We start from the raw sequence: 288,358 nt of genomic DNA on the forward strand, positions 1-288,358 counted from the left end.
CATTGCTAGGTGGATCTCTCTATGTATCCTTCAAATCTACAAGGATAAAGGTTTGTCTTCTCCAGGTCAGGTTAAAGCTCACTCGACTAGGTCCATGGCTACTTCTGTGGCCTTTTGGTCGAGGGTATCATTAGATGACATTTGTTCTGCGGCTACTTGGTCCTCATCTTGTACCTTTATTTCTCACTATAAATTGGATTTGATTCTGCGGTGCTGCGGAACGTCCTTCCATGGGGGCCACCCATATTTTAGTAGCTGGGGACTCTGTCCTACAGGCTGAAGATCAAATGAAGTAAACTACTTCAGATAAAGAAGTTATGTACTCACTATAACATTCCATCTGAGTAGTTCTACTTCATTTGTCTTCAACCGTCCCTCCCTCCTTCCCCCTTACCTTACCATATGGACAGCATTATAGCTGGTTTTAGCTGTGTAAGGTGTTTTATGAGGTCGGGTTGTTCAGTGTAAGGTGCAGCAAACTTGATCTGGGGTAAGGAAGGTAGTGGTGGTGTATTATGGGTAAGAGGAGGAGCTTGGAGCTCTGAGGAAGAGCTAGTGAAGTTGGCGGCTCAGATCTGATACAGATCCGGTACCCCACAGGTTCAAGACAAATGAAATAGAACTACTCAGATGGAACGTTATGGTGAGTACATAACTTATTTTTTCATGCCATTAGGAAGGCATCTGAAGTTATCAGTGCATGTGTATATGTCTGTGTCTTGTCAGGGACTGCATCTGTCATGACCCAAACCAACAAATGTAATTAAGCTGCATTTCATAGTTTCATAGGTTGGTACTAGGCTATCGGCCCTAGGGCCTATACAAGCCTAGCCATAATTCCCTGGCTATTTCTTTCCACAATATTTACTTCCCTGGACCCCTGTCTAGCAGGGCGACTGACATGATCCCTGGGGTGAATTTCCTATCTCCCATCCAGTCGTCAAGGTTCCTTTTGAAGAGGGCCAAAGAGGCACTCTGCTTGACATGTATGGGCAGTCTATTCCAGAGTCTGGAGAGTCTTTGGGTCAGGAAACTATCCCTCCAGCATGTTTTGTTCATTGGGATAACAAGGTTTAGATCCCTGGAGCGTGTGCCTCTGAGGGATAGGGATTTCTTTTTAGCATGTCCAACAGCTCTGGGTTTGACATGGGCCTTGTATGTTAAGCAGAGATCGCTTCTGAGTAGACGATGTGTGACAGAGTATAGCTGGAGTTTTTTTAGACTGTCAGCATAGGGCATCTGCTTTAGGCCTGTGATTCTTTGTTAGGTATTTCTGCAGCCTTTCCAGTTGGTGCAGATGTCTTGAGAGGTACATGCCAAACGGGGCGTTGTATTCTATAATGGGTCTAATGAGGGATGAGTACAGTAGGACAATGACCACCTTTTTTTCCTGGATAAAAAGCCCTTTCGTGATGAGGTGTACCACATAGAAGGATTTCCTGACTGTTGTGACGATGTGGTTATCGAAGGTGAGACCACCATCCACCTGTGTCCCTAAGTCTCTTATCACACTTTTGGTGTGTAGTGTACTGCCACCTATGTGGTAATTCACAGGTACATGTTTTTTCCCAAAGGGGATAACTATACATTTCTTGGCATTGAGCTTGAGCCCTTGGCTCTGGCACCAAGCATCTGTTTCTGTAAGGCCCTTTTGTAGAATATCCACATCATTTGGGGATTCAGTAATGGCTCCCAGTTTGCAGTCATCTGTGAACTTTGTTAGCCAGAGTCCCTTAGTGTCGGTCTGTACTTCAGAGAAGTAGATACCAAACAAGAGCGGCCCCAGGACTGAACACTGAGGTACTGCACTTGTCTGGAGCTGGATTTGGAGTCTGCTACTTTTACAGTGTGCGTTCTGTAAGCCGGTTGGCAAGCCATCGAGTGATGTAGGGATTAATGCCCAGCTTAGTAAGTTTATCTATGATTCCAGAGTGGGGAATGGTGTCTAAGGCCTTGGCCAGGTCCTGATAGGCTGTGTGGACCACCTGACCCTCTTCCACAGCTCTGGAAACTGATTCGAAGAAGTCAGTCGGGTTCAGGAGACAAGATCAGCCCTTCACGAACCGAAATTGGGTGGGGTCCAGTGTTTGAAGGTTGCCAATGTCTCTGTTTATAAGTTGCATGATAATACGTTCCATGGCCTTGCAGATTAGGCTCGTTAAACTGATGGGGCGGTAGTTCCCAGGATCCAACATGGAGGCCCCTTGTGGAGTGGGATAACTGTAGCTGTGCACAACTCAGTGGGCACGAAGCCTGATGTGAGGCTATGATTAACATGACACTTAGGTGATGTGCCAGTTAATTTTGTAGTTCATATAGTACACAGCCCAGGATGTCATCTGGTCCCATGGATGCTGTATTCTTAGCTTTGGAGAGTGTGGTTTTTACCTGTGTGGCCGTTATTACAGGAGTTTGGCAATCTTGGTATTGAGATGGGCCCTTTAGGGGGTGAGAGGGGGGTGAAGTTGGCACTGAATCAATCTGCCAGGATATTGACAATATCCTTGGGATCAGTATATTTAATGCCATTCTGTTGCAGCTCAGAGCAGATCTGAGCATTGCCATTTAGATTCTTGACATAGCTGTAGAATGCCTTGTGGATGTCATTGGAATCTTTGGCAATTTTATTTTTATAACTAGCTTTGGAGGATCTTAAGTAAAGAAAATTTGTACATTTTTGATTATCTTCTTGAGAAGTGAAAGTTTCTGTATTGATTTTTGAGGATCAATCCTTTCTCGTATTCAGTTTGGATTTAGTGAAAAATGTATTTACAATGATGGGCTATGCAGGATGCATACAGTAGCTATTAATACATCTGAGTGTATGTCTAGAAACAATATGAAAATACCATAAAATGAGAACTATTTTTATATTTTATAACTACTTTAGAAGTAGATAAATGAATCCAATTGATTTATGATGCCAGCCATAATATCCGTGTCTATATCTCGGATATTTGGCATAGCTATTTTATTTATTTATTGCATTTGTTTACCAGGAAAGTCCACTGGGCCTAAAAGAGCCCATTTTCAGTGGAGAAAAGCTCCAACAAGAACATAGATACCGAAAAAATATAAACATTAATTGGTGCAGAAGTAGAAAGTGTTACAGATAGTACAGATAGTAAATACAGTAACATATACAGAATATATACATAAAAGCAGGAATCTAGTTTGTTTGATTACAGTAATACATACAGAAAATATATATTAAAGCAGAATTCAATCAGAGAGGTATAAACAGGAATATATATTAATCAGTATTATTGTACCAGTATCAACAAGTGAAGATAAAAATAAATATGGAGAAAGTATCATCAGTCACTAGTAGCAAAAGACACAGGAGTTTAGTAATCATATGGAGAGTGAAGAGGTTAGGTTATAGAGCAGGAACATAGCCAGGAAGAGTTGAGATTATTTTTTAGTATTTGTTTGAACGTGGTGGTGCTGCCTGTGTTTCTTATAGAAGGTGGAGGTAGTTCCCTAGTTTGGCAACTTTGAAGGAATAGAGGAGTTGAACAGCAGGTAAGGAGGGTTTATCTACTTTTAGAAGTAGATGATTTTCAGATCTTAGATGCCTGTAGGATAGTATTTGCAAGTAGAGTTGAGAGTGCCGGACAGTCTGTGGATTATTTTGTGCACTGTAGTTTGAGTGAATGAGAGATGGCGGGGAAGTTCCAGCCATCCTAATTGTTTCAGTGATTTACAGTGGTGGATGAGAATTTGGCCTTGGTGGCAAATTTTGCTACTCTGTTGTAACACACATCAAGTTTGGATTTTGTAGAATTTTGGATATTAGTGAGGAGAGGGACTCCATAAAGGAAAGAGGGTAATAAAAAGGGTTTGTCTAGTAGAGAGGCTAAGAAAGTGTTGGTGCCTGTAGTGCATACCAAGCTTTTTATGTTTTTTTATGTCATTGTTTACGTGTAGATCAAAGTTAGGGATCTGATGTTATCTAGTCACCATTCCTTACCTTAAGGTCTTGGATCCAGGGTCAGATCCAAGCCAGCGTACTCAAAACACAGCTCAAGCTCCTCCCCTCCCACAATGCTCTGCTGCCCTGCACTCCCTCAGATCTCATTTGCCACTCAGTCAGTCAGACGAAGATTGCTCAGCTCGTGTAAGTGTATTTAGCACAGAATTTTGAATTTCTTATTTCTTGAATTTGTAGTATTAGTGGGTAGTTTTCCCTTCTTATCTATCCCCTCCCGGTCGAGTCTTAACCTTGTTAGATCCTTTTTTCCACTGGGTTTTGTCTTCGGCCTAGATGTTTTGGGGTTTGCTAGTGTTCCTTTGTATGTTTGTGTGTGTGTGTGTGTGTGTGTGTGTGTGTGTGTGTGTGTGTGTTTTGGACAGATTTTAGGCTTTCGAACCTTGGCTTGTTTGTGGACTTCTGACATGGTCATACTGAAAGCAAAACTCGAAGAACCTTTAGGATTTAAAAGGTGCTCCTCTTGTGGGTGGAAAATGCCTATTTTTGACTCACACGAGGAATGCCTTTACTGTCTCGTTGGTGACCACCTCGAGGTAGAATGCAGCATTTGTGCCACATTCAACCCGAGGGCTTTGGTCGACCATCGCAATAAGCTCTTAATTAAGGGTTTGGTTAAAGGAGGGCCCTTGATCACTACTTTCCCAAACAAGGCTGGCCCTCCTGGGGCTAAAAAGAAATCTTCTGTTTAGGAGGCTCCGACCAAGTGTCCCAGGCCGTCAGATCCTCGGTCCTGTGATCCGGCTCCAGCCAGGGCAGGTTCAGATCAGAGATCTTCGGATCCAAGGGCTTGGACCCTAAGCTCTCAGATCCGGTAACTTTGATATCTCCCCCGGTTCCAGGGACCTCGGCCCCAGACCTTCATGTCCGAGGGGAGGCACCGTAAATTCAGATCTGAGGGATTTGAGAAATATTTCCTCGGATCCTTTGAGCTCAGTTCCAATTCGGTCAGATCAGAGTGTTGTGCTGGAGCCTATAGTAGTTGAGGATCTTCCCTTAGATTCTTTGCACCCTAAGCAGCTGTCTTCTCCAGCTAGGTCTCGTTACAGAGAATGCAAGAGAAGACACGTGAGCTCCAGGCGCGAATCTCCTAGTAGGTCCTCCATCTCCTCCTGATCTTCCAGGAGTGTCCTCCCTATGGATATGGACAGGATGATGCGAGCCTTCCTGAAAGTTCAGCTGGATTTGGGGCTTCTGGCCTCCCCAACCCATAGGTCAGGGATCCAATCTCCCACCCCCCCTTTGATTGCTCCTCATCCGACCAGTGGCTTGGATTCTCATTGACTGAGTGGGGTGGAGTCTAGAGGAGCTTTAGGACCCAGTTCAGTCCCTTCTCTGATAGGATCAACAGCTGGCACTGTTTCTGTTCCCCCAGGACAGGCCACCTGGCTGGCCCTGTCGAGCCAGGGTCCATGGGATTAAATTCAGGCCCGGGTTTTTTGGACCAGTCCCTTCCCTGGGCGCCTCGACCTTTGACAGTTCTGGTCCGGTGCCATCTGGCAGAGTGGCGAGACTGGGGGGGGGGTCCACCCTTTCTTCTGCCAGGGTTTTATCATCGGGAGAGGGGGATGGAACCTCTTCTAGTCCTTCCGGGCTGCCAAAAGATCCTTTTCTGCTATCAGAGCTGCCTCTCCCATGCACGGTTCTCTTACCCAGCCCCAGTTTCTGAGCGGCTTGTCTCATCCTGCTCCAGGTCAGCCTGTCCGAATTAGTCTCCTGGGGGATATCCCACCCACAGGGGTCCCTTCGTCTTCTGAGTCTTCCCACCACCCCCGGCGAAGGAAGTTCCCAGGAAGAGGACTTGTAAGAGGAGACATCTTGACTCCCCTATAGAGTCTCTTACCAGGGATAAGGATGCTGATGAGGGGGACGGGTGCCCAAGATGTCCGCCGGAAGATGTCTCCTTTGGAGACTCACTTGAGATCCTCAAGGCCAAAGGTGGTTGGTCTATCCACACCCCATCCTCAGAGGAATCCATTTTCCTGGAGGCTTTCAGTACGGGGCCATCTACCTCCTGGGTGTCCCCCCCCTGCTGACCCTCTCATTGATCTTGTGGCCAGCAGGGCCTGGAGGGAGCCAGATACTGTGGAGCCAGTGCCCAAGAAAGCAGACAAATTTTAAGGCCTCCTCCAGATAGAACCTTTTGGTCCAAAGATGTCTCGGTTGATGCTGTTGTGGCCGCTGCCACCAAAAAGGAATTGGCAGACCAGAGTTCTGTCCATCAGCCCAATCGTGAGTCGAGGGCTATGGACAGATTTGGAAAGCGGGTGTTCACTTCGGCTGCTTTCAGTCTGCAAGCACTAAATTACTTTGCACATTTTACCCATCTCCAGAGGGATTTGGTAAAAGAACTGTCTTAATCCCTCTCTGGGTCCATTCTGAGGAGGAATTCAAGGCTATTTTTCCAAAGCTGTAAACCCTTCATTCAGTGGTGAATTCGTCCATGAGATTCATTTCCAAAGCTGTGGAAGGGTCCTCACAGACTGCAGTCTCAGGTATCTCTGTTAGGCGTCATGCTTGGCTCCGCTTGAGTGGGTTTGCAGAGGCCTTCAAGACTTCATTTAATACTCCCTTTGATGGTTCCACTCTTTGGTCCCACTGTGAAAGACTCTTTGACCCACAGTGAACAGGAAGGGAATACCTTGTCGGCCATTGGGATCAGGTTTTCTGTCCCTCAGAGGTCCTTTTCCAAGACCCAGAAGGGGAGTAAGAAAATGTGGTTCAGGAAGGCACAGTCTCTCTTTCAGGAGGATTCCTCTTCCAGGGGACGGGAAGGAGGTTTCAATGGTAGACGTCGCCCATGGGACAGAGGAGGCCCGCAAAACCAAGGTTCCAGGGAGCCCTTCCCTGAGGCGTTGCCCGACCCTCCTTCCCTGGAGGCAGTCAGGGGTCATTATTGCTGCACCCATTAGCCTGGGCAAGTACTACAAATGATCTGTGGGTGCTAGCAATTGTATCCAGGGGTTATTACATTCTCTTTCTGGAAATTCCCCAAAATACAGTCCTCTTCCAGACGTGCCACCCAATCAAGAGGAGGCAGCCCGAAAGGAGGTCGTAACCCTTCTTCAAAAATGAGCCATCCAACAGTTCCCACTTTTTGGTTCCAAAGAAGACAGGGGATCTACGTCCTATTTTGGATCTCAGTCACGTGAACCAATTCATGCGGAAGTCAAAGTTTCGGATGGTCACTGTGCAGTCGATTGTGCCTCTATTGCACAGCAAAGACTGGATGTGTTCTGTAGACCTCCAGGATCCATACTACCATGTAAAGATTGGTCCAGAAGGTTTCTCAGCTTTTGCTTGGGAGTCCATCATTTTCAGTTCCCGGCCCTGCCCTTTGGTATCACTTCAGCCCCCTGGGTGTTTACCAAATGTATTGCGGTGGTAGCAGCTCAAATCTGAATGCAGGGAATCCACATTTTTCCCTATTTGGACAATTGGCTCCTGATATCTCCCACAAGGCATCAACTACTGGACAGTATTTACTACGTTCTCTCCCTGTTCCATCGCCTGGGGATCACAGTGAACATTGCTTAATCCTTCTTGACTCCCCAAAAAATGGAATTCATAGGCATTTTGTTGGACACCACCTCTCAGATTGCAGCCTTACCTCTTCGAAGGGTGTTGCTTATTCGAGACCAGGTTCAGACCTTGCTGGAGCTAACCTGTTCTCCAGTCTCACTCTTTCTCAGGGCTCTAGGATCGATGACTGCAGCCATTTATTTGGATCCGATGGCTCAGTACCATGTGAGGGTCCTTCAGTGGACCCTCACAGTTCAGTGATCAACATGGCAACATCCCCTGTTTTTTCCCATTCGGCTCACCCCAGTGTGTCAAGCATCTTTCATAGTGGATCCGATCTCTGGATCTCCTAGCAGGCAGGCCTTTCATTCCTCCTACTCCTGTGGCGACAGTCACATTGGACGCTTCCCTCCTGGGGTGGGGATGGGCAATTTCCAGGGACAGACGGTCCAAGGGACTTGTTTGCCCTCAGAGACCAAACTGCACATCAATGTTCTGGAAATGAAAGCAGTTCTTTTATCGTTGCAAACCTTTCAAGACTGCCTTCCTCACAGGACGATTGTGGTTCTATCAGACAAACCTGGCTGTTATGTGGTATATAAACAAGGGAGCACACATTCTTATCTGCTGTATTGCGAGGCCATGAGGGTCTGGGAGTGGGCGATGACCACGGGATGCTTTCTCATTGCAATGCACATTCATAGAGCATCCGTGTTGGCGGACAAATTGAGCAGGTCTATCATGACCCCTCACAAGTGGTCCCTGAACTCAGTGGTGGCTCAACAGATCTTCCGTTGGTGGGGTTATCTGAGCTGCGATCTGTTTGCATCTCCTCTCAACCAGAAATGCAACAACTTCTTTGCATTCATCTCCCCAGAGGGGGAATCCCCCAGGGACATGCTCTCCCATGATTGGCCTCCGGATCTCCTGTATGCCTTTCCTCTGTTACCCCCTAATTCCCAGGGTTCTTCAGAAAGCCAGATGCCGCAAGAGTCAAATTATACTCATTGCCCCCTTTTGGCCCCTGCAGGTGTGGTTCCCCCATCTATGGTCTCATTTAAGGCATCCACCCTGGGTGCTCGATCCAATTCCGGATCTGCTATCTCATCCTTCTCTTCTACCACTCCTGAATCTTCAGACCCTACATCTGATAGTGTGGTATGTCCACTTCCAGTGATTTTGGCTAAGTCCTGGCTAGCTTCACCTGTGAAGGAGATTATTCTTGCTTCCCAGAGGTTTTCTACCAGAAAAGTTTATTCCAGTAAATGGAAGAGGTTTTCTGTTTGAGTGAAAAATAAGAATTTAGACCCCTTCTCTGCCCCTATTCCTGAAATACTTCTCTTCTTGACCTCTCTCTTTAAAGAAGGAGCTAGTTTTTCCACTATCAAGGTACAGTTGGCAGCAATTTCAAATTTTCACCTTGGGGGTGATTCGACCATTTCTGCATGCCTCTGTAAGGCCTTTTTAAAAGGGATTTTTCTATTAAGGCCTCCTGTTAAACATCCTTCTCCATGGGATTCAACTTTGGTGCTTCAGGCTTTAACAAAGCATCCCTTTGAACCAGCGGCTTCATGTGATATTAAATTTCTCTCCTGGAAGACTGCCTTTTTAGTGGCAATTACTTTGGCAAAGAAAGTCTCGGAATTGCAAGCTCTTACTATCAAGCCACGCAATTTAATTTTCCACAAGGACAGTGTGTCTCTAAAACCTGATCCATCCTTCATGCCTAAAGTGGTCTTATCAGCAAATATCAACCAATGTATTCACTTACCAGTATTTTTCCCTAACTTTTCCAATAAAGGGGAATATATTCTGCACACATTGGATGTTCATCGTCAGCTTTGCTTTTATTTACATCAAATGTGAGAATTTAGGCATTCAGGCCAACTATTTGTGGCCTTCTCTGTTAATAGAAATGGCAGGGGTATTTCGAAGGTCACAATTTCCTGTTGGATTTCGCAATGTATTTCCTTTATATATTCTTCAGAAGGTATTAGCTACACCAGTGAGGGTTCATTCAACCAGGGCAGTTTCTACTTCCATTGCCTTTGCAGATCTTCAGTCTTTAGATGACATTTGTACAGCAGCAACAACATGGTCTTCTCCCCACACATTTGTTTCCCACTATAAGTTGGATTTGATTTCCAGAGAAAGGGCTTCTTTTGGCTCCACAGCTCTTTGGCATGTCCTTCCTTGAGACCTCCTAGGATTTAGGTAGCTGGGGAATATGACCCTAATGTGAGGAATGGTGACTAGATAACATCCGATTTATAGTTGTGTACTTACCATAACCTGGCATCTGTATTATCTGTAGTCCCATTTGGAGGTCTGTTTGGTTTGTGATTTTTTTGTCTTCCTTCCTTGTGCAAACTCAATCTGAGGGAGTGTAGGGCAGCAGAGCATTATGGGAGGGGAAGAACTTGAGCTAAGCTGTGTTCTGAGTATGCCGGCTCGGATCCAAGACCTTAATGTGATGAATGGTGACTACAGATAACACAGATTCCAAGTTATGGTAAGTACATAACTATAATTGTCATCTATAATATTGCCTAGTAATTTAGTGTGTGAGAAAACTTCTATAGTGGTATTGTCTTGGGCGTTTGTATAGTGAAGAGTTTATCAAACGGAGTGGCTTTCCTAGGGGTAAAAATTACTAGTTTATTTTTTTTGGATTTAGAGCAAGATGATTAAGCATCCAAGATTCAGCAGAGGTGAGGGCATTCTGGGTAATTTGCTGGAGTTCAGAGCTGGAATTTGCAGTGCATATTACTGTAGAGTCATCAGCATACTGGATTACTAAGCATTGTGGAACAGTGGAGTGAAAGTTGTTAATAAAGATGCTAAATAAGAGAAGACCAAGTATGCAGCCTTGGGGGTACCCCTGTGGAAGAAGAGGAAGGGAGATTACGATTGTTGCCATTTCGTGGATTGCTGCCTATTGGAGAGAGAGCTGTTGAACCATTGTAGGGTAGGGGAGAAATGTGGAGGGTAGATAGTTTAGAGAGGAGGATAGTGTGGGCAATGGTATCAAAAGCTTTGGAGAGGTCGAGGAAAAGTGAAGCAATTATTTTACCAGAATCCTGTGCTCGGTTAACTGTATCAAGGAAGGATAGGAAGGTGGTAGTGGTGCTGTGTGCTGGTCTAAAACCATGCTGAATGGGTGATAAAATTTGATTTTCAAGCAGGTGGTTGAGGAGTTGGGCATGGATGCATTTTTTCTGTTTGAATCTCTGTTGCTGGTGTGGAAATCTGATTTGATTTTATATAAGGAATTTATGGAATATTTAAATCAAAATTAGTGGGAAATAGACACTATAATCACTGGGTATAGCAATTTCAGTGGTCTAAGCAACTTTTGTCTAATTTCCTGGATTACTATATCTGGTTTTCTTGTATCTAGTTTTTGAACTGTTGGTAATGGGGGGTCCCATGTGATATAAACTTCATCATTCTCTATAATGTTTTGTGGCTTATGTTTCCAGTGCTTCTCAACCATGTCATTTTTGCAATGCTTGCATAATCCCCAGTGCAACAGTCTTGCCGCATTATGCCTTTCAGTATACAGGCCCTCTGCCATTACTGTATCACACACAGCAACAAGATGTGCTTTGGTTTTTGTCCTTTTTTACAGAGTCTGCATTTGACTGTATTTCCCACATATCCGGTGGACTTTGTGAACCAATGTGTAAATAGTCCACTATCCTTGGCAGCCATTATTAACTTTTATATTTGAAGTCACCTTTTCTTAACCATTCCAGCATCAAGTCCTGATTGATATGAGGTTGTTCCAGGATTTTTCCATATTTGTCACAATATGTATGTATGTCTTTTCCACTTTTTCTTCTCCTCCTCCTTATATTCTTCCTTTTGTTTTTTGACACATTCTGCTGCTGTCTGATTTTTGTCTACTTGTAGTAGGCAGAATAACGTGGTAAGAAGGGAGTGCTGCATTGTTCTGAAACAAAACCTTAGTAATTATGCAATTATACAAAACATACAAAACTGGATGAAAGTGATGCCAGAACACACTCCACATGAACTTCTGTTGAACCAAATGTTTTGTATAAGCAGTTTGCAGGACTCTTATTGTACTTTTGTTCTTTTTATACTTCATCCTTAGGGTTAGGATTATTAAATGTATTTAATATATATTTATGGTTTTGTATAAGCAGTTTGTAGAATCTTACTGTATTTGTGTTCCTTTTTAACTCAGTGTGTCCTAGATCAAGTTTGTGCACTATCACTTTAAATTGTTCTATTAGAACAAATTGAATTGGTTAAATATGTTAGTGCACAATTAATTTTGTGGCATTATTTAAAGTGGCTACATTGATGTTGAACATTATTCCCGTTAAAGGCATATTGGTCGAGGTACTAGGAAGCACCAATAAATTTTCTACTTTGGTTCAACAGAAGTTTGTGTGGAGTGTGTTCTGGCATCACCTTCCGTCCAGTTTTGTATATATTTTTTGTTTTTGGTGTGTCATAAGTTTTTTGAGTTTTGGATTTTTAATTATGCAGTTATATCTTCAAACATGAAGATGTTGATGCACTACTGTTGGATACGGCTTTGTTCCAAGTCAGACTTTCCCAGTAAGCAAATGTTAAATAAATTATAACTAAATTATTCCATCTGAGCAGGTATAGCGATTGGCACTACCTCTAACGGGGTATCCAGCTATTTGGGGCAAAAAAATGCCCTTAAAATGATATGCGACTGGAGAAAAGTAGTGTACTTTGTTTTTATGATATCTCACAAGACAAAGCCATAGGAGGCCAGAAGGTTATGATCTCTTATCAGATAGCTTTACTGTGGAGAATTTATACTGAATTCTTTCGATTCTCTGTGAAAGTGAGGCAGCTTGGAAACTTATTCTGAATTATACTGGGGATTGTAGGTAGGCATAATGGTGTTTGGCTTACAAACGCAAGATGTGGGGTTTGATTCTCATGATGGTTTACTGGCTGGATTTGAAATCCACTCACAGAGACAATTAGCCTAGTACCAATCATTAAACCTATACAAGTCTAGAAGTTTTTATACATATATATATATATATATATATATATATATATATATATATATATATAAATAAGTTACTTTGTTTAGGATGTTTGGCTATTGGTCCCTGGCACACAATGCTTTGTAGGGGGTTGCAGAACAACAGTTATATTCTGAGAGTCCGGCAGAAGAGATAATTATCCAACAAAGGCTTTGCAGCTGGCGCTGCAAGAGATATGGTCCTACATATTGAATTCAACTCAAATGGGTGCTGGGTGGAACTTTTCTACTCAGTCAGGTGTGGTGCTCACAGGGGTTCGGTGTTCTACGTCCCTTTATATGGGAAATAAGTCATGGTTTTGCAAGTTACAACAATTGTGAGATTCTGTATAGCTCAAAAAAAAACAATGACCCAGCAAACTGTGACCTGAAAGAAGTTTATTAATTAAAGCAGCATGAAAACAAGTAACCAGACCGGTTTTGGCTGGTAAGAAACACAACCTTCATCAGTGTAAACATAAAAAAATCAAATGCTACTGTTTAAATACATGCATCAACACCTTCATTGGTTCATTTTAGAATTGCTCATTAAGACCAGGTGGAAATAATCCACCTAGCTTTACAATCCATTTTTTCTCTTTAGAGTCTAGAATGGAATGCCAACCTGTTTTGTTTAATTTATTACCCTTTACCACGTCAATAATCATAAATGTAAATTTGGCTGATTTGTGTAACATACAATGTTTATATAATGCATTGTTGGATTTTTTGTTCTTGATATTACTTACATGCTCAGAGATTCTCAGCCTGAGAGAATAGATGGTTGGCCAACATAGAAAGATCCGCAAGTGCATGTGGCTAAATATACAAGCCAGTCACTGCTGCAATTGGCAAAACATTTTATGTCATACACCATGCCACAGTTTTTGCTCGTAAACTGTTTGGACTTGGATATTTTATCACAGTTTGTGCAGTGGCCACATGGGAAACATCCAATCAAAGGTTCACCTGTAAGGGTAGTTTGTGTCACTTGAGACCAGCTTTTGTCATGGGAATGTTTGTAATGATTGAAACAGGATGCCAAATTTTTCCCTTTATGAAATTAAAACAAACACCTATCTGGCAACATATTTGATAACTCCTGATCACACTGCAATATGTTCCAATGTCTATGTATACTATTAATAAGTACATCTGAATTCCTTGCATATGTAGTGACAAATCTAATGGGTTGTGGGTTATGTTCATCCCGTGATTTGTAAGTCAACAGATCCTCCCTGTTCAATGTATTTGCCCAGCTGCTGGCCCACAGAACATGCCCCATATGGTATCCCCTTGACCTGAATCTCCTAGTCAAATCCTGTCTGTGTTCTTGAAAAGTGGGTTCTTGAGAACAAATGCGCCTCATTCGTATGAATTGTGATTTGGGGATATTCCTTGCCATATGAGGAGGATGAAAGCTGGATGCATGGAGGACAGTGTTGAATTGAGGATACTTCCTAAAAACCTGCGTACTTAAAGTATGATCAGGTAATCTATTGATCAACACATCAAGGAAGGTGATGGTATCTACATGATGGTTAACTGTAAAATGTAGGCCCCATTTGTTGTCATTCAAATAAGATATGAATTCCAACAAGTAATCCACATCTGCCCTCCATACCATCCAGCAATCATCCAAATAGCGTCTCCAAATGTCAATTTCATCCAGGAAAATATTGTGGCTGCTGTCATAAATGATTTGTTCCTCAAATGCCATAAATAGGTCAGCATAAATGGGGGCAAAGGATGCCCCCATAGCTGTACCCTTGGTTTGCCAATGGCAAGTGTCCTGGTAAAAGAAGACATTATTAGTTAGGACATGTTCTGCAAGACCTACAAGAAAGATGTTGAATTCAGGCTGATATAAACCAGCCACTTGTAACCAATAGCCAATGGCTTCCAGACCAACCTGATGAGGGATGTTAGTATATAAAGCACTAAAATCAAGTGTGCACATAAGCCACCCTGGTTCCAACTGGGTTTCAGAAATAATTTTTAGGAATTCTGTAGTGTCTTGTAGATAAGAACGTACCCTGGGTAGCAAAGGCTTCAGATACTTAGTAAGAAAAATAGACAAAGGTTCCGTTATGTATCCCTTTCCTGAAACAATTGGTCTGCCGGGTGGATGAACAGGATCTTTGTGCATTTTGGGTAAAAAATAGATGTTTTGATTAGCCGAATCATGAATCGTGAGTTGCTGCATCACCCTGTCAGTGATAATACCTTCGTCTCTAGCAGTTGTCAAAAAGTCATCTATTTGCTTCTTGAATCTGAAGGTGAGGTTGATAGGCATTACTGAATAATAGCATGTGTCAAGAAGCTATCTTTTAGCCTCATTATCATACTCAGACCAATTCATTACTAATACTGCCCCACCCTTATCAGCAGATATGACAATATCCTTATTATTCTGTAACTCCATAAGTGCATCCTTTTCAGCCAGAGACAAATTATTGGGTTTGAATGAAATATCAGAGCTTCGATAGTGCAAATCTTTGAGAATACTGCTCTGAAACTGGTGCACTATGGGATGCATAGGGGGAAGATATCGTGATTTATGATATGTAAACATATAATCAATATTACCATCCGTATCACCAAACTGCAACTTAAGATTGAGTATTCTACAAAAAGACATACCATCCTGTGCCAAAAATCCTCAGAAACTACAAAACCAGGAATAAAATTTAGTCTTTTATTCAGAATGGACATATGAGTTGTTGACAAACTGAAATCGGATAAGTTCAAAACATTTACATTTTCATTTATTTCTGTATTGCTAGTCTCAAAAGACTTTGAATATTGTTATTTCCTGTGTTTCCTCCCCCCTTGTTTATATCTTGGCCTAAAGGGACAAATCCCTGTGTCCTTTTGGGGATCAGTGAATCTGATGCCAGGTACATATCACTATCCGTACAAGAAGATAGATCATCGGTAGGTAATCCATTATCTACTGGCCATTTTTTGAGAATAGATCTAGGCCTTTTTCTTTTAGGAGTTCTGGATTGGCTTTGTGTAAATCTAACTTGCTTATTGGTCTTACTAAATGGGTTACTGCCCTGATAGTCTGACTGATCACGTTGGAATTTTTTGATTTTTCTGGATTTGAGTTGCTCTTCAAGGTTACTTAAATCAGTAGCCACCTTATTCAAGTGTCTGGTGAAGAAGGATTCTCCTCCTAATTTCTGCACCTCACTACACAGTTTTGTGACCTCACTGATCTCATGATCAACCACTCTGTCATGGTACTTGGCCAGAGCCTCTACAAAAGACATAGTAGCTTGCTGCTGGATGGCTCCCCACTGAATACTGAGTTCCTCATCCACCTCCCTGACATGATGCTGTATTCTAATCCTGAGCCCTCTGGGTGTTATACCTTTGGCCATATAGGCCTTGAAGAGCTTGGAATGCCATACATTGGACCTCAATGATCTCAAATGCTTGTGCAATTGATCAAAAGCCAGATCACAACTGGACTCAGGACCCAGGGATACACTGATGCTACCATTATCAGTAGTTGTACCTAAACCAAATACCCAAGATCCTCTCTGTCAGCTGACAAACTAGATATCAAACTAATTAGATCCATGCTGTAGACTTGCAGTTGATACAATGCAAGGTTTATGACCCTTTAGAAATAACAGATCAAGATCAAACAGTAATCCACTTCCTAATAATGTTATACTTCAAAAGACATATATATATATAAATAGATATTGGCAATGATAGCACTTACCACAAACCTAGTAATGCTACATCAATATCAGCAGACTATATTCAGTCCATTCACACACCAAAGAGGAGCAATAATAGCCAAAATCTGGCAAAATAAAGTTGAAGCTACGCTCCACTATTCCTATACTGGTGACTGAAGACCTTGAACCATTATTTGAAATATTGAAAACAAAATCCTTGGCCATCATTTTCCAAATACTGATAGTGGTTTGAAAGCTGACAAAGCAAAATCAGCAATTGCACAATTCTTATCAAAAGCACCAGCAGACCCCACTATAACAAGTACCAAAACACAATATATTGGCCCAGATAGTCAGAGGGAATTCACCAGCAGCAATTATTCATCAATGCCTACTATGATAAGGATACCATGACTACTTATTTTCAGCCCAGAACTGTGCAATGCATCCAGAGACCGTATAAATGGTTAAACTATGAATTTACAATAAGTAATCTGTTGAAGTTTAACTTAAAATGGAACAATTCTAGATCCTTATATGCTGAACCCATATAAATGATTTCCATATAAATAGGAAAAATAAGTTATGTACTCACCATAACGTTTCATCTGAGTAGGTAACTTCATTTGTCAGCAACCTGTGGGTATCGGATCTGACCTGGATCCGAGCCGGCAGCTTTCCAAGCTAAAGATCTGAGCTCCAAGCTCCTCCCCTTACCCATAATATCCTGCTACCTCCTTCCAGTCCTCAGATCACGTTTGCCCAATTATACGTCACCTAGACAAAACAACAACCTGAAACATCCTAACCTAATGAATACCAAAAGCTGAGATCATTCTAGGATTCAGATAACCAGAGAACCAGGTTAGGGGGAAGGACGGGGGGGGGTCGGTTGCTGACAAATGAAGTTACCTACTCAGATGGAACATTATGGTGAGTACATAACTTCTTTATCTGAAGTAGTTAACTTCATTTGATCAGCAACCTGTGGGACAGAGTCCCCAGCTACCAAAAAACTTGGGAGGTCCTCAAGGAAGGATATTCCGGAGCACTGCAGAGCCAAAAGCTGCTCTTCCTCTGGATATTAAATCCAATTTATAATGAGAGATAAAGGTATGAGAAGAAGCCCAAGTAGCCGCAGAACAAATATCATCCAAGGGCACTCTTGACCAGAACGCAGCAGAAGTAGCTATAGAACGGGTAGAATGGGCATGAACCCCTAAGGGCTCAGGCAGTCCAGATATCTTGTATGTGAGCAAAATGCAGTGAGAAATCCATCTAGCTAGAGTCGCCTTCGACACTGACTTACCCAAGAAAGGCTTCGCAAAGGAAACAAAGAGCTGCTCTGTCTGCGAAAGGCAGCTGTTCTGTGTAGGTAAAATCGCAATTGCCTATGAAAATCTAACAAATGAAGTTTTTTATTCCCCTTTATTCTAATAGTTAGGGAAGAAAACTGGTAGATTAATGAACTGATTGATATTCGCCTCGGAAGCCACTTTAGGTAAGAAGGAAGGGTTAGTCCTGAGCGAGACTCTGTCCTTATGGAAAACAAGATATGGGGGTTTAGTACAAAGGGCCTGGAGTTCTGACACCCTTCTAGTTGAAGTAATAGCTATTAAGAAGGCAGTTTTCCAACATAAGAATTTTAAATCAACAGAAGCTGCAGGTTCAAAGGGTGGTCCAGTTAGAGCCTGAAGGACCAAATTTAGGTCCCATGGGGGAACAGCGTTCCTAATAGGAGGTCTCAAAAGAAAGGTTCCTTTTAAGAAGGTCTTACAAATCTTAGTGGAAGCTAAAGGACTAAGATTGTCTCCAATGTGAAAATGGGAAATGGCAGCCATTTGAACCTTTACAGTAGAAGAACTGGCCCCTTGCTGAAAAATATGAGAGAGGAAATCAAGCACTGCTGGAATGGGAGCAGTGAAAGGATCCAAATTCTTATGCGAGGCCCAAATGGAAAACCGTTTCCATTTGCTGTTGTAAACCTTCCTGGTAGAAGGCTTATGTGCCACTACCAGGATGGATCTAACTGCAGACGAGATACCGGGAGTCCTGGCAACTAATGGAACTGGATCAACCAAGCTGAGAGCTTGACGTCTTCCAGATTCAGAGTTTCTAATCCCGAAGGATGAGAAATCAGATCTGGGATGGGATCTAAGATCCAAAGAGGAGCTATGAGATGAGACCATAGGTATGGGAACCAGGTTTGATGAGGCCAGAATGGGGCTATGAGGATAATCTTGTTCCCCAACCGACGAGCTTTCTGTAAAAACTTTGTCATTAACGGAAGAGGAGGATAAGCATAAAGAAGACCGGATGGCCAAGCATGAACTAGAGCATCTCTGGGGCTTTCCCCCGGGGGGGGGATTAGAGCGAAAAACTCGCTGCACTTCACGTTTGAAGGTGATGCGAAGCGATCGCAGCAAGGCTGACCCCACTTGTGGAAGATCTGTTTCACTACTAAGGGGTTCAGAGACCACTCATAAGGTGAGAGGACAGTTTGACTCAGCTTGTCTGCTAGGATGTTGGACCGACCCGGAATGTGCGTTGCTAACAGAAAGTTGGTGGATATCGCCCAATCCCAAACTCTCATGGCCTCTCGGCAAAGAGGGTAAGACCTGGTCCCCCCCTGTTTGTTGATGTACCAGACCACTGACATGTCTGTCTGAATTGCAATAGCCCCTGGAAGGGAGAAAGGCATGAAGAGCTTGCAACACTAGAAGCACCGCTCTCATCTCCAGAACATTGATATGCAGAACGGTCTCTGTCTGAGTCCACATACCTTGGACAGTTCTGCCCATACAGTGCCCCCCCACCCAAGGTGAGAAGCGTCCGTGGTTACCGTGGCTTGGGGTTGTGGCATTATGAATGGTCGTCCTTCCCGAAGCTCCCGAGATTGGAGCCACCATATGAGGGAATTTCTGCAAACTCTGCTGAGGGGGATCAGAGAGTCCAACGGGTGTTGAAGGATGGACCACTGGACCTGCAAGGTCCACTGGAGGACCCTCATGTGCAAGCAAGCTAAGGGCGAAAGGTTGATTGCTGCTGCCATGGACCCTAAGGCTCTCAGGACTAACTCCGCTGATGGGGCTGGAGATTGAAGGAGTGCTAGGACATGAAGGGTTAAGCTGTGAAGCCTGTCCGACGTCAAGAAGGCCTTGGTCTGAAGCGTATCTATTCTGGCCCCTATGAAGTCCAGCACTTGCATTGGTTGAAGGGATGATTTCTTGTAATTTATAGTGATCCCCAACTGGGAGGCTAAGAGCAGGAAGCAATCCCTGGCTGAGCAGAGTAGATGCCTGGTGGAGGCGGCAAGGAGCCAGTCATCCAGGTAAGGAAAAACCTGTATTCCCTGAAGCCGCAAGTGGGCCGCTACAACTGCCATGACCTTGGTGAACATCCTGGGGGCTGTGGTGAGGCCGAATGGTAGGACCCTGAACTGGTAATGACGGGCCCCCAACCGAAAGCAGAGAAACCTCCTGGATTGTCTGTCCATGAGAATGTGGTAGTACGCATCCTTGAGGTCTATGGAGCACATCCAGTCATTCTCCTGCAGTAGGGGGAGAATGCAGTGAAGAGTGACTATCCAGAATTTCTACTTGGCAATGAAGAGGTTCATTGCAGAAAGGTCGAGAATTGGTCTTAAGTCCCCCGTCTTTTCTGGCACCAAAAAGAACCTGGAGTAATTGCCTAACCCGGACTGGTCTGGGGGGATGTGCTGGATGGCTCTTTTTTCTAGCAGCTTCTTTATTTCTAAAGCTGCAGCCTCCCTGTGACTGGGTGGAACATCGGGGAGGCGCCTCGATTGAGGAGGAAGGTTTATGAAGGGAATAGAGTAGCCTCTGGATATTATTCGAAGCACCCAGCGATCTGTCGTGATGGACTCCCATACTGCCAGGTGCTTCAAAAAATGCCCCCTGACTGCCTCCAGAGAGGAGCAGTCAGGCAACCCCTCAGGGCTGCTGCCTGGGTCGATTGGAGAAAGGTTCTTGTGACCCAAAATTTTTCGGCCCCCCTTTGCCTCTGGGCCGGCGTCCACCTTGTCCCCCTCTGCCTCTGAAGGACGAAGGATCCGGAGTGCAATGGGATTGCTGAGACTTCCAGAACCACATCTTCTTTTGTCCTCTCTGGTTCCTGGAAAAGGACCTTTGAGGAGCCAAGAAGCGGATTCCGACGGCAGACAGCATCTTCCTGTCTTTCTTGCTCTGGACCAATGTATCGCGGACGGTCTTGCCAAACAGGGTAGAACCATTGAAGGGAGCATTCGTGAAGGATGCCTTGAAGGGTTCCGCAAAGTCGGAGCCAGGTGTGACGCCTTAAGGTGATGCCTGATCTGCTGGCTCTAGCAGGCCCCCTCCGTGGCATGGGAGAGTAGCCGCATAGACATGTTCGATACAGATTTCAGAGTGGCCATTCGAGTCGAGAAGGTCCATTTGTCCTCGGCCGACATGGACTCAGGGGGAGAGACAGCGTACTCCTTCCCCAGATCCTGCTGAAACCTAATCACATGGGCCAAGTAATTCAGCGCCCTTATGGAAAAGGTAGCTGAAGCAAACATCCGCTTTCCAATGTGATCCATCGTTCGAGACTCCTTATCAGGAGGATGGACCGAGGAACTATCCTGTGCCAGTTCCTTCTTGGAGGCAGCTGCCACCACCATGGCATCTACCGGGGAACCTTTACTCCACGCTGTCCTATCCATAGGACTAAGGATCTTATCTGGTCTCCTGGGGATTGGAGCTACAGTGTCCAGCTCCTTCCATGCCCTAGTAGTAATGAGGTCTACCAGGGGGTCAGCCGGAGGGGACACCCAAGAGGTAGACAGGCCTGCGTCAAACACCTCCAGAAACACTGACTCATCCGAGGAAGGCTTTTAGGCTGACCCACTCCCCTTTTAGGAGTAGCATTTCCATAATGTCCTCGGGGGGGGTGACCTGGGGGAACCTTCCCCTTCCTCTAAATCGGTGTCTTCCATGAGGGACTCGGGGGAGTCCAAGTACCTCCTTTTACACTTACGTTTGTGAGGGACCTCCTCGGCGGGACTGTCTGAGGAGGGCTCATCAACAGAGTCATGTTCCTCCAGTGGGACTGTCTGGGGCATTGACGCAGGCTGTCTCTGGGGCTGGATGATGGAAGACAAGCCCATCTGCGAGGGAATGGTGGCTGGATCCATAGCACGAGCAGGGGGTCTTGAACCTCTTGAGAGAACCCTCTCCACCACGTTGAAGGCCGAAGGTTAACCGCTCTCTCTGGGTTCCATGAGCAACACCCTCGGATCTGACGTGGGGATCGGCGTCTGAGCTGAAGTGATCGGACTCGAAAGGGAAGTGTGCTCCGACTGCAACAGAGCTGAAGACACACCTACCCCCTCAGATCCGACATGTGGCTCTCGGCTCTGAGAGCTCGGATCCGAAAGGGGATCCGACAAACTTGAGGGCATGGCCGACGTCGAAGTAGCAACTACTGTCGGCGCCGACTCCCTGACTCCGAGACTACTTGGATCCGACATTGGCTCTGAAACCTGATAATGGATCAGAGAAGGAGCTATGGTGGCAGGAGAAAAGAAACCTCCCAGTAATGCGAATAGCGCGCTCTGCTAATGCATCTGTCTCAAGTGTCATAACATAGTTAGGTAGGGGTTTGAATCCTGCGAATGGCAAGTGTGTGTGTTTGTCTGAGGGGGGTTTGTGTGTGTGAGGGAAATGTCCCTTTTGGCAAATAGGATAAGACACTACAGGATGCACATTCCCTTTCTAAACACCGATGATGTCAGCACCCTGTAAGTACAGCAGGAGAAAAGAAACCTCCCAGTAATGCGAATAGCACGCTCCGCTAATGCGTCCGTCTCAAGTGTCAACATAGTTAGGTAGGGGTTTGAATCCTGCGAATGGCAAGTGTGTGTGTTTGTCTGAGGGGGTTTGTGTGTGTGAGGGAAATGTCCCTTTTGGCAAATAGGATAAGACACTACAGGATGCACATTCCCTTTCTAAACACCAATGATGTCAGCACCCTATAAGTACAGCAGGAGAAAAGAAACCTCCCAGTAATGCGAATAGCGCTCTGCTAATGCGTCTGCCTCAAGTGTCATAACATAGTTAGGTAGGGATTTGAATCCTGGGAATGGCAAGTGTGTGTGTTTGTCTGAGGCGGTGTGTGTGTGTGGGGAAATGTCCCTTTTGGCAAATAGGATAAGACACTACAGGATGCACATTCCCTTTCTAAACACCGATGATGTCAGCACCCTATAAGTACAGCAGGAGAAAAGAAACCTCCCAGTAATGCGAATAGCGCACTCTGCTAATGCGTCTGTCTCAAGTGTCATAACATAGTTAGGTAGGGGTTTGAATCCTGCGAATGGCAAGTGTGTGTGTTTGTCTGAGGGGGGTTAGTGTGTGTGAGGGAAATGTCCCTTTTGGCAAATAGGATAAGACACTACAGGATGCACATTCCCTTTCTAAACACCGATGATGTCAGCACCCTATAAGTACAGCAGGAGAAAAGAAACCTCCCAGTAATGCGAATAGCGCTCCGCTAATGCGTCCGTCTCAAGTGTCATAACATAGTTAGGTAGGGGTTTGAATCCTGCGAATGGCAAGTGTGTGTGTGAGGGAAATGTCCCTTTTGGCAAATAGGATAAGACACTACAGGATGCACATGCCCTTTCTAAACACCGATGATGTCAGCACCCTATAAGTACAGCAGGAGAAAAGAAACCTCACAGTAATGCGAATAGCGCGCTCTGCTAATGCATCTGTCTCAAGTGTCATAACATAGTTAGGTAGGGGTTTGAATCCTGCGAATGGCAAGTGTGTGTGTTTGTCTGAGGGGGGTTAGTGTGTGTGAGGGAAATGTCCCTTTTGGCAAATAGGATAAGACACTACAGGATGCACATTCCCTTTCTAAACACCGATGATGTCAGCATCCTATAAGTACAGCAGGAGAAAAGAAACCTCCCAGTAATGCGAATAGCGCACTCTGCTAATGCGTCCGTCTCAAGTGTCATAACATAGTTAGGTAGGGGTTTGAATCCTGCAAATGGCAAGTGTGTGTGTTTGTCTGAGGGGGGTTAGTGTGTGTGGGAAATGTCCCTTTTGGCAACTAGGTGAACAGACTACAGGATGCCCATTCCCTTTTCTAAACACTGATGATGTCAGCACTCTATAAGTATAGCGGGGGAAGAGAAAACTCCCAGTAATGCAAATAGCGTGCTCTGCTAATGCGTCCGTCTCAAGTGTCATAAAAGTCAGATAGGGGTTTGAATCCTGCAATTGGCAAGTGTGTGTGTTTGTCTGAGGGGGGTTAGTGTGTGAGGGAAATGTCCCTTTTGGCAACTAGGTGAACAGACTACAGGATGCACATTCCCCTTCTAAACACTGTTCAGCAGACGGCCATGGCTCTGGCACAAGTTGTCTGTTGCTATGATGCCCCTTTGGAAGATGCTTGTGTCAGCTGGAGAGTCCATTATGGTAGCCAGTTTGCAGTCATCTGCATATTTGGACAGCCAAAGTCCATCCGTGTTGGCCTGTATCTCCAATAAATATATACCAAACAAGAGAGTCCCAGGACTGAGCCTTGTGGGACACAACCCATAACTGTTATGGGGTCTGGCATGGCTCCAGCAATGCTAACCATGTGGGTTCTGTTCTTGAGCCACTGTGCAATCCATCTAGTGACATAGGGGCTTATATTTAAGCTGGTGAGCTTCCCTAGAATGCCCAAGTGGGGTATTGTTGCGAAGGCGTTTGCAAGGTCCAGGTAGACTGTGTGAACCACCTTCCCCTCGGCAATGGCCTTGGTGACTGTATCAAAGGAATCAACCGGGTTACACCCAGTAGTGCTGGTGTGCTCTCAGTAGCCCTGAACCAGGCATCTGTTACTGCACAGATATCGATGTTTTCCATGCCAAGGAGTGTTTTGGGTGCATGCATCTGGAGGTTTAGACATCTGGCGTTGGGTAGCATTGCTCTTAGTGTCTTATCCCTTGTGATACCTATGAAGGTGGGTTTGTCATTTGAGCCCTGCCTAACATAGGCACTATGGGGTAGCAAGAGCCTTTGCCAATATCTGAAAGGCCAGGGGTGACAGGTGCAGGCTGTCCCTAGCAAAGCAGGTAGTTCAACAGAAGATGAATGTGTGAAGGTGTAGTGCCTGTGATTAGTTAGCAGTAGCATATATGACTGCTCACGTGGACACATGCCAGGCAGGTCATATGCACTGTGTCACAGGCAATGTACATGTGAACAGGACAAACATTGACAACCTGTCAAGTGGGACATGGACATACATATAGTAGGCTATGCAGATGGCACTAGGAGTCCACAGAAGCTCTATAACTATGCATTGCAGGTGTGATCAGTATTCAAGGGTAATTGCAAGCAAACATGCATGCAAACAAAGATACAGTAAACAGGGCTCCATGTAGTCCATTGTACAAAAAACAAGCTGTACCAGTTCCAGTAGGTAACACTGCAAATATGCAGGCACTATGCACATGTACATGGAAATACACGGGTCAGATGGCTAGGGTCCAGTCTCAGTGCACACAAGTGTACAGAACATGCATGTACTGTCAGGATGTACAATAACTGGATAGAAACCCATGTGCTCATACCTGCAGTAATACACATGTCAAATAACAGACACTGAGCCTTCACTCAGTGGTTCCATACTTAGTAGGATGTATGCTCCTGGCCTGCCACCACAGTATCCCTGACATATATCGACTCTCCCTCCTGTGACAGTTAGTTATGTGTGTTGGGACTGTCTAGCATGGTATGAGATGTGAGCATGCAGTGCTAGGGTGCTCCTGTGTGTCCTGTACCAGTCGTGTAGTACTGCACACATATCAACATCCTCAAACATCTGCATTGCAGAGTCTAGTGTGGGCAACATGCCACTTGCAATTTACATGTCCATCATTGTGTATTACTACATTCATTACCCTATCCCCTGTGCTACCTATGTATGTAGCCTTCTGTTGACATCATTACCACCAGTATGCCAACATGTGCAGATGATACACTATGGTACTTACCATGGGTGTAGACAACAGGACATGACAATCACACACTTACTGCATCAGGCATGCTGTGATATACCCACAATTAATTCAGCACACAGTACTGCTAACAACATGATACTATTACTACACATCTATGTGGTCACCCTGTGCATCAGCAACATGTTAACCTGTACCTGCACAGTTGTTACAGATTGCAGGAGGTGGCACAGTTTCATCATATGCACAGGGTGTGAACTTGGTATGCCTGAGTCAGCCACCCATACCACCAATTGACATGTATGTGTATGTGTGTTGGTGAGGGACAGCAGTAGAAGGTGGGGCAATGTTGATGCAGTGTGTGCGGGTATGCGGTAGCCCTAGGTGTTGTCAATTTGCATGTGTGTATGGATGCACACAGTTCCACCTCATGGCTGCCATATACTGGTGTTTGTGGACAGCCACAGACTGTACCTGCCAGGTCATACAGATCAGTGTCTCTGGCCACGGACACGGTACCTGTGCCTTGCAGGGTGCTACGGACCGTATCCGGTACCAACCCAGACTGGGTACTGTCATCAGAAGCAGGTGTTCATTGACTGGACACAGATCCCTGTTGGGCCTGGCCAGAGCCACGTGCACGTGGTCTCCTGGGGCGGTCTGATGACAGCACAGACCCAGCATTGCTGGGGCTGCTGCTGGCACTATGGGGTGGCTGCGGCCCTGTTGTCGACCGCGCCGACTGCCAGCTGCTGCTGTTGCTGGCATACGGCCACGTCGACGCCTCAACCGCCCACCATCACCCTGGCTCATGGACATGTAGTTGTGGATCCGGTCTAATATGTCCCCACAATGTCTGTCTATGACATCGGTGAAATCACGGATGGCAGCCGCAATGTCACGCATACTGTCAGTCATGGCTGTGCGACATGCTGCCAGCTCCCTCAGACCCTGTCTGGTGTACCGTTCCATACGTGACTGTGCCTGCATGACAGTCCAAAACATAGCTGAGGTTGTAAGACCTCTGTGGGCATGTCTGACAGGGGCAGTACGCCCATGGATGCTCCCACGAGAACCCCTGGACATCTGTCTGTGTGGTACCATCTCTGGGCCATGCCCATGGCTGCTGTGTGGGGAGGCATGTGCCACAGATACCACATTACCCTGGTCAATGCCCACTGTATGCTGTCCATCACCTAGGGACAGTGGTGACAAGGGGTGTATTGGCAGGATAACTGTGCGCATTGATGGGGTCGACAGCTGTGTACTGTCAATCAGCTGACCAATGGCGTACCCTGGCATACCTTCCTGTGCCATTACATCGATGTCATCATTATCAGTACCCACGGCACCTGACTCAGGTTCCCTGCTACATGACACCAGAGCAGCAACAGAACCTGTGGGAAGGAAACAGGAAACACAGTTTACAATGTCTACACATTACCAGCGATGCACACGTGCACAGGTGCACACATGCACACATGCACACCTGCACACCTGCACAGGTGCACACATGCACACGTGCACACATGCACACATGCACACCTGCGCAGGTGCACACATGCACACATGCACACAGTTTCACACAATTGTACAGTACTCAGTATGCGTGATATCAACACACAGACACAGACACACCTACATGCATACAAAGAGCACTACTAAGTGAGCCAAATAGTACTATTACTATCAACACTATTACATGAATTGTTAATACACACTCACCAGCATGGATAGGCTGCATTGCAGTTATACCAGAGGGTCCTGCAGACATGAAGCAAATAATGTCAGTGGGCACAACTGTGCCATTGTTACTAAGTATGATACAGGTCAGGAGTACAACAGTCGCCTTTCACAGGTCAGCAGCTAATATTGAGGATATCACACTTGCACATTAAATACTATGGTGACAGCTACAAACCAAGGACACACCTCACACATGCATTAACTACCAGTGTACACAACAGTCAACTATACATATGACATATTACCTGAACGTTCACTGTCTTGCTGCTGTGTGGCTCCAGCCTCCATCATGATGCATGTCTGCTGCTGTTGTTGTTGCTGGTGGACTGGAGCCACTACACTCAGGAGTAGTCCCTCCAGTCTGGTGAGTGGGGATGTGTAGCCACCCCACCACCTGTGGCGACCTGTTGCCTGTGGATATCTGACGCACGGACGGACATGTCTGATTAAATCACTGCAGTGATGTCGTACCTGCTCATATGTCCTATTATGCGTGCCTATATCATTTACCCGACGGACAAGGTCTTGCCACAGTGCAGCCCTCTCCTGCTGATTCTGGCTGGTGCGGGAAAAGAGTATTGCATAGTCCCGCACCAGGCTTGGTGTATCTCCTCATCCTCAGCTGTGGAGTAGGTGGGGTTCCACTGGTAGGCCATGTACCTGAGAAAGAAAATAACCTGGTATCAGCAATATATGTCAGCAGACTTTGGCACACATACTACACATGCTACTCGACTGTTATGATACAACATATCTCACATATGTAGCATCTGTCTGTCTATTGGTGGATACACATGTAGATGGCCAGGTATCAGTGCTCGGCCAGCAACTGTGCAACAGTACCTGGCAGACTCCATACGACATACTACCAAACACCAGCAGTCAGAACACCGATTCAGGTCAGAAGCACCTCCTCACTCTGGGGGTTTGTATCTAGGTACTGTATGGCCTACATCGGCAACTACTGTGGGCTGACCACACCTTGATTGCCCTGGATATACATATCCCACCTCCACCACCAGCACAGATGACTATAGTGCATAACATTACAGATACAAACTTTACACTTTGTAACAGTGATATGGTATCCTTACAGCCCACTGGGCCAGTGGCAGATACAACCCACAATGCTGACCCCTACACAATTGCTTTCTACAGACATCTCCAAGAATGCATGGATCATGCAATCCCATATATGACCAAGACACTCTCCACAAAGGGACAGCATCCTGTCTGGTGGACCCCAGCCATAGACAGATTGTATTACAGAAGATGGAAGCTACTGCAAGACAGAGCATCATTCACTGAAGGGAGGGCATGTCTGAGCAGCACTGGTAAGGATCTATTTCCCATCATACTGACTACATGGGCAACGTTGAGAGGGAAATCAAGAGTCACACTACAGATGACCAGGAGGCCTTCTTCAGTTATGTTAGCAACCTGGTCAGGAGCCATCCTCTATGCCCATAGGTAGTACACAACACATATTTCACTGACACCACAGATATCGACAACATTGTGGTGGACAGGTTCAGTGCAGGTGTCACCCGCCCTCCCCTGTAATAAGGCATAGTTATCCCAGCTGACTGTAACCTCCCCATCATCACAGATGTCCAGGTGAGAGACACCTGCAGGACAGCAGAATACACAACATGGATGGGACCTGATGGTATCCCCAGTTGCATGCTACATAACCTCTGACAGGAGCTAAACACACATATAGAAGTGCTATGTAACACTAGCCTGACTACAGGATATGTACCTGTACACTGGCGCACAGCAGCAGTGGTTCCACTCCATGAAGGAGGCACCTCACCATACCAATACAATACAACACAATACATTACATTACAATACAATACTATACAATATGCTATTGCCCCTGTGTCTACAGCAGCGTACTGTTCTGCTACCCTGACCATTGTGACACATGTGGTGTGATGGTACCTGCTGCCGTCACACAGTTACACAGGGTGACTCATATAGCATATTACCTATCTGACTAACATTCAGCAGGGGTATGTGTGACATGTACTCATGGGGAGTCTCGCTTCTTAACACTTTGTGGTTTATTGCAGGGTGTGTCTTATCTGTGAGTAGGAACTCTTACCTCCACATGTGCACACTATTGCAGTGGCATGGACGACACACAGCAGACATTTAGGTTGTGGATGGTGGGAGGTGTTACTATGGTTGTTGGACATCTGTCATGGGTGTGACCTCCATATGTAAATCTGGGAGTGGTAACCTCTATGTGGGTAGCATATGTGTACTCTGTGGTGTTGTCAGTCACTGTGCATTGGTAATGTGTTTGAGTGAGTTGTCACAGTGTTGTACATGTCACTGTGTCCTTCTCCATATCTGTTGCTGTCATGTGAGGTCCATACCATGGCATCCATTATGTGGTGTGGGGGTACACCGACCTACATGTCCATACCTGACTCACCATGTCTGCGGACACATACCATGTGCAGGTATTCCAGGGATAGTGTGCCACTGTGACTATCATTGGGGCCACTATTGTACACATTTCTGACCCTGCTCACCCCTGACACATGCAGTGGTGGGCGGCCAATCACATATCTGGTGGTTACTGGTGTTGGTGATCTGGAATGTGGTATGATACTCCGGATTTGACACTGGTGTTCACTCCATGCCTTTGTCACCAGGCACCTGTTGCAATACATCTGTACACATGTGCCTCACTCAGACTTTATATACATCTCTCTCTCTCTATATATATATATATATGTATATAGATATATCTATATGTATATAGATATATATATATATATATATATATATATATATGTCCGTATACATATACACATATATATATATATTGATGTACATATATTGCTATAGATGTGGACGGGGGGGCACAGAGGGGTGTGAGTGACAGAGGGGTGGGACAGGCTGTGTTGCAGGTCATCATATACAATCATACCTGTAGGTAGTCAGATCAGTCTGTCTATGTATATGTATCTACATATATCTATATCTGCATGTGTGCATTACATAGATATGTTGGTACAATATTCTATCGACATCTGTCTATGTATTCCTACATCTCTCTCTATGTATGTATACATATATATATATATATATATATATATATATATATATATATATATATATATATATACACACATACATATGTTGACATACATACATATCCATATGTTGGACAGGTATATCAACATATTTGTCTACCATACTGTATACACACACTAACATACTGCTAAACATACATAGCTGTGTAACCTAATTTGTACATGGCACTACAACCTACAATCAAACAACATTGATATGTGCACATAGATGCTCTCACATACAAATGTATGTACAGCCTTCACTGATAGTTGCTGTATGTCTCCTGCCCTTTACACATCTTCATATACATAGGGATACAGACCAATGACACATATGGAGGGTTCACAGTATGTACACCTTTATAGTATTACTTTACATTACCTGTGTTTGTCACAGCTGCTTCTGCTGCTGTCTGGTTCTCTGTCCTGCTGCTCCACTTCCCAGTTGTCAGCTTTCAGGTAGCTGTTGCTGAACAATTCGTTTCTGTCTGCTTAATTGCAGTTTTCTCTGTCTCTCTCTCTCTCTGTCTCTGTCTGTCTCTCACGTCCTTCTCAGGGTGCAATGAAAGTATTGCATGTGTGGACATGGAGTACAGCATACTTTTGTAGGTATCTGCATATGCCCATGTGATGGCCTCTGCACCAATTGTTAGCCAGCATTTGCTAATTGCATGCAGCCAGTTGTGTACTGATTGCAGTTCTCACTGTGATTCCAGAACAGTGCTATAAAAAGGTGTGTGAGATAGGCGTAGCCCTTTCAGATGTTAAGGGCAGGGACCATGCTGTTATGCTGTGGACAATGTTCTGTGAGTGTAAAGGTTGGTATCTCTCTCATATTTCCAGGTGTGTTGTAGATTAACATTCCTCCATTCATTTCTCCAGTTTCCTGTACTAACTGTGTATGTACACTGACAACTACAACTACTACTATTGTTAATGTGTGTGTGTGTGTGTGTGTGCTTTCCTTTCACTTCTGCTTGCACTCTGTTGCTAAGGCTTCAATAGTTGCCCTTTACAGTCACTACTTGTATGCCTGCTAGGTGTCTTGACTGTAGTGTGCTGCTGTAGCTTTCCTATTTTCCATGTACATTCACACCTTGGAATGCTTGCTATATCTGCTAGGGTGTTACAGCATGCAGTGTGGTCTGGCCATGGTGTGGGCCTTGACATCTATTAGGGTATTTGAGTATGCTGCTGAGCAGGCCCCAGAGACTTTCAGGTTCATCAGTTATGTGCCTCATGGAATGGTACATATCAGTGGGGTACACCCATTAAAATGTCTGGTATGCTGCAGTTGTGACTGTGGGTTAGCATGAGCATATGTATTACTACACTTTTTCTGCCATGCGAGTGGTGAATACTTTCCGGCTCCATAGTTACCATTGCATGTGTTACACCTTTCTGCCTACTGTTTGTACATTTCACATGGGGTCTGTGGGGCATCCCTGTGAGACATTCACTGTTGCTATGTCTAGGTTCTTAACTATTCAAATATGGTGGTGTTGGACCCGTCATGTGTACAGATATTTGCAGGCTGTCCACATTTCTGCCTCATAATGTGGTCAATATCTCATGCACACCTTTATCTGGCAAGTCAGTCTGGGCTCAAGTCAGAATATGGTGACAAACATTCAAGTTCCAGACTGCATACCCTTCCAAACATCCCACAAGGTGTAGATCCTGTTACTTTCTGAACTGTCATGCTTGTTGTAACTTTATTTGTAATGTGTCCCCGGTTTTGGGCCTTTGCTCCACATATTTTATTACTTGGTCCGGATGTGTTCCTGTAAGAGGTTGTGGGGTATGGGCAGTGCTTATCCTGCTGTGAGTATGTGTGTGTCTTGCAAGGTGCTATGGTGACATTATTACCTACTAGCTTCCAACTAGCATGGCTGTTTCTGTTCACACACTACTATTATGGAAATCCACCAGTTTTGTTTGTGATTCTAAATGTCATGCTTTGTGTACTACACATCTATATTCCCTTTACATTCATTCCTACTGTTACATGATATATTTACTTTAGCACAATGTTTTTATATATGAGTCATGGCTTAGTGGTAAGTCATGCAGACTATAGTTGCCAAGGTCCTGGGTTCGGGACTCACAGTGGGATTTTATTTTTCTTTTGAACTGAGTACAGGACCTGTCAATCAAAGTGCCTAAGGCACTTTTAAGCAGTTGTAACCGGGTTAGCGCTGGTTTGCGCGGAGCTCACGCATGCGCACTGGCGGTTAGCTCTGCACACACAAGCGCACACCTGATTACAACCACTTAAACATGCTTACTCTTGTGCACACCCGCGCTATTTTCCTTGAAAGAAAAGAAAAATGGGGAGACAGGAAAGTGGTGAAAAAGGGGTCACAAAGAGGGTAAGACAGTAGGGAAACAAGCTTGGGATGTGCAGGAGGGATGTAGGTAAGACCCATAGCTGCCCATTTCTTTAGCAGCAACAGCTGTGCATATGTATGTAATTTGGTGTGACATTTGAAACCTTCCACCCCTGAGAGAGGTGTCAGGACAACAATAATACTTGTTGTACAGCCAATTGGAATTGATAGGTTCCATGTCCAGTAGACATGTGTGCAGAATGGGCAGCTATGTATGGGGCGTAATTTTTTTGTGGGTACAGAGTGCCCTTTTTTTTTTTTTTTTTTTTTCAGGTGAGAGTGGTATGTCAGGTGAAGGTAGTCGGTACAGCTGGGGAGGTAGGTTGGGTAGGTTAACAGACAAGACAAACAAGACGCATACAGGGGCGGTGTATGACACGTGTGGGGGGGTTACACAATTGACGAGGACGGAGGTTTGGATATCCAGAGCCCATGAGCCCACAGATGGCAACAGTGGAACTGATATCCCCACCCATAGGCAGTTGCCACTGTTCCTTCACTGCCCAGGACGGGGCTGTGCTGGGGGCTGTGTAGGCGGGGCAACGGGCATGCCCGTTAGTTGCGCCACCCGTGCCTCGAGCTGGTGTAGGGGCTCGAGGACAGAGTCCCAAATCTCCCTACGCACCACAGTCCGGACGCTACGGAGGGTGAGTGGTAGATCTCCTCCGGCCACACTTGCAGAGGGGGGGGAGCCCCATCCCCTGCAGCGCTTCCACCCGCAGGTGGCACAGGGCCACCAGAGGAGGGTCCGGACTCAGCACTAGTGCCAGGTGCACTCGCCAGCTGAGGTGGGAGAGGTGGGTCCGCTGGAACCCGCCTTCCCTGTCGTTCTATGTTTTGCATTATGTCATGACAGTTTGGGTTAGTGACATATAATACCATTCACAATTAGTTGTGACAGCATGCATTAGTATTCCCATTAACCAAACACCCAGATATTCACACCATTGAACAGCGTGCATAACACATGCATAATTTGAACAGTAATACACAGTCCAACAACATGCAGGGTTGATTGATGGCAACAGGCCATCAGGTGTGGATGTATGAACAGGGCGGATGCATCAACAGACATGCAAATATATATGACCCAACAGGACAGACGTCCAGAGGTGGTAATTGTGATTGCACATACCATTTTCACGTGGAATGGGTTATAGGTGGTTAGAGGGTGGGGTAAATAAAGTAATATTAACACCTTCAATACAAATACATATGCTGTACATTTCTAATAGCTACAGTTATATACACACTACTGTTCTAACTACAGTGTCCTATATGTTAACTACTTAACCTTGCAGATGGGACTGCTACTGCAACATCAATCTACATTTTATTGCTGTTCATACACATTCATATCGAGCTTTGTTCAGATACATCATCCTGTTACCTTTGCTTTATATACTTGTAGACAAGTGTGGATGTTTGGTATATCAGACAATCATCCTATCTGCGTATTTCAGACTGGGAGCAACATATCCAGATTTTAGTGTACACATTCCACATGCAGCAACACTTTGAACAGATTTTGTTGTTTGGTTCTGAGTCTCACATGCATTTAATTCTGTCCTAACTGCAGTATAGTTTATTCAGGGGTTATTACTACTGTATTGCTGTATTCCTGACACTTTCTCACACTCTCTCATTTGCTTTCATGTTACTATTCAGACTGGTACTTCTAGGTTTTATTGACATGTTTTAACAGTAGTTATTACAGTTCTTTCCAGCAGTCTCACTTCTGTCATGTTTCAGTATTTCCACAGGGATATATTTCACACATGTGATTTCATCCTCTTCTGCAGCTGTACTTTACATGCTGCTGCAGGTTGTCTACTATTTTCTTACAGGCAGGGCAGTTTTATTTCAAAATATATGTTGGACAGTGTCATGTTTAGTTTACACTTACAGGCTGGGAACTTTTGCATTCAGGCAATACTTGCATACACTTTCACACTGTTACTTGCAGATTTAATTCCTTCCTGGCTACACTGCACTCTTTTGCTGACTGTCATACATTTATATATCTTTACAGTTACTAGTAGTGGATTACTGACCTGCCTGGTGGCGCAACCGCACCAGCCTATCGGCATAGGCTCTGCGGTTCACAGAACGGACACCTGCAGCTGTAATATAAATGAAGTAATATTGGAATACACATCTCCATAATTTCAGGTAGTTTAACTTTCTACATACATAATTAACTGTTACTTACTCAGTGGTGGGGCATTGGGTGATTGCCGGGCCTCCTGGATCCAAAGGTTCAGTTGGTCCTGCTTGCATCTCTTCAGGTCCGCATGGTGGTGACGGACCTGCTCACCTGTCCTTGGAATTCCTGTGGCACTGGTGAGTTCATGAGCCAACTGGTCCCACGCCTCAGCCCTGTACGCTCCCCAGAGGACCTGGCCCTGCATGAGTTGGGCCTCATGGTTGTGGACTAGGAGCCAGGCCATGTACCTGGACTCCTCAACACCCCACCTCTGAGCTCGAAAGCGACTACCCTCTCCTACACCTGACATTCTGCCTGCAGGTCTGTTCTACAATAGTTTATGCTGTGTATTCCCGCCTATGGGGCTTATATAGTCCGTTTTTCCCGCACATATCTGTGATTGGCCATTTTGGAATTGTATCAACTTCAGTAAACCTGCATTGTCATGCTGTAGTTTGTATTCATTCCTATATATGAGCTATTATTGCATTTCTAGGTACTGCTGTCATGGCTTAGTGGTTCTGTACCTTGACTATGGTGTATAGTATCCTGGGTTCGAACCTGGCCACTGCTTTTTATTTTTCATGACTGTCTAGACATGTTGAGGGGTGTGTCTGTGTAAAGGCAGTTTTGATACGGCTTGCTCAACGTTGCCCGTCGGTTAGCTTGTTTGCACGGTGCACGCTGGTTTAAGCCTCATTTGGCTATCGGCACGCATATTCCGCTCAGCTCAGTTAGGGGCACATATATTTAGCATGGTAAACCACTGCTCAGCTACGGGCACTCATTTTGCACCAGTTAAACCAATGCTTATCTACGGGCACATACACTCACTCTGTTGTACTGTAGCTCAGCTGTGGGCACATCTGGCAGTTTATATTCATTTCTTAGCTCACATTTATTCAATATAAATGGGATATTTCATTGCATTTTACATATATTCTGGTTTTATGTGTACATATGTGTCAGGGACTTGTTTCCTGCTTATTTTGCAAAAAAAAAATTTGTGTTGTGGGGGCTCGAACCATGAATGCCTGCTCTGCAGCCGGCATCTCTACAGCTACGCTATTGCTTCCTGGCTTATTTTGCATATTTAGTTCTTATATGCTTTCCCATTGACTGCTAACTGTAGCTGCGCTACGGGCACACCCGCGCAAACGAGCGCACTCACGGTTAAACATCTTTACAATTTAAAACAAATATGACATGTTCATTTAGATTGTTTTATGTTTAATAGTCTGTAGGGGCATGTGTTGTGTTGTGTTTATTCACATTTCCGTGGACTCTGTTGTGGGTGTCTACTTTGGGCACTTTTACACTTCTGGGGGCGTGTCCGCTTGCAGGGCTCAGCCTACGGACACGCCCCCTACTGTCTTACACGGACCGTGTTCGACTTAGGTGTGATTCAGCATGCTCTCATGAATATGCAGAGCATGCTGACATCACTCTGTTTAACTGCAGCCTCCGTGTAAGAGTTATAACTCTTACACGGAGGCTTCGTGAATCCTGGGGAATGTTTATATAATGCATTGTTGGATTTTTTGTTCTTGATATTACTTACATGCTCAGAGATTCTCAGCCTGAGAGGACAGATGTTTGGCCAACATAGAAAGATCCGCAAGTGCATGTGGCTAAATATACAAGCCAGTCACTGCTGCAATTGGCAAAAAAATTTATGTCATACACCATGCCACAGTTTTTGCTCGTAAACTGTTTGGACTTGGATATTTTATCACAGTTTGTGCAGTGGCCACATGGGAAACATCCAATCAAAGGTTCAACTGTAAGGGTAGTTTGTGTCACTTGAGACCAGCTTTTGTCATGGGAATGTTTGTAATGATTGAAACAGGATGCCAAATTTTTCCCTTTACGAAATGAAAACAAACACCTATCCGGCAACATATTTGATAACTCCTGATCACACTGTAATATGTTCCAATGTCTGTGTATACTATTAATAAGTACATCTGAATTCCTTGCATATGTGGTGACAAATCTAATGGATTGTGGGTTATGTTCACAATTCATACGAATGAGGTGCATTTGTTCTCAAGAACCCACTTTTCAAGAACACAGACAGGATTTGACTAGGAGATTCAGGTCAAGGGGATACCATATGGGACATGTCCTGCGGGCCAGCAACTAGGCAAATACGCTGAACAGGGAGGATCTGTTGACTTATAAATCATGGGATGAACATAACCCATTTGGTATGTACCTAAAGACATTTGCAACAACTGGAAAGGCTGCAGAAATACCTCACTAAAAGAATCACAGGCCTAAAGCAGATGCCCTATGCTGACAGTCTAAAAAAACTCCAGTTATACTTTGTCACATATTGTCTACTCAGAGGTGATCTCTGCTTAACATACAAGGCCATGTCAAACCCAGAGCTGTTGGACATGCTACACTTAAAGAAATCACAATCCCTCAGACCCACACGCTCCAGGGATCTAAACCTTGTCATCACAATGAACAAAACCTGCTGGAGGGATAGGTTCCTGACCCAGACACTCCCCAGACTCTGGAATAGACTGCCCATATATGTCAAGCAGAGCGCCTCTTTAAAAGGAACCTTGACGATTGGATGGGAGATAGGAAATTCACCCTGGGGATCACGTCAGTCACCCTACTAGACAGGGGTCCAGGGAAGTAAATATTGTGGGAAGAAATAGCCAGGGAATTGTTATAGCTAGGCTTGTATAAGCCCTAGGGCCGATAGCCTAGTACCAGCTTATGACATTATTTCCAGAAACAGAGCATCCTTTGACTCCACGGTGCTCAGGCACATCATTCCTTGAGGTTCTCCCAGGGTTTGTGTAGCTGGGGACTCTGACCCATTCATGATGCATAATGAAATGGACAATATCAATTTAGAAGTTATGTACTTACCATAACTTGGCATCTGTGTTGTCCAGTTTCATTATGCATCACATCCCACCTTCCTTCCCCCATCATTTTGCAACTGAGAGCAATATAGAGGATAAGGGATCCCACAGTTTCCTTATTTCGGCACCAGTTGGTCACTTTGTCTAGTATTCTAAATCTAAGTCTCTTTCTGAGGGGGCAACAAACTCTTTATGAGGGGTTGTAGAGGAGTGAGGCATTATGGGAAAGGGAGGAGTATGAGGCTTGGATCGTATGTCTGAAAGAAATGGCCAAGTCGGATACAAGGACCCATTCATGATTCATAATGAAATTGGACAACACAGATGCCAAGGTATGGTAAGTACATAACTTATAATCTGTGTTGTCAGTTTCTGCCCTTCCTCAACTTCCCTCCTACATTCCCCCTGCCTTATTATGGAATTGGTTGTTGTTTTATCCTGGTTGAGTGGACTGGCCTATCCTAAGGCCCATCAAATACAGTTTTAAGCTTCAAATCAGTATCTCAGCAGTTATAATACTTACTTCCCAGGGTAAGACATAAACAATGTATAAAAGGATAAAAATGAGAGTACAGGTAAGTTATTCCATCTCTCTGGTAAAACTGTTATTTAGATCATACCATAATATGTCACCACTGTAGAAATGTATAGTATAGGCCAAGGACTTATTTAACAGTCAAAATACACTATCTGTGGTCAGTAGCAATTACCAATGCATGTATCTGATGTAGTTAACTTCATTTATCTGCAACCTGTGGATATTCAGATCCATATCGGATCCAAGCCGGCTGTGTGTGTTCGATAATTAACCCTTTCCTCCCCTTCGCTGTTCATCAATTTTTCTGTTCAAAAAACAAAAAAAAAAAAGGTAGTGTAGTAGGCCTAACCCGACCTTAGTGTGTGTGTGATAGTTTTGGTTTAAGTTTTGGCTGAGTGGGTTTTTGTTATGGCTGAGCAGTCAAATCCAACTTTTAAAAAATGCACAGTGTGGCCACAAGCTTTCACCGGCTGATGGCCACACTCTGTTATTTGCCTGGGTGTTCCCCATCTCGCCTTACCTTGTAGCGTGTGTGCAGGGTTCAACCCTAGGGCCTTAAAGGAAAGGAAGCCAAAGCTGGTAGCTAAGGGCCTTCTACCAGTTTCTGCCTTGGACACGGTGACCTCGACCTCGGCTCCAGTAGCTGATCAACTCCCCCCCCCCTTCAGGCTGGGACTCAACCTCCCACTAAGCCTACTAAAGTGGGAACTAAAAGTAAAGAAAAGGAGAAGAAAGACAAGGACAAGAGGGGAGATAGGCACCGCAAGTGGTCTCCAGAGTGGGAGCCCTTCCCTAGCCCGCCTACCAAAGTAATTAGAACTACCTCTCTTTGGCTCCACTCCTCGAAGTTCTCCCCAGAGCTGACTAAGCCCTTGGACCCAAGGCCTTCTTCGAGGTCATCGCACCGACCAGCCAGATCCGAGTTGGTTGCCTCCTCGCGTTCGACTCTGAGTCTGTCGGAGCTAGATATGGACAGGATGATGTGGAGGTTCATTCGGACCCAAATCCAAATGGGAGTCTTGCCAGGCCCTTCACCTGCCGGTGAGGGGACCTCCTTGCCCTTCTTCCATCCAATTTCTCCTTCCCCAATCTGACATGTGGTTTCGGGGTTTATGGATCCGAGAATCCTCGTAGCTGGGGGTTCGGCGCCAACGGTTCCTCCAACCTCGACGCCAGTGATTACCTTGAGTTCCTTGGATCAGACCTGTTCGGATCTGAGCAACTCTCGGGGCCGAGAACGGGGAGTCAAATCTGAGGGAACGGAGGTATCTTCAGCTTCGACATTGTCGGATCCGAGCTGCTCCATCGGAACCCCAGCTACCTCGGCTTCGGCCCCGATCCTCACGGCAGAGCCAGGGAGAGATTCCTCCTTGTTGGTTGCTAAGGAGGTGCGCTCTCCTTAGGCATTCAACATGATGGAGAGGGTTCTCTCCCAAGGATTGAGACCCCAGCCCATTGCCTTGAACTCCGCCCAGGCTCCTGTGGATTTGGTCACGACTCCCATTAGCTTGTCCCAGGGACAGTCCATGCTTGAGGACCCCCAGGTGTATCCCATCGTGGACCCCCCATGACTTACGAGCTCTCTTCAGAGAGTCGCACTGAAGAGGGTCCCTGTAAGCACTCATGTAAAAGGAGGCACATGGACTCCCTGAGTCCCACACAGAAGATACTGACTTAGATGAAGGTGAGGGTTCCCCCAGGTCACTTCCCGAGGATGTCTCATTTGGAGACGTCATGGAGATCCTCTGCCAGAGGGGAGGTTGGTCAGCCCCAAAACCCTCTACAGATGAGTCAGTATTCCTGGAGGCCTTTGGCATGGGCTCATCTACATCCTGGGTGTCCCCTCCTGCGGATCTCTTAATGGCTCTCATTACCACATGGGCATGAAAGGAGCCTGATACCATAGAGCCAATACCTAAATGCCTGGACAGGATCCTCTCTCCTCCCTCAGACAGGCCTTGTACAAGGGATCCCTGGTGGATGCTATGGTGGTTGCAGCTGCCACCAAGAGAGAACTGGCACAGGAAAATTCTTCGGTCCACCCTCCGGGCAAGGAGTCTAGGGCAGTAGATGGATCGATTTGGGAAGTGAGTTTTTTTTTCAGTGACATTTTCTATTTGAGCACTGAATTATTTGGCACACGTCATACGACTTCAGTTAGACCTAGTCACAGAGTTCGCTGTGTCATCCCCAGAGTCTGTCGCTAGAGGACAAATGGTTGTTCTCAGTGAAAATGTTGACTCTAAAATCTGTTTTGAACATGTCCATGTGTCTTCTTTCTCATGCCACGGAAGGAGCAGCTAGGGCAGCTGGTACCAGTTTAGCTATGAGGCAACACGTTTGGCTCAGACTATGTCAATTCGCGGACCCCTTCAAGGTGTTATTCACAAATGATCCCTTTGATGGTTCTTCCCTGTTCGGAAATATAGTACGTGACACCCTGGTCCAGAATGAGAAGGATGGGAAGACTGTCTGTCATCAGAGTCCACTTCTCTAGCCCTCACAGATCCTTTTCTAGGAATCAGAGAGGGCAAAATAAGATGTGGTTCCAAAAATCTCAGTTTTCCCGGGACTCTCAGGGCAACTTGTCCCCTAGAGGCAGAGGGGAACAAGACAGATGCCACCCCAGATGCAGAGGGGGGCCGAGGAACTTTGGGTCTAGGGAGACCTTCTCGGACAGACCCATGCAGCAACCCTGAGGGGTTGCCTGACTGTCCTACTCTGGAGACAGTCGGGAGAAGATTTTCATTGCACCTAATGGCTTGGGAGTCCATTACGGCAGACCATTGGGTGCTCCAAATAATATCCAGAGGCTACTCCATCCCATTAGTTGCCCCCCTGTCCAACCAAAGTGCCTCCCGGATGTTCCACCCACTCAAAGGGAGGTGGCAGCGCAAGAAATTTCAAAGCTGCTTTGCAATCGAGCCATCGAACCGGTCCCCCCAGATCAGTCCCGATTAGGTGTTTACTCCATGTTCTTTTTAGTGCCAAAAAAGACGGGGGAGCCTCAGGCCCATATTGGACCTGTCAACCCTGAACCTAACTGTAGCCAAGCAGAAATTCTGGATGGTCACTTTACAGTGCATTCTATCTTACCTCCGGGAATGCAACTGGATGTGCTCGATAGACCTCCAGGATGCTTACTACCATATCAAAATTCACAGAAGCTCAAGGAGATTCTTTCACTTCAGGCTGGGAGCCAATCATTTCCAGTTCAGAGCCCTACCCTTTGGTCTCACCACAGCCCCCAGGGTGTTCACCAAGGTTATGGCAGTCATAGCGGCTCACCTGAGGCTTCAGGGAATTCAGGTGTTTCCTTACCTAGACGATTAGCTCCTCACTGCTGCCACCAAGCATCTTCTTTGCATGGTCAGAGACTCCTTCCTGCATCTTGCAGTCAACCTAGGGATTACTGTCAACATCTCCAAGTCCTGCTTGAACCCGACACAGACCTTGGAATTTATAGGGGCACGGCTGGACACTCTACAATTGAAAGTCTTTCTCACTCTAGACAAGGTCCAGAGCTTACGGGCCCATGTGTCAGTGATCCTCGGCCCCAGGCTGCCAATGGCGAGCGATGTTCTCCGAACCCTAGGCTCCATGGCTGCAGCAATCTCAATCCTTCCCTGTGCGTGCCTTCACATGCAGGTGCTTCAGTGTACCCTGGCAGTACAGTGGTCTTGGCTAGACCTCCCCATGGACTATTCAATTAGAATCCGCAGAGCCTGCAAGATGTCTCTTTTCTGGTGGCTCCAATTGCCGGAAATCTTGGCAGGCCAACCCTTCATAGCACTCACAGCCCAAGCCACAGTGACCACGGACACCTCCCAGCTCGGGTGGGGGGGGAACTATTTGGGGAGGATGGTCCAAGGCATGTGTTCCCAGACCGAGACCAGATTGCATATCAATGTTCTGGAGATGAGGGCAGTGCTTTTAGCGTTGCAAGCCTTTCATGCTGTTCTTCCCTCAGGGACGATTGCAGTTCAGTCAGACATGTCTGTTACATCAACAAACAAGGGGGAACCAGATCTTACCCTCTCTGTCGCGAGGCTATGAGAGTGTGGGAGTGGGCGATCTCCACCAGTCGGTTTCTGATTGCAACGCACATCGCGGGACGCTCCAACATTTTAGCTAACAGACTGAGTCGAGCTATTTTAATGCCATATGAGTGGTCTCTGAAGCAATCTATAGCGGAGGAGATTTTCCTTGCGTGGGGTCAGCCTTGCTGCGATCTCTTCGCATCTCCTTCCAGCGCGAAGTGCAGTGAGTTCTTCGCTCTGATCCCCTCACCAGGGGACTCCCCCAGAGATGCTGTCATCCATGCTTGGCTTCCTGGGTTACTGTATGCTTACCCCCATTACCTTTGTCATTCCGAAGTTTCTTCGGAAAGCTTGCCGACTGAGGTGCAAAGTGATCCTCATTGCCCCATTCTGGCCTGTGTGGTTTCTTTTCCTCTGGTCTCATGTTCTAACTCCTCCTCAGATTCTGGATCCTTGCCCGGATCTCATCTCTCATCCCTTGGGCATCTGTCCGCCCAACCTGGACAGCCTCAAACTGACGGCTTGGTTGCTTCAGTTCCCCTGATTGCTAGGACTCCCGGTCTGTCATCTTCAGTAAAGACTATTCTGGTGGCATCCCACAAAGCTTCCTCTAGGAAGGTTTATCGCAGCAAATGGAAACGCTTCTCTAGTTGGGCTTCTCAGAGAAACCTAGATCCCTTTACAGCCCCAGTTCCTGCAGTGGTGGTGTTTTTGTCTAATATTTTCCAACAAGGGGCTAGTTCCTCCACAGTAAAAGTACAAATGCCGGCCATCTCTAAGTTTTCATGTCAGCAAAAATATGAATGCTCTGGCCTCTTTGAGACTGTGTAAAGCTTTTCTGAAAGGCACTTTTCTTTTATGCCCTCTGGTTAAGGACTCAGTCCCTCCTTGGGACGTTACCCTAGTTCTGCAGGCGTTAGTTGCTCCCCCCTTCGAACCAGCAGCATCAGTAAATTTGAGATTCTTATCCTGGAAGACAGCTTTCCTAGTGGTCATTACTTCAGCCAGGAGAGTTTCTGAGATCCAAGCTTTGTCTGCCATGCCCCCTTACCTGATCTTTCATAAAGACAGGGTTTTGCTCTGCACAAACCCTTCCTTCTTACCGAAAGTTGCCTCTGAATCAAATATTAATCAGATGATTAACCTGTCTGTTTTCTTTCCAAATTTTCAAAACAAGGGTGAATATAAACTGCATTTGCTAGATGTTCATATACAGCTTAATTTCTATTTACATAGGAGTAAACCCTTTCACAAGATAGACCAGTTATTAGTGTCCTTTTCTAGACCTTTTTTGGGCAAAGCCATATCCAAGGTCTCCTTAGCTAGATGGATTACACAATGTATACTGCAAGTCTATAAGGACAAAGGTCTGTCCCCGCCTGATCCTGTTAAAGCTCATTCTACCAGATCTATGACAACTTCTGCTGCTTTTTGGTCTAGGGTTTCACTGGATGATATCTGTGCAGCAGCGACCTGGGCAAGGTCACACATTTATTTCTCATAAGTTGGATTTGATCTCTAGAGGGAGAGCATCCTTTGTCTCTGCGGTGCTCAGGAATATCCTTCCATGAGGGCCTCCCAGGAGTTTTTGGTAGCTGGGGACTCTGCCCCATAGGTTGCAGATAAATGAAGTTAACTATTTAAGATAAAGAAGTTATGTACTCACCATAACGTTCCATCTGAGTAGTTATACTTAATTTTCTGCAACCATCCCGCCCTCCTTCCCCCGAACCTGTTCTAGGTTGGTGCTTTTATTGAGTTGCTGATAGTTTGGATAGTGGCAAACTCGATCTGAGGGAAGGTAGGAGATCTGAGGGATTATGGGTAAGGGGAAGAGCTTGGAGCAGATGCTTGAAAAATGTTGCCGGCTCGGATCCGATATGGATCCGAATACCCACAGGCTGCAGAAAATGAAGTATAACTACTCATATTGAACGTTATGGTGAGTACATAACTTCTTTTTACATCCTATAATTATGTTTGAGTTTTGCCTCTACTGCACTGAACTTTTATTGTTACCTTCATTATTTTTTAGAAATTGTTTACTTTATTGTGTGTAATTTTTATTGTTTAATTTTACTTATGTAATGTAACTTGTGGAGCTTTTCTCCTGAAGCCTCCGCTGAGAAGGGATCTGTGTCCAGTCGGACTTTCCCGGTTAACAAATGTAAAATAAAAATAAATAAATCTGTTGTGTAATCATTTATAGCATTGCAGTTATTCCTGTTTATTATAAGATGGCTAAAATTCTTTTTTTCTGTTGGGTAATTTCAATCTGCGGTAATGTTGGGCTTTACAGGGGATTACTGGTAAGTGGAGGAGCCTGATCTGATCTTGGGATACAAAGTTTTGAGTGGTTAAAGTCAGATCTGAGATTGAATCTGAAGACCCATCTGTTGAGGAAGTATGGAAGCAGACAGCACAGATCTCTCTTTATGGTAAGTTCATAACTTATTTTTCATATGGTCATAGGTTCATAGGTGTGTACTAGGCTAATGGCCCTGGAGCTTTTACATGCCTAGCCCATAGAAGTGACTTGGCATCGTGCCGCTCGACATTGGTTCCCAGTGCCTCTATCAAGTAGATCCACTGGAGTGATCCCCGGGGTCAACTTTCTATTACCCATCCACTCATCAAGATTTCTCTTGAGGATGGACAGCAAGGTGCTCTGCTTGACATGTGTGGGAAGTTTATTCCAGAGCATGCACAGTCTCTGGGTGAGGACCCTGTCCCCCCAGCATGTTCTGTTGATTGTGGTAATGAGGTTGAGATCTCTGGAGCATGTGGTGAAGAGGGATTGGGATTTCTTTAGGTGTAGCATTTCTAACAGAGCTGGGTAAGACATGGCTTTGTAAGTCGAGCAGAGATTGCTTCTAAGTAGGTGATATGAGACAGAAAATAGCTGGCGTCTTTTGAGTCTGTACATGTAGGACGTGTAATGCTTAGGATCCTCTTCGTGAGGTACTTCTGTGCCATCTCCAGCTGTTGCAGGTGTCTAGTGAGGTACATGCCAAATTGAGCATTATACTTGATGATTGGTCTAATGAGGGAAGAGTAGAGAGACAATGACTTCTTTCTTCCTGGATGCAAAACCCTTGGTAATGAGATTATATAATAAATAAAATTATTTATGTAAATAATATGTAAATAATAAAATTATTGCCACCTACTGTGTTTAAAGTTCTGTTTAAAATGTCCTTTACCTGCTGATGTAAAAGTTGTAGTCCATCTTTTTCAGTTATAGCTTCTGTCTTCCTCCCTCTGTTGTTGACGAAAATGCTATTGATGTACTTCAGGCTGTTGAGCTGGTGGCAATGAAGGAAAAGCCCTAGATTCCATTTCTGAATCTGTAGTGAACGACGTGCCTTCAGAAGTGGCAAAGGAGACTGCAGCAGTATTTTTAAAATCTCCCTTCTGACATCGAGGTGGTCCCATTTTTAGAGCCTTTCGATTGGTCTTCCAAAGGAAGGCCCACCCTCCATTGTAGTCACAGATATCTCTGTTGATTTTTCTGGTTTTCTGTTCCACAATATCACTTTCTAACTTTTTAAATTTGTCATTAATATTATTAAGCAAATTATCAGTCCGCACAGCCCCAATTTTATTGACAAGTTCCAAATGGATCTGTTTAATCTCCTCTTTCAGTTTCTTCTGCTTAATACAATCACATTCAGTTAATAGTTACTTATTCCATTACACACTTATGTGCTGCATTCAACCACTGATCTCTAAAAAAACGTTTTCAGCATGATCACTTGCATCAAAGAGTGTAGAGGGAGATTTAAAAGCATGAAGTCCCTTAGGGGAAATATCTAAATCCAAGTAATGTTGCAGACCCAAAATATTAAAGTGGCATTTAGTTTCCTTTTGTAATTGATACTCAAACTTACCTATTACAGTCTGCACTTCTTCCGAAAATTATTCTGCCTTATTACTTCCTACCAGGGCAAATGGATTATTGAGTCTATGCATTCTCTCTCGCACTAAATGGTTCATAAAACCAGGCATAGATTCCCCTCCATTGGTGGGGCCAGCAGCATCATTACATAAAGTAATAGTTGTAGCAGCACTCACAATACCTATACCAGGTTGTGTGACCCAATTATCCATGGTCCGTGAGTTGTTGAGAACCATTCTGTGTGAGCCCAAGATCACAGGTGAAGAGCCTTCTCTGAGTACACGGGGAATATTATTCAATGGATATTTTGCCATAAATGCAAAAACACACAGGAAAGCAGCAAAAAACGATCTCCAAAATGACACACAAACTGCAAACAGAATCCAATTTATTTCCTGACTTTAGCTCCTCGACCAAACAGTCTTCAAGAAGTATACAAATTATTATCCAAGCATTCCCCTTAAATACCCACCAGAAACAATTAATAGATCAATTAAGTACAGTTATATAATTAAATAAAATGCTTCCAGTTAATCTCACAATTAAGACCCTGTGGAACCATAATATTGTATTTTAGTATAAACATTCTTTAAATAACAATTTATCTTTTAGCATTTCATCTCCTAATTTTACAAGCATTTTTTTCTAAAACAGTTGCCTGTAATAATTTATAGTCACTATTGTGACAGTCTTTAAAATGGACAGCAACAGAACTTTCAATTTTACATATTTTAATGTCTGACATGTTTTTGCAGATGGCACTTAAGCATTCTTAGTCTCACCTATATATAACAGCCTACATGGACAGTGCAAAGCATATACAGTTCCTTCAGTAACACATGAAAAATTCCCTGATACATAAAAATTATTTCCAATTTTATCAAAAGTTTGAACAACCAGCTCACACACATTACATTTACCACACGGGAAGGTTCCCTTCAGTAGTGGATTTATTATGACACCTTCTGCAGGGGCAATAAAATAAGATTTTACAATTTATCCGGCAAACTAGTTCCCTTCTTAAATGAAAAAAAAAAAAAAAACAGGATGATGATTAAATAACTTAAATTTTTCTTCCCTTACCAAAAACTTCCAATACTATTTAACCTGTTATATCTGTTCACAAAGAACATTATACATCATCACCACATATGCATTGTTTTGTGATTGTGTATTTCTACTCCTATATATATTTCTCACATGATTATGATTATTAATAGAATTATAGTACTCATAAATTTTATCCATGGCATCAAAAACATTAAACAATGATTACCCTCTCCTCAAAAACATATTAGAGGTAGACAAAACTGCCTTGGACAAGTCTTTCTCATTACAAATTTTATGCAGTCATAGCAGTTCCCCATATGGTAAAGAATTAATTAAATGCATAGGGTGAAAACTTGAACCATGTAGACATTGCCCCCGTTCCTGAAACTTTATAAATACAGAAGTAAGAATTTCATTTGTTTCTGTGCTTACTAGGTGCACATCCCAAAAATCTACCTCTTTACCAACTTGTAAGCCATCAAAGGATAAATTATATTCATTACATTCTAAATCTGTCATGAAATACTGAACTTTCTCCATGCTATCTTGACATACAAAAATGAGATCATCAATGTATCTATAGTATTTTTCTATGTTTTTTGAAAAATTCATGCTGATAAATATATTTTCTTCCAAATAAAGCCATAAATAAGTTGGCATAAGTGGGGGCAAAAGGTGTCCCCATAGCTGTACCTTGTAACTGGTGAAATATATGTTCATTAAAGGGGACTGCTTGAGTAATGCTTTGATACTTCTTGAAGACTGGTCAAGGCGCTAAAGTCAGAAAATAAGTTGGATTCTGTTTTGGAGTTTGTGTGTCATACCTTCCTGGGCCACATAATCCGAGAGCTCCACCTCTTTTCATGTAGTTCACGGAGGTGCATCTCAGGTCATTCACACCCACATGGACAATGACAGAGACGTACTTGTGGAGTGACTTGAGTGCGTGTGTTGTCGGATTCTGGCACCTGATAGTCAACTGTTACCTTCTCCTTATTCAGCCTAGTGAGTGGGACACCACTGTGCCTCACTATTGAGTCACCTATGGTTAGTGTATTGGGCAAGGTGTTTAGCCTTAGGTGCTTAGGTTGAGGGGCACACTGTGGAGGTGAGCTGTGTGTCCTGTGGTTTGTGCTGTGTTGTGGTGGTCAAGTGTGTTTCTGTCTTGGAGGTCTCTGCTGAAGATGGGTGTGTGGTTTGTGTTTTTGTGTGAGAGCTGTGATAGTTGGTATTCTGGAGGGCTATGTTTTCCATGTGGTGTGGTGCAGGTGTTGACCTTCTCCTCTTGACCAGCTAGTCTGGTCTTGGCTGAAGAGTGCATAGCTTTTGATTTGGAGATATAAGTGCATCTCTCACAAGTCTGAGTGTTGGGAGGTAAGAGGAGAGGGTTGCCTGTGTACATGAGGCAGTAGCTACACTGCCTCAGAATGCCCAAGTGCACCAGGTTAATACGAGAAAGCACAGGGAACTGCCCTTTAATCATGCCAGGAGGGGTGGTCATAACTGCCAAGTACTGGAGCTGTTTCCATGAAGAATGACTAGTGCTGATGGCACTTAGGTGTGCTACAATAATTACTATAAAAACCTGTTAAAGTACCAATCGATTAGGCTATTTGAAGTGCAAGAGAGAAAGAACTAGCAAGATCTAAGGGAAAAACTGAAGAGCAGACTTTCTGGCACCAGTAATAGTTTACCTCAGCTCGGCGTCGCTGCACTGAGCTTAAACAAGTGCAAACCCACACAAATGTGGGCTTTTAAACCAGAAAGTTGAAAGGGATGGCAAAACTGCCCAAACAGCCAATAAACTACAATTTCTGGGCCAGAAACCACTCTTCTTGTGGTAAATAGGCTACCTAGTGCTTACCACTCCCACTGATAATCTAGAAGGCGTCCCTCCAACACAGAAAGGCTTGGGGGGCTCAGAAGCTTACAAACAGTCCTGGATACAGCAAATATGTATCTGGACTAGACTAGTTACAGGAAATGCGGGAAACCAGCGCAAACGTTGCATGGTGCATTCAATTCTTCCATGTCTATAGAAGAACAAATGGATGTGCTCAATAGAACTCAAGGATGCTTACCTTCACATAAAGATGCAGGAGGAGTTCAGGAGATTTCTGCACTTCCTTTTGGGAGCCAGTCACTTTCAATTCAGAGTCCTCCTTCTTGGTCTCACCACAGCCCCCAGGGTGTTCAAATCCATGGCAGTAGCAGCAGTTCATCTACAACTTGAAGGATTCATAATTTTCCCATATTTGGATGACTCGCTCCTGGCTGCCACATCAAAGGAGTCCCTTCTGCAGCAAGGGATTATATCCTGGAATTGTTTCCCTTGGAATCACAAGTGAATTTAACAAAGTCAAATCTGATACCCTCTGTGCGTAGACATTCTATTTTATCTTTTAAATATGATTTCATGGATCTTCCATCTGCTCATTTCAAAGGAAGTATTCATTTGGATAGTCTAAGATGACCTAAATTCTGACCGTCCACCAGCAAGATTGGTCCTGAGTGTGTTGGTCTTGATGGAGGTGTCTATACTCATGGTTCAATTCACCTGATATATGATAATCCTTAAGTGGTTACTTCAGTGACAGTGGTCTCTCTGGTATGGCCCTCTGTCCTTTCCTATATGAATAATGGCATCCTAGCAGTATCATCTGTAGCAGTGGCTCCAGTCTTCCTTCATAACAGCAAGCAGGCCTTTTCAAGTTGATCCTCCAGTAGCTATCGTAACCACAGATGCAGCCCCCCTCCCCTTGTTGGGGGGTATTGTAAAGGGAGAATAATCCAAGATTCATGGTCCGAGTCAGAGCCTTGTCTTCACATCATATCCTATAAATGAGGGCAGTCCTTGTGTCATGGCAATTTTCAGGAAGGCTTCCTGTAGGTGTAATAAATATTCAGAAAACATAACAGTGATTTGGTATATAAACATATAAACAGGCAAGGGAGAACCGGATCCTATCCATTCTGCTGAGAAGCCATAAAGACGTGGCAGTGAGCGATGGCCTCACACCATTTTCTGATAGCAACACATCCCTTGGAGGCTCAATGATCTTGCAGACAAGTTGAGCAGAAGTCTTCTTCCTCATGAGTGGTCTCTAAATCTGATGGTAGCAATGGAGATCTTTGAATGCTGGCACGAACAGTGCTGTGATCTTTTCCTAACCCCACAGAATTCCAAGTGAAGCAGTTCAATATTCTCCTGCATGAAGGACTGAACCCAGGGATGCTCTGTCCAGTCCTTGGTCCTCAGGCCTGCTTTACACTTATCTTGCTCTTCTCCTGATGACAAAATTCATCCAGAAAGTGATCTGGTGCAAGGCCAAAGTCATCCTTATTGGTCCAGAAGAATTTTTTTTCATCCTCAAACCATACCTAAAAGAACCCCCTTGGTACATAGATCTGATTCTGGATCAAATATCTTACTCATCCAGAGAAACCTCATCCAGATCTTCACAATTTGAAACTGTTTGGATTCTCCAATTCTGGTCATGGTTTGGGACAAATCCATTTCCCTTATGTTTTACAAATCCTTACAGCTTCTCAGAATTCATCTACTTCAGAAAGTATGTCACAGTAAAAGGAAAAGATTTTCTGTTTCTAAATCTCTTCACATATACTTCATTATAGCTCCATTGGCAGACATTGTGTGTTTCTTATCCTTGTTTGCAGCAGGTTCTAGCTTCTCTACTATCAAAGTACAGTTGGTCACTATCTCCTCATTTCATGTGGGCTTTCATGATCATTCCTTGCCCTCTCACAAGTTGTGCAAAGCCTTTCTCAAGGGCATTTTTTTTTACGTAAGGTCCCCTATTAAGTATTCTGCACTTCATTGAGACTTGAATTTGATATTAGAAACTTTATTAAAACCTCCATTTGAACCAGCTATTTCTGTGGATTTGAAGTTCTTAACATGGAAAACAGTGCTGTTAGTGGCTCTCACTTTGGCCAAAAGGAGATCAGAACTCCATGCCCTGTCCTCAGTTACTTATTAATATAATTTTCCATTAAGACAGGGTTACTCTTAGAACTGACCCCTCTTTTCTTCCAAAAACAGCCTCAGAAAAAATATCTGCACACAGCCAATGTTTTTTTCTAAATTATCAAAATAAAGGGAAATACATCCTGCACATGCAAGATATGCACAGGCAGCTCTGATTTTATCTCCATAGGACTGCCCTATTCATAAAAGATGAGCAGTTATTAATTTCCTTTGCACAAAACAGATTGGGCAAAAGAGTCCAACGTTTCTGTCATGGATGTTAGTCTGCATTGCCTTTATCTGTGCCTTCAAAATTAAATCATTGCCAACCAAGCTTAACGCCCATTCTACTAGAGTGGCTTCTATTTCAAGAATAAAAAGTATCACGTCCGGTACAGTCTCATCTAAAAAACTAAAATATCAAACAAAACAACTTACTGTGACTTACACGGCAGCTAAAGAACGAAAACCTCTCTATACCAATCTTTTAAAAAATTAGCTTATTCCAAAAATGGTGAACAAGTGAGCGCTTTCGCAATAACTGAACCAAGGCTTCATCAGACAATAAATAATCCTAAAAAATCTTAAGTATAAAATCGTCACGTACTAACTCATTAAACTAAATTCAAACTGACAAATAGCAGCATATAATACAATTAAATACCTGCAGTATTCTCAACCTCATCAGTAAGTGCTGATCGAATGTTGGTCTCAAAGCTATGATATCACATAAAAACTCAAATACAAGATTTAAAGCAACAGCCGTCTAGAATGCAGACTAAACATTGATAATACAACCTACCTAAAACCTTACATAAAGTAAGGATATCAATGCTAAAACCATTTACTAACAACTAAATAAACTACTATGCAATTCACAGATCCTGTGATAAATCAATGTGGGAGAGGGTGCAGCTTAAGGGCAGGTTCCAGGGACATAGAATTATTCAAACCTGGTGGTTTAAAAGATCGTAGTTCAAGTATCCAACTTTGTTCCCTTGCCTCAGTGATGTTCTGAATGTTCCCCCCTCTAATGCCTAGCTTAACTATCTCCAGGACAAAGAATCTGAATGTATGATGTAGCCCTAACTTCTGAACATGCACAGCAAGTGCATTGGTGTCTTCCTCAGATCTGGTTGCCTATTCTCCTGTGGGGATCTGATCCAACAGCTTGGTTGGTTTTGGCTGCCACCCCTGACTTGTCCTTCTCATCTCCGGCTGTGTTTGATCTGAGTGGACATTGGAAATGGCCCTTCAGGGACAGGTTTCTGTGTCAGGTTCAGTGCTTCAGGTTTCAGAGTTGTCCCTCCCTCATGGCACTTTTGCTGTCAGCAGTTTGGCTCCGGTCTCAGTGCTGTAGGCGGGAGCAGTTACGGAGTCTAGCATCCCCTTGGATTCTTTGGATCCCAGGGGTGCTAGCTCCAGGGAGCCAGCTTGAGCCTCTGCCTTTGACACTACACAGAAGATGTTCTCCACCCAGATATGGAGGGGTTGGTGCCAACCGGCATCCCTTCCCCTTTGTTACCTCTGCCTGTGGACTTGCATCACAGTGCTCCGGGACAGCCCACTCCAGCTAGCCTTCAGTGCACCCTATACAGAGGGCCCACAGCCTCTTCTGCTTCCCTTCCAGAAATTAGGGCAAGAGGTGGTGTAAGAGGAGGCACCTGGATTCCTCAGAGGAATTTATCACAGAGGATACCAAGCTCAAGGAAGGAGAAGGGTCCCCAAACGTCTCCTGCAGTGACACCTCTTTTGGTGACCTTATGGAGCTGCTTCTCCACTGTGGGGGTTGGGCAACCAAAGTCCTGTTTTCATTGCAGTTGGTCTTTCAGGAGCATTTTGGGGTGGACCCATCCATGTCCCGTGGGTGATTCCTCCTCTGGACATACTTATTATCTGGTGTCTTGGAGGGCCTAAAGGTAGGCTGATATGTCAGAATCAGTTCCCAACAAGCCTGACAAAATCTTGGCTCCTCCCAAGGATCATTAACATTGGTGTAAGGGTCTCACCAGTGATGCTATTGTGGTGGCAGAAGCCACAAAAAAGGACATGTTGGAAGAGAGTTCATCAGTTCACCCCACCTAATAGGGAGTCTGGGGCATTGGACCATTTGGTAAAGTGCTCTTATGCACCAGTCACATTTGTGCTGACAGCCTTAAGTTACCTGGTTCACTTGACTTGGCTTCAACAGGACAGCATGTCTGAAGTGTCAAAAGTGGTTAAGGCATCGCAGACTCCAGAGTCTGTGGAGACTCAGTTGTCCACCTTGCAGTCAATTGCTAATGTGTCCATGCATCTGCTTTCCAGTGCAGATGATGGTCTATCCTGGGGTGCTGGCACCAGCATCTCCATGAGTATCCATACTTGGAAGAGACCAAACTTTTGTAGATTGCTTCAAAGTGTTTTTTCTTAATGGCCCTTATGATGGCTCTTCCATTGTCTTGGCCTAAAGTTAAAGACACTTAGGATGGAAAGATGCTGTCTGCCATCATAGTGCATTTTGCTACCCCCCACCCCCACCCTCAAACCCCATGGACCTTCCCTAGGAGTCAGAAGGGGGGAAATCCTCTTCTCTAGAAAAGTACATCAACAGTTTCAGGATGCTCCTGTGAAAGGTTCTTTCTATGGCAGGGGAGATAACCAAAATTGGCACTGTTTGCAAGGCAGAATTAGTGCTTCCATGTATCTTTCTCTGGGAGGCTTTCCAGTGCCCCTGAAGGGGTGCCCAATTGTCTGGCTCGGGAGATGGTCAGGGGTCTTCTGGCTGTACATCAAGAAGCTTGGGAGGCCATCACTTACGGGGCATGGGTGCAAAGAGTTGTATCTAGAGGCTACATGATTTGATTTTTATTTCTCCCAGAAGGGAACACCAAACACTTTCCAAACATTCCAGCCAACCAAAGAAGGGATGCATGCAGCTACTGAAATCCAAAAGCTGTTAAATTGAGTTGGCCAAAAGGTCCCACCAGACCAAAGGGTATCGGGGGTCTATTCTAGGTTCTTTTTGGTTCCAAAGAACAGCAAGGACCTCGGGCCTATCTTGAATTTGAGCAAGTTAAATCACTTTGTGAAACAGACCAAGCTTTGCATGGTCACTGTGCACTCCATTCTGCCTCTCTTGAAGGGTGATTGGATGTACTCAATCGATCTCAAGGATGCCTGCCATCCATGAATGTGAATTCAATAGTAGATCATAGTGAATTTACATATTTCCCCAAGATTCAAAAACTGGGCTAGGCTAGACAGAAACATCTGCATTTAATTAAAAGTTTTGATATGCATCCAATAACTATTTTAGAATGTGCACAAATAATGACTAAAATAAAAACACAGAGTAATGAAATAAAAATGAGACAGTGGTGCTTTCCCACCTATCTGTTGAAAAGAGAGGAGTATAAGGAATGGGTAGTGGAATTATTCTGGAGTTATTATTGAAGACAGAAATTTCTTCTGAGAATATAGCTAGGGAGTGGGATAAAATTAAAGTAGAGTTTAAAAATGGGGTGGAAATAGAGAGACATATTTAAGAAGCAACAAGAATTAGAGGGACTGACAAATGTTAAAGATTGCAGAATAGTGGGAATCTCACAAAACAAGAAGAGCAATTACAGAGTGCTAAGCAGCAAATAAAAGATTACCTCAATAATATACATGTGTTTAGAAAGATTGCTTTTAAGCAACTGTTTTTTGATAGTAATGCAAGAGCACAAAAACTTAGTGGAGTGACTCGGGCAACATAAAGTAGAAAGGATTTTCAACAAGCTTAGGGAGCCTATAACAAGGAAGATAACAACATCCTGTGCAGATACTAGAAATATTTCAGAAATTTTACAAAGTCTACGAAGTCTGTATAAAGCAATGAAATATGGAGATTAAGAAAAGGTACAAATGGAAATGTTTCAAGTGCAAAAGTGTAGCAGTTAAAGCGTACGCCTTGCATGTAGTCATTCACAGTTTGAGCCTCATCAAAGCCTAGTACATTTATCCACAGCTTAGATGGCTTAGTGTTAAATTGCTGTGGCTATGGTGTGCAGGGTCCTGGGTTCAAGACTTGCAAGAATTAAATATATCAAGGTTAGAGGTAAATGAGGCTCGATTGCTAATAGTTGGATAGCAAGAGATGAGATAAAAATAGTGATGTATAACCAATCAACAGGAAAGTCCCCAGGAATAGATGGTATTCCTGTGAAAGTTTGGAAGCTAGGAAGGAAAAAAACTGATAAAGATCTGGAAGGTTTTGTTTAACAGTATTTTAAGAGTAGCAGCACCAACTTCCTGGAAGAAAGTCGGCGTGGCTGTAATACCTAAAGAGGGTAAAGACCGAACCAATCCAGCTTCATACAGGCCTGTTTCAATCACAAATCATGATTATAAAGTGTTATGTCTATAATAGCTAAAAGAATGGCAAAGGTAATGCCAAAATTGATAGACATGGATCAGTGTGGTTTTGTGAAGGGGAGGCAAACATTAAACATCAACAGAACATTGATGATCCAGAGAGATGCTGAATGTAAGAAAATACCACTGTTGTGTGTCTTGATGCAGAGAAAATATTTGACAGAGTAAGCTTGGAGTTTCTGAGCAGAGCAATGGAAGCATTTCCATTCCATGGTAAGATTATAAGGTTGATTAGTAGGATATATGAGGGATTAGAGGTGAAAAATACAGTGGGTAGGTTCCTCTCTGCTACTTTTTGTTTGAGCAGAGGAACCAGACAGGAGTGTTCTCTTTCCCCTTTATTTCCACTATATTTAGAACCATTGACAAAGAAAACAACAGACTCATACATTCAAGGATATAATTGGTATAGTTGTCAAAAAAAGCTGGCTCTATTTGCAGATGATATTTTATACCTTATAAAAAACAGAAAAGGACATTTTAGTGTTATGGAACATTTTGAGTCAGTTTCAAATCTTTTCGGGATACAAAATGAATGAAACTAAAACAAAGGAAATATAGCTGTAAATTATCTACCCACACACAGATTGGTTCAGCAATATCCATAGTTATGGGGGGACAGTAAAAAACATATCCATATTTATGGGGACGCAGTAAATGAAATATTTGGGCGTATGGATTAAAAATGATTCTGCTGTAATATGAAAACTGTGAAATTAGAAGCTCTGTTATATGAATATGGATAGCAATATACAAGCAGTTAAAATGTTTTTAGTCTCTTTAGTTGTATACACAGATCAGGCATATATTTATCAACCAGAGGAGAAGTTGTGTATAGCAATTAATAAAGCTGAAGGATTTTATCTGGGAGGGGAAGACTGCAAGAGTCAAGTGGGGATTTTATCTGGGAGGGGAAGACTGCAAGAGTCAAGTGGGATAACCTGATTCTTGCAATTAAACAAAGCAATTTGGGATTATCCAGTTTGAAAGGAGTATTTCAGAACACACAGTTAAGGCTCCTATACATAGCACAAACAGAAACCTATAATTCAAAGTGGAAAGGGATGATGAAGAAACAAGCAGAGACTGGGATTTTGGATGCCTATCCTTAAGAAGAATAACCATACAGAATATTGTATGTTCTGTAGTCCTATCTTGCCTTCATTCTTACATATGGGGATGATTGGCTCTGACTCACCCTATTTATAAGCTGGAAGACTTCTAGTTGGCTCGTGGATAGGTAGGTATCCCATGGTGCACCAGTACAATCCCCAGATGTCATTTGACGTGTCTACGAGTTTGGATGTGCTTCTTCTTGGCTCTGGCTAAGTCTTTCAATTTGTTCAAAATTTTTGGATAATTCTTCTGGTTTACCTTTGAATAGCATTGTATAGTTATAGTGTAGTTTTTACAGTTAGTATACTTAGTGTTAGTGCGCTGTTTCTGTGCTTTTTGTTCAAATGCAGTTGGCCTTTGGCCTTATAGTACTGGGTAGCCTGTGTGCCAATTTTCTCTTGTAATATATTTGCTTCATATTAGATTAGTAATCGTAGGTGCCTTTTGCGCTCAGGCTGTGTGTGTTAGATAGTTAAGTCATACCTTTTTGCAGTTCTCCCGCTTGCTAATATTTCTTATTAGTGCTGCAAACAGAATTATATTCTGTTCACTTTGTTAGTAATTTAGTGTGCCAACAGAACGAGGTTCTGTTCACCTTGTTAGTATTTTCAACAATTTAGACTTATTCCTGTTTTGGTGTGTGCTAGTTTCTCTCTAATTGTTTCTGTACTAGGTCTGTTTTTGTTTTATTTAGAGGACCTAGTTTTTCCTTCTTTCTTCCTGCCTGGGCTAGGCCCGTTTAAGTTAGAGGACCTAGTCCTCATGGTGTCTTTATCGTTCATGTAGGGCTAGGCCCATTTAAGTTAGAGGGCCTAGTCCTCCTGTCTTTCTTCTGTGTGTGCATGAGAGTTCATCTTCTGTGAGGATGTCTAAGGAAAGCAAGGACCACAAGCCATCTGGCTTTAAAAAGTGCATAAAATGTTCACAGATGTCCTTAACGGATGGTTACAGTAACTACGTTTACTGTCTTGGGGCCATCCATTTACAGGAAACTTGCTTATTTTGCCACTCTTAGTGCTAGGGTGTTGCAAGAAAGAAAAAAATAAGCTCATTCTAAAAGGTCTCCTAAAACCTTCCTTTGAGGAAGATCTGGCTAGCTGTTCCTCCTCTGCTGGATCTCAGGGATCTAAAAAGGAAAAGTCTAAGTCCTCTAAGAGGCCCTCCCCGGCACCGGCTGGTGTCTTGGAGCCACCTCTTAAAATTTCTAAGCTAGATAAATTTATTGTCTCGTCGGCTCTGAGCCGATTGAGTTATACTACTGTGATTACAGGGTCGGCGCCAAGTACCTCAGAGCCGACCTCTGAGAGTATTCAGCAGAGCCGGTCTTTGGAACCCTTACCGGTCTCCCCTACATTGAAGTCACCAATATTGCAGAGATCCCGTTCTCCTACTCTGTTCTCCAGGTCTTCCAAGAGTTTTATCAGAAGATGTGAAGAGGGTAGTACTGAGACTCTTGAAGTCGTCTGCCTTACCGAAATTGTTGTTGCCTCTGACCCAGTCAGTTCCGGGGCCACTTGAGTCCATTTCCCCTTCTGTGATTCCTGCTCTGAGCCTTGCTGGTCTTTCGGAGCTGGAGTGTTTGGTACCACTGTTGGAACCCTCGGTTCCAGCTCCCCCTATGATTGTTTCAGAGCCAAGTTCTGCTCCGACACTCTCGGTGCTATCCATGGTGTCTAGGAGCCCAAGCTCCCTGGTCAGCCCCGACAGGGATGCCTGGAACCGAACCTCTTCGGTTCCGAGCCTCCCTCTCGGTGCATTGGCAAGGGTGAGCATGGATCCTATGTCTATCTAGGAGCCGATGGCTCTGGAACCGATGACATCCTCTGTCTCCTCAGAGCCAAGGAGGTCTTCAGAGCCAGAGAAGTCACATTTGAGATGAGGAGTGTGCTGTCCTGGTCATCAGCTCCTACCAGAGGTACCAACACTCTCCCCCAAGGCACCTACTTCAGTCTCAGCTCCTACTCCCTCCCTGGACAGCAGAGACCCGCAGCCTCAGGAGCCACTGGTCAGTGGTCCCCACTCTTCCAAGACCTCCCCGAATATCCTTCCAAGGAGCCCTCATAGAAGAGAACATGTAAGAGAAAGCATGTAGACTCCCAGGAGGAGTCTCTTACTTCGGACACTAACCTGAAGGAGTCAGAAGGGTCCCCAAGTCGTTGCCTGTCTCCTTCACAGACATCCTGGAAATCCTTAAGCAGAGGTACAGCTGGTCCAATGTCACCCCTTCTGATGAGGAGTCACTGTACCTGAAGGCTTTCGGGTCTCAACCTTCAGCCTCTTGGGTGTCTCCACCTTTCGATGAACTGATGGAGCTAGTTAGTTGGAAGGTGTGGGATACTCCTGATGCTGTAGAGCCAGTCCCCAGGAGACCAAATAAGTTTCTTTCTGCACCCCAAGAAAAGGAATTTTTGTCTAAAGGTGTTCCCGTAGATGCCATGGTGGTGGCCACTAAGAAGGAGTTGGCGGAAACTTCTGTTCATCCGCTGAATAAGGAGTCTCGAATGATGGACAGATATGGGATGCGTATCTTCTCTTCGGCGGTATTTACTCTTAGATCGCTGAACTACCTTACACACTTCACAAAGTTTCAGAGAGATCTCCTTAAGGAGTTAAGAGATTCTGTACAAGGTACATGTACTGAGGGATTCCCTGACAAGGTGTCTGCCCAGTTGTCCACCTTGAACTCCATTGTCAACTCATCCATGAGGCTTATCTCTTATGCAGCCGATGGAGTGAGTAGAACAGTGGGTTCAGGAATTTCCCTAAGGTGTCATTCCTGAATGCGTTTGTGTAATTTTGCGGAACCGTTCAAGTCTACCTTTACCAATGCCCACTTTGGTTCTTCATTGTTTGGACCCAAGGTAAAAGACACTCTCACCCGGTGTGAGCAAGAAGGAAAAACTCTCTCTGCCATGGGAGTACATTTTACTGTTCCCTCTAGACCATACTCTGTGGCTCAGAGGGGCGGTATAATGTGGTTCAAGAAGTCCCAGAGGTTTTTCCAGGATGCACAGGGTGACTCCTCCTTCAGAGGCAGGAGGAGCAGAGTGGTAGATGTCGCCCTAGAAGCAGGGGCGGACTACAAACCCAAGGAAGCTGTGATTCCTTTCAGGGCCAGCCTTACCACTGCTTCTGATGTGGAGGCCTGACTGCGCTTCTCTGGGGCTGGTCGGGGATCGCATTTCTTTGTATCCAGAAGCCTGGCTAAGTATCACTCAAGACAAATGGGTACAAAGAATTATTACCAGAGGTTATGTCATACCCTTTTCTCTGCCACCTTATGTTCCCAAGAGGATCCCGGATGTTCCACCCAATCACGGGGATCAGGCAACTGTGGAGGTCAACAAGTTGCTGGCAGAAAAAGTCATCCAAACCATCCCAGCAGACCAAATAGGATCCGGAACTTACTCCAGATTCTTTTTAGTGCCAAAACGTACAGGGGGACTGGAGGCCCATCTTAGACCTCAGCAAATTGAATAAATCAGTAAAGGAGGACAAGTTCCAGATGGTGACACTGCAGTCTATATTCCCGTTATTAGTGAAAGACAATTGGGTGTGCTCAATAGATCTCCAAGATGCCTACTACCACATAAAAATGGACAGTGCATTGAGGAGTCCTCTATCCTTCTGGCTGGGAACCAGTCATTACCAGTTTTGTGCTCTGCCTTTTGGTCTCACCACAGCCCCCTGGGTTTTCACCAAGTGTATGGCAGTGACAGCTCACCTGAGACATTGAGGATTCCAGGTGTTTCCATATCTGGACAACTGGCTGTTGACCACCCCTACCAGGCATCTACTTCTACCATTCAGCTTTGTGCCCAGTTGGAAATTTCTATAAACTGGGAAAAATCTGCCTTATTGCCCTCTCAATCTGTGATTTTATAGGCGCAGAGATAGACACAGTAGACATGTTGGCTCGTCTTCCTGTAGAAAGGGCACAGAATCTGGTTCTTCAAATTCAACGTCTTCTCCCCCTACGAACGGTCAAAGCCAAGACTATTCTGCAGCTTCTAGGAATCATGGCTTCCACCATATTACTAGTGCCGCTAGCCAGACTACACGAGGGTTCTTCAGTGGCTGCTGTCGTCCCAATGGTCTTTTCAGCACCTACCATTATCTCACCACATACTGCTGACAGACTCTTGCAAGAAGAACCTCATTTGGTGGACTCTACCCAATCAGTTAACCAAGGGCACTTCATTTGTTCCTCGCCAACCCGTTGCCACTGTGACCATGGATGCCTCACAGATAGGGGTGGGGTGGCATTATCTAGGCAGGACTGTCCAAGGCACATGGTAAGATCACGAGGCTCACCTGCATATCAATATCCTAGAGATGAGGGCAGTGCTCCTGGCATAGCATTTTACAACCTTCTGCCTCTGGGGACTATTGCAATACAATCAGACAACATGCCGGTAGTATGGTATATCAACAAACAGAGGGGAAACAGATCATACCCACTCTGTCGAGAGGCCATTCGAGTTTGGAAATGGGCGATATCTTCCCAGCATTTTCTGGTGGCAATGCACATTCCAGGGACAACCAACGTGATAGCCGACAAGCTCAGCCGGGCAATCCTGATGCCTCATGAGTGGTCTGAAACAGGAAATAGCGGAGCAGATTTTCCGCAGATGGGGACAGCCTTGCTGAAATCTCTTTGCCAGCCCGATCAATGCCAAATGCAGCAGCTACTTCTCCCTCATCCCCCCTCCATGGGAGTCACCGACAGACGCACTTATTCACGATTGGCGCCTGGGTCTCCTTTATGCTTTTCCTCCCTTTCCTCTCATACCCAAGGTTATTCAGAAAGTGAAAAGGTTGGGAAGCAAACTGATCCTCATTGCTCCTTAGTGGCCTGGTCAGGTTTGGTTCCCCTTTCTTGGGCCTCTTCTCCTAGACAATCCTTGGATTCTGGACCCAGTTCCAGATCTCTTGACTCACATGTCAGGCTCGCTTCATCCCGCTTTACACTCCCTCAATTTGACAACTTGGCTACTCCAGTTCCATCCCTAGTCAGGCTTCACGACTTCTCACCCTCCGTGACTTGTATTCTTACGTCCTCTCATAAACCCTCCACTAGGAGACTATATTCCAGTAAATGGAGGAGATTCTCCATTTGGGTGGAGAAAAAGAATGTTGACCCCTATAACTCTTGCATTCCAGTGGTTTAGAAATTCCTGTCTGAGCTTTTCCACCAGGGATCTGTGGCTGCCACTATCAGCGTTCAATTGGCAGTGATTTCAAATTTTCATCTAGGCTTACAAGATTCTAATCTGATGTCACACAGGCTGTGCAAAACCTTCCTTAAAGGTGCCACCTTGTTAAGGCCATCATTTCAAGAACCTGTTGCTTCATGAGATTTAAATTGTGTTATCCAAATTGATGTCTCCTCCCTTTGAGCTTTCTCATTCATCCCCTTTGAAATTCTTGTCTTGGAATACTTTGGTTTTGGTGACTATCACATCAGCCAGACGGGTGTCAGAGTTACAAGCTTTGTCTGTAAAACCCCCTTACCTGATTTTTCACAAAGACAGAGTATCTATTTGTACTAATCCTTCTTTTGTTCCCAAGGTCTGTTCCCATGCCACTTTGAATCAATCCATAGAACTTCACAGCAGAATACAGGTTTCATCAGTTGGATGTCCATAGACAGTTACATTTTTATTTGCACTGGACTAAGGAATTCAGGAAATCAGATCAATTATTTCTTTCTTTCTCCAAATCCAAGTCAGGTTTACCATTTTCCAAAATGATACTCTCAAATTGGATTTCTAGCTGCACAGCTTACGTTTACACCTCTGAGGGTAGACCTTTACCTTCCAAAATCAAGGGTCATTCTACGAGATTTCAGTCTACCTCTGCAGCCTTTCAAGCCAGGGTCTCACTTGATGATATTTGTGCAGCAGCAGCTTGGGCTACCCCTCACACATTTATTACTCATTACAAATTGGATTTAACCTCCAGGGGTAGAGCATCCTTTGGTTCCATAGTACTCAGGAGTATTTTTCCTTGAACCACCCAGGAATAAGGTGCTAGGGACGCTGTCCCATATGTAAGAATGAAGGCGAGATAGGACTACAGAACATAAAGAAGTTATGTAATCACCATAACGTTCCATGTTTGTAGTCCATTTCGTGCTTCATTCTTATGAACCCACCCTCCTACCCCTATCATGGAAGTACCTGGAGACAGAAAAATATTATCATTATCATCTGCACCTTTTAGTATTGGGTTCTTTCTGTATGTTTATTATTTTTCCTAGTTAGCAGCAAACAATATCTGGGGATTGTACTGGTGCACCATGGGATACCTACCTAGCCACCAGCCAACTAGAAGTCTTCAAGCTTGTAAATGGGCCGAGTCAGAGCAGAGGATCGGCTCCGATCCCCATATGTAAGAATGAAGGGTGAGATGGACTACAAACATGGAATGTTATGGTGAGTACATAACTTCTTTATTCATAAAGTAGCAGAAAATATTCTAAGAACTAAGCCAACACAAGAATGGAGAAAGGAGATTCTGCTGGTAGGGATGACTGCAATTAGGGATACAGACAATAGGCAAGAGAGGTCTGGAATTTATTGGAGAAAACTGGTAGAAGAACCAAGGTATTGTGAGCAAATAATTAGAGAGGATAAGGTAATAGAACGGGAAGATGCCAAGAATGTATTTGGACTGCAGGCTAGAGATTGCCTTCCCTATCAAGGATTGATATCAGAGTATTGGCAAAGAGAAAGAAATAGAAGATCGTAAGTGAAAGACTAGCACTGGTAGAGTTTTAGTAGAATCTAGAACAAAATCTGCTGTTAAAAAAGGAATAATTAGTACAGCATATAAAATATTGCATGAAAACTAAGAATCAATAAGAGGAGGTTAGAAAGGATTGGGAAGAGAGATTGTATAAGCAATTCACAAAGAAGCAATGGGGGAGGGGGGTATATGTATGTGTCCCAAATATGCAACAAAGTCTAGAAGATTTAGGACCTTTGGAAGTGTTTACATAGGTATTTTTATACCCCAACTAGACTCCAAAGAATTTTTCCTCAGGTTGAAAGCAAATGTTGGCAGTGTGGTAGGAAAGAAAGAGGTAACTGGGAACACATGTTCTGGGAGTGTAATGAGTTGGCAGACTTTAAAGATTCTGTGCAGACTGCTTTGTGTGAGATATTGGGTGAACAAATTGGTGTTACTAAGGAAATATTTTTTTTAAAATACAGAATCGGAATTGCTTAGACATATAGTAAGGTCTTGCTGAGTCTAATTATGGTGTCTGCCAAAAAAATTACTAGAAAATGGAAATCAAAGTCTAAACCAACTTTACTAGAAGTAGTGAATATGGTAACAGAGATAAAACAACTGGATTTGGGATCTTTAGAAAAGGGTAGGAGTAAATTACATAGGAGAAATGGGAGTTGTGGGAACAACACATGCAGAGAAGGAAAGAGGTTTAAAAGAAGGCAGGATTTGAATGAGCCATGTAGTGATTGACAGTGACTGGATAGATTATAAGTGATGTACAGTATAATATTTGCAACTACAGTTATGTCAGTATGGTTTGTTTTCATTTATATAAATGTATGACTGCCTATGTCATATATGATGATTTAATAAAAAATGTTTCTTGTTTAAAAAAAGCAGATGCCTACCATCATATAAAGATAGTGAGGTAGGTCCTCCATGAGGTTTCTGTACTTCTGGTTGGGAGCCAATTATTAGTTCAGAGTGCTGCTGTTTGAGTTCACCACCATGCCCAGGTGTTCACTAAGTGCATGGTAGTCATCACAGCCTGGGTCAGGCTGCAAGGGTTCCAGATCTTCCCATTCATGGACAACTGGCTTCTCACTGCTTCCATGAGGGCACCACTAGTCATGGCCAGAGACCCCTTTCTCCAATTGTGCTGTTCCTTTGGAATCACTGCAACCAATCAGAAGTCCAGTCTTCAACCAGTCCAGATGTTGGAGTGAAAGGCTGTCAGTTGAACGCAGTCTCTCCGATTGCAAGACTCCCAACTGTCAGAGTATCTACCATTCATTCTCAGGCCACCTCTTTTACTGTCTTACAGAAAACCTCCAGCTTCTACGGTTCTCAATTTCCTAGGTCACATGGCTGTAATTACTTGCTTAGTACCCCTGGCAGGGTACCATATGAGGATACTACACTGGACATTGATACAATGGTCTTATCCCTCATATATCTTTCTAATCAGCTGTATAATCTTATCATGAAATGGAAATGCTTCCATTGCCCTGCTCAGAAACTCCAAGTTTACTCTGTCAAATGTTTTCTCTGCATCAAGACCCACAACAACAGTGGTATTTTATTATATTCAGCATCTCTCTGGATCATCAATGTTCTGTTGATGTTGTTAAATGTTTGCCTCCCCTTCACAAAACCACACTGATCCATGTCTATCAATTTTGGTATTACCTTTGCCATTTTTTTAGACATTATAGACATAACATTTTATAATCATGATTTGTGATTGAAACAGGCCTGTATGAAGCTGGATCTGTTCGGTCTTTACCCCCTCTAGGTATTACAGCCACGCCGACTTTATTCCAGGAAGTTGGTGCTACTCTTTTTAAAATACTGTTAAACAAAACCTTCCAGATCTTTATCGTTTTTTTCCTTCCTAGCTTCCAAACTTTCACAGGAATACAATCTATTACTTTCCTGTTGATTGGTTATACATCACTATTTTTATCTCATCTCCTTCTATCCAGCTATTAGCAACCAAGCCTCATCTACCTCTAACATTGGTATTATTTAATTTTTGCAAGTCTTGAACCCAGGACCCTGCACACCATAGCCACAGCAATTTTCCCATAATATTGACAGAGATCTATTGAAATCGAATCAAGTGGTGGTTGGAATCTCCCCTGGTGTCAGTCAAGAGACCTTTTTTCTCCGTCCTCACTATGTACAGTAATAGTGATCACATCCCTTCCCAGGTGGGGGGCATTTCAAAGAGAAAACAGTCTAATGGACTGGGTTCATGATTAAAACCAAATATTCACATCAATGTCTGGGAGATGAGGGCAGTCCTCCTCACATTGCAATCCTTTCAGGACTTTCTCCTCAAGGGTGTGATCTCAGTGCAGGTGGACAATATGTCTGTCATGTGGTATCTGAACAGTCAGGGAGGAATGCAGTAATATCCTCTTTGTTGGGAGGCCATAAGGATTTGGCAGTGAGAGATTTCATTTCCCTGGTTTCTGGTAACAGTGTGCATCCTGGGGATGTCCATTATTTTATCTGACAGTCTGAGTAGGAGCATTCTTCTTCCTCAGGAGTGTTCCCTAAATCTGAGAGTTGCTGCTCGGATATGTTTGTGCTGGAACACTCCATGTTGTGATCTGTGTGTTTCCTCATCCAGTACCAAAAGTAGCAGTTAATTATGCCTTAGTTCCTCCACAGGGGCAGTCACCCAGGAATTCTCTTCTGTATGCTTGGCCTCTGGGCCTCCTGTATGCATATCCTTTGATTCCATTAATAATAAAGTTCTTCCAGAAGGCTACCTGTTGCAGAGTGACTGTAATCGTCATTGCTCCTTTCTGGCCCTGACAGGTCCCCCTTTCTGTGGCCTCTTCTGAAGCACCATCCCTGTGTCCTGGATCCCCTTCTGGATCTGATTTCTAATCTGGCGGACTTGGTCTCTTCCAGCCTTCGGATGCTCAAGTTAACCACATGGTTCCTCCAGTTCTCTTGATAACCAGAGATCCCGAGCTGTCAGACAGAGTGGTCCATATTTGTCCTCTTCTTAGAAGTTAGCCACTCACAAAGTCTATATTAGTAAGTGGAGATGCATTGCCTTTTGGACTTATTCTAAGAGCCTGGACCCCTTTACAGCACTGTTTGAGGCCATCCTTGATTTTTTTGATGACTTATTTCATTCAGGATCTACTTATTCAAACACTAGTTGGTATTCTTTCTTCTTTCCCCTTTAACACTGTATAGTGCATCTATGATTGGCCAGTGCTAGTATGTCCTCCCCCTTTTATCCTTGCTATTGTTAGCTTAAAAAAAGACTTCTCTCTCTCTCTCTCTCTCTTTTTTTTGGTAGATTGCATACATAGGAGAAAAACCTTTGGGATTTAAAAAATGTGGAAAATGTGGTCACAAACTTCCTCTATCAGATTGGTGTGTTTATTGTTTGGACCCTGACCATCTCAAAGTGGATTGTTCTATATGCAAGTCATTTAACCCATGGGCAGTTGTAGACCACAATAATAAATTAATTTTGAATGGTCTGCATCCCTTGACCTTTTTGGAGGCTTTATTTTTGGTTGAATCCCCTAGATCTGACACCAAGGAGCTAAGAAAGAGGCCTTTGGATCCATTTGGCTGTTAAACTCCTTCCTCGGATCTGATATCAGATCTGGCCCATAAGAAGCCCAAGAAGTTGGATCACAAGCATTCAGCTTCTGACAAGCCAGCATCAGATACTAGATCTGCTTCCTCAAATCCAGTGGCCTCGGATCCAAAGCCCCTCCTCCATACAAGATATACATCCTGCATGGATCCAGTGGCTTATAGAGTCCTTTCATCTTTTTTAGAGACATGCCGGTGTTCCAGTTCCCCCTGTAGCCACCTCATCTTGTTCTTCCAGGAAACTGACAGAAGTTGATGTGGATAAAATGATAAGGAAGTTTCTCTCTGTACAGATCCAGATAGGAGTTCTTCTGGCTCCTAGCCTGTGGGTGAGGAGGCTCATACCAGCACTACATCCCTTATCACAACTCCTTCTCTGGTCTGACCCATGGCTTTGGAGCCCTTGAATCCTGAATTTACCATGACTGAGTCAGATCCAATATTTTCTTTGAGTGCACCAGCGCCAAGCGTGTCAAAGCCAGATGACTCTCAGAGCCAATGTGTTCCTGTCAAATCCTAGGCATTAGAGTTGACTCAGAAGTTGTTGGTGCCATCTCAAGCCCTTGGAGCTTCAGCATTAGACAGCTTTTCTCCAACGTCTGCCTCGGGTGCACTGCCTTCAGTTCAGAGGGTGCCGATGGTTCAGAAGCATGCCTTCTGTGCTCTGTCTGCATCCTTTTCCCTGAAGATCTCTGCCTCTGCAGGGTGATAGTCCCACCCCACCCTCGGATCTTCCCTCTGTATCTTCTCTGTCTGTGTGCCTTGAGCCTCATTCTACTCCACAGGGACAGCCAACCTAAAGTCTCCAGAATACCAGGCAGAGTATTTGAGATCTGAAGTAATTTATTTCGTTTGGTCTTCCACCTGTGGGTATCAGATCCGAGCCGGCAAATTCACTTGCATCTGCTCTGAGCTCCTAGCTCCTCCCCTTACCCATAATACACCTCCACTACCTTCCAACCCCCAGATCTCTTTTGCCATGGCTTGCCTGAAGCATCGTGATCTCCTGAGCCTCCGAGTTAGTGAGTGAGTTATTTGCTTATTAAGCAGCTTTTTCTTAACTTTTTGAGTGTTAGGTGTTAGTGTAGGTTCCCTCTCCTCCTCTCCTTGCTGGTGCATCGTGCGTTAGAAATGTTCCTGTAGTTTCAGTGTTAGTTTGTTAGAGATTATTGCTTCCCCTCCCCCCTCACTGTTCTGTGTGCTTTGAGTGTGTGTTGAGTGGGTCTGAGTGGGAAATAGGCATTTTTCTCATTTTCTTTCTCTTGTGTGATTTTTTTTCTTGTGTAGAGACATGGCTGACCCCATTCCTGTCTTCAAAAGGTGGACTGAGTGTGGCCACAAATTGTCTCCTGCAGATGGACACACTCTTTGTGTTATGTGCTTGGGTGTTGCCCATTTGAGTACAGACTGTACTATTTACGCAGGTTTTAACCCATGCACTATTAAGGACAGGAAGGCTAATTTGGCCTTAAAAGGCCTTCTACCCACTTCTGAGGTGGCTGCCTTGTCCACTGCTTCAGTCACAGCAGCTGCTGTGGCCACCTCTCCTTCCTCTCTTGGCCTTGCCTCTCCTTCCCAGGCTGGGACTCAACCTCCAGTTTCTAATTCTGTGGAAGTGGAATGCAGAAGGGGCAGAAAGAAGGAGAGAGAGCACAAAACTGACAAACACAAAGCAGAGAAATGCAAGAGGTCTCCGGACCTTCCTTCTACTCCCACCAAAAGTCAGGCTAGGATTTGTGACTCCCCTCGGCTCTGATCTCTGAGATTTTCCCCGGATCCAGAGGAGATATGTCCTCCATCTAGGGCCTTGGTTCCTTGACCCGCCAGGTTGGAGCCCATGGCCTAGTTGAGATCCACCCATAGCTTATCGAAAGTTGATCTGGATAAAATGATGAGGAGATTCATTCATACTCAGATCCAGATGGGGGTCTTGCCAGCCCCCTCTCCCTCTGGAGGGGGGAGCTCGCTTCCTTTTTTCACACCAATTTCTCCTTCTCCATTCCGTCCATCAGGATTGAAGTACTCGGATCCAAGGATGGCCTTAGTCAGGGGGTCAGCGCCAACCATACCTGTCTCCTTGATTCTGGTAGCTGCCTGGAGCATGTCATATCCAACCAGTTTGAATCTGAGTGGCTCTCAGAACCGGAGCTTGGGTGTCAGATCTGAGGGATCGGAACTTTTTTCATCGGCTCCGCTGTTGGGCCAAGTTCCTTCCCTTAGAGCTCCATCCACTTTGGGCCCAGCTCCAATTCTCGCGTCAGATCTGTGGAGAGCGGTTTCCTTAATAGTTCCCCAGGAGGCTTGTTCTCCCTCAGCATTTGACGTGGCAGAAAGGGCTCTCACCACTGGATCGAGACCCTTGACTATTTCCTCAGATTCCACCCCAACTCCCTCGGCTCTGTCTATGAAACCCATCATTTTACCAGAGGGACAGCCCATGCTCGAGGAGCCCCAGGCGGTTCCCTTTGAGGAACAAGTGGCTTGCGAGTTCCCCCTGGAGAGCCCCACCAGAGACGTGCCTTGCAAGCATACATGTAAGAGGAGGCACTTGGTCTCCCCTGAGTCCCTCACCGAGGACATGGATTTGGATGATGGGGAAGGTTCCCTCAGGTCACCTCCCAAGGATGTCTCCTTTGGAGACATGGAAATCCTACGCCAGTGAGGAAGTTGGTCCACCCCTAAACCTTTTTCTGAAGAATCCGTGTTCCTAGATGCTTTCGGCACAGGCTCATCTACTTCCTGGGTGTCCCCTCCCGCAGATCCTTTGGTGGACCTGGTCACCTCATGGGCCTGGAGGGAGCCGGACACCATGGAACCAATCCCTAAACACCCGGACAAGATCTTGAGTCCACTATCAGATAGACCAACATGGAACAAGGGCTCCCCCATAGACGTTATGGTGGTAACAGCAGACACAAAAAAGGAACTAGCCCAATAGAGCTCCTCGGTTCATCCCCCTGACTGTGAGTCTCGGATGATGGACCGCTTAGGGAAGTGGGTTTATGCGTCAGTGACCTTTTCCATCAGGGGGCTGAACTACCTGGCCCATGTCATGAGACTCCAGCGCGACCTGGTCAAGGAACTGGCTGAGTCTCCCCCTAAGTCCATGTCACAGGAAGACAGAGCAGAGACACATTCTCCACGAGGATGGCCACTTTAAAAGTAGTCTCCAGTACGTCCATGCGATTCCTCTCACATGCTACCGAAGGAGCAGCTAGGGCGGCTGGGTCCAGCGTGTCACTGAGGTGCAATGCCTAGCTCATGGTCAGTTTTCGGAACCTTTCAAGGAGTCTTTTGCCAACACCCCTTATGACGGTTCTACTGTTTTTGGTAAGACCATCAGAGACTTTGGTCCAGAGTGAGAAGGATGGGAAGACACTGTCTGCCATTGGAATCTGCTTCTCGTACCCTCAAAGATCCTTTTCCCAGAATCAGAGAGGGCAAAATATGATGTGGTTCAGGAAGTCACAGTATTCCCGGGACACTCAGGGCTTTTCTTCCCCCAGAGGCAGAGGGAGACATGATAGATGCCAGCCCAGAGGCTGAGGGGGTCAGAGGAATTTTGGGTCTCAAACCTTTCTCGGACAGGCCCAGACAGCAACCCTGAGGGATTGCCCAACTGCTCTACTCTGGAGGCAGTCGGGGTCGACTGTCGTTGCACCTGGTGGCATGGGAGTCCGTAACATCAAGCCACTGGGTGCTTCAGATCATATGCAGAGGACACTCTATCCCCTTTGTGGTTCCTCCCAAACCTCCCAAACACCTCCCAGATGTACAACCCATGCAAAGGGAGGCAGCGGCACTGGAAATCTCCAAGCTGCTAGAGAAACGAGCCATCGAACCTATCCCACCAGATCAGTCCGGATCGGGCATCTACTTCAGGTTCTTTTTGATGCCAAAGAAAACAGGGGACTTAAGGCCCATTCTGGACCTATCTACCCTGAACCTGTCAGTTGTCAAAGAAAAATTCCGGATGGTCACATGGTCCATCATGCCGTACCTGCAAGAGAGCGACTGGATGTGCTCGTTAGACCTCCAGGTTGCCTATCATCACATAAAGATGCACAGAACCTCCAGGAGGTTCCTCCGCTTCCAGCTAGGAGTCAATCATTACCAATTTCGAGCCCTATCCTTTGGTCTCACCCCAGCCCCCAGGGTGTTCACCAAAGTGATGGTGGTAGTAGCGGCATACCTAAGGCTTCAGGGGATTCAGGTCTATCTGTACCTGGATGATTGGCTCCTTACTGCTTCCACCAGGTGTCTACTTTCTCAAACCAGGGATTATTTCTTAAAGCTTGCTCTTCAATTGGGGATTACAATCAATGCATCCAAATCACTTCTAAATCCTGTCCAGGTGATAGGCTGCATTGGGGCAAGGATAGACACACTACAGTGCAAAATCTTCCTGACCACCAAGAGAGTGCGAAACCTGAGGATGCCCTGATCTACCGTTCTCATCTTCCCTTGGCAGAATCAGTGCTGAGGGCCTTAGGTTCAATGGCAGCGACCATAATGCTTCTTCCGTGCATCCGGTTACACAAGCGAGTACTACAGTGGACACTAACAGTACAGTGGTCCCTGTTGGATCTTCCATTATCATATCCAATACACCTCAGTCAAGTCTGCAGGTCGTCCCTTCTGTGGTGTATGTACTCTCCAGAAATCTTGGAGGGATGACCTTTTGTTCCAGCCCCTGTTGAAGCCACAGTGACCATGGATGCCTCCCAACTTGAGTGGGGGGGTCATTGTTTGGGCAGGACAGTCCAAGGCCTGTGGTCCCCTGTCGAGATCAGTTTGCACATAAACATTCTGGAGATGAGGGTGGTCCTTTTGACATTGCAGGCCCTTCATGCCTTTCTTCCTCTGGGAACCATTGCAATTCAATCAGACAACATGTCAGTGGTCTGGTATGTCAACAAACAGGGAGGGGCCATATCTTACCCCTTTTGTCGCAAGGCCATGAGAGTGTGGGAATAGGTGATCTCCACCGGTTGCTTTCTCATAACATGCACATTCCAGGATGGTCCAACATTCTAGCGGACAGGTTGTCAGACTATTTTGATGCCTTACGAGTGGTCTCTGAATCATTCAGTAGTGGAACTGATCTTTGTGGAGTGGGGTCAGCTTTGCTGTGATCTCTTCGCATCTCCTTCCAACGTGAAGTGCAGCGAGTTTTTCACTCTGAACTCCCTTGCTGGGGGAGTCCCCCAGAGATGCTCTAGTCCATACTTGGCCCCCCAATCTTCTGTATTCTTACCCTCCAGTACCTCTTATTCCAAGGTTTCTACAGAAAGCTTGTCGACTGGTGAGCAAAGTGATACTCATTGCCCCATTTTGGCCTCACCAGCTATGGTTTCCCTTCCTTTGGTCTCATCTTCTGGCTCTGCCTTGGATCTTGGATCCCATTCAGGATCTTATTTCACACCCATCAGAGGTTCCTCATCTGAACCTGAACAGTTTGAAGCTCACAGCTTGGCTGCTCCAGTTCCCATGATTGCTAGGACTCCTGGATTATCCTCTTCAGTCAGGTCTATTCTGGTGGTGGCTCATAAGTCTTCCACCAGGAAGATTTACCGCAGCAAATGGAAATGTTTTTCCTTTTGGGCTTCTCAAAGGAGTTTAGATCCTTTCACAGCTCCTATTTCTGCCATTCTCGACTTCCTAACCAATATGTTTCAACAAGGAGCAAGCTCTTCTACTATCAAAGTTCAATTAGCTACCTTCTCTCATTTTCACATGGGTGAGAATTCTGCCTCCCTGGACTTTTCCAGACTGTATAAAGCCTTTATTGAAGGTACTTTCCTGTTACGCCCCCCCGGTCAAGGATCCTCTTCCTCCATGGGACCTTACTATGGTTCTTCAAGCTTTGAACGCTCCACCTTTTGAACCTGCTGTAACCACAGACAAGTTTTTGTCTTGGAAAACAGCATTCCTGGTAGCTATCACCTCTGCTAAAAAGGTTTCAGAACTGCAAGCTTTGTCCATTAAAGTTCCATATATGATTTTCCATAAAGATAGGGTTTCCCTTCAGACCAATCCATCCTTTCTTCCCAAGGTTGCATCACAAGTTAACATCAATCAGACCATTAACTTACCTGTTTTCTTCCCAAATTTTGATAACAAAATGGAATACAGACTCCACTTGTTGGATGTTCATAGACAGTTATGATTTTATTTACACAGGACTAAAAACTTTTGTAAATCTGATCAATTGTTTGTGTCCTTCTCTAAGCCCTTTTTGGGTAAACCTATCTCCAAAGTCACTATTGCTAAGTGGATTTCCTTGTGCATTCTTCAGGTCTATAAGGATAAAGGTTAGTCTCCTCTGGGTCAGGTGAAAGCTCATTCCCCTAGGTCAATGGCTACTTCTGCAGCCTTTTGGGCTAGAGTCTCATTGGATGATATCTGTTTTCAGCTACTTGGTCTTCATCTCATACCTTTATTTCTCACTACCAATTGGATTTGACTTCTAGAAGGAGAGCATCCTTTGGTTCCGCTGAGCTCCGGAATATTCTTCCATGAGGGCCATCCAGGAGTTTAGTAGCTGGGACTCTGTCCCACAGGTTGACGACCGAATGAAATAAACTACTTCAGATAAGGAAGTTATGTACTCACCATAGCATTCCATCTGAGTAGTTCTACTTAATTTGTCTTCAACCGTCCCTCCCTCCTTCCCCCTGACCTTATATGAACAGCCTTTTGGCTGCAATTTTAGGTCATAAAGTGTTCTTCAGGTTGGGTTCTCAGTATAAGGGTCAGCAAACTCGATCTGGGGGTTGGAAGGTAGTGGAGATGTATTATGGGTAAGGGGAGGAGCTTGGAGCTCGGAGCAGATGCTAGTGAATTTACCGGCTCAGATATGATACGGATCCGGTACTCACAGGTTGAAGAAAAATGAAGTAGAACTACTCAGATGGAATGTTATGGTGAGTACATAACTTCTTTTTTCTTTCGATACTTCCCTGGAATACCCCACCAAGGAAGTCCCTAGGAAGAGAGTGCGCAAGATGAGGCACCTGGACTCCTCTCAGGAGTCGGTCACTGAAGATACTGATTTTGATGATGGGAAAAGGTCCCCAAGATCACCACCCAATGCCATCTCATTTGGAGACATCCTAGAGACCCTTAAGCAGAGGGGTTTTTGGTCTAATGATGACCCTTCCCAAGAGAAATCTATATTCCTGTAAGTCTTTAGGTCTGGCCCATCTATCTCCTGGGTGACTCCACCCACAAATGAGCTCATTGACTTGATCTTTAAGTGGGCATGGAAGAAACCCGACATGGTTGAGCTGATCCCCAAAACATCAGACTGGATTTTGACACCTCCTAAAGGAAGAGAGTTTTGGAACAAGAAATTACCGGTAGATGCTATGCTCTTGGTGGTGGCTACCAAGAAGGAGCATGTGGAACAGAGTTCTTCTGTCCACCCCCACAGGAAGCCTAAGGCGTTGGACAGATTTGGGAAGCATGTTTATGCTTCAGCAATATTTGCTTTCAGATCGATTAATTATTTGGCACACTTCACTAGATTGCAGATTTGATTAAAGAACCTCAGAATCTCTTGTTTGGACCAGTACTATTAAGGCAGAGACTTCTGTGGCCTCACAGTTGGCTACCCAATAGTTTATTACAAATTTGTCCATGAGGCTAGTTTCAAATGCAGCTGAAGGTACCTCAGGGGTGGTGGATTCAGGCATTTCCATTAGGAGACATGCCTGGATATGGATGTGTGACTTTACTGAGCCCTTCAAGTCCTCTTTTGTCAATGCACTGTTTGATGGGAGCTCTTTGTTCAATTGTAAGATAAAGGACACACTCTCCAGGTGCGAACAAGCTGTGCGAACAAGCTGGAAAGACACCCTCTGCAGTAGAAGTACATTTTTTCAACCCCTCAAAGGGCCTTTTTCAGGAATCAAAGAGGAGGTTGAAAAATATGGTTCAAGAAGACCCATGGTCCTTTCCAAGATGCCCATGGAGATAGTTCCCCTAAGGGCAGAGGGAAGAACTTAAATGGAAGATGCCGGCCATGCGGCAGAGGAGGCCCACAGATCCAAGGGTTTAGAGATTCCTTCTCTGACAGGCCCTACCAGCACTCTTGAAAGGAGGCCTTTTTGTTCACCTCTGGAGGCAGTAGGGGATCATATTTTCATGCACCAGAGTGCCTGGCTAGACCTTAGAAATGATATGTGAATGAAGAGGATTATTTCCAGAGATTATGTAATTCTCTATTCCCTACCACCTCCAGGTATATGCAAAATTTCCAGTGTTCCACCCAGTCAGAGGAAAGCATCAGCACTAGAAATAGGAAGGCTGCTAGAAATGAGTCGTCCAAGAGGTCCTACCAGACTGGATAGAATCTGGAACTTACTCAAGATTCTTTTTAGTACTAAAGAAAACAAGGGACCGAAGACCAATTTTGGATCTCAACAGTCTGAACAGATCAAGTTCACCACACCAAGTTCTGGATGGTCACAGTTCAGTCCATTCTGCCTTTTTGTGCAAGGAAGACTGGATGTGCTGGATAGAACTTCAGGATGTGTACTATCACATAAAATGACTAGACAATCCAGAAGTTATTTATGCTTCTGGCTAGGAGCCAGTCATTACCAATTTAGACTCCTGCCCAAATGCACATGGCAGTAGTGGCAGCTCACATAAGACTGCAGGATTCTGAGTGTTTTTGTACCTGGATGATTGGCTCATAACCACTTCAACCAGGCATCTACTGATAAGAGCTCGAGACCAGGTACTCCAGACTTGCTCCCTTCTGGGGATTACCATAAATTACAACAAATCTCCGCTAGGACCATCTCAAACATTGGAGTTCAGAGGAGCAATTTTCAATACGGTATCCATGACAGCCTCTCTTCCTTTTCCAAGAGTACAGACTATCTGATTCCAGGTCAGAAAGATAATTCAAAGTCACTCAAATGATTCTACAGGCCTTGGGATCAGTCTCTGCAGCAATAGTTCTAGTTCCACTTGCAAGATTTCTTATAAGGATTATTCAGTGGATGTTAGCTACTCAGTGGTCCATTCATCATCACTTTATGTCCACTCGGGTAAGAATTAACCAAGCATGCAAAAGATACCTTTGGTGGTGGATCAGCTCAGATCAGGTTCTATATGGCCATCCCTTCATTCTTCCTCAGCCCAAGGCCATAGTAACCATGGATGCATTCCAGATTGTGTGAGGGGGAACTTACTGGTTTGTTAGTTGAGTGTTTGGATAAACTCCCCTATCTTACCTTTTCTAGGTATTCCCTTTTACATCGTTGGTATAGGCCCCTCCCTTCCCTCTTCCTTTTGGTAATTCTTTGATACCATCATTGGTATCTTGATCTTCCTTCTCTTACCCTCTTTGTGGGTATTTTTCAGGTACCATTGTTGGTATATTTATTTATTTAAAAAAAAAAATTATTCTGTGCTCTGTTTTTTTCCATGTTATTGTTTTGTGTGTCTGTTTGTGTCCCTTTTCCATTTTTTTGGAAAATGGCAGAAAAACAAAAGGGAACCACAGGGTTTAAACAATGTAGGGACTGTGGCAGAAAGATGCCCAATTCTGATGGGAATCTTTCATGCGTTTACTTTTTAGGTGTCCCTCGAGCTACAGCCTCCATGTGAACTCTGCAAGGGTTTCATTGCTCGCACCCTTGCAGAAAGATAAAACAAACTTATTCTTAAGGGGCTTCTAAAGTGCACATTTAATGAAGCTTTATCTGAGGTGGAGACATCAAAATCTCCTATATAAGAGTCTAACAAAAGGAAACATTTGGTACTTTCATCTCCTAAGGTACATGAAGCTAAGATTTCCACGTCCCAGGTTCTGACTCATCCTACGGAACTAAGGCCTAAAATACCTAAAACTGCACTAACTCCTGCTTCGGCACAGAAATCTGTTAAATTTCCCATGGTGCAGAAGATTGAAGATGCCCAAATGTCTACGGTGCTGACCTTATCTTCGAACCGATGGTAGCCTCCCCAAATATCTTGGACACATCATCCCCTCCCAAGCAAATTACTGTTCAACAAATGACAGTACTGAAGGTTAAGAGTACACCCAGGACTAGGTACTCCCCATCTATAGACCCCTTTTTGGGTCAAGAGTTAAGTCCTTTCCTTGATAGACCGGAATCACCTTCGGGGATGTCTGTCCCACCAGGAGTCTTTCAGAACTGGAAGTAGACAGATTGGTGGATCAGCTGTTGGCAGCCAGAGGTCTTCCTGCTCCCTTTTGGACCTCTGTCCCACCCAGATCCGAGATTTTCTCTCCTGGGATGGCCACTTACCTTCCTCCTTCAACCTCTCCGCAGGTCTTGGAGACCACTACTTTGACGTTTCCAGTGCTAACTATTTTGGTACTGATGGTAAATCTCACCGTGGTTCCGAAACTGACTCTGGTCTGCAGCCATTGGAGCCGACTCACCCATGGGACCATGATTTGGCTGCTGGCTCCAGGATTGGCTCCGATTTTCTCCATGGCACCATCTAGGGCTCCTGGTGCCCTGGCAGTTACAAGTCCTCTCATAGGTTCATACTAGGCTATCTGCCCTGAGGCAATTATAAGCCTAGCCCGATTCTGTATGGCTTACGCCACCCCTTGATTTGAGTATACTGTGCCCATTAAGGTTTAGTTTACTGTGCCTCTGTCTAATAGTGACATGGGAGTAATCCCTGGGACAAACCTACGATCCCCCATCCACCTATCGAGATTCTTCTTGAAGAGATTCAGTGAGGTGCTCTGCCTCACATGAACTGGAATTCTATTCCAGAGCGAAGGGAGCCTCTGGGTTATGAACCTGTCCCTCCAGCAAGTTCTATTTATTTCTGTGCTGAGGTTCAAGTCCCTCGAGCGTGTGGCTCTAAGGGATTTAGATTTACTGAGGTGGAGCATGTCCATTAATTCTGGATTTGACATAGCTTTGTATGTCAGGCATAGATCGCCTCAGTAGGCGGTATGCAACTGAGTAGAGCTGGAGTTTTTTAACCGAGCAGCATATGGCATCTGTTTGAGACCCTTGATCCTCTTGGTGAGATACTTTTGGGGTCTTTCTAATTGCTGCAGGTGTCGGGTAAGGTACATCCCAAAAGGGGCATTGTATTCTATGATGGGCCTGATGAGGGATGAATAAAGGGGCACGATTACCTCTCTTGATCTAGATGTGAAACCCTTCGTGATGAGGTGGGCTATGTAGAAGGTCTTTCTAACCACTTTGGCAATGTGGTTTTCAAAGGAGAGATTGCTATCAACTTGGGTCCCCAGGACCCTAATAACTTTCTCTGTACTTAATGGGTTTCCGCCTATGTGGTAATTTGTGGACACATTGTTTTTGCCAAAGGGTATGACTATACATTTTTTGGCATTTAGCTTTAGACCATGGCGGTGGCACCAGTTATCTGTCTCTGTCACAGTTCCTACTGTGGGAGGGGGCTCATAGGAGTGGGGTCTGACCCCAGTTCCGAGATTGTCTTTCTCTGTTCTGGGCTCCCATCCTTCTTCAGCTGGGCCTGCCTTACAGATTATGGAGAAAGCCCTAACCTCAGCAGGCTCACTGCTGGCACCATCCTCATTGGAGTGTCACATTTATGTATCCTGTAGCTTGCAGCTGTGTCACAATATGCTGTCTTGAGGCAGCGGGCACAACAGCAGCAGCAAGATACCCTATTGCAGGATCCCCTATGTTCAGAGTCCTCTTCAGATCTTCCCCCTAAGGAGCCACCCCATAAGAGATCATGCAAGAAGAAGCACCTGGATTCTCCAGAAGAAACGGTCACCTCTGAAACAGAGGTGATTGGAAGTCTGCAAACCCATCCTCTGTGTAATCTGTTTTCTTGCAGGTTTTTTGTGCCCTGCCTTCTACTTCTTGGGTTACCCTGCCTGATGATAAATTGGTTAAACTCATTGTGCAGCATGCGTGGAAGGCTCCTGATACCATAGAGCCAATTCCCCGGAGACCAGACAAAATTCTTTCAGTGCCTGAGGATCAGCCCCACTAGTCAAAAGGTCTAGCAGTAGATGTCATGGTGATGGTTGTGGCCACAAAAAAGGAACTCGCCAAGGAGAGTCCAGCTGTCCATCCTCCAAATTGGGAATCCCTGGCGATGGACAGATTCGGGAGGTGGGTCTTTGCTTCATTGACCTTTGTCATACAGTCCTAGAACTTTTTGGCACACACTACCCACTTCAAAGGGATCTGATAACTGAGCTCTGAGACATTAGCAGGAGCAGTGTCTGACAAGGTCCGAGACAAGGTTGCCTCTCAGCTTGCCACCCTTGAGTCGATCTCTAACTCGTCCATGCAGCTTATTGCGCTTACAGCCAAAGGGACATCCAGGGCAGCGGATACAGGCATTGCCATTAGACTCTACACCTGGATGCACTTATGTGACTTTGCAGACCCCTTCAAGTCTTCCTTTATCAATGCTGTCATTGATGCTACTTTGTTATTTGGCCCAAAAGTCAGATACACATGAGACAGGTGTGAGAAGGACAAAAATACCCATTTGATGTTGTAAATCTTTATTCATTCCTTACTGTTAGGACTTCGGTTCCGTCCCCAGAACCAACACAGCTGTTACCAAGCTCGCGCCGCCAAAAACTCTCAGCTAAGACGTACCCACAATGCCGCTCTGTCTCTCCAGATCTCGTTTTCCGCATTCCTCCTCAGACGTGCCAAGCCTTCTCTCAGCTAAGTGTTAGCTTATTGTGTTTTTTTTCTCGATTCTAGTGTATTGTAAGACAGTTTTTTTTTTGTCATCCTTTTCTACCTCTACTTTATTCTTTCCTGACTAAGCCCTACCCACTACCTTTGGTAGTTCTTCATACCATCGTTGGTACTACTCCCTCTTTCCCTGCCATAGTAGGCCCTCTCTTACCTTTGGTATTTCTTAGTACCATTGTTGGTACTTTTTCCTCTTATCTGAAAAAATAAATAAATAAAAAGTGCTTTCTTTTGTCTTGTTAGTTTAGTTTTGTTGTGTGGTTAGTGTAATATACTCTCTATTATGGTGTATAAGGCCAAGCTTGGTTTCAAACAGTGTGATAAGTGTGGGTGTAAGTTGCCTGATTCTGACAGTCATGCCCGGTGTGTTTACTGTTTGGGCATTGACCACCTTAATGTTTCTTGCGACATTTGTTCTAGCTTCAGTACGCTGGCTGAATGCAAGAACAAACTTATCCTTAAGGGTATGTTAAAATCACCCTTTGCGGAGGCTCTGTCTGGGACGAAGGTCTCACTACCTCCTAACCATAAAGACATTAAAAGACATAAGGAGAAATGGAGTCTTTCGGTTCTGACATCTCCATCTTCCCTGGAACCATGTCGACACCAGGCTTCTCCCGCACCGTCAGTGCAGACAACTTCGGCACCAGGGTCCTTGTCTTCTCCCTTGGTGCCGCCTTTGGTTTTGACTCAGACTCCTTCCACTGTACTGACCTTGACACCATCTCCCACTGTGCTGACCTTGTTTGGGACACAGGCCCCAACTACTGTGCCTGCATAGACACCTTTCTGGCCACAGTGCCGATGTCTTACACTGCTCCTCTGGTAATGACTCCTTCAGTTCCAAAGATTGAGCACCTTCCAAGAACTAAATATTCTCCTTATGATCCCTTTTTGGGACAGCAATTTAGTCCCTTTCTTGAGAGACAAGACTCCCCATTGGCAGCGTCCTTCAGGTCCAGCAGGAGTCTTTCGGAACAGGATGTAGTGAGAGTTGTGGACCAGCTTCTGCCAGCTAGAGGATTAACTGCTCAGACCAGGTCTTCCCTCCCCCTTAGAGCGGAAGCTTTCACGGCGTATTCTCCTGTCTATCCTTCTCCGACCTCCACCCGGGTTTCAGAGACTTCGGAACCGATGGCCATCCCGGTACTTACTGTCTCGGTGCCGACAGCGGAGGCTTCCCTGTTCGCACCAATTACTCTTGGTGCCACAGCTCCTTTGGAACTGGGGCACTCGGAGCAGTGATTGGGCTGTTGGCACCTAGTTTGGTGCTGATTTTTTTCAGTGTTGCCATTTATGGCCACGGCTCTCCCAGCAGCTGCCGGTCCTCTCAGAGCTCCTCACCTGGAGGCAGACTCCTCAGGGCAGGGTGTGACCCCAGTTCCGAGGTTACCCTTCTCAGTTCTGGGCTCCTATTCCTCCTTGGGTGGGGCTGCTTTCCAGGTGATGCAGAGGGTCCTTGCTTCAGCAAGCTCACAGTTGACACCACTGACATCGGAACCAGAACCCCCCTCTAGCTTGCAGCTGTCTCACCCTCCTACTCTGGAACCTCGAGCATGAGAGCCGTAAGGCTTACCCTTGGTCCTTGCTTCAGCAAGCTCACAGTTGACACCACTGACATCGGAACCAGAACCCCCCTCTAGCTTGCAGCTGTCTCACCCTCCTACTCTGGAACCTCGAGCATGAGAGCCGCAAGGCTTACCCTCCAAGGGAACCTTCTCTCTGGAGTCCTCCTCAGAAGATTCCACTGGGGAGCCACCCTGGAAGAAACTTTGCAAGAGGAAGCATCTTGATTCCCCTGAGGAGTCCATCACTGAAGACACCAATTGTGATGAGGGAGAAGTGTTCCCACAGTCTCCCCCAGTAGACGTCTCATTTGGAAGGTATTCTTGAGATCCTCATGCAGAGGGGAGACTGGAAGCCCTCCAACCCTTTTTTGGAGGAATCTGTATTCTTGCAGGCTTTTTGTGCTTTGCCATCTACTTCCAGAGTGACCCCCACCTGCAGATGAGCTCATTCGACTTATTGTGCAGCATGCCTGGAAGGCCCCAGACAACATAGAACCCACCTCTGGAGGCCAGATAAAATTTTGTCCACCCTGGAAGACCAGCCCATTTTGTCCAAACAACTGGTAGTCGATTCCATGGTCATGGTGATGGCCACCAAGAAGGAACTGGTGGAAGATGGTTCCAGTTTTCATCCCCCGAACAGGAAGTCTCAAGCTATGGACAGACTGGTGAAGCAGACCTACTCTTCCGTGACCTTTGCCATATGGTCACTGAATTACCTGGCGCACTTTACTCACCTCCAAAGCGACCTAATTTCTGAAATGTCTGCCTCTTTGGTGGCGGTACTGCCTGAGGAGGTGCATGATACTGTTGCCTCTCAGCTAGCTACCTTGGAATCAATCTCAAACTCCTTGATGTGCTTCATTTCTCACACTACCAAGGGGGCAGCTTGAGCAGCCACATCGGGCATTGTTATGAGACAACATCCTTGGATGCGTTTGTGTGACTTTGCGGACCTCTTTAAATCTTCCTTTGTAAACGCACCTGTTGATGAGTCTTCCCTTTTTGGTCCCAAAGTAAGAGAGGCACTTTCATGTAGTGTGAAGGATGGAAAGACCTTGTTTGCTGTGGGCATATGTTTTTCCACCCCCCCCAGTGGTCCTACTCCAGGAATCAGAGGGGAAGGAAATTGTGGTTTAAAAAGTCCTAAAGATCGTTTTGTGACACTCCTGATGAGCAATCCCCCTGGGGCAGAAGGGGCAACTCATTTGGAAGATGCCTCTTTCAGGACAGAGGGGGTCTGCGTAACCAGGGAGCTAGAGATTCCTTCTCTGGCAGACCCTACCAGTGTTCCTGAACAGCAGCCCGATTGCTTTCCTCTGGAAGCAGTCGAGGGCCAATTTTTCCTGCACCTACAGGCCTGGGAGCTCATAACGGATGCATGGGTGCAGAGGATAATATCCAGAGGCTATCATATCCCTTTCAACCTCATCCTCAGACCTGTGAAATGAATCCCCGATGTCCCACCCATTCAGAGGGAAGTTGCAGCCTTAGAAATTGAAAATCTGCTAAGAAAGAAACATCCAACTGGTCCTGCCAGACCAAAGAGGATCTGGCTTTTACTCGAGGTTATTTTTAGTGCCAAAAAAGACAGGAGACTGGAGACAAATCCTGGATCTCAGTTTACTAAACAAATTCATTAAACCTCAAAAATTCTGGATGGTCACGGTAAAGTCCATTCTCCCGTTTCTGGGGAGGGACAACTGCATGTGCTCTATAGACCTCCAGGAAACGTATTACCACATAAAGATAGACAAATGCTCCCGGAGTTTTCTCCTCTTCCAGCTGGCAGCCAATCATTACCAGTTCAGGGTACTGCCCTTTGGTCTCTCGAAAGCCCCCACAGTGTTCACCAAATGTATGGCAGTCATAGTAGCTCATCTCCAACTGCAAGGATTCTAGGTGTTTCCATATCTAGACAATTGGCTCCTTACCGCCACATCCAGGAATCTTCTCAGTCTCTCTTACACTCAAGGCCTTGCTCTTCGCCTAGGTATCATGATCAGCATGGACAATTCGCACATGTCTCCATCGAGAACACTGGAATTCATTGGCGCAATCTTCGACACAATGTCCTGTCATGCTTCCTTCCCTCCTCCCAGGCTTTCAAAACTAAGAATACAGATTCAAGTCCTCCTTCCGCAGTCATTTGTACCAACATGTGTTGTACTACAACTATTGGGCTGTATGGCAGCAACCATTACCTTGGTACCACTGGCGGGGTTGCACATGAGACAATTGCAGTGGCTCCTCTCATCACACTGGTTGATCTTAACTCGCCTAGTCCACCATGATACTCATTACGCATCTTTGCAAGAAACAAATGCTTTGGTAGATGAAGCCAGAATCAAATCTTTGGTGTCAACCATTCTGTCTCCCCTAGCCCAGGGCCACGGTGACCATGGACGCTTCCCTATTAGGGTGGGAGGGCCATTTCCAGGAAAGACAGTTCAAAGCACCTGGTCCCCCATGGAGGCCAATTTGCACATAAATGTCCTGGAATTGAGGGCAGTTCTCCTAGCATTGCAAGTGTTCCACACATCCCTTCCTTCCGGGACCATTGCAGTTCAATAGGACAACATGTCAATCATCTGGTATGTCAACAAACAAGGTGGAACTAGGTCTTACCTCCTGTGTCAGGAAGCCATGAGAATTTTGCATTGGGTGATGGCTTCCAACTGCTTTCTCATAGCAATGCAAATTCCTGGGAGTTCCAGTCTTACTGAGGACAATCTGAGCAGGAACATTCTGATGCCACACGAGTGATTTCTCAATCCTGTAATAGCGGATCAGATCTTCCGCCCTTGCTGTAACCTGTTTGATTCTTCCCTAAATAAAAAATGCAGAAGCTATTTTGCCCTGATCCCCCCTTGGGGGGAGTCACCGAGAGATGCTCTGATGCACAATTGGCCCCCGGGTCTGCTCTATGCCTTTCCCCCATTTTCCCTCATCACGAAATTCCTCCAGAAAGCTCAAAGCTTGAGAAGGAATGGCCCCGTCAACAGGGCCGGCCTTAGTTGATATGGTGCCCTAGGCGAAGTAGTGCTCCGGCACCCCTTAAGCCCCACCCATGTCATACTTATGAAACACCCCTACAAGCCATGCCCACGGGTAGGTCACTCCCCAAAAAAGTCACTCCAGTCATTCACTCCCCAAGAAAGCCAGTCCAGTAATTTATTTTAATTATTTAAATGCATAGAAGAAAAGGATACCTTGTAATGTACTGTAAACTGCAAGTGAAGATGGAAATTCCCTTTAATAAACCTGCTTTATCTGTTGCTCCTTCACACATACTTTACTATAAAAGTTATGTCTTCAGAAAATAGAAGCCTATGTGCCTTAGTTCAAAGGGTTGCTTAGGTTAATCTAAACAGTTTAATTTACTTTGGGTAGGCGAGCAAACCTTACAGCTCAGGAAAGTAGAATAGCAACCTCTCTCCTCCCTGTGTATTTAGCTTAAGCTAGAATAGCACACACACAGATAGCCATTTGATAAACAATGCAATCTTGCAATGAAAGCATGCTTAGCATGAACAGTAAAATTTTCTGTCATGAAATTGCATGAAAATGCATATTTATAGAAAATGCATCTGGTCAGTGGAGGATTAAGTTTACATTTGGGCTGTTTTCAAAACAGACTCCTTGCACACATTTTTATATATCGTTATACGTTACATTATACACATACTCTTTGGTTAAAATAACTCAATAAATAGGGAGCAGCATAATTTACAACTTCAAAAAAAGTAATCAGATTAGTAATACTTGCCACAAATAACTGTCCAGTCATTTTTTTATAAAGTGTGACCTGCCAGAAATAACCAAATTCACACCATTGGCAGAAACAAATCTCACTTGCACACCCACAAACACCACAGATGGCGCATCAGATCAACTCTAGCAAGTTCACCCAAACCATGAGATGCATCCAGAATTGTACATAAAGATCTGGAGATTACTAAAAGACCAAATATTTGTAGTAAATTATTCCTCATTCCTGGTATTCCTTAGTTACAAAGCCATCTCCAATAGTAATAGTATTTCACGACTATTTACAGAACCATACTATGCAATCTAGAAATAGAATGACTGGAAGTCAATTTCAGTGACAAGTTTTAAAACAAAACTCTTTCAAAGCTTCCAATCTTACTATACTGTCTAGCTTCCAAAATGCCTCGAATGTTCATGCTACTCAAAGATTCCTCCTTTGCCAAACTATATCATGCCTGGTGAAGACAAGCATTAATTTTGTAAGCAAGGTGTGTCTGGTAGTTTGTAGTCTAGTGTTTGATTTCCTCAATGACAGCAGTGGCTAAATTCCCAGCACCTCCCTTGAGCCGCCTGCCTGCCTGCCCCATATAGCCTGCAAAAGAAGGTGCAGTTTGACTTGCCGTACTTGCGAGGAAGAGGTTTACTTACTGGAGGAGCCAGGTTAGGGAGTGGGAGTGAGTGGTTTATGTGAGCTCACCAATCCCAGATGAAGGGACTGGTGTTATGCTTACAGCCAAAGTGCACCCTAGTGAATCCTGTAGCATGTGTCTTTGGCTGAAGGCAGATTTTAATTCATTTATTCATTCATTCAATAGCTGAGAGTGAGAACAGGTTCATGTTGTGGGTAGTGATATTTGCAATGAATATATTCACTCTGGCAAGTTAGGGTTTCCCCTTTCTGTGCATACCTAAAAATCCCCCAACCCTAGATGCATTCATGATTACATGAAGACTGCTCCCAGCTTTCATCCATCTTAAAGGAAAACTGGCAGTCTTAGAGGTCACAGACCTCCAAGATCATTCTCTCCCTGGACAGTGAGGCCCACCCTCATCAGGATTCAGCCAAGGATGACTGACAATAAGGGGAACATATCAGTGGTGAGAAGATGGATACCAAGAATAATTCATTAGCATATTTGGACACTGGCTTGTTGAATGCTATCTCCACAGAACTAGGGACAGGAAAAGCACTATAAAGTACACACTACCAACAGCAATGATGCAGTTATTGTTTTATTTGTTCTTTTTATATTTACAGTGACTGAAATAGGGTTATGTGGCTGTGAATAACAGCAGCAAATTAAAATACCAGTATTTGCATTCCTTACTTTAATTATAATAAGATCTGTGCTTAAGTGGAACCCAATTTAAGACAAATATTTGGCCTAAAATTCTTGCATAATACATGATTATAAATGGTAATTACTTCATACTAATCTGATGCAGACTACATTTTTATTATAATAATAAAACTGCGATATCCTGGCTCCTGATACAATGACAGTAAAATTATTTGGTGAGATGTATTGAGACCCAGTAGGAAAATAAATTATTTCTCAGATTCTAGATATTTTACAAAAAAAAACATACTTCTCTCATTACTACTGTTCAGTATTTCCATGTGGAAGACACCCAAGTTCTTTATACTTTTACTACCTTCCATTCTAAGAACATGGTCTGCATTCATTTTACTTCTGTTTTAATAACTTACATTTATGGACTTGTATTAATATTATACAATATCACATATGTCATTATATTACCTACAATAGAACATTACCCTATGCAGCTTGCAGCTTTCAGTTTCATGCTTTCATACTCCCATTTGTTTAAGCACACAGGAATCTAATAAAATTCACAGTGCTGTATGCAGAGTTGTCCCCCGTACATTGGAAGCAATGTAACAGCTCATTACATTTCGCATTCTCCTTCTATATACATGTTGGCACATACCAAAAAAAATAGCGAAACTGCTAGCCATTTATGTTGTAACAATATTAAAGCAATAGAGCAGAAAACCAGGGTTTTTTAAAAAAATTATTACAATAAAACTCGGCCAAATAAGTTAGAAAAGTCGGTGGCAGCAAGCTATTAATGCTACATTTAACAGTAGCTAATTATAGTTTGATACAGTGTAGAACACTATGCAATATGGAAGGATAGTGCTATCAGCAACACGACAATCTTGATACATTTGTATCATCCCTGCTTGCAGTTCAATGTCTTCTAAACACAGTTCTTTATAGTAGAAAGCATTTCCATTCAAAACTAACTCTCAAGAGTAAGATTCAATAGTGCAACAGTTAATTCCTGCATCTTACCTGGTGAGCATGCTATCACTAAGCCGCTGGGCAAGGGGAGGTCAAGTAGTTAGAGTAGATAATTTAAAAATGGCGCCCTTGGTTCTAGGGGACTTATGTAGAAGTAGGCAAGATGTGAGGTAGTAAGTGTGGGTGGGTGGGCTACACCAGAAAAACAAAGGATTTCACAGTGTCAGTAGATATGAAAAAAAAAATAGAGCAATGAGGCATTAAATCATTGCATTTTTTCTGTTTATAGCTAATGTTTAATTCTTATATTGGATAGTATTTTCTTTATATAGCTATTCTTAGACTGGTTGTAGCTTTGTATAGCATCTTTAATTCATGTTTTCTACTTGCTTGAGCATGATGTACTGGTTACATTTTCTTCATGCTTGTTTGCATGTGTTACACCACTGCTAGATCAACACTAATTCCTCGAGCCCCAACTCCCTTCACTGACAACACTGACATTTCTTGACGCACGCATGTTCCTCCTTACAGCAAACTCTCGAACCACAAAGTAAAGTTTTTTTTTAATTTATTTTTTTAACTGTCCTGGCCAACCTGCAGCTGTAAGTGGGAGGGCAGTCACCCCCCTCCCCCATAGTTCCAACTTCTGGTTACACTTCAGCAGGGTGCCGAGAAGAACGCAAACTTTGTTAATTAAAATAAATAAAAAACTGCATCCTTTAAGAGGCTAGCCTTTACAGCGCCCTAGGCGGTTGCCTAGTTCGCCTATGCCTAAGGCCGGCCGTGCCCATCAAGTCCGGTTCCCTTTCTTATGGCCTCACCTGATTCACAGCCCGTGGATCCTAGATCAGTCCCAAGGTCTGCTGTCTCATCCTCAGGGTCTGATTCACCCCAATCTCCACAGCCTCAAACTCGCAGCTTGGTTTCCCATTTCTCCACTTCTGATGATTGCCAGGCTATCTGATATTTCATCCACTGTTCGAGATTCTTCTGGCTTCGCACAAACCTTCCACCTGAAATATTTACTCTAGTAAGTGAACTAGGTTCTCTAGATGGGCCAAAGAACATAACATACATCCCTTTTCCATGCCTATTCAGAAAATCCTACAATACCTGACTACCCTTTTGCACTCAGGAGCTTCAGCATCGACAATTACAGTGCACTTAGCAGCTATTGCAAATTTTCACAATTCATCTGTTATGTCACACCAGCTGTGCAAGACCTTCATGAAAGGAGCATTAAATATTAAACCTCTGGTCAAGCCTCCTATAGAGCCATGGGACTTGACTTTGGTGCTTCAGTCGTTAAGTTCTCCCTTCGAGCCTTCTAACTCCTGTGATATAAAATTTTTGTCTTGGAAAACTCTGCTTCTAGTAGCCCTTACCTCAGCGAGAAGAGTATCTGAGTTGCAGGTCTTGAGTGTCAAGAGACCTTACTTGATTTTTCATAGGGAAAGTGTCCCTACGTTCTGACTCTTCCTTTTTGCCCAAGGTAATTTCTGTTTTTTCCATTAATCAATCTATTGACCTGCTGTTTTTTTTTCCTCACCATTCAAATAGAGGGGAATACCTTCTGCATACCCTCAATGTTCATAGGCAAGTTTGTTTCTACTTGGACAAAACTAAATCTTTCAGCAAAACGGATCAATTGTTTGTGGCCTTTGCAGTACCCAGATTGGGTAAGCCTGTTTCCAAAATGACTTTGTCCTCTTGGCTTGGAAACACCATTACTTTAATCTACCATCAGAACAAAGTGTCCTTACCTTCCAAAATAAAGGCTCCCTCTGCTAGACTGATGACTAGTTCAGTGGCTTTTCATTCTAGAGCCTCTATGGACGATATCTGCGCAGCAGCCACTTGGGCAAGACCTCATACCTTTATCACTCATTACAAATTGGATCTGGCCTCCAGGGGACGAGCATCTTTTGGTTCTATGGTTCTCGGGAATGTCCTTCCTTAGGGCCACCCAGGACTCAAGTAGTTGGGACTCTGTCCTAACAGTAAGAAATGAATAAAGATTTACATCATCAGATAAAGAACTTATGTCTTAACATAATTTTCCATCTGTGTTGTAGATCTTCATTCATTACTTCCCGCCCTCCTTCCCCCTGCCTGGACTCCTGGTGGACGTCAGGATTTCCTTATTAGTTAAGGTATCTGTTTAGACAGAGCCTTCTACTATCACTATTATTACTTCTATATGATAATGGCGGGCAAACTCGATCTGAAGAGACTATGAGAGGGGCATTGTGGGTAGGTCTTAGCTGAGAGTTTTTGGCTAGCACGAGCTTAGTAACGGCCATGCCAGTTCCAAGGACGGAACCGAAGTCCTAACCGTTATGAATGAATGAAGATCTACAACGCAGATGGAATGTTATGGTAAGACATAACTTCTTTTTCTGGCTTCTCATAAACCATCCACCATAAAACTTTATCTTAGTAAATAGAAGAGATTTGTTTGTTGGTCTGATGAAAATGGTCTTGATCCTTTCTCAACTTCCATCAATAAGGGCTTGGAATGCTTAACCACCTTATTTCAATTGGGAGCCTCTACTTCTACCATTAGAGTTCATTTAGCTGCCATTTCAAATTTTTATAATGGATTTGATGATAAGTCCTTAATGTCTTAGCATCTTTGCAAAACCTTTCTTAAGGGCACTTTGCATTTGAAACCACCTTTTATAGAGCCCGTAGCGCCTTGGGATCTAACATTGGTCTTGCAGTGTTTGGTTCATCAGTCTTTCAAGCCAGCAGCCACCTGTGATATCGAGTTTTTATCCTGGAAGACTCTATTCCTGGTAGCTATCACGTCGGCCAGGAGAATTTCAGAATTGCAGGCTCTGTCTTTATAAAACATCTGTATATCATTTTTCACAGAGAGAGTATCACTCAGAACTAATCCCTCTTTTCTACCTAAAGTTGTGTCTGATTCCAATATTAATCAGACCATAGATTTATCAGAAGTCTTCCCAAATTTCTCTTACTCAAACAAGGGAGAATAGTGTTTGCATTTATTGCACGTACATAGACAATTGCATTTCGATTTGGATAGAAGAAAATAATTTAGTAAATCATACCAATTGTTTCTATCCATTTCAGGTACTAGACTGGGCAAACCAGTTTCAAAAGTCACTCTGTCAAAATGGTTAAGAGATTTCATTACTTTTTATGGCCAAAATAACCTAGACTATCAACAAAATCTAGGGTTCATTCTACCAGATCTGTTTCCACTTTAGTAGCCTTTCATCTAGACCTTCTGTGGATGATGTATGTGCAGCTGTAATTTGGGCTCCTCCCCATACCTTTATCACTCATTACAAATTGGGTACGGTGTCCAGGGGAATAGCAACCTATGGCTCTATGGTGCTCAGGAATATCCTTCCCTATGCCCTCTGAAGGTCTAAAGTAGCCCTCCAAAAGACTCCTAGAGGTTTGGAACTAGTCCTGGGGTTCTAGTAGGGTTGTTGCTCAGACAAAGCTTCCATGATTTTATACTTAATGGGCAAAACTGAATCTGAGGTGAAGGGAAGAGAGGCAGTATGGGTAGCCTTGGCTTGATAATTTCTGGCTGGTGCGAGCTTGATATAACGGCCAAATCAGTTCAGAGGACTGGAACTGAACCCAACAGTCAAGAATGAATGAAGATCGACAACACAGATGGAACGTTATGGTAATAACATAACTTTTTTTTCAGTTATTTTTAAATGTAATGGGGATTGTGAACAGCTGCTTCTGTTTTTTGTTTTTTTTTTCTTTTTCCCTTGTCTTTCTTTTTCAGTTTTAAGAAACATAGCTAATGCAGTGGAAAAAAAGTGGTTAAAAGAGCATGACTGCTTTTTCTCATTCTTCCATGAGGAAATGACTGGAAAATGACCTTAGATTGATTTAGTAACACGTTTTAAGAGTAAGCAAGTACATGAAAAAGAATACTGAATATTATGAGGCTTTTTTCTAGCAAATACATGTATGCTCAGTAGCAATTTTCCAGCTGGTCTTCATGTTTACATGGAAAATAATCTGATAAAGAGAAACTGACTGCCTGGTTCTCGTGTCTCCATGGAGAAAATCTGATAGAGAAACTGGCTACAGGCTGGTGGAAAGTCATTGGCTGAAGAAAAAAAAACTGATAAGAGATGTTGGCTAGGACAAAATGTTCTCTGAAAGCATTCAGGGGTTTTCCCAGTTGAGAAACCAATTAGCACTTAGAAGCACAGACTGCACCATGCGTCTTAGAATGTTTCACCTTTCTTTTAGGTTAAGTCAAGTCTGTGAGTGTTGATGTCAGTTTGGGACTTTTGTTCCTATTAGGAGGGTAAAACTTCAGTATTTGAAGATATACATAGTTTTGTATTAGTATTAAGCTAAGAGGTTTTAAGGGGTATTGGTGATGTTTGTGTTTTTGTTTGAGGGCTTTAGGCACAAATGGATATGACAAGAAACAACTGTATAAAAGTTCAACCTGTCAAACAGTGTATGCACTGGTTAATTGGCTAACTTGTTTAAATCAGTCTGTTCGTTTTCTATTGTTTTATATATATATATATTGCACTTTATTCATCTTCTTTTACTGTATTTGTGTTTCTTCATACTTTATTACTAGGGGCATTGACTTACAACTCTGATCTGAGATATATAACAACGAGTATCCTTTTCTGTGCATTTAAAGTGTTTTTTTTATTGTATTTGCTTTATTTTCTGAAAAAAATATATACTTGTTCCCTGCCTTTCTAAGCTAGTATAGTCCAGTTTTCAGGTTAGTGCAGAATTCAGGGCTGTGTTGCAAATCTCTGTGTTTGCCAATACCTTACTTGGATAGAAGGAAGTTTCTCTGTTTACCTGTGAGAGAGGGGAGCTGTGAGCAGCCTATCTGTCCCTGGAGGAGTAGTTTCAGCCCAGAAATGAGTAGTTTATTGGCCATTTTGGGCTAATTTCTATCTCTTTCATTTCCCTGCTATAAAAAATGCATTTGCGCGCTGGGCAGCACCAGTTAGCTAGGATATAACTATTCCCGGCTCCACAAAGTCTCCGCTTCAATTTTTCCCTTGGAACTAGACAAACTTTCAACTTAAGCACTCAAGCCATTCATTTCTCAGCCCGGCATTTGCTCAAAACTCATAGCAAGCACTTATAAACCCTAGCACTAGACCCCCCCTATACTGTACAGAAGGACAAGGCTCTCTATTCAACCTTACCAGCCATTCAGTAAAACAGTTCACTGTATCTATCCAGGCATGTCCAAAGAGCAGTTTCAGGTATACTCTCCAGTCCAACTGGTGAATCTGGGCTTTTTGAGGCAATGTTACAACTGCCTCATGTACACAGACAACCCTCTCCTCCTACCACCAGACACTAATACATGCGAGAGATACAATTATACAGCCAAACTGGAGGCTAAGCTCTCTCACCCCAAGACTGGATCAGACAGTCAAGAGGAGAAGGGAAATACTTGCATCACACCACCAGTCTCACATAGACCCATTAAACCAGCACCGGCAAAAAATACATAAATACACAAAAACATACTCAGAGGCTCTAAATAAAAATCTGCAAAAGCAACAGAGACCTCCAAAGCAGACATCCAAGCAACCTTCACCCCCCAACACAAACCATGAAACACATACTTCACAAAACCAGTGTGCCACCAATCACAGTCCTTAAGGCAAAATAACATACCCAACATACTAGTAATATGTGACTCTATAGTCAGGCACACTGATGTCCCACTCACTAGGCTGAATAAGGAGAAGGTTACTGTTAGTTGCTTGTCAGGTGCCAGGATCTGCCTCATAACACAAGCACTCAGGTCATTCCAGAACAAGTACAAATATGACTCTGTCATTGTCCATGTTGGTGTGAATGTCCTGAGCCTTACCTCCCTGGACTACATGAAAAGAGACATGGAAGAGCTCTCTGATCATGTAGCCCAGGCTGTTATGACCCTGACCCTGAGTAGCATCCTGCCCTCACCAAGAATGATATCAGGGTGTAAAGAAAAAAATATCAATTTCAACAACTGGCTAAGTTTCTGGTGTCATTCAAAGGGGATCCAGTGTCTGTTTGCCTGGGATGACATGCTTCGCTAGAGATGGCTTGCACCTGTCACCCTTAGGCTTTCGAATACTGGCCAAGGCTCTTGCCACCCCCATAGTGCCTTTTTTAGGCAAGGCTCAAAAGACAAACCCACCGCCATATATAGCACAAGTAACAAAAAACTGAGGGTAATGCTACTCAATGCCAGATGTCTAAACCTCAAAATGCATGCACTCGAGGCACTCCTCATTATGGAGAAAATCGATATATGTGCAGTAACAGAAACCTGGTTTAAGGCTCCAGAGAGCACCCCAGCACTACCAGGCTACAACTCATACCATACATTTCGGCCACAGAACCCGGACCAAAATACAAAAGGCGGGGGTGTATCCATGTTCATCAAGGATACCCACACCTCTGGGTTAGTGGTACAGCACGATGCTTCAGAGATCATCCATGTACAACTAACAGTGGGAAAACTGCAATTCAAATTGTAGCTTGCTACAGATCACCCAGCATGTCTTAGGACCCCCATTCTGCATTTCTGGAAACACTGGGAACCATAATGGTCCTACCAAACACCCTAACATTCGGTGATTTCAGTTACCCAAACATTAACTGGGAGAACTACTCAAGTTCTAACTCCCTTGCCCAACATTTCCTAGAATTTATAAACTCAAATGCCCTGGATCAATTGGTCAACACTCCCACCAGAGGTGACAACATATTGGACCTGGTCATCACCAACATGGGTGACCGGTGTTCCACACCGGAGGTCAACCCCTTGCTGGTTAGATCTGACCATAAACAAATTACTTTGGATATCAACATTTTGCCCCCATCCCAAGACAAGGAAACCACTGTGAAAAACTTTTCAAAAACAGACTTCACTTTACTTAAGCCCGAGATGGAAAGTTTCAAAGCCCACATGCTAAAGGATAACTGTGTCCAAGCTGCAAAATCCTTTACTAATGCATTCTATGGGCACCTACAAGAATGCATGGATCATGCTGTCTCAAGCAAAACCAAGACTCACTCCTCCAAGAAAAGGAAACCAGTCTGGTAGACCGCTGCCATAATCAAGCTATACAATAGAAGGAGGAAACTAGTACAGAAAAGAGTAAAATCCCAAGAAGGGAAAATGCCCCTGATCAGTAACAGCAAGAAGCTATGATCCCTCATAAAATCATCTAAGGCGAGCTTCGAAAGAAAAATTGCCAAGGACTCCAAAGATAACCACAAGGTATTCTTTAGCTATGTTAAAAATCTAAGTGGCAATGCTCAGATCTGCTCAGAATTAGTGCAGAATGGCACAAAATACACTGAATCGACCGATATTGCCAACATCCTGGCAGACAGGTTCAGTGCAAACTTCACCCCGGAAAGGGCCCATAACCATACCAGAAGAATGTAGAGCCCCTGAAATCACAGACACTCAGCTTAAAACAGCCGTATCCAAAGCCAAAAACACAGCATCAATGGGACGGGATGGTGTCCCAGGCTGCGTCCTACACAAGCTCAAAGATGAACTAACCCCTCACCTAAACACATATCAAACTTGGCCTCTCCACAGGCTACGTACCCGTAGAGTGGCGCACAGCAATGGTTATTCCGCTCCACAAAGGTGGAGCCACAACAGCCCCTGGGAACTATATTGCCCTATAAGGCTGACTAGCTTGGTCTGCAAGGCTATAGAGCGCATCATCATGGAACTCATTAACAGAGAAATTGGGAACCTCCAAACACTGGACCCTACCCAGTTCGGCTTTGTTAAAGGCAGATCATGCCTCCTAAACCTGGTGGACTTATTTGAGACAGTTACCAAGGCTATAGACGAGGGAAAGGTGGTACATACAGCCTACCTAGACCTCGCATAGGCCTTTGACACCATTTCCCATTCTGGTATTATAGACAAGCTCACCAGCCTGAACATAAACCGCTGTGTTACAAGATGGGTTGCCAACTGGCTCACAGACAGAACCCACATGGTGAGAGTTGTGGGAGCTAGGTCTGACTCTAAACCGGTTACAAGTGGCGTTCCCCAGGGCTCAGTCCTAGAACCCCTCCTGTTTGCCATTTACTTCTCAGAGGTACAGGCAAACACAGGAGGACTATGGCTGACCAAGTTTGCAGATGACTGCAAACTAGGGGCTATAATTGACTCTCCGGCTGACACAGACATCCTCCAAAAGGGTCTGACTGAGACAGATACCTGGTGTCAAAATCATGGCCTCAAGCTAAATGCCAAAAAGTGCATAGTCATCCCCTTTGGAAAAAACAAAGTACCCACAAACTACCACATAGGTGGTAGTCCCCTAAATATGGAAAACGTAATAAGGGATCTGGGGACCCAAGTAGATAGTAATCTCTCCTTTGATAATCACATTGCCAAAGTGGTTAGAAAATCCTTCTATGTGGCCCTCCTAATCACAAAAGGGTTTGCATCCAGATCAAAAGAGGTCATTGTGCCCCCCTACTCATCACTCATCAGATGACTCATAGAGTACAATGCCTCATTTGGGGTGTACCTTACAAGACACCTGCAACAGTTGGAAAGACCACAGAAGTACCTCACCAAGAGGATCACTGGCCTCAAATAGATGCACTATGCAGCTCGACTGAAGAAACTCCAGCTGTACTCGGTTGCATACCGCCTACTCAGAGGTGATCTCTGCCTGACATACAAGGTCATGTCCAACCCAGAATTGATGGACATGCTCCACCTAAAGAAAACCTTATCCCCTCGAGCCACACACTCTAGGGATCTAAACTTCACCACAACAATAAATAGAACTTGCTGGAGGGATAGATTCCTGTCCCAGAGACTTCCCATACTTTGGAACAAGATTCCAATCTACATTAGGCAGAGCTCCTCATTAACACTCTTCAAGAGAAACCTTGACGAGTGGATGAGAAACAAAGTTTACCGTGGGGAATCACTTCAGTGACTCTGCTGGACAGAGGCACAGGGAGCTAATCTAAGGCGGCGACGAAAGCCAACACATTCTGGCTAGGCTTATAAATGCCTTCAGGCAGATAGCCTAGTACCTACCTATGAACCTATGTAATACAAAAGCTGGAACTAGATATTTAACAAAAAAGATGTACATAAAAGGTGGGAATAATATTTTAGTGCAATGATCCTTTCTGTAATGTAATTAAAAGTCAATGGTGTCGCAGATAAATACAAAAAAGAAAGAGCAGTGAACTATATGAAAATATGTAGAGTGCTGTGTTACAAGAAACACACTTAGAAAGAACTGAACATATAAATTTGATAAAGAAAGGTTTTCAGGATGGTTATTCAGCAGAATACCTGGGGAAAGGAAGAGAAGGAGTACTTATATTAATTGCAACAGGAACTCCAATAGTAATAGAATATACAAAAGACAATAATGGTAGATTTGTAGTACTAAGGGGCTAATGGCAAGGGAGGGGGATTACATTGGCATGTATTTATATTCTACCAAAAACTACTATAATGGAGATTAAGAAAATTCTTGGAGGAATAATAAGCTTTCAGCAAGGAATAGTACGTATAGGTGGGGACTAGAATTTGATTTCCAATAATGAAGATGTCTGAGAGGTTCAGAAGGGGAAAATATAACAAAGGAGGGTAGATTTTTAAAGAAATTTATAAAAATATTTGGCATGGAAGATATGAATTCAGTACTAGGAGTTCAGAGTGAATTTACACATTATTCCACAAGATACAAAAACTGGGCTAGGCTAGACAAAATTTACATTTCACAAGAACATATGCATTTAATTGAAGTTCTTGATATGCACCCATTAACTATTTCAGATCATGAGCCAATAACTAAAATAAAAAGACATTGTAATGAAATAAAAATGAGACACTGTCACTTTCCCACCTATCTGTTGAACAGAGAGGAATTTAAGAAATGGGTGGTGGAAATTATTTAGGAGCTATTAGGGAAGATATAATTTTTTTCTGAAAATATAGCTAGGGAGTGGGATAAAATTAAAGTAGAGTTTCAAAAACAGGGTGGACATAAAAGAAATGGAGATAAATGGAGATATGGCTAAGAAGTAACAAGAATTATTTAGAGGGATTGATATATGTTAAAGTATTGCAAAATAGGGGGAATCTCACAGAACAAGAGAAGTAACTGCAGAATACCAAACAGAAAACAAGGGATTACAGTAGTCGGTTATCTGAACCCAGTCTTCCAAAGTTTTTGGTAAGAAAAATCTTAAAGTCTGAATATGTAAATGTTAACCCGACACCGTAAAATTCCACTGCCAGTTATGAGCGGACAGGTGATCCGATGTGGTGACCCCTAACCGGGAAAAAGCCGAAAGAAGAAGAAGATATGTATTAGCTTGTGCATGATCTGATGTTATATTAGTCACCATTCATCACGTCAGGGTCTTGGATCCGACTTTGAATCCAAGCCAGCATACTTTTGGCAACAGCTTAGCTCAAGCTTCTCTCCTCCCATGATGGCAACAGCTTAGCTCAAGCTTCTCTCCTCCCATGATGCTCTGGTGCCCACAGATCTCATTTGCCACTTTTGCTAGTCAGAAGCAGTTCGCTCAGCTCCTTGTGGTTTTGTAAGTAAGGTAGTTTTCTTTGGGTTTTATTTCCCCTGCTTTTCTTCAGATTCTCTCCTATCTTAGTTTAGTGTCCTGCTAGTTTAGCAGTTTGATCCCTGTCTATTTCCCCTCCCATTTTTTGGTACGTTTATCTGTTTGGCACCTTTTTGTGTGTTCGGCTTTAATTTGGTGTTTTTTTTCTTGGTACTGGTTTTGGTTATAGTTAGATAGTTTGTGTGCTTGGATGGATTTATTGTGCTTAGGCTTTGGACTGAATCTCTAGCTGTGGGTTTTTGGTTGTTCCTTTGGCCTTCTCCATGTCAGAGAAACCCTTAGGGTTTAAGATGTGCTCTTCGTGTGGTCGGAAGATGCCTGTCTCCGACTCACATGAGGAGCGCCTCTATTGTCTCAGCAGCAACCATTTGGAGGTTGAATGCGGCATTTGTGCCGCTTTCAACCCCAGAGATTTGGTCAACCGCCAAAACAAGCTTTTGATTAAGGGCTTGGTCAAGGGTCTATATTATATCCTCAAAGAGGCGTTTCATTGACCCTTAAAACGCAAAATCTCAAAACAGTAAACGTCCACAACAGAGATTTCTTTCCCTGGGAAAGAAATCACTTGCCCTAACAAAAAAACACATTACTACAAAATTACAAAGTGGGGGGCTTTGCCCCCACCACCCCTAACTAAATATACCAATTCCGAGATCGCACCACAGTGGGGAAAATGGCAAACTAACAAGGATGGCCAAGCAATTTCTTTCCCAGGGAAAGAATTCGCTGATGTGGCCATTTGCTGTTCTGAGAGTTCACGTTTTAAGGGTCTATGAAGAGGCCTTCGATGGAATGCCTCTTTGAGGACATAATATAGACCATTAGTCAAGGGGGACCCTTTGGTCACAGAAGCCTCGACCACATTGAGCTACTCCGGAGTAAAGAAAAAGGTTCCTTCCTCCTCTATTTCCTCAGAGGAAGCTCCATCCAAGTGAGTCAGGCTGTTGGATCTCAGACCCCCAGATCCTGCTACACCCAGTGTGGTGTTGGATTCGAGAGTCTTGGATCTGAGAATTTCTAGGGAGTCCACCCCCAGATTCAAGGTCTTCAGAACTGGTGGTTTTGATCTCGACCCCCGGATCCAAGACTCCTACCTCAAAGCCTTTGGATCTGACTAAGGGTAGTCTTGCCATGGATCCGACCTCCCTAGATCAGAGAGTTTCGAGGCCTGTTTCCTTGGATCCCTTATTGTACTCGGTGCCGAGTCAGCTGGATCCACGAACCATGCAGGATCCCATTATTGTGGAGGAGTTTCTGTTGGAATCTTCAGTTCGGGAACAGTTGTTTACCCCCCCCCCCATGTAAGGCTCACTCTCCGGAGCACAGAGTGGTCTTGGCATGGTTATTCAGCAAGATCCTCCATCTCCTCCCAGTCCTCCAGGAGTGTTTTCCCTGTAGACTTGGACAGGATGCTGTGGTCCTTTTTAAAGGCTCAAATTGAGTTGGGGCTAGTGGCTTCCCCAGCCCACAGGCTCAGGGAACCATCTCCCACTCCCCACTTACTTTCTCCTCATCTGACCTCTGGATTGGATTCTCAGGGACCAGTGAATGGTGTGGAGGCAGTTGGGGTCTCGGACCCCTTTTTGGTTCCTACCCAATCAGGATTGGTGGCTGGTTCTGTTCCCATTCCCCCAGAACAGGCAGACCCTTTGGTTCGGGCTGCAGCCCCAGAGTCTGTGGGGGTGGGTTCTGGTCTGGGATTCTCAGACTGTTCTCTACCCCTTGGTGCTTCAGCGTTTGACAGCTCCAGACCGACGCTGTCTGGAGGGTTGAGGGGTTCTGGTGGTGTCGGCTCCTTCTGCTGCTGCAGTGTTATCAGTGGGGGGGGGAGCCTTGTCCCGTCCTTCTGCATTCTGGGCAGTGAAGAGATCTTTCTCTGAGGTCAGAGTTACCTCCCCTACTCACTGTCTCCCTCCCCAGCCTCAGTATTTGAGTAGACCAATTCATCTTGCTTCTGGTCAGCCTGTCCAGTCTAGCATCCAGGGGGGGATCCTCCCCATAGGGATCCTTTCCTCTTTGAGTCTTCCCCTTCAGCCTCCAGCAGAGGAAGCTCCTCAGAAGAGGACATGTAAGAGGGAGGCATCTGGACTCCCCTACAGATTCCTTAACTGAGGACACAGATGCCAATGACTGGGATGGGTCCCCAAGGCCGCAGCCCAACAATGTCTCTTTGGAGACATACTTGAGATCATTAAAGCTAAGGGCAGTTGGTCTGCCCAACCCCCGTCCTCTGAGGAAACTGTGGTTCTGGATGCTTTCGGGACAGGCCCATCTACCTTTTGGGTGTCCCCTCTTACTGTTCATCTTATCAATTTTGTGGCCAGCAGGGCTTGGAAGGAGCCAAATACTGTTAAGCCAGTGCCCGAGAAAGCCTACAAGTTTCTAAGCCCTCCTTCCGATAAAGCTTTCTGGTCCAAGGTGGTTCTGGTTGATGCTATTGTGGTGGCTGCTGCCACCAAGAAAGAGCTGGCAGAGCAGAGTTCATCTATCCACCCTCCTAATCGTGAATTGCAAGCTCTGGACAGGTTCGGAAAGTGGGTGTTTGCTTTCGCTTCCTTTAACCTGTGAGCTTTGAACTATGTAACTTCACCCGTCTCCAGAGTGATTTGATTAAGGAGCTTTCAAACTCCCTCACGGAGTCCATGTCTGCGGAGGAATTTAAGCAGTTTCTCCCAAACTGGCCACTCTTATTTCCATAGCCAATTTGTCCATGAGGCTAATTTCAAACATTGCAGAAGGGTCCTTATGGGCAGCGGGCACAGGCATTGTCATCAGGCGCCATGCCTGGCTGTGTTTATGTGGTTTGCAGATGCCTTTAAAATGTCTTTCACCAACTTTGATGGTTTCACTCGGTTTGGACCTAGCATTCTAAGACCCGCATGGGAAATAGGAAAATGGGGTTCCGCAAGGTGCAGTCTTTCTTTCAGGACGTTCAAGATGATTCCTCTTCTAGGTGATGGGGAAGAGGTTTCAATGGCAGACGTCACCTCAGAGGCAGAGGAGGCCCTTAAAATCAAGGTTCCAGGGAGCCCTTCTCTGAGAAACCTTTTCAACGTCCTTGAGGCATTGCCCAACTGTCCTTCCTAGGAGGCAGTCAGGGGCTGGTTGACCTTGCACCCTTTAGCCTGGGCAAATATCACAAGCTATCAATCAGTGCTAACCATTATATCCAGGGGCTATTGCATTCCCTTTTCAGAAACCCCACAAAAGATCAGAGCTCTCCCAGATGTGCCACCCAGTCAGAGATGGCCCATCAGGAGGTCTTGAACCTCCTTCAAAAAAGAGCCATCCAAAAGGTCCCCACAGGACAGAGAGGATCCAAAACTCACTCCCACTTTTTTAGTACCCAAAAAACAGGGGGACCTGTGTCCCATTTTGGACCTCAGCTTACTAAACCTTTTTGTCAAGGAGTCGAAGTTTTGGATGGTCACTGTGCAGTCAATTGTACTTCTTTTGCACAGCAACTACTGGATGTGCTCAGTGGATCTTCAGGACATGTACTACCATATCAAGATAAATCGAAGGTACAGGAGATTTCTCTGCTTTCACTTGGGAGCTGATTATTTTCTGTTCAGATCCCTGCCCTTTGGTCTCACCACAGCCCCCCCCCCCCGGGTGTTCATCAAATGCATGGCAGTGGTGGCAGCTCATCTCAGGCTGCAGGGACTTCAGGTGCTTCCCTACCTAGATGATTGGCTCCTTACAGCCCCCACAAAGCATCAGGTACTGGAGAACATATGATCTGAAGTAGGAACTTCATTTGTCAGCAACCTGTGGGATATGGATCCGATCTCGGATCCGAGCCGGCAACTTCTATCATAGCATAGATCCAAGCTCCTAGCTCCTCCCCCTTACCCATAATCCCCTGCCTGCCCTGACTGACCTCAGATCTAGTTTGCCGCTCTTCAAGCAACAGCTAGGTTCAGAGCTCTTGGCGTTTTGTGAGAGAAAAAGTTCTGTATTTCTTCTTTCTGAGTGACTGATTGTGTGTGTGGTAGGTTTACCCTTACTCTTTTTTTATATCTTATATAATTTTGATTTAATTTAAAAATATATTTCTCCCTCCCCCGCTGGTCGTAGCATGTGTGTGTTGACTGAGCATTAGGGGCCTAGTGAGTGTGCTTTTCTAACAGTATGTCGGAGGCCCCTAAAGCAATTTTTTCGAAATGCACCGAGTGTGGTCACAAGCTTTCACCGGTTAGGTGCCTTGGGGTTGAACACCTCTCTTCGGGTTGTGCGATTTGCACGGCGTTCAACCCCAGGGCACTCAAGGATCGAAGGTCGAAGCTAGTTCTGGTGGGCCTTCTACCCCCAGACTCTGCTTCAGCCTCTGGTACTTCGGTGCCCGCTACCTCCCCAGTAGCGGTCACTCCTGCCTCCCTTCCTCCGACCGGGACTCAACCTCCCGCTTCGGCTCCGGAGGATAGGGAGGCCAGGAAAGAGAAGCGGCGGGAGAAGCACCTTAAGAGGCGGGCCGAGGACTCCTCATCGGCCCCGCCCGCCAAGAGGGCTTCCTCGTCCAAGTCTTCTCGATCTCCTCCTCCTCGGATCCGATCCCCTTGTTTCTCCCCGGGACCCGAGGAGGAGGTGATCCGGTCCCCGATGAGGTCATCGAGGCGACACTCCAGGTCTGCCTCAGTGGCCTCGTCGAGGTCCACTTTTAGCATGTCTGATGCGGACATGGACCGGATGATGAGGAGATTCATCCAGGCCCAGATGCAGATGGGAGTGCTCTTGCCTCCCCCCCCTCTGGGGGGGAGCTCGACCCCTTTTTTCGCTCCTATAGCTCCTTCTCTGACCCGCATTCCGGGCTCGGAGTGCTCGGAGCCGAGCCACGTTGGATCCGGGGGTAGGTCGGAGCCGACCATGCTGGGCACGTCGGCTCCGACTATTCCCTCGAGTTTGTCGGATCCGACCTCTCGGAGCCGTGGGCCGAGCTTCGGATCCGAGGGATTCGGTGTGCTTTCGGCTCCGTCCCGGTCGGAGCACACTGGTCCTTTGGATCCGACGTTCTCGGTGCCGGGTCTGATCCCCGCTTTGGATCCGAGTGGGAGTCAGATCTCGGATCCGTCATGGAACGGCTCCCCCTCGGCTTTCGCTGTGGTGGAGAGGGCACTGTCGAGTGCTTCCAGGCCTCTGGTCCTGGCTTCGGCTCCCTCCCGCACTCCTTCTCATCTGGTCCTGGCTCCCCTCATCCGGCCCTCGGGACAGCCTGCCTCAGCGCCTTTAGGAGTTCCAGTGGAACAGAATACAGCCCGTGAGGACTCCTCGGACAGCCCCCCCGAGGAGATTCCTCACAAGGCAAAGTGCAAAAGGAGGCACATGGACTCCCCTGAGAGTCTCACCGAAGATACGGACTTGGATGAAGGGGAAGGCTCCCCTAGATCACCCCCCGAGGATGTCTCCTTTGGAGACATCATGGAAATGCTCAAAATCAGGGGTGGGTGGTCTGCCCCCAAGGCTTCCTCTGATGAGTCCGTATTCCTTGAGGCGTTTGAGGCAGGACCATCTACCTCTTGGGTGTCCCCTCCACCCGACCCCCTGGTGGATCTCATATCCTCTAGGGCTTGGAAGGAACCGGACATCATAGAACCGATCCCCAAGCGTCCAGACAAAATTTTGAGCCCCCCTGCAGAGAGATCACATTGGAGCAGAGGTCCCCCTGTGGATGCCATGTTGGTGGCTGCAGCCACCAAGAAAGAGTTGGCTCAGGAGAGCCCCACGGTTCATCCTCCGAGCAAGGAGTCTCGTGTGATGCACCGTCTTGGGAAGCGGGCCTTCAGTTCAGCGACCTTCTCTATGAGGGCCTTGAACTACATGGCACACGTTATTCGGATGCAGCAGGATCTAATTAAGGAATACGCTGCTTCCCCCCGGGGTCCATGTCGGTGGGAGACAAGGATCTGTACCCTTCCCGAATGGCCACCCTCCGCTCTATCTCTAATACCTCTATGCGGCTATTGTCTCATGCTACAGAGGGAGCCACTAGAGCAGGCGGAGTCGGGCTTGTTATGAGGAGACAGGCCTGGCTCCGTCACTGTGACTTCTCGGAACCCTTTAAGGCGTCATTCGTGAATGCCCCTTTTGATGGTTCTGCACTGTTCGGCAAAACCATTCGCGACACTCTTGTCCAGAGCGAGAAAGACAGGAAGACCTTGTCTGCCATCGGAGTCCGCTTCTCTGCGCCCCAGAGGTCCTTTTCCAAGAACCAAAAGGGTCAGAAGAAGATGTGGTTCCGAAAATCGCATCAATCTCAGTCTGCTCAGGACAACCAGTCCTCTCGTGGCAGAGGAGGACAGGGAGGACGCCGCCCCAGAGGCAGAGGGGGTCCTAGGAATTTTGGGTCCAGAGAACCTTTCTCTGAGAGGCCCATGCAGAACCCCTGAGGGGTTTCCCGACTGCTCCACTCTGGAGGCAGTCGGGGGGCGTTTTTCGACGTACCTGGCAAAATGGGAGTCCATAACAACAGATCGCTGGGTGCTTCGTATTATATCCAGAGGTTACCAAATTCCCTTCATAGTCAACCCCAGAATCAGAAGCCTTCCCGACGTCCCACCCAGTCAAAGAGGCGCTGCAGAAATTCAGCAGCTTCTACAAAAAAGAGCCATCCAGCCCATCCCCCCAGATCAAGTCGGATCAGGGTTTTACACCAGGTTCTTTCTGGTGCCAAAAAAGATGGGGGACTTGAGGTCCATCCTCGACCTCTCTCTCCTAAACCTGGCGGTACCCAAAGAAAAGTTCCGAATGGTCACGTTGCAATCCGTCCTCCCCTTATTGAGGGAGGATGACTGGATGTGCTCTATAGACCTCAAGGATGAGTACTATCACGTTCTAGTGGACAGGCGTTCCAGGAGGTTCCTCTGGGAGCCAGTCACTTCCAATTCAGGGTCCTCCCCTTTGGTCTCACCTCAGCCCCCAGGGTGTTCACCAAGGTCCTAGCGGTAGTAGCGGCCCACCTGAGACTCCAGGGAATTCAGGTCTTTCCATACCTGGACGACTGGCTCCTCACAGCCCCAACAAGGCATCTACTTTGTTCATGCAGGGACTATTTTCTCGGTCTGGCTCCACTATTAGGATTAACCATCAACATGACCAAATCCTCTCTCATCCCTACACAGATGCTGGATTTTATAGGGGCAAGACTGGATTCCAGACAGATGCTTGTGTTCTTGACTCCAGATCGGCTTCGGAACCTGATGTTGCACGTGCAGGCCATTCTTCAACTGCAAACTCCTTCGGCGGAATTGATTCTGAGGGCCCTAGGATCTATGGCGGCTGCAATCCCTCTGCTGCCATTTGCCTGGTTGAACATGAGGGTTCTACAGTGGACCCTCCAGGTACAATGGTCCCCGTCTCACAACCCTCTGTCTCACCCCATTTCCTTAAGCAAGGTTTGCAGAAAATCGCTCCTGTGGTGGCTCCAGTCTCCCAACCTCCACACAGGACGTCCCTTCTCACTACCTCCACCAGTCGACACAGTGACCACGGACGCTTCTCGCCTGGGGTGGGGGGGCATTTTTCAGGCAGGACAGTCCAAGGCACATGGAACGACGTAGAGACCTCTTTGCATATCAACGTCCTAGAGATGAGAGTGGTGCTTTTGACGTTGCAGGCACTACACGACTCTCTTCCGGTAGGGACAATTGCGGTACAGACAGACAACATGTCAGTAGTCTGGTACATCAACAAACAGGGGGGAACCAGGTCTTACCCCCTTTGCCGCGAGGCCATGAGAGTGTGGGAATGGGTGATTTCCACCAACCGCTTTCCTTTCTCATAGCAACGCACATTCTGGGACGGTCCAACATTCTAGCGGACAGGCTCAGTCGTACTATCCTGACTCCTTACGAGTGGTCTTGCAACCACCGAGTCGCAGAGCAAGTATTTGCCTGATGGGGGCAACCTTGTTGCGATCTTTTTGCCTCTCCTTCAAACACGAAATGCAACGATTACTTCGCTCTGATCCCCCCTCCGGGGGAGTCCCCGAGAGACTCTCTAGTTCATGCTTGGCCTCCCGGTCTGCTTTATGCTTACCCTCCTCTTCCCCTGATGTTGAAATTATTGCAGAAAGCCAGGCAGCTGGGGAGCAAAATGATCCTCATTGCCCTATTCTGGCCTCATCAGACGTGGTTCCCTTACCTATGGTCTCACCTAGTGTATCCACCATGGATTCTGGATCCCATTCCGGATCTCATCTCTCATCCTCTTGGTCTTCTGACCCCAAACCTGGTCAACCTCAAGCTGACGGCTTGGTTGCTCCAGTTCCACTCCTCATAAGGACTCCCGGGATCTCATCACCAGTCAAAGCCATTCTTGTAGCAGCTCACAAGCCTTCCACCAGGAAGGTTTATCGGAGTAAGTGGAAACGCTTCACCATTTGGGCAGAACACCGTCGTTTAGACCCTTTTACAGCCCCGATATCATCAATTCTAGATTTTCTAACCTCTCTCTTTCACCAGGGGGCTAGTTCTTCCACAGTCAAGGTACAACTGGCAGCAATCTCATACTACCATGTGGGGCAAGAGTCTGGCCCTCTTATCACTTCCAAACTGTGTAAGACCTTCCTCAAGGGTACCTTCCTCCTTAGGCCTCCAGTTAAAGAGGTGGCACCTCCATGGGATTTATCCTTAGTCTTGCAGGCCTTGACTGGTTCCCCATTCGAACCAGCGGCCACGGTTGATCTCAAATTTCTCTCTTGGAAGACAGCCTTTTTGGTGGCCATAACTTCAGCCAAAAGGGTATCGGAATTGCAAGCCCTTTGTGTCAAACCACCATATCTGGTTTTTCACCCGGATAGGGTTTACCTCAGAATCAACCCGTCCTTTCTACCTAAGGTATCTTCAGAAGCGAACATCAATCAATCCATCAATCTCCCAGTGTTTTTCCCCAACTTTCATAACAAAGGACAGTACAAGCTACATTCCTTGGACGTACACAGACAACTACGTTTTTATATCCATAGAACTGCTGATCATAGGCAATCCGATCAGTTGTTTATCTCCTTTGCCAAAAGTAATTTCGGAAAATCAGTTTCTAAGGTTTCTCTCTCTCTATGGATCTCGAGTTGTATTCTTTTAGCATATCAGAGCTCGGGGAGGCCTGCACCTCAAGGAGTCCATGCTCATTCTACTACGGCCGTTGCCACTTCTGCCGCCTTTCAAGCTAGGGTTCCACTGGATGACATTTGTTCCGCAGCCACTTGGGCTTCATCTCACACCTTTATCAGCCATTATAAAATAGATGTTGTTTCCCGAGGTAGAGCGTCCTTTGGCTCTGCGGTGCTCCGGAATATCCTTCCATGAGGGCCACCCAAGACTTAGGTAGCTGGGGACTCTGTCCCACAGGTTGCTGACAAATGAAGTTCCTACTTCAGATTAAGAAGTTATGTACTCACCATAACATTCCATCTGAGTAGGTATCTTCATTTGTCTGCAACCACCCCCCCCTCCTTCCCCCTGACCGATATGATCGTTCTTGTGTTATTAGCATATGTTCCCATTGGGACACCTTTTATCTGTTGTGCTATGGGGCAAACTTGATCTGAGGTCAGTCAGGGCAGGCAGGGGATTATGGGTAAGGGGGAGGAGCTAGGAGCTCGGATCTATGCTATGATAGAAGTTGCCGGCTCGGATCCGAGATCGGATCCGTATCCCACAGGTTGCAGACAAATGAAGATACCTACTCAGATGGAACATTATGGTGAGTACATAACTTCTTATTTCCTGCTCTTCCTCTTTGATCATCTGGGGATAACAGTGAACCTTACCAAATCTTCCTTGACTCCATCCCAACAATTGGAATTCATAGGTACTTACTTGGATACCACCTTGGAGATAGCAGCTCTTCCTCCCTGCCATGTACTTCTTATCTGATCTCATATTAAGGTTCTTCTGGAGCAAACTTGTCCTCCAGTATCGCACATTCTCAGGTTTCTAGGTCCCATGGCAGCTACCATTTATCTCATTTCACTTGCAAGGTACTACATGAGAGTACTGCAGTGGACCCTAGTAGTTCAGTGGTCCACTCTGTCTTCATCCCCTGTTGGTTCCCATTCATCTCACACCAATTTGTCATTAACACCATTTGTGGTGGATGCATTCCTCGGACCTCCTAGAAGGCAGGCCCCCCCCCCCCAGTTTCCATGGCCACGGTCACCATGGACGCTTCCATCCTTGGGGGGCACTTTTGGGGAAAGACTGTCCAAGGGATGTGGTCCCCTTCAGACACCAATCTGCACATAAACATTCTGGAGATGAGGGTAGTCCTTTCATCATTGCAAGCCTTTCAGGATTGCCTCCCTCTGGGGATGATAGCAGTTCTCTTGGACAACATGGCTGTTGTATGGTATATAAACAAGCAAGGGGGCACACTGTCTTATCTGCTCTATCGCGAGGCCATGAGGGTTTCAGAATGAGTGATGTCCTCTGGGTGCTTTCTTGTTGCAACACACATTCCTGGAGCATCCAATGTGCTGGCCAACAAGCTGAGCAGGGCTATTCTGATGCCTCACAAGTGGTCCCTGAATCCTGTAGTGGTGAAGCAGTTTTTCCATCAGTGGGGTCAGCCAAGCTGCAATCCATTTGCATCCCCTCTCAGTCACAAATGCAGCAGTTACTTTGCATTGATCTTCCCAGAGGGGACTCCCCCAGTGACGCACTGACTTGTGCTTAGCCTCCAGGTCTCCCCTTTATGCCTTTCCTCCCTTACCCTTAATTTCCAGAGTTCTTCAGAAAGCCAGATGCTTCAGGATGCAATTGATCCTCATTGCCCCCTTCTGGTCTTGGCAGGTGTGGTTCCCCCTCCTATGGTCTCATCTGAAGCACCCACCTTGGGTTCTCGATCCATCTCAGGATCTAATTTCTCATCCGTCGCTACTTCCGGTCCAGAATTTGCAGATCCCTCATCTGACAGCATGGTTTGTCCACTCCCAGTAATTTTGGCTAAGTCCAGGCTAGCCTAGCCAGTTAAGGAAATTATCCTTGCTTCCCAGAAATCTTCCATGAAGAAAGTTTACAGCAGTAAGTGGAAGAGATTCTCCATATGGGTGAAAATAGGAGTCTCTTTTCAGCTCCCATTCCCGAGATTCTCCTTTTCCTGGCCTCTCTATTTAAGGAGGGTGCCAGTTTTTCTATGATCAAAGTTCAGTTGGCACCAATTTTCATCTTAGCGATGATCCTACCTTTTCTTCTAGTCTCTGCAAAGCCTGTTTGAAAGGTGTATGTTTGTTGCATCCTGCTGTTAAGGACTCTTCTCCCCTGTGGGATCTTTCTTTGGTGTTCCAATCCTTAACTAAGACCCCTTTTAAGCCAGCTGCATCCTGCAATCTTAAATTTCTTTCTTGGAAAACTGCCCTTTTAGTGGCTGTTACTTCAGCTAAAAGAGTATCTGAGTTGCAGGCTCTTACTATTAAGGCACCTTATGTAATTTTTCATAGACAGAGTAGCTCTGAAACCTAAACCCTCTTTTATGCCCAAGGTGGCATCAGAGGCTAATCTCAATGTATCCAACTTCCGGTATTCTTCCCTAATTATACCAGTAAGGGGAAGGATATTTTACACACATTAGATGTTCATTGTCTGCTCCGTTGCTATCTGCATAGAACTGGGGCCTTTCACCTTTCAGACCAGTTGTTTGTGGCCTTTTCCTCTAACAGAAAGGGCAAAGTGGTGTCAAAGATTACTGTTTCTTGTTGGATTTCTCAGCACATTTCATTCATTTACTCCTCATGTGGTGCTCCTTTGCTTGGACCAGTTAAGGCTCATTCCACCAGGGAAGTAGCTACTTCAGCTGCATTAGTAGCCCACCAATCTTTAGATGACATTTGTGCAACAGCAACTTGGTCTTCAACTCATACATTTATCTCTCATTATAAACTTGATTTGATTTCTAGAGGAAGAGCTTCCTTTGACTCCATGGTTCTTTGGCATGTCCTTCTTTGAAGCCACCCAAGCTTTTAGGTAGCTGGGGACTCTGACCCTGATGTGATGAATGGTGACTAAGATAACATCAGATTAATAGTTATGTACAGACCATAACTTGGTATCTGTGTTATCTGTAGTCACCCTTCATCACGGTCATTCCCTCTGCCCCCCTTCCTGAAGGGTTAGCAGGACGTTGGTGGACTTTTGTTGGTGGCAAATTCTCCTGGCTGTCTTCTTTCTTCAGTGCAAACTCAATCTGAGGGGTTAGAGGGCAGCAGAGCATCATGGGAGGGGAGGAGCTTGAGCTAAGCTGTTGTCTAAAGTATGCAGGCTCGGATCCGAAGTTGGATCCAAGACCCTGACGTGGTGAATGTTGACTACAGATAACATAGATACCAAGTTATGGTTAATACAGAACTATTATGTTTGAACTTGTAGCCTGCTTGTGTGTGAAAAATATTCTTTATTGTCCACTGGACTTGCTGAATGGATGAAAAGTGTATTCCCTGAGTGCAGAAAAAACATGATTTTAGAAGTTTTTTATCCAGTTAAATGTAAGTTTGGTTATCCTAACTACCCTTGGTCCCAATTAGTTTGGATAATTGACACTTTACTGTATCTCAATAATATGCATGCATTTAGAAAAATTGCTGTTAAGCAACTGCTTTTTGATAATAATTATAAAACATACAAACTGTTAGCACAATGACTTAGGCAACAAAAAGTAGAAAGGTCTGTCACCAAGCTTAGAGAATTTATAACGAGGAAGATAACAAGGGATCTTGTAGAAGCACTAGACATATTTTTGAACTTGTATGAAGGTCTGTATAAAGCATAGAAAATTTGGAAATCAGGAAAAGGTACAAATGGAAATGTTAATGGAAGAATTAAAATATGCTAAATAAATAGTACATTAGGCTCAATTACTAACAGGGTAGGAGGAGATGAGAAAAAACGGTGATGTATAACCGATCTACAGGAAAGTCCACAGGCATAGATGGTATTCCTAGGGAAGTTTGGAAGCTAGGAGGGAAAAATCTGATAAATCTGGAAGGGTCTGTTTTACAGCATTTTAAGAGAAGTACCAACACCCTGGAAGAAAGCAGTGGTGACTGTAATCCCTAAAGAGGCTAAAGATCCATTAGACCCAGCTTCATACAGGCCCATTTCTATACTAAACCATGATTATAAAGTGATGTTCCCTATCCCTCTTTCTAGTTATTTACTGTTTAGAGTGCCTTATATTACCAAAATAGTTTAAAAATACTGTAGAAGTAGTTTGTTAGTTTATAGATAACTTTTCTAGAGTTTGTGTGCAACTGCATAGTTTAGTTAGTTAAGCAGTCTTAACGTCTTTATATCTCAGTGTGTACTTGTTTTATTTACCCTTAAGCTAGCTTGTTTTATATAAGAGAGTAGAAGAGTCAATTTTTATTTAGTGGGCTCTTCCTTTTCATGTGTGATTATTAAGTAGCCTTGAGTATAACTTTATTAGAGTTGTGGCGATTGTGTGTTATCCTTCTTTAAAAATTATATATTTTTCTGACAGCTAACTCATTTAAATTAGAGAATTGCAGAGCCCGTTTTTAGTTAGAGGGCTATTCTTCCTTTGACTACTTGGTTGTTCTAACTGGTCCAACATCTAAGCAAGGAAAAGAGGTTAAACCTTCTGGTTTCAAAAAGTGCCCAAAGTGTAATCAAAAGATGTCCATCAGTGATGGACACTTCATGTGTTTATTGCCTGGGGGCAGTTCATTTGCAGGAATCATTTGCAATCTGTCACTGATTTAGCTCCAGAGTTCTTCAGGAGAGGAAGAACAAGTTAATCTTAAGAGGACTAGTGAAACCCTCCTTTCAAGAGGCCTTGGAACAGGGTCAAAGGCCCCAGAAGAAGTCCACCTCTTCAACACAAAAATCTGACAAAACTGCTAAAAGTTCAAAAAGGTCATTATCTACTGTCTCAGAGGATTTGAAGCTATTGGGAAAGTCTTCAAAAATGTTTCCATCTTTCTCTAAATCTTTAGGGTCCGAGAAACCATCCACCTCACCTCCATTGGCATTGGAGCCGTTGGTTTTGCAAGTGAGGAGCCAGTCCCCTGTTCTGGAACCGGTATCTCCCCCCCTAAGGTCCCCCTTTCTACAGACTATAGGATCCTCCCAACTCCCTCTTCTCAATCCCCTAGAAGCCTTTCTGAATACAATGTGGATCATGTGGTACAGAGGCTCTTGAGGACACCGGCGCTGGCAAAGCTTCTATCGGAACCGACCCTGAGGGCTATGGATCAGACCAAACCTATCCCAACTATATCAATTCCTCCTCTGACGTGAGTTGTGGTTTTGGAGCCAGAATGCTTGAAACTGATAGTGGTGGAACCATTTGAGCTAAGACCTGCTCCAGGATCTTCGGCACAGACACTCTCTGGTTGGGTCCTGGGAGGAGAGCTTTGTTAAATTTTTTTCTGATCTGATCTTGCCTCTCAGGGCCTCAGCGCAGGTGAGTTTGGCTCCTACCTCCGCTTCATAGCTGACCACTGTGGTGCCGGGGGGACCTTCTAGTTCTTCAGATCCAGGGGGTTCCTCAGGTCATGGGTGGGGAGCTTTCAAAGCCATGAGGAGAGCACTGTCCCTGCAGACAACCACACCCTCAGGTCCAGCTATTCCTCCCCCAAAGGCACTGGTGTCTGCCTCAGCATTACCAACTCCACACAGGCATAGAGACCCAGAGCCCCAGGATGCCCCAACACGCAAACTCTTCTTTTCCAAAACCTCTCCGGAATGCCCCCCTGAAGAGTAGCTGAGAGGTTGCAGATAAGGTATGCTCCCAAATCTCCACCGTTAATTCAGTGGTGAACTCATCCATGCGGCTTGTCTCTTATGCAGCTGATGGAGCGAGTAGGTCAGCGGATTCAGGAATTGCCCTTACACATTCCTGGATGCGCTTGTGTAACTTTGTGGAACCCTTCAAGTCTTAACACCCCCTTCAATGGCTCATCCTTGTTCTAAAGTCAAAGAAACACTAACCAGGTATGAACAGGAAGGAAAGACATACTGCCATTGGTGTCTGTTTTTCCACACCTTCTAGACCCTATCCCAAGGGTCAAAAGGGGGGAGAAATATGGTTTCAAAAATCCCAGAGAGCCTTTCAAGACACACATGGTGAAGCTTCCTCCAGGGGCAGAGGAGGAGGTAATAATGGGAGACACTGACCACATGGCAGAGGGGGTCAACAAAACCAGGGCGACAGAGAATCCTTCTTTGGTAAGCCCTTCCGGTGCTTCTGAAAGGAGGCCTGCCTGTCCCTCTCTGGAGGCAGTCAGGGGTTGCTTATATTTGTACCCAGATGCCTGGCTAAAAATAAAAGACAAGTGGGTACAAAATATCATATTCAGAGGCTACTCTATACCCTTTTCCATACCAGCCCCACTAATGAAAAGCATCCCGGACGTTCCACCTAGTCATAGGAAGCAAGAAACCATAGAAATTCAAAAGTTGCTAGAAAAAAAGTCATCCAGCTGGTCCGCGCAGACCACATAGGATCCGGGTCTTACTTAAGATTATTTTTTAGTTCTAAAGAAAACAGGGGACTGGAGACCTATACTGAATATCAGCAGACTGAACAAATCTGTTAAAAAGACAGTGTTCCAGATGGTAACACTGCAGTCGATTCTTCCGTTTCTAGGAAAAGACAATTAGATGTGCTCTATAGACCTCCAGGATGCATACTACCACATAAAAAATAGACAAGCCATACAGGAGTCACCTGTGCTTTTGGCTGGGAGCCAGTCATTATCAGTTTCGAGCTCTGCCCTTTGGTCTCAGTACAGCCCCCAGAGTAAACACCAAATGCATGGCAGTAGATGGTGCTTACCTGAGATGTTTAGGATTCCGGGTGTTTCCATATCTAGACGACTGGCTCCTAACCACCACCACCACCAAGCATCTACTTATACAAGCAAGATACATCACCTTGAATCTGTTATCAGTTGGGGATCACAATAAACTATGAAAAATCTGCCTTATTGCCATCTCAACATATTGTTTTTATAGGCTCAGATTTAGACACTACTACAGTGATGGTAAAGCTCCCATCAAACTGGATACAGGCCCTTTGACAACAGGTTCTAGACCTCTTAAAAACAAAGACTCAAGCAAGGGCAATTCTCAAAGTACTAGGGACAGTGGCAGCAGCAATCAATGTAATTCCCCTAGCTTGAATGCACATAAGAGTCTTACATTGGCTCCTATTCACTCAATGGTCCATGCAGAAACTTCCAATGTTGCATCAGGTAATTATTATAGAATCTTGCAGAAGAGACCTACGTTGGTGGCTACATTTAGATCAAGTAACATTAGGTCATCCCTTTGTTCTACCATCCCCACTAGCCACAGTAACCACTGACACTTCCCAGATAAGGGGTGGGGGGGGGGGAATTATCAGGGAAGGATGGCCCAAGGCACGTGGCAGGATCACAATGCCCATTTACATATCAGTGTTTTAGTGATGAGAGTGGTGCTTCTAGCATTGCAGGCATTCTAAGACTCTCTTCCATTAGGAACAGTTGCAATACAGACAGAAAACATGTCGGTTGTTTGGTACATAAACAAGGACGAATCAAATCTTACCCCCTTTGTCAAGAGGCCCTGAGAGTATGGCAGTGGGCAACTTCCTCCCAACGCTTTCTGATAGCAATGCACATCCTGGGAAAATCCAACATGATAGCAGACAAACTCAGCAGGCCAATTCTAATGCCTCACAAGTGGTCCCTAAAACAAGAAGTGGCAGAAATGATTTTCCATAAATGGGGCCAGCCTTGCTGCAGTCTTTTTGCCACGTCCATGAACATGAAATGCAGCAGCTACTTTTTCCTAACCCCCCCCCCTCCAGGGGAAACCCCCAAGAGATTCACTTGTACACAATTGGCCCCTGGGTCTCCTCTATGCATTGCCTCCATTTCCATTGATACCCAAAGTTTTTCAGAAAGCCAGTGCTTTGGGAAGGGCCTTAATACCAATAGCCCCTTACTGGCCTTGTCAAATTTGCTTCCCCTTCCTATGGTCTCATCTTCAGGAAGAGCCTTGGATTCTGGACCCCAGTACCATATCTTCTGATTCATTCATCGGGGGCTCTCCATCCATCCCTTCAGACCCTCAAATTGACAGCTTGGCTGACTCCAGTTCCAAATATAGCCAGGCTACAAAACCTTTCATCTGCAGCACAACATATTCTGATATCTTCCCACAAGACATCTACGAGGAGATTATACCTCAGCAAATGGAAAAGATTTTCAATCTGGGCATTATAGAACCATATTGATGCTTATTCAGCACCTATATCCTCTATCTTGGAGTAGCTTTTCAATGACAAGCTGCAGCCACTATTTGAGTTCAGTTAGCAGTGATCTCAAACTTTCATTTTGTAGATGAAGGGCCAAACATTATGTCCAACAGACTTTCAAAGGCTTTTCTGAAAGGCACTAATCTTTTGGGGCCACCCATTAAGCCCCCACTATCACCATGGAATATGAAGTTTGTGCTATCCTGGATATTTCTTCCCCCTTTTGAACCAGTATCATTAATTCTTAACGTGGAAAACTATTTTCCTAGTAGCTATCACCTCAGCTAGAAGAGTTTCGGAGTTGCAAGCATTATCTGTCAAACCCCCATATATGTTGTTCCACAGTGATAGTGTCACTCTGGACAAACCCATACCAAAAGTATGTTCAAAATCCAACTTGAATCAGTCCATAGACTTACCAGTCTTTTCCCCAAGTATGGCAATAAGGCAGAATATATGCTTCACCAACTTGATGTTCATAGACCGTTACGTTTCTATTTGCACAGAACTAAGGATTTCAGAAAGACGGATCAACTATTTGTATTCTTTCCAGGCTGCAAAAAAAGATATGCCTGTCACGAAAACTACTCTATCAAGGTGGTTGTCAGAGTGCATTTCATTCACTTATCAATCAGTAAATAAACAGCTGCCACAAAAAATAAAAGCTTACTCTACTAGGGCTATATTTTCCTCTTCTGCTTTTCGCACAAAACTGCCAATAGATGACATTTTTGCAGTAGCCACATGAGTGAGGCCTCATACCTTTATCACTCATTACAAAGCAGATTTGGCCTCCGGGGAGAAGGCCTCCTTTGGGTCCACTGTCCTGAAGAATATACTCCCTTGAGTCACCCAAGAAAGATGGTGTTAGGGATATTGTCCCATCAGTAAAGAATGAAGGTGAGTGAGATAGTACAACTTCACATAAAGAAGTTATGTACCTACCAAAACGTTCCATGTGAGTTGTCCATCTCACCTTCATTCTTACATCTCTGCCTCCTACCCCCAGCCTTGGCTTCTAGAGGATCAAGAGTTTTTTTTCTGATTGGGATCTTTTGTGCTTTGACCCTCTTCTGGCCTTATAGATAATAGGGAGTTACATATGAGCATTAGTATGCAGCAAACAAGATCTGAGGAAGGCATTAGAGCATCATGGGATAGGGACTAAGCCACGAGATGGTTGAGGACCTCAAGCTTTAGTAAATGGCCGAGTTGGAACTGAGGATCGGTAACGAACCCATCAGTACAGAATGAAGGTGAGATGGACAACTCACATGGAACATTATGGTAAGTACATAACTTTTTTTTTATGTCTATAATGGTTAAAATAATACCAAAAGTGATGCCAAAATTGATATATATGAATCAATGTGGTTTTATGGAGAAGAGTCAAACATTTGACAACATTAACAGAACATTGATGAGGGGTCTTGATGCAGAGAAAGCATTTGACAGAGTAAGCTGGAACTTTATGAGCAGAGCAATGGAAGCATTTGCATTCCTGATAAAATTGTTTAGGAGGATATATGAAAGATTGGAGGCAATAATTTAAGTTGGTGGGGTCCTCTCTGATGATCTCTGCTTGAGCTGAGGAACCAGACAGGGGTGCCCTCTGTCCCCTTTTTTATCTGCATTATATTTAGAACCATTGGCAAAGGATATAATTAGTATGGTAGTCAAGAAAAGCTTGCTCTGTTTGCAGATTACATTATTTTATACCTGACAAAACCAGAAAAGGACATTACAGTGCTGTGGAACATATTGAGACAGTTTCAGATCTTTTTGGAATACAAAATTAATGAAGTTAAACAAAGGTATTATCACTAAATGATGTACCCACATATGAATTGGTTCAGCAGTATCTGTACTTATGGGGACATGACAAAATTAAGTATTTGGGAGTATGGATTAAAAATGATTCTGGTGTGGCAGCTAAGGATATTTGAGAAGTCATTAAATAGAAAATAATACAAAAACCGAGAAAATGGAAGTTCTGTTGTATGGATAGTGGTAATAAGATACAAGCAGTTAAAATGTTTAGTCCCTTTAGTCTTTTACATAGGTCAGGCATATTTTTTATCAACCAAAGGAGAAGTTCTGGATAGCAATTAATAAAGAGCTGAATGATTTTATCTGGGAGGAGAAGGTGGCAAGAGTCATGTGGGATAAGCTTTTTCTTCCAATAGAACAGGGTTGATTGGGATTATCCAATTTGCAGGGGTATTTCAGAGCTACATAGTTAAAACTCCAATGCATAGCACAAGCAGAAAACTATAATTCAAACTGGAAATAGATGATGAAATGGGGCAAGGTCAAGAAACAAGGAGAGACTGATTTTGGATGCAGACCTTTAAGGAGAATAGCAATAATCTTACAGAATATTATATTCATAAAGTAGCAGAAAGTATTCTAAGAACTAAGCCAACATGGGAATGGAGAAAGGGCGATAGGGATGGTTGCAATTGGGGATACAGTCAATAAGCAAGAGGGGGCTGGAATGTTTTGGAGAAAACTGGCAAAGGAACCAAAGTATTGGGAATAAATAACTAGAGAGGGAAAGGGAATAGAATGGAAATATGCCAAGAACTTAGTTGGACTACATGTTAGGATTGCCTTCTCTATCAAGGAGAGAGAGAGAGAGTATGGCAAAGAGAAAGAAATGGGGGGGGGGGATTCTAACGAAAGACCAACACTGGTAAAGTTTTTAGTAGAATCTAGAACAGAAGTTACCATTACGAAAGGAATACTTAGTAGAGCATACAAAATATTGTATGATAACTATAAGAATCAGAGGAGGTTGGAAAGGATTAGGAAGAGAGATTGGATAAGCAATTCATAAAGAAATATGGGGAATATATATATGTTTCCCAAATATGCAACAGTCTAGAAGATTTAAGATCTTTGCTTGGAAGTGTTTACATAGGTCTTTTTATACCCCACGTAGACTCCAAAGAACTTTTCCTCAGGTAGATAGCAAATGTTGGAAGTTTGATGGAGAAAAAAGAGGTAACTCAAGCATATTTTCTCGGAGTGTAATGAGTTGGCAGACTTTAAAAATTCCCTGCAGACTGCCCTGTCAGAGATGCTGGGTGAGGAGTTGATTTTTTTGAGCTATGATACAGAATCGGAATTGTGTAGACATACTAAGGCCTTGCTGAGTCTAATAATGATGGCTGCCAAAAAAAAAGCAATTACTACAAAATGGAAATCAAAGTCTAAACCAACTTTAATAGAAGTAGCAAAAATAGTAACAGAGATAAAACAACTGGAATTGGGATCTTTAGAAAAGGGGTAGGAGCAAATTGCCTAGAAAAAATGGGAAGTGTGCGATCAATACATGCAGATGAATGAGGTTTAAAAAAGGCAGAAATTAAATGAACTATGTAATGGTTGACAATGACTGGATATATTATAAGTGATGTATAATCTGATATTGTCAATTTTTTCATCTCCTCCTTACAGATGGGTTACAGATGTAATCATCGGATCCGACTCTGCTGTTACTAAGCTCATGGCAACCAAAGAAGCTCTTGGACACTCCCCTTACCCCCAAAGTACATCTCTCCCTGTTCCCTTAGATCTTGTTTGCCACTTCACAAAAGAAATGGTCCTTTTTTAGAGCTCTTGGATGGTCAGGTCGTATTGCTTAAAATTACTGCCTTTTTTATTTCCTCTCAATTTTCCATGTCTTACTGTTGACCTGTTTCTCCCCTTGTTCAAATTTTCATATTTCCTTGGTAATTGCCTTTTATTAGGTTACTTGTTTTTCCCTCTCTTACCCTCACCTATAATCATTCTTTTTAGTAGGTTTTTTTCCCCTAATGTTTTAGGTAGCCTTGACTACTATCGTTAGTAGTTTTACCCTCCTAACCTTTTTTCTATAAAAAAAAAAAATCTTTCTTCTAACTTATTCTGCCTTTCAGTGCCTATCTTCTTATGTCAGACAAACACGACAAGCCTGCTAGCTTTAAAAAATGCTATAAACTTGTGCATAAAATCCCACTTAGTGATTCTCACAACTTATGCGTGTATAACTGCTCTATTTGTCATTCTTTCAACCACCGCACGTTGGTTGAAAGAAGGAATAAATTGATCTTAAAAAGGGATCCTTCCCTCTGCCTTTGAAGAGGTAATTTCTGCTTCCCCAGTAAAATCAGCTTCTAAGTCAAAGTCTGCTTAATCCAGTCCTGCTTCTTCCCTGTCTGTAAAAGCTGGTGATAAGGGCAAGAAGACACCTTCATCGGCTGTGTCGGATACATTGGAACCAAAGACAAAAATTTCAAAACTTGTAGATAAAGATCTGTCAGGACCTCCAGCACAGACTACTGCCATGGCGGATCTGCTGTCTTCAGCTCCAGAGTCATCTGTTAAAGATGAGCTGAATCCGTTGGTATCAGATCCAAAGAAGAGCATCTTCAAGCCCATTATGACTCTTCCTCAGACCAGGTTCTCCCCAACTTATGACCCTGTACCTCTGAGTACAATACCCCCTTTTTGTCCAGGCCGAGATCCCCTTCTGGCTCCTTTTCTCATTCACCTAAAAGCCTTATTGAGGACAACGTGGAACGTTTGATGCAGAAGATTCTGTGGGCACAGGGCATAACTGTCACCCTCGGCCCCAACCCACTCAGCTCCCTGGCTTCTTGAGTCTAGTACCCCACCTCTGGATCATTCTCTGACTTCAGGACAAGTTTTGGAGCCCTCAGATCCAGTGTGCCCAGTACCCATTAGGTTGGATCTGAGAACATCATCTTCAGATCAGGCCTTGGCTCTGAGCTCTTCCTCTTTCTCATATCCGGAGAGCTCCCAGAGCTGTAGTGACCCTCTCAGTCATCGAGAGTATTCGACTCTCAGGTTGTCGGAGCAGTCAGGGCATCTTGGGGCTTCTTGGCAGGTGAGCTAGTCTCTGGCTTCTACCCAGGGTGAACTGTCTTCCAGGTTGGAAGAGGTTTCTTCTTGCAAGCATGTCTTGCAAGGCTGGAACCCTCTTTCACTCAGGAGCAGTCAGCCTTTGGGCCTTTGGAAAGGGCAATAGCTGCCACTGCAACTAAAAGGGCATTGCCCCTTTGGATTCTCAGTTCCATCAGGATTCCCTGTGTACCGCTTCCAACGAGGATGCTCCACTGGGACAGCAAGACCTCAAGTACCAGGATGCCCAGCGGGGGGGGGGGGGCTGTCTCTTCCTTTACCTCCCCAGAATCTCCCACTGGGGAGGTTCCTCTGAAGAGACTTTGTAAGAGGAAACATTTGGACTCCACTGAGGAGTCTGCCACTGAAGACACTGACCTCGATGAAGCAGAAGGATCCCTACAGTCACTGCCAGAGGATGTAACCTTTGAGGAGATTCTAGAAATATTGAAACAGAGAAGCATCTGAGACTCCAGTAATCCTTCTCCTGAAGAGCTGGTGTACCTGGCAGCTTTTGATTTTCACCCATCCTTTTCCTGGCTGACTCTGCCTGACCAATGAGCTCATAGGTTTGATCTCAAGATAGGCATGGGAGACCTAGATTCCATTGAACCTGTTTCCTGGAGACCAAACAAGATAATTACAGCTCCTTTAGATAAAGCATTCTGGACTAAGGGTGTTGCAGTAGATGCCATGGTCATGGCAGCAGTGACCAAAAAGGAACCCTCAGAGAAGAGTTCTACTATTCACCATACTAATAAAGATTATAGGACGATGGATAGATGTGGGACACGTGTTTTCTCTTCTGCAACATTTGCCTGGCAATCGCTGAACAATCTTTCCCATTTTACAAGGTTACAAAGGGATCTGATTAAGGAGCTGTCAAATACCCTGGAAGGCATAGTAGCTGAGGGGGTTCATCAAAAGGTATCTTCCCTGCTAGTGACCCTACACTCTATAGTTAACTCTTCCATGCAGCTTATTGCACACACAGCCGAAGGGATGTGTAGGGAGGTGGGTTTTGGCATCTCTATGGGGAAGCATGCCTGGATGTGCCTTTGTGACTTTGCAGAGCCCATTAAGTCTTCCTTTGTCAATGCCCTGTTTGTTGGTTCATGTCTTTTTGGACCAAAAGTTAGATACCCTTTCTATGTATGAGAAGGAAGGTAAGACTGCCTGCTGTGGGCATATGTTTTTCCACTCCCCAGCGACCCTACTCTAAAGGTCAGAGAGGAAGCGGGAAGATGTGGTTAAAAAAAATCTCAGACTTCTCCTTTGCAGGCAGAAGGGGGAGCAATAATAATGGAAGATGCCTCCCTCACAGCAGAGGTGGCCTGCAGAACCAGGGCTCCTGAGAGCCCTTTTTCAGGAAACCCTTCCAATGCTCCTTTAAAGGAGGCTCGATTGTCCACCTTTGGAGGCAATTGGGGGTCATCTATCCCTGCACTGGAGAGCCTGTCAAATGATAACTTTCAATATGTGGGTGCAGAGGATAATATCCAAGGGGTACCAAATTCCCTCCTCTCAACAAGAAAATCCCAGATGTTCCACCCATTGAAAGTGATCAAGCAGTCTCGCAAATTCAAAAACTGTTAGAAAAAGAGTCATACAAAAGGTCCACTCCAGACCATAGAGGATTTGGAACTTACTCAAGATCCTTTTTAGTTCCAAAGAAAACAGGGGACTGGAGACTGATTCTGGGTCTCAGCAAGCTAAACAAGTCAGTTCTATGCAGCAAGTTCCGAATGCTCATGGTTCATTCCATACTTCCATTCTTGGAGAAGGACAAATGGATGTGTTCAGTGGATCTTCAGGACACGTACTACCAAATAAAGATGGACAGGCATTCCAGAAGATACCTATACTTCCAGTTGGAATCAAGTAATTTCCAGTTCAGAGCACTGCACTTTGGTCTCATCACAGCCCCCAGGGTGTTCACCAAATGTATGACAGTGGTTGCAGCTCATCTGAGATGGCAAGGATTCTGGGTGATTCCTTATTTAGACAACTGGCTCATTTCCACGCCAACCAGGCATCTACGGTTAAACGCACCAGACTCTGTTCTTCAGCATCAGCTTTGTGCACAATTGGGTATCAAAGTAAACTACCAAAAATCACACCTGGAAACAGTACAGATCTTGGAGTCCATTGGAGTGGTTTTGGACACTACTTAAATGATTGCCAAACTTCCAGCTTCGAGAGTATTAACAATCAGATGACAAACCGGTTACTTCGAAACTGGAAGGTAACCACACATCATGTTCTTTCAGGTGTTAGGGTCAGTGGTTCTGGCAATAGTTCTAGTCCCATTAGCAAGATTCCATACGAGGCTTCTACAGTGGCTTCTAGCAGCCCAATGGTTGATTCTTCATCATTCCATGTCCTACCAGATTCTGATAACCAGTGCATGAAGGTGATCCCTCTTATGGTGGATGCAGTCAGAGCAATTGTTGCAAGGCCAACCCTTTGTTCTCCCACAACCGCAGGCTGTGGTGACCACTGTGACCTTCAAGATAGGGTGGGGGGTATTATCTGGGGAGAACGGTCCAAGGAACCTGCTCTGGAGACAAGGCAAACCTTTCTGAAGTTGTCTTCATTTGTCCTTCAACCTGTGGGTACTCGGATCTGACCGGATCCAACTCTGCTGCATTTCCAGCATTTGATCCAAGCCCCAAGCTCCTCCCCCAACCCATAATGCCCCCGTCTCCCTCCTCCCTTCAGATCTCATTTGCCATGTTTGTGTAAGCATTGTGATCTGCTCTGAGCTACTTTTTGGGTAAGTTTGTATTTTTTGTTGGTTTTAAGTCTCTGTCTACTTTCTTCCTTCTACCTTTTCCAACAACTTTCCTCCACATTGGCGTCGGTAAAAAAAAAAAAAAAAAAAACTTCCTTTCTGTCATTAGGAGTGTGTGCATGTGAGTGTGTTTGTGTTTGGGCCTCTCTTTTTTAGGTAAGTCGGAGACTCCCAAACCGGGATTTCCTAAGTTCATGGAGTATGGACACAAGCTTTCCCCAGCTGATGTTGAGTGTGAGAGATGTCTGTGCGTTGAGTGTTTACGGGTCACCCATCTTGAGTCCTCTTGCTCAGTCTGTGTGGGGTTCAATCCCCATGCATTGATTGACAGGAGGAACAAACCAATTCTGAAAGGCCTTCTCTCCTCTCCTCTCCTACCACTGGGGCCCAGGCCTCTAGTTCTGCTGCTATCCCTGCTTCTTCTATCTCCACCTCAGCCTCTGGGACTCAACCTCCCACTAAGAGGACGGGGGCAGAGACAAATATAAGCATAGGGACAAGCCTAGGAAGTGGTCACCCAGCCAAAATCAGTTCAGCTCCGATAATGGAGTCTTCCCAGACCCAGAGGTGCTTCAGAGCCATTCCCTAACCTCGGCGTCACCCCCACCATGCCTCTAGGCTGATGTCAGTGGCCTTCTTGTCCAGATCCACCTGTAGTCCTTCTGTAGCCAATGTGGACAGGATGATGTGGAGATTCATCTGCACCCAGATATAAATGGAGGTTTTGCCTGCCCCCTCTCCCTCCATAGTGGGGTGCATGCAGTCCAGCTTCATTCCTATTACTCCTTTTCTGATCCAACCTCAGATTTTGAAGTTCTCGGATCTGAGGACAGTCTGTGTCGGGTTGGTGCTGACGGTACCTGGTACCTCGATGACGGCCGTTACCTTGAGTGGGTCGGATCTTACAAGTTCAGATATGTCCAGCTCTTGGAGCAGTAGCCTCGGTGCCGGATCTGAAGGGATGGTTTTGGCTCTGAGTTTTTCAGAGCAGAGCCTTCCAATCGGAGTCTTGGTGCCTGGAGATGTGGCTGTGGCTCCCCCATTGATGCAGAGGGTTAAGGACCCATCTGTAGCCCCTTCTCAAATGGTTCATTCTCCTCCTGCCTTTGATGTGGTGGAGAGGGCTCTCTCCCATTGAGAACCTTGATGATCTCGTTTTCGGAGTCCATCCTGGCTCCCTCTGTTTCTGGTATGGATTCTGCCATCCTGCTACCTCAGGGACAGCCTGCTGCCTTTTCTTCCCAGGGTGCTCCCACAAGGGAGCAGCCAGACATTTTTGAGTCCTCCCCAGAGACTCCCACTGAGGAGGTGCCTCAGAAACATACTTGTAAAAGGAGGCACATTGACTCCCCACTGGAGTCCCTCATGGAGGACATTGATTTGGAGGAAGGGGAGGGTTCCCCCAGTCACTTCCTGAGGATGTCTCCTGGAGACATCATGGAGATTCTTCATCAGCGAGGGGGGTGGTCTGCCCAGAAACCCAACCCGGATGAGTCAGTATTCCTGGATGCGTTTGGCACAGGACCCTCTACATCCTGGGTGTTCTCTCCCTTAGATCCACTGGTAGATCTAATGACATCTCAGGCATGGAAGGAGCCCAACATGGTGGAGCCAATCCCCAAAAGCCCTGACAAGATATTGAGTACTCCCTCAGATAGGACCTACTGGACCAAGGGATCCCCTGTTGATGCCATGGTAGTGGCAGTGGCCTCTAAGAAGGAGCTCATGCAGGAGAGCTCTACGGTCCATGAGCCAGCCCGAGAGTCCAGCATGATGGACTGCTTGGGGAAGTGGGTGTATGCTTCAGCCATGTATTTGGTACATGCTCTGAACTATATGGCACACATAATTAGATTCCAGCGAGACCTAGTCAAGGAGATCAGTGGGTCTACCCCAGGGTCCATGTCTGCAGAGGTTGTATGGCCACCCTCATGTCGATTGATAACACCTCTATGCGGCTTCTCTCATGCTACTGAGGGTGCCGCTAGATCTGCTGGGGCAGGCGTTGCCATCAGGCGTCACGCCTGGCTCCGGCTCTGCGCATTCTCAGAGCCCTTTAAGGCATCTTTTACTAATGTCCTGTATGGAGGTTCCACCCTCTTTGGAAAGGCAGTACGAGACATACTTGTCCAGAGCGAGGAAGGCTCTGTTCTCTGTCGGAATCCACTTCTCCACCCCTCAATGAACCTTTTCCAGGAGTCCATGTGGGGCAAAGAAGATGTGTTTCCGGAAATCTCAGAGCTACTTCCAGGATGCTCAGGACTTCTTTATTCCTAAAGGCAGAGTGGGATTTGATAGAGGTCTATATAATATGTTCGAAGTCTGAAAACTTCGAATCTCATATGATCGACTCCATATGAGTGAAGTTTTCAAACATCAAACATAAAATATAAACTAAAAATAAAGAAATCTTCCTGAATGGTCTATGCAGGGGGGCAAGCCCCCCTGCACCCCCATACCTCCCGCTACTTAAATATACCAACTCTGAGATCACACTACATTGAAGTGAAGGGAAATATTCCCTACGGCGATCTCCATTGAAACGTTCGAGGTTTGAAAATTTTGCTCATATGATGTCAATCATATGAGGTTTGACATTTTCAAACTTTGAACTTACAATTTAGACCCATTTGATAGATGCCACCCCTGAGGAAGAGGGGGTCTGAGGAATCAGGGGTCTCGAGAACCTTTCTCGGACAGACCTGCACAACAGCCCTGAAGGGTTGCCTGGCTGTTCGGCTCTGGAGGTAGTCGGGGAACACCTCTCGCTACTCCCAACAGCCCGGGAGTTAATCACAGATGGTTGTTGGGTGTTGCAGATCATATCCAGAGGCTATTCAATCCCCTTCATTCAACCACCACCCCTGCCCAAACACCTCCCGGATGTTCCACCCATGCAAAGGGAGGAGGCAGCCCTGGAAATTGGAAAGCTGCTAGAAAAGTGAATTATCCAGCCCATCTTCCTAGACCAGTTTAGATTAGGCATCTATTCCAGATTCTTTTTAGTACCAAAGAAAACAGGGGACTTAAGACCCATTCTGGATCTTTCCACCTTAAATCTGTCAGTTGCCAAGACAAAATTCTGGATGGTTACTCTTCAGTCTATCCTGCCTTTCCTGCAGGAGAATGACTGGATGTGCTCGATTGACCTCCAGTACGTGTACTTCCACATCAAGATGGGCAGGCGTTCTCTGAGGTTCCTCTGCTTCTGGCTGGCAGCCAGTCATTATCAGTTCAGAGCACTCCCCTTTGGTCTCACCACAGTCCCCAAGGTGTTCACCAAAGTTATGGCAGTGATAGCGGCTCACCTCTGTCTGCAGGGCTTCCAGGTCTTCTCTTACTTGAAAGATTGGCTCCTTTCTGCCCTTTCCAGGCATCGACTCTGCCAAGCAAGGGATTCCCTTCTTCAAATAGTCCACCACTTGGGCATAACCATCAATCTCAACAATTCCCTACTGACTGCGGTTCACGTTCTAGATTTCATTGGAGCTCGGTTGGACATAACTCAGACCAAGGCTTTTCTAACCTCAGACAGAATTCAATCCTTGAAACTTCATGTCATGCGTATCCTTCAAGCCCAGTTGCCGATGGTAGAATTGGTCTTATGGGCGTTGGAGTTTATGGTGGCAATGATCATCCTCATACCTACGGCTTGATTACACATGAGGGTACTGCAGTGGACTCTGGCATTTCAGCGGTCATTGCTAAATCTTCCATTGTTTCACCTGACTCACATATCTTGAGCATGCAGAGATTCTCTTATGTGGTGGATTTGTTTACCGGATCTTCTTCGGGGTCCTTCCTTTATTCTGCCGGCCCCCTTGGCCATGATCATGGATGCCTCCCTACACAGGTGGGGGGCATTGTTTGGGAAGGACAGTCCAAGGCACGTGGTCCCCCCACAAGACTCTATTCCATATCAATGTCCTGGATATGAGTGAGGTGCTCCTAGTGCTGCAAGCTGTCCATGCCCATCTTCCTCTCTGGACGATTGCTATCCAGATGGACAATATGTTGTTTGTCTGATACATCAACAAACAGGGGAACCAGGTCTTACTCCCTGTGTCGCAAGGTCGTGGGAGAAGGCAATCTCCAACTGCCATTTTCTGGTTGCAACACACATTCCGGGGAAGTCCAACATTCTAGCGGACAGGCTCAGCAGGTCTATACTGATGCCTCATGAGTGGTTTCTGAATCCTTTGGTAGAGAAACAGATTTTTCTCAAGTGGGGTCAGCCTTGCTGCGATCTCTTCACTTCTCCTTCCAACATGAAGTGCAGGCAGTTTTTCACTCTGAACCCCCTCACAGGGGGAAGCCCCAGAGATGCTGTGATCTATGCTTGGTCCTCCGGTCTTCTGTATGCTTACCCTCTGATCCCAAAATTCCTTCAGAAAGCTCGCAGGCTGGGGAGCTCGGTCATCCTCATTGCCCCATTCTGGCCTCAAGTCTGGTTCCCCTCTCTATGGTCTCACAGAGTGTGTCCTCCATGGACATTAGATCCAGTTCCGGATCTCATCTTCTCATCCCTCAGGGATACCTCACCCAGATATGGTCAGTCCAGTTCCTATGATAGTCGGGACTCCCAGCTTATCCTTACCGGTCAAAAAGATATTAATTGCTGCTCATCAATCTTGTATTTCAGCAACTAGAAGCTTTTTGCTATCTGGGCCACTCAACAGAATCTAGATACTTTTACTGCTCCAATTCCGATGGTTCTCAAATTTTTGGCAAACATTTTTCATTGAGGCGCTAGTTCTTCTATGGTCAAGGCCCAACTGGCAGCTATATCTAATTTTCATGTAGGCAACAACATGGCTTTTCTAGCTTCTAAGCTTTGCAAGGCCTTTTTGAAGGGTACCTTTTTGCTTCGGCCACCAATTAAGGACCCAATGCCTCCTTAGGATCTTACGCTGGTTCTGCATGCTCTTGTCTCTTCCTCCTTTGAACCAGCAGCTTCAGTAGATTTACAGTTCGTCTTGGAAAAGGGCTTTCCTGATTGCCATTACATCAACCAAAAGGGTTTTGGAACATCAGGCGTTGTCAATCAAGCCTTAATATATGATCTTTCATAAGGACAGGGTGTCTTTATGTACTAATCCCTCTTTCCTTCCCAAGGTGGCTTCAGAATCGAACATTAATCAGATTATTAATCTCCCTGTTTTCTTTCCCAGTTTTCAGAACAAGGGAGAGTACAAATTGCATTTGTTGGATCTTCACAGACAATTACGTTTTTATTTGCATAGGACTAAGTCTTTCCGTAAATCTGACCAACTCTGTTTCTTCTTCTAAGCCCTTTTTAGGGAAACCTGTAGCGAAAGTCACCATTGCTCGTTGGATTTCCCAGTGTATTATCCTGACGTATTCATCTAGAGGTTTGCCCCTGCCAAAACATGTTAAGGCATATTCGACTAGATTTATGGCTACTTCAGCTGCCTTCTGGTCCACAGTTTCACTGGATGATATTTGCTCCACAGCCACTTGGGCATCTTTACATACTTTCATTTCACACTATAAGTCAGATATTCTATCCAGGAGCATGGCATCCTTTGGCTTCACTGTGCTCTGGAATATCCTTCCATAAGGGTCTCTCAGGTGTGTTGGTAGCCGGGGACTCTGTCCCACAGGCTGAAGGACAAATGAAGATGGCAGCTTCAGTTAAAGAAGTTATGTACTCACCATAACGTTCCATCTGAGTTGTTGCTCTTCATTTGTCTTCAACCATCCCTCCCTCCTTCCCCCTGCCTTTTGTGGCTGCATGGTGGTCTGGATAGAAAAGGTATAGTCACCACCTTAGCATTCATTTGTTGTTCTCATATGTCTGAAGACCTATGGGTTATGGAGTAAGGCCTTGGGTCAGGTTGGGATGCTATGGTTAGCAGCAAACTCTATCTGAAGGGAGGAGGGAGACAGGGACACTATGGGTAAGGGAGGAGCTTGGAGCTCGGATCAGATGCTGGAAATACAGCCAAGTCGGATCCGGTCAGATCAGAGTACCCACAGGTTGAAGACATATGAAGAGCAACAACTCAGATGGAACATTATGGTGAGTACATAACTTCTTTTTTCTTTTGTTAGCCATGGTGCAAGATTTGATTTGACCCTTTTGCTGTGAACTAGGGCTAGGTTATTGAAAAGTTTTAAGAATATTTCATTGAATTGCATGATAGCACAGTCTGAAGGCATATTATCCAGTTAGGGTCTGTCAAGGATTTGATAAAAGTGTGTTTGTCAAAGTTTTTGAGTTACAAACTTAGTTGTAAATTATATGTTTATCTTGGATATTGTAACTTCTGAGAGCATAAGTAGGTTGATGGTCACTTAGGCTGTCTGGAAGGGTACTGGCTGCCCTAATTTTGTTGGGTTTATTAGTAAAAAATTAAGTGTAAGGTTAATTGCCTACCAGTACTTTTGTGGACTCTAGTAACTGATGTAATTAACTGTGTATAGCTGTATAGGTTTATGGAATTAGATGGGGTGTTGCTGTTAATAAGCTGCCAGTCTATATTTAGGTCTCCTACTATTACTGCTTCATGTGGGTCTATATCAGAAAACCGAACATCCAAAACCATGAACACCTAATGAGCGACATATATACGCCAAACTACGAAGAGCAAAGGACCTAAATGTCGAAAACCATAATACCGAACGCACTTTAAACTACAACAGCTCCACACAGGTAAGTAAAACACACAAACTTCATTAATAACACTTTTGCAGGGGGGCAAGCCCCCTGCACCCCCCATGTGGGGGGCTGTACCCCCCCACCCCCCTACTTATATATACCAACTCCGAGATCCCACTACAGTGGGGAAAAGGATATATTTCCTCTTCCCCATGGTCACCCTGCTGACCACGGGAATTAGTTCAGCATTCTGGTTTTCGACATTTAGGTCCTTCGCGCTTTTCTTCCTTCTGCGTATATGTGTCGCTGATTAGGTGTTCGCCGTTTTGGACGGTCGAGCATCTGATATAGAACCCTTCATGTTATATATGGTGGGATATCCAGTATAGGATATTTTTCAAAATTTTAATACTTTAACCTGGTGGGATTTTTATGGTTGCTGAACAAACCATTTTCCTATTATTGACTTTGAGGTGTGATACAATTAGTTTTGCATTATTAAATTGTAGTATCTCCTGTGTGTATGTGATTACTTTTAGGGAAGTCTTGTAACTTATGGCAATTCTGCCTGCCCATTTATTTGTCCTGTCAGTCCTACTTATATTGAAACCAGGCAGGTTAATTTCATTGTCATTTAAGTATTTTTCAGCTTGATTTCTATAGCTATGACTATGCTGGGGGAATGTGTGAGAATAGAAGCATATATGTCCTGGATTTTATTGCATATGTTTCTAAGATTGATATTTAGGAGGAGAAGGCAGGAATTACCTGTGCTGTTAGTGTTTTTGCTGTTGTGTGGGACCAGGGTTTGGGTGAATGTCTCCAGTGATTTTTTGGAGTAGAAACTTTATGAAGAAGATTATATAGCCAAATGCATTTGTACTTTACATTTATTGGATTTGTATGGTAACAAACATAGATTTAAGATACATGTAATCGAGAAAGTCACTCTAAGAGAGAGAGTGGAAAAATGCTGTTCAAGAAGTCTCAAGGGTCCTACCAAGACACAAGTGGTGAGTTTTGCCCCAGAGGCAGAGGGGGAAACAGTAATGGAAGACATCACTCTCGAGGCGGAGGAGGTCCGCAAAACCAAGGATGCTCTGTAGTCCTATCTCGCCTTCATTCTTACATATGGGATCAGAGCCGATACTCAGCTCTGACTCGGCCTATTTACAAGCTGGAAGACTTCTAGTTGGCTCGTGGCTAGGTAGGTATCCCATGGTGCACCAGCACAATTCCCAGATCTAATATGCCGCGTCGACGAGTTCGGATGTGCTTCTTCTTGGCTCTGGCTAAGTCTTTCAATTTGTTCAAAATTTTTGGATAATTCTTCTGGTTTACCTTTGAATAACATTGTATAGTTATAGTTAGTGTAGTTTTTACAGTTAGTATACTTGGCATTTACTAGTGTGCTGTTTGTGTGCTTTTTGTTCAAGTACAGTTGGCTTTTGTGCCAATTTTCTCTTGTAAAATATTTGTTTCATATTAGATTAGTAATTGTAGGCGCCTTTTGCGCTCAGTTAGGCTGTGTGTGTTGTTAGAGAGTTAAGTCATAACTTTTTGCAGTTCTTCCACTTGCTAATATTTCTTGTTATTAGTGTTGTAAACAGAACAAGGTTCTGTTCATTTTGTTAGTAATTTAGTGTGCCAACAGAACGAGGTTCTGTTCACCTTGTTAGTATTTTCAACAATTTAGACTTATTCCTGTTTTGGTGTGGGCTAGTCTCTCTCTCTCTCTAATTGTTTCTGTACTAGGTCTGTTTCAGTTAGAGGACCTAGTTTTTCCTTCTTTCTTCCTGCCCGGGCTAGGCCCATTTAAGTTAAAGGACCTAGTCCTCATGGTGTCTCTTTATCGTTCCTGTAGGGCTAGGCCAGTTTAAGTTAAAGGACCTAGTCCTCCTTTCTTTCTTCTGTGTGTGCATGAGTTCATCTTCATTGAGGATGTCTAAGGGAAGCAAGGACCACAAACCATCTGACTTTAAAAAGTGCATAAAATGCTCACAGAAGATGTCTATAACGGATGGTCACAGTAACTGCATTTACTGTCTTGGGGCCATCCACTTACAGGAAACTTACTTATTTTGCCACTCTTTTAGTGCTAGGGTGTTGCAAGAAAGAAAAAATAAGCTTATTCTAAAAGGTCTCCTAAAACTTCCTTTGAGGAAGATCTAGCTAGCCCTTCCTCCTCTGCTAGATCTCAAGGATCTAAAAAGGAAAAGTCTAAGTCCTCTAAGAGGCCCTCCCAGGCACCGGTGGGTGTCTCGGAGCCACCTCCTAAAATTTCTAAGCCAGACAAATTTATTTTCTCATCGGGCACACAGAGCTCGGAGACGATTGAGAGTTGTACTACTGTGATTACAGGGTTGGCACCAAGTACCTCGGAGCCAGCCTCTGAGAGTATTCAGTTGAGCCGGTCTTTGGAACCCTTACCAGTCTCCCCTACATTGAAGTCACCAATATTACAGAGATCCTGTTCTCCTACTCTGTCCTCCAGGTCTTCCAGGAGTTTGTCGGAAGATGATGTGGAGAGGGTAGTACTGAGACTCTTGAAGTCATCTGCCTTACTGAAATTTTTGTTGGCTCCATCCCAGTCGGTTCCAGGGCCACTTGAGTCCGTTTCCCCTTCGGTGATTCCTCCTCTGAGCCTTGCTGGTCTTTCAGAGCCAGAGTGTTTGGTACTGCTAGTGAAACCCTCAGTTCCAGCTCCCCCTATGGCTGTTTCAGAGCCAAGTTCTGCTCTGACACTCTCTGTGCCGTCCATTGTGTCTAGGAGCCCAAGCTTCCTGGTCGGCCCCGACAGGAACGCTTGGAACCAAACCTCTTCGGGTCCGAGCCTCCCTCTCGGTGCATTGGCAAGGGTGAGCTCAAATCCTATATCTGTGTCAGAGCCAATGGCATCCTTGGTCTCCTCAGAGCCGAGGAGGTCTTCAGAGCTGGAGAAGTCAGCATTCGAGATGATGAGGAGCATACTGTCCTGGTCATCAGCTCCTACCAGGGGTACCGACACTCTCCCCCAAGGCACCAACTTCAGTCTCAGCTCCTACTCCCTACCTGGACAGCAGAGACCTGCAGCTTCAAGAGCCACTGGCCGGTGGTCCCCACTCTTCCAAAACCTCCCCGGAATATCCTTCCGAGGAGTCCCCATAGAAGAGAACATGTAAGAAGAAGCATGTAGACTCCCAGGATGAGTCTCTTACTTCGGACACTGACCTCAAGGAGTCAGAAGGGTCCCCCAAGTTGTCCTCTGATGATGTTGCCTTCGTAGACATCCTGGAAATCCTTAAGCAGAGGTACGGCTGGCCCAGTGTCACCCCTTCTGATGAGGAGTCAGTGTACCTGAAGGCTTTTGGGTCTCAACCTTCAGCCTCTTGAGTGTCCCCACCTTTCGATGAACTGATGGAGCTAGTTAGTCAGAAGGTGTGGGATGCTCCTGATGCTGTGGAGCCAGTCCCCAGGAGACCAAATAAGTTTCTTTCTGCACCCCAAGGAAAGGAATTTTTGTCTAAAGGTGTTCCCATAGATGCCATGGTGGTGGCGGCGGCCACTAAGAAGGAGTTGGAGGAAACTTCTGTTCATCCGTGGAATAAGGAGTCTTGAACGATGGACAGATATGGGAAGCATATCTTCTCTTCAGTGGCATTTACTCTTAGATTGCTGAACTACCTTACACACTTCATGAGGCTTCAGAGAGATCTCCTTAAGGAGTTAGATTCTCTACAAGGTACATGTACTGAGGGAGTCCCTGACAAGGTGTCTGCCCAATTGTCCACCTTGAACTCTATTGTCAACTCATCCATGAGGCTTATCTCATATGCAGCCGATGGAGCGAGTAGAGCAGCGGGTTCTGGAATTTCCCTAAGGCATCATTCCTGGATGCGTTTGTGTAATTTTGTGGAACCATTCAAGTCAACCTTTATCAATGCCCCCTTCGATGGTTCTTCATTGTTTGGATCCAAGGTAAAGCACACACTCATCCGGTGTGAGCAAGAAGGAAAAACACACACTGCCATGGAAGTACATTTTATTGTCCCTTCTAGACCATACCCTAAGGATCAGAGGGGTGGTAAAATGTGGTCCAAGAAGTTCCAGAGGTGTTTCCAGGATGCACAGGGTGACTCCTCCTTCAGAGGCAGAGGAGGAGGAGGAATGGTAGATGTTGCACTAGAGGCAGGGGTGGACCACAAAAGTAGGGAGGCCGCGATTCCTTTCGGGGCCGGCCTTACCAGTGCTCCTGATGTGGGGCCCAAATGTGTTTCTCTGGGGCTGGTCAGGGGTCGCATTTCTTTGTATCCAGAAGCCTGGCTAAGTATCACTCAAGACAAATGGGTACAAAGAATTATTACCAGTGGTTATGTCATACCCTTTTCTCTGCTACCTTATGTTCCCAAGAGGATCCCAGATGTTCCACCCAATCACAGGGATCAGGCAACTGTGGAGGTCAACAAGTTGCTGGCAAAAAGAGTAATCCAAACTGTCCCAGCAGATCAAATAGAATCCAGAACTTACTCCAGATTCTTTTTAGTGCCAAAACGTACAGGGGACTTGGAGGCCCATCTTGGACCTCAGAAAATTGAATGAATCAGTAAAGGACAAGTTCTGAATGGTGACACTGCAGTCTATACTGCCGTTATTAGGGAAAGACAATTGGATGTACTCAACAGATCTCCAAGATGCCTACTACCACCTAAAACTGTGGAGGTCAACAAGTTGCTGGCAAAAAGAGTCATCCAAACTGTCCCAGCAGATCAAATAGAATCCAGAACTTACTCCAGATTCTTTTTAGTGCCAAAACGTACAGGGGACTTGAAGGCCCATCTTGGACCTCAGAAAATTGAATGAATCAGTAAAGGACAAGTTCTGAATGGTGACACTGCAGTCTATACTGCCGTTATTAGGGAAAGACAATTGGATGTACTCAACAGATCTCCAAGATGCCTACTACCACCTAAAAATGGACAGGACGTTGAGGAGTCATCAACGCCTCCGGCTGGGAGCTAGTCATTACCAGTTTCGTGCTCTGCCCTTTGGTCTCACCATATCCCCCAGGTTGTTCACCAATTGTAAGGCAGTATTGATAGCTCACCTGAGAAGTTGAGGATTCCAGGTGTTTCCGTATCTGGACGACTGGCTCTAGACCGCCCCCACCAGGCATCTACTTCTTCAGACCAGGGATGCTACCATTCAGCTTTGTGCCCAGTTGGGAATTTCTATAAATTGGGAAAAATCTGCCTTATTGCCCTCTCAATCTCTGATTTTTATAGACGCAGAGATACTCAGTAGACATGTTGGCTCATCTTCCTGTAGAAAGGGCACAGAATCTGGTTCTTTAAATTCAACATCTTCTCCCCTACGAAAGGTCAAAGCCAAGACTATTCTGCAGCTTCTAGGGACCATGGCTTTCACCATATTACTAGTGCTGCTAGACAGACTACACAAGGGTTCTTCAGTGGCTACTGTTGTCCCAATGGTCTTTTCAGCACCTACCATTATCTCATCACATACTGCTGACAGACTCTTGCTAGAAGGGCCTAATTTGGTGGACTCTACCCAATCAGTTAACCAAGGGCACTTCATTTGTTCCTCACCAACCTGTTGCCACTGTGACCATGGATGCCTCACATATGGGGGAGGGGCATTATCTAGGCAGGACTGTCCAAGGCAAATGGCAAGATCACGAGGCTCACCTGCATATCAATGTCCTAGAGATGAGGGCGGTGCTCCTGGCATTGCAAGCACTTCACGACCTTCTACCTCTGAGGGCTATTGAAATACAATCAGACAACATGTCGGTAGTATGGTATATCAACAAACAAGGGAGGACCAGATCATAAACACTTTGTCAAGAGGCCATTCGAGTTTGAAAATCGGTGATATCTTCCCAGCATTTTCTGGTGGCAACGCACATTCCAGGGACAGCCAACGTGATAGCCAACAAACTCAGCCGGGCAATCTTGATGCCTCACGAGTGGTCTCTGAAACAGGAAATAGCGGAGCAGATTTTCTGCAGATGGAGACAGCCTTGCTGCAATCTCTTTGCCAGCCCAGTCAATGCCAAATGCAGCAGCTACTTCTCCCTCATCCCCCCTCCCAGGGAGTCACCAAGAGACATACTTGTTCACGATTGACCCCTGGGTCTCCTTTATGCTTTTCCTCCCTTTCCTCTCATAACCAAGGTTATTCAGAAAGTGAAACAGCTGGGAAGCAAACTGATCCTCATTGCTCCTTACTGGCCTCGTCAGGTTTGGTTCCCTTTTCTCGGCCTCTTTTCCTAGACAATCATTGGTTTCTGGACCCAGTTCCAGATCTTTTGACTCACATGTCAGGCTCGCTTCATCCTGCTTTACACTGTCTCAGTTTGACAGCTTGGCTGCTCCAGTTCCATCCCTAGTCAGGCTTCATGACTTCTCACCCTCTGTGACTCATATTCTTACGTCCTCTCATAAACCCTCCACTAGGAGACTATATTCTAGTAAATGGATGAGATTCTCTATTTGGGCAGAGAAAAAGAATGTTGACCCCTATACCACCTCCATTCCAGTGGTTTTGGAATTCCTGTCTGAGCTTTTCCACCAGGGATCTGTGGCTCCAACTATCAGGGTTCAATTGACAGTGATTTCAAATTTTCATCTAGGCTTACAATATTCTAATCTGATGTCACATAGGCTGTGCAAAACCTTCCTTAAAGTTGCCACCTTGTTAAGACCACCATTTCAAGAACCTGTTGCTTCATGGGATTTAAATTTTGTTTTATCCAAATTGACGTCTCCGCCCCATGAGCTTTCTCTTTCATCCCCTTTGAAATTCCTGTCTTGGAAGACTTTGTTTTTGGTGGCTATCATTTTGGTCAGACTGGTGCCAGAGTTACAAGCTTTGTCTGTAAAACCCCCTTACCTGATTTTTCACAAAGACAGAGTATCTCTTCGTACTAATCTTTCTTTTGTCCCCAAGGTCTGTTCCCATGCCACTTTGAATCAGTCCATAGAACTTCCAGTGTTCTTCTCAAATCATTCCAATGCAGCAGAATACAGGTTTCATCAGCTGGATGTCCATAGACAATTACATTTTTATTTGCACCGGACTAAGGAATTCAGGAAATCAGATCAATTATTTCCTTCTCTGAATCCAGGTCAGGTTTGCCCGTTTCCAAAGTGACACTCTCAAATTGGATTTCTAGCTGCATAGCTTACATTTACACCTCTGAGGGTAGATCTTTACCTTTCAAAATCAAGGCTCATTCTATGAGATCTCAGTCTACCTCTGTAGCCTTTCAAGCCAGGGTCCCACTTGATAATATTTGTGCAGCAGCAACTTGGGCTACCCCTCACACATATATTACTCATTACAAATTGGATTTAACCTCCAGAGGTAAAGCATCCTTTGGTTCCATGGTACTCAGGAGTATTTTTCCTTGAACCACCCAAGAATAAGGTGCTAGGGACACTGTCCCATATGTAAGAATAAAGGCAAGATAGAACTACAGAACATAAAGAAGTTATGTACGCACCATAACGTTCCATGTTTGTAGTCTATCTCGCCCTTCATTCTTACGAACCCACCCTCCTACCCCCATCCTGGAAGTACCTGGAGACAGAAAAATATTGTTTTCATTATTATCTGGAGACCTTTTAGTATTGGCTTCTTTCTGTATGTTTATTATTTTTCCTAGTTAGCAGCAAACAAGATCTGGGGATTGTACTGGTGCACCATGGGATACCTACCTTGCCACGAGCCAACTAGAAGTCTTCCAGCTTGTAAATAGGCCAAGTCGGAGCCGAGGATTGGCTCTGATCCCATACATAAGAATGAAGGGCAAGATGGACTACAAACATGGAACGTTATGGTGAGTACATAACTTCTTTTTACCGAGAATCTTTCATCTGGAGGCCTTTTTAGCTCTCCTGAAAGGAAGCCTGGTTGTCTACCTCTGGAGGTAATCAGGGGTCAACTATCCCTGCACTGGAGAGGCTGGAAAAAAATAATTTCCAATGTGTGGGTGCAGAGGATAATATCCAGGGTTACCAGATTCCCTTTTCTGAACAACCCCCTCCAATCAAAAAAATCCCAAATGTTCCACCCAGTCAAAGGGATCAAGCCGTCGCTGAAATTCGGAAATTGCTAGAAAAAAAGAGTCATCCAAGAGGTCTCTCTCCTTCTTGGGACCAGTGGTGGCTGGTGACTTCAAATCAAAGGGGGCTGCAAGAGACAGCTGAATGGGTGCGATCAATGGGAAGGGGTGTGGTCAACTTAGAAAGGGGAGGAGCTATGCTCAAAACCACAAAAACTAACTAAATACACTGCCCTGGGTGCCAAACTGTCATTATGAGAGTCCAATCAAGACAAAATGAAGTGCAGAAGAATAAAAATATTTCAATGCATTGGCTGCATGACAGCTTACTTAATATCTAGATGGAAACAAAAAGGTTGTGAGGCATGAAAAAATAAATTACTTTTTAAATACATTAATGGAATGCCAGTCAAAATCAAGTATAAGAAAAACAAGCAGCAATCAACTCAAACCACTTTTTGCACTACAGTTTTAATTATAGTTTATATTCAGCTTTATTAAAGTACCAAGTAACATGCCGAAAGTAGAAATGTCTGATGCCCCCACTTGTAAAAATGTTTCTTATCCAAAAAAAGACCTGCTGCCTGACAACTATCTACTTGTTTCATGGGGAAAACATGATCAAAGTAAAAAAATGAAAAGCAACCAAGAAATAAGCTCAAGATACATTGCTTAAAAGGATTACTGTATAGGTTATCGACCACATGATTGGCATTTTGTTTAGTTTACGGGTAAAGCCTGCAGAGATGACTGGAAGTCTCCAAGTGTAATGAGCTTCTTATAATGTAATCCTGTCCTTTATTACAAATACTATCATATGCATTTCAACACCCGAGCCTTATACATTATCTAGTTAAGTATTCTCTACATGGCAACAACAGAAAGGCTTTCAATGTTGGCAGTTCTTTAACAGTATGCTTACTAAAGCTTACTTGCATCTTACGATCTCAGCCAAGCTTACCTGATGGTCATTAAAGTATTGCTACTTAAACACAGAGCAACAGGCACTTTGAGTAATAAGCATAAATCACAGTACAAAAAATATGACAGAAACCAGACCAGTCTGCAAAAATCAAGGACAGATGAAAAGCCACTCTAGTACTTGTGTCTACCTTGGATGGGGGGGGGGGGGGTAATACTCATTTACACTGCATAGCTACTCCTTGCCTTGCTTCGACACATCCAGAGTCACTACATGGGGGAGTGAGGTGCAACAAGTATGTCACAATTTGAAATGTCTCTGGCTGACTGTGATGGCCCTGACACATTTGTCATAACTCTCAACCTCAGAGCAAGAAATCTGGTCAAAGCCATACAAAGAAGTGAGACAAAGGCCCAAAAATAAGGACATTTTTTAAAATATTGCTCTTATAAACTTAGAAAGATAATAGGTCTTGCATTAGTATGAATTTTCTGAATGGTATAAAATCTGAAACTCAAATGTCTGTCATTATTTTCTAACTTCAGTCTTTAATTATTTGTCACTAATTTGCCAAAAAAAAACACGCAATTTTATGAAAAATGAACCAAAAATGTGATGTAAAAATATAAAATAGCCACACAATACAGCTGGGTACCTGGGACACTTTAATATTAGTACTGTTAACTTAGGGTAGCTGACAAAATAAAAGAATCTACATGCATTTCTGAAATAAAAGTAATCTATAACTCTGATTATTACAGTTATTTCTTAATTGTAAACCCTCCATGTTTTCTTCCAAAATTACTATTTTGTGGAGGGATTATTAGGGGAAGAGCAACATTTTGAGCCAAAATCAGGGACAGTTGAGAGGTTTGGCTATGCCTAATTCTATAAAGCAATTTATTTGCATGATGTACCTCTCAACCTGTTAATGCAATAAATCTGGACAAGGCCAAATATATTGGGGGAACATATAAACAGTACTAAAAATTGCTCTTGTATAAACTGAGACAGTTGATAGAACATATCTTACTTTAGCATGCATTTTTCTTAAGGTTATGAAGTCTGAAACTCAGTGTATTATTTAGTGACTTAATTCCTAAATGATTTTGCCAGAAAACCACAAATTTTATGAGGAACAAACCAAAAATAAGAAGTAAAAATCTATTCATTCTTTGAAAGTCTGGACAGTTGGGAGGTATAGTTCAGCTGGGGCTCTCTTTAAGTTTGCCGCCCTTCCCCTTCACAAAATCATGGAGCCTCCCCCTGCAGCCATTCCAATGATCCATTACTTGGCTATTTCACTTCATTTACCATAAACACTAATGTGCATACTGATTTACTTCTATGATGATTTGGACTTCATTTGAAAGTTTTATTTCTCATTTTACAGCACAAACACTAAGACATCTGCTAAACAAACTTAGCATTAAAACTTCTCTGCCCTTGAAACTCACATTCATTGAAACAGCATTGAAACCCACATTCAAAGAAAATACATTTTACCAGTGGCAGATAAAGATTAATTCTGGGCTGTTTTCAAATCATAGGCCTCTTGCATATGAAACATACATGTGCTCTTTGATACATCTTCCTATTGTTTTGAACATTTTTCCAGTAAACAATGAAACAAAACGCATGCACCAATAATGACAAAACTGCCCATTTCAGAACATTTCCATCATAAGTCTACTCAAACTTCTACAGTCCACCATTATCAGTAAATATGCACAATCTCTGAAGTAAAAAAGTAATCTAAATAATTCCACATTAAATAAATCTGTAACTAATGAAGAGGTTGCTGCTAGCAAACACCTTTATATTTCATGGTTTCATCGAAAAATAAAGTGTCTGATGCCCTGAGGAATAAATTGCCTATATTACATTAAAAATGATAAGCTAGTAATATTGCAATAGGAAATGGATGGCAAACTGATAACAGACGCATAGTTAGTATCTTGACTTTTTCAGTATGGCAGCATTCACCCCTTGTGGGAGTAGAACCAACAACCTTCTGCATTAAAAGCAAGTACACAACCTGTTGTGCTATTAACAATGTAAGTTGACTTAGCACAAGCAGCACTAAACTTCTCTTCCCCTGAAGATCTCAGCTCCTTGGAAAATCTACTCAATACTTAACTGCATCTCAACTTCGCAGCACAAGAAATCTGGAAAAAGCCAAGTTTATTGGGGAGGGGGGGTTCAAAAGGCCAAAAACCAGGGACACATTAAACATTGCTTGTATAATCTTGGAAAGTTGCTAGAATAAAATGCTGCATTACCACCATACATTTTACTGCCAAGGTCCCTGTGCAAAAGAGTCAGAGCAACATACCACTAAGCCAAATCAGCTGCTTTGTGAAAGAAGAATGCTGTGTTACCACCATACATTTTACTGCCAAGGTCCCTGTGCAAAACAGTCAGAGCAACATACCACTACGCCAAATCGGCTGCTTTGTGAAAGAGAGGAAGACTGAAACTTAAATGGCTATCATTTAATGAATTCAGTTCTCACCATAGCAGTCAACCTCTTAGCACAAAACACCTGGAAAAACCCAGTAATGAAGGAATACAGCCCTCAAACATATTCAGTGAATTCAGTTCTTGCCATAGCTGTCAACCTTAGCACAAAAACTGGACAAAGCCAATATTGGGGTAATACAGTCCCAAAAATAAGGACAAATTTCAAATATTCATCTTAGAAAATTGCTAGAATAAAAGGTTGTGTAAAAGGTTGTGTTACTATGCATTTTCTGAAGAATATGAAGTCTGAAATTCAATGTCAATTTTACTTCTGACGGAACAAAAAACTATTTTCAGCACAGAGGCCCAGGGAGAAATATTGCAGACACATGTCTTTTGTAAAATGGCAGGACATCAGAGCAAATTCACACAAACACAGGGATAAGATGCAGACTCCACACAGAAGGAACCCCAGCCAAGAATCAAACCAGAAAACCTATAGCTGCGAGGCAACAATGCTACCACTGCACCATCAAATATGCAAAGAATAAAACATTCAGAAACCTGAAGTCTGAAATTCAAATGCCTGTCAATTTTATTTAACATTTGTTAATCAGGACAACCTGACTTGGAACAAAAAAACAATTTTCAGCAGAGGCCCAGGAAGAAATAATGCAGACATGTCTTTGTAACATGGGAGGACACAAACGAAAACCCACACAAACACAGGGAGAAGATGCAGACCCCACACAGAAGGCACGCCAGTCAAGAATCAAACCCGAGAACCTGCTGCTGTGTGGCAACAATGCTACCACTGCTCCATCAAATATCAAGCATTGCAATATTTAGAAACCACAGATATTATGAGGAACAGATCAGATCAGATCACATATGAGGCAAAAATCTGCAATTTTCTTTTTACAAATGGTGGTGGGTAGGGAATTCAGGTCCTTAACACCTGCATACAAGGTACAGGATTCAAGCCTGAGTATCTCTACCCACCACCATTTGCTCTCTCTAGCCACCAGTATATAGTATCTGGGGCATTAGACACACACACACACACACACACACGCTGATCGAGAGACAGTCAAATTCACCCACATACACATTCACCCCCCATAAAAAACACTCGGACCCACATATACAAACACATATATCACATCTTGTGTTAGATCTGTTTTTTCTATTGACTGGTATATTGACACCTTGCTGTGGAATGCTGTGTGTCCAATTTGGATCATTCATATTCCAAACCCATTATTTATGCATACTTAATCCCCATCAGGACACACTGCACAATTTCTAACACATTATTTATCACAGCACAGTCACTTTATCATTCTTTTCAAATAGTCCCAATTGTCATTCTATAGCATTCAGGCAATTGAGATCTTTGAGATATACTGTGCAAAAAATGGAGACAAATGAGCGTCCACAGTATTGCTCTCAATAAGACAGCACCGTGATAACATTTATATGCCTGTTATTCCAACAGCTAAACAATGGACTCATACTAGTGGAAAATTTTTCATTTAAAATAATGCAGTTCATACATTTTAAATCAAAACTGTGTGTATATGTACATGGACTTTTTCTGTACAATTAAAATATTTCTCTGGTACATGATTAAATGTCTAATGTACCACATAATGTTTTTATTTCTGGACCCCCACCTGTAAATGGGTTTTGCCTAGTAAGGGCAGAAATAAACAAACAAATTAGTAGATAAATAAATAAAAAAATATGATATATCCACAAAAGCTTGTCAACGGTTAAGCAAAATGTTTTCTGTTAGACAGCCCACCCTCATTAACAGATGCAGTTCAACATGTAATAAAAGAGACTTTATTCTGTTGGGTGTCTGATATTGATAGATCAGCATTAAAAATACTACACATACTACCAAGAAGAAAACTCTCTGTACTCTAGTTCTTCTATCTTCTTCTACTTCTTCAGTTCTTCTTCAGCTCAGCACAGCTATTAGCTGACAAAATATAGGCTGCCAAAAAAAAAAAATAGAAATCCAATGGCAAATGATAATAAATCCTTCACTTGTGTCTGTGATTGACTCACGAATCAGTCCACAACCGAAACTGGCTGCAACTGTTTGATTCTCGCTCTTTTCCCAGCACATAAAGCCCGGGAAGAGAGGGACAACCAATCAGCAGCCATTTAGCCCAAGCACGTCATGTACGTGCCTGCGGACGTCGCAGTCTGAACCCCTTCCAATTCTATGCGGTTACAAACCGCATAGACTGCTGGGCATCACACTGATGCCTTAATTTGCTCTCCGGGCTGCAGCATAAACAAAAAGAAAAAAAAAGTCTTTATTTAAAACTGCTGCAACCCGAGGTGGTCAAAGTGCGCATGCGCATACTCGCCGAGGCAGGAACTTCAAAGACGAGTCGTGGATTCGGAGTAGAACTGAACTGTCTGTCTGAGACAGTAAAAAAAAAAAATAAACAAAAAAGTACTTTTTTCTTTTTTTGCTGAGGGAGCTGCAGTCTGGCAGACCGATGCCATGAGCCGCCCCTGCTTGGGACCCAAATATGGTTCTGTGTCTGATTGTTCTACCACCCTTTGACTTCATCAGAACACTTTGAAATTTCTTCTGTTCATAGTTTAATACTAAGCTAACTGCCCTTGCGAGCCATTTTAAGCTTAGCCAATTATCCCTTGTGAGACTCAAACCCTGCACCTTGTGTTTGTAAGGCAAACACCTTAGCCTTTAAGCCACTCTCCTAACCCTGCATCTCCTAGTGATATTAAGTTCCTTTTATGGAAAACTCTTTTTGGTGGCTATCACATCACCAAGACATAGCAGGAATTCAGTCACTATCTTCCTAGCCTCAGTATTTGGTATTTTATAAAGACAGTTTCTCTTTGTGTACCAACCCCTCTTTCTTGCCAAAAGTTGTTTCTCAAAACAAATATTAATCAAACTGTACGTTTGCCTGTTTTCTTCCTTAATTTTACTAATAAGGGTGAATATGTTCTATATTTATTGGATGTTAATAGACAGTTATGTTTCTATCTACATAGAACTAGAGAGTTTTGGAAAGCAAACCAATTGTTGGATTTGCAGAAACTAGGAAAGGCCTATCGGTTTCCAAAGTTATGTTATCAAAATGGCTTTCTAGTTGTATTTCCTTTGTTTACTCTTCAAAAGGCATAAAGCCTGACAAGTCCATTTCTGCTCATTCTACCAGGGCTATGCCCACTTCTGCAGTCTTTCAGAAGAATGCCTCCTTGGATGATATTTGCGCAGCAGCCACTTGAGCTAACCATCATACCTTTATCACTCATTACAAAATAGATCTGGTCTCCAGGGGAAGGGCCTCCTTTGGTGCTATGGTTCTGAGGAACCTTCTCCCTTGAGTCCACCCGGAGTAAAGGTAGCTAGGGACTTGGTCCCATATGTGAAAAATTGACAATATTAGATTAAGAAGTTATGTACATACCATAACATTCCATCTGTTTTGTCGATTTTTTTCTCTCCTCACATTCCCTCCCTCCATCCCCCTTCCACAGGTTTCTTGGTTGAATGGAAGAGATTCCAAGGATTAGAATAATCTTCGGTGTACTCCATAAATGGTCTCCTTTAACTTCTTATACTGAAATTTCTCCTTTATATATAGATATGTGATTATAGCAAACAAGATCTGAGGTAATTGGGAGAGGTGCACTGTGGGAAAGGGGAGGTATCAAAAAGCTTTTTGGTTGCCAGGAGCTTGCTAACGGCCAAGTCTGATCCAATGGATCGGATCCGGACCCATATGTAAGGAGAGATGAAAAAATCGAAAGTACAGCTGGAACGTTATGGTAAGTACATAACTTCTTATATATCTGATAACTTATATGCACTGAGGCTACAGACCATTGTCTTTTCTCTGTCAGTACCTGAAACAAGTCTGATAGATTTCTAATTAGTGAGTCTTCTGTTATTAATACACCACTTTGTTGTGGTGACACAGGGATATTTTCATGGTTTTCTGAATATGAAAACTTAATTTGAAAATTGCTTCCTACAGCTCATCTTTTCATCCTTTTTAGTTCTATTTACCTGGTAATTTCATCAATACTACTTTCACTACTCCTTGTTCATTTTGCATGAACTGTGCAGGGTCCTGATATAACCTCATGGCCCAGGCTACCCCTTTCCTGATAAGAACACTGAAACTATCATGATGCTAAGTTGTTCTATTATTAGTTTCATTATGATGACTATGGGTTTGAGTAAATCTAGTATTACTATTATGTATTCAGTTTGTGCATACACAGTGTAACACTGATCTTTCCCTTTACACTTTATGCAGTTAGCTAGGGTAGTTCCTCAAACTGAAACTGCACTTAAAATATTTATTTTTCAATTTCAACGGTCTGCTTCAGTCTCCCTTCTTATTGCTTCTATTTCTGACTAAATCTGCCAGTGAGCTACACTTGTTACACATTATGTAATACTCAGTAACACCACTATTGCTCAGTAAACTCTACATGCCAACAGTGTAAACACTGGTAGTTTGCTTTTCCATCAAGCAGAGATTGCAGCCAAGTATGTGCTAACCTGTCCATAATCGAGGATTAAATTATAATTACAAATGTGTAAACTTTGTGAGATATTTGCTATTCTTGCACCTGTCTCACATGTGATGATAAGTGTCCAACCACAGTTTTGTGTCTGCTTGAAAGAGTACTATATTATGAAGAGGGGAAAGCTCTTAAGATGTTGAAGCCCTGCCGGCTGTATCGCACATGCTCCTGCATACAAAACAAAGAAAATAATGTTGCTTGCATTTTGCTACACCAGGAACACATCAATACTTAAAAATAAATTTAAAAGATCACTTGTACATAATAAAAGTTTGTAATACTGATTGGCTGTAAAGCTTGTACTCAGTCACAGTGCTTTTCCTCCTGATCCTTTATCTGTGTAGGTTGACAGTGTAATTAATTGTTGGGGTCAGTACAGATAGAGTTCTGTCAGACCAGAGTATACTAAAGTGCCTGATGTACAGGACTTGAGTTTTCAGTGATTCGTACTAGCATTTCTTCAGATATATTTTTATTGTGGAAATGTTAGGACCATTTTCAGATAGTTAGCTACTTTTGCTGCCCTTGATAGGTAAAAGTATTATCATACTGTTCAGAGTGTCAGTTTATTTATAGATGCATACGAATATTGTAACTTGGCTGAAAGCTTTTTTTTATGCAATGACTTTGTCTCACAATAAAATATGCTTGCATTTTGCATCATTTTGTCAATCTCAGTTTTTAAGCTTGTGTTTCTGAGTTGTAAGATATCCCCGCAATCTTCCCCTGGGTGGGAAGAATTATTTTTATATGAATTTGATACTAATGAGATGCACAGATTTTTGGTCAAGTGTACCTACTTTTCAAGAGCCTTTGTCTGGATGTCTGAAAGTTGAGAGGTATGTGTAGAAATCTGACATACTCGAATTTCAGGAATTTGCCTAATGCTGTAATGGGAAAAATGAGGAATTCAGTTTATAATATGGTATTTTGTGTTTACCATCCATTTTTTGATATCTTTGTCACAAAGCTTCTAGATGGTGCAGTAATTACAGATGTTCTTCATGTTTCACTGTTGCAGTCATCACACTTGGGTTATCTGCCTGCAGATAGCCCTCAGTCGGCCCGAATACCAGAGACTTAATATTTCTGTGTCGGTTGCTGTCGCTCCAGGACTGATGTCAGGTCGTTAGGGGTATAAAAATAGCCAGCTGATGTCATTACATCAGTCTTTCTTGCCGAGGTGCCCGAAGCAGAAGTAGTTCACAAGTGCCAGTCGGCCGCTACCTGAGTTTTTGTTTACGAATTGAATAATCCTGAAGTCTTCTAAAGCTACGTACCCCAATGGGGATCCTTTTTTCTTACTCTAACCAATGTCAGAAAAAGTTAACAATTGCCTTGCCTATGGAAAGCAAATACCACACAGAGATTTTCATTCTTACTGCGTGACCTGTTTAGGTCCAGACCACGACGTACCTCACTGTCGCTTTTGCGCCTTGTTCATTGCTCAAACCATTCATCATCGGGCTCTTATAGTCACTAAATTCTTTCACACTCGATCTCTGTATTCCGAAATGGTCTCGGTAAGCCAGCTGACTACCGATATTCTGAAAAAATGTAAGGATAAAGACAGACAGACTGCACAGGTCCAAAGCTGCCAACGACGCTTCCATTAAGCTAGTCGCCAGTTCGCTGGTACTCAGTGAGGTGCTTTCGCAGACCCTGATGCCCGCTTCAATGGATTTGCAGGCCTCTACTGAGACCTGTTTGGAGTCCGGTATGCTCCGAGACTCTTCGACTATGGAACCTGCAGATGTCTCTACCTTGGATGGGTCCGGAGCCACTGACCAGGCACCGGCTTCTGAGGCAGTTCTTTGCACTACCGATGTTCGACTCAAACCGACTTCATTTTTATGTAAAACTACCGAGTTTCTAAGGCTAAGAGAACGTGCTACGCTTAGAAAACTGACGACCAAAGCACATGCACCTGCTCCTTTGCCACAATGCAAATGCTTAGAATGGCAGAAGACCTTATTATGCTGATTAAGGGAAGTCAGCCTTCCCCTGCTAAGAGAAAAGACCAGTCCCTTGCAGCTTCAACAGACCAAGAGTCTGATGACTCTGAGGTATCTGATTATGAAGACATGCCCTTATCTGCTTATGAGGATTCAGATGCAGAGGAATCCATTCTCACTGCCTCTACTCCAAAGGATTTTTCTTTTGGTGAAACCTTAGCATTTTCACTGGGAATGCAAAGACTATCCTCAGTCCAAAAGTGACTCAGAGAATTTCTAGATTTGCCACAGCACAGGCCTTTAGCAATAACCCCAGTCTAGGAAGTTGATGATGACTTTATGGAATCCAGTCATACTCCTGATACTTTACCCCCTGCCCCTAGGAAACCAGACCGGTACTACAGAGTACATGATACTCAGAAATTTCTTTTCAAGAATCCTACTGCTGACCCAGAGATCATTTCCCAGAGGCCAAAAGGTATCAAGGCAACTACAGCCAAGAATCCCATCCCTTCGAACAGGAATTCCAGAGCTTTGGACAGATTGGGTAAGAAAGTATATACCTCAGCAACTCTTGCTATTAGGGCATTGAATTGTCAGTTTCACATGCTGAAGCACCAACAACATATTATGGAATTTATTAAACAAAAAGTAGCAACCTTTACAAACTGTGCAGAAAATAAAGAATTGCAGGAGCTTATGCACTCTGCAAGCCAAGTCAGCAAGCATATTTTGCAGTGTGGCTTTGATGCCCTAGAAGCATCTTGCAGGGCAGCAGTCACTGGTTCTGTACTGAGAAGGCATGCTTGGCTTAAGGAGCAGACCTTGCCAGACCATGTCAAATCAAATTACTAGACACTCCTTTGAACAAGGACAATGTTTGGCATCACAGCAGAAGAGGTTCTTAAAAAGATGGAAGAAAAAGCTATATCTATGCAGATAGTTAAAGAATTCTTACAAGTGTAACCTCCAAGATTCAGTAGGTATTGCCCTTCAAAACACTGGTCCTTTCCAGCCCCCTCCAGGCCATCTCAAACCAGACCCAGGGGAAACAGACCACCCAGACTACAGTCTCAGGGTATGCAGAGATCTAAGCAATGGAGTCCCCCACCCCCCAAAACAGGCAGTGGTAAGCCACCTCCTTCCAGAAAATACTCACAATGACATCTCTAGTCCACTCCCCGCTTCTGCCCAATTGCTTGTGCCCCTAGGAGGAAAACTTGCCCTTCATGCAAAAAACTGGATGTCCATCACAAAAGACCGATGGGTCTTCAACATTGTATCCCAGGGGTACAAATTCTATTTCCATTCTCTGCCAACCCCAAAAGGGTTCCCAGACCTTCCTCCAAACCAGTGCTCAGAGGCACAAAACCAAGTCCTATCCCTGCTCTCAGGGCTATTTAGCCGGTTCCAGCAGAACTGATAGGTCAAGGATTCTATTTCTTTTCCTGTTATGCAGAAAAGAGGGCTCTTGTAACCCAATCCTGGATCTTTCAATTCTCAACACCTTCCTGGTGGTACCAACATTCAAAATGCTTACCCTGCAACAGCTTCTACCTATATCAGCCAAGAATGCCTGGTTAGTCACCCTAGACTTAAAAGAAGCCTATCTGTACATCCCTATAAGGGAGTCATGCAGGAAGTATGTAGGTTTTAGGGCCAGATCTATGCATTATCAGTTCTCTGCACTTCCCTTTTGTTTATCCACTGCGCCCAGAGTATTCACAAAATGCCTGGCTCCAGCCATTGCATACTGCAGGCAGAAAAATATCCAAATTTACCCATACTTGGATGACTGCCTGATTCAGGCAGACAGGAATTACTGTTGCAACACCTGACATTTGTGAAAAACCTTCTCACTTCCCTGGGTTACACCATCAATGAAAATAATTCAAAACTGGTGCCCAGTCAAAAGACTGTATTCCTGGGAGCAAGCTTGAACACAGCATCCCAGATGGCATTCCTCACTTCAGAAATATAAGTCTGACAGCCTACTTCAAATAAATGGCCACCAGAACCCAGCTATCTGCAGGCCCTAGGCTGCATGGCCTCATGTATACTGCTAATTCCATATGCAAGACTGCATATGAGGAAACTTCAGTGGTACTTAAAAAGTCTTTGGTGCCAACATTCTCTGGACCTGGAGACAGTCATTCCTATCATACCCTGTCTACAGACAGAGTTTCTTTGGTGGGCAGAAGCATGCAAACACAACAAGGGACTGCCCTTTACTCAACCCCACACCGACCAGACCCTAACCACAGATGCATCGGACTATGTCTGGGGAGCACACATGGATGCCAAATGCATTCAGGGCCACTGGAGCCCAAGTCAAATTCATCTGCACATCAACCAAAAAGAGATACTAGCTGTGCAGAATGCCCTGACAGCTTTCAGATCTCTAGTCTTTCCAGGACAACTACTAATAAAAACAGACAGCACCACAGTTATGTGGTACTTCAACAAACAGGGAGGAACCCATTCCTACCCACTATGCAGGTTAATCATGGCCCTGTGGAACACGGCCTTGGACATGCAAGTCCATCTGCAAGCTCAATTCCTGCCAGGCAAACAAAATTCACTGGCAGACGACTTAAGCAGAAATCTCCTAGACCCACATGAGTGGCAGTTAGAGCCCAGCACCTTCAACCTTCTGATTCAGAAATGGGGGACCCCAGAGGTGGACCTCTTTGCCTCCCCCTACAACCATCAGCTCAGCAAATTCTGCACCAGGAACCCTCACAGCAAGGCCTGGAAAGTGGATGCCCTATCTTTTCAGTGGGTAAATCTCTCAATTTATGCATTCCCACCTCTACCCCTTCTCACAAGAGTATTACTCAAAATAAGACAGGACAGACCGAGGACAATTCTGATTGCCCAGGACTGGCCACGCCAGCACTGGTACCCACTCCTGTGCAGTCTAACATCGGTGCCACCACAGCACCTACAACAGAACCCTACTCTGCTCTCTCAGCAGGAGGGGCAGATTTTGCATCCGCAACTATAAACCCTAAATCTTGCAGCCTGGCTTATCCCTTGAATCCTACCCCAGCAACTCTAAGCAAGCAGGTGCTGGACATCATTCTTGAAGCCAGAAGAACCAGTACAAGGAAATCTTGTACGGATAAGTGGAAAAGGTACTGCTCCTGGAGTCTATCTAAAGTAGAGGACACAATTCTGCTCGCCCTGCCTTTAATCCTGGATTACTTAGCAGATCTACTACACAAAGGCCTGTCCTTCTCTTTCATTAAGATACATGCCTCAGCCATTTCGTCTCATTACAACACTGAGCCACCTCTCTTCTCACACCCTCTTATCAAATAGTTCCTGAGAGGGGCAAACAACTTAAGGCCACCAAGGAGAGCACCCACCTCTGCTTGGGACCTTAACTTTGTACTGGAAAAGCTCACACTTCCACCCTTTGAGCCTGTGGCATCAGCAGACTTAAAATTCCTCTCTCGGAAAACAGCATTGCTTTTGGCCATCAGTTCAACTAGAAATGTCTCTTCACTACAAGCACTTATGGCTGTGGAACCCTTCATTATTTTCCATGCTGACGGGGTCTCCCTCAGGACAAAAACTCTTCCTTTATGCCTAAAGTGGTGCCCAGTGTGTCTCTCAACGAATCCATGCATTTGCCAACTTTTTTATCTAAACCTCAAAATAAAGGGGAAAGGATCCTGCACTCCTTGGACGTGCACAGACAGCTCAGATTTTACCTGGATAGGACTAAGCCCTTCAGAAAATCAGGCCAGTTACTAGTCAGCTTTGCAACAGGGGCAGAGGGCAGGGCCATTTCAAAGCAAACGGTCTCTAAATGGATAGCAGATTGTATCCATTTCTGCTACAAGCACCATGGGAAACCAACCTCTCAGGGGGTCAGAACACATTCCACTAGGGCAACATCTACCTCTACAGCATTTCTCAGGCGAGTCCCTACCAGGGACATCCTGGAAGCTGCTACCTGGAGTTCAGTACACACTTTCACCAAGCATTACCATTTGCCTATGTTCTCCAAATCCAGGGCAGGTTTTGCAACAGCAGTTTTGCAGGGCATTCTAGCCAGCCCTAATTCTTCTTGACTGCCTCAACCCTTCTTCAGCTTTGGAAATCCACCCAAGTGTGATGACTGCAACAGTGAAACACGAAGAACATAGTACAGTTGTGTACACTTACCATAAATGTAGATGTTAGAGTATATTCACTGTTGCAGTCCTGGTTTCCCTCCCTCCAACCCCCTGATGTTCTTCATCTCACATTGCTGCAGTCCTTACATATGGGTAGTCCGCTGTCCTCGGTCGGCCCGAATACCAAAGTATTAGGCTGACGTCGGTCAAGGCGCTTAAAACTGACATCAGGACGTCAGGGTACAAAAGCGCATGACCGACGTCATTTCCTCAGTCTTTTTTGCCGCATGGTCCGATGCAGAAGCAGCGTTGCAAGTGCCGTTCGGCGTTCTGAAATTTTTCGAATTCGGAGTTTCAGACCGAATCCAAGTTGGCTAAGTACCCCGTTGGGGAATATTTTGGTTTTTTCTTGCCTCAGTGTTTTACCGGATGTCAGAAAAAGTGAATAACTGTATTTCTTGTGGGAAACAGATACCGCATAGGGATTATCATTCTTTGTGTATTCCTTGTTTGGGGCCTGAGCACGACGTTGTTGGGTGTCGCTTTTGTGCTAGGTTCAATAAACGCACTATTAAGCGAAGGTTAGATTGTGCTAGGCTGGTCTTTGGGAAGCGGTGCAATTATAATATGCCGTCGGATTCTCGAAGAAGCGCAAAGACAAAGCAGTTAAACCCAGGCAAGATGAGTCATCCGTTCAGGATGCCGGTTCTTTAGAGGCTTCAGTGGAACCGGTGGTTCCGGAGACTTCTCTGGAGTCTCAGGGGGAGACTTTGATTTTGCAGGAGGTGGTCTCTCAGGAGGCAGGTCAGGCTGAAGGGGCTTCTCAAGTTACTGTACTCCCCTCCCTTCCTAGGGTGGTTAGGCCTTCTCCTTCTGTTTCCAAGGCTTCTCCCAGAGGCAGGCCAGTTTTAGCTTCTGTTGGTGTCACTCCTAGTTCAGCAGGGTCTGTGCCTAAGAAGCACATGCTTAAAATGGCAGAAGATTTGATTACTCTGATTAGAGGTTCCTTGCCCCCTCCTGATAAGAGGCCTAGGGTGGAGCCAGAGTTGGGAAGTTTTGAGCAGGCTTCGGATGTTTCAGAGTCTTCAGCTGAAGACTTGCAGGAGTACTCTCCTTATTCTGATTCTGATGCAGATGATTCTACTCCTTCTGCTTCTCCTCCAGAGGATTTTTCTTTTTCAGAGACACTTCATTCTATGAGGGAACATTTTAAGTGGGAAGGTCAGGATTTCTCTGATTCTAGGAAAAGGCTTAGGGAGTTTTTGCTGTTACCCCAGCATAGGTCCTTGGCTATACCCCCTGTTCTGGATGTTGTGGAAGATGTGTTTGCAGAGGCTTCTCTTAATCCTGATTCTCTGCCTCCTGCTCCTGTTAAACTGGATAGGTATTACAGGGTGCCTGAAGCTCATAAATATCTTTATAAGAGTCCTAGGGCGGACCCAGAAACTATTAGTCAGGGACCTAAGGGTGTCAAGGCCTCGGTTGTAAAAAATCCGGTTCCTCTAGATAAAGAAGCCAGAGCTTTGGATAGATGGGGAAAGAAGGTCTATACATCTTCTACCTTAGCTATGAGGGCTTTGAATTGCCAGTTTCATATGTTGAAATATCAAAACTTTCTTCTTTCTCAATTGAAGTCTAAGGTGGATGCTCTGGCGGAAGGCATTGAGTGTAAAGAATTACAAGATTTGGTGCATGTCTCTGAACAGGTGGGTAAGCATTCATTACAGTGTGGTTTTGATGCTGTGCAGGCCTCGTCTAGGGTGGCTGCCACTGGTTCAGTTCTTCGCAGGCATGCCTGGCTGAAGGATCAGAATTTATCTGACCATGTTAAGACAAGGATTTTGGATGCTCCTTTGCAGTCTGATGTGTTGTTTGGTTCACCTGTGGAGTCAGTCTTGAAGAAAATGGAAGACAAGGCTAAGTCTATGCAGGCTGTTAAAGATTTTTTGCAAGTTCAGCCTTCGAAGTTTAGTAGGAATTGGCCTGCTAAGGGGTGGACGTATCCTTCTTATGATTCTCAGTCTAGGGGTAGATCTAGACGTGGTAGGGGCAGAGCTCAGAGTTCTTTCAGGCCTAGAACAGGGAGTTCACCTGCACAATCTTCGGGTGAGGGCAGGGCCAGTCCTTTCATAAACAGGCCCAATGACCTACTTTTTCAGCTGCCAGATCCTTCTTGCCTGGCAGCACCTTTGGGAGGAAGGTTAGTACTCTTCAAGGAAAATTGGATGTTGATTACCCAAGACAAATGGGTATTGGATATCATACACCAGGGTTACAAGTTTTATTTCCATACCTTGCCTCCTTTCAAAGGCATGCCGGACGTTCCTCCTCAGCAAAGACTAGAGGCTCGCAAACAAATTTCTACTACTGCAAATAGGGGCCATACAACCAGTCCCTCTGCCAGAAGTGGGCCTAGGATTTTATTCTCGCCTGTTTCTAGTACCAAAGAAAGGAAACACGTGGAGACCAATTTTGGATTTATCTATCCTCAACACATATCTGGACATTCCCAAGTTCAAAATGTTGACGTTACAACAGCTTTTACCTCTGCTGGGCAAAGATCACTGGATGGTGACTCTGGATCTCAAGGAGGCTTACCTTCATGTTCCTATCAGGCCCAGTTGCAGGAAGTATCTGCGTTTTCGGGCTGGGACTTCACATTATCAGTTCTCTGCATTGCCCTTTGGCTTATCTACTGCGCCCAGAGTGTTCACGAAGGTTCTGGCTCCAGTGGTAGCTTTCTTCAGGCTAAGAGGAATACAGATCTATCCTTATTTGGACGATTGCCTGATTCTGGCCCAAGAAAAGGACGAACTTCTTCATCATTTACAGTATGTGATGGCAGTGTTAAGATGCCTGGGGTATTCTGTGAACGAAATAAAGTCCAGTCTAGTACCCTCTCAGGACATGTGCTTTCTGGGTGTGAGACTGAATACAGCATCCCAGATGGCCTTTTGACCCCGGACAAACAAAAGAATCTTTCTCTTTACTTCCACCAGTTGTCTCGTCAGTCCAGGCTGACTGCAAGGACAGTCCTTCAAGCCTTGGGGTTCATGGCATCTTGTATTCTGGTACTTCCCAATGCCAAACTGCATATGAGGAAGCTACAATGGTATCTCAAGAATGTATGGACACAGCACTGCCAAGATTTGGACACTGTCATTCAGATAATACCTTGCATTCAAAAGGAATTTTTGTGGTGGGCTCAGGAATGTCACCTAAACAAGGGACTCTCTGTGACCCGGCCAGAGGCGTAGTCAGATTTTAACGACAGATGCCTCAGACAAAGCTTGGGGAGCTCATCTAAATGGAAAATGGGTACAAGACACGTGGCCTGCCAGACTTCAACATCTACATATCAACTTGAAGGAGATGTTAGCAGTCCAATTTGCATTGATAGCTTTCAAGGATTTACTTCTTCCAGGGCAGGTGTTGATTCAAACAGACAACACAACTGTCATGTGATACATCAACAAGCAAGGGGAACATTCTTATCCTCTATGCAGACAAGCAATGATTTTGTGGGAGACTGCTCTCAGTTTACAGCTAAATCTTCAGGCAAGGTTTCTGCCAGGAGCACAGAACTCCTTAGCAGATGTGTTGAGCAGACAAATTATGGATCCCCACGAGTGGAAATTGGATCCTCATGTATTTTAGAGATTGACAGTGTTATGGGGAACTCCAGACATAGATCTGTTCGCTTCTCCACTAAATTACCAGCTGCCAAAGTTTTGCACAAAAAGGTTTCATCCCACAGCTTGGAAAGTGGATGCTCTCTCATTCAATTGGAGCAATCTTCACGTGTATGCCTTTCCACCTCTGCCTCTCCTCCCAAAGGTACTGCTGAAGGTCAGACAGGACAAGCCAAACATGATTTTAATAGCTCCAGATTGGCCTCGACAGCACTGGTACCCATTACTGAGAAGTCTGGTACAGGAGCCTCCATGGCCTTTGCCTTCGATTCCTCACCTGCTGTCTCAGGAGAACAGTCATTTACTCAATGTCAAACTTCATTCTCTACATCTGACAGCCTGGCATATTCTGTTTTAAACCCTGGAGGGTCTCAGCTTCCACAGCAAGTTTTGAATGTTATTTGGGAGGCCAGAAGGCCTAGTACAAGGAAAGTTTACGCAGATAAATGGAGGAGATTTTTATTTTGGAGTACAGCAAAGGACTTGGATGTTTCTAAACCTAATTTAAGTGTTGCGCTTCAATACCTTACTGAGTTATTGGACAAAGGTTTGTCCTTCTCCTCTATAAAGGTTCATGCTGCAGCAATTTCTGCTCACTATGACTGTGACCCACCATTATTTTCTCAGCCTTTGTTTAAGCAATTCCTTAGAGGGGCAAAGAATATAAGACCCCCACGTAGAGCTCCTACTCCTGCTTGGGATCTCAATTTTGTGTTGGAGAAACTCACTCTACAACCTTTTGAGCCTGCAGCATCGGCAGAGTTGAAATATTTATCATGGAAGACTGCTTTTTGTTGGCCATTACCTCTGCAGAAGGGTTTCTGAATTACAGGCCCTTATGGCAGTTGAGCCTTTCTTAATTTTCCACAAGGATAGGGTGTCTTTGCGTACTAACCCTTCTTTTATGCCTAAAGTGGTTTCTAGTGTGGCTTTAAACCAAACTATTCATTTGCCTACTTTTTATGCAAACCCCCAAAATAAAGCGAAAGGATTTTGCACACTTTGGATATACACAGACAGTTGCGATATTATTTGAGCAGAACTAAAGGGTTCAGGCAGTCTCAGCAGTTGTTTGTTTCTTTTGCTTTGGGTTCTCAGGGCAAACCTGTTTCAAAACAAACTATTTCTAAGTGGATTGGGTTTTGTATTGCTTTCTGTTATTCCCATCATGGTAAGGAGATTCCAGCGGGGATTAGGCCTCATTCCACTAGGGCTACTGCCACTTCTACAGCTTTTTAAGGGGTGGCTACTAAAGATATTTTGGAAGCAGCTACTTGGAGTTCAGTGCATACTTTCTCTAAGCATTACCACCTTCCACTTTACTCTAAATCTAGGGCTGGATTTGCCACTGCAATTTTACAGGGCATGTTGGCAGCTCCTAATGCTTTATAGTTTGCCATCCTCCCTTACCTCTGCTTTGGGATTCTACCCATATGTAAGGACTGCAGCAATGTGAGATGAAGAACATAGTACAGTTTTGTACCTACCATAAATGTAGATGTTCAAGATCCACATTGCTGCAGTCCAATTACCTCCCTCCTTCCCTCTGTTGTTGAAGGTGGTGGTGTGGTTTGTGTTGTACATATTGTAAATATGGTTAGTGCACGGGTGGTTGGTTAGGTTTTGCTGGTTTTTGGCTTTGGCCTTTCTTGTTAGGGCCTTCTGACATCTGGGGCAAGAAAAGACTGAGGAAATGACGTCGGTCATGCGCTTTTGTACCCTGACGTCCTGATGTCAGTTTTAAGCGCCTTGACCGACGTCAGCCTAATACTTTGGTATTCGGGCCGACCGAGGACAGCGGACTACCCATATGTAAGGACTGCAGCAATGTGGATCTTCGAACATCTACATTTATGGTAGGTACAAAACTGTACTTTTTTTCTCTCTCTCGCTCTCTATAATCTCTCTATGCCTTTTACTCCCCCCTTTCTGGGGTATTGGTATTTACTTTTTACTGGTGGTGTTTTCCTGCACCATAGCTTAGCTCCCTATTGGGGGGCTCCTGACATTTGGGGCAAGAAAAACTTATGTAATGGCATCTGCCTGTTTTTATACCTATAACGAGCTGACATCAGTCCTGGAGCAAGAGCAACCAACGTAGAAATACTAAGTCTCTGGTATTCAGGCTGACTGAGGGCTACCTGCAGGCAGATAACCCAAGTGTGATGACTGCAACAGTGAATACACTCAAACATCTACATTTATGGTAAGTGTACACAACTGCACTTTTCTTATATAGAAAAAACGAAGTTAAGAACTCATTATTACCGCCATCTAAAACATTGCATATCAAAAGAATTTATACTACAAATGAGTAATAAGCATTTTCTACTGTAATTGGCCATTGTTTTGCTCTTAGAGGTTATGTGAATCATCTGATTCAAGAAGCACAACATGCAGTTAATACTTGTAACAGCGTTTTTTTTGCTGGATTATAAGCCACCAGACGCTGTCCGGTTCGATTCTCAGCTAGAGCGTCTTCTGCGTGCAGACATACGTGAATGGGAGTACCTTTGTTGAAGGTTGTGCATCAGGGCTGGTAACTCGGCATGTACAAATCAACTACCAATCATTAGCAGACCGGAGTTCCGCTGTGGCGACCCCTAACCAGGAAAAAGCCGAAAGACACAACAACAAAAAATAAGCCACCAGATAGAAATTCTAGTTTTGGTTTAAGGTTTGTTACCACATTTGGTATCAATATATAAAATTATAAATATAATTCTGAAATATTGACTTAGTTCACAAGGAGAAAAAATATAGCAACATTCTGTCACGTCTATAGCACACAGTCGACGTTACGTAACTTTGAACACCTAATGGTTGAACCATTATGTTTGAAGTTACATAAATTCGACTACCTAAAAAAAAAAAAAACACAATGGACAGCAAAATACACTGTTGTAAGTAGGGGGCAAGCCGCCCTGCACCCCACACCCCCCCGCTACTTAAATATACCAACTCCGACATCGCACCACATTGAAGTGAATGGAAACCTCCGCTTATGGGGATTTCCATTCACACGCTTGAACTTTTACAAATTCGAACATATGGTCTTGACCATATGTGGTTCAAACTTGCAAAAGTTTGCTGATGTGATAGGAACCCCATTCTGTCAGCTAATTATAAATTTATTTGTGACTAGGAGAAGACATTGGGACAAAATTTAAGTCGTCATAAACAGTATATCCACAAAGGTCAAAAAAAGTACTGTTTCTGTCTTAAGACCCATTGGAAGAAACCCTTGTGTCAGTTAATTGTAAATACATGTTAAATTGAGGCTTGAAAGTTTCAAGTTTCATGTCCATTAATGCCTCTAAAGTATATGACATTGCACATGTGGGACATTCAGTCTTGGCAAGACTTTTAGGATTTTGAAGCTTAGAATAATTGGACATGTTAGTGACCTGCAGTAAAAGTTCAAAAATGCATTATGTAAGATAAATTTATGTCTGCAGTGTTAGAGCACACTGTTGACAATATTCCAAATATATCTGACTGGCAAAAAAAAAAAAAAGGAATGGATTGTAAATTTGGGGTCTCTGTTTTCATCTGGTCTGGAACAAGTCAGTTTTGTTGGAAGGGAAATAAAATAAAAGTGTACATGGTCCTGGTTTTGTCAGTTAGCATTCTGGAAAATCCAACATTTTGGACTTCTGTGATCATAATCCATGACGTTTTTCATGCTGTTGCTTTAAATGTAAATGTTACATTGAGCCTTGGTTTCACTCCTTGTATTTTAATAGATGTTGCTTGTTTATGAAAATAAAATTATCTAGAACAGGAATGAAATGAAACACTGTTACTCATCCAGTGTTATTTATTTAGTTTGGCAACCAACTTGGCTAGCTGACCCAGGTCCATTTACAAGGCACTAAAGGAGAAAAGGTCAAACATAACAAAACTCCAGTATAACACAGTCACATATAGAACATACAAGTACTTTCATCAATAGCTGTCTGTTTGAAAAGCATATCAGAAAACACAAGAACACTTCTGGTATGTGAGTGGTAACAAAATATGCCACGGCTCGAATCCAGGAACTATTAACACAATTTTATTATCAAAAACAAATATAAAAGTACGTTAAGCGCTTTCATCTGTCTCCAGACTTCCTCAGAACGTACATTTGAATGTTACAGCCAGTTTAAATAGTTTTCATCAACTGCTTTTTGGCGCCAAAAATCACTCATTGCAGTACTAACATGAATATTCCTTGTTGTTGCATAATTCATAACTTATTACAATTTCCATAAATGTAAATGTAAATATACATAAATAATTAAATATACATATATGTATTTACTGAATTATGAAACAATATTAGCTGATTAATATTTAATTCTCTGTACATATAATATATTAAATTGAATTTTTTATATTATATTATTGAGGCTTTGTGCAAAGCTGTTGCCCTATTGATCAATACTGAGATAGTGGAATGGTTGTCCATAATTGAACATTACTCAATGACATTAATACAAATAAACTGCATGAACAGATGTATAAATATATGAATACTATATACAATATTAAATACAATATTTAATACATAATTTCAATTGGTTAAAAACTTCAATTGGTTAAAAACTTCCATAGTTCCAACTGGTTAAAAACTGCTGTTTGAAAAATATTTAAAAAGTGTGTGAGAATAGATAAAAATGTTTGGAAATGGTTAAAAATGTTTGGGATTAGATAAAAACTGACACTAGGTGGAGAACTAATAGATAGTGGCAGACTATCCTGTCTACTTTCTTAATATCAGAAAACAATTATGTATAAAATATCTCTTAGCTTGTTAGCTAACTAAACAGTGATTGGTCAGATTATGCTGATTAGGAGTAAGCAGAGCCACGCAGTAAGTCAAGCAGATACAATGGTTAACTGACCAAATGACTAAATTATGTTGAATAAAAGCCTTGGATTTTATCTGTGGATTCCAGTCTGTGTGGCATTTTTATATTTATTTGGTCAGTTGATGGAGACTTCAGCTATATTAACACACATACATTAGTGTATTACATCTTGCTTGGTTATTGAGCACATATTTATTTAGCTTTCGTAGCCAGGAATATCCAAATGGGAAGTGCCATTTTCATTGCAGTCCCAGGGAGACATGTCCAAGACAGTGGGATGTAACAGAAGACAGTGGAAACAATTGAAAAACAAAGGCAGCATAGTATACGTTAGAGGAAACCTAAACCAATAAATAGTGACCCAGAGGTGTATACCATGGCTCTAGATGTTTGTCAGTTTTGAAGTGACACCCTAACCTCAGATGCAAAAATGGGAAAAAGGGGTTGTGGATGGATGGATGAATGGATGGATATATTGAATGCATACTTAGAAATACAAACACTGCTTAACCATAAATATGTACCACTTGTTAGTCAGCAGCCCTAGTTGGAGCAGATGTGACCTGAGAAATTAAGAAGAGATAAGTAGCTACAGAATGGACAATTAAGAATAAAAAATTATCTAGAGGTGAGTAGAAGGAGGAAGCTATACCTTCAAAGATGACAGTATTTTTTCATCACAGCCACCATCTATCTATTCTAGGTGACCTAGAATGCAATATACTCCCCGGGCCTCTGCTGAAAACGAAACGGACCTGTGTCCAGTTGGACTTTCCCGGTAAACAAATGTAAAGTAAAATAAAATAAATAAATAAATAAAAATACTCAGACAGTTGCCTTTTGTCATTGCATCAAGAAGGTCACATGCCTGTTCAGCAGGGGCACAGCCAGAATTTTTTAAACCGTACTGTAACATCCTTGCATAGCTCTCAAATTCTTTGCTTAAGAAACCTAAAAACAATGGGGAGACAAAGGCTAACAATCAGGCAGTTTTTAAATATTACTCTGATTCAATGACGAAATATAATAGAACAACAGGTTTTATATCAGTGTATGTTTTCTGAAACAATTAGAAGTATGGAAGTCTCTACGTCTGGTACTAACATGTTGTAATCCTCAGTAATTTACCAGAAAATCAAATATTTTTCAAGGGACAAAGCAAACATGAGGCAAAATCAGGGACAGCTGAGAGAGGCATGTTTCCAGAATGTAACTCCAGTTCATAACTCTCATCCTCTTAGAGCAAAACATCTGGACAAAGCCAGAAATAATGGGGTGACAAAAACCTTAAAATAGGGCCCATTTTTAAATATTAGTTATACAAACTTAGAAAGTTGATGGACAGGTTTTGCATTAGCAAGATTTTTCTGAAGGATATGAAGTCTGAAACTCACATTTCTACCATTATTTTCTGACTTCAGTCCTCAATGATTTGACAGAAAAACACAATTTTATAACACAGACCAAAATATGAGGCGTAAAAATGACATTTGAGAGGTATGTTTCAAGTATGGCTTCCCAAAACAATCACAGTAGCACATGTTTCTGAACAGAAGTACTGGGAAAAAAGGCATATTACAATGCCAGGCTTAAAGCTAGAGCTGTAGCTAGCCTCTTAATCTGACAGGTCTCTTGTCGACCATCGAATGGGCTAACCATTGAACAGCTGAACATCAAACAATGAGCATCGAAGGTTCACTCCGCGAACTTTCATTTCATCGACAGGGTAAGTAACTACTTGTCCAACACTTCCCTGTCTCACTCATAGAAATGTTTCAAACCTCATTTTCTCCACTGTAGTGCAGTCCCGGTGTTGGTAAACAGGGAAGTGTTGGACAAGTTACTTATCCTGTTGATGAAATGAAAGTTCGCGGAGTGAACTTTCGATGATTGTTGTTAGATGTTCAGCCGTTTGATGGCTGACAGTAGACCCGTCAGATCAGGAGGCTAGCTAATGCTTGATTGCTAAACATAAACCCAATCTCTTAGTAGAGGAGCACAAAAAAAATTATGATTTGGTGATCCTCGCTCCTCTTTTAAGGAGGACAGGTCCTAATGCTCATTTGCTCATTCTTATTTTTAAAGTAAAGCCAAGTTCTAGTGCCTGCTCCTGGGGAAAAAAGGGTCTTTTTTTTAAGCTAGCAAACTGCTTCCTACATTTTAGCAGCGTGTTGTAATTTAAGACCACACACAAAACATTGAAGAAAGCACTTCATTCCTGACTGCAAAAGCTGTAAAGAAATTTATTTATGTATTTCTCTATAGGTATTACAGAAAGGAATGCCAGTACTGCAGTCACACTCCCCTAACACCTTGCACCTGGGGTAGCTGGTCCTTCTGCCCTACCCTAGTTACTCTTCTGAGTCTATTTAGCCTGACATTCTGAAAAGAAGGCATTTTACAAAAGCTGTAACAATAAAAGTATGATGAGTATGCCAGTGTTCTTTTTTTAAATTAAAATAATATAATACAACTGATTGCTAAGAATAAATTATCTCAAAAAAAGTGTACGCTGAGGTATACATAGTCTATACCTAGCTATATCCCTGTTAAACTGTACAGTGTGTACATTTAAACAGTCATGGTGGGGATTTATACTAAACGACTTTAGCTGAACAGCAGGTGTAGCAACATCAGTCACTCATGGTTTCAGGGCCAGGCCATTTGTTAATGTTAATTGTCATAGATGCTCTTTCCTCTAGAAGTGAAGGACCATTTCCATTTTTTGTGTCTTCTGCATTAAGGAAAGCAAATAGTGTCACAAATGTCTTGATATGGGGTGGCAGCCACTGTGACATGACCTGGTGCTCAGTGCTTCCTGTCTGCATCTGAACTGGAAGTGTAACACACTATGCTTGACTGCGCCACCTTGCTGTAAATAATATTATGGGTAATAAAACAAAGCTTGCTTTTGATTCATTTAAGTAACTACATTTGTAAATAATTTACATTACTGGTATAATTCACAAAATGAATAAAGTGACACAACAAGGTCAAAGGCAAAACTGGTGAGTCTTTGCACTGTAAAATCACCCACTTATTAAAAAAAAAAGTGGTATATTTCAAGCTGTACCTGATCTAGGTGAATGATGTGCTGCCTTTCATTAATGTGATAGCAATATCAGTTTAAATATCTTATACCTTTCTAGAACTGATCAATGTCGTCTGATCTTGGGTTTTTGTTGGAATGTTCTAAAATGTAAAATGCATTTAGGGTCATGGTCAGTTACTAGACATGCAGTTTGGGAGACCATTTAGAGGCATATCTCTGTTTCCGTATTGCCTCAGAGTATTATCTGGCTGAATGACTTGCTGAAAGTCGCACAGTAGGCACACAGAGGCTGATAGAATTAAACTCTGGTCTACAGGAAGCAGATCATTAACAGCACATATAATCTTCATCCTTTGTACTAAGACAAGACTTTGCTTGTTTGTTCTTTAATAAAACTCAGTAAGAAAGGAAAACCCTGACCCTTGTCTGGGAGATTCATACCTCTGAACTGTCCAGATTTTTGCAGAATGTTCAGATTTTTGTCTCATATTTTTGGTCTGTTCCTTATAAAATTTGTGGATGTTCTTCGTGTTTCACTGTTGCAGTCATTACATTTGGGTTATCTGCTTGCAGGTAGCCCTCAGTCAGCCTGATTAACAAAGTCTTGGGTCCTGTGTCAGTTGCTGTCCCTTTTTCCATGATGTCAGGTCGTCAAGGGTATAAAACATGCAGCCGATGCCATTACATAAGTCTTTCTTGCCATGTGGTGCCCGAAGCAGAAGCAGCTCGCAAGTGCCAGTCGGCCAACTCCTAAAATTTTCATTTTCGAGTTTCAGAACCGATGTCGTCAACTAAAGCTAAGTACCCCGTTGGGGAAACTTTTTCTTGCTCCTTAACGATGTCAGTAAAAGTTAATAACTGCATTACTTGTGGAAAGCAAATACCTCCTAAAGATTTTCATTCGTACTGTATTCCTTGCCTAGGCCCTGACCATGACATACCTTGCTGTCGGTTTTGTGCTTTATTTAATCAGTGCACTATCCGTCGTCAGTATATTTTCACCTCTAAATATTTCGGTTCTCGGTTTAATTATCCAGAAATGTCGTCGGTTAGCCATATGACTGCTGGGATTCTGAAAATATGCAAAGATAAAGATAGAGACAGGCTGCCGAGGTCCAAAACTGCCGACGATGCTTCTCCTAAGCTAGTCGCCAGTTTGCTGGTACTCAGTGAGGTGCTTTTGCAGCCCCTGATACCCACTACTTCTGATTTGCAGGCCTCTACTGAGACCCATTTGGAGTCCTGTATGCCGCGAGATGCTTCAACTATGGAACCCACAGATGTCTCTACCTTGGATGGGTCCGGAGCCGCTGTGCAGGCACCGGCTTCTGAGGGTGTATTCAGGCCTATGGACTTGCATATTAAACCGATGCCTCCTTCTTTACTTAGGCCTAAATCTCGATCCATGCCTAAAAAAACGGCGCCCAGGCCACATGCTCAGGCCTCTATGCCTAAAAAACAAATGATAAGAATGGCTGAAGATCTAATAACTCTAATCAGGGGTAGCCAACCCCCTCCCCACCCCTTCAAAGAGGCCTAGGACTGAAGTTGATTATGAATCTTCTGATCAGGATTCTGTTGTTTCTGATTCTTCTGATGATCTGGATTTGCCCTTATTTACTTATGAAGATTCTGATGCAGAGGACTCCATTCCCTCTGCTTTCCCTCCTGAGGATTTTTCTTTTGGGGAAACCTTACATACTCTAAGGGAGCATTTCCACTGGGAAAGCCAGGATATTTCTGATTCAAAAAAAGAGGCTTAGGGATTTCCTTCTCCTACCTCAGCATAGGCCTTTAGCTATTCCTCCAGTACTAGACATTGTTGATGCTTTTTCGGAATCTAGTTTGGCCCCTGATTCCCTGCTCCTGCTCCCAGAAAACATGTCAGATACTACAGGGTCCCGGAGTCCCACAAGTTCCTTTTTAAAAATCCTATTGCAGATCCAGAGACTATTTCACAGGGGCCCAAGGGCATTAAGGCTTCTACTGCTAAAAATCCTACCCCTTTTGATAGAGACTCCAGGGCGCTGGATAGATGGATTAAGAAGGTTTACACTTCTGCAACCTTGGCCATTAGGGCTTTAAACTGCCAGTTTCATATGTTAAAGTATCAGCAACATGTTATTGGACTGCTTAAACAGAAAATGATGTTGATTCCTGACTGTGTGGAAAGTCAAGAATTACAGGATTTAATGCATTCTGCTGAACAAGATGGAAAACATACTTTGCAATGTGGTTTTGATTCATTAGAGGCCTCTTGCAGGGCTGCTGTTACTGGGTCTGTGCTCAGAAGGCATGCTTGGCTTAAGGAGCAATCTTTGCCTGATCATGTTAAAGCTAAATTGTTGGATGCTCCTTTAAATCAGGACCGCCTGTTTGGCAACAAGGCTGAGGAAGTTCTTAAAAAGATGGAAGATAAAGCTAAATCTATGCAAACTGTTAAAGATTTTTTACAAGTTCAGCCTCCTAGATTTAGTAGGCACTGGCCCTCTAAGAATTGGTCCTTTCTAGCTCCTTCCAGGTCTTCTCAAGCCAAACCCAGACACAGCAAAAACCCCAGGTTTCAGTCCCAGGCAACACACAGAACTAAGCAGTGGGGGGCCACCACTCCCATATCTGGGAATAATAAGACCTCCCCCATGGTAAACTGTCAAAATGACTTCCTTTTAAAATTTCCAAGCACTTATCAACTGACTGCCCTTTTGGGGGGAAAGATTGCTCTTCATGCAAAGAATTGGGAACTCATTACCCAGGACAAATGGGTTTTAAATATAGTGTCCCAGGGATACAGATTTCACTTCCACACGTTGCCAACACCAAGCGGGTGGCCGGACCTACCCCCAAATCAGTGGGCAGAGGCCCAAAAACAAGTACTTTCTCTCTTAAGCATGGGGGCTATTCAACTGGTACCAGAAGAGGAAAAGGGACAAGGTTTCTACTCGAGACTTTTCCTGGTACCCAGAAAAGACAATTCATGGCGTCCTATCCTGGACCAGTCTACTCAAACACCTTTCTGGAGATTCCAAAATTCAAGATGCTGACTCTTCACCAATTACTTACTATGCTAGGCAAAGATGCCTGGTTGGCAACACTAGATTTAAAAGAAGCATACCTGCACATCCCAAATCAGGGAATCTTACAGAAGATACCTACGCTTCAAAGCAGGCTTCACGCACTATCAATTCTCTGCACTGCCTTTGGCTTATCTACTGCACCCAGGGTATTCACAAAGTGCCTAGCTCCAGTTATTGCATTTTGCAGGCAAAGAAATATTCAAATATACCCATACCTGGACGATTGTCTAATTTAGGCAGAAAGCCAGGACATACTTTTGAATCATCTGGCCTTTGTTCAAAGGGTTCTAACTTGTCTGGGGTACACCATAAACGAAAATAAATCACACCTGGTACCCTGTCAACAGATTATATTCCTGGGAGCAAGCTTGAATACAACTTCCCAGATGGCTTAACTCACGCCAGAGAGACAAATTCATTTGACAACCTACTTCAAACAAGTGGCCACAAGAACCGCGCTATCTGCAAGACAAATACTGCAAGCCTTGGGGTTCATGGCCTCCTGCATTCTTCTAATTCCATATGCAAGACTGCATATGAGGAAACTACAGTGGTATCTAAAAAGCTTATGGTGTCAACATTCTCAAGACCTAGAAACAATGATTTCTATCATACCTTGCCTACGCCTAGAGTTCCTTTGGTGAAACAAGGGACTACCTTTCACACCACCCCCTGCCACCCAAACCCTAACAGACACATCAAACTATGCATGCGGGGCTCACCAGGCAGGGAAGTGCATTCAGGGCAAATGGAACCCAAGTCAAATGTACCTGCATATCAATCAAAAAGAAATGTTAGCTGTACAGAATGCTCTGACAGCCTTCAAGGACCACATTCTTCCAGGACAACTAATGGTAAAGACAGACAACACCACTGTTATGTGGTACATAAACAAGCAGGGGGGTACACATTCTTACCCCCTCTGCAGACTAGCCATGGCATTGTGGAACACAGCCTTGAGCTACCAAGTGCACCTACAAGCTCAATTCCTGCCAGGAAAATTAAATACACTGGCAGATGGACTAAGCAGAAACCTCATGGACCCACACGAGTGGAAACTGGAATCAAGGATTTTCAACATGTTGACAAGCAAATGGGGGAGTCCAGATATAGACCTGTTTGCCTCTCCCCAGAACTACCAATTGGACAAAGTTTGTGCAAGGACTCCCCACAAACAAGCCTGGAAAGTGGGTGCTCTGTCCTTCACCTGGAAAAACCAATCAGTCTATGCCTTCCCCCCTCTGCCTCTGCTCTCCAAAGTACTAGTAAAACAGGATAAACCAAGGATGATTTTGATTGCTCCAGACTGGCCGCACCAACACTGGTACCCCCTCCTGCGCAGTGTGTCACGGTTATCTCCATGGCACCTGCCTCAGACTCCTTCCCTGCTGTCTCAGCAGGAGAACTAGATTCTGCACCCTCAGCTTCAAACACTGAACCTAGCAGCCTGGCTGATTAATCTCTCCTTTACCATCCCTCAGCAAACCTGTGATGGATATCATTTTAGAGGCAAGGAGGCCTAGTACCAGAAAATCTTATGCTGAAAAATGGAAAATATTCTGTGCCTGGAACTAATCTCAAGGTATGAACACAGCAGTGCCAAATTTACCTCAGATTTTACAATACTTAACTGAGATGCTTCACAAGGGCCTGTCTTTTTCCTCCATTAAAATCCATGCCTCAGCCATTTCAGCTCATTATAACACAGGACCTCCCTCTTCTCTCATCCACTGCTCAAGCAGTTTCTTAGAGGGGCCAAAAATGTGAGACCACCCAGGAGAGCTCCAACCCCAGCCTGGGACCTTAACTTTGTCTTGGAGAAAGTCACTCTACCTCCTTTCGAGCCAGCTGCTACTGCAGACTTAAAATTTCTTTCTTGGAAAACAGCTTTCCTTTTAGCAATCACTTCAGTTAGAAGGGTATCTGAATTACAGGCCCTTATGGCAGTGGAGCCTTTCATCATCTTTCATGCGGACAGGGTGTCCCTCAGAACCAATCCATCCTTCATGCCCAAGGTGGTATCCAGTGTGGCTCTTAATCAGTCCATTCATTTGCCAACCTTCTTTCCCAATCCACAGAATAAAGAGGAATGGATACTGTATTCCTTAGATGTGCACAGACAACTTAGATTCTACTTGGACAGGACTAAACCTCAAAGGAAATCTGAACAACTGCTGGTGGCATTTGCTGCAGGGCCAGAGGGGAAGGCTATTTCAAAGCAAACCATTTCTAAATGGATAAGCCATTGCATTCATTTCTGCTATAAACACCATGGAAAACCTATCCCCCAGGGGATCAGACCTCACTCCACCAGGGACATCCTAAAAGCTGCTACCTGGAGTTCTGTACATACTTTCACCAAGCATTATCATTTGCCAATTTTCTCTAAATCCAGAGCTGGCTTTGCCACTGCAGTCTTGCAGGGCCTTATAGCTGGCCCTAATGCGATCTAAATTCCTCCTCCCAACCATAGCTTTGGGAATCTACCCAAATGTAATGACTGCAACAGTGAAACACGAAGAACATAGTAAAGTTGTGTACACTTACCATAAATGTAGATGTCCGAGTGTATTCACTGTTGCAGTCCTGGTTACCCTCCCTCCAGCCCCCAACTTCTTTTGACTATACCTCTACTTTCCTTTACTATGCTTAAAAGCCCTTTTGGTGTATTTGCTTTTTTGTTGGAGGTATATCTTTGTACTTTTATATTTAATTGCTTCCCATTAGGGGGACACCTGACATCTGGGGCAAGAAAAACTGATGTAATGGTGTCGACTGCATGTTTTATACCCCTGACGACCTGACGGCATGGAAGAAGGGACAGCAACTGATGCAGGACCCAAGACTTTGTTAATCAGGCCGACTGAGGGGTACCTGCAAGCAGATAACCCAAATGTAATGACTGCAACAGTGAATACACTTGAACATCTACATTTATGGTAAGTGTACACAACTGTACTTTCTCTAGAAAATCACTGAGGAATGAAGTCAGTAAAATGTGACAGTCATTTGCATTTCAGACTTTATATCCTTCAAAAAATGCATGCTAACACAAATCCTGTTCTAGCAGCTTTCTAATTTTATAAAACAATACTTAAAAAATCTGTCCCTATCCCCCCCCCCCATTATTTTGTCTTTGTCCATATTCCTTGTGCTAAGAGGTTGAGAGCAATGCTGGGGATTGAACCCAAGATCCCCAAATTCGATGCAGTTCTCACTGCCACTAGACTAGCAAGGAGTCACTGGACAGTTAGGTACCTGTTTTTCCCAAGAGCAGTTGTTTCTCCTTTCAGCTAGGAAACTACCATAGGTTCATAGGTAGGTACTAGGCTGTCGGCCCAAGGGCCTAAGTAAGCCTAGCCCACAAGGTTCTCTGGCTTACCCCCCACCAAGAAAGTTAATTTCCTGTGCCCCTGTCGAGCAGAGCCACAGAAGTGATCCCTGGGGTGCATTTCCTATTTTCCATCCACTCATCAAGATTTTTCTTGAAGAGTGCTAATGAGGAACTTTGATTGACATAGATGGGTAGCTTGTTCCAGAGTATAGGAAGTCTCTGGGACAGGAATCTATCCCTCCAGCATGCCCTGTTTATTGTGGTGACAAGGTTTAGGTCCCTAGAGCATGTAGCTCGGAGGGACTGGGATTTCTTTAGGTGTAGCATGTCCAACAGCTCCGGGTTTAACATAGCTTTATATGTTAGGCAGAGATCTCCTCGCAGTAGGCAATATGCTACAGGGTAAAGCTGGAGTTTTTTGAGACTTGTCAGTGTAGGGCATCCGTTTGAGGCCAGTGATCCTCTTTGTGAGGTACTTCTGTGGCCTTTCCAGCTGCTGCAGATGTCTTGTGAGGTACATTCCAAAAGGGGCATTGTACTCTATAATGGGTCTAATGAGTGCCGAGTAGAGGGGAACAATGACCTCTTTTTTCCTGGATGAGAACCCTTTTGTGATGGTGTGCCAAATAGAAGGATTTCCTGACTACTGTGGCGATGTGATTATCAAAGGAGAGACTACTGTCCACCTGGGTCCTGAAGTGTCTCATCACACATTCGGCGTTAAGTAGACTGCCGTTTATATGGTAGTTCATGGGTGCAGAGTTTTTATTAAAGGGGATGACAATGCACTTTTTGGCACTGAGTTTGAGGCCATGCCTCTCTGACACCAGGCATCTGTCTCAGTGAGGCCCTTCTGTAGGATGTCCACATCATTTGGGGACTTGACTATGGCTCCTAGTTTGCAGTCATCTGCAAACTTCATTAGCCAGAGGCCTTCTGTGTTAGCCTATATTTCAGAGAAGTAGATACCAAACAGGAGAGGTCCCAGGACTGAACCCTGTGGTACTCCACTTGTCACTGGTTTGAAGTCAGATTTGGAGTCTGCAACTTTTACAGTATGGGTTCCGTCAGTGAGCCAGTTGACAACCCATCTTGTGACGTAGGGATTTATACTTAGTTTAGTTATAATTCCAGAATGGAAGATGGTGTCAAAAGCCTTGGTGAGGTCAAGATAGGCTGTGTGAACCACCTTACCCTCGTCTATGGCTTTGGTGACTGCCTCAAAGAAGTCAATCAGGTTCAGAATGCATGATCTGCCTTTCAAAAACCCAAACTGGGTGGGGTCCAGAGTTTGGCAGTTACCAATGTCTTTGTTAATGAGTTCCATGATGATACGTTCCATGGCCTTGCAGACCAGGCTCGTCAGGCTAATAGGGCAGTAATTCCCAGGATCAGTGGTGACTCCCCCTTTGTGGAGTGGGATAACTGTTGCTGTGCGCCATTCAGTGGGCACAAAGCCTGATGTGAGACTATGATAGAACATGGTGCGTAGGTGGGGAGCCAGGTCGTTCTGAAGATCGTGTAAAACGCAGCCTGGGATGTTGTCCGGTCCCACGGATGCTGTTTTTTTGGTTTTAGAGAGTGCATCTTTTACCTGCATAGATGTGATTACAGGGACTCTGCATTCTTCCTGTATAGATATGGCCCCTTTAGGGGTTGAGAGGGAGGTAAAGTTAGCACTGAACCTATCTGCCAGGATGTTGGCAATATCAGTTGGTTCTGTAATTTTCATGTTGTTCTGCTGTAACTGAGAGCAGGTCTGGGTGTTGCCATTGAGATTCTTGACATAGCTATAGAATGCTTTGTGGTTGCCCTTAGAATCAGTGGTGATTTTGTTTTCATAGCTAGCTTTGGAGGATCTTATAAGGGATCTCAGCTTCTTACTGAGGCTGACCAGGGAGCTCCTCCACTCATGGGATTTTGCTCTCTTTTGCAACAGTTTCGTCCTTCTCTTGTAGAGTTTATTTATGGCAGGGGACCACAAGATTGGCTTCCTTTTTTTGGAGGATAGCATCTTGGTTCTGTTTGGGATAGCATGATCCATGCACTTGTGTAAGTGCTTATAGAGTGCATTTGTGTAGGATTCAGCAGTCGTAACTGTATTGTCCATCTGCATGGGTGTCATGAAGTTCGACACTTCTGTCTTAAGACGCATGAAGATGGTTTTGGAGAAATTGTTTACTGTGGTTTCCTTAATGGTGGGTGGGGGCGAGATGCGGATATCTAGGGTGATTAGCTTATGGTCGGATCTGACCAATGAGGAGTCGACTTCAGGTGTGGAACACCAGTCACTCATGTTGGTAATGACTATGTCTAGGATATTTTTGCCCTTGGTGGGGTGTGGATAAGTTGATCCAGGTGGTGATTTTTGAACATGAAAGCATCAAATGCAGAATGAATTATTAACCTCGTATTGTGTTCATAGGTAGGTACTAGGCTATTGGCCCTAGGGCCTATATAAGCCTAGCCAAAATTGTACCCTGGCTTTCGCCACCCAAGAAAATTATTTTCCTGTTCCCCTGTCGAGCAGAGCCCCAGAGGTGATCCCCTGGGTGAATTTCCTATTTCCCATCCAATCATGAAGATTTTTCTTGAGTGCTATTGAGGAGCTTTGTTTGATAGGTAGTTTGTTCCAGAATATGGGAAGTCTCTGGGACAGGAATCTTTCCCTCCAGCATGTTGTGTTTATTGTGGTGACAAGGTTTAGGCCCCCTAGAGCGTGTAGCTTGGTGGGATTGGGATTTCTTTAAGTGGAGCATGTCCAACAACTCTGGGTTTGACATAGCTTTGTATGTTAGGCAGAGATCGCCTCTGAGTAGGCGATATGTGACAGAGTAAAGCTGGAGTTATTTGAGATGGTCTGTGTAGGGCATATGTTTGAGGCCGGTAATCCTCTTTTTGAGGTATTTCTGCAGCCGTTCCAGTTGTTGTAGATGTCTTGTGAGGTACATACCAAAAGGGGCATTGTACTCTGTAATGGGTCTGAGTGATGAGTAGAGGGGAAAAATGACCTCTTTTTTCCTGAATGAGAAACCTTTTGTGATGAGGTGTGCCACGTAGAAGGATTGCCTGACTACTGTCCACCTGTGTCCCAAGGTCTCTTATCACACTTTCAGTGTTAAGTAGACTACCACCTATGTGGTAGCTCATGGGTACAGGGTTTTTGCCAAAGGGGATGACAATCCACTTTTTGGCATTGAGCTTGAGGCCATGGCTTTGACACCAGGCATTTGTTTCAGTGAGGCCCTTTTGTAGGATGTCCACATTGTTAGTTGTTTAAATTATGGCTCCTAGTTTGCAGTCATCTGCAAACTTCGTTAGCCAAAGACCTTCTGTGTTAGCCTGTACTTCAGAAAACTAGATACCAACAGGAAGAGGACACAGGACTGAACCCTGTGGTACTCCACTTGTCACTGGTCTGAAATCGGATTTGGAGTCTGCTACATTCACAGTGTGGGTTCTGTCAGTGAGCCAGTTAGCAGCCTATCTTGTGACATAGGGATTTATACCTAGTTTAGTGAGTTTATCTATAATTCCAGAGTGGGGGATAGTGTCAAAAGCCTTGGTGAGATCTAGATAGGCTGTGTGAACCACTTTACCCTCGTCTATGACTTTGGTGACTGCTTCAAAGAAGTCTATCAGGTTTAGGAGACATGGTTGCCTTTTACAAACCTGAACTGGGTGAGGTCCAGAGTTTGGAGATTAGCAATGTCTTTGTTTATAAGTTCCATGATGATATGTTCCATGGCCTTGCAGACCAGGCTCATTAGGCTATTGGGGTGGTAGTTCCCAGGGTCCATGGTGGCTCCCCCTTTGTGGAGTGGGATAACCATCACTGTGCGCCATTCAGTGGGCACAAAGCCTGAGGTGAGGCTATGATTGAACATGGTGCTTAGATGGGGTGCCAGTTTGTGCTGTAGTTCATGTAGAATGCAGCCTGTGATGTTGTTAGGTCCCATAGATGCTGTGTTCTTGGCTTTGGAGAGTGTGGTTTTTACCTGTGCAGCTGTGATTACAGGAACTTTGCATTCTTCCAGTATAGAGATGGGCCCTTTAGGGGGTGAGTGAGGGGTAAAGTTAGCACTGAACCTATCTGCCAGGATGTTGGCAATATCAGTTGGTTCTGTATATTTAGTGCCATTGTGCTGTAACTTAGAGCAGATCTGTGTTGTTGCCATTGAGATTCTTGACACAGCTATGGAATGCTTTGTGGTTGTCTTTAGGATCAGTGGTGATTTTGTTTTTGTAACTAGCTTTGGAGGATTTTATGAGGGATCTCAGCTTACTGAGGCTGACCAGGGAGTTCCTCCAATCATGGGATTTTACTCTTTATTTGCAACAGTTTCTTTCTTCTGTTGTACAGTTTATGGCAGGGGACCACCAGATTGGCTTCCTTTTTTTGGAGGATAGCACCTTGGTTCTGTTAGGGATAGCATGATCCATGCACTCTTGTAAGTGCTTATAAAGTGCATTTGTATAGGATTCAGCAGTCGTACCTCTATTGTCCATCTGCATGGTGTCATGAAGTTTGCCACTTCTGTCTTAAGAAGCGTGAAGTTGGCTTTGGAGAAATTTTTTAGGGTGGTTTCCCTAATGGGGGGTGGGGGCAGGATATGGATGTCTAGGGTGATTAGCTTGTGGTTAGATCTGACCGAGGAATTGACCTCTAGTGTGGAATACCGGTCACCCATGTTGGTAATGACCAGGTCTAGGATATTGCTGCCCCTGGTGGGGGTGTGGATAAGATGATCCAAGGCGTTGGAATTTATGAATTCCAGAAAACATTGAGCAAAAGAGTTGGTACAGTTTTCCCAGTTAATGGTGGGGTAGTAGAAATCGCCCATTATGAGGGTGTTGGGTTGTACCCTAATACTTTCCAGTGTATCAAGAAATGAGGAGTGGGAATCCTGGGGCATGGTGGGGGATCTGTAGCAAGTTACAATTTGGATTGCGGTCTTGCTCAGAGTTTGTTGCACTTGGATAATCTCGGATGCATTATGCTTAACAACAAGCCTGGAGGTGTGTGGATCTCCTTAATGAATACGGACATACCTCTGCCTTTAGTGTTTCGGTCCAGGTTAGGTGGCTGAAAGGTGTGGTATGAATTATAGCCTGGTAATGCAGGGGTGCTCTCTGGAGCCTTGAACCAGGTCTCTGCGACTGCACAGATGTCAATATTCTCCATTTTAAGGAGTGCCTCGAGCGAATGCATTTTAAGGTTTAGACTTCTAGCATTGAGTAGCATTACACTCAGATTTTGCTTGCTTGTACCTGTTATGGTGGTGAATTTGTCATTTCAACCTTGCCTAAAAAAGGCACTATAGGGGTGGCAAGAGCCTTAGTCAGTATCCAGAATCCCAAGGGTGACAGGTGCAGGCCATCTCTGGCAAAGCATCATGGTCTGTTGATCATGTCATCCGCAGCAGACAGATACTGGATCCCGTTAGAATGACACCAGAAGCTTAGCCAATTGTTGAAGTCAGTCATTTTGTCCTTGTACTGTGGTATCAACTCAGTGAGAAAGGAAAACACCGACTGTTATCTGGGGATCGAACCCAGGATCCCCCACATTCTACACGGTTAAAACTAAAGACCTCTGTTTAAATCCCTTCCACTTCTCAATATGCTGAGTAATTGTTATGCTCCCACTAAAAGAAAGCTCTGGTCAGAGCAGGCACCTGTTAAATGGAATATAAATTCAGTGCAGAATATGGTTACATTTTGGATTTACATTTCCTTGTGGAGGACAGTAACTACTTGTTTTATATTTCACAGGCCCTGATGTTTGGGACTAAAATTAAATAATTAGGAATATGTAGCTAGAGTCAACTACCGCTAATAAATATGTTTGGCTTGTAGTAGAGATGCTGTAGTTATCTTCCAGTGACTAAAGAAGGGAATTTACATCACACGTCACAAGAGGGCACTCTACTATTATGTCCCTCAAATAGTCTGTTCTGCCTGAAGTGGAGTTTAGATTACTGATGCAGTGAGCGATTATTTTATTTTACTAGCAGTTAACAGCATTTTATATAATCTTGAAATATAGCCTTTTTTGCTTTGTTTTATGTTCATCTGATAAGAAAAATCTTAGTGTGTGTAATGTATCGTACAGAACCAGTAAAGCTGGTTTTGCATTATATCAAGTGGCTTTACCCAGCTTTCCTGTTCATTGACATGGTTAAAGTTCTTAAGATATGTATAAATGTGCATAAAATACATATAGCTGTACATAGAAATAGATATGACACAATTGTTTTGCTTTTATGTCTCACTACCTTAAAAGTTATGAGATGGTGGAACTGTTTTACATTGTAAACATCAGATTAACACCTGGTACATTTTTTATAATCCCCTTTATTAAGTCTCCATTTGATAGAGTGAAGTGCTGTGGTAGCTAAGATGTGTAGTATAACATTACTGCCACACAGCTGCTTGAATCAATAAATATATACGTGTGTGTGTGTGTGTGTGTGTGTGTGTGTGTGTGTGTGTGTGTGTGTGTGTATACACACACACACACACACACACACACACACACACACACACACACACACACACACACACACACACACACACACATACATATACACAAAACCCTCAGTATTAAAAGTTTACAAGGAGCCTGACTAAATCAGTTGTCTGTAATAGTACTACTATAATGTGAGTTCACTTACAAAGAATTGCTTCTGGCTGACACACAAATTCAAGTTGTCTATGATGCTGGTACTTGGGAATGAACAAGTTATGGTTGCCAAAAGGTTAGATGGGGTAAGCAGGAGTCTGTAACAAACAGACTACTTGCGTACTTACCGATAAAAGAAGGCTTACAGTTTGCACGATATGGTGCAGACGAGATAGTTATTTAGTTTACTGTCAGTTAAGTCAATGTGATGGTGGGGAATGTTTTTTTATTTTTATAGTATCTGATTGCATCATTTCACATCCACTTTTCAGAAAAGACAGAAGATGACTGATGAGAAAAATATTCAGATTCTTGGACTATAAGGGACAGCTCCCCCAACTTAGGCAGACTCCATAATACAGAGCACTGTGATAAAATAGTTGCTGTACAAAGTTTAAGAAGTGTGAAATAAGTAAATAATTGTAGCTAGTAATTACAAATGCATTATAGGCTTTGGCTCAATAAAACATCAGAAGAGGAGTTTTGGTAGACAGAGTTGCAGGTTGCCATTGCAGACAATCAGGGTGATAATTCAGCTGAACTTGTTGCCCAACCAATGTATCTAGGTAAAACATAAGATTGTGCATGGGCTCTCCTGACTATCCATTCAGAGGAAGGACACCACTTTTAAATGCTGTGAAACCCAGCAACACTTTTCAGTACTGTCTACTGGAAGTAAGGTCTAAGGACGGATACTGGCAAGACACAAATGGCTACTTAGCCCAGTTGCCTTGCATTTTCCTGTTCTACTTGGGCCTCCCCTGCTGCCTGCAAGCCATTAGTCCCCAACTTGTCCAATTGATCTATTTGCTCCCCTTACTAGTGGCAGAACCATCCTAAAGAGACCATAAGTAAGGCAGCCACCAGGGTATTTTCTGTATATGTCCCTATCACTCTGTTCATGCACAGTGAGGATTTACCTCCAAAAGCATGGAGTGGGCATAATGTTGGACTGTTATTTCGTGTGTGACTTAAACTCATAAAAGACCCTGGCTTTTAGGACAAAAACATCATGCACACTTCTCCAGACTCCACTGGGGAAATCAGTGCACTGTGTGTACCTCGGACCCATGCATCCAACTGAAAGAAGAGAGCAGACACAGCCGCTTTACTCACATCTGCCACCTGCCAGCTCCTACTTATACAAGAGGTGCTAATCATGCTCAGGTTCCTGGGTCATAGTCAGGGCTTTATTCCTTCTACACCAGTGGAGGTTAGCAGTGTATACTGTTCTTTGAGCAAAGCAGTATTTCTAGGTTACTTTCTGTACTTCCCTAGCTGATTTATGTTTCACTTTTCAGCACAAGAGAAGAGCACTATACAGAGTGAGATACCATTGTGAGGAAAGGCAAAAATCTGATGAAGTCTGATTAAGATGAACAGGTCTGCAGGAGGCAAAATTCCAATTCTCACCTCAGCTACAGGTAACTTAAAGGTAATATAGGCAGGTGGAATGGGTGGTGAAGGGGGAGGGCGACAGGTAGATCAGATTTACTGGCTCTGCAGCAGATGTGTGTCATGAGAGTTGCAGATGTGGAGGGTGTAGATGTGTTGGAGAATAGGAAATTTATTGAGGCAGATATGAGAGATTGGGCAAGACAGGAGCAGGACTGAGGAGAGGGACAGGATAGAAAAGGGGACGAGAGGGAGAGGTAGTAGCTGAAACTTGTAGACTAGAAGGAAAAGCAAGGTTGCAAATAGGAAAAGGTATGGAAGAACTGAGTAGATGAGAAGATATGGACCAAGATGATGAAGAGAAGGAGATGGAAAAGGGTGGACCAAATCAAAATTACAGAGAGAGGAAATGAGCTGAAACAGACAAAATGAGATGCAAGAAAGAAGTTAGTGTAACATACTTAGTATGTACATATTATCTCTCTAACTTAAGTCTGGGGTGTGAATTATGTGACCTGGTCTGGGTCTTCAGTTTGCAGTAAAGCTTGATGTTGAAGGCATTTCATGGTGTCCTGTAACATTGCCTCAATATTCTGCCTTGCACTGTTACTTAGAGTACTTTCTCCTGCAGATCTCACATAGTATCTGATTAAAAGGCTGTTTTATAGAAGCACTTGCTGTTATGATACTGGTGCTAAATGTTATGGGTGTAGTCCAGGTCTCTCCATAATTCTGTTTGTGTGTGTATATGAAATTAACTTAAACAGTAGGCCAACACTAAACTTGGCTGAGAAAGACTTGTATAAGCAGTGCATGTGCTGCACTAACTCTGGCCTTAGTCTCATTTTTCTCATAAAAGTCTACGTTCTTCGTGTTTCACTGTTGCAGTCATCATAATTGGGTTATCTGCCTGCAGGTAGCCCTCATTTGGCCCGAATACCAGAGACTTAGTATTTCTGCACTGGATGCTGTCGCTCCAGGACTGACATCAGGTCATCAGGGGTATAAAACCAGGCAGCTGATGCCATTACATCAGTCTTTCTTGCCAAGGAGCCCGAAGCAGAAGCAGTTCACAAGTGCCGGTCAGCCGCTACCTGAATTTTCATTTATGAATTGAATAATCTTGAAGTCTTCTAAAGCCAAGTACCCCGTTGGGGATCCTTTTTTCTTGCTCTAACCAATGTCAGAAAAAGTTAGCAATTGTCTTGCCTGTGGAAAGCAAATACCACGCAGAGATTTTCATTCTTACTGCGTCACTTGTTTAGGCCCAGACCACGACGTACCTCGCTGTCGGTTTTGTGCCTTGTTCAACGCCCGAACCATTCATCGTCGGACTCTCATTGTCACTAAATTCTTTCGTTCTCGATCTCCGGATGGCTTAGCAAAGCCATTTCGAAACATGACTACTGATATTCTGAAAAAAAGTAAGGATAATGACAGAGATAGACCGCTTAGGTCCAAAGCTACCGACGATGCTTTCGTTAAGCTAGTCGCCAGTTCGCCGGTACTCAGTGAAGTGCTTTCGCAGCCCCTGATGTCTGCTTCAGTGGATTAGCAGGCCTCTATCGAGACACAGTCGGAGTCCGGTATGCTACGAGACTTTTTGTCTATGGAACCTGAGAATGTCTCTACCTTGATTGGGTCCGGAGCTGCTGTGCAGGCACCGGCTTCTGAGGCAGTTCTTCGCTCAACCGATGTTCAACTCAAACTGACTTTTTTATCTAAAACTACTGAGTTTCTTAAGCCTAGAGTACGCACTACTTCTAGAAAACTGACAACCAAAGCGCATGCACCTAGTCCCATGCCTAGAATGGCAGAAGATCTTATTACGCTGATTAGGGGTCAGCCCTCCCCTGCTAAGAGGAAAAGAGACCATTCCCCTGCAACTTCAACAGACCAGGAGTCCAATGACTCTGAGGTATCTGATTATGAAGACATGCCCTTATTTGCTTATGAGGATTCAGATGCAGATGAATCCATTCCCTCTGCCTCCCCTCCAGAGGATTTTTCTTTTGGTGAAACCTTACATACTTTAAGAGAGCATTTTCACTGGGAATGCCAAGACTTTTCTCAGTCCAAAAAGAGACTCAGAGAATTCCTAGATTTGCCACAGCACAGGCCTTTAGCAATACCCCCCTGTCTTGGAAGTTGATGATGATTTTATGGAATCCAGTCTTACTCCTGATACTTTACCTCCTGCCCCTAGGAAACCAGACAGATACTACAGAGTACCTGACACTCACAAATTTCTTTTCACGAATCCTACTGCTGACCCGGAGATCATTTCCCAGAGGCCTAAAGGTATCAAGGCAACTACAGCCAAGAATCCCACCCCTTCGGACAGGGATTCCAGAGCTTTGGACAGATGGGGTAAGAAGGTATATACCACTGCAACTCTTGCTATTAGGGCACTGAATTGTCAGTTTCACATGGTGAAATACCACCAACATATTATGGAATTTGTTAAACAAAAAGTGATTACCTTTACAGACTGTGCAGAAAATAAAGAATTGCAGGAGCTTATGCACTCTGCAAGCCAAGTCAGCAAGCATACTTTGCAAGTGTGGCTTTGATGCCCTAGAAGCATCTTGCTGGGCAGCAGTCACTGGTTCTGTACTGTTAAGACGTGCTTGGCTCAAGGAGCAGACTTTGCCAGACCATGTCAAATCAAAGTTACTAGACGCTCCTTTGAACAAGGACAGTTTGTTCGGCACCAAAGCAGAAGAAATTCTTAAAAAGATAGAAGAAAAAGCTAAGTCTATGCAGACTGTTAAAGAATTTACAAGTGCAACCCCCTAGATTCAGTGGGCATTGCCCTTCCAATCACTGGTCTTTTCCAGCCCTCTCCAGGCCATCTCAAGCCAGACCCAGGGGAAGCAGACCACCCAGACTACAGTCTCAGGGCATGCAAAGATCTAAGCAATGGAGTGCCCCCACCCCCAAAGCAGGTAGTGGTAAACCACCTCCTTACAGAAAAAACTCACAGTGATGTCTTTGCTCCACTCCCCATCTCTGCCCAATTGCTGGTGCCTCTATGGGGAAAACTTGCCCTTCATGTAGAAATCTGGATGTCCACCACACAAGACTGATGGGTCCTCGACACTGTATCCCAGGGGTACAAATTTTACTTCCACTCACTGCCAACCCCAAGAGGGTTCCCAGACCTTCCTCCAAACCAGTGGGCAGAGGCTCAAAGCCAAGTTCTTTCCCTCCTCTCCATCAGAGCTATTCACTCGGTTCCAGTAGAGCAGATAGATCAAGGATGCTATTCCAGACTCTTCCTGGTACCCGGAAAAGAGGGCTCTTGGCACCCAAGCCTGAATCTTTCAATTCTCAACACATTCCTGGTGGTACCAAAATTCAAAATGCTTATCCTGCAACAGCTTCTACCTATGCTAGCCAAGTATGCCTGGTTAGGCACCCTAGAATTAAAAGAAGCCTATCTGCATATCCCTATAAGGGAGTCATGCAGGAAGTATCTACATTTCAGGGCCAGATCTATGCATTATCAGTTCTCTGCACTTCCCTTTGGCTTATTCACTGTGCCCAGAGTATTCACAAAATGCCTGGCTCCAGCCATTGCTTACTGCAGGCAGAGAAATATCCAAATTTACCCATACTTGGATGACTGCCTGATCCAGGATGACAGTCAGGAATTGCTGTTGCAGCACCTGACATTTGTAAAAACCACCTCACTTCCTTGGGGTACACCAACGAAAAGAAATCAAAACTGGTACCCAATCAACAGATTGTATTCCTGGGTGCAAGCTTGGACACAACATCCCAGATGGCATTCCTCACTTCAGAAACTACTTCAAACAAATGTCCACCAGAAGTTAGCTATCTGCAAGGAAAATACTGCAGACCCTAGGGTTCATGGCCTCATGTATACTGCTAATTCCATATGCTAGACTGTATATGAGGAAACTTCAATGGTATTTAAAAAATCTTTGGTGCCAACATTCTCAGGACCTGGAAACAGTCATACCTATCATGCCCTGTATAAGGACAGAGTTCCTTTGGTGGGATGCATGCAACCACAATAAGGGATTGCCCTTTACTTAACCCCATGCCACCCAGACCCTAACCACAGATGCATCAGACTATGCCTGGGGAGCACACATGGATGGCAAATGCATTCAGGGCCACTGGAGCCCAAGTTAAATTCATCTGCACTTAAACCAAAAAGAGATGCTAGCTGTGCAGAACACCAACAGCTTTCAGATCCCTACTCTTTCCATGACAACTTCTAATAAAAACAGACAACACCACAGTTATGTGGTACATCAGCATTCAGGGGGGAACCCACTCTTACCCATTCTGCAGGTTAGCCATGGCTCTGTGGAACACGGCCTTGGACATGCAAGTCCATCAGCAAGCTCAATTCCTGCCAAAACTCACTGACAGACTACTAAAGCAGAAATCTCCTAGACCCACATGAGTGGCAATTGGAGCCCAGCACCTTCAACCTTCTGATTCAGAAATGGGGTGACCCCAGAGGTAGATCTCTTTGCCACCCCCTACAACTACCAGCTCAGCAAATTCTGCACCAGGAATCCTTGCAGCAGGGCCTGGAAAGTGGATGCCCTTTATTTTCAGTGGGTAAATCTCTCAATCTATGCCTTTCCCCCTTTGCCCCTTCTCTCAGGAGTATTACTCAAGATAAGACAGGACATACCAAGGACAATTCTGATTGCCTCGGACTGGCCACACTAGCACTGGTACCCACTCCTGCACAGCCTGTCACCGGTGCCAACCTGGCATCTACAACAGAACCCAACCCTGCTCTCTCAGCAGGAGGGACAGATTTTGCATTTGCAAATTTGTTGCCTGACTTATTCCTTGAATTCTCCCCCAGCAACCTTAAGCAAACAGGTGCTGGACATCATTCTTGAAGCCAGAAGACCCAGTACAAGAAAATCCTGTGCTGATAAGTGGAAAAGGTACTGCTCCTGGATTCAATCTAAAAGAGAGGGCACAACTCTGCCCTCCCTGCCTCCCTTAAGGCAAGAAAAAAAGAGGTAATGGCACCAGCTGCCTGTTTTTATACCCCTGGCGACCTGACGTCAGTCCTGGAGCAGCAGCATCCGATGCAGAAATACTAAGTCTTTGGTATTTGGGCCGACTGAGGACTGCCTGCAGGCAGATAACCCAAGTGTGATGACTGCAACAGTGAATACACTCGAACATCTACATTTATGGTAAGTGTACACAACTGTACTTTTATTTAAACTAGGTAGTAATTCCAGATTTTGCACTTGTACACTTTTGTTTTTCACTATACTGGACCCCCTGTATAATTTTCCATGTGGTTCTTTTATTTCTGGCTCAAGAAGACAACCCTACAGCCACCAATGTCTCTGAAGTTGCAGGGGAACCTCTCAGAAATCTAAAGTCCTCGATCCAACATTTTGAGTTGTATCTCATTGTGAATAGCCTCGAGGACAAACTAGAATGGATTCAAGGTGCCATATTTCTCCATAATGGTGGCAAGCAAACATTGAAGGTATTTCATTTTAAAGAAAAGGAAAAAGTCAAACTTGTCATATTGAAAAGTAAATTTTATGTATGTATATATATATATATATATATATATATATATATATATATATATATATATATATATATAAGGTATTTTTATTTTTTAATTTTCATATTTTTCAAAGAGAGTGGGCAACTAATGATGCTTATGTCAAAAAACTGCATCTGTGCAACTGTTTACATGCTGGTATAGTTTATGGTATTGATCTAATGTTATCTAGTCACCATTCCTCATGTTAGGGTCTTGGATCGGATATTGGATCCGAGCCAGCATACTCAGAACACAGCATCTGATGTAAATATGTATTCATTCCTTACTGTCAGGACTTCAGTTCCATCCTCGGAACCAACATGGCCGTTACCAAGCTTGCACCAGTCAAAAACTCTCAGCTAAGACCTACCCACAATGCCCCTGTCATAGTCTCTTCAGATCTCGTTTGCCGTATTCCTCGTCAGACGTGCCAAGCCTTCTCTCCAGCGAAGTGTAGTTTTTTTGTAGTTTTTCTAGCTCTGTTTACTAGCCAGCTCATTCTAGTTTAAAGTTATTTCTGTCTCTGCCTTTTCTTATTTTCTGACTAAACCCTACCCACTACCTTGGTAGTTCTTTGGTACTACTCCTTCCCTACCTAGTAGGCCGTTCTCTTAACTTTCTGGTATTTCTTAGTACCATTGTTGGTACTTTATTTTAGCCTTCTGTAAAAAAAAAAAAAAAAACAGCCTTGTCACTATCCTTTATCTCTTGTTGGTAGTTTTAGTTTATTGTGTGGTTGTGCAAGTGTGTTAGAATGTCGGATAAGGCCAAGCTTGGGTTCAAGCAGTGTGGTAAGTGTGGGCATAAAATGCCCAACTGTGATGGTCATGTCCAGTATGTTTATTGTTTGGGCATTGGCCACAATAACGTTTCCTGTGACATTTGTTCTAGCTTCAGCAACTGTACTCTGGCAGAACGCAAGAACAAACTAATTCTTAAGGATGTTCTTCGTGTTTCACAGTTACAGTCATTACATTTGGGGGTTATCTGCTTGTAGTAGCCCTCAGTTGGCCTGATTAACAAAGTCTTGGGTCCTGCATCGGTTGCTGTCCCTTCTTCCATGACGTCAGGTCATCAGGGGTATAAAACATGCAGCCGATGCCATTACATCAGTCTTTCTTGCCGTGTGGTGCCCGAAGCAGAAGCAGTTTGCAAGTGCCGGTCGGCCCACTCCAGACGTTTTCATTTTCGAGTTTCAGAAATGAAGTCTTCAACTAAAGCTAAGTACCCCGTTGGGGAAACTTTTTCTTGCTCCTTACTGATGTCAGTAAAAGTTAATAATTGTATTACTTGTGGAAAGCAAATACCTCATAAAGATTTTCATTCATACTGTATTCCTTGCCTAGGCCCTGACCACGACGTACCTTGCAGTCGGTTTTGTGCTTTATTTAATCAGCGCACTATCCATCATCAGTATATTTTCACCTCTAAATATTTTGGTTCTCGGTTTAATTATCCAGAAATGTCGTCGGTTAGCCATCCGACTACCGGGATACTGAAAAAATGTAAAGATAAAGACAGATACAGGCCACCGAGGTCCAAAACTTCTCCTAAGCCAGTCGCCAGTTCGCCGGTACTCAATGAGGCGCTTTCGCAGCCCCTGATACCCACTACATCTGATTCGCAGGCCTCTGCTGAGACCCATTCGGAGTCCGGTATGCCGTGAGATGCTTCACCTATGGAACCTGCGGATGTCTCTACCTTGGATGGGTCCTGAGCCGCTGTGCAGGCACCGGATTCTGAGGGTGTATTCAGGCCTACGGACTTGCATATTAAACCGACACCTCCTTCTTCATTTAGGCCTAAATTTCGAACCATGTCTAAAAAACCGACGCCCAGGCCACATGCTCAGGCCTCTATGCCTAAAAAACAAATGATAAGAATGGTTGAAGATCTTATAACTCTAATCAGGGGAAGCCAACCCCCCCTTCAAAGAGACCTAGGACTGAAGTTGTTTATGAATCTTCTGACCAGGATTCTGATTTTTCTGATTCTTCTGATGATCTGGATTTGCCCTTATCTACTTATGAGGATTCTGATGCAGATGACTCTATTCCCTCTGCTTCCCCTCCAGAGGATTTTTCTTTTGGTGAAAACTTACATACTCTTAGGGAGCATTTCCACTGGGAAAGCCAGGATTTCTCTGATTCAAAAAAGAGGCTTAGGGATTTCTTACTCCTGCCTCAGCATAGGCCTTTGGCTATTCCTCCTGTACTAGACATTGTTGATGATGCTTTTTCGGAATCTAGTTTGGCCCCTGATTCTTTGCCTCCTGCTCCCAGGAAACCTGACAGATATTACAGGGTTCCTGATTCACACAAATTCCTTTTTAAAAATCCTATTGTGGATCCAGAGACTATTTCACAGGGACCCAAGGGCATTAAGGCTTCTACTGCTAAAAATCCTACCCCTTCTGATAGAGACTCCAGTGCGCTGGATAGATGGGGTAAGAAGGTTTACACTTCTGCAACCTTGGCCGTTAGGGCTTTAAACTGCCAGTTTCATATGTTAAAAGTATCAGCAATATGTTATTGGATTGCTTAAACAGAAAATTATGTTGATTCCTGACTGTGCGGAAAATAAAAAATTACAGGATTTAATGCATTCCGCTGAACAGGTTGGAAAACATACTTTGCAATGTGGTTTTGATTCATTGGAGGCCTCTTGCAGGGCTGCTGTTACTGAGTCTGTGCTCAGAAGGCATGCTTGGCTTAAGGAGCAATCTTTGCCTGATCAAGTCAAAGCTAAATTGTTGGATGCTCCCTTAAATCAGGACCGCCTGTTTGGCAACAAGGCTGAGGAAGTTCTTAAAAAGATGGAAGATAAAGCTAAAGCTATGCAAACTGTTAAAGATTTCATACAAGTTCAGCCTCCTAGATTTAGTAGGCACTGGCCCTCTAAGAAATGGTCCTTTCCAGCCCCTTCCAGGTCTTCTCAAGCCAAACTCAGACACAGCAGAAACCCCATGTTTCAGTCCCAGGGTACACACAAGACTAAGCAGTGGGGGGTTTTCTGCACCCAAATCAGGGAGTAGTAAGACTCCTCCCTTTGGAAAACTGTCTCAATGACTTGCTTTTAAAACTTCCAAGTATTTCCCAACTGAATGTTCCTTTAGGCGGAAAGATTGGTCTGCAGGCCAAAAACTGGGAACTCGTTACCCAGGACAAATGGGTTTTAAATATAGTGTCCCAAGGATACAGATTTCACTTCCACACTTTACCAACACCAAGTGGGTGGCCAGATCTACCCCCAAATCAGTGGGTGGAGGCCCAAAATCAAGTACTCTCTCTCTTAAGCTTGGGGGCTATTCAATTCGTGCCAGAAGAGGAAAAGGGACAAGGTTTCTATTCGGGACTTTTTCTGTTACCCAGAAAAGGCAATACATGGCATCCTATCCTGGACCTTTCTACTCTAAATACCTTTCTGCTGATTCCAAAATTCAAGAAGCTGACTCTTCATCAGCTGCTTCCTATGCTAGGCAAAGATGCATGGTTGGCAACGCTCGACTTAAAAGACGCTTACCTGCACATTCAGGGAGTCTTGCAGAAGATACCTATGCTTCAAAGCAGGCTACATGCACTATCAGTTCTCTGCACTGCCCTTTGGCTTATCTACTGTGCCCAGGGTATTCACAAAGTGCCTAGCTCCAGTCATTGCATTTTACAGGCAAAGAAATATTCAAATATACCCATACCTGGACGATTGTCTAATTCAAGCAGAAAGCCAGGACATAATTTTGAATCATCTGGCCTTTGTTCAAAGGGTACTGACTTGTCTGGGGTACACTATAAACGAAAAGAAATCACAACTGGTACCCTGTCAACATATTATATTCCTGGGAACAAGCTTGAATACAACTTCCCTGATGCTTTCCTCACGCCAGAGAAAAGGATTAATTTGACAACCTACTTCAAACAAGTGGCCACAAAAACCCAGTTATCTGCAAGGCAAATACTGCAAGCCTTGGGGTTCATGGCCTCCTGCATTCTCCTAATTCCATGTGCAAGGCTGCATATGAGGAAACTGCAGTGGTATCTCAAAAGCCTATGGTGTCAACATTCTCAGGATCTAGAAGCAATGATTCCTATCATACCTTACCTATGCCTAGAGTTCCTTTGGTGGGCAGAGGCCTGCCACCAAAACAGGGGACTACCCTTCACACTACCCACTGCCACCTAAACCTTAACAACAGATGCATTAGACTATGCATGAGGGGCTCACCTGGCAGGGAAGTGCATTCAGGACAAATGGAACCCAACTCAAATGCACCTACACATAAATCAAAAGGAAATGTTAGATGTACAGAATGCTCTGACAGCCTTCAAGGACCACATTCTTCCAGGACAACTAATGGTAAAGATGGACAACACCACGGTCATGTGGTACATAAACAAGCAGGGGGGTACACATACTTACCTCTTCTGCAGACTAGCCATGGCATTGTGGAATACAGCCTTGAGCTACCAAGTGAATCTACAAGCTCAATTCCTGCCAGGAAAACTAAATGTACTGGCAGATGGACTAAGCAGAAACCTCATGGACCCACATGAGTGGAAATTGGAACCAAGGATTTTCAACATATTGACAAGCAAATGGGGGAGCCCAGATATAGACCTGTTTGCCTCCCCTCAGAACCATCAATTGGACAAATTTTGCACAAGGATTCCCCACAAACTAGCTTGGAAAGTGGATGCTCTATCCTTCAGCTGGAAAAACCTATCAGTTTATGCCTTTCCTCCTCTGCCTCTGCTCTCCAAGGTACTACTAAAGATCAAACAGGACAAGCCAAGGATGATTTTAATTGCACCAGACTGGCCACGCCAACACTGGTACCCCCTCCTGCGCAGTGTGTCATGCTTGGCCCCATGGCACCTGCCTCAGACTCCTTCCCTGTTGTCTCAGCAGGAGAACCAGATTCTGCACCCTCAGCTACAAACCCTGAACCTAGCAGCCTGGCTAATTACCTAATCAATCCTTTACCACCCCTCAGTAAATCAGTGATGGATATCATTTTAGAGGCTAGAAGGCCTAGTACTAGGAAATCTTATGATGCAAAATGGAAAAGATTTTGTACCTGGAACCAATCTCAAGGGATGAGCGCAGCAGTGCTCAATTTACCTCAGATTCTACAATATTTGACTGAGATGTTTCATAAGGGCTTGTCCTTTTCCTCCGTCAAAATTCATGCCTCTGCCGTTTCAGCTCATTATAGCACAGAGCCTTCCCTCTTCTCTCACCCACTGCTCAAGCAGTTCCTCAGAGGGGCCAAAAATTTAAGGCCACCCAGGAGAGCTTCAACTTTAGCCTGGGACCTTAACTTTGTCTTGGAGAAACTTACTCTTCCTCCTTTCGAGCCAGCTGCTACTGCAGATTTAAAATTCCTTTCCTGGAAAACAGCTTTCCTTTTAGCAATCACTTCTGTAAGAAGGGTATCTGAATTACAGGCCGTTATGGCAGTGGAGCCTTTCATCATCTTCCATGCGGACAGGGTGTCCCTCAGAACCAATCCCCCCTTCATGCCCAAGGTGGTATCCAGTGTGGCTCTTAATCAGTCCATTCATTTGCCTACCTTTGTTCCTAACCCACAGAACATAGGGGAACAGATACTGCACTCCTTAAATGTGCACAGACAACTGAGATTCTACTTGGACAGGACTAAACCTCAAAGGAAATTTGAACAACTGCTGGTGGCATTTGCTGCAGAGACAGAGGGGAAAGCTATTTCAAAGCAAACCATTTCAAAATGGATAGGCCACTGCATTCATTTCTGCTATAAGCACCATGGAAAACCCTATCACACAGGGCATCAGACCCCATTCAACCAGGGCTGCATCTACCTCTACAGCCTTTCTCAGGGGCATGCCTACAAGGGACATCCTAGAAGCTGCTACCCAGAGTTCTGTACATACTTTCACCAAACATTATCATTTGCCAGTTTTCTCTAAATCCAGAGCTGGTTTTGCCACTGCAGTCTTGCAGGGCCTTAGTCTATTTAAATTCCTCCTCCGAACCTTAGCTTTGGGAATCTACCCAAATGTAATGACTGCAACAGTGAAACATGAAGAACATAGCATAGTTGTGTGCACTTACCATAAATGTAGCTGTTCGAGTGTATTCACTGTTGCAGTCCTGGTTACACTCCCTACAGCCCCCTTTCTTCTTTTGGCTATACCTCTACTCTCACTCACTATGCACAAAAAGCTTTTTGGTGTATTTGCTTTTTTGTTGGAGGTATATCCTTATATTATAGATTTAATTGCTACCCATTGGGGGGCACCTCACATCTGGGGCAAGAAAATCTTATGTAATGGTGTCGGCTGCATGTTTTATACCCCTGATGACCTGATGTCATGGAAGAAGGAACAGCAACCAATGCAGGACCCAAGACTTTGTTAATCAGGCTGACTGAGGGCTACTGCAAGCAGATAACCCCCAAATGTAATGACTGCAACAATGAATACACTCTAACATCTACATTTATGGTAAGTGTGCACAACTGTACTGTATGCTGAAAACACCCATTTCGGAGGCTCTTTCTGGGATGGAGGTCTCACCACCTCTTAAACATAAGGTTGTGAAAAAATAAAGAGAAACAGAATCACTCGGTTCTGACATCTCTGTCCTCCTCGGAACCAAGTCGACACTGGGCTTCTCCCACGCCTTCAGCGCATACTACTTTGGCACCAGGCTCCATGTCTTCTTCCTCGGTGCCGCCCTTAATTCTGACTCCAATTACTGTACCAACTTTGGCACCAACCCCCTTGGTGCCAACATTGAATTTGACACAGGCTCCAACTACTGTATCTGCATCGGCACCATCCCCGGCCATGGTGCCTATGTCTTATACGGCACCACCGATACTGACACTGCCGATTCCTAAGGTTGGGCACCTTCCCAAAACCATATATTCTCCCTCTAATGACCCCTTTTTGGGACACCAGTTTAGTTCATTTCTTAAGAGATCAGAAACAAGGCGGAACCAGGTCTTACCCCCTTTTTCTGGAGGCCATAAGAATTTGGCACTGGGCGATGGCTTCCAACTGCTTTCTCATAGCAATGCATCAACATGGACAAATCAAAAATATCTCCAACAAGAGCACTGGAATTCATTGGAATGATCTTCGACACAATGTCCTGTCAAGCTTCCCTTCCTCCTCACACACTCTCAAAAATAAGAAGCCAGATTCAAGTCCTCCTCCCACAGACATTTGTACCAGCATGCCTTGTACTTCAGCTGTTGGGATCTATGGCAGCAACCATTACCTTAGTTCCACTGTCGAGGTTGCACATGAGACTAGTACAGTAATCTTTTCATCACAATAGTCTATCTTAACCCATCCACTCGACCACATGATACGCCTTGCAGACTGTTGCAAGAAAGAAATGCTTTGATGGATGAAACCAGAATCAAATCTTTGGTGTTGACTATTCTGCATTCCCCAGCCCAGGGCCATGGTGACCATGGATGCTTCCCTGTGGAATTGAGGGCAGTTCTCTTAGCGTTGCAAGCATTCCACACATATCCCTTCCTTTCAGGACCATTGCAATTCAATCAGACAACATGTCTGTCATCTGGTCACCACCTCTCAGATTGCAGCCTTACCTCCTCGAAGGGTGTCGCTTATTCTTGACCAGGTTCAGACCTTGCTGGAGTTAACCTGCTCTCCAGTCTCACTCATTCTCAGGGCTCTAGGATCGATGGCTGCAACCATTTATTTGGTTCTGGTGGCTCGGTACCACATGAGGGTCCTTCAGTGGACCCTCGCAGTTCAGTGGAAAGCGTAGCAGCTTCCTCTGTCTTTTCCCATTCGGCTCACCTCGGTATGTCACAAGCATCTGTCGTGGTGGATTTGATCTCCTAGCAGGCAGGACCTTCGTTCCTCCTACTCCTGTGGTGACAGTCTCCTTGGACACTTCCCTCCTGGGGTGTGGGGGGGCATTTCCAGGGACATACAGTCCAAGGGACTTGGTTGCCCTCAGAGACCAAACTGCACATCAATGTTCTGGACATGAGATGAGAGCAGTCCTTTTATCGTTGCAGACCTTTCAAGACTGCCTTCCTCATGGGATGATTGTGGTTCTATCAGACAAACATGGCTGTTGTGTGGTATATAAACAAGCAAGGGGGCACACGTTCTTATATAGTGTGTCGCAAGGCCATGAGGGCCTGGGAGTGGGTGATGGCCCCAGGGCACTCTCATTGCAATGCACATTCCCGGAGCATCCAGTGCGTTGGTGGACAAATTAATCAGGGCTATATTGACTCCTCACTAGTGGTCCCTGAATCCAGAGGTGGCTCAACACATCTTCCATCGGTGGGGTTATCTGAGCTGCAATCTGTTTGCATCTCCTCTCAACCACAAATGCAGCAACTTCTTTGCACTGATCCCTCCATAGGGAGAATCCCCCAGTGATGTGCTCTCCCACGATTGGCCTCCGGGTCTCCTGTATTCCTTTCCAACATTACCCCTAATCCCCAGAGTACTTCAGAAAGCCAGATGCCTCAAGAGTCAAATGATCCTCATTGCCCCCTTTTGGCCTCGGCAGGTGTGGTTCCCCCTTCTACGGTGTCATTTGAGGCATACACCCTGGGTGCTTGATCCAATTCTGGATCTATCTCATCCTTCTGTTCTACTGCTCCCGAATCTTCAGACCCTATGTCTGACAGCGTGTTATGTCCACTTCCAGTGATTTTGGCTAAGTCAGGCTAGCTTCACCTGTGAAAAAGACTATTCTTGCTTCTCAGAGGTCTTCTACCTGAAAAGTTTATTCCAGTAAATGGAAGAGGTTTGTGGTTTGGGCATAGAATAAGAATTTAGACCCTTTCTCTGCCCTTATTCCCTAAATACTTCTCTTCTTGATCTCTCTTTAAAGAAGGAGCTAGTTTTTCCACTTTTAAGGTACAGTTGGCAGCCATTTCAAATTTTCACCTTGGTGGTAATTCTACCTTTTCTGCACGCCTCAGTAAGGCCTTTTTAAAAGGGATTTTTCTATTAAGGCCTCCTGTTAAACATCCTTCTCCTCTATGGGATTTGACTTTTGTGCTTCAGGCTTTAACAAAACCTCCCTTTGAAGCAGCGGCTTCGTGCGATATAAAATTTTTCTCCTGGAAGACTGCCTTTTTAGTGGCAATTACTTCGGCAAAGAGAGTCTCGGAGCTGCAAGCTCTTACTGTCAAGCCACCCTATTTAATTTTCCACAAGGACAGAGTGTCTCTAAAACCTGATCCATCTTTCATGCCTAAAGTGGCTTTACCAGCGAATATAAACCAATGTATTCACTTACCAATATTTTCCCTAACTTTTCCATTAAAGGGGAATATATTTTGCACACAATGGACATTCATCATCAACTTCGCTTTTATTTACATCGAATGCGAGAATTTAGGCAATCAGACCAACTATTTGTGGCCTTCTCTGTTAATAGAAAAGACATGGGTATTTCGAAAGTCACGATTTCCTGTTGGATTTCAGAATGTAATTCCTTTATTCATTCTTCAGACAGCTATTTCCTTAGCTACACCTGTGAGGGCTCATTCAACCAGGGCAGTTTCTACTTCCATTGCCTTTGCAGATCGTCAGTCTTTAGATGACATTTGTGAAGCAGCAATGTGGTCTTCTCCCCATACGTTTGTTTCCCACTATAAGTTGTATTTGATTTCCAGAGGCAGGGCTTCATTTGGCTCCACAGTTCTTCAGCATGTCCTTCCTTGAGACCTCCCAGAATTTAGGTAATTAGGGATTCTGACCCTAACGTGAGGAAAGGTGACTAGATAACATCAGATTTATAGTTATGTACTTACCATAACTTGGCATCTGTGTTATATTTATAGTCACCATTCATCAAGATCCCACACTCCAGCCTCCTGCCTGGAAGATTGGTTGGATTTGGAGGTTCTATTTGGTTTCTATGGTTTCTGTCCTCCTTCCTTGTGCAAACTTGATCTGAGGGAGTGTAGGGCAGCAGAGCATTATGGGAGGGGAGGAGCTTGAACAAAGCTATGTTCTTAGTATGCCGGCTTGGCTCCGATATCGGATCTGAGACCCTAACGTGATGAATGGTGACTACAGATAACACAGATGCCAAGTTATGGTAAGTACATAACTATAATTTTCAACTTTGCCTGTTATCTTAATATTTGGGGGTGGGGATTGCCCCCATTTAACTCCTTACTTATATATTATATATTGAAAAAAGTAAAAACACTAAAGGTTGAAGGTCCAGACAAAGAAAGATTTAATGGAAAGTCAGATGGGACTATGAAGTTAATGAATTGCCTAATTATCTGATGCAGTGTGCCACACAACCAAATCCCCTAAGGCAAAACAGCATGCCCAACACACTAGTCAAAGGTGACTCGATAGTGAGGCACACTGATGTCCCACTCACTAGGTTGAATTAGGAGAAAGTGACAGTCAGCTGCCTGTCAGGTGCCAGGATCCACCACATAATGCATGCACTCAGGTCCTTCAACAACAGGTACAAATATGATTCTGTCATTGTACATGTGGGTGCGAATGACCTGAGATGTACCTCCATGGACTACATGAAAAGAGACATGGAGAAGCTCTCCGATTATGTAGCCCAGGCGGGTATGACCCTAGCCCTGAGCAGCCTCCTACCATCACCCAGAATACCACAGTACAAGCAGAAAATGATTGATTTCAACAATTGGCTAAGTTTCTGGTGTCATTCTAAGAGGATTCAGTATCTGTCTTTCTGGGATGACATGATTGACAGACCTCGATACTTTGCCAGTGATGGCCTGCATTTGTCACCCCTGGGCTTCTAGATACTGGCCAAGGCTCTTGATACCCCTATAGTTACTTTTTTAGGCGGTGTTCCAAAGACCAAATCACCACCATAACAGCTACAAACAAATGCAATCTCAGGGTCATGCTGCTCAATGCTAGCACTCTAAATCTCAAAATGCACTCGGTCAAAGCACTCCTTAAAATGGAGAACACCGACATTTGTGCTGTAACAGAGACCTGGTTCAAGGCATCAGAAAGCACCCCTGCACTAACAAGCTATAACTCATTCCACACCTTTCAGCCACAGAACTTGGACTGAAGCTCCAAAGGTGGTGGTGTTTCCATATTCATAAAGGATGTGCACACCTCTAGACTGGTAGCCAACATAACGCATCAGAGATACTTCAAGTGCAGCTAACATTGGGTAAGACAGCGATTCAGGTCGTAGCCTGCTATAGGTCCCCAACCATGACTGAAGACTCACACTCCATTTTCCTAAGCACCCTGGAGAATATTAGGGTCCAACCCAACACACTCATACTGGGCTTCACTCGACTTCAGCTACCCCTCCATTAACTGGGAAAACTACTCATGTACCAAAACACTTGCCCAATGTTTCCTGGAATTCATTAATTCCAATACCCTGGACCAGCTCATTCTTACCCCCACTAGAGGTAGCAACATCCTTGACCTGGTCATTACTAACATGGGCGACCGTTGCTCTATACCAATAGTCAACTCCTCCCTGGTTAGATCTGACCACAAACTAATCACCTTGGAAATCCACATCCCCTCCAGCAAAGGTAACTATCATGAAAAACTTCTCTAAAGCTAACTTTGGGCTCCTAAAAACAGAGGTGGCTAACTTCACGGCACCCATGCAATTGGAGAACAGCTGCATGACCACTGAATCATACACTAATGCCCTGTATGAACACGTACACAAATGCATGGATCTCACCATACCCAATAGAACGAAGATGCTCTCCTCCGAAAAAAGGAAGCCAATCTGGTGGTCCCCTGCCATAAAGAAACTCTACAACAAGAGGAGGAAACTGATGCAAAATAAGGTGAAGTCCCAAGACTGGAAAAACTCCCTTATCAACCTCAACAAAAAGTTGAGATCCCGCTTCAAATCCTCTAAAGCTAGCTATGAAAACAGAATTGCAGCAGATAGTAAAGACAACACAAAGCCTTCTATACTTATGTAAAGAATCACCATGGCAATACCCAGATTTGCTCAGAGCTGTTGCACAATGGCACCTCTTATACAGAGTCAACAGATATTGCCAATATACTGGCCAACAGATTCAGTGCCAACTTTACTCCCCCCCCCCAAAGGACCAATCACAATACCAGTAGATTGCCAGGCACCCAGTATTACTACTGCACAGGTTAAAACAGCACTGTCCAAGGCCAATAATATAGCTTCCATGGGACCTGACAATATCCCTGGCTGTATTCTACATGAACTGCAGAGTGAACTGGCACCTCACCTGTATGTCCTGTCCAGTTACAGCCTCACCTCAGGCTTTGTCCATACTTAATGGCAGACTGCTACAGTCATCACTGTCCACAAAGAAGAGGAGTGAGTACAGACCCTGGGAACTATTGCCCCATTAGCCTGACAAGTCTGATATGCAAAGCTATGGAACTGATCATAATGGACCTAATAAACAAGGATATAGGGAATCTCCAAACTCTGGATCCCACACAGTTTGGTTTTGTGAAGGGTAGATCATGCCTGCTCAACCTGGTCGACTTCTTTGAGTCAGTCACCAGAGCTGTGGATGAAGGCAAGGTGGTTCATGCAGCCTACCTTGATCTAGCCAATGCCCTTGATACCATTCCACACTCAGGAATCATAGAAAAACTCACTAAGCTAGGCATCAACCCCTATATCACTAGGTGGGTTGCAAACTGGCTCACAGAATCCATAGTGTGAAAGTAGCTGACTCCAAGTCAGACTGCCCAAGTCATGAGCGAGTCCTACAGGGTTCGGTCCTGGGTCCTCTCCTGTTTATCTACTTCTCTGAAGTCCAGGCCAACATGAATGGAGTCTGGCCAACAAAGTTTGCAGACGATTGCAAATTGGGAGCCATAATTAACTCCCCAAGTGATGTTGACATCCTACAGAAAGGCCTTACTGCGACCAACAGCTGGTGTCAGAAGCATGGCCTTAAGCTCAATGCAAAAAAATGTCATCATTCCCTTTGGGAAAAACCTGGTTCCCGTGAATTACCACATTGATGGTAGTCCACTGAACACAGAAGGTGTCATAAGAGATCTGGGAACACAAGTTGACAGCAACCTCTCTTTTGACCACATTGCCACTGTAGTCAGAAACTATGTGGCACATCTCATTACTAAGAGTTTTGCATCCAGGAAGAAAGAGGTCATTGTCTCCCTCTACTCTTCCTGTATTAGGCCAGTCATCGAGTACAATGACCCATTTGGCATGTACCTCACTAGACACCTGCAACAACTGGAGAGGCGCAAAAGTACCTCACAATGAGGATCCTAGGCCTTAAGCACTTGTCCTACATGGACAGACTCAAAAAACTCCAACTAGTCTCTGTCTCATATCGACTACTTAGAGGTAATCTCTGCTTTACTTACAAAGCCATGTCTGACCTGGCTCTGTTATAAATGCTACATCTAAAGAAATCCCAATCCCTCTGTACTACACACTCCAGAGACCTCAACCTCATTACCACAATCAACAGAGCAAGCTGGAGAGACAGGTTCATAACCCAGAGACTGCCCATGCTATGGAATAGACTTCCCATACATGTCAAGCGGAGTGCCTCACTGGCCCTCTTCAAGAGAAATCTTGATGAGTGGATGGGAAATAGAAAATTCTCCCCAGGGATCACTCCAGTGGCTCTACTCGACAGAGGCACTGGGAACTAAGGTCGGGTGGCACGATGCCAGGGTAATCCTATGGGCTAGGCTTGTAAAGGCTCCAGGGCCGCTAGCCTAGTACACACCTATGAACCTAAGACAGAATAATTTGTGGTATGAGGCATGATCAGCTGAAGAGGGACTATTAAGAGAAGCTGATTTAACATGGAAAAAAAATCTGAGCTGACTGTCCAGTTTTTTTTCTGCTTTAGAAGTCCATTTTCTAAGAGACTTTAATACTGCTAGTCTGCATGGAAAAAGTCAAGCAAGGTATTGCAAATTTGTCTAGTGACTGCAACTACTATACTAGATAACAGACACTAGTAAAAATTGCTTGTATATCAAGACTGTAAATGGCAAGACTCATTGCAGTAATACCATAAGTGGTTTGTGATTCACTTGTAGTCACATATTACATACATTTAAGTACATTTTAATAACTTTATGTAGTATTGTGAATATCTTTACTAAAAGAGGATGCCATATACTTAGTATGCAAGTACTGTCTTTTTAAGTTATCAGTACATCTGGGATGTGAGCCATGTGACCAGGGCTGGGTTTTCAATCTGGAATGAAATCTTGAAGTGGAAGGATTTCAGGGAGTCTATTGGGTGATTGTTAAGATTATAACTACTGCTGTCATGGTCGCACAGGTGGTGTATGGGCCTAGAATGACTGAGACTGAGTCTGAGAGCAAATTGTATCATTCCTAACTGAATTATTCCATTAAACCTTTCTTTATCTGGATCCCCAACCTTTAGTGCTTTTCTTTCAATATACAAGTAGGGAGTTAAGGAGGCAACAAGCCCCCTGTGAATGTGAAGACGATGGCAAAGTTCAAAACAATACTATAAACCATACCAGCATGTAAACAGTTGTACAGATGCAGGTGTACCCCATAGGAACAAGTGCAGGGCAAACCCCAGGAAAAAAAATGTGGTGGAACCATAATATTAACAAACTTTATAATGAAAAGAAAAGAATTTTGACCAAAAGTAAGAGTAATTCCCAGAATGTTAGAGCTGTTGTCACTGCACTGAAATAAATAAGCAATTCAGGAGCTTAACAAAATCCACCAAAGCCAAGTTTGAAGCTAAAATAGCTACCCAAGCCAAAGGCGATCACAAGGTATTTTAGTTGTTTGTAATCTCAAAAGCACAATGCGGCAATGCACTGAGCTGATTGTGAACAATGTTAGCTACACTGATGACATATCGAACCTACAGCCCGATAAATGTGGCTGTAACTTTATACCCCTCTCTCCCTTCTGTCTGTCCCTTGAGATATACCTGAAACTCGTTCACCTCTAGCTATCATTACAAGACCAAGTCATAAAAGTGCTATCAAAAGCCAAAAATACTGCATCAGTGGTTCCTGGCAATATTCCTGGATGCATCTTAAATAGAATGAAGCATGATTTAGCAACACCTCTAACAACACTGTTCCATCTCAGCCTCCATACAGGTTTTGAACCAAGTGAATGGAGAACAGCTACAGTCATTCCCTGCATAAGGGAGGACCTTCCACAGACCAAGGCAATTAGACTCATAAATCTGACCAGCTTCATATGCAAAGCCATAGAAAGACTTATCATGGAACTAATCAATCGGGACATAGAGAACATCCAAACGCTGGACCCATCTCACTTTGGATTCATCAGGGGCAGGTCATGCTTACTCAACCGAAAGGTCACCGCTGCAATGGATGAATGCAAAATGGTACACATCACACACCTCAGCCTGACCAAAACCTTTGATACAATTCCCCACACAGGCATAGTAGAAAAAATTAAAAAGTAAACTAAGAATAAACCCTTTTGTCACTTGCTGGCTTGTCAAATAGCTCACAAATAGAATGCAGATAAAATAGAGGAATTCACCTCCACAGAGACTAGTTACCAGTGGAGTCCCCCAGGGTTCCGTGCTGGGACCTCTCCCATTTGGCATTTACGTTTCTGAAGTAAAAGCCAATACCAAAGAGCTCTGGCTTACTAAGTGTGCAGATGACTGCAATCTAAGAGCAGTTATTGAACTGCCAAATGACCTAGTCATCTTGCAGAAAGGTTTGCCCCAAATAAATAACTGTTGCTAAATTGTGGACTGAAACTAAATGTCAAAAATGCATCGTTGTATACTTTGGGTAGTCATTTACCCCAATTAACTACCATATTGGCAATACAGCCCTAAGAGCTGACCCAGTTCAGGATTTGGGAACCTATGTTGGCAATAGCCTAACTTTTGACAAACATGTATCCATAGTTATAAAGAAAGCCCTTCTATATTGCGCAGCTTATGAACAAAAGGATTGTGTCTAAATCTAGGGATGTCATTGTTCCTCTTTAGTCAGCCATCATTAGACCAATCATTAAATGTAATGTTCCCTTTGGCATGTATCTTTCCAGACACATGTAGCAACTGGAACACCCACAGAGATACTTTGCTAACAGGATACAAGGCCTAAGCAACACGTCCTACATAGACCAGCTCAAAGCGCGGTCAGTATACTCAATATCCTTGTGACTTGTGTCTGGCATACAAGGCATCCTCTGACCAATTACTGATGGATTTACTGCGCATCAGCAAGTCAAATGGCATCAGAAATATGTCTAGGGATCTAAACTTCTGCAACATCAACAGTATAGTTTGGAAGGACAGATATATCTCTCAGAGGATACTGCTGCTCTGGAACAGATTCCCCATCCACATAAAACAAAGTTCATCCCTGTCTATATTCAAGAGCAACTTAGGTCTATGGATGGGAAACAAAATTTACCCCAGGAATGCCTCCCGTACTACTAATGGACAGAGGCAGCTACTAAATGCTTTATCCCATGCATTGGTGGTCTCAGATTATCTATGGTATGATCCCAGATATTCCCATTAGGGGTAACATACAATTATTAACCATGGGATGGGTAAGACCAATATATATAACCAAATGGGATAGGTTATTTTGAACATAAAAAGGGGAATTGGCTAGGTTTAAAATGGCTTGCAAGGGCAGCTAACCTGCTACTTACCTATGAATAAAGGCATTTTTACATATACAGATGTGTTCTTAAAGTTTAAAATATTGTGTTTTCTGTCTTGGGGGTTAATATTAGTGTCAGAGTCTATTAACACATTTTTGGTTAATATTACTTGCAGGTTCCTTTAAGTGGGCTTATATTAGGTTTTTGCATATCTTGAATGTGGGTGGTGAAAGGGCAGTATTTGCTCTTGTGCATCCAGGCTGCAGAGTGGCAGTCGTAATTTTAACATTTGCTAATTATTGTATAGACTGTGCATAAATGTACAGCTTGGAGCTATTACTTAACCATATACTTTCTTGACGACCTGGCAGACGAATGATGGAACAGGTGTGGACAGAGATCGAGAAGATGGGTAATGTAGATCAGGTTGTGATACAGGCAATATAGGAAGCAGTGAAGGAAAGGGGCAAGCTGGGTATACCTATGAAGAGGCCTAAAAGGGAAGAGAAGAACAGATTAATGGAAAACTCTGCCTTTGAACATAAAATGTTTTTTATTGCATATTTGAGCTGCTTTAATGTATCGAATTCATTCTAAGTGCTTCTTGGTATATTTTTTATGTTTTTCAACAAAATGGCATTCACAGGGTCTTTTATACTAATACGATCTTGTCTTACTGCCCGGAGGTCTTCTTCCCAAAATCCATTTCAGGTCCCTTTTATATGAGTCATGCTAGACATAAGGACATTAGGTGATTTTAAGAAAAGTTAAGGGCTATCACAAAATGCAAGGTGTACTTAAATGTAGTAGTCCATATGGGCAGGGGTAATTTGTCAGAGGAATCAATGAAGAACCTAGAAAGAATTTAAGAATTAGCCAAACAAATACAGAGGCTACACTGCATAGTAGCCTTCTTGGCAGTACTGACCTTACAGTGGGCCACCTAGGAGAGCAGAACTGATGGCAACAGAGCATGAAAATAAATTGGTGTATGTATCATACCTAGACTGGACCACTAAGATCACAGTGAAAGGTCTTTGGTAGCAGCAAACAGAATGCTTTATGTATCATCATAGCAATTGATTCCAGAAACAAAAAAGTAATACTCCTACCTAGTGGGTTCTAGTATGGTCACACCTTGTGTGGTCTCTGCAGTTCTGGAGGTCATACGATGAAAAAGACATAAGGGTATTGGAAGGTGTCCAGAAAAGGCTACTGAAACTGTGTGTGGGAAGGAAGGGGGGAATTTAATGATTAGAAATTGGAAGAGATGGAAGTCTTATCTCTAAGAGTATAGAAGGGACAGGAAGATGATAATATTGGTAAATAAGATCACAGTGCAGTGTGAAGATGGCACCTTGGACAAGGAAAATTTGAAACAATGAAAGGACTACAGTCTGCAAACTGTAACAACTAGCCATCACCAAAGTGTAAAATTACTTTATGGAGAAGGTTGTGTAGGATACCATCATGGGTGATGGATATGGAATCCATGGATGCATTCAAAAGGGCATGAGGTAAGTACAGAAATGAGGACAGCAAAGAAAGGGATGGAGTGATGGTAGAATGTTAAATGCAATGAAAGGACAGACTAGATAGGCTGCATGATTCCATCTGTCATCCAAGAAATGTTCTGGTTTAGGGAATGGGGAGGGCACAGGTAATAAATAAATTATATAACAAATAAAGGTAGTAGCAGACATGGGGAAGACATGAGAGGATAAATAATTACTGAGCAGAGAAAGGCTACACAAAAAATATTTCTTTGCACAAGAAACCAGCAAGAATAAAATGTGTGGCTAGGTCCATTCATATTTTGGTACATTTAAAATAAGATGGAAATGGAGGATGCTCTGTGATGCAGATGATGAAGGAGTGGGTAAACTTTATTGGAGAGAGCACAAGCTGAGGGAATCAATGAAGGTGAAATAACTGAAAAGCTGGGGCAGGGCAGAACAACTGAAGAGTAAAGCAAATTGGAAGGTTTTATTGTGCAGTACTCAAAGCTTAGGAAAAAAATGGCTGACCTGTAGGTAATGATTGCAGAGGAGTGGTCTTAAGAAAGAATTAGGATATACATGTTCCTGGTTTTGGGATCTGCAGAAGGGCAAAAAAGCATAGAGAAACAGTTTAAATAAATAAAGGGACTAAATGAAATGTGGTGTATAACAAACAGGAGAGTGGCAATGAGAGAAGGATGACGTCAGCGTCTTCTACCACTCAGGTAGGACTTAAAATAGGAGGTTATAGACCACCAAATGTAGCTAAGGAGGAGGAGAAGGTGATCAAGGAAGGGGTCAGAAAATTAAAGTGAAAGAAGAGGGTAGTGGTAATGTGGAATACTTCAGCCTGCTAGAGGTAGGTAAAAGCATCCCAACATTTCAGGTTCAAAGAGAGAACAAAATTGAAGAGATGATGGGGCAGAAGGGATTTAGCCAGAGGGTGGAGGAAGGGATCAGAGGCTGTATGGTCCAGGACGTAATGCTTTGCAGGGAAATAGAGACAGAAGATTGGATTTGGAGGTGAGAGCACTGCTAGCCAACAGTAACTTTGCTGCAGTGTGGTTCACCATGGAGGCAGGAAAGAGGAGGACCAGTAAAACTAGAACAAGAGTATAGGACTATAGGGGAGTAGATTAAAGGAGGCTGTGTTAATAAATATGCACTTTGTGTATTGCAGAAAGAGCATAGGGATCATTGAATTGTGAGGGACAATCTAGAGTGGAATTTTAGAAGGGTTTTCAATTTAAAATAAAAAGAGAAAGAAGCTAGTGTAGTACAGTGGGTCAGTAAGAGTAGTACTCAACACTAAAGATGTGGGATATATTTATTTTATTTATTTTTATTTAACATTTGTTAACTGGGAAAGTCCGACTTGGAATGAAGTAAATTTTCATTGGAGGCATGGGGAGTAATGCTCCAGATGCTTGTCTTTGTAATGTGGGAGGAAACCGGAGCACCTGGAAGAAACCCACAAGAACACAGGGAGGACATGTAGACTCCACACAGAAGGCACCCCAGCCAAGAATCGAACTGGAGAACCTGTTGCTGTGAGACAACAACTTTACCGTTGCATGAGTGCGCCATCCAAGTGTAGGGAAGGGACAGGAATAAGTTTAGGGAGAGTTGTATCTAGGCAAGGATTGGGGTGAGAAGAGTAGTAAGGAAAGCAGGAATAGGAAAGGGAATGACAAAAGGGATAAAGATAGGAAAGATATTTACAGATAGGGAAATGAAATAAGAGACCAGGAAAATAAGTCATAGAACTAACAGAGGAGAATGTGGGGATAAAAATCGGCATGAGTGCAGCCTAAAAGTCTTAGCTAAATTGTATTAGTAGAAGGCAAAATAGTAGAAAGGCTAAGGCGAGATTAGCTGTGATCCTAAAAGATAAAAACTTGAAAGGGGGAAAAACACAGCAAGAGTTCTCAGCCAAATCATCCTGTCCAATCAGTCTGAATTGTTTCTGTGATAGGATAATGAAGGCATTGTACAGAGACAACTCAGAGTACATTATTTACCTGAATTTCAATAAAGTCTTTGTCTCCATGTACTTCCAGGAATGTTAAGGGGGGCTGTGGCTAAAATGTGCAGATAGGTGGAAAACTAGCTGAAAGCTAGGACACAGAGGAAGCTGGGGATGGGTAAGGTGCCATGACTCATGGGTAAGGGAGGCTATCAGTGGAATTCCATGGGATCAGTTCATATTTCAGTGTGTGTGTGTGTGGATTGGACATAACATTGGTCAGGTCAAACTGGATTGACATTTTGATTTATGGTAGCAGGATAGGAGAGACAGTCCAGAAAGGGGAAAGGAGCTTCATGAGATGCCCAGTCAGGTTAGCAGCATAGTAAGACTATAGATCCTCAGTTTTAATCTGGATAAATAAAGGGTGCTATATCTGAAAAAAGACATTCCTGTTTAAAATTCAAGCTGGGAGGAATCAGGTTTCAGGATATACAGCAAAAAAAGATTTATAACTGATACTTTTTTCACGATCAATATGGAACAATTTATAGATAAAACTAACAGGAGACTAGATTCTTTTGAGAGAAGACTTAACTCCAGATATAGAAGGTTGTAGTCTTACTGCATCAGAATCTTATATCCCCAAAGAGGGTGTAGTATTCTGTTTTGACATCTTTTCAGAGAAAGGGGAAACAATGTAAAGGGAACAAATAATACAGCAATGATGAAGAGGAAGCTATAAGAGATAACATACAAAGACAGGATTTATAACCTAGTGATTTATACTGTGGAAATCATGGGTAGGAATGTATATCTTAGCAGAGAAAATAGTTACTGGGAAGTGTTAATGAACTGAATTAGAAAGAAAAAAATAGTGCAGGGAGATGGTGCCATTACCTTCAGCTAAAAAGTACACAGTTTAGTCTTGACATGAGAAAGAACTTCACTGAAGAGTTTTTGGATAAATGATAATTAGAATGGGTGTTGGAGACAGAGGCTATGGAAGCACTAAAGAGGCAATAGGACAGATGGTACAAGAAGGCAGAGAAAGGAAGTAATGTTAGTACCTAGCAGCTACAGGGTTGATTAGATGTATTTTATCACCCTGATTATGTATATATTAAGATATGCAATACTAAATATTTGAGTTTAATATACTTATTTCAGTAGTGAATGTAATGCAATGAAACTGTACAAGATGTTGGGAGCATTTACCAATGTATCTTGGGGACAAGTAAGTGGAGGGAAAGAGCATACTTATCTGTGATAATTCTGAGATGGTATTTGGTTGTTACTTTGAGGGAGTGACACAAACAAACTGCATAAGTTTTGGGACTTACAGAAATACAGACTTGTCGCAGATACCCTAATAGGTGTCAAAGTGGAGACCTGTCAGTCATAGCTTACTGCAGAAGGTGGGACTTGAGCATAATGGGGGCGGGGTTTGAGTACCATGGTAGCAAGATAACTGGATGCACAAATCACCCAGTTCTTGCTGTATAAAGAAATAATTAACACATTTCAACTCAGACAGTGGTTTATCATTTATCTTAAATTCAGAACTCATTTAAGACAAAAAATGTGTAGTTTGCATTAAATTCAACTAAAAATGAAAGTCTCAAAAGGACATTTTCCTAAAATAGTCTTGGATTGTGGCAACACTTAATTGTCATTGCTGTCATCATTCTAATTTGGACTGAATACATTTGGTGACATCTCTTCTTTCCTCATCAAGATAAAAGCACAGTGTCTTCCACCAGAACACCTCTCCCATTATCATTATTTTACAATATACCCTTTAACAAATGGTATTGTCTGACTTTCCAAACATCTGTCATAATTCAGTTTAATGCTGAAACATCAGGTGTAACCACAGCAGTGTAGGGAAATAACTTGAGATGCATCCATATTAAAAATACCTGTGATGACTTGTCCACTAGCACAATGATTATTTTGGGCTATGACTCATACTTGGAGCTAAGAGGATCAAATAAGGCTGGAAAATGTAGCACAATAACAGCTGCTGTAGTCTCCTTCCCAATGGGGTGTTTATGGAAGAGGTGGAATCCCAGTGAGAGCTCTAGCTAGTTCTTGTACAAGGAAAGCCTTCAGCAAAGAGCAGATTTATATTTCTGATGTTGCCAATGTGAGTGATGTATGTGCACGTATGTATATGCATGCATGCTTCTGTGTGTCTTGGGGGGTGCTGCCATCCATTTATCCATCTGTCCATCCACAGCTCCTTTTTCCCATTTTTGCACATGGTGTCAGGGTGTCGCTTCAACAGTGACACTCAGTTAGAGCCAAATGTCTCCCATTTAACTGCAACGTCAAAATATTTTCTCATAATATAAACTCTCCATCTCTCTAGCTGCATGTATACCAGTGGATGTTTTGGAGTCCATCAAAGCAGGACTAAGCTGTGCTAAACCAAATACCCACATAATTTGTGTATGGATCCTGTTACAAATGGATAGTTACTACAGGGTAGTAGCTTAAGATAAGCTTTTAACTGGAAATAAAGACAAAAAATGATTCAAATAATAAGTGATGTGTACTGGTCAGTTGCAAAGCAGCTTTTATTTATGCAGCACCCTTTTTAGAATCTCAGCAATTAACATGAGGTTAGAAGAAACATTTAGTTTTTGTTAAACACAAATGCAGAGAATTGCAATGTAAAGCACTGTGACTGGGATCCAGACAGTGATTTCTGCTGTACAAATGAATGTTGGTACAGGCACTGTTCAGGGTGTGGGCAATTCAAAGATAAAACAGCTGCACAATTTCCAAAGTAGTACAGTATGCAGCACCTGCTAATGAGTGCACAGCATATCTCTCAACCTCTTAGCACAAGAAATCTTAACAAAGCCAAACATAATAGAAGAACAAAGGCCCCAAAATAGGGACGAGTTACATTTTTCATTTTCATGTATTATACTTGTATGGTTTCTTTTTAACAATTATCATTCACTCCAGCATTACATAAATTGCTTACTTCATACCTTCCCTTTAAACTTTACTCCTGTTCGTGAACATTATTCTGTGTTTATTCCCATAAATTCTATTTATTTTTATGTAATTTGCTCCTTCCCTTTTCTAAAAATTCCATTTCCAATTCTTTTATCTCCTTTACAATATTCAGTGCTTCAATTACAGTTAGTTTAGATTTTGATTTTGAGTTTCTAGTAATTGCTTTCTTGGCAGTCAATAGAATTAAACTTAGTAAGGCCTTACCATATTTGGACAAGTCAGATCCTGTGTCCCAGCTCAAAATAATTTTGTTTTCCAAGATGGCTGCACACTGATCAAAAGCTCTCCCGGTTAAAAAAAAAAATGGAAGACAATGGCCAGGAACTTTTGTCACTTGTAGTAAATTCATTTATCTACTAGTAAGTACACTGCCTGGATGCCAGCAAAGAAGAAACTAACATAACCTGAAAAAAATCACCTAGAAAAGGTGAAGAGAAAACACACTGACTGGGAAGAATCCTGCAGCTGTTCCATTAAAAATACTTCAAGCTCAAGCTTTGGTGTAAGACATGGTTTCCAGTAATCTAGAGGGAAAAACTCAAATATGCTCAAAACGGATTAAAATAAATGAAACACTGAAGGAATATATCTACTCAAATAAAAAGCTGCAATAAATGGAAGAAGATTTAAACAAATATGCAGATGAGCTGACAAAACTACAAAAATCAGAGGTCGAAATGATAAAAAAGCTGGCTGAGTATGAGACTGGTCAAGAAGAGATGTTTCAAAAAATGATAGAATTAGAGGACAGAGTATGTAGGGAAAGCCTGAGATTTTTTTACTGTATAAAATGAATACTGTCTGTTCCTTCTAGTTCCTCTGCTAAAGGCACAAATAAACAACTGGACTTGTATTTCACAGCAGTATCTGTAAGTTAAAACCTGGCCATCAGAAAGCAGCCAAGACCTGTATTAGTAGAGATGCAAACCTACCAACAAAAAGAGTTGAGCCTGACAAAAGTGTGGCAGAAGGACAAAGTACTGAAAGCTGGAAGACAGTAAAATCTTTGTGGAAAATGATTATTCACTGTACACAATGCAGAAAAATACATTTATTCCAGCAGTTAGGGAAAGTCGAGAGACAAGTATGACATTCAAGTTGCTGTATCCAACTGTCTTCAGAACATTTTTTTTCTGGAGGGTCAAAGTCATATTTTGATACAGAACAGGCTAAGGGGGGAATACAAAGTTTATCCAGCAAAAAAATGAATGATCAAACAGAAGGGGACTCTGCTTCTCACTCATCTAATATTAAAACTCATAGAGAGATTTTGCCAGTGAAACCTTTTCCAGCATTCCCAAAGAAAATGCTTGAGAGGCAGAAAAAAAGAACAGGAGTCAACTAGAATAGGGGGTACCTTGGACTTGAACTGGACTATGTGGTTGAGAGATGGAGACGAACAGGAAGAAGACCAGCAACACTGAAATTAAATGTGTGACTATAAAAGAGCATCAGTCACATTTGTGAAGTATGGCTTTGCAAGAAAAAGTGGCTGAGAAAGATAGAATTTTTATTGAATTTGTTAAACTTGTTGAGAACTGACAGGCATATGCCCCACTTAATGTCATTAATGTTTGGAAGGACACTAAAAGGAAAAAAAGGAGAACTTGGGAACAAGTAACTGTAAGTAAAAATGGTTCTTAGCAGTGTTTGTATAAAACATTTTATGAAATGAACCATGTAATTTGGTAAAGTATTTTAGTGATTGTCGTATGTAATAAAGATACTGAAGTAAACAGATTTTTTCTTTTCTCATTTTTAGTTTTAAGAAATATAGGTATTACAATGTAAAAAGAGAAAAAAAGGCTAGACAAAAGCATATTTAAGTAAATATGTTGTAATCATGGGCTGATGGTGTGGGGGATGGGGTATAAAAATATATGGATTATAATATATGTACAGGTTCATAGGTTCATACTAGGCTATCTGCCCTAGGGCATTTATAAGCCTAGCCAGAGTGTGTTTGACTTTCCCCACCCATTTTAAATTAATTTTGCTATGCCCTTTTTCGAGGCTAGTATACTGTGCCTCTGTCTAACAGTGACACAGAAGTGATACCCGGGGTAAACCTACGATCTCCCATCCACTCATCAAGATTCCTCTTGAAGAGAGTCAATGAGGGACTCTGCCTAACCTGGACTGGGATTTTATTCCAGAGTGAAGGGAGCCTCTGGGTTATGAATCTGTCCCTCCAGCATGTCCTATTTATTTCAGTGCTGAGGTTCAAGTCTCGGTAGCGTAGCTCGATGGGATTTGGATTTTCTGAGGTGCTGCATGTCCATTAATTCCGGGTTGGACATGGCTTTATACGTCAGGCACAGATCGCCTCTGAGCAGGCGGTATGCCACTGAGTAGAGCTGGAGTTTCTTTAACCGGGCAGCATATGGCATCTGTTTGAGCCCTTTGATCCTCTTGGTGAGGTACTTTTGGGGTCTTTCCAGTTGCTGCAGGTGTCTGGTAAGGTACACCCCAAAAGGGGCATTGTACTCAATTATGGGCCTGATGAGAGATGAGTAAAGAGGCACGATGACCTCCCCTGATCTAGATGTGAATCCCTTCATGATTAGGTGGGCTATATAAAATGTTTTTCTAACCACTTTGGCCACGTGGTTGTCAAATGAGAGATTGCTATCATCTTGGGTCCCCAGGTCCCTAATTACTTTTTCTGTGCTTAATGGATTACCACCTATGTGGTAATTTGTGGGCACTTTGTTTTTGCCAAAGAGGATGACTATACACTTTTTGGCGTTTAGCATGAGGCTATGGCTCTGGCACCAGTTGTCTGTTTCTATGAGGCCCTTTTGGAGGATGCTTGTGTCGGCTGGTGGGTCAATTATGGCACCCAGTTTGCAGTCATCTGCGAACTTGGTCAGCCACAGTCCTTCTGTGTTGGCCTGTACCTCCGAGAAACATATACCGAACAAGAGAGGTCCCAGGACTGAGCCTTGTGGGACGCCATTTGTAACTGTTTTGGAGTCTGATATGGCTCCAGCAATTCTAACCATGTGGGTTCTGTCCTTCAGCCAGTTTGCAACCCATCTAGTGACATAGGGGTTTATATTTAAGCTGGTGAGCTTATCTATAATGCCGGAGTGGGGTATTGTATCGAAGGCTTTTGCGAGGTCCAGGTAGGCTGTGTGGACCACCTTCCCCTCGTCAATGGCCTTGGTGACTGTTTCAAAGAAATCAACCAGGTTTAAGAGGCAGGATCTGCCCTTAACAAAGCCGAATTGGGTAGGATCCAGTGTCTGTAGGTCCCCAATATCTTTATTTATGAGGTCCATGATGATCCTTTCCATAGCTTTGCAGACCAAGCTAGCTAGGCTTATCGGGCAATAGTTTCCAGGATCCGTTGAGGCACCACCTTTGTGGAGAGGGACCACTGTTGCTGTACGCCACTCTTTGGGTACATATCCTGTAGTAAGGCTGACATTGAACAGTAGTTTCAAGATTGGGTTTAGCTCTTCTTGGAGTTCATGTAGGACGCAGCCCAGGACACCGTCTGGTCCCATTGATGCTGTGTTTTTTGCTTTGGAGAGGGCAGCTCTTACCTGAGCATCTGAGATGTCAGGAGGGCAGCAGTCTGCTGGGATAGATATTTGCCATTTTGGTGGGGAGGGGGGGGAGAAGTTTGCACTGAACCTGTCAGCTAGGATGTTGGCAATGTCTGTGGGTTTGGTGTATTTTTTGTCACTTTGGACTAATTCTGAGCATATCTGGGAATTCCCACCCAGGTTCCTAACATAACTAAAGAAAGCCTTGTGATTATCCTTAGTGTCCTGTGCAATTTTTCTCTCGAAGCTGGCCTTAGACGATTTTATGAGTGCCCGTAGTTTTTTGCTAATACTGATCAGAGATGCCTTCCCTTTTTGGGATTTTGCTCTATCATGTTGTAGCTTCTATTGTATAGTTTGTTTATGGCTGGGGTCCACCAGACAGGACATCTGCCTTTGGAGGACTGGGTCTTGGTTTTATTTGGGATTGCATGATCCATGCATTCCTGAAGGTGTTCATAGAATGCGTTTATAAAGGATTCTGCGGTCTGGGCCATATTTTCCACAGGCCCGGGGTCTTTGAAGGATTCCACCTCAGTTTTGAGGAGTGTGAAATTTGCTTTAGAGAAGTTTTTCACTGTGGTTTTCAGGGCAGGGTTTGGAGTCGGGATGTGAATATCCAGTGAGATTAGTTTATAGTCTGATCTTACCAGTGAGGGATACACTTCTGGTCTGGAGCATAGAGTCCCCATGTTGGTGATGATCAGGTCCAGTATGTTTTCCCCTCTTGTGGGAGTGGTAACAAGTTGTTCCATAGCATTTGAGTTTATAAATTCTAGGTACCTTTGGGGTAGGGTGTTGGAGCTGGAGTAATGCTCCCAGTCTATGTTTGGGTAGTTGAAGTCACCCAATATAATGGCGTTTGGAGAGACCTTCATATTTTCCAGTGTTCTCAGGAAGACTGAGTGGGGTTCCTGGGTTTGGGAGGGTGGTCTGTAGCAGGCTATAAACTGGAAGGCAGTTTTACCCACTGTTAGTTGCACATGGATAGTCTCTGATGCTTCGTGCTGTGCCACCAACTTGGAGGTGTGGGTATCTTTGACGAATATTGATACTCCCCCTTCTTTTGTGGTTTGGTCCAAGTTTTGGGGCCAAAAAGCATGGTATGAGGTATAACCTGCTAGTGATGGGGTGCTCTCGGGAGCCTTGAACCAGGTTTCTGTTACTGCACAGATATCGATGTTCTCCATGCTAAGGAGAGTTTGAGCGTGCATCTTGAGGTTTAGACTTCTGGCGTTGAGTAGCATTACTCTTAGTTTCTTATCCCTTGTGATACCTATGGAGGTGGGTTTGTCTTTTGAACCTTGCCTAAAAAGGCACTATGGGGGTAGCAAGAGCCTTTGCCAATATCCGAAAGCCCAGGTGTGACAGGTGCAAGCCATCCCTAGCGAAGCATCATGGCTTGTCGAGCATGTCATCCCAGGCTGACAGGCATTGGATCCCCTTTGAATGACACCAATACTTAAGCCAATTGTTGAAATTGATCATCTTGTCTTCATATTGTGGCATCATTCTTGGTGAGGGTAAGATGCTACTCAAGGTCAGGGTCATACCGGCCTGGGCTACATGCTCAGAGAGCTCCTCTATGTCTCTTTTCATGTAGTCCAGGGAGGTATGTCTCAGGTCATTCACACCAGCATGGACAATGACTGAGTCATATTTGTACTTGCCTTGGAGTGACCTGAGTGCTTGTGTTATCTGGCGGATCCTAGCACCCGACAGGCAGGTGAAATGTTTTCTTTTACTTTTGCATAGGTGAATATCTGGATTACCACTCTTGGCATAACCTAATGACATTTTTTTTGTGAATACAAGGCACTTTTAGAAAGTGAAAGACCACAATGTAATGTATACTTTTCTTTAAGCAAATAATTGTTCACAGCCAGTTAAGACATCTGGAACTGAAGGCAGCTCAGCATTTTGATCTTACGTTTCCATTGAAACAAGCTGACTAAAGGTGAAGGTAATAAATCATGAAGTCAGGACATTGTTTATTGTCAGAAATATAAAAATAAAAGGTACAAAGGCAAGCAGTTCAGGAAAAAAATAGTCTAAAGGTATTGAAAGCGAATAAGAGATGTCAGCTTTTCTGTTAAATACATGGTAATGCATTTATAAGGACAATGTATAATTTTGTTTTATGTAAAGATGGCCAGTGCACTTTTTTAAGGCTAAAAAATGACTTCTGAAAACATGCAAGTTTTTCACATCCGGGAGGGTAATAAAGACAAGAACAAACAACTATTGGTATAATCAGGAGCACAGGCTGTAACATGCATCTTAGCACAGATAACTTTAATTTTATGTTAGGTTTTGCCTGTGTGCATTGCTGACCATTGGGACAATTGTTCTTGTCTTGTAAGGTAGTAAGAGGCTATTGGCAAGAGAAGAGGATTACACTGTCATGTATTTATATTCCACCTAAAACTGCTGTTATGGTGCTTAAGAAATATTGAGAAATAATCAGCAGGGAATATTACTTATAGGTGGGGGCTGGAACTTGATTTGCAACCATGTAGCTGTATCTGGAGGATCTAAAAAGGAAAATATGACAAAGGAGGGTAGAGTTTTGAAAAAAAATAATAAAATATTTGGTATGAAATATGTGAATTCAGTAGTATCAACTCTGAGAGAGAATTTACATATTCCCTAAGGTGCAATATTTGGGATAGACTAGACTGAAATTATATTTCACAAGAACATGTGCATTTAATTGAAAGTTTTGACAGACATCCAGTAACTATTGCAGATCATATGCCAATAACAACTAAGATAAAAATACAGGGTAATGAAGTATAAATGAGACACAGTGCTTTGCCCATCTGCCTGTTAAAGAGAGGAATTTAAGGTGTAGATAGTGGAAATTATACAAGAGTTATTAGGGAAGATAGAAATTTCTTCAGAAGTTATAGCTAGTGAGTGGGATAAAAATAAAGTAGAGTTTAAAAATAAGACAGAAATAAAAGAGAGAGAGAGATGGTTAAGAAGTAACAAGAATTATTTAGAGAGGCTGACAAAGTTTAAAGTATTGCAGAATGGTGAGGGAGGGCTCACAGAGCAAGAACAGGTGCAAATGCAGAGTCCTAAAGAGAAAATAAGAGAGTATCTGGATAATATGAATGAGTTTAGAAAGACTGCTGTTTAGCAACTGTTTTTGATAACTCCAGAACAAAAAAAACTTTTAGCACAACTACTTAGGCAACAGAAAGTAGAAAGAGTTGTTGCTAAACTTAGGGAGTCTATAACTTGAATAATAACCAGAGATCATGTAGAGGTATTGGAGATATTTCAGAAATTTTATGAAAATTTGTATAAAGCAGAGGAATGTGGAAATCGAGAAAAAGCACAAATGCAAATATTTATGGTAGACGTAGGTATGCCAAGGTTAGAGGTAGATGAGATTCACCAATTAGTTAAGATATGAGGAGATGAGATAAAAATGGCGATGTATAATCAATCTGCAGGAAAGTTTCTAGGAATAGATATTACTGTAGAAATTTAGAAGCTAGGAAGGAAGAAAGTAATAGATCTGGAAGAATTGTTTAACAGTATTTTAAAAGGAGGGGAAACACCAACATCCTGTTAGAAAGCTGTGGTGTTTGTAATACCTAAAGACAGTAAATACCCATCAGACCCTGCTTCATATAGACCTATTTCTATTTTAAACCATGATTATAAAGTGTTATATGTATAATAGCTAAAAGGATACCAAAGGTACTGCCAGACTTGATAGATATGGATCAGTGTGGTTTTGTGGAAGGGGGATGTCCCTTGTTCCTCTCTAACATAGATGACAAGCATGTGAGGTAGTTCATTTAGATGCTTTATTACATAGAAATGCATCAGGATGGATAGCAGCATCCTAAAATATAAACAAACTGATTAACAGACAGACCTTACATACATGCTTACATCTCAACAGCTTACTACAAAATTGCAGTCAGACTCGCACATGCTCAGTATTTATACACTTGTGCAAGCCATTGGATAGCTTCTATATACACACACATTGATCTACAGGGGACAAATATCTGACAGCATTACTAGAGCAATGATGTTTCAGAGGGAAGCAGAATACAAGAAAATATCACTGCTGTTGGTGGGTCTTGATGCAGAAAAAGCACTGGACAGAGTAAGATGGGATTTTATCAGTAGGGCAATGTAAGCATCTGTATTCTGTGAGACAATAATAGAGTTAATTAGGAGGGTATTTGAAGGACTGGAGGCAAAATTTAAAGTGGGAGGGTTCCTCTCTGATAAGTTGCATTTAAACAGAGGAACCAGACAAGGGTATCCTCTTTCCCCCTTTGTTATTTGCGTTATACTTAGAGCTTTTGTTAAAGAAAATAAGGAGCTCAGAAATTCAAGGATATACTTGATATGGTGATCAAGAAAAGTTAGCTTTATTTGCAGATAAAATTTTGTACACAACATTAGAAAAGGATGTCTCAGTGCTGTGGAATATTCTGAGACAGTTTCAAGTCTTTTCAGGATATAAAATTAATGAAGATAAAGCAAAGACTATAACTATAAACTGTCTGCCCACACATGAATTGGTCCAACAATACCCGTATTTATGAGGACATGATAAAAATGAAATATTTAGGAGTATGGGTTAAAAATAATTCTGTTGTCAGCTAAGGATATGTAGGAATCGACTAAACAAAAGATGCTAAAACTGAGAAGCTAGAAGCTCTTGTTTATGGATATGGATAGCAAGATACAAGCAGTGAAAATGTTTTAGCCCCTTTCATCTTATATACAGGTCAGGCATATTTTTTATCAACCAGAAGAGAAGTTATGGGCAGTAATTAATGAATTGTAGGATTTTATTTGGGAGGGGAAGAGGGCAAGGGACAAGTGGGATAAGCTTATCCTTCCAGTAGCACAAGTTGGTTTAGTATTACCTGATTTGAAGGGATATTTTAGAGCTACACAGTTAAGGCACATATACATAACACAAACAGAAGGCTATAATTCAAAGCAGGAAGGGATGATGAAGAGGGGGATATTCAAGAAATAAGTAGAGAGTGCGATTTTGGATGCAGATCCTTAAGGAGAATATCAATAGCCATACAGATTATATTTATAAAGTAGCAGAAAATATTCTAAGAGCTAAGCCAGCACATGAATGGAGAAATGAGATTCTGCCAATAGAGATGACTGCAACTGGGGTACAGAGAATAGCAAGAGGGGGCTGGAATTTACTGAAAAAGACTGGGAAAGAAACCAAGGTTCTTCAAGCAAATAACTAGAGAAAGAAAGGTAATAGAATGGGACTAGGCCAAGAATACATTTGGACTGCAGGCTAGAAACTGCCTTCCCTATCAGCGGTTGATATCAGAGTATAGCCAAAGAGAAAGGGACAGGGAAACCCTAAGTAAAAGACATGCACTGGTAGAGTTTTTAGCTGAATCTAGAAAAGAAACTAATGTTAAATAATGGATAATTAGTAGGGAGTATAAAATATTGCACAATAACTATATGAATCAATCAGAGGAGGTTAGAATGGATTGGGGAGAGAGACTGGATAAGCAACACACAAGGAAAAAATGGGAGGACATGTATATGGATCCCACATATACAACAAAGTCTAGAAGATTTAAGATTTTTGCTTGGAAGTGTTTGTATAGGTATTTTTATACCCCAGTCAGACTTCAAAGGATTTTTTCTTAGATAGATGGCAAATGCTGGAGGTGTGGTGGGGTAGAAAGATGTAGCTAGGAACATATGTTTTTAGAGTGTAATAAGCTAAAAATTCTCTACAGAGTACTCTGTCACAAATAGTGGGTGAGCAAATTGGTGTAGTAGTGGAAATGATTTTTTGAATTGTGGTACTGAAAATTAATTGCCCAAGCATAGTAAAGCCTTGTTAAGTTTAATTTTTGTGGCTGCCAAGAAAGCAATTACTAGAAAATGTAAATCAAAAATTAACCCAACTGTATTTGAAGTAGTAAACACTGTAACAGAGATAAAATAACTGGAAATGGGATCTTTAAAATGGTAGGAGCAGATTGTATAGAAAAAAATGGAAATTGTGGGAACAATACATACAAAATGTTGTTTTGGAGGAGGAGTGAAGTTGAAGGGAAGTCAAGAATTTATCAATGTATGTAATGTTGGATTGATAATTATATATAGAAATATTGTGATGTATAATGCTAGTAACAGTGAACATGTTAACATGGTTTGTGTTTTTATATAAATGCATATTTGTGAATGTCTCAAGTGATAATTCAATTAAGGTATTAAAATGATTATCATTTTCTTAGTTACATTTGCTCCCCCAACATTTCTGATAAAGTATTCTGTAGAGAGCTTTTAAAATTTACCAACTCTCTACAGTCTCCAAAATATGTTCGTAGTTACTACTGTCTTTGCCATCATACCTCCTGCATTTGCTGTCTACCTGTGAAACAATTCTCTGAAGTCTGCTTGGGGGGTATGAAATACCCATGCAAACACTTCCCAACAAAAATCCTAAACCTTCTTGACTTTTTTGTATACTTGGGTGCCATGCAGATGTCATCCCATTGTTTCTTTGTATATTGCCTTTCCATTCTCTCTTCCCAATCTTTTGTAATCTCCTCTGATTGATTCTTATAGATGTTCTTCATGTTTCACTGTTGCAGTCATCACATTTGGGTTATCTGCCTGGAAGTAGCCCTCAGCCGACCTGAATATCAGAGACTTGGGATTTCTGCATCGGATGCAGTTCCTTCTTCCATGACTTCAGGTCATCAGGGGTATAAAACATGCCGCTGATGCCATTACATCAGTCTTTCTTGCCGTGCGGTGCCCGAAGCAGAATCAGTTCACAAGTGCTGGTCGGCTTACTCCTGAAATTTTCGTTTTGAAGATGTTCTTCATCTCACATTGCTGCAGTCCTAACACTTGGGTAGTCCGCTGTCCACGGTCGGCCCGAATATCAAAGTATAAGGCTGACGTCGGTCAGGGCGCATTTAACTGACGTCAGGACGTCAGGGTACAAATGCGCATGACCGGCGTCATATCCTCAGTCTTTTTTGACGCATGGTCCGATGCAGAAGCAGCATTGCAAGTGCCGGTTGGCGTTCTGAGATTTTTCTATTTAGAAGTTTCAGACCGAGTTCAAAGTTGGCTAAGTACCCCGTTGGGGAATATTTTTGTTTTTTCTTGCCTCAGTCATTTACCGGATGTCAGAAAAAGTTAATAATTGCGTTTCTTGTGGGAAACAGATACCGCATAGGGATTATCATACTTTGTGTATTCCTTGCTTAGGGCCTGAGCACGACGTTGTTGGCTGTCGCTCTTGTGCTAGATTTAATAAACGCACTATAAAGAGAAGGTTGGATTGTGCTAGGTTAGTCTTTGGGAAGCGGTGCAATCATAAAATGCCGTTGGATGCTCCGACGCCCGCTTCCTCGAAGAAGCGCAAGGACAAGACAGTTAAGCCTAGGCTAGAAGAACCGTCTGTGCCGGACGCCGGTTCTTTAGAGGTGTCGGTGGAGCCGGTGGCTCCACCGGAGATTTCTTTGTGTTCACAGAGTGAAACTTTATTATTGCAAGATGTGGCCTCTCAGGAGGCAAGTCAGGCTGAGGGGGCTTCTCAGGTTACTATACTCCCCTCCCTTCCTAAGGTGGTTAGGCCCTCTCCTTCTGTTACTAAGGCTTCTCCCAGGGGCAGGCCAGGTTTAGCTTCAGTTGGTGTTACCCCTAGCTCTTCAGGTACTATGCCCAAGAAGCATATGCTTAAAATGGCAGAAGATTTGATTACTTTGATTAGGGGTTCTATGCCCCCTCCTGCTAAGAGACCTAGGGTGGAGCCTGACCTGGGGGGTTTTGAGCAAGCTTCAGATGTTTCAGAGTCTTCGGCTGAAGACTTGCAGGAGTACTCTCCTTATTCTGATTCTGATGTGGATGATTCTACTCCTTCTGCTACTCCTCCTGAGGATTTTTCTTTTTCAGAAACTCTTCATTCCATGAGGGAGCATTTTAAGTGGGAAGGTCAGGACTTCTCTGATTCCAGGAAAAGGCTTAGGGAATTTCTGTTTTTACCCCAGCATAGGCCTTTGGCTATACCTCCTGTTTTGGATGTAGTGGAAGATGTTTTTACAGAGGCTTCTCTTAATCCTGATTCTTTGCCTCCTGCTCCTGTTAAGCCGGATAGGTATTACAGGGTGCCTGACATTCACAAATATCTTTTTAAAAGTCCTAGGGCAGACCCAGAAACTGTTAGCCAGGGGCCTAAGGGTGTTAAGGCTTCTGTTGTTAAGAATCCGGTTCCTACAGATAAGGAGGCTAGGGCCTTGGATAGATGGGGAAAGAAAGTTTATACTTCTTCCACTCTTGCTATAAGGGCTCTGAATTGCCAGTTTCACATGTTGAAATACCAAAACTATCTCCTTTCACAATTGAAGTCTAAGGTTGATGCTCTGGCAGTTGGTATTGATTGTAAAGAGTTGCAAGATTTAGTCCATGTTTCTGAACAGGTGGGTAAGCATTCTTTGCAATGTGGTTATGATGCTGTACAGGCCTCGTCTAGGGTGGCTGCCACTGGGACTGTTCTTCGCAGGCACGCCTGGCTGAGGGATCAGAATTTGTCTGAACATGTTAAAACAAGGATTTTAGATGCTCCTTTACAATCTGATGTGTTGTTTGGGCCTCCTGTTGAGACAGTCTTAAAGAAAATGGAAGACAAGGCTAAGTCTATGCAGACTGTTAAAGATTTTTTGCAAGTCCAGCCTCCAAAGTTTAGTAGAAATTGGCCTACTAAGGGGTGGACGTATCCTTCTTATGATTCCCAGTCTAGGGGTAGATCTAGACGTGGTAAGGGCAGAGCTCAGGGCTCTTTCCGGCCTAGAACAGGGAGTTCTCCTGCACAGGCTTCGGGTGAGGGCAGGGGTCAGTCCTTTCGTAAACAGACCCAATGACCTACCTTTTCAGCTGCCAGAGCCTGCTCGTCTGGCAGCACCTTTGGGAGGAAGGTTGGCACTCTTCAAAGAAAATTGGAATTTAATTACCCAGGACGGATGGGTATTGGATATCATACACCACGGCTACAGGTTTTATTTCCATACCTTGCCTCCTTTCAAAGGCATGCCAGACGTTCCTCCTCAACAAAGAATAGAGGCTCACAGACGGGTTTCTCTGTTGCTCCAACTAGGGGCCATACAGCCGGTCCCTCTGCCAGAAGTGGGCCTAGGATTTTATTCTCACCTGTTCCTAGTACCAAAGAAGGGGAACACGTGGAGACCAATTTTGGATTTATCTATCCTCAACACTTATCTGGACATTCCCAAGTTCAAAATGTTGACGTTGCAGCAGCTTTTACCTCTGCTGGGCAAAGATCATTGGATGGTAACTTTGGATCTCAAGGAGGCTTACCTTCATGTTCCTATCAGACTCAGTTGCAGAAAGTATCTGCGTTTTCGAGCTGGGACTTCTCACTATCAGTTCTCTGCATTGCCCTTTGGCTTATCTACTGCGCCCAGAGTGTTCACGAAAGTTCTGGCTCCAGTGATAGCTTTCTTCAGACTAAAAGGGATACAGATCTATCCTTATTTGGACGACTGCCTGATTCTGGCTCAAGGAAGGGAAGAGCTTCTTCATCATTTGGAGTATGTGATAGCAGTGCTAAGATGCCTAGGGTATTCTGTGAACGAAATAAAGTCCAGTCTAGTACCCTCTCAAGACATGTGCTTTCTGGGTGTGAGACTGAATACAGCAGCCCAGATGGCCTTTTTAACCCCGGACAAACAAAAGAGTCTATCCCTTTACTTCCGTCAACTATCTCATCAGTCCGGGCTGACTGCAAGGACAGTCCTTCAAGCCTTAGGGTTCATGGCATCTTGTATTCTGGTGCTTCCCAATGCCAAACTGCATATGAGGAAGCTACAATGGTATCTCAAAATGTATGGACACAGCACTGCCAGGATCTGGACACTGTCATTCCAATAATACCTTGCATTCAGAAGGAATTTTTGTGGTGGGCTCAGGAATGTCACCTAAACAAGGGACTCTCTGTGACCCGGCCAGAGGCAAGTCAGATTTTAACGACAGATGCCTCAGACAAAGCTTGGGGAGCTCATCTGAATGGAAAATGGATACAAAACAAGTGGCCTGTCAGACTACAACATCTACATATCAACATGAAGGAGATGTTAGCAGTCCAGTTTGCATTAATAGCTTTCAAGGAATTCCTTCTTCCAGGACAGGTGTTGATTCTAACAGACAACACAACTGTCATGTGGTACATCAACAAGCAAGGGGGAATGCATTATTATCCTCTATGCAGGCAAACAATGATTTTGTGGGAGACTGCTCTCAGTTTACAGCTCACTCTTCAGGCAAGGTTTCTGCCAGGAGCACAGAACTCCTTAGCAGATGTGTTGAGCAGACGAATTATGGATCCCCACGAGTGGAAATTGGATCCTCATGTATTTCAGAAATTGACAGTGTCATGGGGAACTCCAGACATAGATCTGTTCGCTTCTCCACTGAACCATCAGCTGCCAAAGTTTTGCACAAAAAGGTTTCATCCCACAGCTTGGAAAGTGGATGCTCTTTCTTTCAATTGGAGCAATCTTCATGTGTATGCCTTTCCACCTCTGCCTCTCCTCCCAAAGGTACTTCTGAAGGTCAGACAGGACAAGCCAAGGATGATTTTAATAGCTCCAGATTGGCCTCGACAGCACTGGTACCCATTACTGAGAAGTCTAGTACGGAAGCCTCCATGGCCTTTGCCTTCGATTCCACACCTGTTGTCACAGGAAGACAGCCATTTGCTCAATGTCAAACTTCACTCTCTTCACCTAACAGCCTGGCATATTCTGTTTTGAACCATAAAGGGTCTCAACTTCCACAACAAGTTTTGAATGTGATTTTGGAAGCTAGAAGGCTTAGTACAAGGAAAGTGTACGCAGATAAATGGAAGAGATTTTTATTTTGGAGTGCAGCAAAGGATTTTGATGTTTCTGAGCCTAATTTAAGTGTGGCTCTTCAATATCTTACTGAGTTACTGGACAAAGGTTTGTCCTTCTCTTCTATTAAAGTTCATGCTGCAGCAATTTCAGCTCACTATGATTGCGACCCACCATTGTTTTCTCATCTTTTGTTCAAGCAATTTCTTAGAGGGGCAAAGAATATCAGACCCCCACGAAGAGCTCCTACTCCTGCTTGGGATCTCAATTTTGTGTTGGAGAAACTCACTCTACAACCTTTTGAGCCTGCAGCTACTGCTGAGTTGAAATATTTATCATGAAAGACTGCTTTTTTATTGGCCATTACCTCTGCAAGAAGGGTTTCTGAATTGCAGGCCCTTATGGCAGTTGAGCCTTTCTTGATTTTCCATAAGGATAGGGTATCATTACGTACTAATCCTTCCTTTATGCCTAAGGTGGTTTCTAGTGTGGCTTTAAACCAGACTATTCATTTGCCTACTTTTTATGCAAATCCCCAAAATAAAGGGGAAAAGATTTTGCACACTTTGGATGTACACAGGCAGTTGCGTTATTATTTGGACAGAACCAAAGGGTTCAGGCAGTCTCAGCAGTTGTTTGTTTCTTTTGCTTTGAGTTCTCAGGGCAAGCCTGTGTCAAAACAAACTATTTCTAAGTGGATTGGGTTTTGCATTGCTTTCTGTTATTCCCATCATGGCAAGGAGGTTCCAGCTGGGATTAGGCCTCATTCCACTAGGGCTACTGCCACTTCCACAGCTTTTTTAAGGGGAGTGGCAACCAAGGATATTTTAGAGGCAGCTACTTGGAGTTCTGTGCATACCTTCTCTAGGCATTATCACCTGCCACTTTACTCTAAGTCCAGGGCTGGTTTTGCCACTGCGGTTTTGCAGGGCATTTTGGCAGCTCCTGCTTCCTTATAGTTAGCCATCCTCCCTTATCTCTGCTTTGGGATTCTACCCAAGTGTTAGGACTGCAGCAATGTGAGATGAAGAACATAGTACAGTTTTGTACCTACCATAAATGTAGATGTTCGAAGATCCACATTGCTGCAGTCCAATTTACCCTCCCTCCTTCCCCTCTGTACTTGGAAGTGGTTGTGTGGGTTGGGTTGTACATATTGTGTGTATTATATCTATTGTACATATAGTTAGTGCAAGGGTGGTTGGTTATTTGTTTGCTGTCTTTTGGTTTTGACCTTTCTTTTTAAGGTCTTCTGACATCTGGGGCAAGAAAAGACTGAGGATATGGCGCCGGTCATGCGCATTTGTACCCTGACGTCCTGACGTCAGTTAAATGCGCCCTGACCGACGTCAGCCTTATACTTTGATATTCGGGCCGACCGTGGACAGCGGACTACCCAAGTGTTAGGACTGCAGCAATGTGGATCTTCGAACATCTACATTTATGGTAGGTACAAAACTGTACTTTTCAGACCTGAAGTCTTCTAAAAAATAAGTACTCTGTTGGGGATCCTTTTTCTTGCTCTAACCAATGTCAGAAAAAATTAATAATTGTCTTGCCTGTGGAAAGCAATTACCTCATAGAGATTTTCATTCTTACTGCGTCACCTGTTTAGGCCCAGACCACGATATCCCTCGCTGTCAGTTTTGTGCCTTGTTCAACGCCCGAACTACCCATCGTTGGGCAATTTTTGTAGCTAAATACTTTTGCTCTCGATCTCTGTACTCCGAAATGGCATCGGTAAGCCATCCGACTACCGATCTTCCAAAAAAACATAAGGATAAAGACAGACAGACCGCAAAGGTCCAAAACTGCCAACGCCGCTACTGTTAAGCTAGTCGCCAGTTCGCCGTTACTCAGTGAGATGCTTTCACAGCCCCTGATACCCCCTTTTACAGATTCGCAGGCTTCTACTGAAACCCATTCGGTGTCCAGTATGCTGCGAGATGCTTCTTCGACTATGGAACCTGCGGATGTCTCTACCTTGGATAGGGCCGGAGCCACTGTGCAGGCACCAGCTTCTGAGAGTGTATTCAGGCCTACCGATTTTCATATTAAATCGACGACTTCATTTCAAGCCAAAAATACCGAATTTCTCAGGTCTAAAGTTCACACTACACCTAGGAAACCAATGACCAAAGCACATTCACAGGCCTCAAAAACAAATGATTAGAATGGCTGAAGACCTTATTACCTTAATTAGGGGAAGCCAGCCTTCCCCCCCAGAGACCTAGAACTGATTTTCCTTCTGATTCTTCTGATCAGGAATCTGATATCTCTGTTCCTTCTGACTACCAGGACATACCCTTATCTACCTATGAGGATTCTGATGCAGAGGATTCCATTCCCCCTGCTTTCCCTCCAGAAGATTTTTCTTTTGGTGAAACCCTGCATACCCTTAGGTAGCATTTCCACTGGGAAACCCAGGATTACTATCAGTCCAAAAAGAGGCTCAAGGAATTTTTAAACCCCTTAACTCCCCCAAGCCTTGCTCAGGTACTTGCACCTTTAGGAGGACAACTCAACCTGCATGCAAAAAACTGGGAATACATTACCCAAGACAAATCGGTTTTAAACATTTTTCCCTAGGATACAGATGCCACTTCCACTCACTCCCAACCCTAAGTGAATGGCCAGATCCCCCCCCCCAAACCAGTGGGCGGAGGCCCAAAAGCAAGTACTTTCTCTCCTCAGCATCAAGGCTATTCAACCTGATGAGATTCTAAAATGGTGGATGGCCAGTGAGCACTCTAGCTGTGCAGCTCCCTTAACTTTCAACAATCTCTAACCTTTTGCCTGCACATCCTGAGGAAAAATAGCACATTTTCAACAGAAGAAAAGGCAACAAGCAAGCTACTAAAATATTTCAGCTGTATTTTACGTTGAATGATCTTTTTTGCAAGAAAAATATTACTCACTGCAAACAGATTCCTGAACCACATGGTAGGGACACTTCAAGACAAGCAGGCCTGAGTGAAAAAGAGAAGAAAATGATGGCTAGTTTTAATATAAAATTGCTGGAATAAAATCAACCTTCTTCAACTTTATCTAGCTGAACATATTTTATCTGAAAAACAGTTAAATCAACATTGGAAATGGAAAATTTACCAGAGTGCATGGATGCAGTAACTACCAAATCTAAACTATCAAATATAGTTACACCAGAAAGATACTGCATCAAAAAGGCTAAAAACAAATAAAACTCATCCAGAAATGATTAAACCTGCCCTTAGATCGAAACAAGAACAAGCATTAACATTGGAAGACCTTAAAATGGCATTACAACCACTGCAACAAGAAATCCAAGGATTTGCACACAAACTAAGTACTTTCAGCTGAAGCATGGACCAAATTATGCTCAGATTAGAAGAAAATGAAGCAAAAATCATGGACAATGGGCTAAAAATACAAGAGATGCAGAAATCAATACAGGCTAGTGTAAAAAGTTTTATAGAATTGCAACAAAATGTTCTGGACATAGAAGCAAGAAACAGACAAAATAATCTCATTATCAGGGGAATACCAGAATCAGTTGAAACCACTCAAATAAACACAGTTACAAAAGAAATACTAAGCACAGTACTGCAGGATAAAGAGCTTTTGGAGGACATAACAATTGAAAGCTCACAGATCCATAAGACGCTCAAAACATGGACTTCCCAAGACAAATATATGTCAGGATCCTTAATTCAGCTCATGTATAATCAATATTATCTGCATATAAAACCAAGAAAGCAATCACATGGAGAGGACACAAAATCACAAAAAGCCAAGATCTTCCTTTTGAAATAAAGCAAAATTGTCAGAAACTTAATAAATACTGTGCTTACCTTATTGAAAAAAAATCCGCTTTCAGATGAAATATCCTGCTACACTAGTATTTCATCATAAAAATTTAAAAATATCAATAGATACACCAGAAGAAGCAAAAGCCACATTTCTCCATCTCTACGATGTGAATCCAGCATGAAAAAAGACAATCCACCTTTACTGAAGCATTTGAATGATATAATCTTCTGTTTCAGGCTGAATCCTGCATATTTCGACTTTTTCTTGAGGTAAATACTTAAATATCTTTATTTTTCCACTTTGGATGAGAGGTCTGTTAGCATGGTGATGTCCCATTTCCCACAATTCCATGCAGCTACAATGTGTTTGCAATAATCTTTCACTTTTCAACTCATTTCATCATCTAAATGACCTAGGAGCCCCAGTGCATTACTGGGAATGGATCTAATGTAAACAAGACATTACAACACTGAAAAAGGACATTAGACTAATGGAGCGGCCTTAGGTCAACTAGTGCCCTAGGCAAAGGGGCTCCACGGCTCCCTCCACCACACCACCCGATGCCCCCATTCTAGTCTACGTACACCAAATAAACAGTGAAAAAGTGCCCCTGCTAGAGTGGCACCCTAGGCGGCTGCCTAGTTGGCCAATGCCTAAGGCCGGCTATGTAGACTATTTGCCAAGCATACTGACAGAATCTGTGCAGCAGAATGTAAGCAGATAGACTGATGCTTAGTTACTTTCTATGCTAGAGAATGTTGACGTTAATGCAGTTATTTTAAAGGGGCAATGCAGAATATTACTTCAAATAATGTGCTTGAACTTTTTAAACTGATGATTAGGTGGAATATAACATGTTTTTTTCTCTTAATCATAATTATTAGGTGAAACCTTCCTATACTCATGTTTATACAAAGTTGTGAGATATACATAAAGAAAATACTGAAAATTATTATATTAGATACTGCATACTCATATATGCTGTGGCAAAATTACATTTATGATGATATGATGTTGGTCTTGTACCAAAAACAAATATGATTTATTTGATGAACGCCTTAAGGTAAAATATGCAATAGGAATGTGTACTTGTTTTATTATTTTTTTCTCTAGGAAAAGTGAACAGAGTTTACAAGATATTGTAGAATTTATATATACAGTTGAGGCATTTTTAATTTTTTTTTATTTTTATCTTTATTAGGCTGCAATATTAATCAAAATGCATGTGTGTATATATATATATATATATATATATATATATATATATATATATATATATATATATATATATACTAAACATTAGATATTTGTAATACACATGTATTGAAGGTGAAAGATAGATGCAATATTATATTATTGTTAGAGTGGCAGCTGTACTGTTTAATAATGTAGTAAAAACGAGGATTCCAACCACTATAGCCACCATTAACAGAAAAAAAACAGGCTGGAAGGAAGCACTCAGGTTCACAATTTCTTCAAGGTTTAATGGCACCAAATGATAGATGAACAAAACACCACTGTTTACCCCCCCTCCAAGTGGTCTTTCAATTTTTTCCCCTCTTATAACTGATCTTTGGGGGTCCCTTGTCAATACCTTTGAGATCAGCCAATGAAGTAAATCTATTCCATTCCTTTGTTATTGTGTCCACTACCATTTTGCAGTCCAAATTAAAATCTAAGGTAAGAGCTTTGGAGTAAGCCAAGGGGTTAACTTCACTTAACACATGTTGATTAGTGTCCAGTCCTTTGCCCAACAATGGGTAGTACCTGATGTGGTGTAAATTACTTACATAGGTACGACTGTCCATCAATAAGTCCTTTGGGTAACCCCTTTGAATAAATAAGCTTTCAATAAAGTCACACTCCAATGAAAAGTCAACATCCAGCGAAGTCATTCTGGATGCTCGAATTAAACGGCCTTTGTAAATGTTTTTTTTTCTGTTTGAAAGGATGAGCACTTGAAAAATGGAGATAAGAATTTGAAAATGTGTCTTTATGAAATATTTTTGACTTAATACCCTCCCCAGTCTTAATTAGACTCACATCCAAAAAATCCAGTCTATCCATATGTATAGAACTGGTAAATTCCAAAAAGGCAGTAGTAGTATCCAAATAGTTCAAAAATTAATGTAACTTCTCCTCGGTGTCAGTCCAAAAAATAGCTATATCATCCAAAAATCTGTAATAGTGGGACCAACAGTTGCTATATACAGATTTTAAAACATATTTTTTCTCCCACCAAGCTAAAAATATATTGGCGTAAGTGGGGACACAATTTGCCCCCATAGCTACGCCCTTGATTTGATGAAAAAATCCCCCACCATAAAAAACTAAATTATTTTTTAATACCATTTCCATCAATTGTAAAATAACTAACAACTGATCCATAGATGGACAGCCCTTATCTAGGAAGGCTTCTTCCAACCAGGGTGGGAGGGTGGGAGGTGGGAGGGTGGCCTAATGGTTAAGGTATTTGCCTTACAAACACAAGATACAGTGTTTGAATCTCACATGGGATAATTGGCTAGGCTTAAAATGGCTCGCGAGGGCAGTTAGCCTAGTACTAACCTATGAACCTATGATAATCCTAAGTCCTGGGGAATAACAGTGAACAAGTCTTTGATGTCACTCATGACAAAAATAATATTGTCAAAACACTAGTCAGTTTTAATTCCCTTTAGAAAATCCCAGGAATCTTTTAAAATAGTCTTTTCTGTACCCCAAATTGACTTTAATTTTATGTCAAGAAACTTTGCTATGGGTGCAGTCTTTGACCCTTCAGCCGAAACAATAGGTCTTAGAGGGGGGGGTCGGTAGGGTCCTTGTGTACCTTAGGTATGCCAAAAATAGTAGCTATTCTGGGTTGAGCTACATGTAAGTACTTATGGGTGTCCAGATCAATCAATCCATCCCTCAGTAAGTCATCAATGACCAAATCAGTTTTTTTTATATGCAACAAAAATGTCATTTCTGGACACCCTCCTGTATGTACTGGAATCACCCAAAATATCTAACATCTTGCCTTCATAGATAACATTATCCATCAAAACGGACCCCCCTCCCTTGTCCAGTTTCATGACACGCACATTGTGGTTCTGTTTGAGTTCCTTTAGGACCAACCATTCCTCAGCCATAAGGTTATATTTAAACCTATAGGGGGAAGAACAAATAGCCTGTCTTAATTCTTTTTCTACTACCATTTCAAAATTTTTAATTTGGGGGTGTAGAGGTGGGTTGAATTCACTTCTTCTCTTTAAAATCTCTGAATTTTTCTCTCTACCTGTACCATCGAATATAACACCAAATTTTAAATTTCTCATAAAGGTCTTAATATCTAAAATCACTTTTGTCAGATCACATTTGTTATTAGGAATAAATTTAAAACCCCAGCTAAAAAGATTAAAGTAGTCAACCTTCATGTCTATACCACTGAAATTAAAAATGTTGTAATTATTAAAAGAATATTTGTTCTCACACCTAACTATATTCTCAGTGGGTAAAACTAAAGTGGGTGACACTAGAATCTCCCCCTCCCCCTCGAGCTCCTCTGTTCCCCCTCCAAGTAGGATTTTGGAAGTATTGGGGGCCTATTGACAAGGGACCCCTGAAGATCAGTTATATAAGAGTGGAAAAATTTTGAAATACCTCTTGGGGGGGGGGTAAACAGTGGTGTTTTGTTCATCTATCATTTGGTGCCATTAAACCTTGAAGAAACTGTGAACCTGAGTGCTTCCTTCCAACCTGTTTTTTTTTTCTGTTATTGGTGGCTATAGTGGTTGGAATCCTCGTTTGTACTATGTTGGTTGCTGTTGGAGTTGTTTGGGGGATATGGAAAGCACAGAAGGTTCTCCTCGATCTGGTGGACACAATTCTACTTCCAGAAGGGTTGCTATCATTATAAACAAAGCCTATCAGGGGGAAATTGTTTCCATGAACACTGACTTGAATGGTAGATGGGCTATGTTTACCTCAAATTTCCATAGCATAAATAAACCTTTACTTTTCCTAAATATATATAGTCCCTGCTCTAACCAACAAATGTTTATTTATGAAATCTTTAACTTACTTATTGAATTTCCTAATCATTTATATATAATCGGGGGAGATTGGAATGCAGTAATGGAACCTGACAAAGATAGATCCAATAAAGAAACCAAGCAACCGCATATCATAAATATAGCTCTTAGTGAATTAAAAAATACTTTTGAGCTATTTGATCCATATGAGAATTTCCAACATGACAAAACAATATCCAGATATACCTTCTTTTCTACGTCTCATAAATCTTGGTCCAGAATAGATGCCTTCCTAATCTCTCAGTTCTTTCGGTCATATAAGCTAAAATACAGCATTTCACCTAGAGCTATCTCGGATCATTCTAAAATTGATATATTCATAAACCTGCTAAATTTCAGCCAAAACATATCTTATTTTAATAAGGGGACTTTAAACCCCAAAATTATTCAGAAACAAGACGTAGCTAAAGAGATAAACAGCATACTCACTCAATTAGATGAAGAAATCATAATTACTCCAATACCTTATGATAAGCAATGGGAAGCTGCCAAAGCAGTTATCATAATTCAAAAATCTGCCTGGTTAAAGAAAAAATATAATAATACCAAAACCACATTAGAATCGCAAATTGCATCAGCAGAACTACAATTACAACAAAAACATTCAAAAGAATTAGAGGAAAAATGTATGGAATGGCAAAAACAACTACATAAGCATTACTTAGAAAATTTAACTTTTTTAGAAAGCAGGTCTTTATATCAACACTCAGAATGGGCTCAAACACCCTCAAGATTTCTAGCCAGGCTAATAAATATTAAGAGTGGCCCACCAAAAAGTAAAGAATTACATTATGAAGGACATAAATTTCAGGAAAACCAAGACATATTAAATGTATTTGAGAACATATATAAAAGGATGTACAACATGCACTTACCACCCTCAAATGACAAATTTAATGAGTTCATTCAAAATTTAAAATTTCCGCAAGTTACACAAGAGCAACAAAAACTTTTAGGGCCACCATTACACCTAACAGAGATAAAAGAAGCAATAAAAAATCTCAAGCCAGGTAAATCTCCAGGACCTGATGGATTTACCTCTGAATTTTATAAAAATATTCTCAGAACCGGTCTCTAAATCCTACTTAAAGTATATAACTGTATAATACAACATGAGATAACAGACTTATATATAAATAATTCTAAGACCATCCTTCTACTTAAACCGAATTCTGCCCAGACGGATCCCACTAATTATAGACGAATAGCCCTCATAAATACAGACTTTAAAATCTTTGCTCAAATTTTAGTCAACAGATTGAAGAATATACTTCCCTCTATTATATTGCATAATCAGTTAGGTTTTATGGTACATAGGCAAACGAGTGATAACACTGTGTTACTAGACTCAGCTATCAGATTACTAAAAACAGATAAACATCCCAAGTACGTTATTGCCGCAGATGCTAGTAAAGCTTTTGACAGGGTAAATTTTAAATTTTTATTTAATGTTATGCCTTTATTTGGTTTTCCAAAAGAATTTAATAATAAAGTTAAGGTTTTATATCAGATGGCCTAAACTTCCATTCAGATTAACAATAATAAAACAAAACCTATTCCCATTTCAAATGGCATGAGACAAGGGTGTCCACTTTCTCCTTACCTATTTAATTTATATCTAGAGAACCCCTACTTCTTTATATATCACATAAATCTTTTCTACACATTTCAAAAGTATTAGATACTAACATTATATATTTGGCATTTGCTGACGACTTAAATATATACTTACAATTCCCCACAACAGATCTTCCTAAAATACTGACAGCCATTGAAAAATTTTCAGAGATTTCAAATTACAAACTAAATCCAAACAAATCCCAACTTTTCCCACTAAATCCCATAGGACATATGCACTTTTACTTCCCGGGGAGCAAAATAAAGATAACTTATCAACTAAAATACTTGGGGGTAATATATACTCTCAATTTTAGTGAAATTATTAAAAATAACTTAACCCATACCTAGAATACTATTGAAAATTATATGAACAGATGGAAAAATATTAATATGTCTTTATCAAAAAGCAGTATCATTAAGATGAACATGCTGCCAAGAATTATTTTCCAAATGAACGCTACCTTCACAATTATACCTCAAAAATTTTTATAGACATGGAAAGAAGTATATCCAGATTTATTTGGTATCCTAAATCTACTAGAATCAAATATGAAAAGCTTATACTTCCTAATTCTAAAGGTGGGTTAGGGTTACCTGATTTTAAATTATACTACAGTATTATCCCGGCATATAGACTATGTCAAATCTTAAATTATGAATTAAACACAAACGTATGGCCCCCCTTATGGTCTAGAATTTGGTATGAACAAATTAAGACACTTGGATGCAATTTTAGGGCTCACCTATTCTTCAACTTAAACCAAAACTCTGTTTATCTTAAGAATTTACATCCACTTATTAAACAAATGGTTTTAACTACTCAAAAGCTCTTTTCATCTGTACAATTATTAAATGCCCTCCTACTGCAACCTATACACCTTAATCCTAATTTGCTGCTAAATAATAAATTGATAAACTTGCAAGAGTATCCTTTAATAAGAGATATTACAGTATGGGAAATTTATAAATGGAAGGAATGTGATATTACACAATTACAAGAGCAATTAAATCTCCCAAAGAAATATGTATTTATTATGAACTCACTCAAATACTTTGTAAACACTAAATTTCATACTGAAAATTTTGATAAACAAGATACTAGTTTGTCCCAGTTAATTCTAAAATATCTAACTACCGAGGGGAAAACAATCTCTAGAGTCTATAAACTTATAAATGATATAAAACATCAGAATTGTACTTTATTCTCCTCATACTGGCAGAAGAAAAGCCCACAAACTACTGAACAAAATAAAAAAGATGCCATTGAAAACGCGCTCAAATTCAGCCCGTTCAAAAAGTTATTCTACACCCAACTTATGATTAACAATAAATCATACTTTACCCCTCAAAAAATTAGTAAATTTAATAGCAAATACTCACCTGAATGTCCTCACTGCAAGAAACATCCAGCAGACATTCTACATGTTATGTGGGAATGTAATAAAGTTCATAACTTATGGTGTTCGCTAAGGGCAAGACTAGAGAAAATGGGCTACCAAAAAAGTACTTTATCCTGGGAAACAGTTATACTGCACATAAATATGAATAATCTTCCCAGAGTCTTACAGCATGTCCTCACTGCCATATGTTCTCTAGTCAAATTCTATGTTACAAAGAATTGGACTATTGCAACCCCAATTGCAAGGTTTTAGAAATGTAGCAATCAAATACATTGCCTCCCACAAGCTACTATATGTTACTAAGAAAGGTAAATATTACCAAGAGTATTGGGAATACTTATTAGATTTAATTCTCAAGAGGTAAAAATATTAAATCTAAAAGTTAAATATGCAATATATGTAAGACAATCGATAAGGATATACTTAGAACCTTTTTAACATTGTCATTTTATCAATATTTGCGTAGATAAGTTGATTAAAAAAACACATACCCTATATAAAGAGGTTTTAGTTTGACTTTCACTAGTATATGTAATAAACAACTAATGGTACTGTTTTATTCTTCTTATCACTGCAGAATATGTGGTTAGTACAAAAACTGGATTTTTGAAGTGACTTCTTTGTATATATTGTATATAGAAAGTTATGTTTTGTTGTATGTTGTGTGTGTATCTTATTGTATAATGTCTTATATGTTGTAACCTAAAAAACTGCAATAAAGAAATTTTTGAATAAAAAGGCTATTCAACCTGTCCCAGCAGAACAAAGGGGGCAAGGCTTTTATTCAAGACTGTTCCTGGTTCCCAGAAAAGAAAACCTGGCATCCTATCCTAGATTTATCTATTCTCAACACCTTTCTGGTGGTTCCAAAATTCAGAATGCTAACTCTCCAACAGCTGCTTCCTATGCTAGCCAATGATGCCTGGCTGGCAACCCTAGACTTAAAAGAAACTTACCTGCACATCCCCATAAGAGAATCTTGCAGGAAATACCTTCACTTCAGGGCAGGCTCTATGCAGTTCTCTGCACCTCCCTTTGGCTCATCTACTGTGCCCAGGGTATTCACAAAGTGCCTATCTCCAGCCATTGCTTTTTGCAGGCAGAGAAGTATTCAGATTTACCAATACTTGGACGATTGCCTGATTCAGGTAGAAAGCCAGGACTTGCTACTACAGCACCTGGCATTTGTAAAGAGACTTCTAACTTCACTGGGGTACACCATCTATGAAAATAAATCACACCTAGTACCCTGCCAACAGATTGTATTCTTGGGAGCAAGCTTGAACACAACTTCCCAGATGGCATTCCTCATGCCAGAGAAACAAATTTATTTGACAATTTACTTCAACCTACTGACCACAAAAACCCAGCTATCTGCAAGGAAAATACTACAAGTTCTGGGGTTCATGGCCTCTTGCATTCTGTTAATTCCATATGCAAGACTGCATATGAGGAAACTTCAGTTGTCTCTAAAAAGTCTATGGTGTCAACATTCTCAGGACCTGGAAACAATAATTCCTATCATACCGTGTCTAAGGGCAGAGGTCCTTTGGTGGGCAGAGGCCTGCAACCACAACAAGGGACTCTTTCACTCTATCTCCTGCTGCCCAAACCCTAACAACAGATGCATCAGACTATGCATGGGGGGGGCTCACATGGCAGGGCAGTGCATTCAGGGCAAATGGAACCCAAAGCAGATGCACCTGCATATCAATCAAAAATAAATGTTAGCTGTACAGAATGCTCTGACAGCCTTCAAAGGCCTTATTCTTTCAGGACAACTATTGGTAAAGACAGACAACACCACGGTTATGTGGTACATAAACAAGCAGGGGGGAACACATTCCTACACACTCTGCAGACTAGCCATGGCTCTGTGGAACACAGCCTTGAGCAACCAAGTGCACCTACAAGCTCAATTCCTGCCAGGCAAACTAAATTCACTGGCAGATGACTTGAGCAGAAATCTCATGGACCCACATGAATGGAAACTAGAACCCAAAATATTCAAGCTTTTGGGGAACAGATGGGGGGGACACCAGAGGTGGAGCTGTTTGCCTTCCCTCAGAACTACCAGTTGAATAAATACTGCACCAGAACACCCCGCAGCCAAGCTTGGAAGGTGGATGCCCTGTCTTTTTTCCTGGGAAAGCCTCTCAATCCTATACCTTTCCCCCTCTGTCTCTCCTCTCAAAGGTTCTACTAAAGATCAAACAGGACAAGCCAAGGACAATCCCTGATTGCACCAGACTGGCCACACCAGCACTGGTATCCTCTTTTGTGCAGTCTGACAGTGCTACAACCATGGCACCTGCCTCAGACCCCTTCCCTCCTGTCCCAGCAGAGGGGCCAAATTCTACACCCTCAGCTTCAGACCCTGAACCTTGCAGCCTGGCTAATCCCCTGAACTCACTTCTAACAACCCTCAGTAAGCAGGTGCTGGATGTCGTTCTTGAGGCAAGGAGGCCTAGTACTAGAAAATCCTATTCAGAAAAGTGGAAACTATACTGTTCCTGGAGCCAGTCTCAAGGGATGGGCACAACTGTGCCCAGCTTACCTCATATACTAGATTACATAACAGAAATGCTCCACAAGGGCTTATCCTTCTCTTCAATTAAGATTCATGCCTCTGCCATCTCAGCTCATTATAATACTGAGCCACCCCTCTTCTCTCATCCTCTGCTGAAACAGTTCCTTAGAGGGGCCAAAAATTTAAGACCTCCCAGGAGAGCTCCTACTCCAGCCTGGGACCTTAACTTTGTATTGGAGAAACTTACACTTCCCCCCTTCAAACCAGCTGCTACAGCAGAGTTCCTTTGGTGGACAGAGGCCTGCAACCACAACAATGGACTCTTTCACTCTAGAGTTGAAATTCCTATCATGGAAAACAGCTTTACTTCTAGCCATCACTTCAGCAAGAAGAGTGTCTGAACTGCAGGCCCTTATGGCAATGGAACACTTCATTATCTTCCATGTGGACAGGGTTTCCCTCGGAACTAACCCATCTTTTATGCCCAAGGTGGTGTGTAGTGTGGCTTTAAACCAGTCCATTCATTTGCATACTTTTTTCCCTAATCCTCAAAATAAAGGGGAAATGATGCTGCATTCCCTAGATGTGAAAAGACAGCTTAGATTCTCTTTGGACAGGACTAAGCCTCTCAGAAAATCTAACCAGCTGCTAGTCAGCTTTGCTGCAGGGGAAGAGGGGAAGGCCATTTCAAAGCAAACCATATCTAAATGGATAGCACACTGCATCCATTTCTGCTACAAACACCATGGAAAACCTACCCCACAGGGGATAAGAACACATTCCACCAGGGCTGCATCTACCTCTACTGCAACTTCTCCAAAGCCAACTTCATGCTACTGAAGTCAGAAGTGACAAACTTCACAACACCCACGCAGACGGGATCTGGAAGTTCGACTGCAGAATCCTACACTAAGGCACTGTACGAGCACATCCACTCGTGCATGAATCGTGCCATCCCAAATAGAACCAAGATGCTCTTCTCCAAAAAAAGGAAGCCAATCTGGTGGTCCCCTGATATAAATAAACTATAAAACAGAAGGAAGAAACTGTTGCAGAAAAGAGGAAAATCACAGGATGCAAAAAACTCCCTCAGCAGCCTCAGTAAGAAGCTGGGATCCCTCATAAAATCCTCAAAAGCTAGTTATGAAAATAAAATTGCCAAAGATTCCAAAGACAACCACAAGGCATTCTATTGTTATGTCAAGAATCTAAATGGCAATGCTTAGATCTGCTCTGAGTTACAACAGAATGGCATTAAATATACTAATCCCAAGGATATTGCCAATATCCTGGCAGATCGATTTAGTGCCAACTTCACCCCCCTCTCACCCCCTAAAGGGCCCATCTCAATACTAAAAGATTGCCAAATTCCAATAATCACGGCCACACAGGTAGAAACCGCACTCTCCAAAGCTAAGAATACAGCATCCATGGGACCAGATGACATCCCAGGCTGTGTATTACATGAACTACAAAATGAACTGGCACCTCACCTAAGTGTCATGTTTAATCATAGCCTCACCTCAGGCTTCTTGCCCACTGAGTGGTGCACAGCTACAGTTATCCTGCTCCACAAGGGAGGATATGCCTTGGATCCCAGGAACTACCGTCCCATTAGTCTGACAAGCCTGATCTTCAAGGGCATGGAACGCATTATCATGGAACTTATAAACAAAGACATTGGCAACCTTCAAACACTGGACCCCACCCAGGTTGGGTTTGTGAAGGTCCGATCTTGTCTCCTGAATCTGATTGACTTCAAATCAGTCTCCAGAGCTGTGGACGAGGCTAAGTTGGTCCACACAGCCTATCTGGAGCTCGCCAAGGCCTTCAACACCATCCCCCACTCTGGAATCATAGATAAACCTACTAAGCTGGGCATAAATCCCTACGTCACTCGATGGGTTGCCAACTGGCTTACTGACAGAACCCAGACTGTAAAAGTAGCCAACTCCAAATCCAGCTCCAGACAAGTGACAAGGTGAGCACCTCAGGGTTCAGTCCTGGGACCACTCTTGTTTGGCATCTACTTCTCTGAAGTACAGGCCAACACTAAGGGACTCTGGCTCACAAAGTTCGCAGATGACTGCAAACTGGGAGCCCTTACTGAATCCCCAAATGATGTGGATATTCTACAAAAGGGCCTTACAGAAACAGATGCCTGATGCCAGAGCCATGGGCTCAAGCTTAATGCCAAGAAATGTATAGTTATCCCCTTTGGAGAAAAACATGTACCCATGAATTACCACATAGGTGGCAGGACACTAAACATCAAAAGTGTGATGAGAGACTTAGGGACACAGGTGGACAGTGGTCTCACTTTCGATAACCACATCGCCACAACAGTCAGGAAATCCTTCTATGTGGCACACCTCATCACTAAGGGCTTTTAATCCAGAAAAAAGGAGGTCATTGTCCCACTGTACTCATCCCTCATTAGACCTATTATAGAGTATAATGCCCCGTTTGGTATGTACCTCACAAGACATCTGCAACAGCTGGAAAGGCTACAGAAATACCTCACTAAAAGAATCACAGGCCTAAAGCAGATGCCATATGCTGACTGTCTAAAAAACTCCAGCTATACTCTGTTGCATATTGTCTATTCAGAAGCGATCTCTGCTTAACATACAAGGCCATGTCAAACCCTGAGCTATTGGACATGCTCCACTTAAAGAAATCCCAATCCCTCAGAGCCATACACTCCAGGGATCTAAACCTTGTCATCACAATGAACAAAACATGCTGGAAGGATAGGTTCCCGACCCAGAGACTCCCCATACTCTGGAATAGACTGCCCATACATGTCAAGCAGAGTGCCTCCTTGGCCCTCTTCAAAAGGAACCTTGATGATTGGATGGGAGATAGAAAATTCACCCCGGGGATCACGTCAGTCACCCTGCTAGACAGTGGCCCAGAGAAGTAAATATTGTGGGAAGAAATATCCAGGGAATTGTTATGGCTAGGCATGCATAGACCCAAGGGCCAATAGCCTAGTACCAACCTATGAACCTATTTCTCAGAGGAGTCCCTACCAGGCACATCCTGGAAGCTGCAACCTGGAGCTCTGTACACACTTTCACCAAGCATTACCACTTGCCTATCTTTTCTAAATCCTGAGCTGGATTTGCCACAGCAGTCTTACAGGGCCTGATTGCCAGTCCTAATACTTCTTAATCTACCTCCACCCTTCCTTCGCTTTGGGAAGCAACCCAAATGTGATGACTGCAACAGTGAAACATGAAGAACATAGTACAGTTGTGTACACTTACCATAAATGTAGATGTTAGAGTGTATTCACTGTTGCAGTTCTGGCTACCCTCCCTCCAGCCCCCTGATTGTCTTTGCTTTCACCTATCCTTTTTGGTTTGGCATATCTTATACTATGTGTATTTGATTTTTGCTGAGGGTGTTCAACACTATATAATTGCTTCCTAGTTTGGGAGCACCTGACATCTGGGGCAAGAAAAACTGATGTAATGGCATCTGCTGCATGTTTTATACCCCTGACGACCTGACGTTATGGAAGAAGCTACAGCATCCGACGCAGAAATACCAAGACTCTGGTATTCAGGCTGGCCGAGGGCTACCTGCAGGCAGATAACCCAGATGTGATGACTGCAACAATGAATACACTCGAACATCTACATTTATGGTAAGTGTACACAACTGTACTTTATCATGCAGTGTTTTATATACCTTGCAAGGTATCTCTTCTTAACACTAACTTCTGATCTAGACTCAGCTAAAAACACTACCAGAGCTCGTCTTTCTTTTAATAATCCCCTGTTCCGTTCACTTTGCCTGTACTCTATCAGTCCCTAGTAGGGAAGGCATTGTCTAACTTGCACTCCAAACCTCTGCTTAGCCTCGTTCTACTCTGTTACTTCACACTGTCAGGTTATTTGCTCCCATAACATTGGTTCCTTTGATAATTTTCTCCAGTAAATTCCAAACCCCTTTTGCCTACTTTCTATACTCCTACTTGCAGTCATCCCTATTGGTATAATCTCTTTTTACCATTCCTCTGTTAGCTTAGTTCTTAGAATACTTTCTGTTACTTTATGAATATAATATTCTGTATGGTTGCCATTATTCTACTTAAAGACCTGCATCCAAAGTTCTACTCTGTTTAATTCTGAAACAAATCCCAATTTCATTATCACATTATCATTCCTTTTCACTAGATACTCAGCCATTTTGACAAAATCCTGCTGGTAGACCTGGAAAGAATGGGTTTAGGCCCATGCAGCTGAGGCTGGTGTAAACTTGATAGTTGGACATTTCAGCATTAGTGGTTTGGGCCTGTTCATCAGAACAGCATAGGAAAACAAGACTTCAGGACATGGGTGTGCGGCCACAGCCTGTATTCAGTCCCCAAAGACTTCTTTATGGACAAGGATGTGGATTCCACCCCCCCTTCCATAACCAGGATTCTGGCATCAGAAACTAGGCCCTGCAAAGTTGCTCTGCACCCAACTGACATCTGTGGATTCTCAGCTGGAGCATACATCAGAGATGAAGACATATTGGCCTCCTGAAAGTCATTTCAGAGGCCTCTGTAGCAGCAGAAATGATCAGAGGTCTGTGAAAGTGCTTCACTTTGTTTGATAATCTCGAGCCTGGGAGGGCTATCAGACATTAAAACCATCTTTTTTAGTTTCCTAATATTTTTCTCCTTGGCACACCACTTCCTTCTCTTTCCATATCTGGTGGTGGGAGTAGTAGATGCCATTGTGTATCTATGCCATAAGCAGAACTTTTTCTGTTCTATATACCTTTCAAGGGATTCAATCCTGTGTTTCATGGTTCAGTCATTGACAAAGCACTGGGGACAGTTGAACACATCTTGTTCCAGGTCCAAACAAGAGAGACAAAGATATTGAAAGTCCGTCTGAGGAATCCGCTTCCAACAATAAACAGTGATTAATGTTTTCCAAAATGTATAGAAAATTCTCAAAGAAAATGTCTGTTTGAAGAAAATCTTCGCCACTAGGGCATTTATCTGATTTCTCTGGCTTTCTGGCTAAGCTGATACACTGAATACATGCATATAAAGATCACTGAACTTCAAATGGCAATACAGGACTGAAAATGACACCATCAACTACTCTCTATACCACCAATGTCCTGATGTCAGAAGTGGAGATGAGATCTCTGGCATTTGAGCCAAACTTTGGCTTTTGCAGGCAGGAAATCCCAAAGATTGTTATTGTAACAGTGAATAATGAACATTGGTTATTGCTTCAGGTGAAATCTTACTGTGGAATTACCCTGGTAAACAGGCTAACCTAGTCAATAAGTGAGCATGGTTTTGTAAAATATTTGCAACTTCTTGATTACTTTGTTTTATAACTATTAATAAAATGCTCATAACACCTTTCCTGCTATTACACTTGCTATGGCTATCATTAAGTTTCTGGCTCTAACTTAAGGGATCATTCAGGCTGTCATTGACTCTGAGGGAATTCATGCTCTTTTTCCATCTGCCTTTCATATTTCAGAGTATCATCAGACTTATTCATGCTGTATACTGTGAATTCTTTTATAATGCCAAGTAACTTGCAAGCATTACAACCTAATATATTTGGTTGTTTATTTGATTTTCTAAATAAATTGTACCAGCAAGAGAAAGAACCACCTAAACCACAAATGATTTAAAAGTTTATTTCACAAACGTTAAGCGCGTTCTTCCCCAGTAAAGGGACTTCCTCAGAACAAACTGATGCAAAAATCCAACCTCTTTTATACTCCACCCCAGTTACATAATTACATAATTAAATAATTTCATGAATTAAAGTTAAAAACATCTGATTCACATTAAGAATAATGCACTAAATAAAGTGAAATGAAATAAACAGTTCGAAAAGATTAAAAATACAATGAAATATAAAAGTAAAATACAATAAATAAAATGTGAAAAAGAAGATTGTTTATAAAATATAAAATTGAACATTTAAATTATGCAATTATAAATTTATCATATATAAACCATTCAAAATGTCAGCCTAATAAATGACTCAACTTTAAAACACAGGCAATGGATACAATTTCATTAATGCCAGGATACTGGGAAGCACTTAGACAAAGTTGCCATTTTAATTCCATAATGTCAAGGTGTATATCCAAGATTCTTCCCTGTAAATCCTTTTGTATATGTTGGACCACCATGAATTTGAACTTATGTCTATTATTTGACTGAATGTCTAAATAAAGGGCTGGTGATTCTATTATTTCTAATATCACCTAAATGTTCACCTATTCTTATTTTTAATTTCCTACTAGTCTTACCTATATAAAATACTGGACAGTCCTGACATTTAGCCATGTATACAACATTAGTTGAACTACAATTGTAATGTTCATTAATATGTATTGTTCTCCCGTTCATCTTAAACTCTTTACCTGTCTCGAGAATTGAAGAACAATAAGTGCAAGTATTGCATCTAAAATTACCCATGGGTCTATTGCATATAACATTATCACATCTGAATTCTACAATATTCTTCTTGGATCTGTCCTTCCTATAAATAATCCTGGGACTTTTACCAACTCTCTGTGCAATGTTGTCATCAAATTTTAAAATTTCCCAATTATTATGAACAATTTCGGAAATGATACTGGCCTCACTATTATAAGTTAATATAAAACACGTGCCCGCATTTATTTTATTACTAATATTTACTGAAAATGACTGGCCATCATTACAATTGTCAACGATAGGCTTATAAACCCCCCATTTCACACTTATTTTTAACTTCCGCTGAAATAACTGCCAACATGTTACTGGGATAACCCCTTTGAGTGAACATTTGCATTAAAAAAAATCTACTTCTTTAAAAAAATCATCATTCTGGTTAACCATTCTGGCTGCGCGCACCAACTGACCTTTAACTACGGATTTCTTTTGATGGTGCAGGTGCCAGCTGGTAAAATCCAAGTAAGAATTTGAAAATGTAGATGTTCTAAAAATGTTAGTAATAAACCTCTTATTATCAAAATCAATGCGAAGATCAATGTCTAAATAAGTGATTCTCGATTTATCAAAGTCATATGTGAATTTTAAAAATTCTACAGTCTTATTTATATAGTTAAATAAATTCCTTTAATCTGACCTCAGAGCCTCTCCAAATTAAAAACAAGTCATCCAGATATCTGGTGTAGTGCACTATTTCATTAGCGTAGGGACTTTTCATTAAAAATTCTTGCTCCCAGAAGGACATGACAAGGCTAGCAAAAATGGGGCCACAAGCTGCACCCATTGCGACTCCTGTCAACTGTCTGTAGTATTGGCCTTCAAAATAAAATAAAATTTGTCTTTAAAACCACATCCATTAGTGTGACTAACTTATTAACCTCCTCTTGGTCGTAAATACGTGTTTTATTCAACTGATGATGTTCCAACTATGTTAAACCAATTTCGTGGGGAATGACTGAGAAAAGATTGACTACATCTATAGTGACAAAGATAATATCTGGGGAAACTTCAATTGTTCTTAATTTCTCCAGAAATTGCCAAGAATCTTTGCTATGTATGTGAATTTTTCTAAACTTTTTTGCAGTTTCTTGTCTAAATATTTACATATAAAGCACGTTTTAGATCTTTTACCATCTACTATTGGCCTGAATTTAGGATTTTCAGGCCTCTATTAATTTTTGGGATGTCGAACATGGAGGAAACCAAGGGATGTTCATTTAACATATAGAAGTATTCGGGCTCATTGATTTGTCCTTGAAAAAGCATATCACTAAGTAACATATCAACTTTGTGGTGAGCCACTTTTACTTCATTTAAAGAACTCTCTTCATATGTCCCATCCAATAACAAAATATTCATCCCATTAAGGTAATCACCTCTATTCATAACGACAATGCCGTTGCCTTTGTCGGGTTTCATAAAGCATACGTCTTTCCTATTCATAAGTGTCCCTAATAACATTTCTTCTTTTGCTTTCAAGTTTTTTGTAGAATTCAACAGCAAATTACATCCTTCCTTGTCACTATAAAAATGCCTTATATCTTTTTCACACATTTTCTCAAATAATGCTACAATATTGTTTAGAGGTGGGTTAAAAACACTCGCTTTCATCAATTGTGTATTACTAATATCATGACGTTCATGACATTTTTGTCATATATATTATAACCATGCTTAATGTTTTACCTGTTATTACAAATGCTTGCATGTGGAGCTTTTCTCCCTGGGCCTCTGCTGAAAATGGACATATATCCAGTTGGACTAGCCCGGTCAACAAATGTAAAATAAATAAAAAATAAAAAAATCAGAATTGGACCATATAGCCAAATTTAATTTTCTCGTATATCTTTTGAGGTCAATTAAAGTATTTACTATATTTCCTTTTCTAACGGGAACAAAAGTATACCCTTTTGCCAGCAAGTTAGCATGATCATGACTCAAATCAATATTCAAATAATTGTATATCTTAAAATCTTTTTTATTGTTTAATATGACAACAGGGTCCAGGCCCATTTCATCATTCAAAACATATGTTAATGTTTGGAATTCTAAATCCTGGCCAGGAACTGAACTTTCATTTAAAATGTTTACTTCACCATTAAAGACTGAATAAACAAAATTATCATTAAAACATCCCCCATTGTCATTATTTGCACAATTATCACCATTTATTATGCACATGTTATTAATATTTTCTTCATTAGAATCACAATTAAAATCAGTATTATCCCTCATCAATATTGCACTACTGCCATCCTGTGACATGACTGTTGGATGAATCTCCAAATCAGAAACCAAACCAAGATTAAAATGTAAAGACAAATCATGAAGTTCATCGTAACTATCAGTGGAATTAGACTGCTAATAGTCAATAAATGTTTGAACACAATGGCTGTCATTTACAATATCACAAATAGGACACACCGCTTGTAATTCAGAAAAGTTAATTATGTCCTTAACCTCTTCCATCCACTTTGAAACAATTGTTTGCTTATGGAACAAATTGGCAATATTCGAAGCAGTAGTAGCACCAGGATAAATGTTGAAAATATGTTTATCCTTTGGTTGAGAAGGCTCAACTTGATGAGTATAATCCACACGTCATGCATTTCGACTCCTTGGACCTTTAGGTCTTGCTCCCTGGCCAGTATAATCTCTAAAGTTATTACTTTGATGAGAATAGGTCTGTACTTTGCCCCTGAGCCAATCTGGCCTTCGGACGCCATCATCCATGTTACCACTTGATTGTACCCTAGACCGTTGCTCATGCTGATAACTCCTTACGTCTCTCGTCATTTCTGTTGGTCTAGTTGGTCGATCAGTACCATTTTGTTGTTCATTACCATGGTGACCCAATTAAAAAGGATAGGTTACGTTATCACGGTACTCACATATGTCTCTCTGTATGTTATGTGTTTTACAAGTGAAAACTAAATTACAATGCTCGTTAACTGCCCGCAAAGCACCATGATACAGGACTTGTCCGTGCGGACTCATCAGTTCATTTTGAATAGATTTATCAAGTCCTTCCAAAGTTTTAAGTATGTCATTTAATTTGATGTTATTATATTTTATCATGATTTTCATTAATTCAATGTCAGTTTTATCGAATAAAACGTGAAGTTCATCTAACATTTCATTATTTTCACTTGCACTATTAGAGTACCTCCAAATCCTTAGACCCCGGGGTACCTGTTGAAGTTCAGTGTTTCTAAGTATGCATTTTCCATCTGGAGTTTTTTATAAGCTAAAAGGTCTTTCTCAAAACATTTTAGTTTATTTTCCACTGACATTTCTTGCTGCTCGTTGATAGAAACGCTTTACCACTTTGAATAAAAATTTATTTTCTTTCCAAACAACTTACTTTTTGTGATGAATTTGAAGTGACAATTTCTGAATCTACTTCGATGTTAGTGTCATTTTGCCTTTCAGAAGCTTCAGTCACCTGAGACGTTGGGGTGGGCTGGATGAGAGGAAAACCTATGCTCCCAACAATGTTAGCCGAAGCTTCAGGTTTATCAATTAAAACCTTAATTTGTGAAGCATGTATAGCCAGCTGTTGATTTATCTGCTGTAATAATTCTAAAATTTCAGCATTGGTATTAGAAGGTTCCATTACACTGGTGAAAAACCAACAAACCACAAACTGCAAACACTGAACCAAATAAATTGTACCAGCAAGAGAAAGAACCACCTAAACCGCAAATGATTCAAAAGTTTATTTCACAAACGTTAAACACTTTCTTCACCAGTAAAGGGACTTCCTCAGAACAAATTGATGCAAAAATCTAACCTCCTTTATACTCCACCTCAATTACATAATTACATAATTAAATAATTTCATGAATTAAAGTTAAAAAACATCTGAGCCAACATGTTACTGGGATAACCCTTTGAGTGAACATTTGCATTAAAAAAATCTACTTCTTTAAAAAAAATTATCATTCTGGCTGCGCGTACCTTTCAGTCACCTTGTTGTCAGTGCATTTTATGATGTCTGTGAATTACAACTATGCTGACTTTATAATGAGAAAACTTTTTAAAATTTTTATAACATCTCAGGATGAATGGGAATCCCTTATGTGACTGGAAAGAAATGCTGATATTGTGATAAAAGAAGCTGAAAAGGGTGGAGCTATTGTTTTAATGAATAGAAGTGATTATTTAGAGTATATATATATATATATATATATATATATATATATATATATATATATATATGAATGATTTTATCTGATACATGTGCTTTTAAGGAAATATCTAGTTTTGATGTTACTGTATTAGTACTATTAACATGATGATTTTTGATTTACAGACAATGAATGGTATTGATATTTTTAATTCCTTTTTTACTGTGTCCTGCCCAGTGGTCCCAACTTTGTATCTAAGATCCATAAGTCACTTGAAAAACCTCTGATGAGACTGATAGTCTCTGGGAGAGAGTAATCTACCGAACCTATACCCTTATACTTATAAGATGTATTGGGCAGCTATGTTGGATATGTAAAAAGTTTTATTAAAGACACTTGTGATTTTATTTTTCTTAAGTCAGTTATATGAAATGGTTTGGAATAAGAAAACCAACATATTTTTAAATGGTTCTTGATAAGCTTCTGAATAACTATGGGGTGATGTCTATTAGGGAATTATGCAAATATGATCAGCTTACAGGTAGACAGATTGAAACCATATGTGAATTAAAGGTCACAGGAACACAGCGGCTTAAAACTTCTTGAAGTATCCGTTATGCACGATATATCCAATTCATTCAAAAGAACAATAGCTCCACAAAACGTAAAAAAGGGGAATGTTCTTTATTAAAAGATCAGTGAGCGCTTTCACCCTGTAAGGGCTTCTTCAGACTGTACAAATTGATTGAGGGGCACAGCCCTTAAATAGTCAGTTTAATTAAAAACAATTAAGTAATTAAAATTCAATGCTGAAGTGTTTTAAAACAGAATTGCTGTTCATACACCCATTGGTAAGGTCACATCATGTCTAAAGTTGCGCTATAATATACAGCAGTTTTGTTTAACACTTGTAGAAATGTAAAAAATATGTCAACCATAACAAAACATCCTTCTATATTTCCAGAAATAATTTAAACATATTTATAATGTTTTGCTTTACTTGTGATGCTTGTAGTAATGCCCATAGGCCACCAGATGGTACTATACACTAATGTCCTGGTGGACAAGCTACATTTCTCTACTGAAAGCTAGCATGCAACCATTTTTCACTGATAACTGATGCAAAATATGTTATGGTTAATAGGCTGTAATTAATAAGGGAATATATACCAATAATGTGGCATCATATATCCTTTCCTGTTCTATCTAGATTGAAAAAATTCCAAAACTATTGGAAGGGTAGAAAACAATGCTGAATCCATGAGAAAATACAATATATAAAACATAGATATACACTTAGTGAAAGCTAAGAAGGTAAGCCCTTTAGCTTCTAAATCCTGTTAAAAAATATGTCCATGAATTAAGCAAACAGATGGATAGTGTCCTGGATAAAAAGATTATGTATAAAAATGTATATAATCAATATCAGTGTTTTAATAATCTGCCTAGCCTCCTTTTCTTAAGGAATGGGTAGATATTGATTTTGTCATTCAAGCCTGGGGGGTGATCAGATTTACATCGAATGATCCACCTGGTTTCATATTCTAAGGTAAGTGTCTCCACATCCCCTCCTCTTGATGTGGGAATAATACTTTGTATAACAAAGAATGTAAAGGTGTGCCCTTCCCCTTTGTTTTTGACATGTTTAGCCAGGGCGTTCCTTTCATCTCCTGTTCTTATGCTGTAATTATGCTCTCTTATTCTCTCTCTTAATTGTCTATTTGTTTTTCCTATATAGAAACAATTGCAGGAGCCACATTGAGCTAAGTAGACCACATTGTTGGTTCTACAGGTGGTACCTGTGAAAAAAGTGAAAGTTTGTCCTGTGGTAGGTGTTGTAAACTGTGTCTCAGTGTTAATATAGGTACATTGATTACAGTTATTGCATGGAATAGTGTTGACATTGGAAGTTATATGTCTACTTGTGAATTTATGACATAATGTTTGCTTCAAATTGAGCTTATTCTTATAATTAAACCTAGGCTGTTCATCAATTAAGTCACTGATGTCATTGTCTAATCTTAACAAGTGCCAGTGGTTGGTTAAGATATTTTTAATCTCATTGACATCTTTTGTGTAATATAAAGAAAAACTAACCTTTAAGTCTTTGTCATCTCTATTGATATAAAAGTAATCTGATCAAGAAAGATTTCTATAGATTTCTTAAAGTTGACCACCCATTAATTCCCGTTTTAAAAGGACTGCCTAAAGTACCTGTAGAACTAATAATGTGGTCTACCTAGCTCAGTGTGGCTCCTGCAATTGCTTCTATATAGGAAAAACAAATAAACAATTAAGAGAGAGAATAAGAGAGCACAATTACAGCATAAGAACAGGAGATGAAAAGAACGCCCTGGCTAAACATGTTAAAAACAAAGGGGAAGGGCACACCTTTACATTCTTTGTTATACAAAGTATTATTCCCACATTAAGAGGAGGGGATGTGGAGACACTTACCTTAGAATATGAAACCAGGTGGATCATTCGATGTAAATCTGATCACCCCCCAGGCCTAAACGACAAAATTAATATCTACCCATTTCTTAAGAAAAGGAGGCCAGGCAGATTATTAAAACACTGATATTGATGGTATATATCTGTATACGTAATCCTTTTATCCATAATACTATTCATCTGATTGCTTAATTCTTGGATACATATATTTTTTAACAGGATTTAGAAGCTAAAGGGCTTAGTTTCCTAGCTTTTACTATGTGTATATCTATGTCTTATATATTGTATTTTCCCATGGATTCGGCATTGTTTTCTACCCTTCCAATAGTTTTGGAATTTTTTCAATCTAGATAGAACAGGAAAGGATATATGATGCCACATTATTGGTATATATTCCCTTATTAATTACAGCCTATTAACCATAACATATTTTGCATCAGTTATCAGTGAAAAATGGTTGCATGCTAGCTTTCAGTAGAGAAATGTAGCTTGTCCTCCAGGACATTAGTGTATAGTACCATCTGGTGGCCTATGGGCATTACTACAAGCATCACAAGTAAAGCAAAAACATTCTAAATATGTTTAAATTATTTCTGGAAATATAGAAGGATGTTTTGTTATGGTTGACATATTTTTTTACATTTCTACAAGTGTTAAACAAAACTGCTGTATATTATAGCGCAACTTTAGACATGATGTGACCTTACCAATGGGTATATGAACAGCAATTCTGTTTTAAAACACTTCAGCATTGAATTTTAATTACTTAATTGTTTTTAATTAAACTGACTATTTAAGGGCTGTGCCCCTCAATCAATTTGTACAGTCTGAAGAAGCCCTTACAGGGTGAAAGCGCTCACTGATCTTTTAATAAAGAACGTTCCCCTTTTTTACGTTTTGTGGAGCTATTTTTCTTTTGAATGAATTGGATATATCGTGCATAACGGATACTTCAAGAAGTTTTAAGCCGCTGTGTTCCTGTGACCTTTGGTGAAGTTTATTTATTTTTATCTACAGCAGGAACACTTTTCTCTTGACTGGGACACTTCAGCAGTTTAATCTTTAACATTTTTTCCGGTCCCGGTCTGAGATTATGGCTTGCCTGGCAGCTAGTGATGACATCGAGTTGGCGTACGCACCAGAGGCTAATCTATCTTCCGACCGAATGCTAGGGAGATTCCGAAAGTGCTTAGAAGGTACTGATAACAAATTACTTCTTTTTGAACCGAGTTGTGACAATGCCGAGATAAATACAAACGCTGAAGAACTCCTGATGCTATCGGATGAATTGGATGTACTTGAAGCAGACTTCATTAAACTAAAAAGACTACAGCTGCAACGGCAGCATTTTGAGGCATGCCTCAAGAAACGGATTATTCCCAGAGGGTTACGCGTCCTAAAAATGCCTACCACAGGTAACCTTTTTCCAGAACTTTTAATGAAGTGGCAGAGATTGAATATGGACTTAAGCTTCAATTACATGAAGCTTTTGATAGTTTCACAGAACGGAAGAGGAAATGTTAAGGGAGAAAGTAACTGCTTTGCACACTTCTATCATTGCTAAATATAAAACGCCCAGAGCAATGATAGGCTTGGACAGATTAATGGATAATGTGCTCTTGTTTGAAACAAGACTGTTTAATATAAAGAAAACTAAGATCGAGAGAGACACTACGGACTTTAAAAATGGCCAAGTCTTCACTTGGCCAAGGACTACGACAAGGGACAGTAGTTCCAGGAGAGTAGCACCTGAGGTTAAGGTGAATACTGACACTGCCACTGTTAATTCTGAACAGGGCATTGTCATTGTTGATTCTATTACCGATAGAAGGGCCATAGGTACCCCATTGGACACCAATGATACTGTTAATACAACTGAAGGGGATGTTAACAACATTAATTTATACCCTACTGTTGTGCAAAATAAAAGGAACAGTAGACAATGTGACAATAGTTTTAATATGTCTAGCTCTAATGTTATGGGCATTGTAAACAATATAAATACAAAAAATGGGAATATACCAATAGTTAAGAAGAAAGTGACAACAGCTGAACATGAGAAAGACAGTGAAATTAAGATTCTTTCACAGGAAGTCCCTTTTCCTATAAAGTCCCCTTTGCTCAGGGGTCGTTCACGCTCCATGAGCAGGGGACGACAAAAAAGGAAGTTTATAGAACCAAACCAAGCAGGTCCCACACTCAAGAAAATGTGGACCAAGACAGGGAATCTTTAGTAATAAATTTATCAAGTAAGGAGCTTAGTCCTGATGAGAAATTAGTACTAGGGAAGGGTTTATCTTTCATACCCAGTCAGATAAGTGAACACACTGACACTGTAGTAGATGTGAAAATGTTTGTCAGAACCCTGCAATTAAGACTTGACTTTGGTCAAATAGATAGAGACCGAGTCATGAATAATTTTAAACCTGTGAGTACTTATTCTCCGGCCTTAAATCCTGTGATTGACACATACAGTAGGTTGGTTGAGAAAGACTTGCATGACTATTACTCAGCAAGAAGATTAAAACATTGTAGAAAATTTAGTAGAAATAACCTGACTTTTAAACAGAGGAGAGCCCTACAAGACTTGAAAGAGGACACCAATATTATAATAGCACCGGCAGATAAGGGAGGACCACTGGTAGTTATGGACACTGAACATTACCTTAAAAATATGATCGATATGTTAAATAATGATGGAAGTTATCTTAAGTTGGACATTAATGAGGTAATTATGAGAATTTTCAGGGTCTATGACAATTTAGATGACTTATTAAAAAGTAATCTGATCAAGAAAGATTTCTATAGATTTCTTAAAGTTGACCATCCATTAATTCCTGTTTTAAAAGGACTGCCTAAAGTACACAAAGGTTTAGAAAATCCCCCTATGAGACCTATTGTCTCAGGGAGAGGATGGTTGACAGAACCCTTCTCTCTTTTTGTGGAATACCACCTCAGAACAATATTGGAGAGCAATGTGAACATCCTAAAAGATAGCAAACAGTTTTTACTCGAATTATATGAATTTATATCAAAAGAAAATATTGAAGAGTACTTGCTAGTTACCTTGGACGTGAAAAGTCTTTTCACTGTCATACCCAATGACGTGGGTATCAATAGTGTCTCCAATTACCTTAAACAACATGCAGATATGGATGTCCAGTTCATAGAGCTATTAACTATGTTTCTAGAAATCATTTTAGAGAATAATATCTTTGTCTTCAATGAGAATCTATGTATACAAAATGATGGCGTAGCTATGGGTACACCATGTGCCAATAGCTACGCCACCATAGTTATGGCCCAATGGGAGATTGAAGAACTTTTCCATCTTCCCTCCTTCATGAATAATGTCGCATTCTACAAGAGGTTTGTAGACGACCTCTTCTTAGTCTGGAAGGGAAATGAAAATACACTGCTAGAATTTGAAAAGGATATAAATGGTTTAACACATTTTTTGAAGTTTACTATGTCTTATTCCTCAGATTATATTTCTTTTTGGATGTTAATGTAATGAAACTAAGTAATGGAATTATAAACACTTCCGTACATAGGAAGATGTGTTTTAGAAATTCCATCTTACATAGAAAAAGTATGCATCCCAAGCATATCTTCGACAACGTAATCAAGGGACAATTAATGAGAGCATCTAGGCTCAACCCCACGGAGATAGGCTTTAATAAGGAAACTGAAGAATTAAAAGGTAGATTATTACAAAGATCTTATGATGCTAGAGATGTTGATAATGCAATAAATGAAGTACAAGGGTTAAGAAGTACAAGAGCTCGCCCATACTTCTCTAGCATAGCAGGTATAGAAAAGGAAGATATTAATAGAGATGACAAAGACTTAAAGGTTAGTTTTTCTTTATATTACACAAAAGATGTCAATGAGATTAAAAATATTTTAACTAACCACTGGCACTTGTTAAGATTAGATAATGACATCAGTAATTTAGTTGATGAACAGCCTAGGTTTAATTATAAGAATAAGCCTAATCTGAAGCAAACTTTATGCCATAAATTTACAAATAGACATATAACTTCCAATGTCAACACTATTCCATGCAACCACTGTAATCAGTGTACCTATATCAACACTGAGACACAGTTTACAACACCTACTACAGGACAAACTTTCACTTTTTTAACAGGTACCACCTGTAGAACTAATAATGTGGTCTACCTAGCTCAGTGTGGCTCCTGCAATTGCTTCTATATAGGAAAAACAAATAAACAATTAAGAGAGAGAATAAGAGAGCACAATTACAGCATAAGAACAGGAGATGAAAAGAACGCCCTGGCTAAACATGTTAAAAACAAAGGGGAAGGGCACACCTTTACATTCTTTGTTATACAAAGTATTATTCCCACATCAAGAGGAGGGGATGTGGAGACACTTACCTTAGAATATGAAACCAGGTGGATCATTCGATGTAAATCTGATCACCCCCCAGGCTTGAATGACAAAATCAATATCTACCCATTCCTTAAGAAAAGGAGGCTAGGCAGATTATTAAAACACTGATATTGATTATATACATTTTTATACATAATCTTTTTATCCAGGACACTATCCATCTGTTTGCTTAATTCATGGACATATTTTTTAACAGGATTTAGAAGCTAAAGGGCTTACCTTCTTAGCTTTCACTAAGTGTATATCTATGTTTTATATATTGTATTTTCTCATGGATTCAGCATTGTTTTCTACCCTTCCAATAGTTTTGGAATTTTTTCAATCTAGATAGAACAGGAAAGGATATATGATGCCACATTATTGGTATATATTCCCTTATTAATTACAGCCTATTAACCATAACATATTTTGCATCAGTTATCAGTGAAAAATGGTTGCATGCTAGCTTTCAGTAGAGAAATGTAGCTTGTCCACCAGGACATTAGTGTATAGTACCATCTGGTGGCCTATGGGCATTACTACAAGCATCACAAGTAAAGCAAAAACATTATAAATATGTTTAAATTATTTCTGGAAATATAGAAGGATGTTTTGTTATGGTTGACATATTTTTTACATTTCTACAAGTGTTAAACAAAACTGCTGTATATTATAGCGCAACTTTAGACATGATGTGACCTTACCAATGGGTGTATGAACAGCAATTCTGTTTTAAAACACTTCAGCATTGAATTTTAATTACTTAATTGTTTTTAATTAAACTGACTATTTAAGGGCTGTGCCCCTCAATCAATTTGTACAGTCTGAAGAAGCCCTTACAGGGTGAAAGCGCTCACTGATCTTTTAATAAAGAACGTTCCCCTTTTTTACGTTTTGTGGAGCTATTGTTCTTTTGAATGAATTGGATATATCGTGCATAACGGATACTTCAAGAAGTTTTAAGCCGCTGTGTTCCTGTGACCTTTGGTGAAGTTTATTTATTTTTATCTACAGCAGGAACACTTTTCTCTTGACTGGGACACTTCAGCAGTTTAATCTTTAACATATGTGAATTACTTGAAATTCTATTACATAACATCTTTATTGTTGATAAGATCTATCATCAAATTTCGGTTATGGTGAAGGGTATTCCCATTGCAAGCACCTATGCTAATTTAGTACTTGATAAATGGGAGAATTAATTAATTTATATTGGTCCTGAACACTTTTCAACTAAAGTTTTTTTTTCTAAATGTTTTGTGGATGACATTTTTCTCATATGGGAGGGAGAGGATGAATTATCTCATTTTGTTGAATTTTTAAATACAAGTACTGATTTCTTAAAATTCTCTTTAAGAACATCTTTGAGTGACATTGATTTTTTGGATATTACTTTAACCCATGAAGGAACAAATATACATACATCTGTCCACAAGAAGACTGTGCACAGAAATAGGTATTTACATAAAGAGAGCATGCACATACCATGTTTTTAGAGGGATTGTTAAGGGACAACTTACTCGTGCAAGTGGATTAAATACTGATTTAGGTACATGTTTACAACAAAAGAATAAAATGGGACTTCCAAGATAGCTGCACATTGAGTAACAGCTTATTTCTAGCTCTCCCAGCATAAAAACAGAACCTCAGCAGAGAAGGCCAGTAGACTTGAGTTTATGGGTATATTTCAGTAAATGGCTAGTAAGTGCACTGCCTGGATGCCAGGAATAAAGAAATACAGAAAACCTGGAAAAAATCAGCTACAAAAAGTGACTGGGAAGAGTTCCGCAGATGTTCAGCAAAAAACAATGCAACCTTCAGTCATGACTTCCAGTAACCTGCAGGAAGATATAACACAACTACACACACACACACTGGTTAAAATAAACAAAACACTGATGAAACATATCAACACAAACAAAAGACTGGAAAAAATGGAAGAAGCTTTAAACACATATTCAGATGAGATGATAAAGCTGCAAAAGTCAGAGGTTGAAATAAAGAAAAAGCTGGCTGAATATGAGACTGCTCAGGAAGACATGTTTCAAAAAATAATAGAATTGGAGTTCAGAGCAGATAGGGAAAACCTGATATTTTCAGCTATACAAGAGAAGCTGGTAGGAAAAGACTGGATTACTTTTATGAAAGCACAAGTTGGCAACTTGACTGGTATTCCACTGCAGGAGTCATTAGTTGAAAATGCACACCGTGTGTATGCTCCAAACCTGGGTATAAGAAAGCAACCTAGACCTTTAATAGTGAAGATGCAATCCTACAAGCAGAAGGCATTGATTCTGACGAAATTGTGGCAGAAGGACAAATTACTAAAAGTGGGAGATAGCAGAGTGTTTGTGGAGAATGATTACTCATTGTATACCAGACAGAAGAGCAAATTTATTCCACTATTCAGGGAATGTTGAGATGCAGGTGTGAAATTCAAACTGCTGCACCCAGCTGTCTTCAAGGTAGTCTTCTCTGGAGGGATAAAATAATTTTTTGACAAAGTACATGCTAAAGAGGAAATACAAAAGTTTGTCCAACAAAAAGAGAGCTGCGAAATAGAAGATTCTGCTTTTTGTTGTTCTGGTAAGAAAGTCCACACAGAGACTGTATCTATGAAGCCTTTTCCACTATTTCAACAGAAAATGTTGGAGAGAAGGAAAGGAGCATGAGAGTTGACTAGAATAATCGAGAGTTCATTGGAAATGAAGCAGAGACATGATTTCAGAGATGAATAGCAAAAAAAAACAGTAACTTAATATGGGATTACAGTGCAATAATTATATTTGTGATATATGACAGAACAAGAAAATCTGGAAATATTGGACTTTTTCAAAGATTGTTGGACATATGGTGGACTCTAAATCATATGCCCTACTTCATCTCATTAATGTTTGGAAAAGTGCTTTGGGGAGGGCAAGAGGAAGGAGAAAGTTAACTGTAAGTAAAGATTTTTTTTTTCTTAAATAGTACCAGTTTTGTGGCATTTTTTTTACATGCTATAAAAGTAAAGTTTTGTCAGTTATTTTAAAATGTAATGGGAGTTGTAAACAGGTACTGGTGTTCTTATTTTGTCTTTTCTTTCTCCCTTCTCTCTCTCTCTCTTCTTATTCAGTTTCAAGAAATGTAGGCACTACACTCTATAAAAAAATCTGGGTTAAAAGGCATAAATAAAAGAGAGATTAATGTGCATTTTTCATTCTTGCATGGGGGGAAATGACTGCCTTAAAGACCTTAGATTGATTTGTTAAGTTTTAAGAGAGAGCAAGGCAAGGAAATGAAAAAGAACATTGAATATTATGAGGCTTTTTCTAGCAAATACATGTAAGCTCAGTAACAATTCCACAGTGGGTCTTCATGTTTCCATGGAAACAATCTGATAAAGAGAAACTGGCTGCCTGGTTTTCGTGTCTCCATGGAGAAAATTTAATAAAGAGAAACTGGCTACAGTGTGGTGGAGAGTGATTGGCTGAGGAGGAAAAAGAGAAATTGGCATTCGTGGGGTTTCCCAAAGTAGACAGTGTTCTCTGAAAGTATTCAGGTGCTTTCCCAATGTAGTTAATGTTCCCTGAAAACATTCAGGATTTTTCCCAGCTGGGAGAGCTGTAAAGATATAGCAGAAGCACAGGCTACATCATGGCCCTTAGCATGGATGACTTTTCTTTTAGGTTAACTCAAGTCTGTGAGTTTGGGACTTTTGTTCCAATTAGGAGGTTAAAACTTCAATACTTGAAAGTGTACATAGTTTTGTGTGTTAGTATTAAGTTAATAGGTTTGGAGGGGTATTGACTGTGTGTTTTTTTTGTTTGAGGACTTTCAATAAAACAAAAACATTTTATTAGAAACTGTATAAAAGTTCAACCTGCCAAACAGTGTATGCATGTAATACAAAAGCTGGAACTAGACATTTAGCAAAAAAGGTATTATATATAAAAGGTGGGAATGTTTTTAAATACAATGATGCCTTTTTAATGTCTTTGAATTTCTCTGTGAGGCCATTTGTGTTTAAACAAGAAAGAGTAGTGAACTATATTAAAAATGTACAGTGCAAATATCTGTGTTACAGGACAGACACTTGGAAATTAACATGAATTTGATAAGGAAAGGTTTTCAGGATGGTTATTTAGCAGAATACCTAGGACAAAGGAAAAAGGAGTACTTCTATGAATTGCAAGAGGAGTTCCAATAGTGATAGAAGATAAAAAAATATATAATGGCTGATTTGTAGGGCTAAGGGGCTAATGGCAAGGGAGGAGGATTACAATAGCATGTATTTACTTTCCACATAAAACTGCTGTAATAGAGCTTAAGAAAATTCTGAGAGAAGTAATCCCTTTTCAGCAAGGAATATTACTTCTAGGTGGGGATTAGAATTTGATTTGTAACAGTGAGGATATGTCTGGGGGGCCCAGAAGGGAAAATATAACAAAGGAGGGTAGATTTTTGAAGAAATTTATGAAAATATTTGGCATCGAAAATGTGCATTCAGTAATAGGAGTTCAGAGTGAATTTACATATTATTCCCCAAGACATAAAAATGGGACTAGGCTAGACAGAATTTATATTTCACAGGAACACTTGCATTTAATTGAAGGTCTTGAAACCTACCTACTAACTATTTCAGATCATGCACCAATAATAGCTAAAATAAAAACACAGGGTAATGCAATAAAAATGAGACATTGGCGCTTTCCCACCTATCTGTTGAAAAGAAACAAATTTTAAGGAATGGGTAGTAGGAAATATTCAGGAGCTGTTAGAGAGGATAGAACTTTCTTCTGAAAATATAGCTGGGTGGTGGGATAAAATTAAGGTGGAGTTTAAAAATAAGGTGAAAATAAATGAAAGGGAGCTATGGTTAAGAAGTAACAAAAATTATTTAGAGGGACTGACAAATGTGAAAGTATTACAGAAAAGGGGGAATCTCACAGAACAAGAAGAGAATCAACTGCAGAATACTCGGCAGAAAACTAGGGATTACCTCGATAATATGCACAAGCTTAGAAAGATTGCTGTTAAGCAACTGTTTTTGATCATAACACTAGAGTGCAAAATCTTTTAGCACAAAGACTCAGGCAACAGAAAGTAGAAAGGGCTGTCACCAAACTTAGGGAGCCTATATCTAAGCAGGTATATCTAAGAGATCCTGTAGAGGTATTACAAATATTTTGGAAATTCTATGAGAATGTCTATAAAGTAGAGAAATATGAAAATCAAGAAAAGATACAAATGAAAATGTTTATGGAAGAATTGAATGCACCAAGGTTAGAGGTAGATGTGGTTCAGTTACTAACAGTTAAGATAGGAGGAGATGAGATAAAAATTGTGATGTATAACCAAACTATAGGGAAGTCTCCAGGAATAGATGGTATTCCAGTGGAAGTTTTGAAGCTGGGAGGAAAAACACTGCTCATAGGTTCATAAATAGGTACTAGGCTATTGGCCCTAGGGCCTATACAAGCCTAGTCAAAAAGGCACCCTGGCTTTAACCACCCAAAAAAATTATTTTCCTGTGCCCCTGTCAAGCAGAACCACAGAAGTGATGCCTGGGGTGAATTTCCTATTACCCATCCAATCATCAAGATTTTTCTTGAAGAGTGCTAATGAGGAGCTCTGTTTGACATAGGTAGGTAGTCTGTTCCAGAGTATGGGAAGTCTCTGGGACAGGAATCTATCCCTCCAGCATGTTCTGTTTATTGTGGTGACAAGGTTTAGGTCCCTAGAGCGTGTAGCTCAGAGGGATTCCGATTTCTTTAAGTGGAGCATGTCCAACAGCTCTGGGTTTGACATACCTTTGTATGTTAGGCAGTGATCACCTCTGAGTAGGCGATATGCGACAGAGTAAAGCTGGGGTTTTTTGAGACGGTCTGTGTAAGGCATCTGTTTGAGGCCAGTAATCCTCTTTGTGAGGTATTTTTGCAGCCTTTCCAGTTGTTGTAGATGTCTTGTGAGGTACATACCAAAAGGGGCGTTGTACTCTATAATGGGTCTAATGAGTGATGAGTAGAGGGGAACAATGACCTCTTTTTTTTCTGGATGAGAAACCTTTTGTGATGAGGTGTGCCACGTAGAAGGATTTCCTGACCACTGTGGCAATGTGATTATCAAAGGAGAGACTACTGTCCACCTGTGTCCCAAGGTCTCTTATCATACTTTCGGTGTTAAGTAGACTACCACCCATGTGGTAGTTCATGGGTACAGAGTTTTTACCAAAGGGGATGACAATGCACTTTTTGGCATTGAGCTTGAGACCATGTCTTTGACACCAGGCATCTGTCTCAGTGAGACCCTTTTGTAGTATGTCCACATCATTAGGAGTTTCAATTATGGCTCCTAGTTTGCAAGTCATCTGCAAACTTTGTTAGCCAAAGACCTTCTGTGTTAGCCTGTACTTCAGAGAAGTAGATACCAAACAGGAGAGGACCTAGGACTGAACCCTGTGGTACTCCACTTGCCACTGGTCTGAAGTCTGATTTGGAGTCTGCTACTTTCACAGTGTGGGTTCTGTCAGTGAGCCAGTTGGCAACCCATCTTGTAACATAGGGATTTATACCTTGTTTAGTGAGTTTATCTATAATTTCAGAGTGGGGGATGGTGTTGAATGCCTTGGCGAGATCCAGATAGGCTGTGTGAACCACCTTACCCTCATCTATGGCTTTGGTGACTACTTCCAAGAAGTCTATCAGGTTTAGGAGACATGATCTGTCTTTTACAAACCCAAACTGTGTGGGGTCCAGAGTTTGGAGATCTCCAATGTCTTTGTTTATGAGTTCCATGATAATATGTTCCATGGCCTTGCAGATGAGGCTTGTCAGGCTAATGGGGCGGTAGTTCCCGGGGTCTGTTGTGGCCCCCCCTTTGTGGAGTGTGATAACTGTCGTGGTGCGCCATTCAATGAGCACAAAGCCTGAGGTGAGGCTATGATTGAACATGGTACTTAGGTGGGGTGCCAGTTCATTCTGTAGTTCACGTAGAAGGCAGCCTGGGATGTTGTCAGGTCCCATGGATGCTGTGTTCTTGGCTTTGGAGAGTGATGTTTTTACCTGTGCAGCTGTGATTACAGGAACTTTGCATTCTTCCGGTGTAAAGATGGACCCTTTAGGGGGTGAGAGGGGGGGTAAAGTTAGCACTGAACCTATCTATCAGGATGTTGGCAATATCAGTTGATTCTGTATATTTAGTGTCATTGTGCTGTAACTCAGAGCAGATCTGAGTGTTACCATTGAGATTTTTGACATAGCTATAGAATGCTTTGTGGTTGTCTTTAGAATCAGTGGCAATTTTGTTTTCATAACTAGCTTTGGAGCATTTTATGAGGGATCTCAGCTTCTTACTGAGGCTGACCAGGGAGTTCCTCCATTCGTGGTATTTTACTCTTTTTCTGCAACAGTTTCTTTCTTCTGTTGTAGAGTTTGTTTATGGCAGAAGACCACCAGATTGGCTTCCTTTTTTTGCAGGATAGCATCTTGGTTCTGTTAGGGATAGCATGATCCATGCACTTATGTAAGTGCTTATAAAGTGCATTTGTGTGGGATTCAGCAGTCGTATCTCTATTGTCCATCTGCATGGGTGTCGTGAAGTTTGCCACTTCTATCTTAAGAAGCGTGAAGTTGGCTTTGGAGAAATTTTTTACGTTTGTTTTCCTAATGGGGGGTGGGAGCAGGATGTGGATGTCTAGGGTTATTAGCTTGTGGTCAGATCTGATCAACGAGGAGCTGACCTCTGGTGTGGAACACTGGTCACCCTTGTTGGTGATGACCAGGTCTAGGATATTGCTGCCCCTGGTGGGGGTGTGGATAAGTTGATCCAAGGCGTTGGAATTGATGATTTCCAGAAAACGTTGAGCAAAAGATATAGAAGGTTTTGTTTAACAATATCATAAGAGATGGAAAAGTACCACAGCCCTGGAAAAAGCAGTGGTAGCTGTAATAACTAAAGAGGGTAAGGGGCCATCTGATTCAGCTTCATACAAGCCCATTTCAATACTAAACCATGATTATAAAGTGTCTGTGTCTATAAAAGCTAAAGGAATTACAAAAGTAATGCCAAAACTGATAGATATGGATCAATGTGCTTTTGTGGATGGGAGGCAAACATTTGACAACACTAACAGAACACTGATGATCCAGAGGGAATCTGAATGTAAGAAAATACCATTGTTATTGTTGGGTCTTGATGGAGAAAAAGCTGGGATTTTATGAGCAGGGCAATGGAAGCATGTGCATTTACTGAAAAAAATTATAAGGTTGATTAGGAGAATATATGAGTGATCGGAGGTGAAAACTGAAGTGGGTGGGGCCTTCTCTGATAATTTCTGCTTGAGCAGAGGAACCAGACAGGGGTGTCCTCTTTCCCCTTTATTATTTGCATTATATTTAGAATCTTTGGCAAAGAAATAAGGGACTCAGAAATTCAAGGATATAATTGATACGGTAGTCAAGAAAAGCTGGCTTTATTTGCAGATATTATTTTGTACCTAACAAACCAGAAAAAGACATTAGTGTTGTGGAACATTTTGAGACAGTTTCACATCTTTTCAGGATAAAAAATGAATGAACCTAAAGTAAAGGCAATAGCAGTAAATTATATACCCACACATGAACTGGTTCATGAATATCCATTTTTATTGGGACATGATAAAATGAAATATTTAATAGTACAGATTAAAATGATTCTAGTATGGCAGCTAAGGATATATGAGAAGACTAAAAAGATAATGCAAAAATTGAGAAAATTGAAGCTTTGTTATAGGGATAATGAGAAACACGCAGATGTTTTTAGTCCCTATAGTCTTGTACATAGGTCAGGTATATTGAACCAGAGGAGAAGTCATGGATAGCAATTAATAAAGAGCTGAAAGACTTCATCTGAGAGGGGAAGATGGGAAGATGGCAAGAGTCAAGGGGGATAAGATGATTCTTCCAGTAGAACAGGGTGGACTAGGATTACCCAATCTGAAGGGGTATTTCAGAGCAACACGTTAAAAATTCTATACATAGCACAAGCAGAAAATTGTAATTCAAAGTGGAAAGGGATGATGAAACATGGGGGAAGCTCATGAAACAAGAAAAGACTGGGATTTTGGATGCAGGCCTTTAAGGAGAATAACAATAATCATGAAGAATATTCCATAAAGTAGCAAAAAGTATTTTAAGAACAAAACCAACACAGGAATATAGGAAGGAGATTCTGCCAATAGGAATGACTGCAATTAAGGATACAGACAAGAGACAAGAGGCAAGAGGGTGCCAGAATTTATTGGAGGAAACTGGTAAAGGAACTGAGGTACTGGGAGCAAATAATGAGAGGGAAAGGTGATAGAATGGGAAGATGCCAAGAATTTATTTGGATTGCTGGTTAGAGATCGCCTTTCCTGTCAGGGATCGCTATCATAGTACAGGCAAAGAGAAAGAACTAAAGAGGTCCTAAATGAAAGACCAGCACTGGTAGATTTTTTTAATAGAATCTAGATCAGAAGCTGCCATCAAAAAGGAATAATTCATAGAGCATATAAAATATTGCACAATAACTGTAAGAATCAATTATAGGAGGTTAGGATTGGGAAGAAAGATTGGATAAGCAATTCACAAAGAAACAATTGGAGGCTATATGTGTGTCTCCCAAATATGTGACAAAATCTAGAGGATTTAGGATTTTTGCCTGGGAATGTTAATATAGATATTTTTATACCCCAAGTAGACTCCAGAGAAATTTTCCTCAGGTAGACAGTAAATGTTGGAGGTGTGAAGGGGAAGGAGGAGGTAATTGGGAACATGTTTTCTGGGAGTACGGTGAGTTGATGGACTTTAAGGATTCCTTGTGGGATGCAGTGTCAGAGATGATGGGAGGGCAGATTGGTCTGACAAGGGAGATGATTTTTCTGAGCTAAAATACAGAATAGGAATTGCCTAGACATGGTAAGGCTTAGCTGTGTTTAATAATAATGGCTGCCAAAAAAGCAATTACTAGAAAATGGAAATCAGAATCTAAACCAACTATACTGGAAGTAGTGAATATAGTAACAGATGAAACAACTGGAATTGAGATCTTTAGAAAAGGGTAGGTGGAAAGGCAGCAGGACTTAAATGAGCTATGTGATGTTTGATTGGATAGATTATAAGTGATGTATAATGTTTGCAACTGGGAGTGTGTCAGTATGGTTTGTGATGTAAAATGCTTGCGACTAGGATTGTGTTGGTGTGGTTAGTTTTCATCTATATAAATGTATGACTGCGTATGTAGTAAGTGATGGTTTATTGAAGATGTTTCTTGTTAAAAAGAAAGGCAGGAATTGAATAATGTATGTACTATTGCTTAGGTTATATGATATATAGCAAAATGTGTGAAGTATAATGTTTATGTTAATATAGTTTGATTACTTTTATATGAACATAAATTTGCCTATGTCAAAAGTGAAAATTCAATAAAGGTGTTTGGGAAAAAAACAAAACAAATGGAGAAAATGGTAGATGAATTTGTTGATAGAGGCTACGATATTGATCGGTTAGCTAATGTTATGGCATTGAGGGACACTCAAGCCAGACCATTTTTTAATAATGAAATAGTGAGTAGTAATTCTACAATTTGTTCATGTGACAGTAACGTTTTTACGATCTAATACCATCAACTATAGCAGAAGTTGTGGTGCTATAAGAAAGATTGTAAATAATAATTGGGGCATGTTGAAAACTTTGCCTGAATTGCGAAACATAATAGATGTTGAGCCCAAGTTTTCTTCTTGCAATTCAGTGCACCACCACCGTACAGGTACAAGTATGCAAAATCTGAAGGTAATAATTTTCAATGCTAGAAGTCTAAACCTCAAAATGCACTCCCCCGAGGCACTCCTAAAATGGAGAACATTGATATCTGTGCAGTAACTGAGACCTGGCTCAAGGCTCCAAAGAGCATCCCTGCAATACAAGGCTACAACTCTTACCGCACTTTCCAGCCACCAAACCAGGACCAAAACACTAAAGGTGGAGGAGTGTCCATATTCACCAAGGACATACACCACCAGGCTAGTTGCCCAACACAATGCTTCTGAAATTCTCCAGGTGCAATTAACACTAGGTAAGACTGTAATCCAAATTGTAGCTTGCTGCAGATCCCCCACCATGCATCAAGATTCTCACTACACCTTTCTAAACATACTGGAAAATATTAAGATACAACCAAACATCCTAATACTGGGTGCTTTCAACTACCCTGCCATTAACTGGGAAAACTACTTGTATACCAACACCTTTGCCCAACGGTTCTTGGAATTCATAAATTCCAATGCCCTGGATCAACTAATCCTTAGTCCCACCAGGGACTCCAATATCCTAGACTTGGTCATTACCAACATGGAAAATCGATGCTCCACACCTATGGTCACCCCTTCATTGGTCAGGTCTGACCATAAGCTAATCACCCTTGACATCCACATCCCACCCCCACCCCCAGTAAGGAAACCTCCATAAACAACTTCTCCAAAGCCAACTTCATGCTACTCAAGTCAGAAGTGACAAACTTCATGACACCCATGCAGATAGGAACTGAAAGTTCGACTGCTGAATCCTACACTAAGGCACTGTACGAGCACATCCACTCGTGCATGAATCGTGCCATCCCCAATAGAACCAAGATGCTCTCCTCCAAAAAAAAAAAAAGGAAGCCAATCTGGTGGTCGCTTGCCATAAACTTTACATCAAAAGGAAAAAACTGTTGCAAAAAAGAGGAAAATCCCAGGATGAAAAAAACTCCCTTACCAGCCTCAGTAAGAAGCTGAGATCCCTTATAAAATCCTCCAAAGCTAGTTACAAAAATAAAATTGCCAAAGATTCCAAAGACAACCACAAGGCATTGTATAGCTATGTCAAGAATCTAAATGGCAATGCTCAGATCTGCTCTGAGCTACAACAGAATGGCATTAAATATACTGATCCCAAGGATATTGCCAATATCCTGGAAGATCGATTCAGTGCAAATTTCACCCCCTAAAGGGCCCATCTCAATGCCGAAAGATTGCCAAATTCTGGTAATAACAGTCACACAGGTAAAAAACGCACTCTCCAAAGCTAAGAATACAGCATCCATGGGACCAGATGACATCCCAAGCTGTGTACTACATGAACTACAAAATGAACTGGCACCTCACCTAAGTGTCATGTTTAATCATAGCCTCACCTCAGGCTTCATGCCCACTGAGTGGTGCACAGCTACAGTTATCCCACTCCACAAGGGGGGGATCCACCTTGGATCCCAGGAACTACCTCCCCATCAGTCTGACAAGCCTGATCTGCAAGGCCATGCAATGTATTATCATGGAACTTATAAACAAAGACATTGGCAACCTTCAAACACTGGACCCCACACAGTTTGGGTTTGTGAAGGGCCGATCTTGTCTCCTGAACCTGATTGACTTCTTTGAATCAGTCTCCAGAGCCATGGACAAGGGTAAGATGGTCCACACAGCCTATCTGGACCTTGCCAATGCCTTCAACACCATCCCCCACTCTGGAATCATAGATAAACTTACTAAGCTGGGCATTAATCCCTACGTCACTCAATGGGTTGCCAACTGGCTTACTGACAGAACCCAGACTAAAAGTAGCCGACTCCAAATACAACTCCAGACAAGTGACAAGTGGAGCACCTCAGGGTTCAGTCCTGGGACCGCTCTTGTTTGGCATCTACTTCTCTTAAGTACAGGCCAACACTAAGGGACTCTGGCTAACAAAGTTTGCAGATGAGTGCAAACTGGGAGCCATTATTGAATACCCAAATGATGCGTATATTCTACAAAAGGTCCTTACAGAAACAGATGCTTGGTGTCAGAGCCATGGGTTCAAGCTCAATGCCAAGAAATGTATAGTTATCCCCTTTGGGAAAAAACATGTACCTGTGAATTACCACATAGGTGGCAGTACACTAAACACCGAAAGTGTGATAAGTGGCATAGAGACACAGGTGGACAGTGGTCTTACCTTCAATAACCACATCAGCACAACAGTCAGGAAATCCTTCTATGTGGCACGCCTCATCATTAAGGGTTTTCATCCAGAAAAAAGGAGGTATTTGTCTCACTGTACTCATCCGTCATTAGACCCATTATAAAATACAACACCCCATTTGATATATACTTCTCAAGACATCTGCAACAACTGGAAAGGCCACAGAAATACCCCACTAAAAGAATCACAGGCCTAAAGCAGATGCCCTATGCTGACCATCTAAAAAAATTTCACCTATACTCTGTCGCATATCGTCTACTCAGAGGTGATCTCTGCTTAACATACAAGGCCATGTCAAACCCAGAGCGGGTGGAGATGCTACACTTAAAGAAATCCCAATCCCTCAGAGACACACGCTCCAGGGATCTAAACCTTGTCATCACAATGAACAAAACATGCTGGAGGGATAGGTTCCTGACCCAGAGACTCCCCAGACTCTGGAATAGACTGCCCATACATGTCAAGCAGAGCACCTCTTTAGCCCTCTTCAAAAGGAACCTTCATGATTGGATGGGAAATAGGAAATTCACCCCGGGGATCACGTCAGTCTCCCTGCTAGACAGGGGTCCAGGGAATTAAATACTGTGGGAAGAAATAGCCAGGGAATTGTTATGGCTAGGCTTGTATAGGCCCTTGGGCCGATAGCCTAGTATTAACCTATGAACCTAATTGTTCTAATTTAAAACAATGTTTATGTTATAAGGACACCCGGGCAGTCTCTATAACTAATAATTTTTGTATGGTTGATGCCTTTCTGTGTCATAGCTGCTGCTGTTTAAGTTTATTAATAAGAATTCAAGCTTTATCCATCCCCTAACTCACAAAAAATATACATTTAAATGCTCCATAACTTGCAATTCTGTGAACATTGTTTAGTAACTTGTAAGATATTCACAAGTTTCTACACTGGGAAATCCAAGAGGAAACTGAAGGATAGGATAATAGAGCACAGATCAGAAATTAGGAGAAACATATGTACTAACTCTTTGGCTAAGCACATTAATGATAATGCATATGTTTTCCTTTAGGGTCATAGATATGGTTATTAAGAACTTGAGAAGGGAGGATTTGAATACTAAACTTGAAATAAAGGAATATGAATGGATCCTTCAACTAGAGGGTGATTGCCTCTCTGGTATTAACCAGATTGTCACATTGAAACCAGTACTTAAATCTAAACAGTCACATTTGAAATAGTTTTTATGTTCCTTTAATTTTTGTCTTCAATTGATTTATTGTTAAAGAAATATTATTGGCTGTGTAATTTTTAATTTGTTATTTAAGAGAGTTTTTTATTTGACAATTTGTTTAGCACTGAGGAAGGGTTATATGCCCACAAGATTTGCTGTTTAAATCTGTTAAAGTCTTGTTATATTGGCATGTTGCTGAGTTCATTTTAGCTTAATATGTCAGAAGAGTTTGTGGAGATGTTTACCAAGCATTCTGCAACTTCAGTGCTGCAAAAATAGCTTTAATAAAGCATTGCATTTAGCAGCAGTGTATAGCTCATAAAAGTAACATTCATGCATTTAATCACAAAAAATATTTTTGGCACTCTCTACAACTGCATTCAGATTATACATTTCAGCTACACCCAAAAACATTTCTACTTTAATTTGCTCTTTTTCATTGGAGTTTCGAGGCAATCTTGGGACCATCAGTGCCTTACCAATACCCACTCTTAGGCTGTATCTAATTTCACAAGGAAGGCCAGGCAGCCTGGGGTAAAATTGAAAGCACTCATCCAGTCTTCCCGGTTCTGTTTGAAGGATGATAATGTATTGCACTGATTAACTTGTAAGGGCATCTTACTCCAGAAAAGGGGTAGGCACTGCAAAATTTATATTTTTCTCCATTGCATTCTATTTATATGCTGGTGAAGATTTAGGTCCCTGGTTCTGGTGTTTGCTAAGCTTTTTGACTTGCAGAGATATAGTAGAACAGTCTCTCTAACACCATAATAGGTGATGCACAGATCCATGCTCAAGAGTCTGTAAGATATTGAGTAAAGTTGTGGAATTTCTAGTCTGTCCTGGTGACTCAGGGGTCTTTATACTCTGAGGCTTCTCTAGTGGGTTGATATGTTGAGTGAGGTACAACCAGGAGGGGGCATTATATTTTGCATTTGCTCTATAACATCATTAGATCTTTATGATATATTAAAGCTGTGCAGACTTCCAAAACCAGTGAAACACAATAGTGTGCTGGAACAGATCAAGGAAATGGAAACTCCACTTAAATACTTTAATAACATCTGCAAAAGTACAAATAAGTGAGTTGAATGCCTCACACAGAAAAAAAAAAGTGTTTTCATCCTCCTGTCAACACTTCATCAGAACAGTACTCCAATCAGGGGCGGCCCGTGCTATTGGACTGCCGGACTGCAGCCCCCTCAACAAAAGAACTAAAAAGAAATTAAAAAAATTTTTTTTAAATTCGCGCATGCGCAGTAGTCCAGACTACTGCGAGTCTACTGCGCATGCTCCAGGCAGTCCGGCAGTCCAGGTAGGGAAACATGAGGAGACGTCTGTGCACTTTTAAAGTGCACAGACTCGCTGGGAAAATGCGTCAGGGCCAGACTGCAACACAAGCAGTCAGTCTCTCTCGTCGGGAAGGGTTTGGATCGCGGGAATCTCACGGGTCTTTGGATCATTGCGCGGGCACATTTGGATTACGTTATGGAGAATGGGCAGCAAGGACAGGTAAGTGTGTTAATTAGTACTAGAATGGTAGGGAAGTGTGTGAATTTATGCCTATTTGAATGTATGATGGAGTGGGACTGGTAGGGAAGTGTGTGTGTGTGTGTGTGTGTGTGTGTGTGTGTGTGTGTGTGTGTGTAAATGCCCCAGGTGCTCATGGTGGTGTGGTAGGGAATACCTCAGGCTTGAACCCTGCACTCTGTATGCAGGTGTTAAAGACTTGAGTTCCCTACCCACCACCATTTGTAAATAAATTGCAGATTTTTGCCTCATATTTGATCTGATCTGTTCCTCATAATATCTGTGGTTTGTAAATGTTGCAATGCTTGATATTTGATGGTGTAGTAGTAGCATTGTTGCCTCACAGCTGCAGGTTCTCAGGTTTGATTCTTGGCTGGGGTTCCTTCTTTGTTGGGTCGTTTGCTTGATATTTGATGGTGTAGTAGTAGCAGTGTTGGGGTTTCCTTCTTTGTGGGGTCTGTTTGCTTGATATTTGATGGTGTAGTAGTAGCATTGTTGCCTCACAGCTGCAGGTTCTCGGGTTTGATTCTTGGCTGGGGTTCCTTCTTTGTGGGGTCTGTATCTTCTCCCTGTGTTTGTGTGGGTTTGCTTTTGTGTCCTCCCATGTTACAAAGACATGTCTGCATTATTTCTTCCTGGGCCTCTGCTGAAAATTGTTTTTTTGTTCCAAGTCAGACTGTCCTGATTAACAAATGTTAAATAAAATTGACAGGCATTTGAATTTCAGACTTCAGGTTTCTGAATGTTTAATTTCTTACATATTTGATGGTGCAGTGGCAGTATTGTTGTCTCATAGCTACAGGATTTGTGTTTTGATTCTTGGCTGTGGTGCCTTCTTTGTGGAGTCTCCATCTTATCTTTGTGTTTGTGTGGATTTGCTCTGGTATCCTGCCATTTTACAAAGACATGTCTACAGTATTTCTCCCTGGGCCTCTGCTGAAAATTGTTTTTGTTCCATCAGAAGTAAAATTGACAGGCATTTGAATTTCAGACTTCATAGTCTTCAGAAAATACATAGTAAAACAACTTTTTATTCTAGCAATAAATATATAGTAACACAACCTTTTATTATAGCAATTTTTTAAGTTTATAAGATGACTATTTGAAATTTGTCCTTATTTTTGGGACTGTAATACCCTGTTAGTGGCTTTGTCCAGGTTTTTTGTGCTAAGGTTGACAGCTATGGCAAGAACTGAATTCACTGAATATGTTTGAGGGCTGTATTCCCTCATTACTGGGTTTGTCCAGGTGTTTTGTGCTAAGAGGTTGACAGCTATGGTGAGAACTGAATTAATTAAATGATAGCCATTTAAGTTTCAGTTTTCCTCTCGTTCACAAAACAGCTGATTTGGCGTAGTGGTATGTTGCTCTTGACTGTTTTGCACAGGGATCTTGTCTGTAAAATGTACGGTGGTAACACAGCATTTTTCTTTCACAAAGCAGGTGATTTGGCATAGTGGTATGTTCTGACTCTTTTTTGCACAGGGACTTTGGCAGTAAAATGTATGGTGGTACTGTGGTAACACAGCATTTTATTCTAGCAGCTTTCCAAGATTATACAAGCAATGTTTAATGTATCCCTGGTTTTTGCCCTTTTGACCCACCCCAATAAATTTGGCTTTTTTCAGACTTCTTGTGCTGCGAAGTTGAGATGCAGTTGAGTATTGAGCAGATTTTTCAAGGAGCTGAGAGCTGCAGGGGAAGAGAAGTTTAGTGCTAATAGCACAACAGGCTGTGTGCTTGCTTTTGACGCAGAAGGTTGTTGGTTCTACTCCCATAAGGGGCGAATGCTGAAAGTTAAGATACTAATTATGAGCCTGTTATCAGTTTGCCATCCATTTCCTATTGCAATATTACTAGCTTATTTTTAATGTAATTTAGGCAATTTATTCCACAGGGGCATCAGACACTTTATTGTTCGATGAAACCATGAAATATAAAGGTGAATGCTAGCACCAACCTCTTCATTACAGATTTATTTAACGTGGAATTATTTAGATGACTTTTTTACTACTTCAGAGATTGTGCATATTTACTGATAATGGTGGACTGTAGAATTGTGCATATTTACTGATAATAGTGGACTGTAGAAGTTTGAGTAGACTTTTATGATGGAAATGTTCTGAATTGGACAGTTTTATTTCATTGTTTACTGGAAAAATGTTCAAAGCAATACCAAGGTGTATCAAAGAGCACATGTATGTTTCATATGCAAGGGGCCTATGATTTGAAAACAGCCCAGAATTAATTTTTATCTGCCACGAGTAAAATGTATTTTCTTTGAATGTGGATTTTAATGTTGTTTCAGTGAATGTGAGTTTCAAGGGCAGAGAAGGTTTAATGCCAAGTTTGTTATGTCTTAGTGTTTGCGCTGTAAAATGCAAAAATAAAACTTTCAAATGAAGTTCAAATCATCATAGAAGTAAATCAGTATGCACATTAGTGTTTATGGTAAATGGAGTGAAATAGCAAATTAATGGATCATTGGAATGGCTGCAGGGAGGCTCCATTCGACCAGGGTTTTGTGAGGGGGAAGGGCGGCAAACTTAGACAGCCCCAGCTGAACCATACCTCCCAACTGTCCAGATTTTCAAAGAATGAATAGATGTTTTGCTTCTTATTTTTGATTTGTTCCTTATAAAAATGTGTGGTTTTCTGGCAGATTATTTAGGAATTAAGTCACTAAATAATGACACGCCTAGTTTCAGACTTCATAACCTTCAGAAAAATGCATGCTAAAGTAAGACCTGTTCTATCAACTGTCCCAGTTTATAGAAGAGCATTTTTTAGTACTGTTTATATGTTCCCCCCAATATATTTGGCCTTGTCCAGATTTATGTCCCAGTTTATACAAGAGCAATTTTTAGTACTGCTTATATGTTCCCCCAATATATCTGGCCTTGTCCAGATTTATTGCATTAACAGGTTGAGAGGTACATGCAAATAAATTGCTTTATAGAATTAGGCATAGCCAAACCTCTGAACTGTCCCTGATTTTGACTCAAAATGTTGCTCTTCCCCTAATGATCCCTCCGCAAAATAGCAATTTTGGAAGAAAACATGGAGGGTTTATAATTAAGAAATAACTGTAATAATCAGATTACTTTTATTTCAGAAATGCATGTAGATTATTTTATTCTGTCAGCTGCTGAAGTTAGCAGTACTAATATTAAAGTGTCCCTTCTTTGACAGGTTCCCAGCTGTATTGTGTTGCTATTTTATATTTTGACATGACATTTTTTGGTCCATTTTTCATAAAATTGTGTTTTTTTGGCAAATTAGTGACAAATAATTAAAGACTGAAGTTAGAAAATAATGACAGACATTTGAGTTTCAGATTTCATACCATTCAGAAAATTCATACTAATGCAAGACCTCTATTAGCTTTCTAAGGTTATAAGAGCGATATTTTAAAAATTGTCCTTATTTTTGGGCCTTTGTCCCATTTCTTTGTATGGCTTTGTCCAGATTTCTTGCTCTGAGGTTGATAGGTGTCAGGGCCATCACAAGTCAGCCAGAGACATTTCAAACTGTCACATACTTGTTACACCCCACTCCCCCATGTAGTGACTCTGGATGTGTCAAAGCAAGGCAAGGAGTAGTTATGCAGTGTAAATGTGCAGAGAATCCCACTCATCCAAGGTAGACACAAGTACTAGAGTGGCTTTTCATCTGTCCTTGATTTTTGCAGAATGGTCTGGTTTCTGTCATACTTTTTGTACTGTTGATTTATGCTTATTACTCAAAGTGCCTGTTGCTCTGTGTTTAAGTAGCAATACTTTAATGACCATCAGGTAAGCTTGGCTGAGATTGCAAGATGCAAGTAAGCTTTAATAAGCATACTGTTAAAGAATTGCCAACATTGAAAGCCTTTCTGTTGCCATGTAGAGAATACTTAACTAGATAATGTATAAGCCTTGGGTATTGAAATGCATATGCCAGTATTTGTAATAAAGGACAGAATTACATTATTTTAAGAGTCTCATTACACTTGGAGACTTACAGACATCTCTGTAGGCTTTAACCATAAACCGAATGCCAATCGCGTGGTCTATAACCTGTACAGTAATTCTTTTAAGCAATGTATCTTGAGCTTATTTCTTGTTTGCTTTTCATTTTTTACTTTGATCATGTTTTCCCCATGAAACAAGTAGATGTTAGGCAGCAGGTCTTTTTTTGGATAAGGAACATTTTTACAAGTGGGGGCATCAGAGATTTCTACTTTCAGCATGTTACTTGTTACTTTAATAAAGCTGAATATAAATTATAATTAGAACTGCAGTGCAAGAAGCAGTTTGAGTTGAGTGCTGCTTGTTTTTCTTATACTTGATTTTGACTGGCATTCCATTATTGCATTTTAAAAAAAGTAATTTATTTTTTCATGCCTCACAACCTTTTTTGTTTCCATCTAGATATTAAGCTGTCATGCAGCCAATGCATTGAAATATTTTTATTCTTCTACACTTCATTTTGTCTTGATTGGATTCTCATGACAACTGTTTGGCACCCAGTGCAGTATATTTAGTTTTTGTGGTTTGCTACTACAGGTGTTTGTGTGTGTGGTAGGGGAATACCTCAGGCTTGAACCCTGTACCTTGTATGCAGGTGTTAAAGACCTTAATTCCCTACCCACCACCATTTGTGAAAAAAACTGCAGATTTTTGCCTCATGTTTGATCGGATCTGTTCCTCATAATATCTGTGGTTTGTAAATGTTGCAATGCTTGATATTTGATGGGGCAGTTGTAGCATTGTTGCCTCACAGCTGCAGGTTCTCAGGTTTGCTTCTTGGCTGGGGTGCCTTCTTTGTGGGGTCTTTATCTTCTCCCTGTGTTTGTGTGGGTTTGCGTTTCTGTCCTCCCATGTTACAAAGACATGTCTGCATTATTTCTTCCTGGGCCTCTGAATTTTTTTTTTTTGTTCCAAGTCAGACTGTCCTGATTAACAAATGTTAAATAAAATTGACAGGCATTTGAATTTCAGACTTCAGGTTTCTGAATGTTTAAGTCCTTGCATATTTGATGGTGCAGTGGTAGTATTGTTGTCTCACAGCTATAGGTTTTCTGGTTTGATTCTTGGCTGGGGTGCCTTCTGTGTGGAGTCTGCATCTCCTCCCTGTGTTTGTGTGGATTTGCTCTGGTGCCCTGTCATTTTACAAAGATGTGTCTGCAGTATTTCTCCCTGGGTCTCTGCTGAAAATTGTTTTTATTCTGTCAGCAGTAAAATTGACAGGCATTTGAATTTCAGACTTCATGTTCTTCAGAAAATACATAGTAACACAACCGTAATACAACCTTTTATTCTAGCAATTTTCTAAGTTTATAAGATGAATATTTGAAATTTGTCCCTATTTTTGGGACTGTATTCCCTCATTATTGGCTTCGTCCAGGTTTTTTGTGCTAAGGTTGACAGCTATGGCAAGTACTGAATTCATTGAATGTTTGAGGGCTGTATTGCCTCATTACTGGGTTTGTCCAGGTGTTTTGTACTAAGAGGTTGACAGCTATGGTGAGAACTGAATTCACTAAATGATAGCCATTTAAGTTTCAGTCTTCCTCTTTTACAAAGCAGCTGATTTGGCGTAGTGGTATGTTGCTCTGTTTTGCACAGGGAGCTTGACAGTAAAATGTATGGTTCTAGCAACTTTCCAAGATTATACAAGCAATGTTTGTGTCCCTGGTTTTTGGGCTTTTGACACTTAATAGGAAAACCACTTTATGAAAAACAGCAGAGCTTTCGGATACAATCCTTCATCAATACTAATACATACAAGGATAGTCACTGTTAAAATACAGGTCCAAAACAGTCACATGACCAGCAGCCCAAAGAATCATGTGACATGACAAAATCCATATAACATAACGAAGTTAAAATTCAAAACATTATAAATGCTAAATAAACAGTATAAAGCACATATAATAAAACACATAAGTTAAAATATATATTAAAAACATATATTGAGGACATGAAAATATAAAATATAAAATATAGAGTAATCACAGCCAAGGGAGCCCGCAGGATTTTTTGCAGGGGGGGGTGCAAACCCAAGCCCCGCCCATGCAGCCCCACCCCCTATGTTGCCCCCGCCCACACCACTATTCCAGTGTCCCATTACTTGGCTATTTCTCCCCATTTGTCAGTCACTGTTCAAATCTCTCAGTGTGCATACTGTTTTATGCTTTACTTCTACAATTATTACAGATATCTGTATTTAATTTACAGCTTTTATTTCAAATTTTATAGCACAGACACTGATAGACATTGACTAAACCTAAACAAAGCAATAGTCTTACAATGAAAACAGACTTAGCATTAAAACTTCTCTACCTTTGATAGGCTCCTTGCACAGATTTTTAGAGCCATGCAAAAGTTCTTTGATTCACCTTCCTGACTGTTAAATTATACTACATAATCATTGAATTATATCCCTTGTATAATACAGCACCACTTGTTAGATAGTGTGTTTTAAATTTATAGTTCTGAGCATTTTTCCTTTAAGCAATGAAACAAAAATGAACCAATAATGACAACCTTCCCAATTCAGAACATTTCAACCATAAAGGGCCACTCAAACTTCTGTCATACAATCCACCAATATCAATCAATATGCAGAATCTCTGCAGAAGTATAAATCATCTGAATAATTCCACATTAAAGAGATCTGGAACCAATGAAGAGGTTGTTACTAGAAAAAAACTTTATTTCAGTGTTTCATTTACAAATTCAGTGTCTGTTGCCCTTGAAGAATAAATTGCCTGTGCTACATTAAAATAAATGGTAAGTTGGTATAATGCAATAGGGAATGAGTGGCAGGCTGAAAAACAGGTTCATAGTTATTAGGTGTCATCCAAAGGAGGACATACTAAAAACTGCAGTACCATACCCCCTTAAAATACAAATGCACATGCTGTATGAATAGAACCTACAGCCCTTTGCATCAAGATGCAAGTATGCTACCTGCTGTGAACACTGCTTTAAAATTCTATACCACAATAATGATACCATTTGCTAAACAAAACAGTTGCACATTTTAAGCAGACTTAGCATGAGCAGCAGTAACCTTTGCTTCCCTTGAAGCTCACAATTCCTTGAAAATGCACTTGAAAATAAATTTCACCTGCTAGGGCATTTCTCTCTCTCTGAAACACACACACACACACACACACACACACACACACACACACACACACACACACACACACACACACACACACACACACACACCTCAACTTCTTAGTGCAAAAAATATATAAATACATTTTTTCAAAGTTACAACAACTGTAAACTCTGTGACCATGATGTGTGTGTGTTTTGGCAGAAAGGTATAAAGGAACTCATGGTTATGTATATAGTTGAATATCTCTGTACTGCAGTACTCCCTACCATGATGCTGCTTTAATAGTGTGCTTGCATTCAGAAACTTTTACAGTTTTTATACTGAATTTTATAGCTACATTAATTAGAAAATAACCAATTTCCTTTTCAGAGCCTAAGCTAAACAGTCCACTCCTTACAAGCACTGCTTCCCCTGGAAAACATCTATATATGCATCAGAGAGACCTAGTTCAAGACCGATGACAGCACTCCTTTAATGCAGGATTTCAATACCTGCCACAAGTTCAGGCCTATCACCTGAGATGAAAGGGTGAGGGTGTCTACATATTCTTAAAGAACATTTCATCATCTCCAGACTTGCTAGGTGAGATAATGATGTGGAATTCCTCTGCATCCAACTTAGCATTAACAAGACTCCTTACTGTGTCATACCAAACTATAGGTCCCCCCTATGTACCCCATCAGTCCATATCTCCTACCTAACTAATATGGTGTCCCTATGCATTAAGCCAACACCATTATTCTAGGAGACGTCAATCACATTTTCTTCCAAAATTGCCATTTTGAGGAATGATTATTAGGGAGAGCAACATTGAGCCAAAATTGGGGACAATGGAGAGGTTTGGATATTCCTAATTCTACAAAGCGATTTGCACATACCTCTCAACCTCTTAATGCAGGAAATCACAAGGCCAAATATATTGGGGGAAACATACAAACACTACTAAAATTGCTCTTGTATAAACTTAAGACAGTTGATAGAACGGGTCTTGCATTAGCATGCATTCTTCTGAAGGCTATGACATCTGAAACTCAATGTCTGTCATTTAGTGACTTCATTGTATGAGGAACAAACCAAAAATAAGAAGTAAATATCTAATCATTCTGCAAAATATGGACAACTGAGAGGTATAGTTCAACTGGGGCTGAGTTTGCTACCCCCCCCCCACAAAATCATGGTCGAATGGAGCCTCCCCCCTGCAGCCATTCCAATGTCGCATTCCTTGGCTATTTTGCCCCATTTACCATAAACACTGTAATGTGCATACTGCTTTACTTCTGCGAAGATTTAGATTTCATTTGAAAGTTTTATTTTGCATTTTACAGCACAAACCCTAATAGATATCTGTTAAACAAAGCAATGCAGTCTCACAATGAAAATAGACTTAACATTAAAAAGTCTCTGCCCTTGAAACTCACATGCATTAAAACAGCATTGAAACCCACATTCAAAGAAAATACATTTTGCCAGTGGCAGATAAATATTAACTCTGGGCTGTCTTCAAAATTGTAGGCTCCTTGAACATGAAACATACACATGCTCTTTGATACACCTTCCTGACTGTATTACATTATATTCCTTGTACAATATAGTATAGTAGTTAGATGGCATTTTAAGTGCATTGTTTTGAACATTTTTCCAGTAAACAATGAAATAAAATGCATACACCAATGACAAAACTGCCCAATTCAGAACATTTCCATCATAAAAAAGTCTACTCAACCTTCTATAGTCCACCAGTATCAGTAAATATGCACAATCTCTGAAGTAGTAAAATCCACATTAAAAAAATCTGTAACTAATAAAGAGGTTGCTGCTAGCAAACAACTTTATATGTCATTGTTTCATCTACAAATAAAGTGCCTGTTGCCTTTGAAGAATAAATTGCCTTTGTTGCATGCATTAAAAACACGATAAGCTAGTAATACCGCAATAGGGAATGGATAGCAAACTGATAACAGGTTCATAGTTACTAGGTATCTTTGCCAAAAAGGACTGCAGCATCCACCCCCTTTACAACACAGTACAGTATCAGCAATGCATCTACCTACTGTGGGAGTAGAACCCACAGCCTTCAGCATCAAAAGCAAGTACACTACCTGTTGTGCTATTAACGATACAAGCAGATTAAGCATAAGCAGCACTAAACTTTTGCTCCCCTGCAGCTGTCAGCTCCTTGTAAAATCTACTCGACACTCAGCTGTATCTCTGAACTTTGCAGCACGAGAAATCTGGAAAAAGACAAAATTTATTGGGGGGGGGGGACAAAAGGCCAAAACCCAGGGACACATTTTAAACATTGCTTGTATAATGTTGGAAAGTTGCTAGAATAAAATGCTGCATTACCACCATACATTTTACTGCCATGTCTTGAACCCAGGGGACCCTGTGCAAAACAGTCAGAGCAACATACCACTATGCCAAATCAGCTGTTTTGTGAAAGAGGAAGACTGAAACTTAAATGGCTACCATTTAGTGAATTCAGTTCTCACCATAGCACAGCTGTCAACCTCTTAGCACAAAACACCTGAACAAAGCCAATAATGGGCACAAAACACCTGAACAAAACCAATAATGGGTGAATACAGCCCCCAAACATTCAGTGAATTCAGTTCTCACCACAGCTCTCAATCTCTTAGCAAAAAACACCCGGACAAAGCAAGTAATGGGGGAATATAGCCCCCAACCTTATTCAGTGAATTCAGTTCTTACCATAGCTCTCAACCTTAGCACAAAACCTGGATGAAGCCAATAATGGGGGGAATACAGTCCCAAAGATAGGGATAAATTTCAAATATCCATCTTGTACACTTAGAAAATTGCTAGAATAAAAAGCTTGTGTTACCATGCACTTTCTGAAGAATATGAAGTCTGATATTCAAATGAGTGTCATTTTTTTAACATTTGTTAACCAGAAAAGTCTGACTTGGAACAAAAGCTAATATTTAGCAGAGGCCCAGGGAGAAACTCCAAACAGACATGTTTTTGTAAGATGGGAGGAAACAAAAACAGGGAGGGCATACAGATTCCACACAGAAGGTAAGGCACCCCAGCAAAGAATCAAACCAGAGAACATGTAGCTGTCAGGCAACAATGCTACCACTGGCTTTGCAAGTACACAAATACAGAAACCACAGATTTTATGAGGAACAGAACAAGTATGAGGGAAAAACCTGCAACATTACGCACGCACACCTCTCACTCTGAAATCCCACACACACACACACACACATCTCTCACTCTGAAATCCCACACACACACACACACATGCACACACATGGGTTCATAGGTTCATAGGTTTATACTAGGCTATCTGCCCTAAGGCATTTATAAGCCTAGCCCAAAGTTATGTGGCTTACGCCACCCCTTATGTTAGAAATAATGTGCCCATTAGTTTGTTGTGCCTCTGTCCAGCAGTGACACAGAGATGATTCCCGGGGTAAACCTACGATCTCCCATCCACCGGTCAAGATTTCTGTTGAACAGAGCCAGCGAGGTGCTCTGCCTCACATGGACCGGGATTTTATTCCACAGCATGGGGAGTCTATGGGTGATAAATCTATCCCTCCAGCACGTCCTATTTATATCCGTGCTAAGGTTTAAGTCACTTGCTCTAGTGGTTCTGGTGGATTTGGATTTTTTGAGGTGGAGCATGTTCATTAATTCCGGGTTGGTCATGGCCTTGTATGTCAGGCACAGGTCACCTCTGAGCAGACGGTATGCAACTGAATAGAGTTGGAGTTTCTTCAGTCTGGCAGTATATGACAGGTTTTGGAGTCCCTTTATCCTTTTGGTGAGGAACTTTTGGGGTCTCTCCAATTGCTGCAGGTGTCGGGTGAGATACATCCCGAATGGGGCATTGTACTCGATCACTGGTCTGATAAGTGAAGAGTACAGGGGAACAATGACCTCACTTGATCTGGATGTGAATCCCTTCATGATCAGATGGGCAATGTAGAAGGTCTTTCGAACCACTTTAGCAACGTGAGTGTCAAACGAGAGGCCACTGTCAACCTGGGTACCCAGGTCCCTGATAACCTCTTCTGTGCTTAGTGGGTTGCCACCTATATGGTAGCTTGGGGTTACCTTGTTTTTCCTGAAGGGTATGACTATTCTCATCTCCATTTGAACCTATGTGACATTTTCAAAACATTTTGTTTCAATGAAAATACTAAAAGAAAACCTACAAAATCTTAAAAATCCTCACCCCCTTTCAATTTAGAAGAAACATTCAAAACTACTTATAGTTTCAAAAAAAAAAATTAAGTTAACCCTTCAAATAAAAAGTTACTTCAAAAATGACAGCTACATCAACAGACATTAATCTAACATTAAAGTTACCCATGCTAAAGTGCATGTTACAACCTAGGTTCCCACTTGCACAGATTGTTATGTGTTCTTTTCATCTCTATTCCCCTTCCAGATGTTAAAAAAAAAAAAAAAAAAAAAAAACAGCTTGCATGCTCTCAGTAAACCATTAACGTTTAGCTCTTAAACTACACTTGCTACCTATCATTAGGTGATGAATCATTATATTAAATACATTACAATACTAAGGCTGCAGGACAGGCAACTACTTGTATAACTTAAGCACTTCTGGTTTCAGACTTCACTTAGTGCTTTCCGTTTATCTTTAAATGTTGTTAATTACACTGCATCTTATAATTCAAATCAGCAGACAGCGATCAAATCTCTCACGGTTATTCACTTAAATCTGCAGACTTCTCGTCTCCAAGTTATTAATAAAAAATAAAACAGCTACCGAGTTTGCAGATGTATGAAAAACTTATTTGGAAATTTCATTAAGAACTTTTGCTCCCTACAAAGCTATGCTCACAGAAGTGCAAACCTTAACTTCACATTATAACAGGAATTTGCAGGTTCTTACATACGTCATACCAGTTTGCAACCAACGGTGGTTAGTCCCACATAAACAGTGCTAAATGGAATGAATAACAAAGCATACTTTCCAACAAAAGGGTATAAATATGTAATGAAAAACTGAGCAAAAGAGCACGTAAAAACTTACAAAACATTAACGTTAATCAATTGCAATGTTACTGTTTAAGCCCACACTAGAGGACCATTAACCTCTGGGACAACAAGCCATTGCTTCAACAAAAAGTTTCTATATTATAATCACCATTTGCACTAAAATCTAACCACTTCGACAAACAAAAAGTATATAAAACATTAACATTACAACAAAACAGAAATCAAATACACAAAACGTAAACAAGCGGCTCTATCAAGATAGTGACATACAGCTTACCGGTTTAAGAAGATAGTGACATACACTCTACTGATTTTTACTCCCGAATTATTCCGTTCTTGATCTTAATGAATGCAATTGACAATTTGGCGTACTTGATACAGGTGTAATACACAATATAGGAAATCCAAACTCTCTAGAAGGCCAAAGATAAAAAAACATACACACAACTCCCAAAGAAGTATTTCTAATACTACCTAACACAAATATTACCTAAACTCACACACCTACCTTTCACTTCTACATTCATCTGCACGAACGTCCTCTCTTGAATTAAAATTTCCAGTAGGCGCGAAAGAAAAGGACATAAACCATCAGCCGCACACAGACACAGATGACGAAAACAGGTCGCAAACACCTGTTGCGTCTGTGCGACTGGACAGGATGCAAAGGGCGTTCTTAAAGAGGAACGCCCTTTAAAAAAAAAAAAACTTTTTTTATTTAAATTAATTTCCCGGCCAGCCGGTTCCAGGGGGGTGCAAGTGCACCCCCTTGCACCTGCCTGCGGGCGCCCTTGATCACAGCCTAGTTCTACTCAACCTAACCAAAACTGGTTTGAGGCTGACCATACTGTTCAAGCCAGGTGCTGAATCACTTGCCAGTCTCAAAATCCACTCATATTCTTTATTTTCCAGGTGGTTATTCATATCCCCACCTCTAAGCGTAGGCTGGACTAAGTCAATAGCCCTAAATTTAAAGAAATGCTGTTGCCCAAACTCAGCTACGTGCTTATACAATGATTTCTTTCACAGCACCTCCTAATCTCGGACTTGTGTTCAATGATGCGTTCTCTTAACTTACGGGTAGTTTTGCCTACATAAAAAGAATGACAGGCAACACATGTAGCTCCTCCCCTTTCTGGTTGGCCACACCCCTTCCCATTGACCCCACCCATTCAGCTGTCTCCTGCAGCCCCCCTTTGATTTGAAGTCACCAGCCGCCACTGACTCCAATAAACTGTAAAGGTGCTTATATAACAACTATAATTAACATATATAAATTAATTAGTACATTGAGCTAAAATTATGAAAGAACAGTGATAAACTTAAAACCACAGTGTTTGTATCAAAGCTCAAAATTAAAGGTTAACAAATACAAAATACAGTACATATACAAAACAACTTGTGAATTGAAGTGTGATTTAAAATGTCAAACTTAAGAATTCAGGTATAGTTTCTGTAAATAAAACCATTAAACCTTAATTTCCTAAAATCATACTGTAATAGCATGTAATGTTTTATTAAAAAAAACTCTGTGGTTGGCTAAAAATATGTGACAAATTACAAATATAAAATTGACAATTCATGTTTTTCTTTTCCCTGAAATGTATGTGTATATATATATATGTAACATCAGAAAATGGAATTTACCACTAGTTTGTTAAAGCAATGTGTTAATATTATTTAAAGTTTATTAAAATTTTCCAAACTAAAATTCATGAGGGCCAACTACAGTAATTGTATTAAAACACTAGCATAAAAAATTCATGTAAACATTGCTAACACATTCAATAGTCTCTTCACAGAAACTATACAATCCCTGGCCACACAATTCAAACAAACAACCAGCCCACTCCACTACCCATGCCAGCAGAATACTACAACTACATCAGATCATCTATTTACCTTCGATCCAGTACCCATATCCTCTATAACATCTCTTCTTAAAAAACTAAAACCCACTAAGCTAGCAGCTGACCTTCTCCCAGCTGAGTGTCTGCAAAAAGCAGCTGAGGCCATTTCCTATCCCGTCTCCATAATCATAAACCGTACCTTGTCAGAAGCCTTCATCCCCTCCATATGGAAAATGTCCCACATTATTCCTCTCCGTAAAAGTGGTAGCTCACTAGAGCTAACCAACTACAGACCTATAGCTATACTCTCACCCCTGGCCAAAATTATGGAAAAGTGTGTCCACAAACAACTGATGGAACACCTCACCAAAAATAAAATTCTAGCCAACTCCCAACATGGCTTCAGGCCAAATCACAGTACCACATCAGCCCTACTATCCTTTTCTAATACCATCAATAACTTCAGAAACAATAATAAACTATCATCTGCTCTTTTCTTAGACCTCTCCAAGGCCTTTGATATGGTGAACCACATTCAACTCCTCCATACATTAAAAAAACTATCACTCAGCAATTCCACTCTGAAATGGTTCCAATCCTACCTCTCCAATAGGCAACAGGCTGTTCTATGGCAGGGCAAATTATCCACATGCCTACCTGTTACACTTGGAGTTCCCCAAGGATCTATTCTTGGCCCTCTTCTCTTCACCATCTTTGTTAATGACCTGCCCACAATCACCCCCCATGCCACATGCATTCAATATGCAGATGATTCGACTATCATCAGCACTGCCTCCAACCTGGCAGACCTCACTGCTTCAACCCAAGACACCTTCAACCTAATAGAAAAATGGTTCTCAAGTCGTCAACTAGTTCTCAACCCCAACAAAACAAAACTACTTACTTTCTCACCCACTAACAACACTCTTCCCCCCACCTTCTCTATTACATCCTCCAATGGAATCACTATATCACCAGAAGCTCACACAAAGCTATTAGGTGTTACCATTGATAACTCCCTTAAATTTGACACCCATTTCAATCTAACCATCAAAACCGTCAGTAAAAAGCTTGGCTCTCTCTATAATGTAAAACACTTTCTCACTCCTCACGCTAAAATTACAATTGCCAGCACACACCTACTATCAACTCTTTTCTATGCCTGCCCTCTTTACAAACCTAAACAAGACAACCCTTAACAAACTTGCTTCTTGTTACAATCACATAGCTAGATTTGCCACAAATTCCACCTTTAGAACGCACCACTGCACTAACTTGAAGCAACTAGGGTGGTTAGAGTTTTCCAGCCAACTCCATTTCAACCAACTCAAAATGGCTCACCAGATACTGTATCACCCAGAGAAAACACCAGCTCTAAAAAACATCATTCACCCCTATATTAACCTGCAATCTTTACGCTCCTCCAATAAGATCTTGGCTCAAACTACCAAAGCCAATAATTCTGCTGGGGATTCTCTATTCTCAAACTTTGTAGGTAAAATGTGGAACTCCCTACCGACCATGCTCACCTCAGAACCTTCACTCCTACAATTCAAAAAAAGCTTAAACCCCATCTCAATACTCTCTGGCAATGTCCCTGTTCCAAACCTGATTAACCACTACCATTTACCCTTCTCTTACCTCACTATCCTTAACCGCTTTTTAACAAGGCGCCTCGCCTTTGTAACTGACCTATGTTTTTTTTTATATGCTGCTGTTATTTTTTTCCCAAGATGTGATGTATCTTTATATTGTATTTAGAACTCAACTATCTTCCTTTTTTGCATTAACAATGTTCATATGTCTGTTATGTACCTGGAGCTTTTCTCCCCGGGCCTCCGCTGAAAATGGACATGTATCCAGTCAGACTCTCCCGGTTAACAAATGTAAAATAAAATAAAATAAAATAAATAAATAAATAAATAAATATGTAGAGTAAACAAAAATCAAAATGTAATACCTTTTATAATTTGATGCCCTTAATTTTTAACAGTGAGGCAATGGACACATTTTCATTAATTTCTGAAGGGTTAGTAGCATTTAATTTCAGCTGCCAGTGCAATTTTCTATATTCTAAATCCAGTTTCCCAATTTCCACCCATTAAAATCATGTGCAATAATGTCTAACATGGCAAATGTAAAACCCTCAAGTTGTGGACAGATAGTGGAATGTTTAAACAAAGGATTATTAATGTTATGATTTCTTATATCATACCTGTGTTTATAAATCCTTTTGTTTAATTTTCTCTTTGTCTTGCTGATGTAAAATGCTGGACAAACAGAGCACTTAGCAATATGTACTATACCCTACTGGATGTGCATGTTCCATTCTTTAGATGAACATATGTTTTTTAGTTAAATCCAAACATAATTTACCACCCAAAAGGATGTCTGAACAGTAATTACACTTTCCACATTTAGTCATTCTCTTAGTGTTAAGTATTGTAATTGGTGTTGTTTCTATTCTTTTCTAGAAAAACTTTTATATTATTAGCTGTCTTGTAGACAAAATACAGTGTGACTCCAACAGTGGCGCATTAACCTTAAAAACATTCCAGTTGTCATTCAGTATCCTGCACATCTCATGTGTGTTCACAGAATACTTTAAAACCATAAGTCTCCCAAATACTTTTTTCCATTCTTACTGTATTTATCATACATGTCTGAACTAAACTGTACTTCCAAGAGGGACTTGTATCTGCAACCCCACTCATTACTAACCTCTGCAGAAATAATATCAAATAAGTTTTTTGAGATAGCCGCTACTTGTAAACATACCACAAAGTTTTTCCATCTCATCTTTCAACAAATCAATCCTTGAGATCATTCTTGCCAGTCTAATACAGTGCCCTTTAAATATACTCTTTTTACAATGGAAAGGGTGGCAGCTATTAAAGTGCAGGTAGGTATTTTCTGTAAATATTTGATATAAACCCATCACTTCCTGAGCTAATAATAGTGTCCAGATAATTAATAGACTTATTGTTAAATCATTGCATGAATCTTAAAGATGAGTAATTTGCTAGACAATTAATAAATTCATTTTTTTCAATGGGACCATCCCACAAAATAAAAACATCTAAAAATCTTAAATATAAATGACAGTATTTAAAAAAATCCATAGTAAAAAACAGTGAGATTCCCAAGGTTTCAGAACCAAGTTGGCATAAGTGGGGGCACAATCTGCCCCCATGACCACACCTTTAGTTTGCTTGTAAAACTCCCCCTCATATTAGATGACATTATTGTCAAGCACCAATTCCATAAGGTTAGTAACTAAGTTAACTACAGCATTAGAAAGGAAGTTGCATTCCACTAAAATTTCTCAGAAAATTTCTACTCCTTCCAATTTTAGAATACAACTGAATAGATCTATTACACCAGTTGTAAGAAAGGTCAAATTCTCTCCCCATAAGTCCTGTTTCAAGTGGCCTAAAAAGTCCCAGGAATCTTTCAGAATATGGGAGTGTGTAGAAAATATAGATTTAAATATCTATCAATAAAAGTGGCTGGGGATAGGTTTTTGAATCTTGGGCCACTACAATAGGCCTAAAGGGTAGATCTACAATATTCTTGTGGACTTTGGGTATACAAAAATTGTGGGAATTCTAGAAGTATTGCTTAGGAAATCCTATACTTCTTTAGTTGAACTACCTTGTAAAAGTAAATAATTCAGAAGTAGGTTTACTTTCTTGTAGACTTTATTTACTTGATTAATTAACCTAACTTCATAGGTGGAATCATCCTGGAGTATGCTGAACATCTTACTTATGTAGTCAGTATTATCATATATAACTACACCTGCATCTTTGTCAGGTTTTATTGCTCTACTATTAGTTAAACTGTTTAATAAAACCCTTTCTTACTGGGTTAAATTCAACTTATAATTGTATGATGTTCTTTCTGTACTAATTTTGTAAATATCTTGCTTACATGCTCTTTCAAACATTTGAACAGTGGGGTGGGGTATAACTGTATAAATACTCTTTTTCCCAATGTTGTTAATGTCGCGTGTCACCATTGCCAGCATCAGAGCCAAATTGTTTGGCAAAGTTCAATTTCCTTGTAAAAAGTTTTAACTCACATAATGCATCCAGTATGTCAAAATGGTAGATAGAAACAAAACAAAAGCCTTTTTCAAATAAAGAAAAATGTTTGTCTAACACAATATTACTTTAGTTTAAAAAATTAAAATCATTGTATGTGTGAGTAATATCATCATCACTAACTAAGATATCTGTTTCCAGTACTGTTTTTTTTTTTTTTTTTTAACTTTTTCTGATTGTTAGGTCTCTCCACCACCACCTCTCGGTGTAGTGTCTCCTCCCTGAGGGTGGGTCCAGTTGTCTCATTGCCCTCTCTGTTCTGCAATTCTCTTTGAACATTCTGGGGGGGACTGTAAAGGGTCATGTATGTTTAAGTCCTCTCCATTACTTGTAGTGGTAATAGGGCATACAACTTCATCTGCATTGCAATTATCATGACTGTGATGACCATCCAAACAAATGCTTCAAAGTAGAAGTCTGCCCAGTGTTCTTGGGTAAGTCCCTTAAAATATATGCCCTGCTTTGTTTGTATTGAGAGGTATCCCTTTTTGTTTTCTTTTCGTTTTCCTGCGAATTGTGGATTGAACTTTTCTGTTGATATATTTAAAAACATTATCACATCTGTTTTCAAAATTAAGAAACAATAAATCATTAATAATGTGATCGTTTAATGAATTAACCTCCGCTAATAAACTAAAAATCAAATTGTTTCTCTTAATTAACAATTTCATTAATTCAAATCTGTGCCGGTCAAATAATTTAATGAAGTCACTGTAAAATATGTCATCTACTCCCATCCCATTTGAGAATTTATAAATTCTCACACCTTGTGGAGCTAGCTTTAAGTTCAAACTCTCTTTCAGGTAGCTGCTGTCTAACTGCAAAGTTTTAACTTTTAACAGCTTTTTCTCAAAACCAGTAATCACACCATCTAAGTTTGCAAATACATCATCATTGATAAGAGTCATCAGTGAATGAACATTTAGATGTAAAAGAGAGTTTCAGCTAGCCACTTAGCAAAGTCTGGTATTTGTCGGTTCGTAAATATTGAATTGTCATTAATCACATTACCTAGTTCTGTGGAACCCTTGGGGGACAAAGAATTCAAGTCCCTTCTATTGTCCAGAGAGGCACCGTTATTAACTTACTAATGGTTTCATTTCCAGAAGTACATCCTTGTGGTCCAAGTGGATAAATACCTTCATTTCTTGGGATAAAGTTTGTTAGAGTACCCGGTGGAGAAGTCTGAGCTGTAATGGTCGAATGCAGTTGAGTGAAAAGTACTATTAACCACACAAGTTCACCTTTTAACATGCTGATGTCATGAGCCAGTGTTTCCATGGAAATCTTTCCCAAAAGTAACCGTGACATTTGTGAAGCTTCCATACCAGAGCTATACCATTCCTTAATCCAGGTCACCAATGGAAAACTAAAAACCAGGAAAAATGTAGCCATGCACACTTCCAAAACCAGTAAAACAGAAAAATAGTGTGCCAGAACAAATCAAGGAAATAGAAACTCTGCTTAAATACTTTAATAAAGTGAGTAAATGCACAAACAATTGAGTTAAATGCCTCACATAGAAGAACACAGCGTTTTCATCTTCCAGTTAAGACTTCATCAGAACAGTACTGTACTTACTGATACTTTGTATCTGTAAATAAATCAATTATCCCTTAATTTCCTAAAACCATACTGTAATAACATATGTTTTATTAAAAAAAATGTTTTTTTTCCAATAAACATCTTTATTAAATTATCACGTATGACATAGGCAATCTTGCATTTATAAAAATGAAAAACAACATTAGCACATCTTTAGTTGCAAACATTATACATCACAGACACCATTGAAACAACTGTAGTTGCAAACATTATACATCACTTATAATCTATCCAGTCATTGTCAGTTAAGCATCATATGGCTCATTCAAATCCTGCCTCTTAAACCTTGTTCCTTCTCTGCATTTATTGTTCCCACAATTCCCATTTTTTCCTATGTAGTTTACTCTTTCCCTTTTTGAAAGATCCCAATTCCAGTTGTTTTATCTCTGTTTTTATATTCACTACTTGTAATAAAGTTGGTCTAGATTTTGATTTCCATTTTCTAGTAATTGCTTTTTTGGAAGCCACCATAATTGGACTCAGCAAGGCTTTATTATGTCTAGGCAATTCCAATTCTGTATCACATCTCAAAAAAAAGCATCTCCCCAGTCAATCCAATCCCCCCCTTCACCCAGCATCTCCAACACAGCAGTCCGCATGGAATCCCTAAAGTCTGCCAGCTCACTACACTTCCAAAAATATGTTCCCAGACCATCACGCTACTGACATTTGCTATCCACCTAAGAAAAAATTCTTTGGAGTCTAATTGGGGTATAAAAATACCTATGTAAACACTTCCAGGAAAGATCCTAAATCTTCTAGACTTTGTTGCATATTTGGGAGATAGATGTATATCCCCCCATTGTCTCTTTGTGAATTGATTTTTCCAATCTATTTCCAATCCTTTCTAAGCTCCTTGGATTGGTTCTTATAGTTATCATGCAATATTTTATATGCTCTGTTAATTATTCCTTTTTTAATGGAAGCTTCTGTTTTAGATTCTATTAATAACTCTACCAGTGCTGGTCTTTCATTCAGGACCCCCCTATCTCCTTCTCTTTGTCTATACTCTGATATCAATCCTTAATAGGGAAGGCAATCTCTACCCTGCAGTTGAAATAAGCTCTTGTCTGTTTCTTTCTATTACCTTTCCTAGTTACTTGCTCCCAATACTGTGATTCCTTTGCTAGTTTCCTCCAAGAAATTCCAGCCTTCTCTTGCCTATTATCTGTATCCCTAATCACAGTCATCCCTATC

The sequence above is a fragment of the Protopterus annectens genome, chromosome 8.part0 (genome assembly GCF_019279795.1).
Source record: "Protopterus annectens isolate FY-2018-M chromosome 8.part0, PAN1.0, whole genome shotgun sequence".
In the NCBI taxonomy this organism is placed as follows: domain Eukaryota; kingdom Metazoa; phylum Chordata; order Ceratodontiformes; family Protopteridae; genus Protopterus; species Protopterus annectens.